At 45.2% G+C, this 288358-nt stretch overlaps 4 protein-coding genes, 1 long non-coding RNA gene and 3 other non-coding genes across 27 annotated transcripts; 2 read left to right on the top strand and 6 right to left on the bottom strand.

The window, feature by feature from the left end:
• Nucleotides 1-5750: 5750 nt before the first annotated feature.
• Nucleotides 5751-56663, bottom strand: eif3a (eukaryotic translation initiation factor 3 subunit A). Of its 3 annotated transcripts, XM_085994383.1 has the most exons (22): nt 56512-56662; nt 46212-46402; nt 42984-43120; nt 38026-38189; nt 36478-36677; nt 33900-34108; nt 31667-31838; nt 28381-28485; nt 27371-27469; nt 25595-25711; nt 23429-23614; nt 22308-22655; nt 21250-21354; nt 17024-17137; nt 16704-16826; nt 15405-15558; nt 15131-15315; nt 13736-13857; nt 12039-12301; nt 11432-11561; nt 8744-9246; nt 5751-6761 (listed from the first exon to the last, which is right to left on the bottom strand). In XM_085994383.1, exons 1-22 carry the CDS (start codon nt 56558-56560, stop codon nt 6562-6564), a joined length of 3876 nt encoding a protein of 1291 aa, XP_085850509.1. In that variant the 5' UTR covers nt 56561-56662; the 3' UTR covers nt 5751-6561. The 3 variants fall into 3 exon arrangements, with proteins under 3 accessions (XP_085850509.1, XP_085850510.1, XP_085850511.1); XM_085994385.1 differs by lacking the exon at nt 5751-6761 and having other exon boundaries at nt 9119-9246; nt 11386-11561; nt 56512-56663; XM_085994384.1 differs by lacking the exons at nt 38026-38189; nt 56512-56662 and having other exon boundaries at nt 46212-46341.
• Nucleotides 26389-26519, bottom strand: LOC147113384 (small nucleolar RNA SNORA19). Its single transcript, XR_015079429.1, has one exon. It is a non-coding gene; the product is annotated as a small nucleolar RNA SNORA19 (small nucleolar RNA).
• Nucleotides 27755-27887, bottom strand: LOC147113383 (small nucleolar RNA SNORA19). Its single transcript, XR_015079430.1, has one exon. It is a non-coding gene; the product is annotated as a small nucleolar RNA SNORA19 (small nucleolar RNA).
• On the bottom strand, nt 30707-30843 carry LOC147113382 (small nucleolar RNA SNORA19). Its single transcript, XR_015079431.1, has one exon. It is a non-coding gene; the product is annotated as a small nucleolar RNA SNORA19 (small nucleolar RNA).
• Nucleotides 56664-56788: 125 nt separating the features above from the next.
• On the top strand, nt 56789-81711 carry dennd10 (DENN domain containing 10). 4 transcript variants are annotated; one of them, XM_085994390.1, is made up of 11 exons: nt 56789-57030; nt 60856-61013; nt 63778-63974; nt 65618-65697; nt 71573-71721; nt 72807-72918; nt 73360-73460; nt 73712-73819; nt 74918-75012; nt 78464-78677; nt 79084-81711. In XM_085994390.1, the coding sequence occupies exons 2-10, from the start codon at nt 60974-60976 to the stop codon at nt 78632-78634; spliced, it is 1053 nt and encodes a 350-aa protein (XP_085850516.1). In that variant the 5' UTR covers nt 56789-57030; nt 60856-60973; the 3' UTR covers nt 78635-78677; nt 79084-81711. The 4 variants fall into 4 exon arrangements, with proteins under 4 accessions (XP_085850516.1, XP_085850512.1, XP_085850513.1 ...); XM_085994386.1 differs by lacking the exon at nt 56789-57030 and adding an exon at nt 60488-60577; XM_085994387.1 differs by lacking the exon at nt 56789-57030 and adding an exon at nt 60567-60653.
• Nucleotides 81712-86861: 5150 nt separating this feature from the next.
• sfxn4 (sideroflexin 4) lies at nt 86862-112437 on the bottom strand. 4 transcript variants are annotated; one of them, XM_085994378.1, is made up of 15 exons: nt 112349-112437; nt 109399-109590; nt 107704-107769; nt 103948-104022; nt 103767-103793; nt 101587-101641; nt 101109-101134; nt 100632-100685; nt 98991-99053; nt 98159-98227; nt 97214-97304; nt 96054-96169; nt 92783-92868; nt 90062-90179; nt 86862-88270 (listed from the first exon to the last, which is right to left on the bottom strand). In XM_085994378.1, exons 2-15 carry the CDS (start codon nt 109435-109437, stop codon nt 88193-88195), a joined length of 963 nt encoding a protein of 320 aa, XP_085850504.1. In that variant the 5' UTR covers nt 109438-109590; nt 112349-112437; the 3' UTR covers nt 86862-88192. The 4 variants fall into 4 exon arrangements, with proteins under 4 accessions (XP_085850504.1, XP_085850507.1, XP_085850505.1 ...); XM_085994381.1 differs by lacking the exon at nt 112349-112437 and adding an exon at nt 111358-111450; XM_085994379.1 differs by lacking the exon at nt 112349-112437 and having other exon boundaries at nt 109399-109751.
• Nucleotides 109844-192716, top strand: gpam (glycerol-3-phosphate acyltransferase, mitochondrial). 10 transcript variants are annotated; one of them, XM_085994377.1, is made up of 25 exons: nt 109845-110065; nt 129120-129202; nt 136590-136662; nt 140645-140782; nt 141629-141750; nt 142768-142890; nt 145447-145520; nt 146836-146949; nt 149275-149424; nt 154419-154518; nt 157279-157412; nt 158978-159077; nt 159888-160100; nt 166050-166163; nt 166783-166868; nt 170913-171028; nt 172030-172100; nt 174216-174480; nt 175556-175692; nt 178320-178397; nt 180671-180796; nt 181799-181919; nt 182867-182935; nt 183979-184037; nt 185665-192716. In XM_085994377.1, the coding sequence occupies exons 5-25, from the start codon at nt 141649-141651 to the stop codon at nt 185776-185778; spliced, it is 2466 nt and encodes an 821-aa protein (XP_085850503.1). In that variant the 5' UTR covers nt 109845-110065; nt 129120-129202; nt 136590-136662; nt 140645-140782; nt 141629-141648; the 3' UTR covers nt 185779-192716. The 10 variants fall into 10 exon arrangements, 9 of the variants coding, with proteins under 9 accessions (XP_085850503.1, XP_085850495.1, XP_085850497.1 ...); XM_085994369.1 differs by having other exon boundaries at nt 157276-157412; XM_085994370.1 differs by lacking the exon at nt 109845-110065 and adding an exon at nt 111565-111830 and having other exon boundaries at nt 157276-157412.
• Nucleotides 143087-204974, bottom strand: LOC147113377 (uncharacterized). Of its 3 annotated transcripts, XR_015079191.1 has the most exons (5): nt 204811-204974; nt 194054-194093; nt 154638-154708; nt 148902-148977; nt 143087-143266 (listed from the first exon to the last, which is right to left on the bottom strand). It is a non-coding gene; the product is annotated as an uncharacterized LOC147113377 (long non-coding RNA). The 3 variants fall into 3 exon arrangements; XR_015079190.1 differs by lacking the exons at nt 194054-194093; nt 204811-204974 and adding an exon at nt 154958-155127; XR_015079189.1 differs by lacking the exons at nt 194054-194093; nt 204811-204974 and having other exon boundaries at nt 154638-155110.
• Nucleotides 204975-288358: the final 83384 nt, after the last annotated feature.

Genomic DNA, 288358 nt, shown 5'->3' with positions numbered 1-288358 from the left:
TTTCCACTTGTGGGCGAGACCAGAACTAGGGGCCATAAATATAAGATAGTCACTAATAAATTCAATAAGGAATTCGGAAGAGTGGTGTAAGAATGTGGAACTCGTAGTACGTGGAGTAGTTGAGGCGAATAGCATAGATGCATTTAAGGGGAAGCTAAATAAGCAAATGAAAGTGATGAAGAGCGGTGAGATGAGGTTTGTGTAGAGCATAAACGCCTGCATAGACCAGTTGGGCAAATGGCCTGTTTCTTTGCAGTAGATTCTAAGTAACTCTATAAATTTTCATTACATTTCGTGTTAAATTTGTGAGGATGAATGACTGGAGTAAGGGAAATGGTCTCTCTTGTCCTTGAATGACTTTCTCTTTCTGCTTCCAATTCCTGCACTAGCTATCTTTGACTTTTAAATGTCATTAAGTCTCTGGAGCCTATTTTGCTTTTTCTGAAAAATATTGGCAGTCTTATTGGCATTTGCCATGTATGTCAGTAGTTGGCAAAAGTTTCCTACAGTATTTACAGAATGAACTAGAACACAGTATCCAAACACTCTTGAAAATGAAGGAAGCTATTAGGAAAAACTTCTTGCAAGGTTCTCGCAGGACAGTATGCACTTGTGACTGATTATCCAGGCTGTACATCTTAACTTATCCATCTGATGTTTAGTTCCTAAAAATGGCAACAATATGAATTTAGTGCAAAAAGTTTTAATCTATTTTAAAACAAGAGGTTATGGAGTGTCATGGTTAGCACTGACCTTAGAGATCTGAGTTTGAATGAAGCCGAGGCCAATGAAATAAAAGTCTATTCACTCTGTTGTAAGGGTGCCATGTAAATTGAATTTGGGCAGTCTCAACCCATTACCTGGTAGGCAAGGTCCACCACACAAAATTGCCTATAATTTGGCATTCTCCTTCAGAGGCCACAAGAAATTTTGTTGCAGGAAATGAAAATATGAACTGATGCAGTAGAAAGCACTCTTCTATGGGTGTATATTATTTGGGTAGAGACAACTTAACTCATTGACCAACCTATCGGCTTTTAAAATTAATTCTCAGGAAATGGGTGTCACTGGCAAGGTTGCCATTTATTGCCCAGCCCTACTTGCCCTTGAGAAGGTGGTGTTGGGCCGCCTTCTTAGACTGCTGCAGTCCTTATGGTGAAGGTACTCCCCCAATGCTGTTAGGTAGGAAATTCCAGGATATTGAACTGGAGATTAAGGAACGGCACTATGCATCCAAGTCAGGATGGTGTGCGAGTCGGAGGGGATCCTGTAGGTGATGGTGGTCCCATGCATCTGCTGCCCTTATCCTTCTAGGTGGTGGAGTAAGTGGGTTTGGGAGGTGCTGCCGAAGAAGCCTTTGCGACTTGCTGCAGTGTGTCCTGTAGATGGTACACACTGCAGCCCAAATACGCTGAGAGTGGAGGGACTGGATGTTTAAGGTGGTGGATGGGGTGCCGACCAAACAGGCAGCTTTGTCCTGGATTGTGTTGAGCTTCTTGAGTGTTGTTGTAGCTGCACCCAGCCAGGCAAGTGGAGAGTATTCCATCACACCCCTACTTGTGCCTTGTATGTGGTGAAAGTAGGTAGGTGGTGGCTTTGGGGAGTCAGGTGAGCCACTCGTCACAGAATATCCAGCCTCTAACTTGCTCTAGTAGCCACTGCACCATCCAGGACAAAGCAGTCCACTTTATTGACACCCCATTAAACATTCATTCACTCCACCACTGGCACGTGTGTCTATCTACAAGATGCACTGCAGCAACTCGCCAAGGCTTCAACAGCACATCCCAAACCCACGACCTCAATCATCTAGAAGGACAAGGGCAGAAGGCGCAAGTCACACACTATCCTGACATTCCTTCATCATCACTGGTTCAAAATCTTGGAACTCCTTACCCAACAGCACTGTGGGAGTACCTTCACCACACAGACTGCAGCAGTTCAAGAAGACGGCTCACCACCTTCTCAAGGACAATTAGAGAGGGGCAATAAATGCTGGCCTTGCCAGCGATGCCCACATCCTGAAAATGAATAAATAGGACATTTTTATGTGGCTGGTCCAGTTGAGTTTCTGATCAATGGTGACCCCCAGGATTTTGATGGTGGGGGATTTGGCAATGGCAATGCCATTGAATATCATGGGGCGGTGGATAGGCTCTCTTGTTGATGGTCATTGCCTGACACAGTTAGTTGTCAATTATCACCTTAGGCCTGGTTGTTGCCCAGGTCTTCCTGCATACAGAATGGACTGCTTCAGTATCTGAGGAATTGAGAATGGAGCTGAGCACTATGCAATCATCAGCAAATAGCCCCAGTTAACCTTATGATGGAGGGTAGGTCATTTATGAAGCAGCTGTAGTTGGACCTAGGACAGTGCCCTGAGGAATTCCTGCAGCGATGTGCTGTGGCTGAGATGATTGGCCTTCAACAACCACAACTATCTTTCCTTGATGGTAGTTATGACTCCAGCCACTGGAGTGTTTTAATCCTGATCCCCATTGACTTGTTTTACTACAATTCCTCGATGGCAAGGGCAGTCGCTCTCAACTCATCTCTGGAATTCAGCTTGTGTCTATGTTTAGACCACGATTGTAAAGAGGTCTGGAGCCAATCTGAGGGGAACCTAAACTGAGCATCGGTGAGCTCTCATCACCTTCCACAAGCCCACTCTGGCAGTTATGTTCTTCAGGTCTCGGCCAGTAATGGTACTACTGAGCCACTCTCGCTGATGGACATTGAAGCTTTACACCTAGATTATATTCTGCCCTTGATAACTTCAGTGCTTCCTCCAAGTGATTTTCAACATGGAGGATTACTGATTCAGCAGCTGAGGAATTGGTAGTAATCAGCAGGTTTCCTTGCCCAAGTTGGACCTGAAGCCTTAAGACTTCATGGGATCCAGATTTAACATTGAGGACTCCCAGGGCTACTCCCACCCGACTGCACACCACTGTGCTGTCACTTTTGGTGGGTCTGTCCTTCTGGTGTGACAGGACATACCATGGAACCGTGATAGGGGAGTCTGGAATATATGATTGTGAGTAGAACGTCATGCTATTGCCTGACTAGTCTGTGGGACAGCTCAGCCAACTGTGGTACCAGTCCTCAGATGTTAGTGAGGACTTTGCAAGATCGACTGGGCTGGGTGTGCCTTCAGTGTCCTAATTTGATGTCTAGGTCACAGCAAAGTGGTCTCGTTTTATTATTCTTTCTAGCGGTTTGCTACAACGAAGTGGCTTTCTAGGCCACTTCAGAGGGCAGTTAAGAGTCAACCACATTGGTGTGGAACTGGAGTCACATATAGACCAGACTGGGTAATGACAGCAGATGCCCTTCCCTAAGACAGTAGTGAAACAATTACAACAATCCAACACCTTCATGATCACTTTTCCTGATACCTGTTTTTTGTTTCATTCCATAATTTTTTTAACTGAATTCAAAAGAACTCAAACTGACATGGTAGGATTTGAATTTACATTTTCTCATAATCTAGACCTCTGTCCCAACTTCAGGCAACACAAAACACTTGGCTGCTACTTCAAAAAAAGTCAAATGTTTGACATACTTTTAGATTTTTTTTTAAAGTACACATTTAATATCTTAAGCAGCCTTCTTTTTGTCTACCAGCTATACTTAAAACAAGCAGACCAAATTTGTATATCTTCCATTTATTCCAGCATCTCTGCTCCCTCTGCTGGCAGCACAACAGGATAATACAAAGTTGCTTTCTATTGTACAGAAATCAATACATAGTTGCTTCTAATCTGTGGTCTTTTCTCCGTTTCTGTTGCACGATCGATCTTAGAATTTCCTTGGCCGATCTTAGAATTTCCTTGGCCAACACAGTTGGAGCTTAGGAACAGCTCAAACAGACAAGAGGGGGAAAAAAGGCTTAATCCACATGCACTACTCAATTGAATAATGCAACCAAACTTGAGTTCCACTTTTTTTTAAAAAACAGTATTGAGGAAGATACAATTTTCAATACCATTGTGGATTACAATATACCCATTGTACACATCTAATTTGAACTAGAAAGTTCACTTTGTATGTGTAAATAAGAGGAAGAGGAATGCGCTTCCAAAGTGAAACATCCCTCTCAAGGGACAAATGAATGTTTGGAGGATATTCAATAGCCAGACAACCACACTTACAGCCTGTAGAGTTTAGCAAGTACAGGAAACTCTTTGGTATCCGGCACCGACATGGTGCTGGTTGATAAAAAAAAATTCCGGATAACGGAGAGGTATAGCTACCGGGCTATTTTTAACAAAAATAAAAAAATCAAGAAATGTGCAGTGTAATTGAGTACTCCCCTACAGAAAGTTGTGTTAAATGGATGGTGGAAGATGCTTGATTAAGTACAGTAATGCCAGTTGAGGGTAATCCATGACTCTTTAATTACTTAACAGTAAAACAAAACTTATAAACGACTGTATACTGTAGTTTTCGGAGTGAGAATTGTATCGGTTATTAGAGAGTTCCGGATATTTGGGTGCCGGTTAAACGAGAGTTTCCTGTAACTGGTTCACAATCAAACTGCTCACATTAAGGCGTAGTACACATGGGCAAGGGCGGTTTGTACATTTCACAGCATTTTGAAACCAATATGCAAAAAGATGAGCATTAGCTCAGGCACCTTAGTTGCAAGTGCAAATGAGAGAGTAAAACTGGTATCAAAAGGAAGTTTCAAATGATGATATTATACATATCCCTAAGGAAACAAAATGCAGCAGCAGTTTAATAACTACATTTGAATGTAGTTATTAAACTGGAGAGGTACCACCAACGCTGCCTCCGCAAGATCCTGCAAATCCACTGGCAGGACAGGCACACCAACGTCAGTGTTCTTGCTCAGGCCAACATCCCCAGCATCGAAGCTTTGGCCACGCTCAATCAGCTCCGATGGATGGGTCACATTGTCCGCATGCCCAATACAGACTCCCAAAACAAGCGCTCTATTCAGAGCTCCGGCACGGCAAGAGAGCCCCAGGTGGGCAGACGAAATGCTTCAAGGACACCCTCAAAGCCTCCTTGAAAAAGTGCAACATCCCCACCGACACCTGGGAATCCCTGGCCCAAGACCGCACAAAGTGGAGGAGAAGCATCAGGGAAGGCGCCGAACACCTCGAGTCTCTTCGCCGGGAGCAAGCAGAAGCCAAGTGCAGGCAGCGCACGTCAACCCATGCACCCCACCCACCTGCCCCTTCAACCACCGTCTGCCCCATCTGTGACAGAGCCTGTAGGTCCTGCATTGGACTCATCAGTCACCTGCAAACTCATTGTTAATGTGGAAGCAAGTCATCCTCGGTTCCGAGGAACTGCCTAAGAAGACGACATTTGAATGGCAGAGTGAGCATGCCAGTGAACTGTTGTGAAAATTCTGCAAAGCTTTGATGGGATTAGTTTATTTCCATCATTAAGCAGTCCTCTTAAGAATTTAGTTAGCCTGATTTTGATATTCTGAACCTCACTATTTATACACATGACTATCTTAGCTGGTATCCCTTATTTCCCAAGTTTTCAATCTTGGCTGTTTTCCTGTGGAGCAGTCAACAACAAGACCTGACAGCTGCCACAGGTAGTAGAGAAATAAACCCCAGCTGTTCCTAAGCACATTTCATGGTTGGCCATGTAGTGCTATCTGCACAGTCCTCTCAGCCACAACCACAGAGGGAAAGGGGACTAAAATGAGGGTTGGGGTACATATTCACCTGGTCATTTTTCAAATGAACAAAAACAGACAGCTAATCATTGAAGTTCTTTTATTCGACCATTTCTTTTTCTGGAACTGACTCTCAGTATAATAGCATGCAACACAATTATTACTACAAAGACAGATTTGATGAGGAAAACCTTTATTCTAAAGATGGGAAGAAAATTAGGTCCGAATCAATGTAATAATCCAAATGAGAAAGAAGATAGCAAACCTGACCAAAAATACTCCAAACTGCAAAGGTTTAAATAATGAGTATGTGACTGTTTTTTTTAAAAAATACGCTCACACAATAATCCACAATGTATTATTTGTGATGGCAGCAGACATACTGGCAACACATGTATCAAATAGTTGGATAATAAAAGCCTTTATCGTGTCTACATCATACAGCAAGGCTACTTTATCCAAATTAGCTGATAAGTTTTTGAAGAGAGACGTAGGTTTGGTGTGCATTTTCCTTTCACATTACAGCTGCACTAGACGCTAATTGTGTTCCGTTTACTATCAAAGTTGCCGTAGCTTATTTAATAAAACTGGGCAATCTTGAAAATTCAAAGTAGGCAGTCGTCACATTTAGACCATCAAGTGAAATGCTGACATAGTAAAGGCAAGGCTTTGACATGCAATAGGTGTTTCATGAAGTAGGCTTCTATTATTTAAGCTGCATGATCGGCTTGTATTAAATTTGCTGTACTAAAATAGGTACATGCGTACAGTTTAACAAACATCACGTTTACTGGTTAGTTTCAAATTTGTTTTAAGGGTTTGCCATGAAGTTACTGTAATTGAGATTCAAAAGAATTCAGCTAGTTGGTCTGGGTAAATTGGGCATGAAGGTACTTTTAGCGGCGAACAGTAGTCCAACCTTCTTCATCAATTTCGTTTTTGATGCGACGAGGTGCCTCTTTATCCTTGTCAGTTTTCCAGGCTGATTTTTCTTGGTCACTGTCCTTGAGCGGCGGACCTTTTAGGGGAGTATCCTGTACCCCATGGTCTTCCTCACTTTCACCTTTTCCATCCTCACCACCACGCCGCCATACACCTGTAAACGATTCAATTATATCATTGAGTATTACATAGGATATACAGCACAGGAACAGGCCATTCGGCCCAAACAGTCCATGCCGGCGTTTATGCTCCACTCGAGTCTTCTCCCGTCTTTCCTCATCTAACTTTCAGCTGGTGATTTGAGAACGCAAGACTTAGGAATGAAATTGCTATGAATTAAAATTTTGTACCTGTATCAAAGATTTCTTAGCAGCCCAAAAATCATCTATAAAAAGGTGCAGAGTTCAGTTTCTACAAAAAATATCCCCCCTCCCCACCCCAGCAAAAAGTGGAGCTTACACTTCAAACAATTTCTACAATAATCGTGGAATATTTGCTTTCCTCATGTCAAATGCCTCTTAACACCTCGATCACACTCCTGGGCAGAATTCAAGTAAAAGCTTGGCCAATGGGCAATCCCTCTCCTCGCTAGCCTTTGATCTCTTTCTTCAGTACCACAACCTTTCTTTTTCCCCTATTTAATAGATGCTACGGCCAGTGCTCCTTTGAAGCGGCTTCTTTTCCCTTGAGCTGTAAATACATCACCCCACAGGGTCTTCCTCCTCGTGTGTTTAAATCAAAACTCATTGGGGTCTCCTGCAATGACTCACTTTTTCAGGGCCTCAAAGCTCTAGAACACCTTGCCTTGTTGGTTTTGGTTTTTACTTCCACAATGTTCAGGCTTTTTAAAACTCAAATTTAGCACCTAAATCACGACTCCGGCTTCACCCAGTCTCTCTTTCACTCTCGGTAACCTTACTGCACCGAGCCTTGGTTCTTCACTTTGGTTTCTCAAAAAAGTTAAAATATAAGTTTTCCCCCCTCCGTGAACTTTTAATGATTAAAATTGTGTGGGAGAGGCGCCTTGCACAATTTGCCTCCGTTACCTCTGGGTCTATGTTGGATTTGGCTGCCGGTGGGGCTACCGTTTAATGACCTGCACAGACCTTTCCACGACATTGGCTGAAGGATCAGCCCGACTGGCAAAGTCACAACTGGACATTCAAAGTAACTTTGCATGCAGTGTAAAAATGGGGCAGTTGTTACATAGCTCAACACCAATGGAAACCAGCGGATACTGAACTTTAAAGTCACAAATGGACCAATATCTAGCTTGTTATAAATCTTTTTCAAAAGACCCAAGAATATGACTAGCCCTTCTTAAGCCTGAAGTTAAACGGTAAGGTGGTTGTTCCATTCATATGCACTAGTCGTAGAATCTTAACATTTTACAGCACAAGAGGTCATTCGGGCCATCGCGTGTGTGCTGGCTCTCAGCTAGCATCTTAAATCAACCCTGACGTCTGGATGAAGAGCTTGATAATTAAACCGTTGTCACTTGTTTGTAGCGTCTTGCACTACTATAGTGCTGTGTGTGTGAAACTAGCTAAAGATCAATTCCGCAAGTACGATCGGAATTCTGAACAACAAAAAATCCAGGTGTCCCAAATCTCTTATTAGTTGGCAACCAGAAACCAGGCATTACAGGATTTCCCCAACCTATGGGGAAGTACTTGGTCGGTCTTTCTTCAATGTATTCTCCAACAAACTTGCTGAAATGCAGCACTTGTATGGAAAACTGTGAGCACAAAACTTAGATTGCAACACGACGGGCAAAAAAAGTGTCCGATCACTGCTGCACAAGGTATAAATACCATTGGAACACCCCCTTGCATTCTTTACTTTTTCTCATTCTCAATTTTTTTTTTTTTTTTTTACAAACTCCAAACTAGATTTGCCTCATAGCATACTTCAAGAATAATAATGATTGAGGTGGCAAATTGGATATTCACAGTTCATGGTGTCAACATTTACATGGTTATTGAAAATTTTATGGATTTTAAAGATATGTAGCAGCGCTACCAAGAAATCCTACTAAGAGCATCCTCAAAGAAAATGCTGAGAAATTGGTTAGTTTTGCTTGAGAAGAACTCCAAGAATATAGCATTATTTCAAGAAACAGTGTTCTGCTTTTACCATCATCTCGATCACTCTTAATAGGTGGAGCACGGCGCTCCGGCTCATCTTTACGATCCTTACAGTCTCTACGATCACCATCCCAGTCATCACACCGTGATGCTTCTCTCCAGCTGCTAGTCTCTTCCGCACCACCACCACGTCTAGTCTCTTCAGCACGTCTAGTCTCTTCAGCACCACGTCTAGTCTCTTCAGCACCACCACCACGTCTAGTCTCTTCAGCACCACCACCACGTCTAGTCTCTTCAGCACCACCACCACGTCTAGTCTCTTCAGCACCACCACCACGTCTAGTCTCTTCAGCACCACCACCACGTCTAGTCTCTTCAGCACCACCACCACGTCTAGTCTCTTCAGCACCACCACCACGTCTAGTCTCTTCAGCACCACCACCACGTCTAGTCTCTTCAGCACCACCACCACGTCTAGTCTCTTCAGCACCACCACCACGTCTAGTCTCTTCAGCACCACCACCACGTCTCCAAGGGCCATCTTCTTTTTCTCTGTATAAGCAACAAATCCATTACTCATGTTCATGAAACACAGATAGCTAGAAGTACATGTTAACACTGCGTAAATACAATTTGCTACCCTAGTATTTGCAGTTCTACTTTACACCTGTTCCCGTGTAGAATTTTTGCTCCTCCTTTGCCCCACCCAGTCAAATATGCAACGTGGTCCCAGGAGACACGGTAATTTTTTTTCTGTACCTAGCTAGCATCTTAAATCAACCTTGTCGTCTGGATGAAGAGCTTGATAATTAAACTGTCGTCACTTGTTTGTAACGTCTTGCACTATTATAGTGCTGTGTGTGAGAAACTAGCTAAAGATCAATTCCGCAAGTACGATCGGATTTCTGAACAACAAAAAAGTAGCAGGAATTAATAAGTAAATCTTGCAAAAGAATGAAAACAATTCCCTCCTTGGCTCAGCAAGTTTACCTAATAAGTAGAGCTGTACAGATACTCGACCTGCACAGGTTTAATCTCCTGTCTGTGCCGAGTTAAGCAACCTCAGCTCGGACAGCAGCAACGATGCTATAATTGGCATCGGTGCCTGGAATTAAATGACAGTCGGCGAAGGCCAGAGGTCCCAGTCCCGGTCACTATCCAGCTGGAAGCATGCTTGTGTGGATGTCGGACGAGGGGCTGGACCAGGTTTTTCTGCCTACACAGAACAATAGCCTGCCACCATTCACCGTCAAGGCTCATATGTAAATGATGGCCACTTGGGCATGGCACCAGAGGGTGTTCCACTGTACTCTAGCAAGGAGATAACCAGAGGGGAGAAAACTATGACTGGCATGGGTGGAAGATTGGCTATCTAACAAAAAACAAAGAGTTGGGATAAATGGTTCGTTCTCGGGCTGGCAATCAGTAACTAGTGGTGTTCCGCAAGGGTCAGTGCTGGGACCCCAACTCTTTACAATCTATATTAATGATTTGGAGGAAGGGACCGAGTGCAACATATCCAAGTTTGCCGACGATACAAAGATGGGAGGGAAAGCAGTGAGTGAGGAGGACATAAAAAACCTGCAAAAGGACATAGACAGGCTAAGTGAGTGGGCAGAGATTTGGCAGATGCAATATAATATTGGAAAGTGTGAGGTTATGCACTTTGGCAGAAAAAAATCAAAGAGCAAGTTATTATCTAAATGGAGAGAAACTGCAAAGTGCTACAGTACAAAGGGATCTTGGGGTCCTGGTGCATGAAACAAAATGTTAGTATGCAGGTGCAGCAGGTGATCAGGAAGGCCAATGGAATCTTGGCTTTTATTGCGAGGGGGATGGAGTATAAAAACAGGGAAGTCTTGCTGCAGTTATACAGGGTATTGGTGAGGCCACACCTGGAATACTGCGTGCAGTTTTGGTTTCCATATTTAAGAAAAGATATACTTGCTCTCGAGGCGATTCAGAGAAGGTTCACTCGGTTGATTCCGGAGATGAGGGGGTTGACGTATGAGGAAAGGTTGAGTAGGTTGGGACTCTACTCATTGGAGTTCAGAAGAATGAGAGGCAATCTTATCGAAACATATAAGATTGTGAGGGGGCTTGATCGGGTGGATGCGGTGAGAATGTTTCCACTGATGGGTGAGACTAGAACTAGGGGGCATAATCTTAGAATAAGGGGCTGCCCTTTCAAAACTGAGATGAGGAGAAACTTCTTTACTCAGAGGGTAGTAAATCTATGGAATTTGCTACCCCAGAGAGCTGTGGAAGCTGCAACATTAAATAGATTTAAAACAGAGATAGACAGTTTCCTAGCAGATAAGGGAATTAGGGGTTACGGGGAGAGGGCAGGGAAGTGGACGTGAGTCTAGGTTCGGATCAGCCATGATCCTATTGAATGGCAGAGCAGGCCTGAGGGGCCGTATGGCCTACTCCTGCTCCTGCTTCTTATGTTCTTATGTTCTAAAAAAGGAACATCTCTACTGGAATATTCAATTGTACTGTCCATTTACAATTTTTTAGTCAGGATTTCAAGTTTTGAGATGGGAGTGGGGATGAACAGCAACACAATCAGCATATATAAAAAATACCCAATATGCAAACCCCTCCCTCCCCCACCAAAGGTGGTCAGTATTTAAATAAAAGCAATCTACCATAACACGCCTTTAGCAGAACTGCCATTAATAGAATTACCTGGAAGAAAGAGACATAGTTTGTTCATAATCCTTGATCTACAAACCTAGGTGCCGGACGGCGATCATCTCTATCCAAATCTCGATCTCTATCCCAGTTATCTTCTGAAGGCCTGGTGTCTCTGGGTGGGGCCCAGCTTTCTTCACGCGCCTTTTCCCTTTCTCTCCATCCACCACCTTAGGTACAAAGGAAAGAAGAAATGCTGAAGATTGTTTTGTTCTTACTTGTACACTACTGCCATCCTTATGGGGTGCGGTTTTAAACTTGTGCAAATCTCTATCTGAGTTTGTCTACAAAAGCATTCCTGATTTAGCAAAACTAATATGCTCTTGTAAATTTGCTTTAAAACAATTATATTTGAGCATAACATACACAAGAATTGTTCTTACTGACTCTCCTTTCAAAGAATTCTCTAACACTATCAGCACAAGGACTGCAATGGTTCAAGGAGTAGGCCCACCCACACCTTCCCAAAAAAACTAGGGACGGGCAATAATGTGGCCTTGCCTGCAGCACCCAAATCCAGGGAAAAGCTCCAAGACCGAAAGCTGGGCAGTTTATATATCCAACTATATACTTCAAAATGTACATTAACTCAATTCTCTCAGTTAGAAAGACCATGTCCAAAAAAAGTTTAACAAGATTTCTTGTACCAGGTTTATCAAGTGGTCTCCATGGGCCAGGTCTTGAATCCTCCACACGCCGAGGAATCCGGTCATCATCCCGGCGGTATGATCGGTCATCATCCCGCCAAGATCCCTTCTCATCATCACCCCTTCTGAACAGCGGGCCTCGATCATCGTCTCCTCTTCTGAACAGCGGCTCCCTGTCGTCATCCCGCCGAATTCGGTCCTCCCCACGGCGGAATGCAGGCTTATCATCATCAAAGCCACGACTATCCCCTCGACGCCACTCTCTAAGTGTAGAAAAACAAACAAGTCACAAACTATTAAAAGATTTCATAATTATATCCACCTGCAAAATGCTAGAAATGGACTTTGGTATAGAGGGCATAATTTCAAAGTTTGCAGGCGACACAAGTAATGAGTGGTGAGTAGAATAGTAGCAGACTTCAGGAGGAGGTAGGCTGGTGAAATGGTCAGACTAAATTTAATGCAGAGAAATGCGAATTGATGCATTTTGGAAGGAAACATGAGGAGAAGCAGTATACACTAAATGGTACAATAGCAAAATACTGTGGATGCTGGAAATCTGAAATAACAACAGAAAATGTTGGAAATACTCAGCAGGTCAGGCAGCATCCATAGAGAGGACAAGGGGAACCCTATCGTGGTTCTGGGAGGGAGGGGAAGGGGTGAGAGCAGCAGGAAATGGAACAGACACAGTCAAGGGCCATGTCAACCACAGTAGAGGGGAATCCTCGGTTGAGGAAGACATGTCGGAAGCACTTGTATGGAAGGTGGCATCATCAGAACAGATGCGGCGGAGACAGAGAAACTGTGAGAATGGAATAGAGTCCTTACAGGAAGCGGGGTGGGAAGAAGTGTAGTCCAGGTAGCTGTGGGAGTCAGTGGGCTTAGAGTGGATGTTTGTCGATAGTCTATCCCCAGAAATGGTACAATATTAAAGGGGGTGCAGGAACAGAGGGGTCCACACACACAAATCTTTGAAAGTGACAGGACAAGTTGATAAAGCTGTTTAAAAAAAAAAAATGGGATCCATGGTTTTATAAATAGAGGCACAGTGTACAAAAGCAAGGAAGTGATGGTAATCCTTTATAAATCATTGGTTAGACTTCAGCTAGAGTATTGTGTCCAATTCTGGGCACCACACTTTAGAAAGTATGTCAAAGTCTTGGAGAGGGTGCAGAGGAGATTTACCAAATTGGTACCAGGGAATTCACTTATGTGGAGATACCAGAGAAGCTGGGATTGTTCTCCTTCGAGCAAAGAAGGTTAAGGGGAGATTTAATAGAGGTGCTCAAAATGATGAAGGGTTTTGATAGAGTAGATAGGGGGAAACTGTTTCCACTGGCAGGAGAGCCGGTAACAAGGGGACGCAGATTTAAGATCATTGGCAAAAAGGCTGGGGGGGGGGGGGTGGAAATGAGATTTAAATTTTTTTTTAAACTCAGCATGTTATGATCTGGAATGCAATGCCTGAAAGGCTATTGGAAGCAGATTCAACAATAACTTGCATAAGAGAAGTGGATATACTTAAAAAGGGAAAATATGCGGGGCCACAGGGAGAGAGCAGGGGAGTGGGACTAATTGAACTGCTCTTTCAAAGAGCCGGCACAGGCACGATGGGCCGAATGGCCTGCTTCTCTGCTGTATGATTTTATGATAATTAACTTGGTTGTAACCGCTATTTTACTATAACTACATACGCATCAGTTCCACCGCGCCTCCACTCGGAGTCCCTTTCTATAACACGGGAATCCCTTTCTATAACACGGGAATCCCTCCAGCCATCTCGCTCGGAGTCTCTGTCACCCCAGCGCTGTGGTTCCTGTCAAAAAAGATAAATTGAAATATGTAACCATCAAGACTGATGAATAGTAGCTTCTTTTGAGAGAACAATTTCTTCATAATTCACATCCAAATTCAGTTCAACTGCAATTCTTCACCAACAGAATGAATCCTGTTGTATACAAACAAATATTAACTTAAAGCGAGTTGAAAGCCAACTTCAGTCAATTCTTCTAGTAACAAACTTCTAGTTTTTTTAAATTGTGGGTCAACCTTTGAGACCCAAGCTCATCTAATGACTAATGTAGCAAAGCCTCCACCAGCTGGGAAAATGGAAAGTTTTGATAATACTTTAGAGTTACAGCTTGCAATGGGATCGGACTACAGAACATTCATCTTTCCAAGTAGTACAGACAATTCGCCTAAAAGCAACTGACAATATAAGCACAAGTGGCAGCATTAAATACTTTTAAAATCAATTACACTGGAGAAAATCTTCATAGATGTTATCTATCGTGCTAGCTCTTCAAATGAATCATCCTGCATGAACTAGTACAAATCACAGTTGAAATAAAAACATTCTAATAATGCAATAATCACATCACCATTCACCTTCAAAATTTAAGCAAATTTTACCCTTTAGTAAGGTCACTAGGAATATTTTGCACATTTCATACCAAAATGCCATAGAAAAATTTCACTTGTCAATTAGCTTTATTGCTAGATGCCACACTTCTTGTGTGATTATCTTAGTTCATCACCTCAAATTGCTCCCATCCACTAGCTGTAGATCTGTGACAATTAGTATTTTACCCAGTACTGCATGGTTTTCTCCAGAAACAGCCCAACACTCTAAAGACAGAATCTACAATCATGCTTCTGGGGTCCTTTCCTCAGTTTACGTGGACTACATTATGAAAGTTTCACACCCGCATTGCTCATTACTGAAATCCTGGGTGATGATACTGCCTCAAGCTACAGCATTTAGTTCTTCCAGGCACAGAAAGTGAAAATAATCCCATGGCAAGAAACCTTTGCTTCTTATTCAGAAAGGAGTAGATCCCATCAAAACTGTGCATTTGAGGCAAGGTTATACATCATCTTCCTCCTGGATTGCTCAATAGACCACTGCATAGAAGCAAGGTGTTCAATCACGTGGAAAACAGACATTGCCCACCTTGATCCATTTGAATTCCACTTTTTGCTGCTATATCACTGAGTGTCAATCACAACCATCAGGCAATTCCATGCTCTAGACATCTGAAGCATAGCAGTGAACAAATGCTAGGATAATTTTAAAAAAGCGCCATTACCTTTCTGCGAATCTGGTCTTCCGCAACTTTTCTTTCTTCTTCTTTACGACGCTCTCGTTCTTCAATTTCCAACTCTCGCTGACGCCGTTTCTTTTCAATTTCTTCCAATTTTCTTAGTTTTTCCTGGTATTCACGCTCCTCTGCTTCCCGTTTTTCACGCTCACTGCGTTCCTTCTCTTCACGTTCTAGACCGAGAAGAAACTCCAAAATAAGAATCCCTGCCTTGCAACAATTCAGATGATGTTTCTTTCGTCATGAATCTAGATATTCAAACCTTTTATAAGCTTTTCTTCCTCCAATCTTTGAGCTTCCTCCTTTTTTTCTATGTAGTAGGTCTTGCGTCTTTCATCTTTGCGCTGTTTCTTACGTTCCTCTAAACGCATATTCCGTTCTTCGCTGAGCTTATCTTGGAAATTCTTCAGTTTTTCCTTTTCTCAGAACAAAACAAAAAGCAACTTAAGATAAAGAAACAGCGCCCTTTGCTTAGGTCTGCTGTATTGAAGTGATTTAAAGTCACTACTGGAGCAATATTTTTATGGACAAACTACTGAGCTTATGAAATTAACAAAAAAGAATATTGCTTCTCATGGGTGATTTCAGAAGTTATGCGGCCAAGAATATCTTCAACAACAACTTACATTTATATAGTGCTTTGCATGTAGTAAAACATCACAAGGTGACTCACAGGAGCATTATCAAAAAAACAAAGTTTGACACCGAGCTATATAAGATGTTAGGGCAGCTGACCAAAAGCTTGGTCAAAGAGGTAGGTTTTAAAGAGCGTCTTAAAAGGAGGAAAGAGAAGTAGCGAGGCGGAGAGGTTAAGGGAGGGAATTCAGAACTTAGGGCCTAGGCAGCCATGGCCGCCAATGATGGAGCGATTAAAACCGGGGATGTTCAAGAGGCCAGAATTGGCAGAGCACAGAGATCTCGGGGGACTGCAGGCAATGTTCCCACAAATTATTTATTTATTTATTTTTTAAAGGTGCGTGGCCCCTTTAAGCAGCTGCACAGCCCAATCACAGTTTTGCGCAAAATTTAACATGGGAAAGGCCGGTCCCGAGCTGCGTGGGACCAGCAGAGAGCTGCGCAGCTTAGAGGGAACATTGATTGTAGGGCTGGAGGAGATTAGAGATAGGGAGGGGCGAGGCTATGGAGGGATTTGAAAACAAGGACGAGAATTTTTTTTAAAAAGCAAGGCATTACTTAACTGGGAGCCAATGTAGGTCAGCGAGCACAGGGGAAATGGGTGAGTGGGACTTGGTGTGAGTTAGGACACAGGAGGCAGTGTTTTGGATGACCTTAAATTTATGGAACTAGGGAGGCTGGCCAGAAGTTCATTGGAATAGTCAAGTCTAGGAGGTAACAAAGACATGGATGAGGGTTTCAGCAGCAGATAAGCTGGGGCAAGGGCAGAGACGGGAGATGTTACGGAGGTGGAAATGGACGGTCTTAGTAATGGAGCAGATGAGGTAGGAAGCTCAACTCATGATCAAATACAACACCAAGGTTGTGAACAGACTGGGCCAGCCTCAAGCTAAAATATTATAACACGTTTTAAAAAATTGCAGACCTCATAAACTGTACGTCGTGAAGCCATAAGCTTGGCTAGAAACATTTCTCGATCCTCCATCATTCTTGACATTCGATTCTTGTGCTCCAGTGCCATCTCACGCTCTACTTTCATATTAGTGATCTGTAAATAAAAGTATTTTACAATCTTCAACTACACACAGACAGATGTAATTTAACCCTATTGTTAAACCACAAAGAGCAATTTAACTCAAGTTACAACATCAAGGAACGTAGAGCGCAAAATGTTCAAAATGGCCCAATTAAGTAGCAATCAAGAGAATGTCTGAAATGCATATGTATACAAATTATATCACCCACCCGTTCTTCCTCTTGAAGCTCCCACAATTCCATATCTTTTATTCGCTGTTCCTCAAAAGCTTGTTTGAGCAAAGGTATTTCTTCCAATCGTTTGGCTCTTTCGTAAAAGTCAATCTGCATAAAACAAAAACAAACAGCAATGAGTGTTTCTGGGTGTTCTTTCATTTTCAGAACTCTCAGTATTACAGTATTCTGGAGAAATTGGCTGTTGGGTGGGGGGGGGGGGGGGGGTTTAAACCAACTTGGCAGGGGGTGGGATACGGAGTGGAGCTATAGTAGGGGGTGATGCACAGCCAAATATAGAGGAAAAAACAAGTCAGCCTGGAAGGCAGAGCAAATATGTAACGGCACAAGGGAGTAGGGCAAGGCTGGATGGCATTTATTTTAATGCAAGGAGTCTTACGAGTAAGGCAGGTGAATTGAAGGTGTTAATGAACACATGGGAGTATGAAATTGTTGCTATCAAAGACATGGTTGAGGGAGGGAGGGGCAGGACTGGCAGCTCAATATTCCAGGGTATAGAATCTTCAGGCGAGCCAGAGGGGGGTGTAAAAGAGGGGGTGTCGCAATATTAATTAAGGAGTCAATTACTGCTGTAAGGAGGGATATCTTAGCAGGTTCCTCTAATGAGGCCATATGGGTAGAACTTAAAAACAAAAAGAGGGCAAGCACTTTGCTGGGAGTGTACTATAGGCCCCCAAACAGTCAGGGGGAGATAGAGGAAGAGATATGTAGGCAAATCTCAGAAGTGTAGAAATAATAGGGTAATAATAGTAGGGGATTTCAACTTCCCCAATATTAACTGGGATAGTCAGAGTGTGAAAGGCTCAGAGGGTGTAGAATTCTTAAAGTGCATCCAGGAGAGCTTTTTGAGCCAGCATGTAGAAAATCCTACAAGAGAGGGGGCGGTACTGGACCTAATTCTAGGGAATGTAGCCGGGCAAGTGGTAGAAGTGTCAGTAGGAGAGCATTTTGGTGACAGTGACCATAATTCGGTGAGATTTAAGGTAGTTGATGCGCCATCAATTACTCAAATGACTGAGGTTGAGCGAGTAACAATCAGGCTTTTATTAACTAAAGAATGAAGGTCTTGTCTCGAGTGGTCGACCCGTCCAGAATACTAAGGGACTGGGAGGTAGTCACTTATATACCTGGAATAGTGGGAGGAGTCAGCCGAGGCATGTCCAGACCTGTACCTAGTGGAATACACATACAGACACAGACAGGTATGACAGTGGTTTACCACAGTAGTCATGGAAAAGGATCTGGCCAAAGTGGACTGGGATCAGCTACTTGTAGGAAAATCCACATCAGAGCAGTGGGAGTCTTTCAGAAAGGAAATAGAGAGAGTACAACGCCAACATGTTCCTGTAAAGGGTGGGACCAACAAGCCCAGGGAACCCTGGATGTCAAGAATGGATTAGGAAAAAAAGGGAGGCTTTTGGCAGATACAAAGGACTAAAAACAGTGGAAGGAGTATAGAAAGTACAGGGGGGTACTTAAAAAAGAAATTAGGAGAGCAAAGAGGGGGCATGAAAAACCACTGGCGGGCAAAATAAAGGAAAATCCCAAGGTGTTTTATAAGTATATTAAGGGCAAGAGGATAACCAGGGAAAGAGTAGGGCCCATTAGGGACCAAAGTGGCAATCTGTGTGTAGAGCCGGAAGATGTGGGTGAGGTTTTAAATGAATATTTTGCATCTGTGTTCACTATGGAGGAGGACGATGTAGGCATAGAAATCAGGCAGGGGGATTGTGATATTGTTGAACAAATTAGTATTGAGAGGGAGGAGGTACTAGCGGTTTTAGTGGGCTTAAAAGTGGATAAATCCCCAGGCTGCTGTGTGAGGCAAAGGAGGAGATTGCAGGGGCTCTGACACAGATTTTCAGATCCTCTCTGGCCACAGGGGAGGAGGACAGCTAATGTAGTACCATTATTCAAGAAGGGTAGTAGGGATAAAACAGGGAATTACAGACCAGTGAGCCCAACACCAGTGGTAGGGAAATTATTAGAAAAAATTCTGAGGGACAGAATTAGTCTCCACTTGGAGAGGCAGGGATTAACCAAGGTAGTCAGCATGGCTTTGTCAGGGGAAGATCATGTCTAGCCAATTTGATTGAAATTTTTGAGGGGGTGACTAGGTGCGTGGATGAGGGTAGTGCAGTTGATGTAGTCTACATGGACTTCAGCAAGGCTTTTGACAAAGTCCCGCATGGGAGACTGGTCAAGAAGGTAAGAGCCCATGGGATCCAGGGCAATTTGGCACATTGGATCCAAAATTGGCTTAGTGGCAGGAGGCAGAGGGTGATGGTCGAAGGTTGTTTTTGTGACTGGAAGCCTCTGTCCAGTGGTGTACCACAGGGATCGGTGCTAGGTCCTTTGCTGTTTGTAGTGTACATTAATGATTTAGATATGAATGTAGGAGGTATGATCAGTAAGTTCGCAGATGACACAAAAATTGGTGGAGTGGTAAATAGCGAGGAGGGAAGCCTCAAGCTACAGGACGATATAGTTGGTCAGAAGGGCAGAACAGTGGCAAATGGAATTTAACCCTGAAAAGTGTGAGGTGATGCATTTTGGGAGGACTAACAAGACAAGGGAATACACAATGAATGGTAGGACCCTAGGAAGAACAGAGAAACCTTGGTGTGCATGTACATAGATCCCTGAAGGCAGCAGGACAGGTAGATAAGGTGGTTAAAAAGGCATATGGGTTACTTATATTCTATACCTCAGTTAATGAAGGCAAGAGCAGGGAGGTTATGATGGAGCTGTACAAAACGCTAGTTAGGCCATAGCTGGAATACTGTGTGCAGTCCTGGTCGCCACACTATAGGAGGGATATGATTGCATTGGAGAAGGTGCAGAGGAGATTCACCAGGATGTTACCCGGGCTGGAGCGCTTCAGCTATGAAGAGAGACTGGACAGGCTGGGGTTGTTTTCCTTGGAGCAGAGAAGGCTGAGGGGGGGACCTGATTGATGTGTACAAAATTATGAGGGGCATAGATAGGGTAGATAGAAAGGAACTTTTCCCCTTAGTAGAGGGGTCAATAACCAGGGGGCATAGTTTCAAGGTAAGGGGCAGGAGATTTAGAGGGGATTTGAGGAAAAGCCTTTTTACCCAGAGGGTGGTTGGAAGCTGGAACTCACTGCCTGAAAGGGTGGTAGAGGCAGGAACCCTCAACATTCAAGAAGCATTTAGATGAGCACTTGAAACGCCATAGCATGCAAGGCTACGGACCAAGTGCTGGAAAATGGGATTAGAATAGATAGGGCTTGATGGCCGGCGTGGACACGATGGGCCTCTTTCTGTGCTGTATAACTCTATGACTCTAATCTTGTGCAATGTACATTTTACATAATAGCTTAGAATACACTACCTTCATCAATTGACCATCAAATCTAAAGCAGCAGCATACTGGTACACTTGGCTTGACAAGTTTCATTACTGTGCTCCTAATGATTGTCAATGCAGATTTGAATAACCAAGTTACTTCTCCCAGGTGTATGACGCTGTAACTCGGCAGAAATCATGTAGCTATCAGTTTTTAACCTGTTACAAGAACAATCTAGCAGATTCAGCTTATTTTGGTTAGAGCACCAACTATTATAACACAGATGTAAGCACAGGGAAATGATTAGTGAACCTTTCTCTTGGTACGACTCAATGTCAGACTATTTTCTCACCGACAACAGTCTCAAAAATATTAGGTAAAACATAATTAGTTTAAATTCTTCTCTGCATGTCATTAATACTCAATTTTTATGCCCCCGTGTCATTCAAAGGCTGGTCGGAGATTGGCCATCTGCCAACTGTGCTCAAAACAGCCACTAGGAGCTTCACTGACCTGTTCTCCATCCCTCCTTCTAAAACAGGAAAGTGTCTAACTTTGTGCTCCACAATAATATAGTCATGATTGGTAATTAACCATATGGAAAATTGCAGATGCAACCCCATGTTTTATTACTTCATGCTACAATGCAATGAAGTACCAAAGTGCCACCCTAACCCACTGAAAGGTACCCTTACTAGCATTGCCATTGTTACACCACAGAGACTCAATATCACAAAGACAACTTGTCTCTATGGCTTCTTATTGATCACCTTAATTTAATTATTACATCATCAGTACCAACATTCCTACTTCACATCTTACCAGTAAGCAGATGTCACCATTTTTTTTAAAATCGTGATTGTGGTTCATCAAATAATCCATCTGCTCACCTTCTTTTCCTGATTTTTCAGACGTTCTTGAAGTTCCTTCTTTTCTTTCTCCAGCTGCTCAACCTGCTTTGCCATGATAAAATCTGGATCCAGTTCTTCGAGGTCCTGTGAAAAATTGTGGGATTATAACAATCACCAAAATATACAGAACAAAATTTGCGTTGACAACTATAAACACAGTAGCCTCTTGTACAAACTGAAGCCGTATAGATTACAAGAATCAAATTTTCACTTTACTAGGTAGTTCAAGTTCTTGCCCACAAACCCCTTAAAGCAAGTTCCCTGATCTCAACAAAGCAGTGGAGATGGGAAAATAATGTTACAAAATGCACTTCTTAATATGTAGTTACAGAGCAAAGCGGGAGCGTGGGGGCATATTGCCCACCAAACCGGCATGAGTGCGGGAATCCGAAGAAACAAGTTTAAAATTTACATTAGGCGTTGGGAGGCAAATATATTTATATAAGATTAAAATTAGCATGTGTGTACTGGACACTCTGGGAAAAGTCTTTAAAAAGTCGCTATCTGCAATTCTTGTTTGCTTCCTAGATTTACGAAATATCACCAGACAGCATCTATTGAAGGCTGAGGGGTGACCGGAGAGGTCTTTAAAATGATGAAAGGTTTTGATAGCGCAGACACCGAGAGAGCGCTTCACTTGTGGGGAAGAGCAAAACTAGAAGCCATCAATAGAAGATAGTCACCAAGAAATCAAATAGGGAATTCAGAAGAAACTTCTTTACCCAGAGGGTGGTGAGAATGTGCAACTCGCTACCACAGGGAGTGGTTGAGGCAAATAGTATAGATACATTTAAGGGGAAGCTAGATAAGCATATGAGGGAGGAGGAAATAGTGTGTTATGCTGATAGTTAGATGAGGAAAGACGGGAGGAGGCTCGAGTGCAGCATAAACGCCAGCATGGACTGGTTGGGCCGAATTGTCTGTTTCTGTGCTATATATTCTATCTGATATTGTTTGCCCCAAGAAAAAGCATTTTACGGACAGGGACTAAGAAAACAAAAGACTTGGAAGTAAAAGCATGCAGTATTGTATCTTACCTCAATGTCGATATCTTTAAATGCCTTAGCTCCCAGTTCAGTTTTTTTGATCTGCTCCAGGCGCTCTCGCACGTGTTTCCGTTTGATGTTTTCATGCTCTTGCAGGAGGCGTTCTTTCTCCCTCTCCTGGGCTTCTTGGCGTAAACGCTCTTCTTCGGCCTTGCGAACTTTCTGAAGCTCTGCCTCTCGCAATTCCATTTCCTCTTTCTCCCGTTGAACATTCAGGCTTTCCAGGCGTTCCTTTCTCTCCTCAATAGTCTGACGACGGGCAAGAATACGCTGGTGTTCCTTCCTGGCATTCTTCAAATAAGCACTGACAGCCTGCTGATGCTGCTCTTCCTTCTCATTCTAAAGCATTAAATAGAGGAAAGGTGAGGAGAGGAACCTTAAATCCATGAGTGCAAACTTCTTATAAAACAGCAGAAACTCTTGATATTTAAACTTATACATATGTAGAGCTACCCTCACGACTCAGCTGTTTGAGGCTATAAGCAACTGAGCCACACAGACCAGGAAGCTCCAGGTTCAATTCTCAGTCCAAGCTGAGTTAGCGGATCTTGGCTAAGTCAACTATACGGAAGGTGACAAAAGGTTTCAGCATCCGTGGGCCACAGAGGGGGGAAAGCTGATTATCTAGTGAGCTCTGCTGGGATTAGAACATAAGAATTAGGAGCAGGAGTAGGCCATACAGCCCTTCGAGCCTGCTCTGCCAGTCAATAAGATCACGGCTGATCTTCAAACTCAACTCCACTTTCCCTCCCAATCCCCATATCCCTGGATTGCGCATTTCCTTTTAAAAAGTCAGCCAGCATCTGGCATTCATGGCAGCTAATTACAATTCTTAAGACTCTCCAAATCAAGTAAGGAGAAAGTTTGATAATGGATTGCATTATCTACGTACAGGAACATACCCCACTTTCCTTAGCCCAGAAAAGATTGTTACAGGCTGGCAATAGTCGAGGTGTAACAATATTCTGTATATGTACAAGTGCTGCTGGAGTTTAACATACAGCTTACCAGCACACAGCACTGCTAAGATTCCTATTGCTTGCCCACTTAGGATCACTAGACCCATTAGGGCACTGGCTTGCAAGGTTATCTAGTCAAGAAAAAATACTTACAAGCAAGTGTGTTGGCTTGACAACTTGAATAGCCTTAGCTAATGCAGCAGACATAGCAGTGAGCTGGCTTCTGATCTGCTCTGAGGGCATTGGCTGCAAGTAAGGGCCCACTGGTGAATCTTCTCGCGGAGAATAGTTAAGGTCCGAGCCAAAACTCAAATTACGAGAAGAATGATCTATGCGAACCTAGAACAAACGTAGACAGTTAACAAACATCAGCATGTAATATTTCTTTCCCTTCTGAAATGTTTTTTGTAACTCTTAAAAACAAAATTACAAAAATAAAACTCAAATCAGATACAGAACCAATTTGGAAAAATATCATCCAGATCTAATGAATGTCCACACTTGAAAAATACATTTACTTGAATATATTTAACCAGTGCCACAAGAGCCCACATCTTGGTTGAAGCAGGATTAATTTACCAGTAAGGTTACTAGAAAACTTATCGTTTAAAGACAAGTTTACTAGAAATTACAGTCTGCGCTCTAATCAGTGGTATAAACATTTTGTCTAATAATGGTATGGCCTCCAACATTCTATGTACAATTTTAAACACAATGGCCTGGAATTTTCATGGGAATTCTCTCAATCTACTGCTGTTATTTTCACCATGGAAAACAGCATTAATGACTAGAATAGGCCGTTTAGGTTGATCTTTCACTGAAGTTACAGCAGGAGAACCCTGCAAAAATTCTCACCCAGTGTACACAAGTCGTCCATTTACAATTTCCTCTTTGGAATTAATTTAACCACAAGTACCCATTTAAGATTTGAAAATAAAGCTACTTAGCTTTAAGTCAGACTTTTGATAATGGCCCGGAATGTGCTATCAGTGGCGAAGCAAAAGGTGCTCGCCGCTGGCCCAGAAGTAAGCACCACACAAAGATCTTGCAATCTGGGTGTCGAGAATTTTGGGGTTTTCCGGTGTGTAATTCAAATCAACGCAAGTTCATTGGGATTCCCAGCGAAGAGCTGCTGTGACGTCAACAAGCTGTCTAAGCAGCCAATCAAAAGGCAGAATTCTCAGACAGCGAACCAGGAAGTGGGTAAGCTCCTTTGATTCTAATGTTTTAAAAATGTTAGAGAGCGCAAAACAAAGACTGGGGCTCTCACATAGGGAAACGGCAAACCTGAAATAAAGATTAACAAACATTTTTTTTTAATTTTCAAGTTACATTAAACTCTTGTTTAAATGGCACTTTATCATCCGGAATACTTTAATAACCGGCAAAATAGATATATATCAATACAAAACAACACCCAGTAATTTTGCCGATTCTACCATATATTTAACGGAACATTCTGTAGGTGAGTACCCAATTATACAGTACATTACTTGATTTTTTTTATTTTTGTTTGTGTTAAAAATTGCCTTGGTAGGTATACCTCTCCGTTATCCAGAATTTTTCATCAGCTGGCACAATCCTGGGCCCATAGGTGCCGGATAAGAAAGAGTTTACTGTACTTAAATTTTTATTTATTAAAATGGATAAATTTGACACTCCAAAATTAAAGTTAGTTTTTCAGGGCCATAACATTTGTTTAGCAGCCAATACCCTGTTAAAACCCGTTACACCTAATCCGAAAGGGTCTAACTTTTAACGGGGTATTTATAACAGCATAATTACTGCGGCAGAGCCAAAGTTTTCAGCAGTTTCCATGATTTGAGAGATTACACCGATTGTCGGCTCGGTGGAGGGGGTGGGGGGGCACAGCGCAGCCTGCGGAGGAGCAGCGAATGACAGACCGCAACTTCGGGATTTCTGCACTGGGCGGCATGTGCGCTAAATCCTGAAGTAGCGATCAGTTTCAAAGATGAAATGACGGCGAACGCTGCCAGTCATCAGGACTGCAAATTCCGGGCCATTGTATTAAGAGATCAGAATGGAACATTGCAACAGATCTCCACAAATTTCTGATAAAATTTGATGTTCGATCAGCGGTGCAAATTCGCACTCAAAATATATTTGCCTATCAGAGGTTCTACTGAGTCTCTCGTAGGAGTAATTTCAGCTGATTGCAAATTATGTGAGAAAGCTAACGGGAATTAATATTTAAGACTGATTTATTAAACGTTAACCTGATAACCGAGCTCAGTATTTGAAATTTAACAGAACTTTGACATCACCGCACAGATCACTACCTGTAGCTGTTGGCATTACCTGCAAATCGCAGTGTCTGGCAGCATCAACAATAGCACGCTCCAGTTGGAAGGCATCAACAAAGGGCACCAAGGAAGCCAAACGAGTAAACTCTATACTTTGATAAATCTGGGCCACCTGTGCAAATAAAAATAATGCTACAAAATCAATCAGGATTCAATCAAAATTTTTACTCTGCATACTTCCTGGTGCAGGTTTATGGCTCTACTAGAGTCTAACTGGTTGTTGCTACAGACCTTCCGGGCATCAGTGTAAACTAACCAGGTAACTGATGTCTACACCACTTGCTTAACATGAACTTAATTGTACACCAATACAGTTTTCTTCCAGAGACTGAAAATTAAAACATCAGAACAAACTAGAACTGATGCTGGAATAATTTTAGGATGCAAGTTCAGATTACTTGCGGAAGTGACCAGCACCACTGTGCCTGAGAAAATATCCAAGCCAGACCTAAATCTTGTTACAACTTTACACCAACAAAAATGAATTAAGACGGCGAGAATATATATAATAATAATGAATTTTATAAAATGATAGGGGCTTCAGTTTGGTAAATCTAGCCTAGTTAGTGACTACTGTTAATGAATATTGCCCAAGGCAGTATAAGATGGTACCTCAGGTGTACAAATAGTAAATACAAATAATTCAAAATACACTCAAATTCAAAAGTGAGAGACTTATGAAAATGGAAAACAAGATGGCAAGTTTTCCTATGAATGCTTGGTGCCACAACAAATTGGAGAGATTAGTTCAAAATAAAACCATCATGCAGCCCTGTTCAATTCAAACATTTTTGTATAAAGGAGACTGGCAATAATGGCCATTTGTTTAGCCACTCTGCTAATTAACCTTCAATTTTGCTCTAGCACATCAGAAATATCTCTGCTCTCAAAGACAGAAAACAAGATAATGAAATGTGCTTCTAAAAGGATGTGGTGCTGACAATACTTTACAAAAGGTTATAATATACTCATTGTTCTTTGAAGACAGGTAATGTTCACCAGTTTTTAAAATAACGTCGAAGTTGGCCAGGGGAAATAAAAATAGGGATGAGCATTAAACTCAATTTTGAATATAAAAGGATCAGTTCGACCATTTCAGTCTCTGGAACGGTCTCTTGGAAACAGCAATATTCTAGTACAGGAAACTTTGTTATATCCGGCACCGACGGGACCGAGCTGTTGCCGATCTATCAAAACTGCCGGACATACAAAGTTAATGTTGAAGCATACGGAGGTTTTCATCTCCGTATCTGACAACAAACACTGGTAAACAGTCGGCCTGTACCTTGGAAGCGTCTCTGTAGCTTAGCAACAGCTTGAGACTTTCCAGAGCCCGACTGTTGAAAACAAAGCCACGAGAAGAAAAAAAACCTAACAAAACAGCTCCTGATTTCTGCCGGTAGATCAAGGTTCCCGGACATACAACCTCCGGATAAACCAAAGTTTCCTGTAATGCAGCACATGTCCAATTCCTTGAAGTTATGTTACAGAAGCAAATTTTGATTAAGGGCCCCTGAACAGAGAGCAAACAGCAGATGAGAATAGGTGCAACATAAAAATACATACAGGGAACAAGAAAAGAGAATTTTAAGCCACAAACTGAGCAGCAGCTACATTCTGCAGTCCAAGATGGCAGGAATAACCATTTTTAAAATGACAGCAAGACACCCTCAGACACCAGTTAAGTTTTAAACCTAGGCCCTTTACATTAGGTTTTTCAATCCTAAAAAATGAACTGAATTCCTAGTGTTCTTTTGAAATATGTACACACCTGTTGAAGGAGTCGAAGGATGGTGTTGTTCTGCAAATGAGGCACATAATGCTGAAGGTCAGGTTCTTTTTCTGACTGATCTCGGACCCAATTGAGAACCTTAAGTAGGAGAATGAGAAAGGCGAAATTATGGTTGGTGTCATGTCAATCCCTGCCAAATTACTACTTAAATATACTCTTCAAATAAATACGGTTATACATAATACAATGATTGAAATAGAAAAGTATACGAGTAGTCAGCACTTTTGCAATTCCTGGCAATAAAGGGCTAACCAATCTTAGCAGGTACTTATCAAGGACATTTGTATATAACCTAAACATTCATAAATAAAGATGTTTCATTGTTGCAATATAGGAAACAAAACTTATAAACTGTACTAATCTAAATGTATGGAGGGGACTGGCAGCTTTGGCTACATGGTTAGACCATCTGCTAATTAACCTCCAGTTTTACTTTAGCACGTTAGAAATATCACTGCTCTCACAAGAACAGAGAACAAGACAATGAAATGTGCAGACAGGCGCACCACTTAAAATTACAATATGGAGAGAGAAAGAAACAGGAGTAGGCCACTCATAGCCTCAAGCCGTTCCACCATTCTTTTAAAATCATACCTCAACTCCATTTACCCGTCTTTGCTCCATATCCCTCGATACCCTTACTGAATAAAAATCTATTGATCTCAGTCTTGAAAATCTCAATTGACCCAACATCCACAGCCTTTTGGCAAAGAGTTCCAGATTTCTACCACCCTCTGTGTGGAAAAAATGCTTCCTGGTTTAACTCCTAAAATTAGAGCGAGGCCATTTAAGATTATGCTCCCTTGCTCTGGATTCCCCTACCAGAGGGAATAGTTTACCCTAAAGCATCCTTTTAAGTGCATCACCTTGATTAAACATTGGAATAGCTTTTAATTAGGCCACAATATGAACAGTACACCTTAGACTGTCAACTGATCCCTGTTAAACAGACCAAACACAGAATATGGAAGCCAAATGTTGTTCATTACCTTAGTAACACGCCCACAAAGCTTGAGCGGGTGGAAGTCCATTTCTAACCAGTTATAGACCTCCTTCACTTCGGGTACTGCGTACTGCATCACATTGAACCGGACCTGTTTTTTTTTTATAAAAAGAAATGGGCTCAGAAAGGAGACTGAAATTCTAAATTATCATTCTCAAAACATTGTTGAACAGTCTCTACAGATAATTTATCTACAAAGTCCATTTAAAAAAGGAAGAATGTGCCAAAGGTTCAGCCTTAAAAGGAGCCTGGACAATTTCCTTGACTGATGGAGAAATTTCTTATGCATTCCCACTTTAAAGCTATGGCGCACCACACCATATAGACACTGAAGGACTGACTGCATTATGCCAAGATCTCAAAAAATACCTAATTCAACAGTGATAATCGAGGAACAACAACAGAAAATGCTGGAAAAACTCAGCAGGTCAGGCAACATCCGTGGAGAGAAATTTGAGTTGACGTTTCGGGTCGGACCCTTCTTCAAAACTGGAAAGAAAAGAAAATAGATCGAAGGCAGGGCTGCGATCGGACAAAAGAAGTGAAAGAGACAAAAGGAGTAGAAGAGACAATAAAAGGTGTTCGAAGCCAGACGAGATGGTAATAGGCTGAGATTAGGTGTGAAGTGTACTGGCAGGGCAAGAGATAGCTGCCAGGTGGGAGAGTGAAACAAAAGGAAAGGGGGGGGGGGGGGGAAAAGGAGTGGAAAAATTACAGGTAAAAAATTAATGGGGGCCAAGGTTATGAGCTGAAATTGTTGAACTCGATATTGAGTCCGGAAGGCTGCAAAGTGCCTAATCGGAAGATGAGGTGCTGTTCCTCGAGTTTACGTTGAGCTTCCGTGGAACAATACAAGAGGCCAAGGACGGTGAGGTCCAAGTGGGAATGGAGCGGTGAATTAAAATGACAGGCGACCGAAAGCTCGGGGTCACCCTTACGGACTGAACGGAGGTGTTCCGCAAAGCGGTCACCCAATCTGCATTTGGTCTCCCCAATGTAGAGGAGACCGCATCGTGAGCAGCGAATACAGTATACTAGATTGCGAGAAGTACAAGTAAATCGCTGTTTCACCTGGAAGGGGTGTTTGGGGCCCTGGACAGTGGGAAGGGGGGAGGTATAGTGGCAGGTGTTACATCTCCTCTGCTTGCACGGGAAGGTGCCAGGCGAAGGGGAAGGGCTGTTTGGGGTGATAAGAGGAGTGGACTAGGGTGTCTCGGAGGGAGTGGTCCCTACGGAATGCTGAAAGGGGAGGGGAGGGGAAGATACGTTTGGTGGTGGGATCACTTTGGAGGTAGCGGAAATGCCAGAGGATGATCCGTTGAATGGGGAGGCTGGTGGGGTGAAAGGTGAGGACAAGGGGAACCCTATTGTGGTTCCGGGAGGGAGGGGCAAGGGTGAGGGCAGAAGTGCGGGAGATAGAACGGACACGGTCTAGGGCAGTGTCAACCACGGTAGAGGGGAATCCTTGGTTGTGGAAAAAGGACATGTCTGAAGCACTGGTGTGGAAGGTGGCATCGTCAGAGCAGATACGGCGGAGACGGAGAAACTGGGAGAATGGAAGAGAGTCCTTACAGGAGGCGGGGTGGGAGGAAGTGTAGTCCAGGTAGCTGTGGGAGTCAGTGGGCTTGTAGTGAATATTGGTCGATAACCTATCCCCAGCTTAGTCTGATTTTTCTCTTCACTTCTTTTGTTCTCTCCCAGCCCTGCCTTTTCGATCTATTTCATTTCCTTTCCAGTTTTGAAAAAGGGTTAGACCCGAAACGTCGATTCTAATTTCTCTCCACGGATGTTGCCTGGCCTGCTGAGTTTTTCCAGCATTTTCTGTTATTTCTGATTTTGTTCAAGTTGCACAGAATTTCACTAGCCGTGTGATAGGAATGTCAAACCCTAAGACTTTCAGCAGATCCCTGCTAAATACAGAATAACTGCCAGCACTGCCTGAATTTTCTTCACACGGATATTTAACCTTAAAATTTTAATTTAATTGGATTCTGTGAAACTGATTGCAAGGATAATGGTCAGCAGAGATAACGGATATGAATTGTTAGGAGACAGTCATACATATCCACTACAATGGGCTTGTACGAGTTTTTTTGCCAGATATGGAAGAATATCTTGCTAATGTTAAATCAGACACAGTTCAAATAAAATGGATTATCTTAAAGATGTAATTTAATTCTTGGAAAGAATTAATTGTGGAGACCAGTTATTAATTACCTATCTAATTACCACATTAATGACCTCTTCATTTGGTATTTAATATAGCTGGCCTGCTTATTTTTATAAACCGCTAGATTTCCCTATATGACCCGTTTTGTCTGAAGGTGACTGGCAGCAGTGGCTACATCTGAACCAGCCACGCTGCTAATTAACCTTCAACTCTTATTCTGGCATGCAAGAAATATCACAAATCTCACTAAGATTGAGAATGAGATAATGAAACGTGCCATACAACAATACACTGCGTTCTGCCGCAATGGCAGATCTGTACACTAGTATACTTTTTCAGCTTGGGTGAAAATGTTTCTTTGAAAAACTTATACAGGTAGACTATCCTTTATCCGAAAACCTCGGGACCAGCCGTGTTTCGGTTTTCGGAAAATTTCGGATTTCGGAAGGTATTTTATAGGACTGGGAAATTTGTCGGGGGTGGGTCGGCAGGGGGGTCGTCGGGGGTGGGGGTCATCGGTGGGTCGGCGGGGGTCGTGCGCCACTCTGGTCATGTCGTGCGCACGACTTACGCTGAACGAAAAAACCTTCGGTTTTTAGAGGGTTTCGGTTTTCGGAAGTTCGGATAAAAGGTAGTCTACCTGTATTATATTATAATGAAGGAATTTCTACCATTACGTAAAAAAGTGTTCTTCAAAAGGACTGAGTCTCTGGAATCCAACAGGGCTGATACATGAGCTTAACTAACCCCAATTTAATTACTAATATTTTTACACGAGAATAATACACCCGGGTAGTGTAATGGTTATGTTACTGGACTGGACTAGTAATCCAAAGAATGAGAGTTCAAATCCCACAGCGGCAGTTTGAAAATTTAACCAGTTTTTAAAAAAGTGATCATGAAGCTATCTGATTGTCGCAAAAACCCAACTGGTTCACTGACGTCCTTCAGGGAAGGAAAGCTGCAGTCTTTACCCGGTCATGCCACACCAATGGGGCAATAAATGGTGCCACACCACGTGAATAAATGAAAAAAAAAAAGACTTGGAAAAATTAAGGTTTGCTCTAGTGGGATGACAATTTGGGCACACTAAAAATCATACCATGTCATTAATCAGGCTTTGTCGAGTCGGAGGTGCCTGCAATCCCAACAGTGTAGCCAGTCGTCTGTGCTTCTCGACAATAATACCATCCATGTCCAGCAATCGGGCAATGTCTGTCCTTTCAGGAGTAATAGGAATTGATAAAGTAGCCAAAAGCACTCTAGTAGACATCCTGTAAATGTAGAGAATAAAAAGAATGAATGAAACCAGAGAATATAGCCCTCTTGTTACATTATTACAAAGCATGCATTTAATGTGACCGTTGAAACACTTAATAGCTAGCAGCACACTTTAAAAGAAAAAGATTTTAACTATAAATCTGGTGAATGGGGAAACTAGATGTTGTGACTGTGGAATACTCCAGCATAAATTGTTGTGCACACATGCACTGCAGTTACCATCCTAAATAACAGCAGTGTTGACTTTTAATGTACCATCAGGTTGTGGTTCTGTATTACAACTAGGAGCTAGCCTGCATTTTTAAAGAAATAGCAAATTGATAAAATACTGTTAATGCAATGAGCAAGACTTCATTATTTCTTACTAGCAAAAGTTGTATCAAATTTGAAAACTCTTCGCAATCTGTTAGACCTGCCATCTTACAATCAAGATTAGGCAGGAACTACCTCAACATTACATCAATCAATACCATTAAATACAGTCAAACTGGCATCCATTTTGGCCGCTGTAGCTTCAAATATTTTTTTTTAAAGAATGAACTTAAAATAATTAAATTTCCAAAAGACAAAAAAATATTTTAAAAATTCACTTTTCTCTTCCCTCTCGTTCTCTTCTGTGCCCCATGTTTAAAAATTGCTCAGAATGCCTGTACAAATGTGCATTTTTTTTGAATGAGAGAAAAATCTAATTCTAGCAAACAATGCTATAGTACTGAAGCATTGTTAACAGAAAAGTAAAAAGGAACCAGTAACTATCTGCATTGCAGGAGTTAACACTTTGAGAAGGGACTGGATAACGTGCCAGGTTTCCAAGTGCTAAAAATGGTTTTAATGATGGAGATGAATTGATTTGTGCTGTAAAATGGTAGAGTTTGGTTATAAAGACGTCAATTAAATAGAGCAGCTTCGGTAATGAACAAACAGCCTGCTGCAAATCAACACGCCATAAAAATATTTGTACTACTAACCGAAGAAGCCAAGCTCAAATGGATTTAGACATTTTCATTTATGGTTAATTGTGCCAACAGTGTACAAAAAATGACAAAAAGAGTTTACTCAGGTCATTAAAAAAACAAATTAGGTTATGCAACCAAATTTAATGAAATGTCGTTAAGGTCACACATTCCTCTTGTACTCTTTCTCCAATGCTATATACAGGAAACTCTTTTTTAACCGGCACCTAAATAGCCAGAAACCTCTCTTAACTGGCAAAATTCAGGAGTAGGTTGTAAGTTTTACTATATATTCCTGGATCTGTGGCCATGTAACCGGGGTTCCTGCACCTGTGCAACAGGGACCCCTGGATCTGTGGCCATGTAACCGGGACTCCTGCACAAGTGCCGTGTGACCGGGACTCCTGGATCTGTGGCCGTGTAACCGGGACTCCTGGATCTGTGGCCGTGCGACCGGGATTCCTGCACAAGTACCGTGTGACCGGGACTCCTGGATCTGTGGCCGTGTAACCGGGACTCCTGGATCTGTGGCCATGTAACCGGGACTCCTGCACAAGTGCCGTGTGACCGGGACTCCTGGATCTGTGGCCGTGTAACCGGGACTCCTGGATCTGTGGCCGTGCGACCGGGATTCCTGCACCTGTGGCCGTGTACGGGGCTCTCGTACCTTGGTAAGTATACCTCTCTGTAATCTGGACTTTTTGATCAACCGGCACCACGCCGGTCCCGGATAAAAAAGCATTTCCTGTACACAATTTTGCCTTCAAAAGCCTAAATGGGCAATCTCATCTGCAACTGTCAACAGCAGGTGTGACTGTAACCTGGATTCACTCACCGTATTATTAATCTCACCCCACCCATGGGAAGCACCTACCAACAATCCTAGAGATTGAGAACTCACACCCTCATGGGAAAATAGGAACCTACATCTTGCCACTCCATGGTGTAGGACATTAGCGCACCAATGGCACCTCAACATATCCTTTTAATGCTGTAGTGTTCCACCGGATCAGCATGGTGTCTTCTCCCCAAAGCTTTATTACAACCTACAGAAAGTACCTCGGTGTTCATCACTAGTTATACAGTTAAATATTTTTGCACCTCTGCATCTCCTCTGGGGATAGATTCTTTCTCATCTCTCTGGACAAATGGTATAGTCGGTGAAGAGTGGATGCATGAAACAGAGCATTTCCTGATTTCCAGAATACTGTGGAAACTTTATTATAGTAGTTAGCCATCAGTTGGGGCTTGGGAGGCTTCTTAGACAACGAGAACAGTCCATGAATGTCTTCTACTGCTTTGAAAGCTTCCTGTAAAATAAACATGCCTTTAGAAACAAACACTGTACCAGAATCCTCATTAATCCAGAAATTTATAGACCATTATGAAAGCTTTAATTCCCACACTGTTGAATATTTTTAAGATGACCTAGAATACACAGATTGCTTGGTAGTTACAAAAAAACACTGGATTCAATTAGGAGATACCATTCTAGTCCACACCCCAACCAACACTGTACTTCATATTCCTCCCTACTAGGCAAGTTTGACAATCTCATTACGGATCTATCCTACTGTTGGAAAGGGAAACAAGATCTAAAGTCAGCTCCATTTATTATGGATGCCCATACAGCAGACAAATCCTGCAAACTAAAGCCAGCAGCTAATGTTAAATCTATTTTATATGGACATTGCAACTGGTTTCAACAGACATGGCTGACCAACAAAACTGCAACATTTGTCAGCAGTTTGTTGGTCTCGGCGTTGAACCATCCTTCTAGATCTCTTGCATGCAGCAATTTGATTAGAGCGTCGACCGCCTTTTTTAAAGATATAATCCAGACATTTTATCATTACAGAGCTTCACGATGCAGCCAGCACCTGCAAGTTTAACTACGCTCTGCGTTGGTAAGCAGAGCGTATGCTGTAATATCAGTTGGAAACCAGTCAACATGTACTCTGTTCAACTCACCAGCACTTTAATTCGGACTCTAACTGTAAGCAGTGCTGGTAAGCAGACCAGAGTGTGCAATGACTGCAAGGTCAACTGATTGACCTCGCAATGACTGCAAGGTCAACTGATTGACCTCATCAATGTAGGAGTTTATATAAACTGGCTGCAATGAAAGACTCTGCAATTAGTTTAAAATCAAGTACAAAGCAAGTTTCCGACCCCTGAAACAGACAGAACACCATACAAAACAACTTCCTATTCCTGTACACTGATATAAATTATTTCTCATGGTTAGCAAAGTAATGCAGTGTTTCTCCAAATCAAGTTCTCTCTAAAGAGCAAGGATACTTTCCCCTCATTGAAGCCACATAATAAAAAGGTATTACATATACAGTGTAAGGGGTCCCAATCATTTCCCTTAAATATTTTAAGTAAAATAGCCAAGTTCTGTAAATCATTCTGTGCACTTACCCCCAAAAAAGTAGTGATATAGATAGAGCCAGGAAGGAAACTCTACATCCAACACCCCCAGCAAAAAGTGGCTCTGCCACTCAAACTCTGCTGGTGATTACTTAAAAAAGCAACACCTAGAATGCTCTGCTCTCTTCCAGGTTTGCCTAGAGGCTCAGCAGCACACAGCTGATGTGCCAGGACCCAAAACAAACGCAAGACAGAACATAATGGACCTGAATTTGCGGGGTCGGCTTCCCGCAGGGAAAATGCCTCCGATCCGCAAATAAAACCCACGCCTACCTTCTGCCTTGGGATCCACGGAGACTCGCACTCCTGGGCCTCTACGCATAGGCATGTGTAGAGGCCCGCGTATCCCAGGGGGAAAGGCGGTTCCGCAAGCGCCCCTGGGATCACGTGGGCCTGCCCAAGCAATGCAAGAAGGGGGATCCCCATTTACGTACCAAATAAAAAATTTTAATTACATATTTAAAATTAATTAAAATACAATTTAATTAAAACATTTAAAAAAATGTAATTTTTTGAAAAATAAATTTTAATGTTTTAAAGGGACTAAAAATAACTAACTTATTTTACAGGTGTTTTAATGTTAAAAATAATTTTTTTCAATTATTTAATGTTCATTTAAACTCTTACGCAGGTAAAAGCAGGTCTTTTGCATGCTTTTACCAGACATAAGAATGCCACGGGCACTCGCTGGGCAGTAGTTGGGCAAATAGCCCAACTCTCCGACCGTGGATGTCCATTTCCCGGGGATGGCTACGATTTGACAAGATGATTCTTGACAGATCGCAAGTTCCAGGTTTTCGTGCATGCACTTACCCGGAACTTGCAGGGCCCTTACAGGCACGCACGCTCCCGTAGGCACCGGAAAATACAAGCCAATGTACCCCAATCCAGATCAGTGCAAAGCATCAGATACAAAATAACATTTTTAAGCAGATATTTCCTCCACTACCAATCCATCCCTGAAAGCTAGGACTACTAACAAGTGCTGCTCCTGGCTATCCAGCATGTTCTCTGTACAGCTGTATGTTCATTCTGTAAAGTTTCATGGATGCCTGTGTGTTCATTTAATAAACGTTCAACAATCTCGGACTTCATTTATTTATAGGGCCCAACACAGTAAGTGTAATTTGCATCACCCTTAATAGTACTGTTTTACGATAAACAAGTTTATAGCTATGCCTTACTTTAAAAACCATGCATCTCATTATGGACAAGCCAATGGAATTTAATGAAGTGCATCTGTTACCTGCCAAAGCTCCATACTAATTGCACTATCTAGTTGTACAAGTCGAGTCTCCAGATGCATGGATTGGCTCTCAGGATTATTAAGATTGATTGCTGTGCTTTGGTTATGGTGACGCTGAATCTGTCCCAAGTGCATACGCAAGTTGTCACATAACTTGCGGAATTCTGCCTTACGAGTATACTGCAGGCAGAATTTAAAAGCTGCAACAAAAAAAATGAATTTGATAATGTACAAGTAATTTTCAAAAACAATTTCCAGTGCCAAATGCAACAGATTACAGTCCAGCAAGAGCAGGACTGGGGCAAATTGTTACATTTTTAAACAAAAATAGTAAATGTGGCACATTATGAGGTTTTTCCCCCAAACGAGAACAAGGACAGGTTATCCCAAACTTGTGCTTGTACACTGAATAAGATCCACCCAGTTGCGGAATGCTGCAGGGAATCGAGAAAAAACACCCAAGACACAAAAAATACCAGATATACTGAAGTGGCAGCAAACAAAATTGTTGGTCAAAGGAAAGTAAAATTCAAAAGTTTAATCACATTTCACTGTCCTCATTTCAGACACTATTTAAATTAACAAGCTATCACATTTATTTGTAGCATTATTTTTTTGGGACACAACTTCTTGATTAGAAGGGAGGAAATAGTAGGAGTTAAAGGCAGTTGCTTAGTGATTGGAAGTGAGTAATGATGTCCCACGGGATTATGTTCTGGAACTGCTTCTGCTTACGCTGTACATCAATGATTTGCATATAGGATGAGGGGTAATGGTGTCTAAACTTACAAACAATACTAAAACAGGAGGCATAATAACTAATTATGAAGATTAAAAGGAAGCTGGAGAGGGATATTGATAAGATGGTGGAATGGGCAAAAAGTGGCAGATGGGTAGTACATTTTGGCAACATTTGGATTTTGTGGTTCAGGTTCACATGGTATCAAAACCAGCACCTCAAACAGATAAGGCCATAAAAAAAAGCTAATGGAATACTGGGTTTTATGGCAGGAGACACAAAATATAAAACTCCAGATGGTGAACTAAAACTTCAGTAAGACCACAGTTGGAATGCTGTCTGCAATCTTGGACTCTACACTATAGGAAGGACATTGAGGCATGGGAGAGACTTCAGCAAAGATTCACTAGGATGCTGTCTGGTCTGAGGAAATACAAATATGAAGGCAGACTTGAAAAATTGGGGCTTTTTGCATTAGAACAGAGTAAATTCAGAAGTGATTTGCACAGAGATATTTAAAATTATAAATGGGATTAGGAATGGTAGATAGAAACAGATCGTTATCCAGTGGCTGAAGGATGTAGAATGAGGGGACAGAGGTGTAACATTATATGCAAGTGATTTCGGACAGAGATCAGGAGAAACTTAAATGGGGTTTGAGGCTGTGGAAAGCACTACAGGAGTTAGTAATTGAAGCAGAGACCATGTCAACATTTAAGAATAAATTAGATAGGTAGTCAAAGGAAAGGGAGATAAAGGGATATGGGAACAGGGCAGACAGAAAATCAAGGCCACCGAAGAAACTTTACCTTGTTGGGCAATGTCATGATAAAGGCGCTCCACTTTAGAATTGTTACGCAACAGATCCAAACACTGTCTGTAAGACTCCCAAAGAAATTTGACCCATGGAGTTAAAAGCAGACGATCTGTACGGTCTTGGGTGTCCTCACCACTAACAGCACTAAGCAGTACACTGCAAATAAATAAATTCAACATAAATGCCTAAATATATTTGTCAGTCCCATAAGTTTATCCAATCCAAAAGCTTCTATGCAACTCTAATACCATTTGATGATACAGAAAGATGGTGACATTATGTTAGCTTTAAAAATATCTAATTGCAACACTGTCAAAAATAGGTAGTTTAACACAGGAAAAAAACAAGTGAACTTGCATTGTGGAAATTGCTAGTCTACTCAGGTAATTCCAGGTCATTTTAGCTATAAAAAATTGAATTATTCCATAATTAGGATTAACTAATTTTAATGAAACACCACGAAAATAACTACAGGGAACACTAAAAATGCCACAAAACATCACAGCAATTGATGTCATGCATGTGATTCAATGCTGGAATGCTGTACAAGCTGAACAACACAAAGTTGTCATTTTGCAAAAAGACTGCAATTTGCTTCCTGCAAACAACATATTTCATCACAAAGTACTTAATACAGCAAAGAGTTCCATCGGGACATCTGGCTTAGTAGTCATTTTCTCAGCAATCACACAAAATTAGATGCTACAGCGCAAGCTGGTTCTTCTACCTCCGCCCACTTGGACTTCTTCCTTATTCTATCAGCAGCATTCTCCCACACAGAATCAACAATTTCCATGTTGGTCAGTAATCTGGACTTCCTCATCAACACCGACGTGGATTCAAACCTCATGACTGCTGGCAGCAAAAGAGAACTCATACCCTCAAAGAGGTTCACTGCTTCAGAATTAGTCACCAATGCCTACGTAGGATCCTCGACTGTGTCAGATACAGCTGCTTCCTCCGATGGCAGGGTGAATTTTTTATTTTTTTAAACTTTTTTTCTTCCAACCCTTACGCCTGTTTTAGGCGCAAGATTTCTAAGGGTTTTCAGCGGGCGGAGGTTCTGCAGAAAGCGGAATTCTCCCCCTGCAGAGGCCCTTCTCCAGGGCAGGCGTCCGATCTGTCAAGAGGATTCTTGACAGATCGGAAATGCTGGATTTTAGCGCATGCGCTTGGCATGCCCGAGACCGGCATTTCCGATGTCCCTACGGGTGGGTACACAGCCCACACACACCCGTAGGCATTGGAAAATACGGGCCAACGTTTTGGAGACACTAGGGTCATTTTAACTGATCCCTGGGCGATAGCAAATCGACTGCCTGTTCCACACCCCGCCCAATTTTCCTTCCCGTTGCCTTGGATAGAATAGAAAATCTTCACCCAGGGATAACAGTTAAAATGACCCCAACTGTGTCTTTTGCACTCAGTTTGCCGGCCCCAGAAGTGCAGAAATCGGACGGCTGCAGATCACACAAGGTCCTCGGATGTCCATTTGAAAACCTTTGCTCTAAATGGGAGTTTTGGAAACCAAATCATATAAAAAGGAAAACGAATCAACGTGCCTGAACAAATACATACAGCCTAGTTACTGTTCCTTTTAAAGCAAAAATCTCCCTTAAATTGCAGAAATTGTATATTTTATATATTTTCTAGCAGGTCTCCTGTGGAGTTGCTCATGGTTGGTCTGATAAGTATATAATCTATATACATAACTAGCTGGGGAGCCCCGCGTTGCGAGGGCAATTTTGGGGCATTTGGTCTCCCTGCCCGTGTTCCCCCCCCCTCCCTGTCATGTCCTCTCCCTGTCCTATCCCTCCCTCCCCTCTCTCCCTCCCCTCCCCTCTCTCCCTCCCTCCCCTCCCCTCTCTCCCTTCCCCTGTCTCCCTCTCCCCCCCCCCCACCCCTCCCCCACTCCCCTCTGTCCCTCTCTCCGGCCCCTCCCCCTGCCTAGCGAGCCCCGCGTTGCGAGGGCAATTTTGGGGCGTTTGGTCTCCCTGCCCCTGTGTGTCCCCCCTCTCCCCGTCATGTCCTCTCCCTGTCCTATCCCTCCCTCCCCTCTCTTCCCTCCCCTCCCCTCTCTCCCTCCCCTCTCTCCCTCTCTCTGGCCCCTCCCCCTGCCTAGCGCCTGAGGTCCAGTGCCGTTGCTGAGGCCCCCCGCGTATCGCGCGGCTGATGGACGGCCGCTGCGGGCGGCGCATGCGCGGTGAGTGCGGGCGGCGCATGCGCGGTGTGTGCGGGCGGCCCGCGGGAGCCGGCAAGGCCGTTAGCGAGCGGGAAACTTCGGGCGATGCGCCCGCGACACCTGAGAGGGGGAAGTAGAGAGAGGCAGAGAGGGAAGAGGAGAAGGAGAGAGAGGGAAGAGGAGAGAGGGAAGAGGAGAAGGAGAGAGAGGGAAGAGAAGGAGAGAGAGAGAGAGGGAAGAAAGAGAGAGAGAGAGACAGACATTTTTTCAGCTTCAGGCCCCGAGTCCCCCCTGCGCGAGGGTGAGGGGGGGGGGGGGGGTTGCTAAACACAATATAAAACTCAAATAAATTGTTAATTAATAGCCTAACACATAATTGAAATATTTACCTTAGTTCCCTAACACACAGAAAGTGGGGGAAAAAATCGTGGAAAATCAAGATGGCGGCCACTCACCTCGGTTCAGAAGGATAAGGCCCGCCCACACACGCACCGATTGGTCGACCGGTCAGGTCACCGAAGCGTAGGATTGGTCAATCGTCGAGTCACTCGACACTCAACTGTAGGAAGACCTCGACGTCACACGGTCGCTAATGAGATGCTAATGAGCGGAACGCTGAACGTTTTTGGGATACCGCGGGCGGGATTTTTGTCCGGCCGAAACGTAAATACGCCGATGACCGGTCCGGAATCGCAAGCTTTCTTTTGAGGCGACGCGCGCGTCGGTACGCTCTGTAACTTCCAAACGTATAGAGACCAGGCGGACAGACAGACAGACAGAAGAGCCGCTTTATATATATATATAAAGGAATCGTTCTGTCTGTCTATCTGTCTGTCCTTCTGTCTGTCTGTCTGCCTGTCCGTCCTCGGGTGTGCGTCTGTCCAGCTATGCGCTCGAAAGTTATACTGCGTACCTACGCGCACGTTACCTCCGAAGAAAGCTTACGCTTCCGGGACGCTGGTAAGCGTATTTACTTTTCGGTCGGACGAAAATTGTTTGCGCCTTATGCAAAAAACCTTCAAAATTAAACTCATTATCTGCTAGCATTGATTGACTGACGTCAAGGTTCGACCAATCCTGTGCCGTCACGATTAACCAATCCTACAGTACGGTCCCCTGATGGTTGGCCAATCGGTGTGTGTGTGTGTGTGTGGGCGGGACTAATCGTTTTCATCTCGGGGATCTGGCAGCCATTGTTTCAGTGCCATGACTTCAGCTTCCAGCTCAAACTACTTGGAAAGTTAGTATCTCTTTTAAAAATAACATAAGATTTACCAAAAACGTTTTATAAGTACTTTCACTTTCATCTTTCAAGGTATTAAGTGTGTGTGTGGGCGGGACTAATCGTTTTCATCTCAGGGATCTGCCAGCCATTGTTTCACAAAGGGACACAGACAGGGCCCCAAAGCCTGGCACTCGATTTAAACCGCCCGGCCCAAAACAGCCCTGGCAAAGCCGGGCTCCCCCAGCCCAAAACAGCCTTGGCAAAGCCGGGCTCCCCCAGCTAGTATAAGTATATATAGGAGTGTTATATATCTTGTACTGCACGATTCATCACTTTGGCACGGTAACGCCCTGTCCCTTTAAGGCCACACGGTCTAATTGTTAAGTAAACAGAAACTCATGTTTGAGATTAACTGTTGTTTGGTCAGAGAATGTTGAAGATTGGAATGTACTAGTCAGTTTCAAGCAGGTCAGAAACACCCAACACCAAGATCATTTTACATCTGCAACAATAGTATTGTGTGCTAGTGCCACACTAGAGATACAATGGATGTCTGGTGTGTACCATTTTAATATGTTCAAAAACATAACGGGTAAAATAACTATGTACTAAAACAGTACACAGCTGTGCAAGCAGATCTACAATTTTTAATACATTACTGAACTGCCTGTGGGCAATGCACAGTGCATTATTCTGCTGGTACAGTGAAGATCACTTTTAAGGCCACAAAATCCAACTTAAGTAATCAGAGCCTCAGATCATTCACCGTTTAACTGTTATTTGATCAAGGGACATTACAAATTGGAGTGTGGTGCAGACATACACCTCGTGACAAATATAAAATAATCTTAAATGCTCTCTACAGGAAACTCTCGATTTACCGGCACCCAAACAACCGGAAATCTCAGTTAACCGGCAAAATTCAGGAGTAGGTTCAGTTAAGTTTTTCTTCATATTAGTGGCCGTTTCTTGATTCTTGGCTGTGTAATCGGGGGTTCCTGCACTTGTTGCTAAGCAACAGGGACGCTTGGTCTGTGGCCGGGCTTCTTGCACCTGTTGCTAAGCAACAGGGAAGCCTGGATTTGTTGCTGTGTATGGAGCTCTCGTACCTTTTAACTATAACTCTCTGTAATCCGGACTTTTTGATAAACCGGCACCACGCCGGTCCCGGATAAAAAAAAGAGTTTCCTGTACTTCTTAGCTAGAGTGTGCAACTAAACAGCACATTCAAATTTCTAAGTTTCCTGATCAAACAAATAAGCTCTGAATGACCTCAGGCTGGCTGTGTTTATTTACAGTAATACTTTCTGGCCTTAAAAGGAACATGCCAATTTAAATGAAGCTCCACTGTGGCAGATTAATACTACTTATGCAATACATGGTAAACTACATCTGTTGTTAACAGCATAGCACCCGGCTTACCTGGAGCAACGCCACAGATCTGCTGCATGTGGCAAATTATCACAAAGTTCAATTCTTTTAGACTTTAAATACACAATACACTGGAGCCAAAGCCTAAACTTTGCCCTTGGTGACAGTCTACCTTTCTGGAGTTTGAATATTGTCCAAGTCTTCAATATCAAGTACCATCTGCTGAGACTCCCCTTTAGCAGCTTCAGTCTTTTCCTCAGCCAACTTAAGATAAGTCCTAACCACATCCTCCAAGGACTTGATATTCACCTGTAAAAAGCAAATAAAAACAGCAACATAAGACGACATTCCAGTAGAAGTAGAGCCAAACTCACATCTACCACTAAACTGGCCAATCACAAAATTCATCAGTGGTACATTTCAGGATCTTATTTATTCACAGAACAGTCTTAGGAGTGGGGAAAGAGTTATCTTTAAAAGTTGCTTTAACACATAGTGCATTCACACAAGTTTGAAAAATTGCAAGCTTTGTTGCCATTTTCCCATGAACTGCGGATAATGAGCTTATCTTGGTAATCAATAAATGATCACACCCATTGTGTTGGAGAGTTACTGGTCTCAGCAGGGAGTGTCGTAGCTCTTCCCTTTCTGACTGAACAGCAAGAGATAAAACAGGAACACACTGACAGATGCAGGGTGGCCAGGCTAAGGCTGCAAAGGCAGTCAAGATTATTATTTTTTTTTTAAATATGAAAGTATGTTGCGAGGCAGTCAAGGGTGAAAAGGCTAAACGGTTGGCATGCAGGAGAGCAGAGTCAGAAATTATGTTGTTCAAGTCAAGTAAGACAATCTACTACTGTGGGGGAGTGCAGCATGTACCATATTTTGTATTATTACACTAGGATAAGTTGTACCATCTGATTTAAGGGAGTCCCATCATAACTGCCATTCTGCATACTCGCATAACTATGATATAAAGCAGCTTAACAATTTTTATCAGGCCTGGTTTTATCAAGTGCTGGCTTGGCTCACCTTTGGAGAGATGGAAGTAGCACATGTGCGAAAAACTTGAATATACGGTTCAGAATCATAAGGGAGTATTATTGTTACACACCCCAGCCATGCCAACAAGTGGATATTGGGCAGTGTGAGCCAAACATGAAGGCCGGAATTCTGTCCAGGGAGGCAGGTTGGGAGCAGGGGGTCTGCGAGGCAGGCGAGAAACCTGGGATTACCGCTGGCCCTGCCGTCTTTAATCAGCCAGATGGAGAGGCTGGCTGGCAAGCCTCAGTTGCAGAGAGGGAGCGAAGGGTCAGTCTGGGGGAGGGATCGCGTGTGAGGGTTGTCGGGGAACAGCAGGCTCGGTTGGTGATCGGGGGGAGGGACACGACACTGCAGGGGAGGATCGGCGGGGTTCAGCTGGGGATCAGCGGCACTGGTGGCTGGGGGGGGGGGGAGAGAAAGAGGATGGGGGCCGGCCAGAGGGGGATTGTGATCGGCCTCAGCAACATCGGTGGGGTGGAGGGGAGGGAGGCCGGGGCAACCGGAGGCCTCATGGTGGGGTCTTCGATTGCAGGGAGTGGTTTGGGTATGGACTCTGGATCCAGGAGGTAGGTATAAAGTCACTTACCTCCTGGATGCAGCAATCCCTGCCTTGGCTTAACTGCCGGGTTTCATAAATTGAGAGAAATCCGTCCAAGTGCAGTTAAATTCAAAATGGGGCTGGAAAAAAAAGGCTTCTAGCCTCATTACAATATTTAAATTGACATACCACCCCCACCCCCCGGGAATGGGTTGGTCACCCGCCTGTCAAAACCAAAGTGGGCAGGTTGGAGGTGGGATCAGGTCGGGAATCCCATTTTTAACACTTTAACTGGTTCCACACTCACCCTTTTCTTTTTAAAAAGGGGAAATTTCTGGCCACAGGCCTCTTACAGGAGCCACTGAAGCAAATTTTCAATAATCAGCCTCTTTTGAACTTCAGTAAACCATTAAAGGAGTAGTTATTTAGCACAGATTGACATTTCATCCACCAGTAATCAACCTATACTGAATTTTTTTGATTAAGACTCCTCTCAAAAGGCACCCAGGACTGGAGAGGTAGCCAAGTTCAGTTATTTTCAATTAAATGCTTGCTGACAGATCCTAGAGCCATCATCAGCTGAGCAACTCTAGGGGGTCCAGAAATCCAAGTGGCAGGTGAAATGAGATCAAGAGTTTCCTTTTCTTTCAATATAATAAGTGTGTTTGTGGGGGGGGGGTAAACTTCACATCCCGTCCCTGTCTGCATCCCGCTTTCCTAGTCAACTATTTAGGCCAAGCCAGACAGCCTGCAACCTTGTGCCCAGTATAACCCCAAGCTCAGCTTTAAACCCTATATCCCATCCACCAGGAAAATAGTCCACTTCTGCCTCTGGGCCTACTTCATCCCACTGCCACTGCAATGTTCATCATGACTTTGTTACCCCCAAGTTTGATTTCTCCAAAACTCTTCTGTTTGATGATCTCAGCTCCACTTAATACAATCTCAAGTTTATCCAAAATAAATTGCACAAATCTACTAAGCTATTTTAAGTATCTCTCACCTATCGCTCCTGCTCTTGCAAACCCCCACTGGTTTCCGATCTCATGGACTTCAATATCCCTCATTGCTTTGCCCCACCCTACCTCGAATTTGCTCCAGTCCTACATCCCAGCTCACAAGCGCTACTCTTGACTCTGGCCTACTGTGTGCCCATCACATTCTGCTCCACCAGACAACCTTCAGCCACCACAGTCCAACATTGTGGAATTACTTTCCAAAAGACCTTCCCCTCGTTACATCTGTCCTTAGAACCTACTTCTTCAATTTACTTCTCTTAACTTCTGCTTAGTGTCCATTTTTCTCTGCCCTTAAGTGTAGCACCGTGGGATATTTCTGTGCATTAAAAAAGGTGTTATACTAAGTGGAAACTGTAATGATTGCTTTTAAAAAGTGGAATACGTTCCCAAGAGACTCTACCAGGTCTGTCATATTAGAACTGATTAGCTGAGGGAACTGCAGGTGTGTTCCTGTTCACATGCAGCATGACTCGGTCTTCCTACCACCATTTTGTATGAAAAAAGTGCACTGAGAATAAAGACAAGCCAGACACACAAAAAAAACTCAGCAGAAACTAAAATCAGAGCGACAAAAGCATTTAGATTAAGATTTTTGGACTATATAAAAAAACTAACTTTTTTTGAGTAACACAATTGGCCCCTATTTGCTGAATTCCAGTCTGCTGATTTCAGAAACAAACATCAGCAAAAAATAAAATTTGGTAGCGGCTGGATTAACAATTCTCATTACATCAGCACGGCCTTCACAAAAAGAGTGTAATTCCATGTGTGTGCACGGCATTCTAGAAATGCAATATACCTGCTGGCAGATGTTCTTGTACTGATACAATCCTTCCTTTGCTAAGTGGCTCTTGCGAAGATCCACACACAGCTCCAGGTATTTGAGCATAATAGGCTCGTGTATTTTCTGCCATGTTCGATGTTTTTTGCTCTTAATAACATCATACAACACGTCAAGAGCAGGTTGTTTCTTGCCAACCTCCAAGAACTCTGCAATTAAACAGGCAAATTGTTATTAGACATGCTGCAAACATGGTGCAAACTTGATGTAAAAACATTCATCAGTTTTAAACATCTCAGTGTAACCAAACATTCATGACGTTAGGCAATAAAACCTTCCCATTCTGACTTACTCAATACACCACTTATCAGACTTCAACTATAAGATTTTACTTATAAATGTTACTCCCTTAGCAATTAAGAAAGCTAATTCAAACAAAGAGCATGGCATTTTCCCAAGCAGGCCATAAGCAATTGTATAAACTCCTTGTAGTGTAGCCAAAACTCTTTTTTCACTAAAATAACTCGCCCTCATCACCTCTTGAATATATTGCTACCTTGTGTCTCTTAAAGGGACCCATTGTGTAAGCATGTCACTGCCTCCTTGCAAGCAGAAATCCCGACTGCCCCATTCTCTTCCATCAGAGGTTCCAGCCCAGCACACCCGCTGAGCAAACCTCACCAACCTCCTCCCACCTTCCCCCTTGAGACTGTACCAGTAGATGCATCACCAGCGCTCTCAGCATCTCCCTCCAGAATGTCCGATCACCTGTGAACAAGGCCCTTGCCATCCACAATTTTATTATGGATGACTGCATTGACATCCAGGCTTTGACTGAAACTTGGCTTATGGGTGATAGCACCTAGTCCTTTACTGAAACCTCCCCATTTGGCTATACTTTCCATTATCTGCTCCACCCAAACCACCAGGGTGGTGGTGCAGCCCTTAACACCAAGTCATTAGGTGTTACCCCTCGCGCACCTACTCATTCTTTGAGCACCTCGTCCTTTTCCACCCGTCGTGTCTCATTTAAAATCTGCACTGTCTACTGCACTAAGCGATTCCTCATCCATGGTGATTTCCATCCCCAGTTCAGGTCCCATTGCACTCTCTCCTGAATTCCCTGCCCTTCTGTGCTCACTAAACCTCTCTCCATATTCAGGACAACTCCCTCAGACTTTATCACAGACAAAGCCATCTCTGATCACTTCCCTGTATTTCTCACCACCCACGTCACCCTACCTCCTTCCAACCCCACTTCCTTCTACATCCATCCTTGGAGAGCTTTTTCCAACTGTGCAAAAATGAAAATACTGCAGATGCTGGAAATCTGAAATAAAAGAAAATGCTTTGAAAAGAGAAACATAGGGTTAAGGTTATCGACCTGAAACATTAACTCTGTGTTTCTCTCTCCACAGATGCTGCCTGACCCGCTGAGTGTTTACAGCATTTTCTGTTTCATTTACAATTCCCAACTGCCTAGATTTTGGCCTTCCATTCGCCATGATACTTGTGCAGCTGCTGATTTTGCCAACCACTCCTTCACCATTGATGTCCATGTCTAACAAAACCTTTACTCTCTTGCATTTCGCGCCCTCCGATATGGTCTCCATCTTTGCTCCTTCAAGCCCAAGGGGCACGGATCTGGTGCACAAATGGGTTAGCCATCCAACACCAGATCAGGCTGAACCACATCAAGTGCTGTCGGGCCTCACTCTTCTGCCAAAACTACCCACCACTCCAGGATCATCCTGGATAGCAATGATAACCTCCTGCCTCCCCATCATGCTTATTTCCTCCAATACCAACCACCTCCTTAAACCCCCTCTCCCTTGCCCCTTTACCCTCACCTCTAACAAGTGCAAGGAACTAATGGACTTATTTGTCATGAAGGTGGACACCATCCATTCAGTTGCCTCTGCTATTTACCCCACAAAGACAACCACCACCCAGATAGCCCTGAACCTGCCTCTCTAGTTTCTCTCCCATTTTTCTATGTTGCTATCTTCACTCATTCCCTCTCCAAGCTCACTTCATGCAGAAGACCCACCTCCTGTTCCCTTGACCCCATTCCCAACTTCCCTTCTAGGCCCCATGCTAACTGATTCCCTCTCCTCAGGTATTGCCCCCTCTTGCAAAAACACCATTACCACCTCTTACTAAAAATCCCATCTTTGACCCCTCTGTCCTTGCGGCATCTCCCAAATACATGTCCAACTTTCTTGCAATTAGGTGTTAATTTCTCCAATCAGATTCCTGCCCAGTCACAGCGCTGAACTGGTTCTAACCAAAGTCATAAATGACATCCTCTGTAACTGTGGTTCCCTCCTGGACCGCTCTGCACCCGTTGACAGGGTCAACCACTCCATCCTCCTTTAACACCTCTCCTCCATTGGCAGCTCAACAGGATTGCCCTTGCTTGGTTCCACTATCACCCATCCAATCATAACCCGAGTATCTCCAGCAATGCACTCTTACGGCCCTTACATTACTTCTGTAGTGCCCCAAGGATATATCCTTGGCCCCCTCTTCTTCCTCAAACATCCTGCCCCTTGGCGACATCGTCGAAAGACATGGGATCAGCTTCCATGTGTGCATTGATGACGCCCAGATCCACTGACTGTGTTGTCAGATTACTCGTCAAATTCCAGTCTCAGATGAGCCGCAACTTCATCCAGCTAAATATTGACCGAAGCCAGTGTCTTTGGCCCTCAGCCACAAACTGCGTACCCACGCCACTGTCTGAGGCTGAACCAGACTGGGATTTGGCCCAAGCTGGGATTTGGCCCAAGCTGGGATTCTGACCCCATATCCCATCACAAAGATCGCCCGGTCACCTCTAACATCATTCGCCTCTGACTCAGCCCATCTGCAGCAGAAACCCTCATCCATGCCTTTATTACCGCCAGACTCGACTGTTTACAATGCCCTCCTGGCCACCTTCCCATCCTCCACCCCAAACTCTTCAGTTCCTTCAACTTTGGCCTTGTGGATCCCCCTTCATCACCACCACGGGTGACCGCCCTGTCAGACACCTAGGTCCCACGCTCTGAAATTATCTTGTTAAACCCCTCCCTTTCCTCTTTAAGACTCCTTAATACCTAGCTCTGCTAATCAAGCTTTTGTCACCCCTTCTTTGGTTTAGGTGTTAATTTTTCTGTACACCTCTGAAGCAACTGGGGACATTTCTTTTTGTTAAAAGGCACGTTGTTGTTGACCAAAGATTTTATATTAACCCAGTTATTTCAACACATACAAAATCCATCGGCCCCATGTCAAGCTCAAGTACAGCGATAGTTGGAAATATGAGCCTCAGTGTAAAGTGCACCAGGCCTCTCAGGATCACAGTGTGCTGATACATCCATGATCACACAGTGTGCTGATACTCTCAAACAATGTCCACTTGGGCAAGGAACAGAAGGGTGGCTGACATTGATAGACCTGTACTCATGATCTGTCATCACCTTCATTTTATTTTTTTGGGGGGGGGGGGGGGGGGGAAGGGAAAGGCTCAGGAGTAATATCATGCAGAATGTTCAGTGTATGGAATGAAAAAACATGTTCAAAAGTACTGTAAGTTAAACAATTCATCATACTTCTGTTCTGTGTTTGTGAAACACTGCACTTTCTATATCATCATGTCATTTTTTTATTCGTTCATGGGATGTGGGCGTCGCTGGCAAGGCCAGCATTTATTGCCCATCCCTAGTTGCGCTCGAGAAGGTGGTGGTGAGCTGCTTTCTTAAACCGCTGCAGTTCGTGTGGTGAAGGTGCTCCCACAGTGCTGTTAGGGAGGGAGTTCCAGGGTTTTGACCCAGCGACGATGAAGGAACGGTTATATACTTCCAAGTCAGGATGGTGTGTGACTTGGAAGGGAACTTGGAGGGGGTGGTGTTTCCATGCGCCTGCTGCCCTTGTCCTTCTAGGTGGAAGAGGTTGCGGGTTTGGGAGGTGCTGCCGAAGAAGCCTTGGCGTGTTGCTGCAGTACATCTTGTAGATGGTACACACTGCAGCCACGGTACGCCGGGGGTGGAGGGAGTGAATGTTATAAGTTGGTGGATAGGGTGCCAATCAAGCAGGCTGCTTTGTCTTGGCTAGTGTTGAGCTTCTTGAGTGTTCCTGGAGCTGCACTTATCCAGGCAAGTGGAGAGTATTCCTTCACACTCCTGACTTGTGCCTTGTAGACGGTGGAAAGGCTTTGGGGAGTCAGGAGGTGAGACACTCACTGCAGAATATCTAGCCTCAGACCTGCTCTTGTTGCCACAGTATTTATGTGGCTGGTCCAGTTAACTTTCTGGTCAATGGTGACCCCCAGGATATTGATGGTGGTTGATTCGGCAATGGTAATGCCATTGAATGTCATGGGGCAGCAGTTAGACACTTGCTTTTTGGAGATAGTCATTGCCTGGCACTTGTGCGGCGCCAATGTTACCTGTCACTTATCAGCCCAAGTCTGAATGTCGTCCAGGTCTTGCTGCATGCGGGCATGGACTGCTTTATTATCTGAGGAGTTGTGAATGGCACTGAACACCATGCAATCATCAGCGAACATCCCCACTTCTGACCTTATGATGGAGGGAAGGTCATTGATGAAGCAGCTGAAGATGGTTGGCCTAGGACACTGCCCTGAGGAACTCCTACAGCGATGTCCTGGGGCTGTGATGATTAACCTCCAACCACCACAACCATCTTCCTTTGTGCTAGGTATGACTCCAGCCAGTGGAGTGTTTCTCCCCCCCCCCCCCCCCCCCCCCCCCGATTCCCATTGACTTCAGTTTTACTGGGGCTCCTTGATGCCACACTCGGTCTAATGCTGCCTTGATGTCAAGGGCAGTCACTCTCACCTCAGCTCTGAAATTCAGCTCTTTTGTCCATGTTTGGACCAAGGCTGTAATGAGGTCCGGAGCCAAGTGGTCCTGGCGGAACCCAAACTGGGCATCACTAAGCAGGTTATTGGTGAGCAAGTGCTGCTTGATAGCACTGTCAATGACACCTTCCATCACTTTGCTGATGATTGAGTAGATTGATGGGGCAGTAATCGGCTGTATTGGATTTGTTCTGCTTTTTGTGGACAGGACATACCTGGGCAGTTTTCCACATTGTTGGATAGATGCCAGTGTTATAGCTGTACTGAACAGCTTGGCTAGAAGTTCAGATAGTTCTGGAGCACAACTGGGATGTTGTCGGGGCCCACAGCCTTTGCTGTATCCAGTGTGCTCAGCCATTTCTTGAGATCACGTGGAGTGAATCGAATTGGCTGAGGACTGGCTTCTGTGCTGGTGGGGACCTCAGGAGGAGGCTGATATGGATCATCCACTCGGCACTTCTGGCTGAAGATGTTTGCGAACGCTTCAGCCTTGTCTTTTGCACTCACGTGCTGGGCTCCACCATCATTGAGGATGGCGATATTCACGGGGCCTCCTCCTCCCGTTAGTTGTTTAATAGTCCACCACCATTCACGACTGGATGTGGCAGGGCTGCAGAGCTTTGATCTGATCCGTTGATTGTGGGATCGCTTAGCTCTGTTTATAGCATACAGCTTCCGCTTTGTAGCATGCATGTAGTCCTGTGTCGCAGCTTCCCCAGGTTGGTACCGTATTTTTAGGTACGCTTGGTGCTGCTCCTGCTATCTCTTCTACACTCCTTATTGAACCAGGGTTGGTGTCCTGACTTGATGGTAATGGTAGATTGAGGGATATGCCAGGCCATGGGGTTACAGATTGTGGTGGAATACAATTCTGCTGCTGCTGATGGCCCACAGCGCCATATGGATGCCTAGTTTTGAGCTGCTAGATCTGTTTTGAATCTATCCCATTTAGCACGGTGGTAGTGCTACACAACACGATGGAGGGTGTCCTCAGTGTGAAGCTGGGACTTTGTCTCCACAATGACTGTGTGGTGGTCACTGCTACCAATGCTGTCATGGACAGATGCATCTGCGACAGGTAGATTGGTGAGGACGAGGTCAAGTAGGTTTTTCCCTCGTGTTGGTTCTCGCACCACCTGTTACAGGCCCAGACTCGCAGCTATGTCCCTCAGGACTTAGCTGGCTTGGTCAGTAGTGGTGCTACCAAGCCACTCTTGGCGATGGACATTGAAATCTCCCACATTCTGTGCCCTTGCTACTATCAGTGCTTCTTCCAAGTGGTGTTCAACATGGAGGAGTACTGATTCATCAGCTGAGGGAGGGCGATAGGTGGTAATCAGCAGGTTTCCTTGCCCATGCTAGACTTGAAGCCATGAGACTTCATGGGGTTCGGAGTCAATGTTGAGGACTCCCAGGGCCACTCCCTCCTGACTATATACCACTGTACCGCCACCCCTGGTGGGTCTGTCCTGCCGGTGGATTACTAGTCCAGTAACAATCACTATGCTACCGTCCCCATTAGCGGGACTGCCAAAGAAAAGTGTTTAGCACAAGTCAAAGAATATACTATATCAACTTTGAAAAAAGCTTGGTGATTCTCTTCATGACAAAATTATTAGCATCTTAATGTACATCAGAATAAGAGTAGGCCCACTCAGCACCTCGAGACTGTTCTGCCACTCCGATTGTGGTTGACCTGTGTGTCAACTCCATTTACCCGCCTTTCCATATCCATATCCCTTGATACCCTTAATTTAAAAAATCTATTGATCTCAGTCTTGAAAATATCAACTGACCCAGCATCCACAGTCTTGCATGGTGAGAGTTCCAGATTTCCACTACCCTGTGGAAAAAAACTTCTTCCCGATTTCACTCCTTAATGGCCTAGCACTAATTTGAAGATTGTTCTGGATTCTCCCCACCAGAGGAAATAGTTTCTCTGTATCTACCCACCAGAGGAAATAAGTTTCTCTGTATCTACCCTATAAAACACCGTTCAAACTCAAGCGAGTTTATGTAACCTACTCGTTAAGCTCCAGTATCATTCTGGCGATTTGGCACTGTACCCACTCCAAGGCCAATATATTGTTCCTGAGGTGTGGTACTCAAAACTGAATGCAGTACCTCAGGCGGGGGTCTGACCAAGGCTCTGTACAATGGAAGCACAACTTCCTCCCCTTGGCATTCAAGCCCCCTTGAGGAAGCCCAACATTCCATTAGCCTTTTTGCTATACTGTTAGGACTGGTGCACTAGTTTAGTGTTTTGTGTACCATGACACCCAAACCCGTTTGCTCTGCCACAGTTCCTTGTCTCTCGCCATTAGGAAAATATTCCAATTTGTCTATCTTGGATCCAAAGTGGATGACCTCACCATTTCTCCACCTTGAACACCATCTGGCACAATTTTGACCACTAATGTATCTGTCTATGACCTTTTGTAACTTCCTGCTCCCATCTACACAACTTACGCTGCCTTCTAACCTAGTGCCATCTGCAAACTCGGATATTCAACTCTCTATTCCTTCATTCAAGTCATTGATATATATGGTGAAAAGCTGAAGCCCCAGTATAGATCACGGGGGAACACATCGCAAATAGTGCCAGAGTATATTCCCTTTAGCTCTGCTCTCTGTCGCCAATCCCCAACCCTTTGACATTGATTATACAGCACAGAAACAGGCCATTCGACCCAATTTGTCTGTGCTGTGCTCGTATACTCCACACGACTCTCCTCCCATTCGATCTAACTCATCTTAGCCTTTCAGCATATCTTTATTGCTTTTTTCTCTCATGTACTAAGCTATTTGCCTCAACCACTTTCTGCGGTACTGAGTTCCACATTCGAACCACTCTGAGTAAAGTCATTTCTCCATTGGGTTTATTAGTAATTTTTTTGTATTTATTACAAGGTTACCTCCAATTCCGTGCACTCATTTTAGCTAATACTTTCTTCTGCGGATCCTTATGAAATGCCTTCTGGAAGTCCATATAGGCAACATCTATAGACACTCCCTGTCCACCATGTTAGTGACCTCCTTAAAAATTTAAACTAGATTAGTCTGACATGACCTACCCTTCACAAATCCATGCTGACTCTCTTTGGTCAGCTCATACTTGTTCCAGTGCTTGGTCACATCGCCCCCGATTATGGATTCCAGTAACTTCACCAGAGCGGATATTAAACTGACAGGACTGTAGATTCCTGGTCCCCCCATAACCTTTGTTATCTTTATCACTGCCCCTCTTTTTATTTTAAGATTACCATTATTGCCACATGGATCCTTCCCTTCACTGGTTTCAAGTCCTTTCTACAGTCCTACTTATCCTTGCCACAAATGTGCTATTTTATTTAACACATTCTTTTGATAATCCTTAAAACTTGCAATTTTGCTGACTTGAGATCTGCTTACAAAACATATTTCAAATTACGGTGCATTACATAGCCCGGATATTCTCCGCTGCCTCCGCAAGATCCTGCAAATCCATTGGCAGGATAGGTGCACCAACGTCAGTGTTCTCGCTCAGGCCAACATCCCCAGCATCGAAGTTTTGACCACGCTCGATCAGCTCCGATGGACAGGTCACATCGTCCACATGCCCGATATGAGACTCCCAAAACAAGCACTCTACTCGGAGCTCCGGGCATGGCGAGAGAGCCCCAGGTGGGCAGAGGAAACGCTTCAAGGACACCCTCAAAGCCTCCTTGAAAAAGTGCAACATCCCCACCGACACCTGGGAATCCCTGGCCCAAGACCGCACAAAGTGGAGGAGAAGCATCCGGGAAGGCGCTGAATACCTCGAGTCTCTTCGCCGGGAGCAAGCGGAAGCCATGCGCAGGCAGCGCACGTCAACCCAAGCACCCCACCCACCCGACCCTTCAACCACCGTCTGCCCCACCTGTGACAGAGACTGTAGGTCCTGCATTGGACTCATCAGTCACCTGAGAACTCATTTTTAATGTGGAAGCAAGTCATCCTCGGTTCCGAGGGACTGCCTAAGATTCCATCCAACCTCCTGCTTACAGTCAGCAGTTAAAGCACATACAGGTGGATAAAGGTTCAATAGTAGCAGTTGTGTGCAGTTTCGGTCACCTTATCTGAGGAAGGATGTTCTTGCCATGGAAGGAGTTCAGTGAAGATTCACCAGGCTGATACCTGGGATGGCAGGAATTACATATGATGAGAGATTGGGTCAATTGGGCTTATACTCGCTGGAGTTTAGATGAATGAGAGGGGATCTCATTGAAACTTATAAAATTCTGACAGGACTTGACAGACTAGATGCAGGAAGGATGTTCCCGATAGTCGGGGGGTCCAAAAACAGGGGTCACAGTCTAAGGATAAGGGGTAGGCCATTTAGGACAGAAATGAGGAGGAATTTCTTCACCCAGAGAGTGGTGAACCTGTGGAATTCTCTACCACAGAAGGCAGTTGAGGCCAATTCATTAAATATATTCAAGAAGGAGTTGGATATATTTCTTAAGGCTAAAGGGATCAAGGGGTATGGGGAGAGAGCAGGGACCGGGTACTGAATTTGGATGATCAGCCATGATCGCATTGAATGGCGGAGCAGGCTTGAGGGGCCAAATGGACTACTCCTGCTCCCATCTTCTATGTTTCTATATGTTAGTCTTCAAAAGGGAATTCAATAAATACTTGGAGAAAAAAATTGCAGGGATATAGGGAAAGAGCGGGGGAGTGGGACTAACTGGATTGTTCTTCGAAAGAGCCGGCACTGACTCAATGGGCCAAGTGGCCTCTTTCAGTCCTGGACTAGTCTATGATTCTATAAATGGTGGATCAGACAAGAGCAGAAAACTTTATTTTGAGCAGATCAGATTAATGAACCAAACTTTTGCTGCAAAATAGATTTAACAAAAGGGAGATTCCTAATAACCTGGAGCAGTACCAGGAACATCCAAATGATAGGGTCTCAGAGGTTGATCTGTCGTCAACAAATAAAAGGGACAGCAGAACACAATCGATGCTTTGAAGGAAAGTACATTTTTGGTCTGATGACCAGTAATAAAGGGGCTCCAAAAATCATCTCTGCAGCTTTCAGCCTCGAAGTAAAACGCAAAAATTACAAAATGGTAACATCATATATTTTTGTAAAGTGGCCAGCATGCATTATGCATAATTTATTTATACATACAGCAATATATATTTGAATAAAAAATTAATTTAATGCCCCGAGGAGGAATTCCCCCTCCAAGGGGGCGCACAGACCCAAATATTTTTAGCAGAGTTTATTTGACGCTTGCCTTTATTTACTAAGTTATTAAAACAAATTACGAGACGCTATTAAGTTGAGAGACCGGGCAACATGTGCATGAGCGAGGCCTGGCGAGAGGGCCCCAGTCCCTTCACTCCCGGGCCAGCGCCACCTCAGCCATATGGCGGCCGATCTCTCTCTCTCTCGTCTCTCGCCTCCCTACCCCACTCGCTCACCGTTGGCCCTTTTCAGGGCGTTCTCCGGTCTCTGGAAATACGCCGGCATGGTTTCGGGCTGGGCTGAGCTCGGCGCTCCCTCCGCAAACGCAACAGACGCGGCTTCCCTTCACCGACCGCTTCAAAATGGAGGCCGGTGCCACGTGACCCGCCCCGACCGCTGCCGGATCCGGCCAACGCGCAGGCGCAAAAGCGCACCGCCCCCCGACCCCACACAGGAGAGCGAGCACTGGGAGCTCAACAGCAGCAAAGGTGCTTCTGATGTGCACCAGCACTCTGTGGACTGCAGAGGATCTCCACAGCCAGTTTCGCACCAGAAAAAGAGTGACACAAATTGCAATCTTTAAAAAAAAAAATTAAAATAGTGTCATGCTTGTGGGTTCAAGTCCCACTCCAGAGACTTGAGCAGGAAAAAAAGAAATCGAGGCTGGTACTCCAGGGCGGTGCTGAGGGAGCGCCGCACTGTCGGAGGCGCCGTCTTTCGGATGAGAAAATCCGAAGCCCCAACTGCTCTCTCAGGTGGACACAAAAGATCCCATGCCACTATTTCGGTGGAGTTATCCCCGGTGTCCTGGCCAATATTTATCCCTCAATCAACATAACGAAAACAGATTATCTGGCCGTTGTCACATTGCTGTTTGTGGGAGCTTGCTGAGTGCAAAAAATTGGCTGCCGCGTTTCCTACATTACAGCACTGACTACACTTCAAAAAGTACTTCATTGGTTGTAAAGCGTCATTGGGACGTCCGGTGGTCGTGAAAGGCGCGATATAAATGCAAGTCTTTTCATGCGTCAAAATAGGCAGGAGTCCTCTCAGGACCCCTCTGTTCCTCTGACTGTTTATTCTCCACTCTACCACCAGTCGCTGACCCTTCGGTCACTGTGCCCCTACCCTCTGAAATTCTCTCCCTCAACCATGCCATCTCACCACTGTTCTCACTTCCATCAAAAGTCTCTTAAAAAATGTAATTCTTCGAGCATTCTTTCAGTTCCCCATTCCCCTTAATTTATCTCATTCTGTTCGATCTGCGTTATACAAACCTAAATTGTATTGCTATTTCTAATGAGTGATGCTTAACAGGTGTGATAAGCTATGTAAGGAATGGCGATATATTCATTTGGCGATATTTATATAACAATAGTATTAATATTGCATATAGTTAGTGCATTGAAGCAACTGAAAAAGTGTAACATCCCCATCGACACCTGGGAATCCCTGGCCCTAGACTGCACAAAGTGGAGGAGAAGCATCCGTGAAGGCGCTGAACACCTCGAGTCTCTTCATCGGGAGCAAGCGGAAGCCAAGCGCAGGCAGCGCAAGGAGCGCACGTCAACCCGAGCACCCCACCCACCCACCCCTTCAACCACCGTCTGCCCCACCTGTGACAGAGACTGTAGGTCCCGCATTGGACTCATCAGTCACCTGTGGACTCATTTTAAGCAGTCCCTCGGCTCCGAGGGACTGCTTAAGAAGAAGTATACATATTTTTGCATGCACCAAAATATATTGTGATTATGAAACACTCTATGGATTACAAATCAACAAAAACTTCTGCACTAAATATTAGAACTGTCATTTTAAAATAATATAATTATAACCAGGCGGCACTATCTTCACAAAAAGCATTAAACTTTTTTTAATATCTCATTTTTATTATGCTTGACTTCTCAAGCAAAAATAATAACATGTTTCCTGCCATTCCATATTGCATGGGTATGGTAGTGTAGTGGTTATGTTACTGGACTAATAATCCAGAGAATGTGAGTTCAAATGTCCAACATGGCAGTATGAGAATATGAATTCAGTTTTTTTAATAAATCTGGAAATAAAAAGCTGGTATCAGTAAAAGTGGTTAACTAATGTCCTTTAGGGAAAAAAACTTGGTGTCCTTATCTGGTTTGGAATATATGTGATTCCAGTCCCACACCAATGTGGTTGATTCATAACTGCCTAGTAAGCCACTCAGTTGTATCAAACTACTATAAGGAATACTACACGGACTTCAGTGTTTCAAGAAGACACACACCACCATCTTTCAGAGCAACTAGGGATGAGCAATAAATGCCGGTCTCGTATACATCCCGAGAATGAATTTTTAAAAAGTTGTAGACAAGTTTGCAAAACATTTATTTTCAGTAATATAATATCCCTTTAATATACAAAAAGGTGCGAAAAATTTGTTTTCTTAAAATTATCACAATCGATGGCTTGAATTTAAATAGTTTGTAATAATCTCTAATTCTTGTGTAAGATATTATGGAGTAGTTTTTTTTAAATTTGTTCATGGGATGTGGGCATCGCTGGCAAGGCCAGCATTTATTGCCCATCCCTAGTTGCCCTCGAGAAGGTGGTGGTGAGCTACCTTCTTAAACCACTGCAGTCCATGTGGTGAAAGTACTCCCACAGTGCTGTTAGGGAGGGAGTTCCAGGATTTTGACCCAGCAACGATGAAGGAAAGGCGATATATTTCCAAGTCAGGATGGTGTGTGACTTGGAAGAGAACTTGGAGGTGGTGGTGTTCCCATGCGCCTGCTGCCCATGTCCTTCTCGTGGTAGGGGTCGTGGGTTTGGGAGGTGCTGCCGAAGAATCCTTGGTGAGTTGCTGCAGTGCATCTTGTAGATAAGCTGGTGGTGGAGGGTGTGAATGTTTAAGATGGTGGATGGGGTGCCAATCAAGCGGGCTGCTTTGTCTTGGATGGTGTCGAGCTCCTTGAGTGTTGTTGGAGCTGCACTCACCTAGGTAAGTGAAGATTATTCCATCACACTCCTGACTTGTGCCTTGTAGATGGTGGAAAGGCTTTGGGGAGTCAGGAGGTGAGACACTCGCCGCAGAATACCTAGCCTCTGGCCTGCTCTTGTTGCCACAGTATTTATGTGGCTGGTCCAGTTAAGTTTCTGGTCAATGGTGACCCCCAGGATGTTGATGGTGGGGGATTTGGTGATGGTAATGCCGTTGAATGCCATTTTGGAATATCAATGTTATGTTTTTAAAATAATATGATGATTTCAGCACTTTTAGCCCTTTATATGAACGTGCATTACTGTTACCAGTTAAAGTCTGCTTCAGAGGGAGTGAATGCATGAGAGACTGTTGGTGCTTGGTCTTAATGTAACTTCCACACTGGGGAAATGCTCAAATATTGCTGCATTAAATCTTGAAGTATCTGTAATGGTTTTCCCCAGTAAATAGTTTTACATCAATCTTGATAATTTTGTATAGATCTTGTGATATTTTTTGTACTTCATTTACCCAAATCCTATGGGATAGGACAGGTGTGTTCAAACTGTCACACTGAGGGGAGTCAGGGGTTTTAATGAGGTATATGACTCCTGTCCAAATTGTGTGTTATTTTAGACTGACCACTTTCTGGTGTCTAGAATCTGGACATTTACATTGTACCCGCAACCCAGAACACCAACATTAATACAATGGTGACAGATCACCTGGGATAAGTGCACAAGAGGGTATTTAACCCATCCACTTACTACACAAGCTGATGACCAATTTTTGTATTTTTTTAAATGGATGACAGCATTTCTGAAGAAGATGTGGCAGGCATGAGGAGACCATGGAAATCCTTAAGAGTTCTCAGCTCTGCTTATTGTTTTTTTTTCACTGGTCATTCCAAATTGGTGTTGTTAGGAGACAATATGCAAAAAAAAAGTTGCATGTTATTACATTGATGTTTTAAAGGACACTATTTTTGTCACAGCTCGTTTTGGCAGAGAGAATCGCTGTGTGACACATTTGTTGCAATGTTATGATATGCAGTGGCCGTTCTCACAAAGGGTCTGCTTTATCCTATGTTCTGGTGTGCATTTTCAGCATTTCCTGGTTTTTACTGGCACAATTGCATGCTTCATTTCTATTTACATTGTGAGTTTGCAAACAAAAAGTTTACCAAATCCTTATTTCATGAAGACAACACCCCTTGGACGTGTGCAGTGTGTCATTCCTTGCACGCCCCCATACGGTCCTCACAGTTCTTGCACAATCACTCAGAAAGCTGGTCAGTGGCAGCGGGCGGTTTTTATCTGGGACACCAGAGGTCCTGAAAGATAACAGTGAGGAAGTGTTCTTTGCACTTTAGGCGGAAAATTACTGCTTCTGAAATAAAGCAGTTAATGAGTAACAGTTGCAGTAAGATCTACATTAATGATAGTAGCGATAAAGTGACAAAACCGGTAATAGTTAAAAAAATAATTGACAGCAATAGTTGTTACATTATTCTTACTAGTCACATTACTACTGGTTACATTTTATCAGTGGCTGCACTGTGATAGTTACAGTAAGTTATAATGCAACGTACAGTAACAGTTGCATTTTCACTTTTCGTCCACAGTGATTTCTTGTCCCACTCCTGCTGAAGACTTCTTTCAGAGGCAGTGTTTCCCCACTGATCTGCTACCAGGAGGTTGTGGTTGCTGAGCTGCAGGCGAGCAGAGCTGGGCAGACAGACAATGGCTGAGACGCCTCTGATGCTGAGCGTGGGGCTGGTCGGTAAGAATCTGCAGACAGCACACAGGGAACCTGCGTTGGATTAGTATGCTGCAATGACTCTTCCTCTGTTCTAAGACTGTGCCCAGTGTTAGACGCTTGTCCGGTGTTTTAAGGTTTGCAATTTCCAGCTGCTTCGGCCTGTCTCTCTCTCTCTGTTGTATTGTCATCCTTATGTAGAAGGATCCCAAAAGATCCCGTTTAATGCAGATTAAATCCCGTGGATTTTATTATTCAAATATAAACACGTTTGCATATGTGCTCAGCAAGCGTTTTCTATCTACAGCGAAGCGGTTGGTACATTGCAAACATGTACATGTTGGAGATTGGATTTCCGTATTTCCCCGTTCGGCCACATGATGCAGCTTGTGCCGAGGACTGAGGGCCTGCTCATGCAACTTTACAGAACTAACTGCTTTGCAGAGAAAATTAGGCAGTCATGGTCAGATTCGCCTCGACAGTTACTAAAAACTGCCCACTCATTCGTGGAGGGGCACTCGTTCGGTTCATTTGATGTTTCCCCCCACCCCCAGAAATTGTACAGTGCTGCATGATTCGTTTAGCATCACCGCCCTTAAAGAGTGCAATTTCTACCCAAAGCTTTTTAAATCCCCTGCCCGCCCACCCCACATCGAAATTAAATATGATAGCAAAATACTGCGGATGCTGGAAATCCGAAATAGCAACAGAAAATGCTGGAAAAACTCAGCAGGCCAGGCAACATCCGTGGAGAGAGAAACAGAGTTAACGTTTCAGGTCAAAACCCTTCGACAGGACCGAAGGGTTTCGACCAGAAACGTTGACTCTGTTTCTCTCTCCACGGATGTTGCCTGGCCTGCTGAGTTTTTCCAGCATTTTTTGTTGTTATTTCGAAATCAAATATAATGGCCCAGAAATTACGGTGCGCGTACGCTGTCAGAAGCCTTCGAAATGGCTTCGCATGCGCTGCTCATGGGCGAAAATCTGGAACTTGCGATCTGTCAAGTTTCCCATGAAACTCTTACGCCTGGCAATTACCAGTGTAAGGGTTAAAATAAATGTTAAAGTAAAATTTTTTAAATGATTTAAACATACACATACATTAACAATTAGTTTCGGTAAATTTTGTTCCGTTTTAAAATGTTTAAATTTATTTTTCAAAAAATAAATTTTTATTTTAAATGTTTAATTAAAGGGTCTTTGAATTAATTTTGAACATGTGATCATTTATTTTTATTTAAATGGTGTGAAATTTTATTAGGTGATTTATTTTATGCTCATGGGGATTCCGTACGTAAATGGAATCCCCGCAAGCATCATAGGAATCCCCCTTTTTGATTGGTTGGCCTGGCCCACGTGATTCCAGGGACGCTTGCGAACTACATGCGCCCCGGGATCTGTGGGTCTTTATGCAGGCGTACGCCCGGAGGCCCAGGACCGAAGCTTGGGAGACACCAGGTAAGTTTGTATTTTTTTTTCGGTTCGGAGGCGTACGCCGGTGGCAAGCCTCCGACTGCAATTTCCAGGCCAATATTCAAACCAATTGATAAAAAACTACATTGGAAGATTATTTGCAATAGAATTGCTATTGGCCCAGAAATTCGGGTCGGAGGCTTCCCGCGGGTGCAAGCCCCCGACCTGCACTTACCTAGCGCACCGGCCGTTGTGCTGTGGGCCTGCATGGGATTCCGATCCTGGGCCTGCTCCAACTGCCGGCGCGCAGTGCTTGCGTATTCCAGGGGTGCAGTTAGTTCGAAGCGTCCCCTGGGATCACGTGGGCCATGGAGAGCCAATCGTAGCAGGGAATCTCTGTTCATAGATTTGACAGGAAGAGCTGTCAAATCCATGAATTAGAGATCAGCCCCAAAACATAACTAAAACTTCAAGTAAATTAAAAAACAACACATTTTAAAAATAACTATAAATTACATAAAATAACTATGTTAAACAATAATTTAAATTTTTGAAAAAATTAATTACATTTTCTAACGGGGCTAAAAATAAACTTACCTTTCTTTAAAATATTTAAAAATAATAAACCTGTGGAAAAAATGTTTTAATTTTACTTAATTCACCACTTACCTTGTTAAAAGCAGGTCTTGCGACTGCTTTTTAAAAGCGTAGCTGCTGGAGACTTACCCTCCCGGAGAAACCTGCAAAAAAAACGGAAGTTCCAGGCGTACGCGCTGCTTCTCCGGCGCACGCGTTCGACCTGTGAACCCCTTCCTTTAAGGGAACGGAAGTTCCGGTTTCTCGCGCATGCGCAGTGCATGCACGAAACCGGCACTTTCATTGGGCCTACGCGTGAGTACCCAGCGCGTACTCACCCATGGGGACCCGAATTTCTGGCCCAATATTGTAGCTCAATGCTAATACTGTAATTGTTCAAATACAAATTCATGTTTGTGTGTGTTCAGATTTTGTAGCTACTGCTCATAGTCAAGGACATCAGAGATGTCAAATAGCAAGAGATACTGAGCCTGACAGTGTAAGGGGAGCTAGATTAATTTAAGTAGAAATAGTCATTAAACAGGCTGCCTCAGCACAGTTGTGTATGTTAATTGGGTCCTTTCACTATATTCAGTCATTCTTCCAAGGGAGTCCTCAGACCATTGACACTTGCATTTCGTTCTTTGCAACAATGATTTTTAAAGGCGTACCAATGGAGAGGGAGGAACTGCTGGGTTAAAGGCTAATTTCCTGACACAGTCAATCCTGTTTTAAAGACATCTTTATAACTTCAACACTGCTCCTTCACACTCTCACAGTGAATGTCCTTCCTACTTAGAAAAAGACACAAATGGTGATGCACTGTGGGTGTGGTGCTACCCTACCGTCACAGCAGAACTCCGAGAGCTGCTTTTAAGGAAATGCTGCCTTACTGGTGAAAATGATGTCCTTCACACCTTTGTCTTTGGCCAGTTCAGGAGAACCTGGTATTATATCACAACCACACAAGTCCAGGATCCCACTGCATTGTCAAAGGTACATAATACTTTCTTGATTTGTTTTAATATGAGGGCAAACTTTCTCCTTTTTTCCCTCACTCTCATTCTCCGTGGGCCACATACCGGGACACTGTCGTTGTCACTCAGGGGAGACATTGAATGCATATAAGGTAGAGTTCACCACGGGATGAGAGGGAGGGAATTTCGGAGAGTCACCCAACCCACACCACACTGGTGCCTGTCCTAGAAGCTGGTTAAAGAATGGAATTACTAGAGACCTGGGAATAAATTGTCCACTCAACCTCTTGGGGAGAGGGGAGATTTCCTCAGTACATAATGTGTAATAAATCGTAAACCTGTTCTTTATAAACGTTGTTACGTATGGTACACAGAGGAAATCTTCCCCCTTGGTGCCAATGTAGTTTCGATGTGGGGATGAGAAAAAACTAGCTTACAGCATAGAGAAAAACAAAATCCTTTTTACATGAATAACTCCGAGAAACAGCCCATTTTTCAGCAAAGTTGAGAATTTGATCATTAATAATGCCTTTGATTTTCACAAACTAACTAGAAGAGAGAAGGCTTACATATAAGGGGCAACTTTTCTTTTTTTTAATAGTATACTTTTGGAGAGGAAGCAAGTAAGGTACTCTTGTGAACATAGTAACAATTAGGCCCTTACTAAGGTGTTTTCGGAAGGCTGCTTTGTGTTACAGCAGGGCGGAGGCATTCTTACAACAATGGTCTTTGGTGTCCTTCTGCTTTACCAGGACATAATCCAGCTGATTAACAGAACTGCTCTGTCAGTCAAACTGACTGACTTTATGTTTCATGATCCTAGATTATTAGTGTATGTTTGCTATTCAAAGGAACACAAAGGTATAGAATTTACTATGTTAGAACTCTTTCTAAAGAGCATGCAAAAAGTCAAACTGAACACACATAGAGGAGGTTGATAAGAAAAGTGGACTTCGTGCAGGTTGAGTTTTGAATGAGTTGGAATTAATGAAGGGTGGTGTTCGGGAACCGGAGAGGAGAGCCTTGGAGAAGTCAAACATGAAGGTGGCAAACACATGAATAAAGGTTTCAGTGGCAGTTGGATAAGGTGAATAAGGTGGAGGCTGGTGATGTTGCAGATGTAGAAATAGGCAGTCTTGACGATCAATAGGATGTGGGGTTCTCAAGCAAAATGCACATGATAGATCCTAGTGACATTGATATGTGGAGCTAAGTTTTCCATTCACTCATGCACAAATGCTGGTGACTTACGAAAAAAACTGGTTAATATTTTCACCTTGAACAGAGCAACAATTCTGAGAGGCCTTGAATGAAGATTTGGATAATGGAAATATTACTTGTTCCTTCTATTCAGAGGCTGAGTAAGGGAATTCTGTCAATGGGATGAACATCCCAACTAAGTTGGGAATATTTCTAACGAACACTGGCATGGACCTGTTTGGCCGAATGGCCTGTTTCTGTGCTGTGCTGTAAATACTATGTAATATGGCAATGTAAATATGGAGAAATTTGTTATGTCACAGCAACAATTAGCTTTCACTCTCAAATTCCATTCTCCTATTTTGCACAGAACATGAGGATTGAAATAAATGTGTAAGTCTAACCTCTGACAATGATGGGCGTGAAACATTGTTGATATTCTCTTCTTCATTCTTACCATAGGTGACCCATTTTTCTTTAGTACTAACCGCCAAAGACTTTAACCCAGAGAAATATGCATCATTTGGGAGAGTACTGTGTAGGTAAGTTTCTAATTCTGAGATAATTCTGGACATTATATCATAGACTTTGTGGATCTGTATGAGTGTTGCATATGCAGCAATATCCTACTTTGCTGGGCACAGTTAATATACGCAATGGGTCAAGGCTAAAAATAAGCATGAATTATCAGTTTATAGGCACAAAAAAGCAGCTTCCTCAGGTGGCTCAGTTGATAAGTTCACTGCTTAGTGAGAGAGCGAGAACTTAAAAAAAAAAATTGTTTGTGGGACGTGGGCATCGCTGGCAAGGCCAGCATTTATTGTCCATCCCTAATTGCCCTTGCGAAGGTGGTGGTGAGCCGCCCTCTTGAACTGCTGCAGTCCATGTGGTGAAGGTACTCCCACAGTGCTGTTAGGGAGGGAGTGCCAGGATTTTGACCCAGTGACAATGAAGGAACGGCGATATATTTCCAAGTCAGGATGGTGTGTGACTTGGAGGGGAACTTGGAGGTGATGCTGTTCCCATGCGCCTGCTGCCCTGGTCCTTCTAGGTGGTAGAGGTCGTGTCTTTGGGAGTTGCTACCGAAGAATCCTTGGCGAGTTGCTGCAGTGCATCTTGTAGATGGTACACACTGCAGCCACGGTATGCCGGTGGTGGAGGGAGTGAATGTTTAAGGTGGTGAATGGGGTGCCAATCAAGCAGGCTGCTTTGGATGGTGTCGAGCTTCTTGAGTGTTGTTGGAGCTGCACTCATCCAGGCAAGTGGAGAATATTCCATCACACTCCTGACTTGTGCCTTGTAGATGGTGGAAAGACTTTGGGGAGTCAGGAGGTGAGACACTCGCCACAGAATACCCAGCCTCTGACCTGCTCTTGTTGCCACAGTATTTATGTGGCTGGTCCAGTTAAGTTTCTGGTCAATGGTGACCCCCAGGATGTTGATGGTGGGGGATTTGGCGATGTTAATGCCATTGAATGTCAAGGGGCGGTGGTTAGACTCTCACTTGTTGGAGATAGTCATTGCCTGGCACTTTTGTGGCGCGAATGTTACTTGCCACTTATCAGCCCAAGCTTGAATGCTGTCCAGGTCTTGTTTCATGCGGGCATGGATGGCTTCATTATCTGAGGAGTTGCGAATGGCACTGAACAATGTGCAGTCATCAGCAAACATCCCCACTTCTGACCTTATGATGGTGGGAAGGTCATTGATGAAGCAGCTGAAGATGGTTGGGCCTAGGACACTGCCCTGAGGAACTCCTGCAGCGATGTTCTGGGGCTGAGATGATTGACCTCCAACAACCACAACCATCTTCCTTTGTGCTTGGTATGACTCCAGCCAGTGGAGAGTTTTCTCCCTGATTTCCATTGAGTTCAGTTTTACTAGGGCTCCTTGTTGCCACAATCGGTCAAATGCTGCCTTAATGTCAAGGGCAGTCACTCTCATCTCACCTATAGAATTCAGCTCTTTTGTCCATGTTTGGACCAAGGCTGTAATGAGCTCTGAAGCTGAGTGGTCCTGGCGGAACCCAAACTGAGCATCGGTGAGTAAGTGTCGCTTGATAGCACTATTGACAACACCTTCCATCACTTTGCTGATGATTGAGAGTAGACTGATTGGGCAGTAATTGGACAGATTAGATTTGTTCTGCTCTTTGTGGACAGGACATACCTGGGCAGTTTTCCACATTGTTGGGTAGATGCCAGTGTTGTAGCTGTACTGGAACAGCTTGGCTAGAGGCGCGGCTAGTTCTGGAGCACAAGTCTTCAGCACGACAGCCAGGATATTGTCGGGGCCCATAGCCTTTGCTGTATCCAGTGCGCTCAGCCGTTTCTTGATATCAAGTGGAATGAATCGAATTGGCTGAAGACTGGCTTCTGTGATGGTGGGGACTTCAGGAGGAGGCCAATATGGATCATCCACTCGGAAGTTCTGTCTGAAGATGGTTGCAAACGCTTTAGCCTTGTCTTTTGCACTCACGTGCTGGGCTCCGCCATCATTGAGGATGAGGATGAGGATAGTCATGGAGCCTCCTCCTCCCGTTAGTTGTTTAATTGTCCACCACCATTCACGATTGGATGTGGCAGGACAGCAGAGCTTTGATCTGATCTGTTGATTGTGGGATCGCTTAGCCCTGTCTATAGCATGCTGCTGCTGCTGTTTAGCATGCATGTAGTCCTGTGTTGCAGCTTCCCCAGGTTGGCACCTCATTTTTAGCTACGCCTGGTGCTGCTCCTGGCATGCTCTTTACACTCCTTATTGAACCAGGGTTGGTTCCCTGGCTTGATGGTAATGGTAGAGTGAGGGATATGCCAGGCCATGAGGTTACAGATTGTGATGGAATACAATTCTGCTGCTGCTGATGGCCCACAGCGCCTCATGGATGCCCAGTTTTGGGTTTCTAGATCTGTTGTGAATCTATCCCATTTAGCATGGTGGTAGTGCTACACAACACGATGGAGGGTGTCCTCAGTGTGAAGATGGGACGTCGTTTCCACAATGACTGTGCGGTGGTCACTGCTACCAATGCTGTCATGGACAGATGCATCTGTGACAGGTAGATTGGTGAGGACGAGGTCAAGTAGGTTTTTCCCTCATGTTGGTTCTCTCAGCACCTGTTGCAGGCCCAGACTGGCAGTTATGTCCTTCAGGACTCTGCCTGCTCGGTCAGTAGTGGTTCTACCGAGCCACTCTTGGTGATGGACATTGAAGTCCCCCACCCAGAGTACATTTTGTGCCCGTGCTACTCTCAGTGCTTCTTCCAAGTGGTGTTCAACATGGAGGACTGATTCATCAGCTGAGGGAGGGTGGTCGGTGGTAATCAGCAGGAGGTTTCCTTGCCCATGCTTGACATGAAGCCATGAGACTTCATGGGGTCCGGAATCAATGTTGAGAACTCCCAGGGCCACTCCCTCCCGACTGTACCACCAACTCTGGTGGGTCTGTCCGTAGACGGGGTCGAGGTCCGGTTTTATTCTTATTGTTTTTCGTAGCGGTTTGTTACAACCGAGTGGCTTGCTAGGCCATTTCAGAGGGCAGTTAAGAGTCAACCACATTGCTGTGGGTCTGGAGTCACATATAGGCCAGACCAGGTAAGGACGGCAGATTTCCTTCCCTAAAGGACATTAGTGAACAAGATGGGTTTCTATGAAAATCCGATAGTTTCATGGTCACTATTACTGATACTAGCTTTTTATTCCAGCTTTATTTAATGAACTGAATTTAAATTCCCCAGCTGTCGTGGTGGGATTTGAACTCACGTCTCTGGATCATTAGTCCAGGCCTGTGGATTACTCGTTCATTAAAATAGCCACTATGCTACTGTTCCTGTAATTATATTATAGACTTTGTGGATCTGTGTGAGTGTTGCCTATGCAGCAATATCCTACTTTGCTGGGTATAGTTAATATACTCAGTGGGTCAAGGCTAAACATTAGCATGAATTACCAGTTTATATGCAAAGAAAAAAATAACTTACATTTAAGCAGCTTCCTCAGGTGGCTCAGTTGATAAGTTCACTGCTTAGTGAGAGAGAGAGAGAACTGGCATTTATATAGCACCTTTCACGACCTCAGGACATCCCAAAACATGTTACAGCTAATGAAGTATTTTCTTAAGTGTTGTCACTGTTGTAATGTAGGAAACATGCCAGTCAATTTGCACACAACAAAGTCCTAAAAACAGCAATGAGATAATGACCAAAATAATCTGTTTTAGTGATGTTGGTTAAGGGATAAATATTGGGCAGGACATGCCTGCGCTTGAAATCGGATAAATTCACAACTAATCTGCGGAAACATTGGCCTCAGTATTAACACCCACGATGGGTGGGAGAGGATTGGGTGTGGGGTGGTTAAACAGTGAAAGGCCCAACCCCAATATGTCGCTCATGCACCCACTGCCCCGGCAATGAGTCATAGAGTTATACAGCACAGAAAGAGGCCCTTCAGCCCATCGTGTCCACGCCGGCCATCAAGCCCTATCTATTCTAATCCCATTTTCCAGCACTTGGTCCATAGCCTTGTATGCTATGGCGTTTCATGTGCTCATCTAAATGCTTCTTGAATGTTGTGAGGGTTCCTGCCTCTACCAGCCTTTCAGGCAGTGAGTTCCAGATTCCAACCACCCTCTGGGTGAAAAAGTTTTTCTTCAAGCCCCCTCTAAACCTCCTGCCCCTTACCTTGAAACTATGCCCCCTGGTTATTGACCCCTCTACTAAGGGGAAAAGTTCCTTTCTATCTACCCTATCTATGCCCCTCATAATTTTGTACACCTCAATCAGGTCCCCCCTCAGCCTTCTCTGCTCTAAGGAAAACAACCCCAGCCTGTCCAGTCTCTCCTCATAGCTGAAGCGCTCCAGCCCAGGTAACATCCTGGTGAATCTCCTCTGCACCCTCTCCAATGCAATCACATCCTTCATATAGTGTGGTGACCAGAACTGCACACAGTATTCCAGCTGTGGCCTAACTAGTGTTTTGTACAGCTCCATCATAACCTCCCTGCTCTTATATTATATGGAAATTCTAATGGATATCAGGGCCTCTGAGCGTGCTGCCGTGGAGAGGTGGGCCGCTTATTAACATTTTTAAATCGAGCTCCTACAGTGCAACTGGGAGCCTGACTTGAAATTAACTGCTGCTCCACGGGTTTCCCAGGGGTCGTGAAACTCGGCAGTGAAATGGAGGCGGGAGCTGCCGGCCTTCCAAGGTAAATGGCCCTCTCAGCACTCCTTGTTGGTCAGTAGTGCTCCCCCAGGCCACTCAAGGAAACGTCCAGCCTCCCCCCAGCCCTGATCTCCAGCCTCCCTCCCCCAGCCCTCCTGATCGCAGGCCTCTCCCCCTCCCAATTGCCGACCGGACCTTCTTCCCCACCTCCCAATTGCCGACCGGACCTTCTTCCCCACCTCCCAATTGCTGACCTCCACACCCATTTTCCCGATTGCCAGGGACTGTCCCCAAGAGTCCCCGGCCGTGAATTCTTCTCACTGGTGTACCCTTCCACCTGTTGGCCAGGCTGTCCATTTGCCCGGCTGTCGGGCGGGAGGCGGAGGTACAAGATGCAAATGAGGCCCCGCCGTTAAGATCAGCAGGACTTTCCGGCCTTGCTGGGTTCTTTGGCCGTTCTCAGCCTCACCCGCACCCTCCCCGCAAATATCGGGACCATTATTTCTGTGAGCGAGTGGTACAGCTATATAACAGGCTTCCTAGGGAGACAATGGAAGCAGACAGTATTTGATTCATTCAAATGCAAATTAGATAGATTTCTTTCAGAAAATAATATTTTAGGATTCAGTATATGAGTATTTTCAGACATGGCATATGGTAAATGTATCAGGCCTGGGAGGAACTAGTGACTTTGGGCCTATGGTTCCCAAAGCTTTCCATCACTGGGGTTTTTCCTAACCTCAAATCTGGGTCTGTTGTAGACTAATTGATAGCGAGTGATTGCCACGATTAGGCAACAGTATCACAGGGTCGTTATTGTGTTGCTCTACAATGACCCTGTGATGCTGTGTATTACAGCCCTGCCAAACAGTCACTTGCTTTGTTCTCTCTACTACATTATGTGGTCCAACAGAATGATATTGGGAGTTTTTGAATTATGTATTTAATATCTGGCTGGTCAGATAGATAGTGCATGATTGATACAAATTGGCTCGAAATGCACTTGCCTGGTGGTATACAGCAAGCTCAAATTCAGTCAGAAACTTGAATCTGAAAATGAACTGGCTTTTGCAATTTAGAAAGATGAACCTTTGAGTTCCTGAGAGTGGTTCTCACTTGAAAAAGAAACCTTTTCATATGAGAGAAAGTAGTGTCCCTCTGTACTGTTCCATTCATTAAAAACAAACATTTCTTCAAAGAAAAAAGTTCATCAATTTAATTATTAAGTCTAATAATTTTGATCTTTTTTCTGAAGGATGTACATGAAATATGGTAGCCCAGCCAGGATGATGGAAGGTTATATTGCTGTTCTCACCAATGGCATCTGTCAAAGTGAAGAGAATGGGTCATTCCTGATGAAGGATTATGATGCTAAAAAGGCATATCTTGCTGGTTCCATCAAAGGTAAACACATAAAAGTTATGCTTTATGTTATGACGTAAACAAAGGATCCAGCTCTTCCAAAAGTGTTGAGTGGGGTTGAGGTCCAATCCAGCCCAGTGATATTGCTCTTTGACCTTGTCTGCACTTCCTCTTGCATTATGGTATGTGGCATGGTGCGTTGTCCTGGAACACTGCAGTCACCAGGAGCCACGGGTAAGATAAAGCTCTTACATGGGACAGTTGCTTAGGGAAAGAGCTTGTTCCCTTTATCCAGTTGTTCTTATGCAACAAGCAATGTAGATTATATGGGAATATGTTCATTCTGAGCAAATATGGTCACCTATATGTGCAAATATCTGATCTGTGGTGACCTTGAAATGTGTTAGATACAGTACTGTGTCACTTTTTGCCAAGCAGATCTTTAAACCATTGCTATATTAAGCTATTGTGTCAAAAATGGCAATTTATAATTAACATTAAACCACAAGTAATAGGAACATTTACTTCAAACTTATTTAAACTCATACATTTTATTAGAGAAATTGTTTATTTTTGAACTGCCTTTAGTTTAACTTGACTATTTTACATATGATGATCCATTTTCCATAGTGAAGCACTATTTATTTTTTTATTTTGTTTTACACCCAGCCTCTCTTGAATGTAGATGGCCACCAGCTGCCCTCTGATATCGCATCCACATGACCATTCTTGATATATCAGCCTAGATAGGGAGTGTGGGTAGACCATTCCACTGTGGAGAACAATACAGATGAGCTCAGTCCTGTCCACACCAGGCATCCACCCATGCAAATATCCCAGCAAGGGAAAATGGACAGCAATCAGGAATGGGGACCATAGTTGATGTTTACCCCCCTCCCTTGCCCAGGAATGCTGAGGCCTCAACTCATGCCACCACTGAAACTAGATAACTCAACAAAGACTGGGAATCAAACCTGCAATACCAAGTGGTTCCTTTCAGGGGAGTGGGCTATTTTATTAGAGAATAAAATAGCCTAATAGCTCAGTATAAAGCGAAGCTTTTTTCTGGTGATGGTGCAAAACAGACGGATAAGTTTTATTTTCAATGAAATGCATTTCTTTTCTAGATGTAGTAAATCAGTTTGGAATGGAAACCATCATCCTGTACACTGCACTGATGCTAAAGAAGAGAATTGTGGTCTATCATCCTCGCATAGAAGCATTGCAGGAGTTTACCAGGTAAAAAACAACACGCAGAGGACAAATAATGGCACACAGTGTTTCGCAGCGTTTGCGTTCTGTATTCCACACCACCTAAACCAACTGTTTTGGCTGCCATAAGAATTTGACACAATCTTTCCATCACTCATCTCTGGACACTTTACCCACGATTTTAATGGACAATGCCGAGGCACTCCAAATGGAGAAGTGGTGCAAGTAGGTGCATCCGGAGGTCGTCTAGAAGCCAATAGCTGGGGAACGTCCTGTAAATTGGCATTTGCTTGTAGATCCCTGACTCTCGTCCTTGCGGAGAGGCCAGGAAAACCAGAGGGAAATAGCTGGTTTTATTTCTCCTTTTAAAAAATATAGTTTGACACTTCAGTGTATGGTGGCAGAAGTGTGGCAGATGTTTGCTAGATGCAAGATATATTCATTTTACCTTTTTATATTGTATTCCAGGACTTTGCCTACATTAATTTGGCACAGGCAGGATTGGTCAATACTTCATCCTTATGTGCATTTAAATCAAGATGAGCTAGAGGCCTTGAAGACTTGCACTGGTAGGAATATTGTTTTTTTCAAATCTACATACCGGAACTTTTTTGTTGTTGTTGTTGTTGTGCCACTCCTGCAATATCTAGTTCCACTTTGAACTGCAGTAACTTGATAGGAAAATCCCTCTGACTAAGTGTGGGATGTGTAAGGTGTCCCTTCATCAAGCAGCAAACGCTACTAGTTTCCTCTATAATAGAGGGTAAACATCCAGAGACTTTGAAAACAGTTCTAACAGTTGTTTTCATTTCGCACTCAGGTTACGTAGCTGGTTTCACAGACTTAAAGGTGATTGACCGTCCAGACATCTACGACGTGTTTGTGAATCTGGTAGAAAGTGAGATAATTGTTGCGCCACATGCTAAAGGTATCACTGGCGCTTTCGTGCTTTAGTGCAGTTCTTGTTTCACTGTAGTCCCGTTCACCCATCACCCCTGTGCTCGCTGACCTATATTGGCTCCCGGTCCGGCAACGCCTCAATTAAAAAATTCTCATCCTAGTTTTCAAATCCCACATTGGCCTCGTACCTCCCTATCTCTATAACCCTTTCCAGTCCTACAGCCCTCTGAGATCTCTGTGCTTCTCCAATTCTGGCCCCTTATAAATGCAAGTCTTTCTTTCTATCTTTCGTATGCATCCCTGATTTTCATCGCTCCAACCTTGGTGGTCATGCCTTCAGCTGTCTAGGCCCTAAGCTCTGGAATTGCCTCCCTAAACCTTTCTGCCTCTCTCTTTTAAGATGTTCCTTAGAACCTACCTCTTTGTCCAAGCTTTTGGTCATCGTCCCTAATATCTCCCTCTGTGGCTCGGTGTCAAACTTTGTTTGATAACGCTCCTGTGAAATGCCTTGGGACGTTTTACTATGATAAAGGTGCTATATAAATGCAAGTTGTTACTGTTGTAATTGTATACAGTGTTGGCACTAAGATTTCATGCAGCAGTAGAATTATAGAGTTTGTCCTTCCAAGCTTATATTGTTTCTGGACAGAGCATTTTAAATTAATCAAACTCTGGAGTTTTGGTGACTGCAGATCTGCCACTGGTACTGGTAGTGGTTGGAGCAATTTGAGGTTGATGGATTAAGAATACTATACAAAAAACATATTGGTATAACATTACAGCATATTGGTTTCAGTGTGATGTTGTTCCTATAGGGCATTGGGTCCATTTAATACTTACAGCAGCAGCTTTGTGCTCAGTGTCATCAATATGTGATGATGTTCACACAATTAGGAATTATACCTATTATCTAACTAATATATTAAAAGTTTTATGTATAGCGTGCCCTTCTTGTGTCACACTCACATCCTGTACCATTTCCCTGTCACACTTTGTTGGTAATAACCCTACTGTTATAAATTGTCTGACTCACCATGAACAACACAACAGAGGGATCCGCTTATACAGGATAAAATTGGTACTGTTTGATGGCATATGTGAAACTGTTTAACTCTTTTTCTCATAGAGACAATGACGATGGGTAAACTGCACAAGGATATTGGACAACTCATTGTCCAGTCAGCCAGTGACCCAGAGAAATCAGATGGTCAAGTGATTAAGGTGATTATTTGCCATTATGTCCTCCTCTGCAGAACTTGGGAGAGTATCTAATGATTGCTCCATTCACTAGTACTTAGTTGGTTCATATGTGTATTCATAGTCCTATTTTATTCTTTAAGCCCTGTATACACAATTGCCTGCACATGGGTATTTTTTTCCTTCTGTTCACGAATGCTTCCTTGCTTGATACCCATATCTTTTCTGCAAACATTAGAGAATGGAGGAAGATAAGCCTTCTGACAAATTCCCAATCTCAGCAAATTTGCAGAGGTGATGAGGAGAAAAGTAAGAAGAAAAGTAAGGAGAAAAGCCTTACAAAAGCGGCGTAGAGTAAATGGTGGTATACCAGCTGGTGTAGCGGTTATGGTATTGAACTAGCAATCTAAAGTCAAGTCAAGATGTGTTGTGGTGAATTCAATAAATCTGCAACCAGAAAGCATAACCATGAAAGCTCTCAGATTATCATTAAAAACTCAACTAATTCACTAATAGCATTCAGGCAAGTAAACCTGCTACCCCTACCTAGCCTGCTTTACATGAGATGCTTATTGCCCTCTACCATCATCTCCTCAGGGCAACTATGGATGGACAACAAATGATAAAAAAATATCCAGTGGAGTGGAGGCAATACAAGTACCATTTTATTTTAGTTGAGGATCCAATTGATAAGAAATTATGAGGGAGCAAGCACAGTCTAAACCAGAATAGATTCTTCCCAATTTATTTAATTCCCATTGGAGGCAAATAAAGCCTCTGATAAGAATCAGAAGTTTTTCCTTTATGATTAATTGACTGAAAACCTTGGATTATTCCATATCACAGTGGATTATTTAATGATCTCTGCGTGAGTGACAAATTCTGTGCGGAGGGTTCAAACGCATTGGGAATTAGATTAAGACTGCTCAACTCCCATCGTGTAGGATCTTTAAAATGGGATTCAAATCCCAGTCCTGCAGGTGAAAAGGCAACGTGCTGACCCACTGTACCACCCAGGCCATAGGCATCAATGTTAAAACCAATTAGTTTGCTTCAGGTTGCAGCTTTATTCTTTGCTTGTCAGTTTTCTTTCCTCCCATCCTCTCCTGAAGGCGTTGATTCTTATACTGGGGTACAGTTTGTCTTTGTGCCTTATTGACATTCATACATGAACCTTAATGGTCAGTGTTGCCAGGCCATTAAGGCATGGGTAACAACATAGGCAGTGCTAAGTCTGTCTTCACCAAGTCCACACATGTACACTTCCAGGAGGGGTTGCTGATCGTGAGGTAATGAGCAGGAGCCAATGCTGACTTTTCTCTCCACAGTTCAGGGTACTGAGGCCAATGGTGCCGCACCAACCATTGTCCTATTTGAGATCAGCTACTCCAGCACTGATTGGGGATTAAACTTAAGATGTTCCTGGTTTGTGTGACTCGGCTACACACTAGATATACTCACAGTCGCAGAACCATCAAGGGAGCCGAGGGTGCAGATTTCAACAAAAAGTGAAAATAGGCCCTGAATTCAGGGTATGGCATCATACTGTCTTTGAAATTGACTGCAAGTATGGGATTTCCATGCGCTAAATCCCGAACTTGCGATCTGTCAAATTCCGACTGCGCATCGGCTTTGCTGCACATTTCCCCTACCCATTCAAGTCAACGTGCTGGCGAAAAGTTGGGTTAATTGCCCACCTACTGCACATCAATTACCCTGAAATTGTTTTACGTCTGGTGAAAACAGGTGCAGGAACCTGTTACATAGCATAAGGGGAGGGGCGGGGGGGGGTGAGAAAATTGTATTAGTTTAGGCTACAATTAGGCATTGGTTCGTGTCTGAGCGGATACAAACTCTGAAAGAAACTTTAATTTGTTCGAGTTTGAAAACAGCTATTCACAATCTATATATCAATGATTTGGATGAGGGGACTAAATGTAACATTTCCAAATTTGCTGATGATACAAAGCTAGGTGGCAGTGTCAGTTGTGAAGAGACTTCAAGGGGATCTCGACAGGCTCAGTGAGTGGGCGAGAACATGGCAGATGGAATATAATGTGGATAAATGTGAAGTTATCCACTTTGGTAGAAAAAACAGAAAGGCAGAGTATTTCCTAAATGGTGAAAGATTGAGGAATGCAGATGCTCAAAGGGACCTTGGTGTCCTTGTACATGAGTCACTGAAAATGAATGTGCAGGTGCAGCAAGCCATTAGGAAGGCAAATGGTATGCTGGCTTTCATTACAAGAGGATTTGAGTACAGGAGTAAAGACGTCTTACTCCAATTATATAGGGCCTTGGTGAGACCACACCTGGAGTACTGTGTACAATTTTGGTCTCCTTACCTAAGGAAGGATATACTTACCATAGAGGGAGTGCGACGAAGGTTCACGAGATTGATTCCTGGGATGGCGGGACTGTCGTATGAGAAGAGATTAAGTAAACTAGGCCTGCATTCTCTTGAATTCAGAAGAATGAGTGGGAATCTCATTGAAGCATACAAAATTATTACAGGGCTTGATAGGGTGGATGCTGGGAGAATGTTTCCCTTGGCTGGGGAGCCTAGAACTAGGGGCCACAGCCTCAGGATAAAGGCTAGGCCATTCAGGACTGAGATGAGAAGAAATGGTGGTGAATCTTTGGAATTCTCTACCCCAGAGGGCTGTGGAGGCTCAGTCATTGGGTATATTCAGAACAGAAGTCGATAGATTTCTGACTAGTAAAGGCATCAAGGGATATGGCAATAGGGCTGGTGAATGGAGTTGAGGCAGAAGATCAGCCATGATCTCATTGAATGGCGGAGCAGGCTCGAAGGGCCGAATGGCCTACTCCTGCTCCTATTTCTTATGTTCTTAACAGGGTCTTTTTGTGCCACATGTCCTTGCTGCCCAAACGCTTTTGTAGTTTCGGTTTAATTATTTCCCAACTTCTATTTAGATAGGAATTAATTCACTTTCACGATTTCCTCATGTTATCGGACTTTTAAACTCTCGATTTTAGATTATTTAAATTAATCAAAAGTTAGTCTAATAGAGGAGACTGTAATTCTAGGTTTGTGTATTATAATCTCGGTTTGTGTATTAAATACTACTGCACTGATCGTAATTTATTAATTAAATAGCATTTCTGGCTGCTAAATTATTTTAAATAAGCTGTGGGCAAATCAGCAATCTCCTGTTTCCTGATTGGCCAAGAGTCAGGAAGTGAAAGGAACGCCGCATCACGTGATCCCAGGTTCGTGTACGCACAACGGTGCGGCCCTGGGATCAGTGGTGCACAACGCTGCGCACAACTCTGCAGCGTTTGAAAGCAACTATTCGAAGGGGGGGGGGTGTTTGCTCGAGGTAAGTGTGGATTTCGTTCGGATGGCGGCGGCATACTCCGTAGCTACGGCGCCGGCCGCGAATTCGGGGCCAACAAATTCCAGACTCGTTTCCCCTTTGTGTTGACTTCCATTTTTCATTGTTCCTTTCAGGACATTTCACAAAAAACAAAAGAAATATTGACCAATTTAGCCTCACTGGCACCAGATGAGGGGGGGAAATCCAAGATCACTCTGGAGATCCTGAAGGAGCGCCGCTTTCCACCAGCAACCGAGAGCTTCCTGTATCACCTAGCAGCTGCAGAGCAGATGCTTCACATCTGACTGTTACTGTTTACATTGTGCTACCTTTAAATAGTGGACCAAGGTGAATTAATAGAGAAACAGTATCCAGCTTAACAACTACACATTGGTTAAATGAATAAAAGATTGAAATTGAAGTTGCACATGGCATTTCACTGCCTGGCTTCTCAGTTGAATGGAATTCCCATATGGCCCATCAGTAAAATGAATGTGTGCAGACTTGATTGTACATATTTAGAGGATCACATGGAATTCTTAGTTAAGGGCACTACATGCAAGTCCAAATATTTGGAAATCTAAACATCCGTTTGAAGCAAAGCTTCACAAATTATTATGGACTTAGTAAAAATGTATCTTCTCTGAAATTATGTTTTTGAACAATTTTGTGTGTCCCACACAATTACAGTTGAACAGGATTCATTTTCCTATCTATATACTTGTTTATTTATCTGTCTGCTGTTCTTCAACAGCACCTCCCAAACTCACGACCTCTACAACCTAGAAGGACAAGGGCTGCAGGCGCATGGGAGCACCATCACCTCCAAGTTCCCCTCCAAGTCACACATCACCCTGACTTGGAAATATATTGCCGTTCCTTCATCGTCGCTGGGTCAAAATCCTGGAACTCCCTCCCTAACAGCACTGTGGGAGTACCTTCACCACACGGACTGCAGCGCTTCAAGAAGGTGGCTCACCACCATCTTCCCTCAAGAGCAACCAGGGCAATAAATACTGGCCTTGCTTGCGATGCCTATATCCCATGAATGAATTTTTAAAAACTTACGTAAAGTTTTGTGCCTATATTAAACATTGTGACTGGTGTACGACAGGCAGTTTTCGATCTCATGGTCTTTTTACCTTTGTCATTGGCTAGATCTGTATTTTTCTTCTTTCTAATTGGTCACTTTCTACTCTTGTTATTCACCAATCATATTCCAGAAAACCTTTCTATCCACCCAACACCGCCCCCCACGCCAAATTTTCTGCCCAATCACATTACAGGAAAATAAATTCTGAGATGCACTCCCATGACACACACCTCCCAGGCTCAGACTGATAAGAAAGCTTTTTTTATGGTGTTGCTTTAAATATAATGAATTCTGAGGTGAATGAATTATTATATGCTTCTTGGAATAAAACAGTAGAGATTTTACATGCACAAATGTGCAGCTCTATTCACAGCACTCTGATGCAGGAGTCCTGAACCATCTTGGGCCCATTTCTGCTCGATTCACAAGCTTGTGTTGCATTTGTACCACCCATCAGAGACATAGCCCCATCTCTTCTTTAGCTCCAGTTGATTGTAATTGTTTAGAAAAGATTGGGGATGATGGCTGTGCTCATCAAGATGATAGCTATCACTGGTTCTGGTTTGGAATCCAGAATTGAATAAAGATTACTGATTTATATTGAGACCATCAGCTTCTACAGAGGAGCAGTTTCTTTACCACTGGGGTTTAGCATGTTGGTTGTGGAGAGCAGAATAATGAAGATGTGGGAATGAATAAATATCTTGGAGTTTTGTTTGACTAGTTTTGGGGATTTGGGAGTATTTATTCAAAGCATTCTTTCAGGAGTTTAAATGGGTGGAGTCAAGTCCATGATAAAAGTAGATTCTATGTAACAGGAGGCATAGTGGTTAGCACTGTTGCCTCACAGCGCCAGGGACCCGGGTTCAAATCTGGCCTCGGGTGACTGTCTGTGTGGAGTTTGCACATTCTCCCCGTGTTTGCGTGGGTTTCCTCCCACAGTCCAAAGATGTGCGGGTTAGGTTGATTGACCATGATAAAAATTTTAAAAAATTGACCCTTAGTGTTAGGGGGGATTAAATACGTGGGGTTACGGGGTTACAGGGATAGGGCTTGGGTGGGATGGCTGTCGGTGTAGGGACCGGGTGCTAGGGTTTGGATGATCAGCCATGATCTCGTTGAATGGCAGAGCAGGGCCGAATGGCCTACTCCTGCTCCTATCTTCTATGTTTCTATGTATGTTATATGGCAAACTTCTCATTCTGTGATTTATGTTCTTAATCTTCCAACAATGTCGCCGCGCCCCAGCCTCAGAGGCGAGAGTGACACTAGAGCCCTTAGATAGAGACCTTACACTCACAGAGATAGACTTATCACATTGTCTGGCCCAAATCCAATTTCAGACCGTAACCTCTGCCCCTATCTTTTTTTCTCTCACATGGCAGCTGTCGATCATTCAGTCATTGCCATTTACACTTCATCTAGAGCCATCTTTTGTTTCTTAACGTGTCCCATTTTACCATCTCCCTTTGCCTTGCACCATCATCCCCTTGGTCTCTTAATCTCTCCTGCCTTCCATCCTATCACAGACCTTCCCTTTTGTTCTTTCCTCCCCTCCCCTCTTTCCCTGCCCCTACACTTGCTTAAAAACCTGTTCCATTTCCAGCTTTTTCCAGTTCTGACGAAGGGTCATCCACCTGAAACATTAACTGTTTCTCTCTCCACAGATGCTGCCTGACCTGCTGAGTATTTCCAGCATTTTCTGTTTTTATTCCAAGTTCAGACCCTAGAGATGAAAGAGCAGTATGCCAACAACTACCACCCTGTTTTACAACTCCTAACTTTTCTAAACTGAAACATCTCTCGAGGTTTAATTTGATTAATCCCTGATGAGAGTAATGAGCCTTTTGTCTTCTATTACCTTTTTTTAAATAAAAAAACCCCAATGTTCTCAGAGTTTGCATCAAACAATGTAACAAGGAAGCCAAAAGTTAAATCTAACCACATTAATATACCGACCCTGAAAATAGATCCGGGTTATTAAATATACACACTCCAAAAAGAACGAATTATATATGGGTTGTGCTCAACTTGTAAAAGGCAATGGATGGGAATGATCTACAGGGATTTAGAATAGCAAATCTTTCTAAACATCCACAATACCACACTTTAATAATGACACATTTTGCTGCGACGGTTTTGCCTGGATTGATGAGACTAGACCATAATTACTCTGCTGTTTGTAATAGTTATAACTGGTACTGATAATAAAAATCTGCTCTGCATAACAGCACTGAAAAATAAAAGTTACATCTGTAGTACCAAAAGATTAAATTCTTGAAGATTACAGTTTTTATTTTTATTTTTGGGGGGAGGGGGGTGCGGTGGAGATGGGTTTCAAAAGCATTTCAATTTTACGATGTTGTGAGACGACACATGGAACAGATTGCTCAACATAAACTGGACAACTTCATTTGACAAATAAGGGACTGCCTTTTTGGAAACGAGGGGCTCGATTTTATCTCCCGGGTGGGATGGCAGCAAAAGACAGGCTCGGCTGATTTTAACAGCCGAGTCTCATTAGCATGCTGTGTCCCAACGTCCCATGCCAAACAGCTGGGAAGTCGGCAAGAAGTGGCTGACCGGCTGTTAAAATCAGACCCACAAGGAAACTTTTTTTTAAATTGACTTTACTGGGCCTCTTCTGGCCTTGGCTGCTGTTCCAGTCAGGTTTTGCCTAGCAGTGAAGTCCTCACTGATCCCCGCTCCAATCTCAGGTTAAAATGGCAGATTAGGCCCAATGTCATCATCAAAGCCTGATCTGCATATTTAAAGAGGACCCCGCCAGCTTCAGTTGCTGCCTGCAATTTAAAATGACAGTCACCCAGGTCGGGGCGGGAAAGGAGTGCAAGTCCACTGCTCCACTTAACTACCCCTCCTGGTTTCCGCTGGGGGTGGGGAGTTAAAATCGAGCCCTGGAACTCACCATAAGGTGGGACTGAGCAAAGGCTCACCCTAGTTAGCTACATGTACAGCACCTACTCAGAACTTTCTGCCTCCGTCCAGCCTTAGCACAAAGTTTATGATCTCCTGTTGAATTGCAATCCATCCACTTCTTAAAAATGCTACAATATTCAACAGGCTAGTTGATGGTCTATTCTGTAAATTAGGACTCCTTAAATGATATTAAGGTTGATTTTTTTTTTAAAGCTTTTAACAGTCAACTAGTTCTGTCTAGCTCAGGAGATTTTTTAAGGGGAAGCTAGATAAGCACTTGACGGAGAAAGGAATAGAAGGTTATGCTGATAGGGTTAGAAGAGGGGTGGGAGGGTTAGAAGAGGGGTGGGAGGAGGCTCGTAAGGACCAGTTGGGCCAAATGCCTTGCTTCTGTGCTGTAAATTCTATGTAATTTTGCAGCAGGCTAGTGCAGTACAGCTTGAGGAAGCTTGTATTTTATTTTTAAGTGTACAAAATATGTGAATGTGTGTTAACGCTACTACTGTGCTGAAGTTTACACAAGAGGAAATGGTTTTATTGTATGCCAGTTTGATTTTCCAGCTGGTCTGCCATTTAAAAAAAATCCAACATTTTCTGAAAGACTGCGAGGATTTTGCTAATTCTTGCTTTATTATAATTTGTAGGATTTATTTAATTTTAATTAGCTTTTCACTTAGAAGCACAATTCGTAACTTAAAAAAAGTCATTGTTGAATTACATGCAAAGAGTAAATACGGAGCTCTCGGCAGCAGAAACCTCTGTCACTACAAAACATTTCATAGAGAAATCATAGCAAATGTGCAAAATAGATTATAATACAATCCTTCCATGTTACTAAGTGTTTCCATCTATTGGTACAGGCTGTTCCATATCTGTGGAAAAGTAGAATTTAAATGAAATGGCATTTTTCCATTTGTATTCTTGAGCAAAGATGAATAGTTTTCTTAAAGCAATGCTCTGCTTGGTTTGCCGAGATTGTATTTTTATATAATTGCTCCAATTTTCACCTCCTTTCCTGAAGGGAAAGTTCCACAGGTACCAGTTACACGTCAGTACCATGTCTAAGTGGTCATTCTTTACCTGTCTACTTAGGCAGTGAGTACTGACGGGCTATTTCACCATGTGGGAGCGATAGTTAATTTTAATGCTATCTTCACATGATGTCCACACACACACACACACACACTTCTCAGAAGTCACTAGGTATGAATAAATTGCAGAGGCCGTTTGTGGAATAGAACCGATAACCTCCCTGGTTGAATGGCTCACTTTGACACTGGACGACGAGTTTACTGACAGCCATTGGGAGAGCTGTGTCTGAAACATATGCGGTTGAAATAAATGTAACCGTCGTTGCTCTGTGGAGCATACTGTGTGGATATTTTATCACCAGTAAACTTTTTTTTTTAAATAAGCAAAATGATTAATAGAACAAGCATCAAAAGAAAAAAGGTATTAAAAAATGATGCAGCGTATCAGAAAGAACAGCAAAACAATGAAAATGCTTCAAAAAACATTCAAAGCTCGAGCAACATTTTTAACGTTAACGTTTTAATGTCTTGGCTTATATAGGGAAAGTACAGTTGAGTGCTGGTAAAATTAACAGGAAACTCTAAATCTAACCATGGTGTGTGAGCTCCACTGTAATAATGCTTATTCAGGCCTGGAGGTGCCCATCAGCTGCATTCCTACGCTAGTTGTATGCTAGCTGCAAGCAAGCTCAGTATTCAAAGGCTAAATACCCAGGTGGGCAGAGGAAACGTTTCAAGGACACCCTCAAAGCCTCCTTGAAAAAGTGCAACATCCCCACCGACACCTGGGAATCCCTGGCCCAAGACCGCACAAAGTGGAGGAGAAGCATCCGGAAAGGTGCTGAACACCGAGTCTCTTCGCCGGGAGCAAGCGGAAGCCAAGCGCAGGCAGCGGAAGGAGCGCACGTCAACCCAAGCACCCCACCCACCCGCCCCTTCAACCACCGTCTGCCCCACCTGTGACAGAGACTGTAGGTCCCGCATTGGACTCATCAGTCACCTGCGAGCTCATTTTTAATGTGGAAGCAAGTCATCCTCAGTTCCGAGGGACTGCCTAAGAAGAAGACTATGCATACTCAGAGATCTTAGACTGTGAACACTCCCATCCAGATGCAGTGTAGGCCCCTTCCAACCTGATGCACTTTGGAATACAGATAAACTCCAAATTGAGAAGCAGGCCTTTCGTTCGATCAGGTTATAACTCAAACTTGTCCTGTGGCAGCAAATAGTATTTTTCCAATTGTAGAGTTATGCTCAACTTAATAGCATGATTAATTTTGCACAAGTGTAAAGTGTTTCAGAAAAATGTGACTTTATATTTAATACTGAATAAAAAAAGTGTTAAAATGCATCTATACAGGAGAAAGCACACTATTTTGAAGCATAAGCAAGTTTACCAATGTGAAATAGTCTTGCTTTACAGCACTGACTTCAGGCTTGAGGTCTGATGCCTATCCACCTCCACCACATTATAACTGGCACTTATTCCCATTCTTGATATATTGCTTCACACAACAAAAAAACTATTGTATTCAGATATTTAAATCTAAAATTGATGCGGTTAGTTAAAAAGGTACATATTCAGAACTCTTAAATTCTAGTCTCACCATTAGCCCCACTGCTTAGAATGAAATAGTTTCAATGAGTATCATATTACAGTGCTGCCTCTGGAGGAGGCTGTATCTATAAACCAAAGGTGGTGCAAAGTACCTCCAGAGTTCAGCAGTAGACGTGCAATGGATGCTGAACATCACTTCTTTCCATTTTGCTCTGGCAGTGAGCAGCTGCTCTCAGTTTGTTTGTACAGGTTAGCAATTCAGTTCTCACAATCCCTAAATGGACCATCCTCCCAAACCTATGGGACTTTTGAAGAATTGGATATGGGCAAGATCACACGGTAGCTGGTGTTTCTGCTGGTACTCTAAATCTGCCCCACACCATAAATGAGAATTCATAGCATACATCACACACCCTTAAAAATCATTCTATACCCATGTCTACATTTGTTTTTTTAAAAAACAGAACATGGTCTGTGATTAGAGTATCTTTCTGGAGGAGTTAGGGAAGTGGACAACATTGAGGAGCTGAATTAACTTCAGTAGAGATCATTAGCCCCCAAATGTCTTTCCGCTATTGTGTAGCGGAAATGCGTATCTAGATTGGAATGTATGATTGGGCTCACTAACGCCTCTTAGTATTGACTGTATAAATTATATTTTACACCAGAAATAATGCTTGTTAATTGTGATCAAACCACTTCAAAAGCATTGATGGCGAGACTCACTCAAGATAAATTGACTTACTTAACCCATTCAAGTATTAGAACTAGAACAGGCACCTGAACACCTCCATTCAGTCCGCAAGGGTGACCCTGAGCTTCCGGTCGCCTGTCACTTTAATTCTCCGCTTCACTCCCACTCTGATCTCTCGGTTCTCGGCCTATTACATTGTTCCAATGAAGCTCAACGTAAGCTCGAGGAACAGCACCTCATCTTTCGATTAGGCACTTTACAGCCATCCGGACTCAATATCCCCCATATGTGAGGGGATGGACATATGAGGAGAGGTTGAGTAGATTGGGACTCTACTCATTGGAGTTCAGAAGAATGAGAGGCGATCTTATTGAAACATATAAGATTGTGAAGGGGTTGGATCGGGTGGATGTTCCCGATGATGGGTGAAACTAGAACTAGGGGGCATAGTCTTAGAATAAGGGGCTGCTCTTTCAAAACTGAGATGAGGAGGAACTACTTCACTCAGAGGGTGGTAGGTCCATGGAATATGCTGCCCCAAAAAGCTGTAGAAGCTACATCATTACATAAATTTAAAACAGAAATAGACAGTTTCCTAGAAGTAAAGGGAATTAAAGGTTACGGGGAGCGGGCAGGAATTTGGACATGAGTCTAGGTTCGGATCGGACATGGCCCTGTGGGTAGCGGAGCGGGCCCAGGGGCCGTGTAGCCTGATCCTGCTCCTATTTCGTGTGTCTAATTCTGTTAGATTCAGGAGATGGTTCTGTGATAGTAGATTGGCGGTTAGGATCAGATCAGCCATGATCTTATTGAATGGCGGAGCAGGCTCGAGGGGCCGATTGGCCTACTCCTGCTCCTATTTCTTATGTTCTTATGTAATATCGAGTTCAACAATTTCAGATAATAATCCCTGCCCCCATTTTTCATGCAGTATGATTTTGCCATTCCCATTTGCAACATTTTCACAGTATGTTCTTTCAATTCCTTCCTCCCCCGTCTCTGCACCTGCTTAATGTTACATTTCCAGCCTTTTCCAGTTCTGATGAAGGGTCCCAGACCTGAAACGTTAACTCTGTTTCTCTCTCCGCGGATGCTGCCTGGCCTGCCAAGTATTTCCAGCATTTTCTGTTATTTCAGATTTCCAGCATCCGCAGTATTTTGCTATTATATGAATGAAAAATGGGATAGTTTCCAATCAACAATGAAACAACCAGTGGGAAAAAGTCAATTGAAGTGCCTTTATTACCCAACAGTATGATGAGCATTTGTTACTTAATTACAACTTAAAGTACAATTAAAATTTACATATTTTGGCAATCATTCACAGTACATGTAAAATTCAGCTGCATATAAAAAGACACGGGTGGAAATTCGTTTCGGCCCATTTTTGGAGCGTGCGCAAGAGGCCCGAGGCTCATCCGGATTTGGGCCCCAGGCCTCATCAGCATATTGTCGACAATCTGTGCACACCAACCGGGAGTCCAGAGGCAGCTCACCGGTTCCAAGAGGAAGAGGGTGGGCCAGCTGCCTCCCCTGCAGTGGCCCTCAAGTGGGTCTTGGGAGAAGGGGGGCAATTGGAAATTTTGGGAAGAGGGCCTCCAGGCATTAGGCCCACTACTTGCAGATCCAAAGGGATGCAACACCTGGTTCAGGCATGGGCCCTGGGGGCCTATACTGGAACCTTTACCAATACAATGGGCCATACTGGATGCTTAGGCACATGTGGCCACAATGAATTTCTAGGCCATAATATCTCTGCCCCCAGAAAGGGAACACATGCAAACTCCTCAATAACTCAGTGATTAAATATACCAACCAGTGTGGTGCTGAGCTCCACTTTCAGACCAGAAAAGGTCCCACATTCAGTTTGTGCCATCATCCAGGACAGCCATGAGGGAAATACGACAGGCCTCTCTATTTCCAAGCCAGAGAATGGGTAGGGAAATCAAACATGGACATTGCTCTTTATCACCATCCAGTGACTTCTATTGGTTAGTGCCTGCGTGGATGTTGAGTGAGGGGGTGATGGTTATATATCGTCCCAAAACTGACCGAGCTCACATATAAACACTGGTCACTTCCAGGGGCACCAGAGGATAAGCATGGAACTGTATTCCACCACAAGCCACCACCTTCATGAGAGGATGGACGAAAGTTGGAACACCACCCCAAAAAATGGTATTATACAACACATTGTAAGCAGAAAAGTCCGATCTCTGAATCAGACATTGAATGCTATCACAAAAGTCAAAGAGCAATTGCAATTTATCAAGTGTCAGAAAATAGAGGGTAGTACAGCTGGTTTCTGCCTAGTTGGGATGTAAAGTGTTAAAACAATCAATATTTAGTCAAGCATTATTACAATAGAGTTCAATGTTTTACACTCATTATTATAAGCACTTCTGCATCAAGTAAAATTTCTGCAGTATTCTACAGGGTTTCTGAGGTAACTCGTTTTGTGTTAGCATCTGTGCTTAATGAGAATTGTCCATGTGAACAAATGATCTCCATGCAGAATACAAGCCAGCAATCTTATTTTGTAGCCCTCTTTCACAAGCCTCTATTGTAATAAAGGTCATCTTCTGTTGTGGCTGATTGGATCAAAGGTTCAAGATTGCTCCGGGTTATCTGAAATAAAATATGACAATTATTCTGCTGCTTAGATTTTAAAAATAAACTATTTTCCTTGGGAGAGTGCATTTCTAATTTTTCCACCTTTCATATTCCTACTTCCCCGCCACCCCCCCCCCCCCCCCCCACCTGCTATCCGGACTCATGACTGGATGCAGTTCCACGGGCACAGATAGCTCTCTGCTACCTCACTCAAGAGGCTATGTTTAATACGTGAGCTGAGACACTCGTAGCAATTGTGGCGGGGGGGGGGGGGGGGGGGGGAGGGAAAAGGGGAGCATCAGCCAAACCTGTGACATCCACACTACTGGAGGAGTGCAAAACCTGACTCACTTTATTCCTCTTCCTCGAGGGATACTGAAACCCGTTGCTGTTTCCCCACCACTGAATTGATTGCCATCGACAAACTCAACGTAAACAAGGGATCAAACTGGAGACGGTCCTGATCTGGAAAGCTCAATACCAACTGCACAGAGAGCTGTTACATATTGAGCTATTGGACTCGCTTCTAAATTGTAAACTTCACTCTTCAAACTCAAATGCCCTGAATTATCCATGTTAAATCCCCCCTGTGCAACACACAATCCCAACACCAACACCAATTGCTGCTCTGTAACTGACCATTAGGAGGAATGTAAAAGGAGCCAGATCCGACTTCTTTCCCTTCTGACCTCCTCCACCTCCTTTCAGCCCAAGGTGGAAATGCCTCATCTCACTTGACTGCCCATCCCACTGGCAACTCAAAATGTGGGGTATTCCTGCCCTGCCTATATCACATTATGTTGCTGGGCTTTTAATACATAAATTAGTTACAAATTTTTCAATTTTATCCATTGCAGGTTTTGCTACTATTCTTTCTCAGAGTTACTATAACTAAAGACTATCTAGGGTCATCTCCTGCACTTAAATACTAAGAAACATTGGATAACTTGTTATGCAAGTTGAGCGTTGCACATTTTCTCTTCACCTCCACCACCCCCCCCGGGCTGGCATTAAGGGTTTTGAAGCAGTGGTTTTCAAGCTCCCCTGTGTAGGGCATTCTGCAAATATTGACACTCTCAGGGGTGGGCAGGGGCAGGGGAGAAAAAGAGGCTGCAAACAGCAAATCTCCCAGGGACGCTTTGTAAATGCTAACACAGTCCAGGGGACAAGCCCGAACTAGATAAATTCAGCATCAGCTACCCAAAGGAAAGGGTGCTATCGTTGCAAATTTGTGTTTTAAATTACAGCGAGAAAAAATGAGTAAATCATCTGATTCAGTAAAACACAAATCTAATGACAAGTGGAAAAGGATCTGATGAGCTCACAGACCCCAACGGGAATCCAGTTTGAAAATCTTCATGACTAGGAAACTTTCTGATATCCGGCACTGACTGGACCGAGCTGGTGCCGTACCATCAAAAGTGCCGGACATACCAGCGTTAATGTTGAAACATACGGAACTGAAAAGCTCCGTGTGAATCAACAAACCCTGTTGCTTAGCAACAGCTTCAAAACAGTCGGCTGCAGCTGCAAGCGTCTCTAGCTGAAGCTGTTGCTATAGCTACAGACCTTGCAGTGCTTGACTGGGAAAAAAAAAGCAACGAGAACTAAAAAAACTTATAGAAAACGGCTCCTGAATTTTGCCGTTAGATCGAGTATTCCGGACATATAACCTCCGGATAAACCAAAGTTTCCTGTATTAGGTGAAAATATTAGTTCCGAAAGACTGGAGAGAGAGAGCTGGCAATATACACAATAAGAGAGTCGGGAGTAGAATATACTGCAAGTGTTAAACTCATCACATACCTTTCCTGTCTGAGGATAGAGGCTGAAGGAAACAGGTACCATTAGTCCTAGTACCAAGACAGTCATTATATGTCTAATAGGAGCTAGAGCAAGTGGATATCGTCTGATGAAATTTGTCCTAGAAAAAAAATCACAGAACACTTAACAGTAATAAAAATATACTGTATGTAAAACAAATCACAAAATTGACATTTTTATGTATCTTGTCTCAACTGGGTGCACTGTTATTTGTATATTTAGCTATCCTTTAATCTAGTCAATATGTAGGACAGCTGGAGCACTGGATCCACTGTGAACCTATCATCAAAAACCAGGTACCCAGTACTCCTTTTCTCTTTCTATGTGCCTCTTCCTTTCCATTTTTCTTATCTAATGTCAGCAACAGCCACTCCTATGATCAGGTACGGAATGTGCCAAAATGCAGAGAAAAGCTCCCTCGGCTCTGCCACAACAACATACCGTAAACCCCAAACATGGAAGGACATTCTTACTCTATTCATTGTGACATTCCTATTGGCCACACCAGAACGTCTGGTAGCGTCACCGAGGCTGCAAATTTAGTGCCGAATTATGGGGTGGGTTTGCACTGTGGATTTGCACCCACGCGCATCTTTTAATTGACATTTGCTGAATACGTTTCAGTCAGGACCGTTAGTAACACCTAGGAGAGGAGCTGTATCCCATCATCTTGTGCTAGATTCAAAGGCAGGTCTCAGGAGTTCAAAGAGACTGTTCTAACCCACACTGCCTCCTAGTTGCACTCTTAGCATACAGCTCATTACTAGTAACTACAGTTGAACTTTAACAGCCTGTATCAGGCAGACAACCAGCGAGGTTAAAACTTTTTTGGACACTATTTTAGATAAACTAGGGGGCATAGTCTAAAAATTAGAGCCAGACCATTCAGGAATGAAATTAGGAAACACTTCTACACACAAAAGGGTGGTAGAAGTTTGGAACACTCTTCCTCAAATGGCAATTGATGCTAGATCAATTGTTAATTTTAAATTTGAGATTCATAGATTTTTGTTAACCAAAGGGATATGGGGCAAAGGCAGGTACAGGAAACTTTCGATTTACCGGCACCTAAATAACTGGAAATCTTGGTTAACCAGCAAAATTCAGGAGTAGGTTTTACTTCATATTGTATTTGCCTTCTTCCATCTGTTGCTGTGCAAGGGTGTGGCTGCAGCTGTTGCTAAGCTACAGAGACGCTTGGAACTTGTGGCCATTGTCCTACAGTTGTTGCTAAGCAACAGGGTTTGTTGCTTTATACAGAGCTGTCAGCTCTCCCTATCTTTTACTATAGCATTCGGTTATCCGGAATTTTTGATGAACCGGCACCATGTCAGTCCCGTCCGTGCCGGATAAAAAAAAGTTTCCTGTATATAGAGTTAGGTCACAGATCAGCCATGATCTCATTGAACAGGCTCAAGGGGCTAAATGGCCTACTCCTATTCCTATAAATGTTAATCTACTGGCAGAGTGTCTGCCAAGCCAGCAGCTTGACACACTGAAGAATGGATTACAATCAAAATTACTGGGTGGTTCCTGATGTCAATCACACCTTCATAGGGAATGCAGGGCAGTGACCAGGCATATCCTCGCAGGCAAGGGTGGAAGATTAGAGGGCGAGTCATCCCAGGCTGCCACCAAACATTGGTGGGAGCCCTGGAGGCATATCTTTTCTGTTTCCTTGTGCATGGTGTAAGAGAGCTAAAGGTAGGGCAAAATATGGAAATTAAAATCAAATTGACCCTAAGTTAATGTACTGACAGTTTTTTTCAATTTCTCAATTTTAAGTCACACTGTTAGGAACTGTGTTTAGAGAAGAATATGGAGACATCGGGGCAGAACGTGCGGTTGGTATGACTGCGTACTCTCAGGATACACTGTCATACCGACTTTGAAATGGACAGCAAGTTTGGGATTTCTACATACGCTTGCGCTAAATCCCGAACTTGCGATCCATCAAGTTCCGACTTGACAGATCATCCACTTTGACTGTATTATCCTCATTGCTGGCGCAGCATTGGGCTAACTGCCCAGCAATTACGTATGAAAATGTCACGGCTGCGCAAACAGGCGCAGGAGTCTGTTTGCACAGCACAAGGGGACACCCATCATGACAAAAAATCTTCATCTGATGCTTTTTTGTTTAAATATATATGAAAAAGTGATCCACTTGTGTTACATTAGTACACCATATAGCAATATGCAATGCATTCATTGCAGTCTGATTTGGATTACTATAAATATGTTTGCCCTTTACACCGAGCCTGCCTGCCTGAGGGATTAGCAAACCCCCAAAAGTTCAGTTGAATATTATCTGAATGTACATTTCTGCCTGAACAAAGTAGTTAAGCAGCCTGCAGTGTAGTGTGATTGTTTCTGGTCTATTGATAATTTCCCTCAAAATTCATTTCCAATTCTAACAATGTAAATCCAAACTGGAGTGAGTGAGAGACTGGGGGGGGTGAATGAGAAATTCTGTTTGCTGATTGGAGCTTACGCTCCTTGGATCCATGGGCCACTACACTGCGCTCAACTCCACAGTGTCCGACTGCAAGTTCTCCGAGGAGGGTTCTCAGCAGGTTAAGTGCGCATTTTGTTCGGAGGTCGACGATGTACTCCGTAGCTACGCTGCCAACCGCAATATCAGGGCAATTTTTACATTGAGTTTGAAAAGCAAAGCAAAAATTTTTCAGAAATATTTCATACCTTTTTAAAAAGCTGACAAGCATGTTGGGTGCAGCCACTGTAGTTCCAATTAATACGGCTCGAGAAAGCGCCGTCTCTTTTACTGCCTAGAGAGAAAATAAACTTTGAAAATTCTTCCGCTAATCTCACAGTCAAAGGTGCAACTTTTAAAGCCTTTTTGGTTTTGACCCACGAGTTCACTTCACTCTTTGCCATATTCAAAACACAGCAAAATCTGCAGATTACTGTACTTCAGGGTGATGTGAGGTCAATCACCACTAACGAACCAAATATTAATTAAGATTAACCGATGAACTGCATCCTCCCTCAGATTATGAAATATATTTGGAATTCAATTCTGTATCATCAATGATGAGTAGCAGAAGCCAAAATAAAATGATCAGACATCAGTTGAGAAAGGCAGAAATCTTCATTTCAGAGTCTCCCTACTAACTAACCTGAACTCAATCAATGGATTCTATTATTAATTTTAGCTTAAAGATTTCATTATATTATTGCTGCACTTATTATCTACTTGTAAACCCTGTTGCCATATGCCCTGGGTAGACTTGGTTAGATTTTAAAATGGAAGAGACCGAAGCATTGGGCCTTGGTTGGCAAAATTAAAGATACAGTCAGCAGCCTTCCTGGCACACAACCAGCAGACAGCTAGCCTGGGAAGCAAGGTCATGTGTGGCTGCCACTGTGGGAGACGTTATAACATCCGCAGGGAATTAAAAACATAGGCAAACGGCAAGGACACCATATCGCTACCTATGGAGACATGTTCCGTTTGTGTTGCCATTTGTATTGCCATAACTACCCCAGATAAGAGTCTTGATGGTCAAAAGCAGAGGATGTCAGGGTGTCATGAGATGAAGACCTGACCCCAGGGGTACGTGGCATCACTAATTGGATGGCGGGGGGGGGGGGGTTCAGGTGTAAGTCAATGTTTGTGTTAACTGGTCCGCATAGGCTTTGCTGGGAAGAAGAAACATAAGAAGGGGTCTCTCAAACACTTAGGTTGTAGAGGCATTCGGCAAGAAGCTTGGGAACATCCACCAGACGCACCGAGGAGAGTTTCGGGTTGGCGGAGGACCCACACGCGTCACACCGGGCGGATGAGCAAGCCTAGAGGCCAGGTCTGCCGGGGGTTGGCCCGGTGAGATCACGTCTTCTACCCAGGGCCCAACGGGTAATATAAACCTTGATTGCGCCTTGTTTAACTACTGCTCCGATGCTGTAATGTATCAAATCTCACTTTCAGTGAATAAAATATAATTACTGTCACCAATATGGGTCAAGTCGAATTTTTTTGGCACTCAGGAGTGAAAGGGTTAATTGGCACAGACCCAGAAACTCAACACAGTGTTACACAGCACTGTTACTGGAAGAGTATTTGATTTCTCACAATTTTAACAGCCTTCTTCAACAACATACATTTACATAGAAAAATGACTCAATGCACTTCTCAGAGGTATGAGGAAAATGGATGCCAAGCCAAAGACAGAATAGGAGGGTGACAAAAGGCTTGGTCAGTGGGTGGGTTTTAAAGGAGAGTCTTAAAAAGGAGAAGGTGGTGGACAGATTTTGAGGGAATTCCAGAGTGGGCCGCTGCATAGAGCAACACAGCAGAGTCCAAATCTGTCCTCATCTGATGCCCATTGCCCTTTCTAGCAATGGTTACCAGAAAGTAATCAGGCCCAGTAACTCTGGCTTATTTCCTCTCCTTACCCAAGGGGAGCCGAGATCAATTGTAGCACATAAGAATTAGGAGCAGGAGTAGGCCATTTGGCCCTTCGCGCCTGCTCCACCATTCACTACGATCGTGGCCAATCTTCTACTTCAACTCCACCTTCCCGCACTATCACCATAGCCCTTAATATCCAAAAATCTATCGATCTCTGTCTTGAATATACTCAACGACAGAGCATCCACAGCTCCTTGGGGTAGAGAATTGCAAAGGTTCACAACCCTTTGAGTGAAGAAATCTCTCCTCAGCTCAGTCCTACATGGCCGACGCCTTATTCTGAAACTATGTGATCCTAGTTCTAGACTCCCCAGCCAGGGGAAACATCCTCCCAGCATCTACCCTGTCAAGCCCTCTAGAATTTTATATGTTTCAATGTGATCGCCTCGCATTCATCTAAACTCTAAAGAATATAGGTCTAATCTACTCACTACTAGAACCTTAACTACTGCCTGGACATAGATGTATTGACTTAGCATAGGTTGAGAATGCAACCTGGAACTTTCCTGTTCTGTGCGAGTCAACACTTTATTGGGTAACTTTCCAAATGGGCCCCTGAGGATGCTTAATATTTTATTTTTTTATTAGTCTTTGTTCTTTTTGGCTTTCATTCCATATTACTACAGGAGACTTTGGTTTATCCGGAGGTTATATGTCTGGAATACTCGATCTAACGGCAAAAATCAGGAGCCGTTTTCTATAAGTTTTTTTTAGTTCTCGTTGCTTTATTTCCCCCCCCAGTCAGGCACTGCAAGGTCTGTAGCTATAGCAACAGCTTCAGCTAGAGACGCTTGCAGCTGCAGCCGATTGTTTTGAAGCTGTACAGGGTTTGTTGATTCACACGGAGCTTTTCAGTTCCGTATCTCTCAACATTAACGCTGGTATGTCCGGCACTTTTGATGGTACGGCACCAGCTCAGTCCCGTCAGTGCCGGATATCAGAAAGTTTCCTGCACATTGAAGATGATAAACCTCAAATAGAACCAGCAATAGGTCAATAATAACAGCAAATATGTAAGAGTGTGGAGACTGAAGAGGAACATAGCATTGGGGAAATGAATGGAGAAATCATCACAGGAAACAGGCTAATGATCGTACTGAGGTAACAGAAGTAACTTCCAAATCTTTGGCTTCACTTCTGTGCAACTGCAGTGACAAAAGATGCACTCATTCTTTAACTGAAGGGGATTAAGTAGCTTAAGAATTTATGATTTGAAGTGTTTTTTTATTTTGTTCTTGGGATGTGGGTGATGCTGGCAAGGCCGTGTCTAACTGCCTATCCTTAGTTGCCTTTAGAAGATGCCGTTTGCTAGGCCACTTCAGAGGGCATTAGCAGTCAACCACATAGTATGGACTAGAATCATGTGTAGGCCAGACTCTGCAGGTTCCAGTGAACAAGTTGGGTTTTTACATTAATTTGGTCACATTTAGTCATTATCTCTGGTGCTGGTTTGCAAATTGAATTCAATTTTACAAAATGCCGTGCCGAGGCTTGAACTCTCTAACTGTGGTCTGTCAGTCCACTACACTATCATACCCTTACCTTAGTGCCAGCTATCTGCGAGACTCCTACCACGTTTCCATTTTTATCTGCAACTTCAATCCCTTTTTCAAATTCAAAGCCTCTAACTGCTGCCACATTGAAAGCACTTGCAATTGCTGTTAGGAAAGAGAGCCATGAAATAAAAACAGGTCCTAAACAAGTATGAAAACCAGAAGCATTAAGTAATTTGTAGCTTATCACATACTATGAATCTTTACCCCAATTTTAACTCAAGTGGATTCCCCGCTCAGGCCAGAGTTAAAATTACAGTCCAGTCTCAATGATGTCACTGGGCTGCAACATGCACATGTAAAGAAGGACCCTGTTGACTCGGGGCGCCTGTCCTTGCTGCCTGCTCAGGAGAGCAGGTTAAAGTTGCAGATCTTGTGATCATGGCAGCTTTCGGACAGGTAAGAGCCAGGGCAATTTTAACTGCCTACCCGCCAGGTTTCTGCTGAGCGAGTAGGGTTAAAATCACCCCCTTAACGCATGATAGACGCCAATAAATTACAGCTAGTCAAGCCTGGGCACTTTCCCAGAAAAATTGATGGGAAAATCATCTTGACTTTTTCTCATGCTTTCTAGTAGTGATTAAAAGGCAGAGGGACAGAAAAATTAATCTCCACCCCTTCACATCTCTCCCCACAATCCCTGGAGTGGGACAGTGGGCAATTTAGCTGCTTCTTCAAGCACTCTTCAGCCAAAAGCCAAAGGCATGTGAAAGTGCAATGAGGCAATCTTCACTCCAATTGTCTCTGACCCTGTAGAGGAAGCTCCCTAGCTCTGTTTGTGGTGCAGTGGCGTCATACTAAACAGCTTGGCTGAAAATTATAGCAGTAAAGAAACACAAAACCTAAACCTGAAATGTTAACATAGTCTGCAGAACAAATTGCCACTTCACACTATTGATGTTGTGCCTTAATGTGGTCCTCACGTTAAAGTTAGAAAGTGTGCCATTTCTTTTGGTAGAAAGTAAATTTGTACCCATATACTTTCCTACTCTGTCCCCAGTGTCATTATCAGGTAGGCATGGTGTAGGTGTAGGGAAAGGTCCCCTTCAACAATGTACATTCATCTCAACCTCTTACTGCACCAGTGTGATTCCCAAGAACAATGGTCCTAGTGCCCTGTCCGACTGTTGCAACCAGTTTTCTACTTACCAAGTACAGGAACTGGCAGAATCTTTCTGAACAGAGTGTACATTCCAGGACTGTTTGATCCATAGCGATGCATCACAAACTGAGGGAAAACCTAATTAAAAAAAGTTAAAAAAAAATTAACCATTTCCAATAAAACATGAAAATAATTTGTCCCAAATGTTTTATGTACAGTGCAACACTCAATTAGGGCTGAAGTAAATAGCCACAGCATTATTATCTTCCATCAAGCAACCCCTGCGGGAAGTGGATGTCAGGTGAGGACAGGATTGAATTTGACCGTGATGCCCTCCATTGTTGAACAGTCTGTCAACACTCGTTGGCTGGGCTTACAAATGAAGAATGCCAATTTGGTTGAGTACTGGTACTAACACCAGTGGAACCAAATTGCAGCACAAGTTAGCATCTTCGGAAGAGTTTGGGCAAGAGGAATAAAAATGGAAGGGGGAAGGATGAGTGACTATTAATGATAGCCACCACAGCGTTTATAGACTAAAGCCACAAAGAAAATAGAGTGGGTACATCCATTCCATTCGGTCAAATGCCTTCACTGGATTTAAATGTTTTCACTCTCTCTAAAAGCACTTTATATCAACTGCCAAATAATTTGAAGTATGTTAAAGTGAACATGTTATAATAACAAAAACATAGTTGTAGGAAGTAGATAGTGGAGGAGCATTCTGTAATTAGCTCAGTCTGGTGCTAAGAGCATTTCTTCAAGCACAAAGACACACATGATGTGAATTTTACAAATGGTTCTATTGGCTTCTAGCACGAATTGTAGTCCAGAAAGAAAAAAATGTTAAACAATAAAGTGTAAGTGATGATAACTAGCTTATTCTTTTCAACCAAAAATGCATTTCCCAACTAATATAGGCACTTCATGTCACAATTGTTAAATCACGTCAGGTAATTTTTCATAAAACACATACTATTCTGATTACATACTCCCAAACATGTAGTATAGGACACAGATCCAATCAAGAGGAGAACTTGCTTTAGAGGAATCTTTTCATCCTAAAAAGAAATAGCATTTTTGAAAAGTATTACTTTGGTTCAAACACAATATGCAGATAAAATAATTGACACTTTTTCCAAAATATTTTAATTATTTTCAACAAATTTTTGTAGTTCTGTATAGTCAGGAATGTAAAATGTGGGAGGTCTGAAGAGACAATCTTTCCCAGACTGAAAGAATGAGTTAGAGTAGATGACTGTATGATTCGTCTGTATTTCAAGATTTTGTTCAGGATCAGTATTGTTTCTCCCAAGCACTTTGAGCTTTGTGGTTTGAACATTAATTTTAGCAAATTTAGATCTTAGCTGTCCTCCTCCACTTGCTCCCATCTAACTTCTGCTTTAGTTCCCAAACATTTTGGAATTATTTTTCCTAGTCTGTGGAACAGTTCACCCAACTTTGGCACAAGTACCCAGATGTTAGCGAGGAGGACTTTGCAGGGTTGACTGGGCTGGGTGTGCCTTCGACATGCCCGAATTCGATGCCTAGGTCCGTCTGTTTTTTTAAATTCTTTGTAGAGGTTTGATTCAACCGAGTGGCATGCTAGGCTATTTCAGAGGGCAGTTAGGAGTCAACTATGTTAGTGTGGGACTGGAGTCATGTATAGGCCAGATTTCCTTCCCTGAAGGACATCAGTAAACCAGTTGGGTTTTTACGTCAATCCAACAATTTCATAGTCAATGTACAGAGTCTTCTGGAGCCATTGTACACGTTAAAAAAAAAATCAGATATGACCCAAGTTGAAAGGAATGACACACTTACTTTGCACATGGTTTTATTTCTGTTTGCCAAGTTGTATCCTGCACTGTACGACTGAAAGAGGAACTACAGACAAAGAGAGAAAACAAGTATTAATATATTTTCTTATATGGCCAGCTTTACTAAACACTATAAAACGGAAATGATGTTACATATACATATTATTACAACTGCCCTAGAACCAGCAGCCTGGTGGGAAAGTGTAGGAAACAAGAAAAAAGTTTGGTCTTGGTTTGGTATTTTGATTTATCAGTTAAATCTACGTTCTGTAAAATGAAGAATTCAGAACGAGAGGGGGGGGGACAGAAAATACTGGAAAACACTCAGCCGATCAGACAGTATCTGTGGAGCGAACACACAGCCGATCAGACAGTGTCTGTGGAGAGAACAAACAAGTTAACATTTCAAGTGCGGACCCTTCAACAGAACGGAAAACAATTACAGATGAACAGCATTTAAAAAGAAATGGGGGGGGGGGGGGGGGGGGGGGAAGAATACCAATAGATTGGTTGGTTGATTTTGGGCAAGATCAAACTTATTTTCTTGCTCAGTTTGCTGGATCTTTAGGGTCAAATTTTTGTGAATAATTAGGGTTCTCCTGCTTTGGGAGAAGGTTGTTTTCCCCTCTAGTAGGTCCATTTTTGTAGCATTTGATTTAGCAAAGATAGTTAATCCACAGTTCACTCACGACTCCCTATAAAGTTTTGTTCTTTGCTTTACAATTATACAGGAGACTCTTTTTTATCCGGCACCGACAGGACCGGCGTGGTGCCGGTTGATCAAAAAGTCCGGATTACAGAGAGGTATACTTACCAAGGTACGAGAGCCCCGTACACGGCCACAGGTGGAGGAGCCCCGGTTACACAGCACTTGTGCTGGAGTCCTGGTTACACGGCCACAGATCCAGGAGTCCCTGTAGCACGGCCACAGGTGCAGGAACCCCGGTTACACGGCCACTAATATATAGTAAAACTTACCTGAACCTACTCCTTGCATTTTGCCGGTTAAGAGAGATTTCCGGATATTTAGGTGCTGCTTAAAAAGAGAGTTTCCTGTACTCCTTTTACTGTAATTCTTGTCATATATATTTATATAAAACTTTAATAATTAAAAAGTGATAAGTGAATGCATTTCACTTATAATGCTAGATTACCGTGTCTGTGCTTCAGGTTGATATAACATCAGGTTCAATCTTGCTTTGAATACTTAACCTAAATGTGACCCAAAACAGTAATCCAATGCTTTTTAAAAATTAACCGTGGATAATGCAAGAAACTACATAGGAAGCTGAATTATTGTTGATGCACATTATCACGTACGCTATTGTTACATTTACTAGAAGAACGAGCTTCCAGGGTCAAACTTCTCATCACTGATGGATGTCTACTTCCTGCAACTTTCCCACTGATTTAGCTGTGTTTTGATCTGTCTAATTTCCTTGTCACCTTTAAATGTTTCACTTTAAAAAAAAACTCTTTCACGTTGCCGACTTTCTGACCGTCACCTTTTTGATCAGATCATATTACGAGTAGGTGGGAAAATTCTCCCAGTTACTGGCTTCTCACAGAAACTTCATGCTATTCAAACTGATTTAGGGTCTGAATAGTGTCAAGCAAAATAGGCCCAGTCAGGAACCATCATTACCTGCCAAAATACAGCTGGTTTCATCCCTTTGTGAGGCAGAAGCATAGCTACAACCTGAAAATAAAGGAGAATTAGTTAGATCATTCCGAAATCCATAATAGGTATGATTTGTTAAGGCTATATATTCATGCCCAGTGCTACGATTTTAACTCCACAGACAAGGAAAGTATTTACTGAAAAAATATCTTGTACTCAAAGTATTCTACGTTTCTTTTTTATTAATTACGTTGTTTACACATCAAAAAGCTAACAAGGCATTACTGTATCATCTTAAAACAGAGGTGTTATTTACTGCAGAACAGCACAGAATTCAGAAATTGCTGTTATATTGACATATAAACAGCATCTCCTCTGATTCAATGAGCAGAAACTAACTTCTAATGTAAACTTAAAACTATTTTGGAAGTAGAGAAAAGGAGTCCATGGCAAATTGAGCCATCCAACTAAATATTCACATGTTGGAATTTTAGCACTTACCAAAGGGGCAGCAAATGGTGTGAATGCTGGGGGAGGGAGAAAAAGAACAGTACTTTATTTCATATTATGTAACACACACACACGTTTATTTCATAATATATGTCCATACATAAATGTTTTGATATGCATTAATCACACTTTGTCACACTTGCAAATTTGTATTTTTTTTTTTTTTAAAAAGAGAAAGCAAGCCAGTCATTTTGCACTGGTTTCTTTTGACCTTGGAGGGCAGCCAGGGATTTACAAGGAGTTGCCAATCTACAGAAAAACCTTCACCAGCAATTAGCCTCGAATTGGCCTTCCGGGCGTGCTTATTTACAGCAACTGGACTTTTTGGCTTTAAAAAGGGACAGGCCAGGTTAGCAGCTGTGTTCCAGACTACCCGTGAGCAACGTCACAGGAAATCACTATTGATCCTGAAACAAAGAAATACAAGAAAGGAGGCCAACAAATACTGAATGATGTGAACAACACTCACCTGAAGCACGGAATGCTGTTGGCAGCACATCGCCAGTGTCTGGATGAACCGAAGACTGAGGAGACAGAGGGCAAAGAAATAGGCATTACATTAACCACAGCACCGGTGGACACTGGCAAAAATGCTGAGGGTTAACTGATCATTGAACAGTATTTGCCAAATTACATGGTACATGTAATGATAAGTAATTACATTTGCTGTAATCAGTTACAAGGAAGACAGACATTTGTATCAGTAACAAGATGTATAAAGTCACAAATATTTTCACCTACATCAACAGACCATATCAAGTGCTGTTGTAAACAGAAAGTGGTCAAGTGTTGTTAAAAAAAAGTGTGTTATCACAAACGCTAATGGAATGTTGGTCTTTATCTCAAGAGGGTTGGACTACAAAGGGGAGGAAGTTGTGCTTCCGTTGTACAGAGCCTTGGTCAGACCCCCATCTGGAGTACTGCGCTCAGTTTGGGGCACCGCACCGCACCTCGGGAAGGATATATTGGCCTTGGAGGGAATACAGTGCAGCACAAGTTCACCAGAATACCACCGGGCTTTGAGGGTTAAATTGTGAGGACAGGTTGCATAAATTTAGTTTGTATTTCCTTGAGCATGTTAGATTGAAGGGTGATCTAATCGAGGTATTTAAAATGTTCAAGGGATTTGATAGGGTAGATACGGAGAAACTATATCCTCTGGTAGGGGAATCCAGAACAAGGGGGCGTAATCTTAAAATTAGAGTGAGGCCGTTCAGGAGTGAAATCAGGAACCACCTTTCTTTTTACATAAAGGGTAGTGGAAATCTAGAAAACTCTCATCGCCGCCCCCACACTGCCCCGCAAAAAATGAGGATAATAGGACTATCTTTCAAGATTGAGATAGATTTTTGTTAGGCAAGGGTATCAAAGGATAGGGAGCAAAGGCCAGTAAATGGAGTTGAGGTGCAGATCAACCATGATCTAATGGAATGGTGGAGCAGGCTCGAGGGGCTGAATGGTCTACTCCTCTTCCTGTTATTTCTTGTTTCTAAATCTCAAAAATTCATATACTGTACAGTGCATTTTCATTTTGTGTTTCACGATTCATATTTTGTCCCTTTCCCCAAGTTTCCCACTTCCCTATTAAATTTACTAAATAGGTTAACAGTTCCCTTGTCTTGCATCATTGCTTGTCAGAGAGCAGACAGAGACCTCCTCCTGAGCCTGTGCTAATGCTGTTTTAAAATATGTCCTCATAGTTATAAAGAAGCAGATGGGAGGACCACACATTTACCAAACCCCCTTACCTATGAAGAAACACCCAATCCTCACTTGCCATGTCTTACCTCCATACACCAAAACAAATTCAGTGATGATCAGGAGGTTTCAGTGTGGGGATTACAGGTGCAAAAGTGACAGCACCCAAGTTGACAATTTGATTTTGAAGTTCGCCTTCTTCTGGTTTCCTAGCAACTATAGAGGTGGGTGATCAGATGGACCATGTCGGAATTCAAAGCATCCTATTAACTGGTAACTTTCACCAGCTAGCTGATTGATGTTCATTGCTTGTGGACACACTGCAAGAATTCCACATTCATCCCTCAACCAAAACTATCACAGAGAGATCACTTATCTCACTGCTGTTTGTGGGACCTTGCTGTGTGTGTCATGAATCTTACCATGCATGAAGAAATGACTCATGAAATAACACTGGGCGGCCAGCTGGTGGCGCCGTCCAAGGAGTATAAATACTCAGGCGTGGGCCCAGCTTGCCCAGGACGTTTTTGTAACCAGGAACTAGTGATGTAACTAGAATCTCATGGTTGTGAAACAGTTGATTAAAGCCTCGTTTTATACTCAAACCAAGTGCTTAGTAGTTGTCTTACGTCAATGTGCAAGTTGGTTGCCGCCTTTGCCTACAACCCATCAGTGACTACACCTCAAGAATAATTAATTGGCTGTAAAGGGACGCCCCGAGGATGTGAAAGGTTCTATATAAATGCCAGTTCATAGAAATCACATAACGGCAACAGGCCGTTCGGCCCAAGCTGCTCGTGTTGGTAATCTTTCTTTCACATGCCCATCATTAACTTTTTACTGGAGATCCTTGTGACAACAATGAGCACGGTCTAGTTATAGACAGGATCTCCGTCAGTGATTCAGTGTGCCCTTGACGAGCTCAGCCAGCTTTCAAGAAAGTTTGCTCACCAGAGTAAGTTTCAATGCTTCTTTGATCTGAAAGGAGGAAAAAAAATTTTTAAAAACTGGAGCAGTTAAAAACACGTGACCAGAAGGCAAATAAGTTACAGAAGTAAATAAACTATGAAATGAAAACCTCAGAGGCGGCTACCTTTTACAGCAGCTTATTTTTGCTCTCCGGCTGCCTCACCTTTTCATCTTTCACTGTCTCCTTCAGACTCGGGGGGCTGCTCTGAAGCAGAGTTTGAGCATTTTCTATTTCCTTCTGTTGAAGTACACACAGTTTTTAATAACAGTTCGGAGATTGTTATTTTATTGGAAACAACCAACTGATACCTACTTCTGACAAACTTCCACACATTAAGTTGAACACTGCTCAGTGTCATGTAGTATACTCAAATCATTCCCATTAATCACAACTTTTAGAATTTGTTTCCATTGGGCGACGTGGCTATCGGCAATGCATCAGTTCTAATGGCCTGTTCCATTTACAGGGTAGTAGGAGGACACTGGTTCATGCCACGAGATGCCACCGTGGGGATGAAGGCGGTGGAGGGGGGTTCGCTTTCCCAACTACATCACAGCAGGAGGACCTGGGCAGAGGCCTGTGTTTCATCAACAGCAGAAAAAAAAAGAGACATGGAAATACCCTGGGAATATCCTCACACCTCTTAGTGGCTGGTGTCAGAGCAGCATGGAAACAGGCAAGGCAGATCATCTGCTCCTCTCCAGTGCAGTGACATGAAGACATCCTGGGCAAGATTTTCCACCCAATGACTATGAATGGGCGATAAATCTACCTTCTAGGCAAAAAGTTGTTTTTCCATCCTTTCATTCGGTAAAAGCCAAAACGGCTGATGATCTCACCTCTAAAAAGACAGTAAAGTGGCAGCATCATTTCATCACCCTCTCCCCTGCATGCTTTAAGTAAATACAGTGTGGGGAGCAAGACTGAAGGACAGATTTTTCCCTCCATTGAAGGTAACAAATCAATCTAAAACTATCAGCAGATTTCAGGCGGCATTGCTCATAAGTTGGTGTATTTTTTCTGTCTGCAGAAGAGGTGTGAAGGGCAGAAGGTGTCTCATACTATATTCAATGAGTTTCTCAACAGCATATAGTGTTAGCCGTTACTCAGCGGGTAGCACTCTCGCCTCCGACACTCTAGTGCAGCACTGAGGGAGTGCGGCACTGTCGGAGGCCCCGACAGTTTGTGGGACCTTGCTGTGTGCAAATGAACTGCCGCGTTTCCTACATGACAACAGTGACCACACTTCAAAAGTACTTCATTGGCTGCAAAGCGCTTTGGGACATTCTGAGGTTGTGAAAGGCGCTATATAAATGCAAGTCTTCCTTTCTTTATAAGGGGTGTATTGTTCACCCTAAGCCTGCGAGGTAGCAATCCAGGGGTGAACAATAATTCATGATAAGAATAAGCTCAATGAATACAGTGCAAGCCACATCGTGCTTTGTGGATAAGGTTATGTTGCAGTTCATCGGAAATGTGGGCTTTCCTCACTGTCCTTTGCACTGGTTATGGAAAAAAGTATATGTAGAGCAACTGAAGTATAATATTTCCACTGGGTCATCCAAACAACTTTGGGTTATGGCCCTCAGACTGGAACACCCAAGCTGTTCTAACACGGAGACAGGTGTGGTCATCGATCAATAGTGTACGAAAGGCTGATATTTAGAGATATTTAGTAGACGAGAATCATATATGTATAACTTCAAGTGTAGTCATTGACCAAATGTAGCTGCAGACAGTCAAAAGCAGTTTTGACTAAGTTTTGATAACAAACAGCCCCAGACTGCGAGTGAAGGTTAAATCATTAAATAACATATTACGATGCCAAGTAGAACTTAGATTTTGCTTAACAAAGCTAATTGCAACAATATTTAAAGAATAATTAGTATAAGGACATAAAATGAGAGAGATCATGGAAGTTAAGGTATTTATCTGGTCGATTAAAGTGAGATAGTTTGGATACCTCAAGACTAGTGAAACAGCGCGGATATGGGCCCATGGTATAAAGGCCTTATACCAGGGAAGCTAGAAATGAAAGATTTAAAGTAAATTCCAATGGGGTGAAAAACTATAAACAAGCTAACACTGAACATGGCAAAGTTGGTGGAAAAATACTGGAAAGGCGGGGTGCTACCTTAGTCTGAGTGACAATGGTATTTTGACCATTAGAACCAATTATAAAAGGTGATTTCGTTAAAGACCAGGACACTGGCCAAACCAACTTTTGATAAGAAAAGGGTTAAAACCTCGATACCCAAAGAACAACTTCACACAGACGTACTGCGAGGACAAAGGAACAGACTTAAGATGACGTCATCTGTGTCCGAGAGGTTCCAGAGACCTAGGACTGCGAGCTACTCGTTAAAACTATCACCTAATATTAATATTACGCTGTATGCTTAATAAATCTTGATCTAGTGCTTAAACATACTGGCTGCTGCCTACTGGTGTCTTGTCCAAGAACTCAGAGATCGTTAAGATCGTACAACAGGTTCAAGCAGCAACACAGAAACAAAGTCCCTACAACTGGATTTCTGTCTTGTAATTAACTTAGACATCCACTAATAAACAGTTTTGGTTTAAATCTGCAAAATAATCCACCTCCCTGTGGATAATGTGAAAATATTATCCTGCAATGATGACGACAGATTAGGTCTTCAATCAATGTTACTCGAGTTCCATTTTTAACTTTCTTTAGCATGACTTCCATTTTACACTCTGGTGCATGCAGATCTCCCATGGCATCGCTCGTAGCAAGTCAGATGCTGCGTTATTTTATAACAGGAACATTTACCAATGCATTATTCTGCTGCTAAGGTGGAGCTGCATTTACTCTGGGCTGCCCCTTAAAGGCCACAAAATCTAAATGCTGTTTATAGACACGTCATGAGGTCCATTAGGATACTTGCTATTGAGGAGAGAAGCTTACAGATGGTCAGATGCGTCATCAGCTCCAGATTAGAAGTCGGCATGAAATAATTGGCTTTCATTTTCTCATATACATTTGATGCTTTGAAGTATGACTGACATTATTTAAACAGGTTATCTGGTCATTTCTCTCATTACTGTTTGTGGGACCTTGCTGTGCGCAAACTGGTGTTTCCCTACGTTACAACAGTGACTACACTTACAAAGCACTTCATGGCTTCCTGAGGCCGTGGAAGGTGCTATATAAATGCAAGTCTTCCTTGTTATTTTTTTTATAAACCACCTCTCTTTTCTCCTTTAAGTCGCTCCTTAAAACCAACCTCTGACCAAGTTTTTGGTCACCTGTCCTAATATCTCCTTACGTGGCTCGGTGTCAAATTTTGTTTCATAATGCTCCTGTGAAGCGTCATGGGACGTTTTACTATGTTAAAGGCGTTAGATATACACAAGTTCTTATTGTTTTTGTTGAATTGTAGAAGATGAGAACAGCTACAAAGCTTTCTTCCTATCTACGAGAGTACTACTGACTTTTTGTAGAAGACTATAATACCACGCAGTGCTGTGCTCTAGGGAGGCTCTATTACATGTCAAAACCCGCTGCCTCATGTAGCAACAGAGTAACGGGACACAGGCCTACACTCATGACTCCATGGAGTGCAGTGTTGCCTTTTGGCCCTTTCACATTCTACAGATGCTGGGATAGTCCTGTTTCCAAAATCGTTTTCCCTTACTTTCTCTCACTGGTAGTTAAGAAACTGAGAACGGCGGCGAAGCCCGGCTCTGGCAACATCCCACAACACTGAGCAGATTAATCAAGGGTCACAGATGACAAAAAGCTGGGATGCCAATGACCTCTGGCTGTGTGGAGTGCCTGTAGGACGAATCTCACTGGTTTACAACATCATTCAAACACCTTCAGTAAAAAAAAACCACACAATTATTCATAATTCAACATGTAATCATGTCTGTTTTAAATAAAACTCTGCTTACGTTTGATGCTAATAATGTTGTAGGGTCCAGGATATCCAGCCATTGAAGAAACCTATGGAAGAAGGACTACAGAACACAACAATCAAACTAAGTCCAACAAGAACATAAGCAAAAGTAGATTTATAAAATGACGACTGTGGTTTATTATTTGTGGAGCGGGAACATTTTCACCAATTAAGAAAAGATACTTGAAAGTACTGTGCAGTCAAAAGCAACAAAAGCCAGTACCCTGTATAGGTTTTCCCATTAAGCTATTTTCTCTGCAAGCTTTCATTGTTGGATGTAAACATTTGTTACAAACACACTCCGTTACAAAGAAAAGTATTTTCCTTGTCGTTCTTATTTTTAACAACTCAGAAGTTAGCAAAGTTTAGTTACCAGAGGAGAGGTGCCAGTAATTAAGGCAGCATTTGACCAAATATCACACCACGACCATAGTTGTCAGAGGCCACCATGGCTGCAGGGGAGCAGACACAATAATTCAGGCTCAGAAGAGTGGAGGTTGTGACTGGGATGTTAGGCTGGAGGACATTGCAGAGATAAGAGAGAGTGAAGCAAGATCTTGGAGGAATTTGTTAATGAGGATGCAGAATTTGAATTCTTTCCATTGGAGGACAAGAGTGCCAGATGAGCAGGGCTGAATACGGAACAGGATCCGAGCCACAACAGCTTGTGGATGTCTTATTACATTATAAAGAACACCAGCAACCCTTCAAGGGCTATTAATTGGTTAAGGCATTAGTTATGTCATTTAAAACTCAGCTGCCTGTGTCCTAACTCCCACCAAGTCCTGTTTACCCATCACTCGTGCTCACTGACCTACATTGACTCCTGGTTAAGAAACACCCCGATTTCAAAATTCTCATCCTTGTTTTCAAATCCCTCCATAGCCTTACCACTCCTTCTCTCTGTAATCTCCTTCAGCCTCACAACCCCCCCCCACGCCCCCCGCCCGAGATATCTGCGCTCCTCTAACTCTGGCCTCTTGCGCATCCCTAATTATAATCACTCAACCATTGGCGGCCGAGCCTTCAGCTGCCAATAGCCTAAGCTCTGGAATTTCCTCCTTAAACCTCTCCGCCTCTCTCCTCCTTTGAGATGCTCCTTAAAACCCACCTCTTTGACCAAGCTTTTGGTCATCTGCCCTAATATCTCCCAATATGGCTTAGTGTCAAATTTTTTGTTACTCCTGTCTATGAAGTACCTTGGGGCGTTTTACTACATTAAAGGCACTATATAAATGCAAGTTATAGAATAATAGAAATATAGTTACAGCAAAGAGGCCATTCGGCCCGTTGAGCCCGTGCCGGCTCTCTGCAAGAGTACTTCAGCTAGTCTCACTCCCCCACCCGTTCCCCTTAGCCCTGCAATTTTTTTCCCTTCAGGTACTTATCCAATTCCCTTTTGAAAGCCACGATTGAGTCTGCTAACAAGTTGTTGTTTAACTAATTAATAGCCCCCTAAACGGTTGCTGGTGTTCTTTATAATGCAAAAAGAGCACATCCACAAGGTGTTGTAACTCGGATCCTGTTCCCTATTCAGTCCTGCTCATCCTTGTCCTCCAAATGAAAAGAATTCAAATTCTGCACCCTCATTCACAAATCCCTCCACGACCTTGCTTCATCCCATCTCTGCGACGTCCTCCAGTCACAACCTCCACTCCCATCAATCGCTGATCTATTTAATCACAGTTACCTGTCCTTCCTTTCTCCACTGACCCACGTTCACTTCCATTGGAGCCCGAGTGAAGCAGCACTTGCTCTCTGGGCCCCGTGTTCAGTGTGTTTGGGGAGCTGGGCTGCGGTTGTGGTCGTAGGGGGAGCCTGAGGAACATGGCGCTCCCGCAGCCGCCATCTTAGCATGAAAGCTAGACCGCATTCTCAACCACTTCAATGTGAAGAAATGAAAATCAGATCAGAATAATGCACGACTAATCATACAGTGTCACTCTGTGTCTGCCTAAAACAGCAAGAAACATAAATACATTCCAAATCACATCAGACGAAGCTACTGAAAATTGAGTGAGTTGGAACCGGCTACAGCGCCACCCTGCGGCTGGGAGGAGCGGACACAGCGCCACCCTGCGGCTGGGAGGAGCGGGCACAGCGCCAACCTGCGGTTGGGAGGAGAGGACACAGCGCCACCCTGCGGCTGGGAGGAACCCAGTCGAAGGTACGCCGCCCCCATGCGGCTCGGAGTCTCTCCCGTGTACCAGCTTGAGGAGCCCGGGCCGGCGGCGGCGGATGGTGTGGATGAGCGTATGTTGGTGTCAATTGTCGATGCGAGTCCGAGTTGTGAGGCGGGCGGCGCCTTGCGGGAGCCGGGGCTGAGAACTTCACGATGTCCTGAGGCGCGCTCTGAGGTGAGTGGGACCCGGGAGGGCCTGAGCGCACTGCACCGCCCGGCGCTCGACTACCGGCCTCACCGGGGCAATCAGAGGCGCTGCACGGAGCGAAGCAATGTGGGAGCCGGCAAAGGCCACGCTGGACCGGTTTACTGAAGCAGAAACCCCGAGGGATGGAGGGAGACCCCCAGAAATGGAGAGTGAAGGAGATCATCTGTCATGAGGGGAAGGACCCCCCTAGAAAAGGGGAGATATTGAGAATGAGATCCCCAGTAATGAGGGGAGATAGAAGGTGGGACCCCCAATAATGAGGGGAGAGATTGAGGAGAGACCCCCAATAATGAGGGGAGAGATTGAGGAGAGAACCTCGGAATGAGGGGAGAGATTGAGGAGAGACCCCCGTAATGAGGGCAGAGATTGAGGAGAGACCCCCAGTAATGAGGGGAGAGATTGAGGAGAGACCCCCAGTAATGAGGGGAGAGATTGAGGAGAGACCCCCTGTAATGAGGGGAGAGATTGAGGAGAGACCCCCAGTAATGAGGGGAGAGATTGAGGAGAGACCCCCAGTAATGAGGAAAATCCTCAGAAAATGGTATAGAATGAGACACCCTAAGAAATGGGGAAGCAATAAGTGAGATTTGCAGTAACGAAGAAAATGCAATGGAAATATCCCGATAATGGGGAGGGAATGATCAAGAGAAAACTCCAGTAAATGGGAGAGTATGTGAGGCAGCTCCTTCGTATGAGGGAAAATGAGAGAGAGAGATTTTCAGTAAGCGTAATGGTGAGATCCCACTAACAGCACGATGAAACTAGTGACATTAAAATATTGGCAGTAGTCTTTACGATCAGTGAGAGTGACAAATTCCAAACCCATTCAGGTTGAGGTGTGCCTGTGTTTTAAAGGGTGTGACACGCACACACAAAATTAATTATTAAATAGCAGCTAATTGCACCTCACTTGGAAAATAGACCTTGCTGGTCTGGCTGTTCTTTTATAAAAAAAAAAATAATAATGTTGAAGTAGTTTAAGAAAAGTATAATGAGGCCTGAAAGCTGCACACAATTCTTTTTGCCTCGTGTAAGTTTTGTAAATTGCAAACAAATCTTCTGCAGTGTCGCTTGTGAAGATTCTGGAACATTTTAAATAGGTACTTCCTTCGCGAAAAAGTTTTTCAAAAACGCTTGGATTTTTTTTGTGGGGGTCCGTGTCCCAATGACATCATGTGCGATGTATCATGTACTGTTTGTTTGCAAAAGGAAATGAGAAGGTTTCCTGAAAGCTCTTTGTGAAGCTGCTGTTTCCTTACCTCATCCTTTCCATGGAAAAGACCTTAGCTTGCCCCGAGTCTAGAAATCTGTGCGGGCAAGCGAAAAGCTGGCACTGAGAATGCGATTCATTCATCAATAGACCGGCACCCTGTTTGCATTCCAAGTAGATATGACTGTCGTAGCTAATTAATCTGGTGTGTGGCTGTGCTGACGCATGTTTGGTATCAGTGATCCCTTCAGTTGGCGCAGAGAGTTTGCTGTGAAGGTTGGAAATTTGACCCATTCTAAATGTGCCCGTTTGCAGTTTTAAAATGCGTTTATATATAAATAAAAAAAGAGCTTTGTCTTCTGATGATGACCTCACATTAGCTGTAGCTACTTGCGTTTGTGTCGTAGCGTTAGCGTAGTGAAGCGTAGCAAGGTGCTGCACACGGAGGGAAAAAGAAAATTGCTGGAAGTCTGACATTTCCAGGGGATTGAATACCAAGGCGGATTTGAAAGAAGAGCTCGGGTAGGTGATCAAAGCACTGATTTGAAGAGGTGGGTTTGTAGGAGGCTTGTGAAGGTGGGGAAAGTTGTATGGGGTTAAGAAAGAGTTGCAGGGTGTAAGGACATGATGGTTAAAGTCTGTACCGCTGATACTGGGGTGGGCGGGGGGCGGGGATGGTGATGTTTCTGTAATAAATGTTACACTCCTTCATAGAACCTACAAGTAAGAGCTTTTGAGAGACCCTCTTGGAATTTCACTTTTTTTTGGCATAATTTAGTTTATTTTGATAAACATTTTGATTTAATTAACCGGTAGAGCAAGACCAAGTTAAGCTAGAGTAAAGCGGTAATGCTCCCTGACCCAATTCTTCACATCACTGGAGTTGCTGAGATTGTTAACCTATTTATAACTGAAAAGCTAACTTCAAATATAAAAAGTAACGTAAGAGTTAACAAGAAACAATTTTTGTAGTAAATTTAGGCCAAAAAGATCTTTTACTTATGAATGCATTAGCTCCACACTGCAAATAATCTACTTACTCAGTTGTTTCGAAAGCTTCCCCTTCCCCCCCCAAGAAGTTTGATCTGGATTTCCTCCTCCAGTGCTCCACAATGGCTGCTTTGATTAACTACGACAAATAAGAGCTCAATAAATATCTGGTTCACAACGTGTTTGCACTGCAAGTTTAACATTGGTATGCAGCTGTTGCAGCTTGGCGCTGACACTAAACTTGTGCACTGTAACTCATGCCGAGTCCAGAAAACGGGACTGAAATGCTCCCCCTGGTGGCTCAGTGAGTTTACCCAATGAGTGGCCAAGCCGTAAGACCAAGGTTGCGCCAGGGTCGATTCCCTTTCTATGGTGTTAACTGATCTCTTCTAGGGGTGGGTGTAAGAGGGCAGTAGGGGCACTACAGTGTGCACCAGTGCCCTCGGCTGGAGAGCGGGACTGGAGACTGGAGACCAGTTTTTATAAAACTTATAAAATTCTGACAGGACTGGACAGACTAGATGCAGGAAGGATGTTCCCGATGGTCGGGGAGTCCAGAACCAGGGGACACAGTCGAAGGATAAGGGGTAAGCCATTTAGGACAGAAATGAGGAGGAATTTCTTCGCCCAGAGAGTGGTGAACCTGTGGAATTCTCTACCACAGAATCAAGGGATATGGGGAGAAAGCAGGGACCGGGTACTGAGTTTGGATGATCAGCCATGATCGCATTGAATGGCAGAGCAGGCTCGAGGGGCCGAATGGCCTACTCCTGCTCCTATCTTCTATGTTTTCTATGTTTCTCTGCTCCTGATTGCTATCCAGCAACCTCCACTGTGGGTGTGTGGTGAGGAGGACGGCTGTGCTGCCCCCAGTGATGGATTAGCCTGCGGACTCGCACACACAAATAATGAATACTTGAGCAAGGCAGCGGGGCGCACCCACGGAACTGTGCCCCAGCAGGGAGTGGGTGTCTTCAGGAGTAGTGAACAAAAATGGGACTGAAGGTCATAAGAATAATAATGGAATGACAGTAGATGATCAAATAATCCATAGAATCATATGATTCCAGCCTGTGGGACAATGGGACTGTGATTTGTGGAATGTAAATGGTCACATTAAATCACTGTATTGGATTGATATTCTGGAGTTTCATTCAATCATCTTAGATTAATGGGGAGATGTTTCCAAATTGCCTCATAGAACCTGTACCTGTGGATATCACTTTAATCAAGAGATTAGTAATGGGGAGAGTCTATTATCAAGCATACTAAGCGCATCATAAGCCTGTCTCCGAATAGCATTCCCGTGCCTCCTTTTGCTGAAGAGCAAATAAAAGGAGCACCAAATCACAGCATGATCCATAGCCATAGAGGCCCATGGAGCAGTAAGTTTGCCAAGGGCCACAGGTGAAGGGGAGATGGGGTACAAATGGGTGTCAGGAAGGACTATGATCTCGACGTTTATACACGGTCTATTGGAAGGGGTTGGCTTGATCGCTCAAACTTTGTTCTCATTCTAAACTTCAATTTTTATTTTACGATAGGAGGAAGTTTGCCTGCTGAATTTAAAATTCTTTGTAGTAAGTTCCCCAATGACTGGCCGGTTAAGAGAGTGAGTATCTGGGCCATTGAGACCAAGGAGGTTCCAGGTTTGATTCTGGTCCATGCTGAGTCAGATGGCCACAGCAGGAATAGCGGTAGGGGTGTTCCAACTCTTTCTTGCAGTTTACTAAGCCCTAAAATGAGGAAGAAATGTCAAAAATTGAAATATACATGTGCGCCAGCAGATGGTGGCTATTCAACTTTCATTTTACTTTTTTTCCCATTTTTTTTAAGCTACTTTTCAGTAGCATAAAGAGGGATGGCATGAAAGCTAAATGTTTTGAAAACTGTATAGCGCATGGCTGGTCAATTTTCTCCCCCTACTCCTTTGTAAAACAGCCCCGTAGTGTGATTGGCGTAATTATAGGAGCAGATTTCAATTGAAATTGCGATTGTATACTGCAATGCTATTTGTAATATGGTGCATTCCCCTTCCTTTCCCTCCGTCCCCATCGCCCTCTCGCAGGCTCTTCAGCAAGCCTGTTGTACTCTGTATCCAAGGGCCTACATTCCGAGTTCCCAGTCTGGATTGCATGTGTATGCGCATGAATTGGGTACTCGAGAGTGGCCCTGGCCAAGTCCATTCTCACGGTTGTGACCTTCAGTTTAATGTTACTGAGTATCCATAATATACTGAATAAAACTGTCGTTGTTTGAACTGACAATATGAGCTTTGTGTTCTGCACCAATGCCAGTTATCAACACACGTTAATAAATAGCTGATGAAGTGAGCTTGTGGTCAGCTCGCCTTGGCCAGTCTGGTACTTTGCTAGTCTGATTTCTCAGATGCATCCCCCACCTCTTTCCCTCCCCCCCCCAAAAAAAAAAAGTTATGCACTGTGGTAAACCACTTTTATCGTTCACTACCGTTACACTATGGTTATCACTGTTATATCGTTACACTATGGTTATCACTGTTTACACTGTTGTATCACTACACGAGGTCGCCTCTTGCCACGCTGTTATACCTGGGCTGACCACTGCTGACTCCGCCCATAGCTCCGCCTACTTGCCCAGGTATAAAGGTGGTCGACTGGCTGGTATTCCTCCTTGTTGGATCCGATCACCCACGAGGGTGGGCTCTGTTATTTAGCCAATAAAAACCTATAGTTACTTTCTTAACTCGTCGCTTTTCATTGGATGAATTGATAGGTATATCAATTTTATTGGCTAAATTTTAAAAATGTCTAACGAGCCGTCAGACCAGTCAGACGCCCAGCTACAACAGCCACAGCAGCCGGCCTGGCTGCGAGCCCTCCGACCGCCGTACCTGGATCTAAACCCACAGGCAGCAAACTCAGTCCTCGACTTCAAACACTGGCTGAGCTGTTTCGAATCCTACCTGGGAGAATCCGGCGTGCCTAAGAGATCCAAACTAAGAGTGCTGACCGCCCAAGTGAGCCCTAAAGTATTCGCACTCATACAGGAGGACCTTACTACATACGAGGCCGCCATCAACCTGATGAAACAGCAGTACCGGAGCCCGGTAAATTCTATGTATGCCAGACACCTCCTAAGATCCCACCCGCAACAGCCAGGAGAGTCTGTAGATGAATTTTTACGGCCGCTACAAACACTCGGCAGGGACTGTGACTTTAAAGCGGTAACGGCTGCAGAAAATACTGAAGAGAATATCCGCGATGCTTTCGTGAAAGGCCTTCGGTCCGACTACTCACGGCAAAGACTGCTCGAATCAAAGGACCTCGACCTGAACACAGCTGCAGCCCTCGCCCGCTCCCTGGAAGTGGCCCATCGGGACCTCGAGGCGTATTCCAGGTACTGTACTGCGCGACCCTGGGACTCCGGCCCGACCCCGGCCACAATACCCCTCGCAACGCCGCCTCCGGGACCTACCTCAGCGTCGGCGTCCCAGAACCGATCGGGACCGCCACCCCCGGTACCGGCTGCAACATCGGACCCCCGCGATCGGGCCGCCGGCTGCTTCTTCTGTGGCCAGGCGAAACACCCGAGGACGCGCTGCCCTGCGAGAAACGCGACTTGCTCCCATTGCCAGAAGAAAGGCCACTTTGCTAAGGCCTGCAGGGGGAGAGCCACAGACGCCAGCAGTGCCTCATGCGAATTGTGGGGGCGGCCATCTTTCATCCAGGCCACAGATGCCAGTATCCCCTCGTGAGTCGTGGGGGCGGCCATCTTTGATCAAGGCAACCGACACCAGCAATGCCTCATGTGAGTTGTGGGGGCAGCCATCTTATTCAACCTCGTGGGCGCCGCCATTTTGTCCACCACAGTCGACCGTCACCTTGTCGCCAGACCCGACCACCGCCTCACCCGCAGACTACAGCAGCTCGCTCAGCCATACACTAGCCTCCGTCACACTGGACCAAGCTCGCCCGCATCACCTGTCCAAGTCCATGATGGACATCAAAGTAAACGGCCACGCCACGACCTGCCTGTTCGACAGCGGAAGCACGGAGAGTTTCACACATCCAGACACGGTGAGCCACTACTCCCTCACTGTCCGGCCAACGTGCAAACTGATAGACTGCAGACCCTCCACAACGACCTCTGCCACCCCGGGGTCACCAGACTTTACCACTTCATTAAGGCCCGCAACCTGCCATACTCCATCGAGGAGGTCAGGACCATGACCAGGAACTGCCAAACCTGTGCCGAATGCAAACCGCATTTCTTTAGGCCGGACAGAGCAAGCCTGATCAAGGCCACCCGCCCCTTCGAGCGCTTGAGCATCGATTTTAAGGGGCCCCTCCTGTCCTCTGACCGTAATGTGTACTTCCTCAACATCATTGATGAGTACTCCCGTTTCCCCTTTGCCTTCCCCTGCCCAGACATGACCAGCACCACGGTCATCAAATGCCTGAACGACCTCTTCGCCTTGTTCGGGTTCCCGAACTATATACATAGCGACCGGGGCTCCTCCTTCATGAGCGAGGAACTTCGCCAGTTCCTATTAGCGAGAGGTATCGCTGCAAGCAGGACCACCAGCTACAACCCCCGAGGGAACGGCCAGGTGGAAAGAGAGAACGCGACTGTCTGGAAGGCTGTTCTCTTAGCCTTAAAGTCTAAGGGCCTCCCAACCTCTTGCTGGCAGGAAGTCCTCCCGGCAGCGCTGCATTCCATCCGGTCACTGCTTTGCACTGCCATTAACGCCACCCCCCATGAACGAATGTTTGTTTTCCCCAGGAAATCGACTACGGGAACCACGCTGCCAACTTGGCTGACTTCTCCGGGGCCCGTCTTGCTGCGAAAGCATGTGAGGGCCCATAAAACGGACCCCCTGGTCGAGAGGGTGGTCCTCCTGCACGCCAACCCCCAGTACGCCTACGTGGCATACCCAGACGGGCGGGAGGACACAGTCTCCTTACGAGACCTTGCACCCTCGGGCACCCCTGAGACACCACCGTTACCCCCCACCACCCCCCCAAATCCAGCCCAGGTAGACGGCATGCCGGAACCCCACGAGCCTTCGTCAACCACGCAGACACCAGCATTAACATCGGATACTGCAACACCGCCGCCGCTGCTGCGCCGATCAGAAAGACTTACTAGGCCTCCGGACAGACTGACATACCCGAACTGGTAGTACACTTCACCCCGCCGGACTCAAATCTAAACACGGGGTGAATGTGGTAAACCACTTTTATCGTTCACTACCGTTACACTATGGTTATCACTGTTATATCGTTACACTATGGTTATCACTGTTTACACTGTTGTATCACTACACAAGGTCACCTCTTGTCACGCTGTTATACCTGGGCTGACCACTGCTGACTCCGCCCATAGCTCCGCCCACTTGCCCAGGTATAAAGGTGGTCGACTGGCTGGTATTCCTCCTTGTTGGATCCGATCACCCACGAGGGTGGGCTCTGTTATTTAGCCAATAAAAACCTATAGTTACTTTCTTAACTCGTCGCTTTTCATTGGATGAATTGATAGGTATATCATGCACACCTTCTTGATCACTGTTGCCGTGATAAAGAGCTGGTAGGTCTGGCAATTCAAAGATCCACTTTTGATTTTTGGCTCCATCACATTTTTCTGGTGTATAAAATGTTATTGTATTTGTTTACCAGAGTTCCTGTACGACACAGGTATCAAGTAATCAGAACTTGCCTCACCAGTGATCATATGTCTTGAAGTTGTCGGCCCTGATTTAAGGTGATTGGCAACAGAACCAGAGGAGCATGAGGAAAAACTCTTCTATGCAACGAGATGTTGGGATTTGGAATGCACTGCCTGATAGGGCGGTGGAAACAGATTCAATCGTAGCCTTCAAAGAGGAATTGGATAAATACTTAAAGGAGAAAAAAATAGCAGGGATATGGGGAAAGAGCGGGGGAGTGGAACTAACTGGATTGCTCTTCGAAAGAGCTGGCGCAGACTTGATGGGCCGAATGGCCTCCTTCTGAGCTGTACTGTTCTATGATTCTATAAGTACTTAAAGAGTACAGTCGTTATAGGGCTCATTGTGAGGTCTTCCTTCATAAGTGGTCTCCCCAAACTCCCTTGCTGGCTCAGTTAGTCTGCACCGGCCCGTGTGGCATGATACGGATCAGGAAGGTTCCAGGTTCAGTCTGGTCTATACCGAGTGAGGCCGTCTCAACCAAAGTGCTAGTAGGGGATGCTACAGCTGGGCTCAGCGCTCCTCGACGGGGAGCGATAAATCTGCCAACGGTTCCCATTCCCGACTGCTACCTGTATTAGAAAGTGCTTTCCTGTGTGGACGCTGCCGAGGATGGAGTACAGGAAACTTTGTGATATCCGGCACCGACGGGACCGGCGTGTTGCCGATCTATCAAAACTGCCGGACATACAAAGTTAATGTTGAAGCATACGGAGGTTTTCATCTCCGTATCTGACAACAAACACTGTTGCTTAGCAACAGCTTCTAAAGAGTCAGCTGCAAGCGTCTGTAGCTGAAGCTGTTGCTATAGCTACAGACCTTGCAGTGGCTGACTGGGGAAAAAAAAAGAACGAGATCTAAAAAAACGTACAGAAAACAGCTCCTGATTTTTGCCGTTAGATCGAGTATTCCGGACATACAACCTCCGGATAAACCAAAGTTTCCTGTATTACTTTGCTGTGATTAGCTCCACAGTGGAAGAGTCGACTGCTACTCAGTGTCTAGGTTCATGAATAGCGACACGCTTGAGAACATAAGAAATAGGAGCAGGAGTAGGCCATTCGGCCCTTCGAGCCTGCTTCACCATTCAGTAAGATCATGGCTGATCTTCTACCTCAACTCCCCCTTCCCGCCCGATCCCCATATCCCTTGATTCCCTTAATATCCAAAAATCTATCAATCTCTGTCTTGAATATACTCAACGACTGAGCAGCCACAGCCCTTTGAGGTAGAGAATTCCAAAGATTCACAACCCTTTGAGTGAAGAAATTTCTCCCCATCTCAGTCTTAAATGGCCGACCCCTTATTCTGAGACTGTGACGCCCAGTTCTAGACTCCTAGCATCTACCCTGTCAAGCCCTGTAAGAATTTTATATGTTTCAATGAGATCACTTCTCATTCTTCTAAACTCTAAGGAATACAGGCCTAGTCTACTCAATCTCTCCTCATAGGACAATCCTCCTATGTGAGCAAGCAGAAGGCGGCTGGCCTCCACGGAACCGTACAGCACCTCAGCAAAGCTGTGTGACATCAGAAGAGAAGGTTAGAAAATTGGAAAAGAACGAGACAGTAACATTACTATAATAATCCAGAAGCAAATTTCAAGTTGTCCCGTTTTGAAAAATTACGCTTTGTCCCGCGTTTGATTTTTGCATTCATTCAAGGCTAAAAGAATATTATTGTAAAGAGAAACCTGTCTCCCAGTGACTTTGTACAGAGCTGGTGCTGCCTCTGTCCACTCAGCAGAGTCAGAATCCTGCAGCAGTCTGCAGCAAACTCTTTCAGCGAAGTACCTGGTCAGCAAAAGAAGATTAAACGCTGCACAACGGGCAAGCTAGCTGCACAGTCTGCTGCTCGCCTCGTCTTTTCTGGTTAAGTCACTGCGATATTGTCTCAGTTTTTTGAAGATAAAATGATTGTTACATTTATTTGTGTTTAATTCATGTTTTTAAAAAAAAATTGTGCCGTTTTTATTGGGCTCCCTTCGCCCGCAGGTGCTGAAACAGGCTGGAGGACGACAGCTGACCTCCAGCATTTCGCTCAATTAGTCATTCCTCATGTATGGGCATAGGCAGCGAGGTTATTCAACTGCCGGGGGCATCACAGCCAGGCTCCATCCTGTCCTCGCCTTGCGTCCATGAATGCTTATTATCCGGCACGGGCCAGCGGATCGAAATCAGGAGCAGGAGGCCCTTTGGCTGAATTTCCCCCCCCCTCTCTCGCCCAGGAGTGCTGAGGCCACTTGCAGCAACAACAACTTGTATTTATATAGCGCCTTTAAAGTCTCAAATCAATGAACTCAGGAATCAGGACTCAAAGCCGAGGCCTTCCCGATCCGAATGCCTCAGTGCCTGATTCAGCACTGCAGTAACTTGCTTTTGTGTAGCAGAGGTAGGGGTGAGCGAGACAATGGAGGGATTTGCAGATGAGGATTTTAAATTGAATGCAGGACAGCTGTATTTAGAAACATAGAAACATAGAAGATAGGAGCGGGAGTAGGCCATTCGGCCCTTCGAGCCTGCTCCGCCATTCAACGAGATCATGGCTGATCACCCAAACCCTAGCACCCGGCCCCTATACCGACAGCCATCCCACCCAAGCCCTATCCCCGTAACCCCACGTATTTAATCCCCCCGAACACTAAGGGCCAATTTTTATCATGGCCAATCAACCTAACCCGCACATCTTTGGACTGTGGGAGGAAACCGGAGCACCCGGAGGAAACCCACGCAAACACGGGGAGAATGTGCAAACTCCACACAGACAGTCACCCGAGGCCGGATTTGAACCCGGGTCCCTGGCGCTGTGAGGCAACAGTGCTAACCACTATGCCACCGTGCTGGAAGTCATGGAGCCCAGACGAAGGACGGCCAGCAAGGACGGTATTGGAATAATTGAATCTGGGGATGAGAAAAGCGCACCTAAGGGTCGTGGCGCAGGGACTGAGGCAGGCATTGTTACGGATATAGAAATTAGCGGTTTTGGTGATGAAGGGGATGTGGGGTTGGAAGCACAGTTTAGAGTCAAAATGATGCAGTAACTAACTGAGTCACTGGGGGTGGATAAATGCTGAAACCAATGTTCCTTCTAATTTTTTTTGTTCGCGATCCCTTTACATTTGCTGCACGGTAGCTTCCAGCAGCAACAGATTGAGAGCGGCCTCCTGATTGATGCGTGGCCTGGCGCCCGCTCACCTTAGGGGGAATATTGGCTGAAACATGTCTTCGTCAAAACATGGGTCTCAGCAGTCCTCATTGTTCCACTGAACGCAATGAGATTTACTTTGAGCAGAGGTAAGGCAAAAATACATCCTGATTCAGTGCCTAAACTCAGACATACTGGGAAGCTGTCCTCCTGGTAAGGGAGGCAGCCAGCCACCGTGGTGATTTTTCAGGGGGGGGGAAAAGTATTCAGAAGTTAGTTACTCAGTTACCTGTCTTCAGACGCACATTTAAGACTTCAGCAAGTGTACACGCATATCTTTTTCCTAATTATCCTGCGTTATTCCTCATAGTTTCCCAGATGCTGACATCAGTGCAGCAATCCAGAAGTAAATTCAAATTGAATTGGACAGTGTCACTTTATAATAGCCGTGCGGCTCCTGCTGTTCCCAGCACTATTCCCTGAGAAATGGGCCAGGGTCTCTGCCTACGGCCCTGTGAAATTGGCTTATTAAGTGTGCAGGGCTGAGCTGGTGTGTCAGCCCACTACGATAAGGAGTCGTAAGATGTGAGTTTACAGGCACTTTCTTTTTGGCTCTTCTGTAGTTTGGATCGCAGGAGAGCAACGCTGGGCGGCAGCTTCACCGTGTCCACCTTACGAAAGCCAGCTCTTCTTTCACAACAGTCCAATTGTAGGCTCACAGTTTTGTCACAGTAAGTGAGCCAGTTTTGTTAGCACGAGTCTCCCTCCAATGTCTGCATAGGGTCGTGCAAAATAACCGCATGGTTGTAATCCGGGTCATATGTTGGGGCTGGGAGACTTGGCACTCTTTTGCATCGCTCCCCCAGGCCAATTCATCTGAAGGACGGAGGGAAGGAATACCAGTGGGCATCACCATGGGTTACATTGTTCACCTGCAAGAACTTGGTCACAGAGTGGCATGGAGGTGGGCTAGGAGACAGGCCTGTTGGCAGCAGTTTCTAAAGTGTGCTGTACCTATTAGACACTTATAAACCATCATATATGAAGTGACTAGATTTGAGCACTTTTTGAGTTTCAGTGTTGATATTTTTTGCTAATTGGTTGCACCAAATCCATTCATCAGCGCTTTGTGCTTCAAATGTTGTCTTTTTTTTTTAAACAGTCAGATGAAAACCAGAAATCCATAGTATTAGCCTCACCTTGTGCTGCCTGGGGATCAAGCGTTAAAACAAGGAGGGTTGTGGAATGGAGAGTCAAAAGATGGGGTCTTCGGTTTGAGCCCTATCCTTTAGCTTCATTTGTAGCAGAATTTTACTTCTGAATTTTAAGCGTTTCGGTGTCGTTTTCTAAGTTAAGTATTTGTCTTGCTGAACTTTCATAACAGAATTAAAGGTTTATGTTAATACGTTAACAAATAAGTATTCCACAGAGCAGAGAGCCTGGAAGGGCAGTGGACAATTTGAAGGAATACTGTTCTTATAGATTTTAAAATGAGTGGGCGGAGAAAGGGTGGGGGTGGGGGTGGGGGTGGTGGCGTTATCAGGGTTCATTGTCTTAACCCAAAAACTTGAAACACTGATTTATATGTATATAAACTCCGCCTTTAACATGCAATAATCAACAAAATGGAATGTTAAACCACATAGCCAAGTTAGGGGAGTATACGTCAGAGGCAGTCATGCTTAAACTGCATTTTGCCCTGGCTGGACCATATCCTGGCAGCTGCATCTCGTTCTGCTCAACAAGATACAAGGGAAACTTCAAACCATGAGCGTGATGCAGAGGGGAGGCTGATCCTTTAGCTCAGAGGACAGAGCTATAAGGACGGACTGAAGGAGCCGTTTCACTCATGAAAGGAGGGAACACAGGCATTTAAGATAAAGGAATGCAACGTCAAATTAAACCAATGACAGCAGGGCAAAGGAGCACAAAAAGGCAACTTTAAGATTAAAGTCAGGAAGTTCTTCACAAAGATTTATTGGTATTTGGGTAAGGCAATAGAGGCTAATACCTTGCAATCAATGAACAAATATTTGGATCTGTGATTGGGGGACTGTAATTTCATTCTTTCTGGATGAGCTAGCTCAGGCTGTGTAGCCTTTCTCATCTCTGATTTCTTTTTGCCCCCTTGAATTTCACACCTCAGTATTTACCTATTTTTGTTCCTCTGACACCAATAGTCAGCTTTTTATTCCCTTACAAGTAGGCTCTTCATCATCTGTGTCCTAAGCATAGTGTGATAAAGATTTTTTTCACCAAAAGTTTTCTTTTTCAAAATTAATTTGCAAGATATTAGCTCTGATGGTGAGGACTCTGTATGGGTAGAGCTGAGAAATACCATGGGGCAGAAAACGTTAGTGGGAGTTGTATACAGACCCCCAAACAGTAATGCTGAGGTTGGGGATGGCATTAAATGGGAAATGAGAGACGCGTGCAATAAGGGCACGGCAGTTATCATGGGTGACTTTAATCTACATATAGATTGGGCTAACCAAATTAGTAACAATACTGTGGAGGAGGAATTCCTAAAGTGTATACGGGATGGTTTCCTGGACCAATATGTCGAGGAATCAACTAGAGATCAGGCCATCTTAGACTGGGTATTATGTAATGAGAAAGGATTAATTAGCAATCTTGTGCGAGGCCCCTTGGGGAGGAGTGATCATAATATGATAGAATTCTTCACTAAGATGGAGAGTGAAGTAGTTGACTCAGAGACTAGGGTCCTGAATTTAAATAAAGGAAACTATGATGATATGAGGCGTGAGTTGGCTAGGATGGATTGGGGAGCATTACTTAAAGGGTTGATGGTGGATAGGCAATGGCAAACATTTAAAAATCGCATGGATGATCTACAGAATTTGTTCTTCCCTGTTTGGCATAAAAAAAACAAAAAAGCTGACTCAACCATGGCTAACAAGGGAAATTAGGGATAGCATAAGATCCAAGGAGAGGACATATAAATTGGCCAGAAAAAGCAGCAAAGCTGAGGATTGGGAGCAGTTTAGGATTCAGCAAAGGAGGACAAAGGGATTAATTAAGAGGGGGAAAAATAGAATAAGAGAGTAAGCTTGCAGGGAACATAAAAACTGACTCAAAGCTTCTATAGATATGTGAAGAGAAAAAGATTGGTGAAGTCAAGCGTAGGTCCCTTGCAGTCAGAATCAGGGAAATTTATAATGGGGAACAAATAAATGGCAGACCAATTAAATACATACTTTGGTTCTGTCTTCACAACTGAGGACACAAATAACCTCCCAGAAATGTCGGGGAACATAGGGTCTAATGAGAGGGAGGAATTGAATTAAATCAGTATTTGTAGGGAAATGGTGTTAGGGAAATTGACGGGATTGAAGGCCACTAAATCCCCAGGGCCTGATAATCTACATCCTAGGGTACTTAAGGAAGTGGCCCTAGAAATAGTAGATGCATTGCTGGTCATTTCCAAAATTCTATAGACTCTGGACAGTTCCCATGGATTGGAGGGTAGCTAATGTAACCCCTCTATTTAAAAAAGGTGGTAGAGAGAAAACGGGGAATTATAGACCGGTAAGCCTGACATCGGTAGGCCTGACATCGGTAGTGGGGAAAATGCTAGAGTCCATTATAAAAGATGTAATAGCAGAGCACTTGAAAAACAGTGACAGGATCGGACAAAGTCAACATGGATTTACAAAAGGTAAATCATGCTTGACTAATCTACTGGAATTTCTTGAGGATGTAACTGGTAGAATAGATAAGGGAGAACCAGTGGATGTGGTGTATTTGGACTTTCAGAAGGCTTTCGATAAGGTCCCGCATAAGAGATTAGCGTGCAAAGTTAAAGCACATGGGATTGGGGGTAAGGTACTGACTTGGATAGAGAACTGGTTGGCAGACAGGAAGCAAAGAGTTGGAATAAATGGCTCTTTTTCCGAGTGGCAGGCAGTGACTAGTGGGGTATCGCAGGGATCGGTGCTAGGACCCCAGCTATTCACAATACATATTAATGATCTAGACGAGGGAACTAGATGTAATATCTCCAAGTTTGCAGATGACACAAAGCTGGGTGGGCGTGTGTGCTGTGAGGAAGATGCAGAGAAACTCCAGTATGATTTGGACAGGTTGGGTGATTGGGCAGATGCATGGCAGATGCAGTATAATGTGGATAAATGCGAGGTTATCCACTTTGGTGGCAAAAACAGGAAGGCAGATTATTATCTGAACAGCAATATATTGGGAAAAGGGGAAGTGCAACGAGACCTGGGTGTCCTTGTGCGCCAGTCGCTGAAGGTAAGTATGCAGGTGCAGCAGGCGGTTAAGAAGGCAAGTGGTATGTTGGCCTTCATAGCGAGAGGATTCGAGTACAGGAGCAAGGATGTCTTGCTACAGTTGTACAGGGCCTTGGTGAGACCACACCTTGAATATTGTGTGCAGTTTTGGTCGCCTTATCTGAGGAAGGATGTTCTTGCCATGGAGGGAGTGCAGCGAAGATTCACCAGACTGATACCTGGGATGGCAGGAATGACGTATGAAGAGAGATTGGGTCGATTAGGCTTATATTCGCTGGAGTTTAGAAGAATGAGAGGGGATCTCATTGAAACTTATAAAATTCTAACAGGACTAGACAGACTAGATGCAGGAAGGCTGTTCCCGATGGCAGGGGAGTCCAGAACCAGGGGTCACAGTCTAAGGATAAGGGGTAGGCCATTTAGGACAGAGATGAGGAGGAATTTCTTCACCCAGAGAGTGGTGAACCTGTGGAATTCTCTACCACAGAAGGCAGTGGAGGCCAATTCATTAAATATATTCAAGAAGGAGTTAGGTATATTTCTTAAGGCTAAAGGGATCAAGGGATATGGGGAGAAAGCAGGGACAGGGTACTGAGTTTGGATGATCAGCCATGATCTCATTGAATGGCGGAGCAGGCTCGAGGGGCCGAATGGCCTACTCCTGCTCCTATCTTCTATGTTTCGATGTTTAAGTCTTATTTGTCTGCTGTGCGGGAGTGGGGAAGGATGAAGCTAAAAGGCTTCTTCATAATCTAGACCCATCACCTTGTCAAATGCAATTATAGTTTCTTTAATTGAATTTTTCAGATGCGCCAAGCAAAATTGGTAGTTATTTCAAATTATACGTCATTCATTGAAACCCACCGAGAGAGCTCCTTTTATTCCCTTGCTCTTTCTCAGCACTCTGATCGGTACTGGTATATAGAAATTAGATTCCATTGGGCTGGTAAGACACGATTAAAATATTTCTTCTTGGCTGCATTTTGAGTGACATCTGCTCTTTCATAGAGGAAATTCTCTTGGTGATTGTGTTTACATAAGAAATAGGAGCAGGAGGAGGCCATTCGGCCCTTCAGGCCTGCTCCACCATAATTTGACTGGTTGCGATGGCCAGGAATCGAGCCCGGGTTAACTGCTTGGAATGTAGCTCTGCTCCCCACTATACCACCATCGCACGCCTTTACACTGCACAAGACCACCACCTTCCCCTTCAAATAACTGACCTTTTAGTTGAAATGGAGCACAAATTATACAACAAAAAGGACCTGGTTAACAAGGAGGTTTGTGTGCAGGCTTTGTCCTTGTTTACAGTAATGACACTGCGTGCAACTGATGTTAAGCAGGTCATAGGGCCAGAAATTCGGGTCCCCGCGGGTGAGTACGCGCTGTGTACTCACCTGTCTGGCCAACGAAAGTGCCGGTTTCGTGCATGCACTGGAAACCAGAACTTCCGTTCCCTTGAAGGAAGGGGTTCGAGGGTCAAACGCGTGCGCCGGAGAGGCAGCGCGTAGACCTTGAACTTCCACTTTTTTCACAGGTTTCTCCGTGAGGGTAAGTCTCCAGCAGCTGCGCGTGAAAAAATCAGGCACAAGGCCTGCTTTTAACAAGGTAAGAGGTGAATTAAGTAAAATGTAAACATTTTTTCCCCACAGGTCTATCATTTTTAAATACTTTAAAGAAAGGTAAGTTTATTTTTAGCCCCGTTAAAAACTTTAATTAATTTTTTCAAAAATTATAATTTTCGTTTAAAATTGTTAATTTATGTAATTTATAGTTATTTTAAAAATGTGATTTAAAAAAAAAAATTATTTGAAGTTTTACTTAGGTTTTGGGGCTGATCTCTATTCATAGATTTGACAGGCCTTCCTGTCAAATCTATTAATGGAGATTCCCTGCTACCATTGGCTCTCCATGGCCCACGTGATCCCAGGGGACGCTTCGAACTAACTGCGCCCCTGGGATACACAAGCACTGTGCACCGGCTGTTGGAGGAGGCCCAGGATCGGAATCCCATGCGGGCCCACAGCTCAACGGCAGGCGCGCTAGGTAAGTGCAGGTCGTGGGCTTGCACCCGCGGGAAGCCCCCGACCCGAATTTCTGGGCCATAGACTCCCAGAAGGAGGCCATTCGGCCATTGTGCTGGCTCTTTGAAATGAGTCCCACCCCCCTGCTCTTTTCCCATAGCCCTGCAAAATGTAGCGCTTCAAGTATAGATTCAGTTCCATTTTGAAAGTTACTATTGAATCTGCTTGCACCACCCTTGTACTGTAGCCAGGTTATTCAGAAGTTAAGGTGACCTGGCTTATAAAATGTTTACAGATTGTAATGACCTGCTTAGAAATTCAGTCTGGTGCCATATGTTCAAAGCAATCCAGTGGATTCTTGGTAACTTCATTTAAAATATTCACATTCTGGTAACTTTGAAACAAAAGCAATGGCAAGGGTAAAATAATTGCAACAGTTTGCTCAATTTTACCAGATCTGTTTACAATTATGTTATTAATTATTATCTGGAAGTATATTTGGCTTTAAAAATTGAGTTTGGTGATAAGCCAGATGGTTTGTGGGATGGGTAACGTTAACAGGAGAAGGAGCCAATGATAACTCGGTGAGCTAGGGCTAGTGTAGTTCATTGAAAAATGCCAGCAAAAGATTATTGTAGTTTATCTCTAAAGCCAGCACTGATCCTAAAGCTGCAGTACTTAAAATATACCATTTTTTAACATAAGTTTTATTGCAACCCTAACTTAACATCATTTAAGAGTGTTTTTGTTTAAGCATTTCTGACTTTGCTGAACTTGTGCAAACTTCCTTTTTTACTTAGAGGTTTTACTGTGGTGGTGTCTTTGGTAGTTCTGGAACATTAAGTGCTCCTTTTTAAGTAGCTGTAGCCTCATCCATCGATAAGGACAGTGAGACATGTGAGGACGGCGAAGTTATTTAACAATAATAACAAAAACTGGCACTTATTTAGTGCCTTTAATGTAACAAAGCATCTCAGGATGTTTGACAAAGTGGTGAATTGCACACTAGGCAGGAATTGGGACGAGGAATTAGGGGAGGTTTTGAGGAGGGATTTGAAGGTGCTGAGTGACGTGTCAAGGCAAGGGGTTTCGGAAGAGAATTCCCGAATGCAGCTATGTGATGCCTGAAGGCTCTGCCACTAATGGTAGCGCAGAGGGAGGAGGATACACTAGTTCAGACTCAGAACAGCAGAGGACACTCGTTGGGATGTAGGGCTGGGGGAGGTTGCAGAAGGAGGTTGGACTGAGACCATGGAAAGGTCTGCAAACAAGGATGAGAATTTTGAAATCAGTGGGCTCGGGCATGAGGGAGCCAATGGAAGCCAGCCAAGATGGGCAGGATTTACCAATATAATAATGAAAAAAAGGAAATGCAGCAATAATGAAATTGACCATTCATAGTCATTTCATGTCATTCTATAAATCATGCCATCACTGCCAGCCAATCAGGTGTCAACTTTTACCAGGTGAGGCAGATTCTTATCACTGAACATGCAGCCTTCAGGGAAAAAATGTGTTGGTCTGATGACTTGAAAATGTGCGAGCTATGTTGAAATAATGACAGCTGTCCTGAGAGCACCAGCTAGTCAGAGTCGGGGACAGACACCATTTCATATTTCAAGTTAGGTAATTTATAATATACAATTGAAATTCAATTATCTACCTTCCTGATTAGCTGCCTGAACTTTGGACAACAGAGCTGGGAGTATCTGCTAAACGGAGTGGCAACGGGAATTTGGTGAGAGTGGGAATTCACTGGTAAGTAGTACAGATAGTGTGTTATTAAACTGAAATAAATAATAAGTAGGATACTAAACTTAAAAAAAAATATATATATAATGTAAGTAGATAGCCTTTTAAGCAAAATGATTGGATAGCTGAGACCCATTGCCTGCAATTCCTGTGCTATGTGGGAACTCCAAGACACTTCGTGTGTCCTGGATAACCACAGGTAAAGGAAGTGCCTCCAGTTGCTCGAGCTTGCGCTCTGGGTTTCTGAGCTTGAGGAGCGGCTGCAGTCAGTGCAGGACATACGGGAGGCTGAGAATTTCCTGGAGCACACTTTCCAAGGGGTGGTCACCCCGCAGCTATGGAGAGTTCATGGGAATAGTAAGTGGGTGGCCATCCGGCAGGGTAGGAAGAGGCAGACAGTGCAGGAATCCTCCGGGAGTCTGGCACACTCAAACCGGTTTTCAGTGAGGGTGACAACACCTCGCGAGTGCAGTCCAGAGCGCATCCACGGCACTGTGGGGCAAATGACTGCACAGGGGGGCAAAGCAGAGTGTCGAACTGCAGTGGTCCTAGGGGATTCGATAGTCAGGGGGATACACAGGCGTTTCTGCAACCGATGTCAGTCCCGCATGGTGATGCCTCCCTGTGCCAGGGTAAAGGATGTCACTGAGAGGGTGCGGAACATTTTGAAGGGGCAAGGTAATCCATCTAGGAACCAATGACATAGGAAGGAAAAGGGATGATGTCCTGCGGTCAGAGTTTCAGGAGCTCGGGGGGGAAATTAAAGAGCAATGATTGGCAAAAGAACCAGAGGCGACATGAAGAAACTTTTTTTTAACGCAGCGAGTTGTTGTGATCTGGAATGCACTGCCTGAAAGGGTGATGGAAGCAGATTCAATTGTAACTTCAAATGGGAATTGGATAAATACTTAAAGGGAAAAACATTACTGGCCTATGGGGAAAGAACAGGGAAGTGGGACTGATTAGTTAGTTCTTCCAAAGAGCCAGCACAGGCACGATGGGTCGAATGGCCTCCTTCTGTGCTGTATCATTCTATGATTCTAACACCTTGTGTGGGGCATGGCTTCATTGTAAGGCTTGTGGACACTAATCATCTCCTGTCTGACTTAATCATCCTCACAGCCCGAGAAAGATTACTTCCACTCTATGTTATTATTATGCAGTCTTCACTCTGGTGCCTAGGGTATTGCTGTGCTAGAAGTGTGAGACTATTATGGCAGATAAGGAAGGTTCTTTTGTTCTAATCTTGTGTGATTACTTTTCCATTTTCTCCTTTTCAGCTTCCTCTTATCCTGAAGTTGCTAACTTGTGCTGCAGTGCAGTGCCGTAGTCACCAGCACCCCTCTGGCACTTGCTCCAGTGGCCATATTTTACGCACGAGCCTGGAGTTGCGAGTGCTGGTGGATTCACAGCTGAGCCCAGGCTGTTCTCGCTCACTTTGCAGCATGGTTCAGTAGTTAGCAGGCAGAGGAGCCCTGGCTGGTGTTTTATACCCTCCCTTGCCAGGCTGTCTGCTATAGAGTCTCCACTGCTGCTCTGGCTGAGATCAATTAACTCAGCACAGACTAGGGATTGACCCCGGGGTGCAGTGCCAAACCAACTTGTGCATATACCTGCTGAGCCTGTAGTCTTGTGATTCTATCCATCCTCTGGATGAGATATTAAACTGATGCCATGTATGCCTGTTTTAGTGCTTCTGGTGTTGCACTATTCAGAGAAGAGCAGGGAGTTCTCCCCATTTCCTAGCTGGAATTCCTCCCTCAATAAACACCAGCAAAAACAGGTCATTCATCTCATTGTTGCTTGTGGGAGTTTAGTGTGCACAAAATGGCTGCTGCGAATCCTCACATAACAGCCGATTGGGCCTATACTCCCTGGAGTTTAGAAGAATGAGAGGTGATCTCATTGAAATATATAAGATTCTGAGGGGGATTGACAGGATAGACACTGAGAGATTGTTTCCCCTGGCTGGAGTGTCTAGAACTAGGGGGCATAGTCTCAGGATAAGGGGTCGGGCCTTTAAGACTGAGATGAGGAATTTCTTCACTCGGAGGGTTGTGAATCTTTGGAATTCTCTATCCCAAAGGGCTGTGGATGCTGAGTCGTTAGTATATTCAAGGCTGAGATAGATTTTTGGACTCTAGGGGAATCAAGGGATATGGGGATCGGGCGGGGAAGTGGAGCTGAGGTCGAAGATGGTGGAGCAGGCTCGAGGGGCCGTATGGCCTACTCGTGCTCCTAATTCTTATCTGCACTTTAAAGTAATTCATTGTATGTGAAGTGCTTGAAGATGTTTCTGAGAGATAATGAAATGCAATGTAAATGTGAGCCTTTTTTTCTTGTTAAGAAAGAAACGGGGTTTCTTTCCCCAAAGGGTGACTTTATTACATATCTACCATTTTACACTCAACATGATTTGAGCCTCAAGACCCCAAACAACATGTTGTTTGCCTCTTCCCAATCCACGGATCACCAGTTGAAATGCACGGGTCAAGATGCAGTTATATTTTAGCAGAGATCACGAGGCTAAGTGGGGCCTGTCTGAGGCCGATGGGCAATTCTTTATCACCGCAGTGCTGCGGCAGCGTCTGTACACCAGTTCCAGTAAACACAAGGCGGTCCTCTGTCTAACAATGGAACAACGCGAGCAATTTAAAAACAATCTCCCAGGCACTGTAAGGTAAATGAAGTGTGAAATTAAGCCTGCCAAATGCTTGTCTGTGTGCAGTCCTGCTGGAAAAAAAACCCTGCCGTTTATGTTTGGAGTCAGGTTTGTGATGCTCCTGTGTTTGTATCATCTGAGGCAGGGCTTTTCCCACTCCTTGTCACACAAGCAGTTATACTCATGAAGTCTTTAATTATTTACTTGAATTACAGTATTAGAATTCACGACTGTAATTAACTGGTTTATTCTATAAACTAAACGAGATAACTGACCACGTTTTAATATAATAGCCATAAATATTCCCCCGAGTTCAATAAATGTCCCATAAATATGCATGTATAAAAATACATTTGGATGGTAAGTAACATCTGTGAGCAACTTAGTGCTGTCTCTCAAATTAATTAGGAAGAAAACACTATCATTCATTGTGTTGTACTGTGCTTGGATCTAAATCCAAAGAAAAATCTTGTATTTATATAGCACTTTATTATCATGTGACTCAGAAACGTCCCTAAGTGATTCTCACAGAATTAATTAATTTGAATTGCAAACATGGCAGACTTTTTTGCACAGCAAGATCTCGCCAACAGCAATAAGATAATTAACCATTTAGTCTATTTTTGGTAGCGTTTGTCGAGGAAGCAATGTTAGCCAGGACACTGGGAGAACTCCCTGCTTTTCGTATAGTGCCACAGGATCTTTAACGTTCACCTGAACCACCGGAATAGACGATGCGGCCTTCGTTTAACGCCCCACCCAAAAGACGGCGCCTCAGACAATTGCAACCATCCTTCAGTTCTGTTCCGAGGGGCCAGCCTAGATAATGTGGTCACGTCCTGGAGCAGCGCTCGAGAACCGACAACCTTCTGACTCCGATTGCTACCAATTGAGCCAAGGAAAATTCACAGCAATTTTTCAGTAATGATAGAGCTGCAGATGAATTCAGTTTACTGGAGACTGCTGGCAGGTCCAGGGAATTCCAGGCTCCCTGGATTAGCCGTTTTAAAAAATAAATAAAATATTTTCCGCTCACACACACATGCTAAAATAAGACCTTAAATGACAGAATTAAAACTCCTCAAATGTCAGGAGTAACTTTATTCCAGTGATATAAACCCTATACAATTAGAATATGCTCTTAGAAATTTTAAAGATTTTGCTTCTCCTGTCCTGACTGTCTCTTCCAGTCTCTTTCTTGCTAACCTATTCTGTACCGTGAATAACTTTGAACACTTTTACTTAAGTCTTGGATTCTGCTGTCTAATGTGGCATATACATTGAAACAAATTGTCCTCTGGTTGGTTAACCTCTAAGCCAATTGAGGCCTAGGCACGAAGGTTGATCTGGTAACATTAGAGAGAAGACCGGATCAACTTTTGATGCAATTTTTATGTCAAATACAGCACCACAACCACCAAATGAGTTATCTTGTCTGCAAAGCTCACTGATGCACAGTCGAGGTAACTGGTCCGTTGTGCTCCAAGTATAAAGGTTAATAAAAGAAAAAAAATTGGAGTAGATCACTTACTTAGATTGGTCTGAATTACTTTCTGTGGCTCCTCAGGCTATTAGGCCAGTGTTCTCTGTCCTGTGTAATAAATCAAAGGCCCTTGTGCCGGTGGGATTTCTGAGTTAGTATTTTGCAGCTATGCTTTGACACTTTAACCATGATATATGCTACGGTTTGTAGGAACATACAGTTATATATTGAGTTCTTAACCGTGTTAGGTGCACTTAAAGGACATTAATTACACCAGACATGGCTCAGTTGGTAGCAATCTTGCCTCTGAGTCAGAAGGTTGTGGGTTCAAGTCCCACTCCAGAGGCTTGAGCGCAAAAATCTAGGCTGACATCCCAGTGCAGTGCTGAGGGAGTGCTGCACTGTCGGAGGTGCCGTCTTTCGGATGTAAAAGATCCTATGGCACTATTTCGAAGAAGAGCAGGGAAGTTATCCTCGGTGTCCTGGTCAATATTTATCCCTCAATCAACATCACTAAAAACAGATTATCTGGACATTATCACAATGCGGAGCTTGCTGTGCGCAAATTGGCTGCTGCGTTTCCTACATTCCAACAGTGACTGCACTTCAAAAGCTACTTTATTGGCTGTAAAGCGCTTTGGGACATCCGGTGGTTGTGAAAAGCGCGATATAAATGCAAGTCTTTATTTCTTTAGTAAAGACAATCTGGTTACCCACAATTAAAGGGGTTGTGGCTGTGCAGGTTATCTTGTTAGGGGAGACCCAGGAAAATGATAATGGTGGTTGTTGCAAGTGAGTAGTGTTGAGAGGGTTGAAAGCTAGAGCTTTATAAAAGAAGCATTTAAATGTATTTCTTTTGTTTCTTTGTAAGCTGGCATACTGTATGCTTTGACTGAAAAATACCAGTGGAATGCGCTTGCAATGTTATCGACAAGATGCCAAATGCTTATCAGATCTGAAATGAGTAACACTGTTATAGTGTGTCAAAATGTCATTAAAGCTGCATTTTTCAAGCAAGGTTAGAACGCAGAAGAAGACAGGGAGTGGTGAATTCTGCATTCATTATTTTGTGTCAAAAGTCAGAGTAGCTGAATGTTCTCTATTTATTCTGGACTTCAGTTGGGAAGGTCGCTGTCGAGCAACAGGGGGAGAGGGGGACGTTGCCCAGTTTGGTCACCAGCACAAACAAATTTAAAAGAATCCAGCGAGATGAGGAATAAACCACGAAGTCAAAGGGGGAATGGAAAATGTTGCCAAGGTAAAACTTGACTTGGAAGTAGTTCTCCTCTAGGCTTTGAAATCTGAGCTCACCCAAATAAGTAACCCATCATCGAAGTTTTAAATCAGAGGACATGTCTTCATGGTCAACGGGAAAAGGGTACCTGCAGCCACAATATGTAATCGGGTGATTTTATAATATAGCATTTACCTCGCAGAATTCCTGCTGACGCTAGCCCCGACTGGTGGCAGCAAATGAGGCCGTGTTGCTGCCTACAGAAGTTCCGACCCATTTAACAGAGATGGTTTTCAATGTTTTCAGAGAGGCTACTATCTTTTCTGGCATCAGGGTGCTGCTGTTTTTAGCCCATTTATAGATGTGACATTCACTTGCTGGCCTGCATTAATCCTGCCCAGCCTTTAAGGGAGGCTAGAAAAAGATGCAAAGAGAAATCAAGGTGAAGGGCAAAGCACATAGAACCTTACAGCAGAGAAGGAGGCCATTCGGCCCATCGGTCTGTGCTGGCTATTTGATAGAGCTGTCCAATTTAGTCCCATAACCCTGCAAATTAGTCCTCTTCATGTCCAATTGCCTTTTAAAATTCCTATGGAATCTGCTTCCACCACAATTTCAGGCAGTGCATTCCCGATCATAACAACCCTCTGTGTGAAGAAATTTCTCCTCATTTCCCCTCTAGTTCTTTTGCCAATTATTTAAAATCTCTGACTTCAGGTTACTGACCCGCTTACCAGAGAAAATAGTTTCTCTGTCAAAACCCCTCATAATTTTGAATACCTCGATTAGGTATCCCCTTGACCTTTTCTGCTCTAAGGAGAACAATCTCCGCTTCTCCAATCTCTTCACATAACTGAACTTCCCTCATCCCTGGCATCATCCTGGTAAACCTCCTCTGTACCCTCTCCAGGGCCATGACATCCTTCCTAAAGTGTGGTGCCCAGAATTGTGCACAATGCTCCAGCTGAGGCACATGGTGCAGGACATCACCAAGTGAGTAAAAGAGAAGGGAGGTGAATCAGAAAGTAGTGATTAGGTGTTTCTAATCTTTCACTTTAAAAGCCGGAAGACTGTAGGAGGAAAGAAAGAATGAGGAGATAGCAAGGATTCCACCATTTTAAGATCCTAGGAAAAATATAGAGTGGAGATTTAGGGATGAGAAATTGTGCAGTTGTTTGTGCTGTGAAATGTTTCCTGCACCATAAATGAGACGGAATGGCACGTCACCAGCAGCCTCACGTTATATCATCAAGTAATTGTGTAATATCAACCTACCTTCAAAGTATTTATTGGTACTTCGGGAGGCCTTTTGCTGTATGCAGTCAATTTCCGGCTCGGTCACACCCTGAAGGAGCAGAGAATGCTACAACCGCATCCCCTTGGGACTAGAGAGTCTTTTACTTCAAGAACGAAGCATTTTCAAGTTTTAAAGCAGATATAGTGCGACTACTTGAAGTTTCATTTCGCCAAATTATCCAGTTGGCTGCTGATGGTGACATTTTCTGGTGGGAAGCAAGATTGCATTCTAAAAGGCTTTCGCTGTATTACCACAGAATGTGTAGTGAATATAAAGGGATTTTTTGTATTGCCTAATTTCTCGCACTCAACATTGCCACTGGTGGTGTTATTGTACTGCAATTAAAGATCAAGGTGAGCCTTAGTATTTTTTTGAAGAGTGAGTACAGATCCCATATTCTCAGCATTGTCTCTCTGTTAGCGGGGGTGGGGGCCCCTACCTGTAGAATTAGGATTAGATCTCACACTTGTGTACAAATCATTGACTGTTTTAAAATAAATGAAGTCGAGCCCTTCTACTCACTCGACATAATTCTAGGTCTGATGGTGTGATTTATGCAGCGAATATTGTAAGAAGTGTCTGGCACGGAGTCCAAGGTTCAGAGAAAGCAACTTGCACGGCAGCGAGCATTTCAAAATTTCATTCATTTTTGCAGGATTGTTTAAGCATTGTTGAAGAGGCTTTTAAAAAAAATATGTTTAATTTTTAACATTTCAGAAGTGGAGAGTGGGCAGAAGCAGTTTTAATGTGAAATTTTTCCTCTACTGAAGACCTGAACTTTGACTTGGGGGTAAGTTCGACAGCTGTCTGCAGCACCTTGCTTTAGAGGTCGGTCTTCACATATGAGCCTGGGCAGTGAGTACCGACCAATTTGACGCCATTGGATAGCAATCAAGAGTTGGAATCTAGGCTGTTGTTTTCCTGCTTCCTAGTCTGGAGTTTTGGCCCAATTGCTTTAACAGTTGATGGCTCCATTATAAAACATAATTCACTGACATCTTTGCCTCGTGTGCAGACTTGCAGGTTTTCTTTTCGTATTTCAACTTTCGAAACTTGACTGCAAGACTTAACTAGGAAATGTTCAAATGAGCAAGACTTAAGGCGAAAAATGGCAGGAAAATGCTCTGATTTATTGTTTCTGAAATATCATAAATCTGTGTAGATGTGTACGGATTGTAAATATCCGTGCACTTGTCCTTGCTACTGGCTCTCCTAATTGGTTCAGCAGAATGCTAGTACTGTTTGCAGTTCCAGCGATATGGGATTTGATTTTATTCAGCTCTGTCAGCCTTTTTTGCTGTGGGTTCTTGCTATTTGTACTCAAGAACCAGCTTGACTCAAAGTTGTGGATTGGCCCCGTTCCAGGACCTGAGCACATAAACCAGGCTGAAGCTGCATTAAGAGTTGTGTAATTGGAGAGAGCATCACTCAGATGAGAAACTAAACTGAACTATGGCTGACTGTCTAAAAGATCCCATGGCACTATTTGAAGAGCAGTAAGGAGATCTCCTGGTATCCTGACCAATAATTTTCCCCCATTCAACACCCCCAAAAAACAGATTAACGATCACTCATCACATTTGTTATTTGTTGGGCTTTGCTGTGTGCAAATTGGCTGCTACGTTTGCCTACATAACAGCAGTGACTGCACTTCAAAAGTAATTCATTGGCAGTGAAGTGCTTTGAGATATGTGAGGACATGACGAAGTGCTAGGTCGTCCTTTGTTATTTCTTCTCTCATCCTCTCAGTGTGCCAATTGTATGTTGGTACGGCTCCATGGATTGGTACCAGCAGTCCTCTGGTACCCTGTCCATGAGGCCATTCTTCACATATAAGCCTAGACAGTAAGGCTATTTGACCATGGACAGCATCGCCTTGATCCAAATCCTGTCATCGTCCACACCCACACATTTGTCGGCAATAGTCACAGGTTAATAATCGTGAGCACGAACCCAGGCTATTTTCTTTTGGACCTTTTAGCCCAGGAGCATTAAAGTCGACTGTTGCCCCAGCTGAGATCAACTAACTCAACGCTGATCAGAGACAAACCTGCAATCCCCGCAGACCTGTACGGTCCCATGCCACAGCCATTTGGAGGAGCATACCTTAAAATAGTTTTTTTTCCATGCCTGTGGTTCCTTTTGCTAAGTATGCAGTCAGTTTTGGATCAGACTCACAACCTTAAGTAGAGAATGCCAGACCTGTGCATTAAGGACACTTTCAAGTTTTAAAAGTCCAAGAATTGCACCTGACTTGGTGCTTTCTCCATTTTTAATCAAACTGCCAGGAAGCTCTGTGTAACCATCTGTTTAAACACTTGTTTAGACACCCAGTTGCATTAGCCCTATTACCAGCATATTTGTAAATAATGGCTTTGCCATACAACTTTAAACAGATACAGAAATGTTATATTATTTCCTATTTGATTGTGTCTAGTTTCCAGAGGCTACAATTTTGTTTGTTGCAGCTGTGTTCTCCTACAGTTAACTTATTTTTAATCATGTACTTTTGACCTTAAAAAAAAAAAAAATCGGCAGACTCCAAATAACTTGAGTAATTTGCAGGATACTCCTCCCGCATTTAGTTTCTTGGAACATTTTGTCTAAAAATGTAAAATGAAATTACTTTGAGCAACTTCCTCAGGTGCCTCAGTTGATAAGTTCCCTGCTTAACGAGGTAAGAAAGAAAAGACTTCCATTTACATAGTGCCTTTCCCACCCTCGGGACGTCCTAAAGCATTTCACAGCCAATGAAGTGCAGTCTGTTGTTACGTAGGGAGAACGCAGCAGCCAATTGGCACACGTTAAGGGCCCACAAACAGCAAAAGAGATGAATCACCAGTTAAATTTGTTTTTGGTGGTATTGGTTGGGGGCTAAATATTGGAAAAGAAACCAGAAGCACTTCCTGCTCCTATTCGTATAGTGCCACAGCATCTTTTCTGTCGAGTAGAAGTGGTCTCAGTTTAATGCCCGATCGGAAAGACATCGGGGGAGAAATTCAGTGGGCTGCACCACCAGTTAGCGCCTAAAGAGGGCACTCAATGGCTTTAGCGCCACTGGCCACGCCTCCCGTGATATTTAGCTGGGGCGCTAATGGCAGCGTTAGCCTGTTGCGCTACGCCGCCACCGATGACGTCATCGGTGTGCGCAGCGCCCCGCTACCGCCCCGATCGCAATATTTGGCAGCGGCCGCCTCTGTAGCGCCGCTCGCTAATCGCGCCCGGTTCACGGGGCCTACCTGTGGCGGCAGTGGCGCAAATTAAGGTGGAGGTGCGGGGCGGCCATTTTTTCTGGCAGCCGCCTGCCTGCACCTCCGTCCCCGGCCTCCTGTTCTCCCCCCGCGGCATTGCCGGCTGTTTTCCGAGAGCCCGGCACTTCTCCTCGGTGCCGGGCTCTTCTGCCGGCACTCGCGATCGCGCATCGCGCTGATGCAGGCCCCTCCCCCTTAAGAATGGGAGGAAGGCCTGCAGTACCGCAGTGTGTGGCGCTGTGGCACATTGCGCTGCGATATTCAGTTTCAGCGTCCTAAGAGGGATGCGGAGCACCTCGAGCCTCGCCCCGTGTCCCTCTTGGGGCGCTCAAACTGAATTTCCGGCGATCGCTGCTGCTCCGATCGCAGCGCAAAATCTGGCGCCCAGGCGAGCTTGGCGCCCCGTTTGCGGCTCAACCCAATTTCTCCCCCATCATCTCTAACAATGTAGCACTCCCTTAGTACGACACTGAAGATTCAACCTAGATTACTTGCTAATCTGTATGATGCTGAGCAGGATGGTCTTGGATTGGATTCCTGGTTTTACTGAGTTACCTCACCTCGGCCAGGGACACTACAAGATACTGCCACCCCAGCCAAGATCAATAAGCGCAGACCAGGAGATGAACCTGGGACCTCCTGGCTTGTATTGCTCAGCTACACACTGCGTTAGCCGCTGGTGGAGCCCTTTTATAAAAAAAAAAAAAAAAAGTTACAGTTGTCTTCCAAGTAACATTTGATAAGTGAGTTTGTTACCATAAATGTTGAATTGATATCTGTAAGGTCCCCAAACAAAGCATGATTTTAATATCGGTGGACTGGATCAGGACTCAATGGATAGATCAGACGCTTTGGATAAATCCCTAGAACAAAGGGTGAGTTTATTGCACTTGTTTAATACTTACCATAAAAATGTCCTCAATGCACCGAGAGATTTTGGCCTTTTTTTATTGTTGGAAAGCTATTTTTCCCTCCCCAAAAGGGAGAAAGCCGATCTATAAATGTGAGCTGCGATACCTTTATCTTTTACCAGCCTCCCTTCGCAAATGACTTTATATATTACTGGTCAATTTGCAAATTGCCATCCCAGTATTGTGGACAAAGTTTACAAGATTTCAATGAAGAGTCATGAGGCTCTAGTCTTGTTGAAGTGCAGTTCCATGTATAAAGAGTCAAACCCTTAACAATGAAAGTCTATTTTCAACTTGAACAGAAACCCCTGATTAAATGAACCATGCTTAATGATTGTACAGCACAGTGTAACAACTACTCCAGTTTATAAAGCGCATTTACAGTTGCAATCCTACACTACTCATAAGTTTACAATGATACTTCAATTGAATAATGTACAGTTCTGGCAGGAAAGGTCACAGAGTCCGTCCTTCACGCCTTCCATGCGGCCACTGTATTTTAATTCACACAATTGCACCATGTCTCTGCTCACTGCTATTTACAGTGACCTCTTGTGTTATTGTTTAACCTATTATATGATGCATGCCATTATGATTCCCTCACTTACAGAGCTAGCATTAAAAATACATTGCTAATGCACCCCTTGAGATGACGCACTTTGCAAAGGACAGTACAGGAAACTCTCGATTTACCGGCACCTAAATAACCGGAAATCTCTTAACCGGCAAAATTCAGGAGTAGGTTCAGGTAAGTTTTACTTCATATTAGTGGCAGTTGCTGGATCTGTGGCTGTGTAACTGGGGTTCGTGCACTTGTTGCTAAGCAACAGGGACGCTTGGTCTGTGGCTGGAGTTCCTGCACATGTTGCTAAGCAACAGGGAAGCCTGGATTTGTTGCTGTGTACGGAGCTCTCGTACCTTTTAACTATACTTCTCTGTAATCCGGACTTTTTGATAAACCGGCACCACGTTGGTGCCGGATAATAAAGAGTTTCCTGTAATATAAAATTAATCTACTTTTATGTCTTTTTCCTCATGAAAGAAAAGAACTTTCAATTATTTAACAGCACCATTCACTACCTCAGGATGTCCCAAATTGCTTCACAGCCAATTAAGTGATTTTGAAGTGTAGTTACTGTTGTAATGTAGGAAGCAAGGTCCCACAAACAGCAATGAGCTACATGACAAGGTAATCTGTTTTAGGGATGTTGGTTGAGGGATACCGGAGAACTCCCCCGCTTTTCTTCAAAAAATGCCATGGGATCTTATACATGCACTTGAGAGGGCAGACAGGGCCTCGGTTTAACGTCTCATCTGAAAGACGGTACCACTAACAGTGCAGCACTCCCTCAGTACTGCACTAAAGTGTCAGCCTAGATTATGTGCTCGAGTCTCTGGAATGAAGTTTGAACCTTTTGCCTCAGAGGCGAGAGTGCCAGCACTGAGCCAAGGCTAACTGGTTTTATCAGTAACTAAGGAATCAGTTGTGTACGAATACACGGAAGTTAGTTTAATATTTCCCAAACAATTTTCATACTTTTTATATTGAAGATTTACCTTTTTATTGAAATGTGTATTTTACTTTTACTTGCAGTACTCGAGTGTGTAAGCAGCATGGCTGAGCCGGTGCTGATTACTTCAGTGGCAGACAGTGCCTATTTCCCAAACGCAAGAGCACAGGCTGGCAACAGAATGAAGAATTCCAACGACGAGCTAGTAAGCAAACGCTCAACTATTCAATCAATTTAAAGGGAAAAAAAACGTTCAAATGACCTATCTTCTACACTAATGTGTATAATTTGTAAAGTATGTTGGAATTTCAATGCAGTACAAAAAACCTCATTATAGAGCCCCTGGAAAGATGAATATTACAAGTTCCACAGTAATAACTTAATTATCCCTCTTCCCCAAAATGATTAAAATCGCGAATCTGGAGTACATTTTCATTTTACGATCATAAATTTAGTCATGAACTGTACTGTAAAACAATACTCTTACACCGTCTCAGTAGATTATGGGTAAGCCTCAACAAGTGACCCTTGGTTCAAATGTATTATATAAAAGAAAACACATTTAATGAGAAGGAAAGTCTACATAAAGTACTTTTGGTTCCAAGTGCTCCACCAAAGTTTACTTAAAAATAACATACTTCGATAAAACTCCTCGGTATTCTTTTTAAATGTCAACTTGCAGGCGGTCTTCTCTTCAGGCTACCCTGGTAATGTCACCGCTGAGGGCTAAGGGCTCCCTGTGTCCAAAAGTCATTCTGTTGATTACTTTGGGGGCCACAATTTTGTTACCGGCTGGGTATACTGCACATCTAACTGGTAGTGTGATTTCCCGGGACTGGGCAGCTCCAGCTGAGCTTCCAGAGTGTCTCAAGTCACAGAGCTCCATTACAGAGGGCCTCTACCATGTATCATCAATGTCAGCAGAGTGGCTAGAGATGATTGGATTCTAACAGAATGGGTTTAGTGGTTGTAAAAATTGGATTCTTCTTAAAAAGAACATTTTTCTAAATATATAAATACCTCTGTTTTAAGTAGCTGCGGGTGGAATACGCTGAATAAAAAATACTTCCCTTGACTTGCCTTTAAGCAAAGTTCAGAAGGTGTGTTCTGAAATGTGGTCATTGATGATACATTCTTAAGCCCTAAAGGCTTTTTAATTTTAGCTGTATTGTTCACCAGAATTCCCCTCAAGCCTCTCTTATTCTGTTGTAATATTTTACAGGTGGAGTACAGTCCTAGTTCTGCCGTGTTTCCATCTGCAGCCGCCACTGGAAAGGAGTCACTTCTGAGCAGAAAGCGGCCTTTCGTTGGACGGTGCTGCCATGTGTGCTCTCCAATAAGCAGGGTAATTGTACTGACGTATTAACATGATGCAGTGCTAAAAGCAGCTTTAAACATTACTCTTTATCACGTGTAAATAATATAACACTTGAATAGCTAATATATCGTACGCTTAGCTCCATGATTTGATGAAGGCATTCAGATGATGTAATAATGAGCCACCAGATTTAAGCGAGAAAATGTTCTTTTGACCACTGAGGCAGAATTAATCCTTTAAATTTATTGGCTTAATAGGCTTGCTTTTGGATTGGGGAGCAGAATTATACAGGGAGAATGTGAAAATTAGAACACAAATCACTCTGATTTCTCTTCTACATTTCGTAGAGGCTGGTTCCCAGTGGTTGGAAGCAAGACTTCTACCTGCCTTTTGAGAATGGTTTCTGGAACAGAGAACAGCAGAATGACAAAACTCAGAATTATACAGCAGTATAGGAAGAATTCCTTTGCATACAGAGTGTGGTTTTTTTTTAATTGAGAAAGTTAGGAGAAGGCCAGGGCCAGAGGTTCTAGAACATCACCAAGGTTAAAAGAGTCCGAGAGAAGGGAAGATAAATTGAGAAATACCAGTTAGAACATGTTGAGCAGACTGCCACCATGTACAGTTAATGCTGCATTAGTCGATTGCCTTCAAATGAAGCCTTGACTTATTTCTGGTACAAGAAGTTATAAAGCAGCTTCGTTGGGAAGGTAGGAGGGAAAGAGAATGAGTGCGATCAAGAATGAGAGGAGACTGTAAGAAGTGCCACCAAATCTTTGGCAAATGGGTGAGGTGAACAGCTTTTCCTTGCTATCTGCTTGTTGCTGTTTATCCGTTTATTTTAAGGTGGAAAGAGCATTTTTTATAGGTAATTGTATTCTGTTTAAAAGTTTATTCTTCGTTTCTTTTGAATGGTGATTTTCAAATAACTTTCAGTGTGAAGAGCAGAAGTAGGAAAGTGAAGACTTAGGGCTAGAAATTAGCTATAGCCCCGCCAGCTCGCTTGCGCCCAGAATTTACCGCTGGGCGCGGAGCCACTCGCGCCCATCCGATATTCGGTTTCAGCGCCCCAAGTCGAGGACGGGCGCTGTTCCAGGGTGTGGCCGCCCCCGCTTGGGGCGCTGCAACTGAATATCGGCGCGCTAGTTGCCGCAGCGCCACGCGGAGCGGCAGGCTGCGGTACTGCAGGCCTTCCTCCCCCTCTTAAGGGGGAGGTGCCTGCAACAGCCGGAGCCCCGATCGCGAGTGCCGGCAAAAGAGCCCGGCACAACGGAGAAGTGCCGGGCTCCCGGAAACCAGCCAGCAATGCCGCGGGGGGGGGGGGGGTGGAGGAGGCCGGGGAAGGAGGTGCGGGCAGGCGGCCGCCGAAAAAGCGGCCGGCCGCACCTCCACCTTAAAGCGCCCCACTAAGGCTGCATTACGGATCCGGTCTCTGAACGTTGTTTGCGGCCGCCACGGAAGAGGCGGCCGCAACTAAATATGGGGGTCGGGGCGGAACCGGGGCACTCCACACACCGGTGACGTCATCGGTGCCAGCGCAGCGCTACCGGCTACCGCCGCCATTCCCGCTGCGCTGAATATCAGCGCAGCCTCCTCTTTTGGCGCAGAAGCCCTCTTTCGGCGGTACCTGGGCGCAAAGCTGGCAGGGCCTTACTGAATTTCTAGGCCTTAATCTTCTGTATTATAGTGTTCTGCAGATTTTGTCCTTGTCAAAGTAAGTAAAGTCCGAGTCGATGAATGGGGTAATTTACACATTTTGCACCCAGTGCCAGCGTGGAGCCCTCACAAAGGTCAGGTACAGCATAGGTTAGATGCAGAGTAAAGCTCTTCTGCATTGCTTCAACGATACATTTTTCTCTCTCTCCTGAAGACATTGACTCCTTGCTGTGGTATGGCTCCAAGAGCATTGGGAATTCTGCCTGAATAACTATTATTCATATTTGAGCCATGATAGTCTTAGCAGGCTGTTCAGTCATGGGGGGTATCACAGTTGAGCCCAATTCTATCTCTGCTTGGTGTCCACACATGCACATTTGCAGCAGGTTTTGGTGAATAGCAATTATCTGTGGGGACCCTGGCTGATTTTCTCTTTTCTGACCCAAGGGAACTGATGCTGTTATAGAGCCCCCAGCACCTCCCTGACTGAAAGAAGGTAATTCATCGCAGACCAGGGATGGAACAATAGGATGAAACCTTCCTGGTCATTGTTGATGGTGTGACCTCTTTATTGCATACACCAACTATTTTTCTTGCTGTCTCTGATTGAGATTGCCAATTTATTACCAAATTATGGAAGGTTTAAGAATGGCGAAGCTCATTTCACTTAGAAGCCTTATAGCCAGCAAAAAGGAGACGTTCGTACCAAAAATCTAGTCTGGATTCTAACCCAAGTCAGAGATGAAAGACTAGTGTGCTTTAACCCAGTCTGATCAATGGGTTTTAACCCACTATTCAGAATGTTCATGCTGCACTTACAATAAGAAGTTTGAAAGAAGCTACTTTTTTGTGCTTGAACAAACTTGCACCAGCTTTGAACATAGTACAGGAATGTGACTTCAGTGTTTTTATCCTTTTGCTACCCAGGATAAACTTTTCAATACCAGCATCCCTTCCCAGGGACTACGGAACGTGATCTACATTAATGAAACCCATACCAGGTATGATCTGAATCTTTGGTGGAAATTAACCAGGTTAATACTGGATGGTGTTTTTTTTCTTATTTAATAAATAAGTATTTATACGGCATATTGATCCAATGTTGCATAATCTGGGAGGATATTTGCCCGTGTGACTGATAATGACACTTTTTCATGATGCACTCATTTTGTTAAATTTTCTCAGGCTAATTTTAATGTTACCTCATTCCATTTTTACACAACGTCTTCTGAAATTACACTTGTGTGAACATAGGCTCATCCCCGTGTCTTTTTAGTGTACGTCAAGGTACCACATATGGCTTGTGTATAATTGTAGAGCACTGAGTTGAATAAAAATAACACAACCTCCCATACAAGGAAAAATCAAGTAGTTAACTTAAAGGATATTTTATATTTTGTTCCCGATACCAAAAAAAATGCATAGTGGGCCCATCTTTAACAGGATAACGTTAGCTGTTCACGTTACTTAAAATTTGAAGTCAGTTGAACTGACAGCCAAATTGAACTGCGCAAGGAGCGTCGCATTAAGCTTGCTTGAAATGATCAGCAGGTCCCAACTTGTTTGTTGGAAAAGTTAGACAAATGGGTTGTCTCTCTTCTACTGCCAAATCTTTCACTTGGGAGATTCAGTTGCCTAAGTGATGACACATTTTTAAAAAGGAATGTGATCGCCTTAGTAACGACCCAAATCAGTTTGGCAGAGATAAATTGTCGTACAGTTTTCCAGCGTTACAGATGAGTAGTATGGTGGTTTGAAATGGCAAGCTCTTAAACGGCAATGCCTCTGGGGGTGGCATCAAGTGGGGAGGCTAGGCAGTTTCTTGTAGGCCGGACGCATCAGTTAGAAGGACAGCCGGCCTGATTCTTCTCGAGTATCTCCTAATGGTTGGTTAGGAATGGACGTTATCAAAGGCCTGAAAACAGGTTGCCTGCCCACTCGCATTCTTGATTGGGAAATGGTGTGTAGTGCAGTGGGAGCCAAGGAGAGCAGAAAAAACAACCAATAATGGGAAGAAAATAACCTAAATTGCAGCAGACAGCTGTCGGGTATTTGTTGCCAATTACTCTCGGGGGCTTTACAACGCGCAAGGTGAAAAAAAGTATTTTTTTTAAGCTGTGTTCCAGCAGCATTTTCCTTATTTTTCCTTCTGTTAAAATCAATTTTAAAATTGAACCCTTAGGAGGCCAACAGGAAATGGTGCTCAATGTTGAAAGTGAACAATGAGCACACGGTGAGCTCTGGTAATAATTACGTGCTGGGTTGGGGCAGTGTTGAAATTGTTCAATATTTACCGTGTCTTTATTTGGTGATTAGATACCGAGGCTGGCTGGCACGACGTCTCTGCTATGTCTTGTTTATTCAGGAAAGAGATGTGCATCGTGACATGTTTCCAAGGAATGTGATTGAGAACGTTTTAAACAACAACAGGTATGAAAGGCTTAAACGTAACTGTTAGGAAGATTTACAAAAGGCGCGGGACAACTTCACACGCTGAGTAATTTTACCCCCTGTTTAACCTGAATGATTTTATTGGAGATGGACAGTATAAAGAGGTGTCACTATTACCATGTAAATAATGGGAGCATTAATGATAAAAAAAAAAATCCTCCAATTGTAAAATTCGGTGCCTTCTGACCCCTAACCCAGGGAAACCACACTTCCAGCTGGGGATGTGGACTATCCAGCTAGTACCATGTTTTCTCCACGGAGGAGCACCTCCACATCAGTTCTCAGGCCAGTTCAAAGCTGAACCCCAAATGCTTAGGGACACATAGGCACACTACCCATCAATGCCATCATGGAGCAGAGAGCGAGAGACCTCACCTCAAATTTGATCAAATGGACATCTCGAACAAAATGTCAGAACTTTCAGCTCCTGTCGTTTCTTATTATAAAATGCGGGACTACTTGGAATAAATGCCCGTGGCTTTTAAACAATCCTTTTATGATTCTGTCAGTGCATTTAGATGATAACGCACTGATGTTTTGATGGAACAATACGGTGTGGATAGTCATTGGCACGTCAGTTGACTGGTTATACTCTGCTGACACATCAATTATGTACTGAAACAGATATGAAATCTCGGGTGGATTTCTGTGGTGCAGGAGACTCAAAATCCCAGAAGGGTGGCTCCTGTTGTTTTCTCTGGGTAAGCGGAGAATTCTACCACAGGAACTGCCAGCAAGCTCCAATTTAACCATTTGCCACGGTTCCTACAAATGTTTTATATTGAGGAATCTGAGAAGTTTAAATGTATTTTAATAAATTTTCATGTGTGTAAATGGTAAAAGAAGTTGGGTAGTTCAGAAATATCTCTGGCCTGATTTTTTTTCTGTCTGTATTGCCAGTGGCGGTGTGGATTGGGCGAGCAGGGGCTGGAAAATTGAATGGGAAAACTTTAGACCCAATGCAGCCAAAAGCATTTTTCGCACAAAAAGTTCAAGAGTCTTACTCAAGGCCACAAAAAAAAAATCCTGATCAGTATAAATGGTGTGTAGGCATGATTTTCCTTGTTTCTCGCACTCTAATCCTGCTTCACCTGAAGACTACATTTGATCTTAACGCGTATATAGAGAGAGAGAGATAGATAGATATAGATTATATATGGGTGGGAGGCAGTTGTTGCGATCACACCAGATTGCACCGGCGAGAAGCCTGAACCATCTTGGTGATTGGGCCTCATTAACCTGCAGCCGGCGGGTTGTGAGCGCTCCGAGGCAGCTCGCTTGTCAGGGAGGGTGTGAAATCGGCCAGCACCTAGTTGGTGGGAAGGCGATCCCAGGGGGTGGGGTGCACAGAGACTGGCCGGGGTGCACAGAGACTGGCCAGCGTGCCAGACTAAAGGAAAAAAAATTGGAGCAGCCTGCAGTGGTCCCTTTAAGGAACGCTGGTTAAGCCACTCCACGCTAGGGACCAAAGGGCAGGGCGGGTGTGGTGCACAACACGTTCATTCGTTGATTTACTGCGATAGCTGGGAGTACAGTTAAAGGTTTAACACACAAGTATGGATAACTGTTTTTTGTTTGGCTTCAGCCCCATTTGTGCTCAAAAACAGGATGGCTGGCTAACAAGAATTTAAAAAAGCAATTTCTGCCCATTGGCTGTGGGAGACCCGCCCGACTCCAAAATGGGTGGCCAGCGCTCCGCCTGAAATAGGCAGGAGTCTTATTTTTGATCTATAAATCGGGGTGTCTACTGGGGTGGCAGTAGAGTTGCTACAGTGGGCCACAGTGCTGCTGAGCGATGGAACATTAAAGTCAGTCAGGGCTTCCACTTCTGATTGCTATCCAGAACGCTATGCTTGAAAATGTGCATAGGTTGGCTGAGGATTGAACTGGGGTGTCCCCATAATTGAAAAGCACACACTGTCAAAGCTCACCTGTAAAGATTCGGTACCTGAGGGACGTAACAGGGTTGGTGGCTCATTCGACTCATACTTCAGTATGGCTTGGCATCTGGAGGAAGAGGAAGAATTTTATGTAGCTTTATCAATGTATATACAGTATATCGACAATATTTGCAAATTCTGTGATCTAGAGAGTATTTTTAATGCTTGCAAAACACACAAGAAATTTAAATTTAGCTTTAGGCACTTAAATTTCCCGATTCAATCAGAAGCATCAAATATTTTTTTTGTAGGATCAAACGTCAATCGTGAGTGTTGGCAATGCTATGCTAAAGACAGTAGGGTTATTTTGAAATGTATTTAATGTTTTTCAATCTTCCTTCTGTTACTGTGAACTGTTGACTAGAGTGCAAAAGGCCATTGTAGAGACGGTGACTGAAAGGATGCCTGTGGAAACTCTTGCCCAGCCAGACCCCAAAGCTGTGGGTAAAGTAAAGCGAAAAGCCAGAGGAATCCTTCAGCAAATGGTGGCCAACATCTCGCCTGCTGTGATCAGGTAATTAGTGAGACTGTAACGAAAGCATTGTTTGCTCATTCCAATTTTATTACTAGTAACCAACATAGATGTTTAAAAATTTGTTCAGAACTATCTTTATTAAATTTGGTATGTCCTGCCATATTCCATTGAAAATGCCTGTTTAAGTAGACATCTGATCTGAAAGACTGCACCTCTGACAATGCAATGCTTTTTCAGTACTGCACTGAAGTGTCAGCCTATATCCTGTGTGAAAGCCCTGGAGTGAGGCTTCAACCCATGGGCTTTGGACTCAGAGGCAAGACCCTGAGTGAACCAAGCTGATGCATAGAAATATAGAAACATAGAAGATAGGAGCAGGTGTAAGCCATTCGGCCCCTCGAGCCTGCTCTGCCATTCAATGCGATCATGGCTGATCATCCAAATTCAGTACCCTATCCCTGCTTTCTCCCCATATCTCCTGAACCCCTTAGCCTTAAGAAATATATCCAACTCCTTCTTGAATATATTTAATGAATTGGCCTCAACTGTCTTCTGTGGTAGAGAATTCCACAGGTTCACCACTCTCTGGGTGAAGAAATTCCTCCTCATCTCTGTCCTAAATGGCTTGCCCCTTATCCTTAGACTGTGACCCCAGGTTCTGGACTCCCCCACCATCGGGAACAGCCTTCCTGCATCTAGTCTGTCTAGTCCTGTTAGAGTTTTATAAGTTTCAGTGAGATCCCCTCTCATTCTTCTAAACTCTCGCGAATATAAGCCTAATCGACCCAATCTCTCTTCATAAGTCATTCCTGCCATCCCAGGGATCAGTCTGGTGAATCTTCGCTGCACTCCCTCCATGGCAAGAACATTCTTCCTCAGATAAGGCGACCAAAACTGCACACAATACTCAAGGTGTGGTCTCACCAAGGCCCTGTACAACTGCAGCAAGACATCCTTGTTCCTGTACTCGAATCCTCTCGCTATGAAGGCCGACATACCATTTGTCTTCTTAACCGCCTGCTGCACCTGCATGCTTACCTTCAGCGACTGGTGCACAAGGACACCCAGGTCTCATTGCACTTCCCCTTCTCCCAATCTATTGCCGTTCAGATAATGATCTGCCTTCCTGTTTTTGCCACCAAAGTGGATAACCTCGCATTTATCCACATTATACTGCATCTGCCCAATCGCCCAACCTGTCCAAATTGTACTGGAGTTTCTCTGCATCATCCTCACAGCACACACGCCCACCCAGCTTTGTGTTGTCTGCAAACTTGGAGATATTACATCTAGCTCCCTTGTCTAGATCATTAATATATATTGGCCCAGAAATTCGGGTCGGAGGCTTCCCACGGGTGCAAGCCCCTCCGACCTGCACTTACCTAGCGCACCGGCCGTTGAGCTGTGGGCCCGCGTGGGATTCCGATCCTGGGCCTGCTCCAACTGCCGGTGCACAGTGCTTGCGTATCCCAGGGGCGCAGTTAGTTCAGTGCATCCCCTGTGATCACGTGGGCCATGGAGAGCCAATGGTAGCAGGGAAATGCCCATTCATAAAATTGACAGGAAGAGCTGTCAAAACTATAAATACTATAAGCCCCAAAACATCACTAAAACTCCAAATAATTTTTTTTTTAAATCACATTTTAAAAATAACTATAAATTACATAAAATAACTTTTAAACAATAATTTACATTTTTGAGAAAATTATTTACATTTTCTAACGGGGCTAAAAATAAAGTTACCTTTCTTTAAAGTATTTAAAAATAATAAACCTGTGGAAAAAATGTTTTAATTTTAACTAATTCACCATTTACCTTGTTAAAAGCAGGCCTTGCACCTGCTTTTTACATGTGTAACTCCTGGAGACTTACCCTCCCGGAGAAACCTGGAAAAAAAACCGTAAGTTCCATGCGCACGCGCTGCCTCTCCGGCATACGCGTTCGACCTCTGAACCCCTTCCTTTAAGGGAACGGAAGTTCCGGTTTCCCGCGCATGCGCAGTGCATGCACGAAACCGGCACTTCCGTTGGGCCTACGGGTGAGTACCCCGTGCGTACTCACCCATGGAGACCCGAATTTCTGGGCCATTGTGAATAACTGGGGTCCTAGCACCGATCCCTGCAGTATATCACTAGTCACTGCCTTCCACTCGGAAAAAGACCCATTTATTCCAACTCTTTGCTTCCTGTCTGCTAACCAGTTTTCTATCCAAGTCAGTACCTTACCCCCAATCGCATGTGCTTTAACTTTGCACGCTAGTCTCTTATGCGGGACCTTATCGAAAGCCTTCTGAAAGTCCAAATACACCACATCCACTGGTTTTCCCTTATCTATTCTACCAGTTACATCCTCAAAAAATTCCAGTAGATTAGTCAAGCATGATTTACCTTTTGTAATTCCATGTTGACTTTGTCTGATCCTGTCACTGTTTTCCAAGTGCTCTGCTATTACATCTTTTATAATGGACTCTAGCATTTTCCCCACTACCGATGTCAGGCTTACATAATTCCCCATTTTTTCTCTACCACCTTTTTTAAATAGTGGGGTTACATTAGCTACCCTCCAATCCATGGGAACTGTTCCAGAGTCTATAGAATTTTGGAAGATGACCAGCAATGCATCTACTATTTCTAGGGCCACTTCCTTAAGTACCCTAGGATGTAGATTATCAGACCCTGGGGATTTATCGGCCTTCAATCCCATCAATTTCCCTAACACCATTACCCTACAAATACTGATTTCATTCAGTTCCTCCCTCTCATTAGACCCTATGTTCCCTGACATCTCTGGGAGTTTATTTGTGTCCTCCTTTGTGAAGACAGAACCAAAGTATGTATTTAATTGGTCTGCCATGCCTTTGTTCCCCATTATAAATTCCCCAGATAAGCTTTATATTTTCAAGCTCTGAACTCTGGTGGAGTTAATGAAACTTCTTTTGGGAAGAGTATGTGGGACGGAATTTCTGGGGAAGAGCAGGTTGAATATCACCTCTTTGCTTTCACAGCTGTTAAACTGAAGGTAAAATGGATGCAGCACAATGCTTGCTAGCAGTGCGATTTGATTGTTTATTCTGATCATAGAATCATAGAAATTTGCAGCACAGAAGGAGGCCATTCGGCCCATTGTGTCTGACCAAAAAAGAGCTATCCAGCCTAATCCCACTTTCCAGCTCTTGATCCTTGGCTTTGCAGGTTACGGCCCTTCAAGTGCATATCCAAGTACTTTTTAAATGTGATGAGGGTTTCTGTCTCAGGGAGTGAGTTCCAGCCCCCCACCACCCTCTGATGGAAAAAGTTCCCCATAACTCCCCTCTAATCCTTCTACCAATTACTTTAAATGACTTCGGATCTTGTGTTCCAGTATTGTACTTGGCAATTCTTCCTCAGGAATGGAATTCAAGGTCATGGGCGTTCATCAAACAGGCTTGTTCTATCCTGCTGATGTCCATAAATTCATGCCATTGTTACATTGTATTTTATTTCTTTTCAGACTTTCCCTCCCCTTGTGTTTCTTCTTCCCCCACCTCACTTGCTACTTGGAAGGCCATTGTGATTAAAAATTACATTCATTGCACAAAATTTCAATATCGCCAGCACAAGCCGAAAGCAGAGTGGAACAGCTGATCCTAATCGCACTACACTTTACACTCTTCTCGTTTGTTCCCTCAGAGAAAGCAAATAGATTGATAATCAGTAACTAACTGAGAGCTGCCTCTAATTTATCAGAAGTCTGTGCTCGGAGCTCTCCTGATGGCTCACTGTGTAAATACATTGGAACTGGGTCATTAGGAGGATGTGTCTGATCTCGCATCTGTGCTGACTTAGTTGATCTCAGTCAGAAATAGTAGTGGCGGATACTTCAAAGGGTCTCAACTCTACTGGCTTAGGGAGGTTTCTGCTTTACCAGACTGGGTGGAGGGATTGTACTAATGAGGAGAAATTGAGTAGACTAGGCCTATATTCGCTGGAGTTTAGAAGAATGAGAGGTAATCTCATTGAAACATACAAAATTCTTACAGGGCTTGACAGGGTAGATGCAGGGAGGATGTTTCCCCTGGCTGGGGAGTCTCGAACCAGGGGTCACAGTCTCAGAATAAGGGGTCGGCCATTTAGGTCTGAGATGAGGAGGAATTTCTTCACTCGCAGGGTGGTGAATCTTTGGAATTCTCTACCCCAGAGGGCTGTGGAGGCTCAGTCGTTGAGTATATTCAAGACCGAGATCGATAGATTTTTGGATATTAAGGGAATCAAGCGATATGGGGATAGTGCAGGAAAGTGGAGATGAGGAAGAAGATCAGCCATGATCTTATTGAATGGCAGAGCAGTCTCGAGGGGCCAAATGGCCGACTCCTGCTCCTATTTCTTATGTTCTTATTGTTATTCAGTGACCCCCTCCTGAAAAGAATGAATGTATGACCGATGGGGGAGAATATGATTGGGCACAAGTATCATTCTCCCCACAGTTAAATAGACCCCTGGAACGTACTGCTTGGGCCCACATAAAAAGAATGCCCACTTGGTAAAAGTACTGGAGGATAGCTGGCACCATGAAATCCAGCATGAGTCAGCACATTATAGGCGAGGAAGGGGGGAAATTGGAGTGGACAAAAGTGGAAGAAATGTCGCTGGTTCGAAACCCTGGAACTCCCTCCCTAACAGCACTGTGGGAGTACCTTCACCACACGGACTGCAGCGGTTCAAGAAGGCAGCTCACCACCACCTTCTCGAGGGCAACTAGCGATGGGCAATAAATGCTGGCCTTGCCAGCGACGCCCACATCCCAAGAACGAATTTAAAAAAAAAACTCAGGGCCTTGGTGGGTTGACTTTTTTTATTCTGGCTGTGTTTCATTTTCACAATAGTGTGTTCTCCACACCAAAATCCTTTAACCCTCTCATTTGCTATCTGTCGCCGCATTAAACTGTCATTGATATTTTTGGCTTCCGTTTCTGTATGGAAAGGGAGGGCAAATGCAAAGGTTAGGGTATATCCAATAAAAGTTTGCTTAAATAACCTATCACTTTGTTTTCTTAGACTGACGGGTTGGGTGCTGCTGAAACTTTTCAATGGCTTCTTTTGGAGCATTCAGATTCACAAAGGGCAGCTTGAAATGGTTAAGAAAGCTGCAGCAGAGGTAAGCAATTACAAATGAGCACAAACTTGATGAAGTACTTGGAGTAGGACATTATATCTGCTTTCTTTGCTTTCACGCTAGTTGCTAAGAGGAGAGTGAGAGTGATGAGGGTGACTAACCTGTTGTGTTGGGAAACATCTGGATCCTGCTCGGCACCTCATGATGAATTGTTTGCCGTTGTTCACTTGCTCTGTGGGGAATCACAAGACATTTAGCATGTTGTTGTTCAGGTAGCCAGTTGGTATGAGTTGCTGACAGTTACTTATTGCTCGCTGAGGGTTAACATCCCCTGAGGTAAGCAGTTCAGAGGCCTGACACCAGTCACTGTGAGCATCTGTTTTTTTTCTTTGGATTCCGAGCCCATTGAAATGCCGAACTTTTACCGAGCTTCAAATTATCTCAACTTTTTCCCACCTAGAACTTTTCCAGTGGAACTTACCAAAGTACACCGTGACCTCAGCGCAGATCTATAGCACTGCCATCGTAAAATATCACTCCCAAAATATCTGTTTATTAACTGGTAACCAAGGTTCATTTTTCAACAGTACAAAGTTTAAACACTGCTACACAAATGATTGTCTAAGGTAATGATTTTGTTGGTGAATGGAAGCAGTTTGCAAATGTTATTTTAGCTGCTCACAGAGTGGGAGAATTACAGACACAAAATTGAATCGGGAGCTGACTGAGCATGCAGGTGACCCAAATACTTTTTATCTGGTGCTAATCTGGAGAGAAGCCAGTGTTATGAAGTAGCGATCATTAAGTAACTTGGAGAAATAAGAGGCTTTCTTAGAGTTGAGGGGGGGAGGGAATTTCTTCAGTTTCTTTAGTAACCTTTTTATTTAAACTCCCCTTTTTTCTCTTAGTTAGGTGCCCCAGTGCAGTGTCTGCTGTCAGACATTCTGAGTGGTTCAGGAGGGGTATGACAGGTGAGGCCCCGGACTCCTCCGCTGCCACCGGCACTACTTTGAGATCAGCTGGCAGGAGGTGTGCTTGTACTGCACGGAACTATTCCTGCCAGCTCCTTCCGCCTTGCCTCTTTGCCTCCTCCATTGTGCAATACTTCCATCTAATGGGCTGGTTGGAAATAGTAAAACTTCCCCAAGGATGGAGAAGCTGGAAAGTCAGTCGATAATGGGAGTCCAATTCCAGTTCAGTCATTACCCTCCCCCACCCCGCACGGTGCAGTCTTGCCCTCTCAATATAAGACTCCACTGTTTGAGTTGCCCGGCCACTATGTCCTATTTAAAATTATATCTCGGCACGGCATCAAAGCGTTAGCTCCATTATTTCCCTTTATTAACTTGAAATGTCTTTGGAGAGGTTTGCCAGTGAAATGCAGTTTCATCCCTGCCAAAGACAGATCCTTGCCAACCAAGAGAAAACAGTGAGTAAGGGAATGCCGGCAATTGAAATGAGTAGAGCTGCATTTTTTTTTTCAGGGGGGCGGTGGGGGGAGAAGAGAGAGAAAACTGATAAGAAGTACAATAAGACTGAGCAGTTTGAATTTTTATAAAGCAGTCCCAATGAAGAGAAGTCTTGGCAGGTCAGTAGCATTGCCTGCACTTGTTGGGACCTTGCTGTTCTAACCTAATACGTTGAGTTGCTATGAAGTAAAAGAAAGTGTCTTGCATTGAACCGCAAAGAACAAAATGTAACTGCTTATATTTAACTTGTAACTGTTTTGGTTTGGGCATCTCAGATATTTGAACCTGAGTAGATAAAATCATGATGTATAGTCCCCCAATCCATTGGGGTTCCTGGCACAGTACACTGTTTCATGGTGGCCATAGAGTTTGTTCCCTACCTGGTTCAACTATTAAATAGATTTTGCATTAATTTGTGTAACAGTAATTAGGGAGTTGCGAGTTTAATTTACGGTGGTTAACATCCATGATTAGTATCTGTTAATTTTAGAACATTGGATAGTGGGAGTGGTTTAAAATTCTAATCTAATTGAGGTATTTAAATAACCTAAATTGAAAACAAAGTTTGAATGGCTTGTTTGTAACCATCGTCTGAATTCCCAAAATTAAATTAGCCTTAAACGCTCTCTGTCTCTGATTTAAATCACGTTTATTTCATTTGCTTTCCCCCCCCCCCCCCCCCAACTCTTGTTTTTGCTGCTGACTGTAGATCACATGCACCTTACGTTTGTACTCGATTGATCACCTTTACAGCTTTTTACAGTGGGATTTATCATCGGCATGTTCCGTTATATAATGAGTGCGCTGCAAGTATTAAAAAGAATTTTACATGACGAGTAATTGGTACTGAGGAGCGAGTGTAAGGGATTCCAAGGATGATTTACTCAGTTGAAGCCTGAGATTAGATTATAAAACCTTGAAAATATTCCCATATATATTTTGTGTAATGTATATACTGTACAATGTGGAGGTTATCTGGGAGATCTTCATTTGTATTGATCCATTTGGCAGTGCACGTGTTGCAGATCTCCATGTAGTTTGTGTGAGGATATTGTCATTGAACAATTAGTAATTCTGATATTACTGCAAGCTTATGCACAAGACAATTAGAAGGAAATAAGACGCACCACTAATTCTTGTCGTTATAAGTTAATGTTACAGTGCGTAATGCAAGAAAATTGGAATATGTTGCATGAAATAGGTTAGTGAATTCAGTTTTGTTTCCGCGTTCATTTGACGAGCTTTTGGCCTGATAGTTAAAGGATCTCCCATATTCCTGAAGTAGTAGTTTATGTTTCTATTGATCTTATGTTTTCTACCCTCTCCGCAGCAGAATGTCCCATTGATCTTTCTGCCAGTTCACAAATCGCACATTGACTACCTGCTGCTCACTTTCATTCTCTTCTGTCATAATATCAAAGCACCACACATTGCTGCTGGAAATAATCTGAATATCCCCATTTTCAGGTGAGTGCAATGAACCCAAAGTCATCTCTCTTCATCTTCTCAGTTCGCGCTGAACACAAACACACCAGACAGCATATTTGTGCTATGTGCCTTTCTGTATTTGAACAGTATTTTCACAAGCCCGATGAGATACTTCCTGGGAACCTTTTACTTACAATATGATTGGTCTGTCTGTTTTGAACTTCTTTATTGACTGCTCCAGGAAAAAAAAAATCTTCACACAAACAAATTTGAGAATGTGAAACCCCCCTGCCTTAGGTCTTTGATGGAGAATCAATTGGTGTTTAAAAGGGAGATAAATACTTGCTTGGAAAGTAAGAATATTAAGAGATATGGAGAAAGAGCAAGAAATTGGAATTAAAAAGACAAAGCTGCCACGGTTAACAAAATAACAGCAGGCTCAAAGGGATGAAAGGCCTATTCCTATTTCTTTATCCATAAATTTGGGCAGGAGAGGGGTTAGTACGAGTTCAGCTCATATTGCTTGCTTTTTAAATTTCCTTGGAGAGCAAAACAGTTGCATTTTAATTACACTAAACTAGTTATATGTTGTGCATGAGGTAAAATATCATTTTAAAAACCAAAAGCGGCAAAGTGCAATGGATCAGTACACTTTGAACTCTAGTTCTTGGTTTGACCGATGGGATTAAATTCTCTTTTGTCTGCGGGCTGTAAGGATTCTGCGAAAGGAGTTTGAGCAGCTGACTCCAGTTCCTCGCGAACATGGGTCCAGAGCCTTTAAACTACCTATAACGTGGTATAGGTTGGCATTCTCACCAACAAACTCAGAATGATGTTTGCTGTGGGAGATGGAAATGTCACACAGGGGCAGTAGTTTGTGCACTAGAGGTTCAGGTTGAAGTACATTGTTGGGCAGCAGTTATGAAAATGACTTTTCTGACATTGCATAAAATAAAGGATGCTGCCTTAGTTTGAACTCTGAAAGTTCCTCCAGTACTTGGGAGTGTTCATTTGCCTGGAACATGGCCCAATTAATAGGTCTGTGCTTTGTTAGTCACTGAAACTATAAAATTAGTGTGTCGTAGCCATTCCAATTAAGGTATTTTAAGATGATAGCAAAATACTGCAGATGCTGGAAATCCGAAATAACAACAGAAAATGCTGGAAAAACTCAGCAGGCCAGGCAACACCCGTGGAGAGAAAATAGAGTCGACGTTTCGGGTCTAACCCTTTTTCAAAACTGGAAAGGAAATGAAATAGATCGAAAAGCAGGGCTGGGAGAGAACAAAAGAAGTGAAGAGACATTAAGAGGTATTCAAAACGAGACGAGATGGTGATAGGAACTAGTGGAGACAAAAGACGGCTCAGAATAGGTGTGAAATGCACTGGCAGAATGAGAGACAGCTGCCATGTGGGAGAGAGAAAGGGGGGGGAAGGCCAAAACAAAGATGTGGATAAAATATAAGCAAAAATGTAATGGGGGCCGAGGTTATGATCTGAAATTGTTGAACTCGATGTTGAGTCCGGAAGGCTGTAAAGTGCCTAATCGAAAGAGGAGGTGCTGTTCCTCGAGTTTTTTAAGATGTTATGTGTTGATTTTATAGCACACTCATACGAAAACTGGGCGGCTTCTTCATCCGTCGAAAGTTGGATATTGGTGCAGATGGTCGGAAGGATATTCTGTATAGATCCGTCCTACGTGTGGTAAGTTTTGGTGTGATTAGTTGGGAGGTTTGAAACAAATCCTCTGGAGAATTAGCAGTGCATATTTTCTACAGTTAAGCAGCCGTACTGTGGTCCTGATTTTAGTTTCATGCATTCGAGCATCACGAGCTCATTTAAGTTTCACTCAGGGTGGGAGAGGTCTGAATTGATTTTTCTTTTACTGTGTCGTGTAGTACTAATTTCTTTTCAATGCAAAGTGGTTTCCGATGCATATCCACGTGCAGCCTCCGAGAGGAAGTCTTTGTTATTGCATTAGTTTGTGTTTTTGGCCTTCCCACTGGGTGCAGTGCAGCCCCAATCTAACGGTAAGCTGAAATAACAACAGAAAATGCTGGAAAAACTCAGCAGGCCAGGCAACATCCGTGGAGAGAAAATAGAGTCAACGTTTCGGGTCAAACCCTTTGTCAAGACTCTGGTAAGCTGAGTTTAAGATGTTGCCTGGGAGCCAATTGGGTCACTGAGAACTTTCTAAACTTGTCTTTCAGCATTTTTTAGTGTTTGTGTGAGCTTGTTCTTTTAAGTTGGCACCTTATTTCTTTCTAATTAGCTGGGGTTTCATGGATGAGCACTTACATTCCCCTGGTCTATGGCCCAGTGCTTAGTATATCGTGCTTAGTATATCAATAAACTGTGTTGCTAGAAGTAGTTCTTTAAAAATGCATCAGACTAAAGCAAATGTTCAAAATAAATGGTGCAAAGAGTTTGTTGGCGGGCCAGTCAATAAGATACGAGTAAGTAATGGTCTGACTGATTCATTTTTAATGGAATGATATCTGTTCCATTTTGTAGTACATTGAGGAACTTCTACGTCAGCGGCAGTTTATGGAAATATTCGTGGAAGGCACACGGTCTCGCAGTGGTAAACCATACATGGCCATGACAGGCCTTCTCTCTATCGTGGTCGATAGCCTCTATGAAAACGCCATTACTGATGTCATGATTATTCCAGTGGGAATCTCATATGACCGAATCATCGAAGGCAATTACAACAGTGAACAGCTGGTGGGTAACATTACTGCTACTTTGATCATAGTCAAGAGTCCTATTGCTTTCTCTGAAATTTTTTTTGTTTTGCTATAGTGTAGAAAAGACTGGGGCCGGAGTTTTCCCATTGTCATGCGTGCGGGTTTGGAGGCAGGTTGGCTGTAAAAATTGCAGAAACAGGGAACCCGCTGTCATCCCTCCTACTCGTGCCTTTAACTTGGACGCGTTTCCCAGCGCGGCACGGACCCGATCGACAGAGGCGGGTGACCTCATTAAATGCTTGTTATCAGACCCTTAACAGGGTTTTTAAAGTGCAGCTTCTGAATTTAATGGCATAAGCATGGGAAGCACGCAGCTCGGGAACCTCGCTTGTGAAGAAGAGGCGGAAGCTGAGTGGTCATTGTGCAAGGGCATTAATTGACAGCTGGGCATACCAGGTAAATACACACACCTTGCACCTCATTAGTTGCCTAAGGGAAAGGCTGTTGCTGACTCAATTTTGTGCACAGATTTAGGTTTCTGGAGTTTGCAGGTTATTTCTGCAACCTCGGAAGCCACCCTGACTACATTACTAGTCAGTATTAGAACATTGAGGGATTGGCCCTCTGATCGCTACTTGACTTGCCATCTACGACATCAGCATGGGTGCCGCTTATACTGTTTCACCTTGGTCCTCAGAATTGAACCAAGATGAGCTCCACCACCAACAACAGCAGTAAGCACAACAGCAGCCTTCTCCTCAACGACCTGATGCTCCACAGGAGAGAGGGGGGCACCACAGGGCTGCAGCGAGCCGGAGACGATTCCCCCAACACAGGGTATACAGGCAGAGGATGAGCTTCCTCAACATGACTGAGCAGCAGTGCCAAAGGAGGCTCAGGCTATTGCACCAGGTCATCACAGACATTTGTAGCTTGCTGGAACAGGACCTGCTGCTCAGAGGTCCTGGTGGACACTCCTCACCAGTGGCTGTCAACGTCACCACTGTCCTCAACTTCTTTGCCTCAGGCTCCTTCCAGGGATCTGCAGCAGACATTTGTGGGATCTCACAGTCGGCCGCCCACAGATGCATCACCCAGGTGACAGATGCAATGTTTCACAAGTCAGCCAATTATATCACCTTTGCCATTGATGAGGCCAGTGTTACTGAGCAGGTACTCGGTTTTGCCACTCTGGCTGGCTTCCCACAGGTGCAGGACGTCATCGACTGCACACATGTGGCCAAGAAGGCACCCCATCATCACCCAGGAGTGTTTGTGAACCGCAAGGGCTTCCACTCAATGTGCAGCTCGTCTGCAACCATAAAAAGATGATTATGCATGTATGCACCATATTCCTTGGCAGCTGTCATGACTCTTTCGTTCTGTGCCAGTCCATCCTCCCTCCGCTCTTTGCACCTCCAAACAGACTTACCGACTGGTTGCTTGGAGACGAGGGCTATCCACTGAAGACGTGGCTCATGACACCCCTGAGGAGGCTAAGTACTGAGGCCAAGGAGCGTTAAAATGAGAGCCACATGTCCACCAGATGTGTCATAGAACAAGCAATAGGAATGCTGAAGATGTGCTTCAGATGCCTTGACCGATCTGGAGGAGTCCTTCAGTATGCACCTGCCAGGGTCTCCAAAATCATCGTCGTATGCTGTGCACTGCACAACATAGCGCAGCAGCGAGGATTGGAGCTGCAGGAGGAGCATGGCACACAGCCGCCTCAGAGGAGGAGGAGGACGAGCAGGCGGAGGAGGAACCTGAGATGCAGATGGCACCAGCAGAGGTGCACATTGCTACCCGGAATGGCCCTTAGATTTACTTAACTTGCTCCAATGCAGCCACATGCCTGCCACATGCTCTACTAAGTTCCCCCCTGCCCCCAACAACACCATAAACCATCCCTATAATGACCAAGCCATTCATCTCACCCAATGCTCGAGGTTAAATAATGTGTCACCATTCACTCCAAGTGACAAAACCATTTCCGAGGTTTGAGGCAAAAATGGACAAGACCTGAAAGTGGTGCAAAGAAAAACATTTATGTGTGCAATCAAACTTAACACTAACATTTTTTGATACATCCATGTGCATACCCTTGTGCGTCTACTTTTGTGTCAATTTTCTTTTGCGAGTGCTTCTACGAGGTGCAACCCATGTGGCTTCAGCAGAGGTAGTTGCAGGCTGCTCACTTCTCTGCTGCGACTGCGTAGACACTTTTGGCAGACATCTTCTGGGTTTTGGAGCCTGTGATGGCCCCGCCAAAGTCTGCTCCTCCTGCAACTGTGCAGGGGCAGACTCGGCCATCACGATCCGAGAAAGCATCTGGAGTTCTGACTGAGGGGGAGGCTTTGAGAAGAGCCGCCACTTCCATGTCCCCTCTCTCCATTATCCCTCTCGTGGGCCACTTGTACTTCCCTGCTAGCAAGGAGCTGGGTAGAACCTTGCTTCACAGCAGTGGAGCGATGAAGGCCCAAGTCAACGTTTACATCCCTCCTTGAGAGGAGGTCTATGAGCGCCTGCCATCTGTTGTCCACAGCTAGCATGTGCTCATGTGAGTGGCGCAGTTGCTGCTCCATGCAGGTGGCCATCCTTTCCATGGAGGAGCACATCATCGCCATCACCTGCGACATGGTGGTGCTCATGTTGGAGATGGACTCCTCCATTCTCTGCACATTTGCAGACATCGTGGCTGCAAAAGATGCCAGAGCCTCCTGCAATTGTTGCTGCCCCTCCAAGATCACCCTCTTTCTCGATGGCCCCCGAGGCTCAGTGTCTGCATGCAGCTCAGCATAGCTTGGCGTGTTCTGTGCCCTCTGGCGAGGAGTCTCCACTGCTGTCCCTGTCAACTCCACCTGCGCTTGCTCACTTGTGAATTGAGAGACACCAGGTGACAACTCTGGCGCAAAGGACCCACCGAGGTGCGAGTATCTGCGCTGGTGCTGGCTGTGCTTGGGGCTGCTGATGCTGCACCCTCAGGCTGGAGGCGCCTCTGAGGAGTTGTCATCCTCCTCTGGCTGGACAGTGGGGGGGGTGGTGCAGTTGATGGACCTATGGGAGAGTAAAGAGATGAATTAGAAGTGTTATACAGGTAGACTATCCTTTATCCGAAAACCTCAGGACCAGCCGTGTTTCGGTTTTCGGAAAATTTCGGATTTCGGAAGGTGAGTCGGCGGGGGTCGGCGTCAGCGGGGGTCCGCGGGGGGGTCCGCAGTCGTGGCTTGTCCGTCGCTGCTAGCCTGGAATGCAATGAATTTCCGCATTTCCACCAACAGGTCGTCGTGCTCGGTCGGAACAGGGGCCGGCACCGCCGCGGGCTCAGAGCTCTCGTTGCTTTCGAGCCTTTGGAAGAGAGTCAGGTGGGTCGGCGGGGGGTCGTGCGCACGACTTACGCTGACCCTCTGCTCAGCGGGGGTCGGGGTCGGCAGGGGTCCACGGGGGGTCGTGCGCCACTCTGGTCATGTCGTGCGCACGACTTACGCTGACCGAAAAAACCTTCGGTTTTTAGAGGGTTTCGGTTTTCGGAAGTTCGGATAAAGGGTAGTCTACCTTTAATAAGAGTGGGTAACGTTACCATTATGCACATGATGACATTTCACTGGCTGCTGACATCAGGTGACTTGTATGCCACGTGGCTTTATGAGATGCGATTTTGTCACCAGGCTGCTGGGATGTGCCCCTCTCTCCGTCTCCCACCGCCAGCCTCTCTCTCTCTCGAGCTCTCGAGCTCCTGAAATCTCCAGAGCCATCTCCTCTGCTGCTGTGAGATCTGCAATTACTGGAGGACTACCTCCGGTTCTCTCCCTCTCCCTGTTGTGGGCTCTCTTCTGCAAGGAGGGAAAGAAGAGCAGTTTGAGTGAGATTGATGGAATAAGTGTAAGGAATGGATGGGTTACACCTGTAGAGGGTGACTATGCGGGAGTGGGGTGCCAATGCCAAATGGCCGCCTCCTGTGGTGTTACACAGAAACATAGAAGATAGGAGCAGGAGTAGGCCATTCGGCCCCTCGAGCCCGCTCCGCCATTTAATGAGATCATGGCTGATCATCCAAATTCAGTACCCTGTCCCTGCTTTCTCCCCATATCCCTTGATCCCTTTAGCCTCAAGAAATATACCTAACTCCTTATATATATTTAATGAATTGGCCTCCACTGCCTTGTGTGGCAGAGAATTCCACAGGTTCACCACTCTCTGGGTGAAGAAATTCCTCCTCATCTCAGTCCTAAATGGCTAACCCCTTATCCTTAGACTGTGACCCCTGGTTCTGGACTCCCCGACCATCGGGAACATCCTTCCTGCATCTAGTCTGTCTAGTCCTGTTAGAGTTTTATAAGTTTCAATGAGATCCCCTCTCATTCTTCTAAACTCTAGTGAATATAAGCCTAATCGACCCAATCTCTCCTCGTACGTCATTCCTGCCATCCCAGGTATTACTTGCGATGATTGTATTAGAATGAGGGTGAGTGTGAAGGGGTGGTTAGTCAGATGGAGATGTGAGTATATACATAGCGAGAGAGGGATGGGTGGATGTGCAAGATGTGTTGGTGTGAGGAATGATGTGCAGGAGAGTAGGCTTGGGAAGGCAGAGTGATGGTGATGTGTTGACAGGCACTTCAGGATGAGGGTGAGTGTGGCATTGCACTCATCTTTCCTGACCTCATGAAATCATTGAAGCGCTTCCTGCACTATACCCAGGTCCTCCTGACCACATCCCTGCTGCTGACCTCCTCAGCTATATCCAGCCAGGCACTTTTTGTTGCTTGTGGAGGTCTCCTTTGCCTGTCGGCAGGGAAAAGGACCTTCCTGCGTGCTCTGACAGCCTCCACAAGAGCATGCAACGAAGAATCAGAACTGTGGTGCAGCCCTCTGCCTTTGGCTATCCATCTTTCAAAAGTTTTAGCTGTACTGTGGCCTTTCTTTCACGCCTTCCACCCTCCTCTGGCAACCCTCGAGTGAGTTGAGTGCCAGGCTGCTTTAAATATGGCCGCTGGAAACGAGCCATCGATGACGGCATCAGACCCGCACCATTTAACAGGGCCGGGAAAGCGCATGACTCAATTGGGGCCACTAAGTGAAAGTCTCTCTGAACAGTGCGTTGCTCAGAACATCGCCTTCCCGACCCGCTATGCCGCTTGCATGCACCCAACCTGACGCAAAGGTGAAAATTCTGGCCTGAAAGTGAAAACATTTATTATCAGTCATTTATTATAAATGGCGCAGTATTGCATCAGGGTGCAAAGAAACATCTGTTCCAATTGTACCATCACATTCATAGAATCATAGAACAGTACAGCATAGAAGGAGGCCATTCGGCCCATCGAGTCTGCGCCGGCTCTTTCGAAGAGCAATCCAGTTAGTCCCACTCCCCCGCTCTTTCCCCAGATCCTCGCATTTTTTTCTACTTCAAATATTTATCCAATTCCCTTTTGAAGGCTACTGTTGAATCTGTATCCACCACCTTATCAGGCAGTGCATTCCAATCCTAATCACTCATTGCGTAAAAAAGTTTTTCCTCGTGTCACCTTTGGTTCTTTTGCCTCAGTAAACTTTGATCATTAATGTTATGGAGAGAGGACAACAAGAGAAATACCATAAAACCTGGACAACTATTTCAACATTCACTGTTAACTCTGTGTTTTAGTCCGCAGTGCATAGATCTAGCTACTGTTAAGTGATCTCTGCCTGTGCGATTGTCCTAATTTTGTGAATTGGAGATCGAGAAGTGACTGGGAGATGCTGCTCCGTATCATTTGGGGTGAACTGCCTAATTTCAATAACCACTGCAGGCCAAATCCACGAGCATTGACTTAACATAAAGTTTAATGCTGAAAGACAGAAAGCTATTTGCTGGACATAGCGGCATCCCATCAGTTTATTTTTTAGGACAAGCAGCTTGCAGCGTTCTTTTAAATTAAAATGGTTTAGTAGCTGGCTCAATCCTAAATTAAGTATAGTAATGCTAGAATGCACTATTTTCTAGGGAAAACCCAAAAAGAAAGAGAGCCTTTGGGGCGTTGCACAAGGAGTCTTCAGAATGCTTCGTAAAAACTTTGGCTGTGTCCGAGTAGACTTTGGACAGCCGTTTTCTGTTAAGGTGAGTGACAAAACTGGAAAATCTCCTGAATTTAAAAACGTAACCAACTCAATATTGTTAAAACAATCATTCCACAGACTTATTTATTCTCCCTATTACACATTGTGGTTCACTTTAGATTAATGAGTACAAAAACAGTGCAATTCGAGTGTGGGGTTTGCAGTGTAAAACAAAAGGGGGTTATATGATGTGAAAGGACACAAGTTGATGTTGTCAGAACCCAAAGTAAGACACAGAAATCACTTATTTTATCTGCGTGTATCACTGAATCCTCTTAATTGTTGCACATTTTGTGAGCCCTCGGAATACTTCAGTCTCTCTTCCACCTGGGCATTGTTCCCTATGTCTTCGTCAACTGGTTTGTTTCTCCTTGAGAAGGTTTCACAGGTTGGTTTCAGGGTTAAGTCTGTGTTTATAATCGGACAGAAACGGGGCTTATTATTGTAATTATTTTGGCGGCTCTTTTAAAAACAAGTGCCTCGAAATTTTGCTCTTCAAATATTAACGCTCGTTAAAATTCCTTTGTCTGCCATTTTAATGGAGACATTAACTCATTTAAAAGGTGCCTAGATTGTGGGTAGTCAAAGTAAAAACAAAAATGTAATTTGTGGTACTACAGGAGTACATCGATGCTCAAAGAAACCGTCCATTGCCTGCAGCCCTCTCCCTGGAGGAAATCCTTCTTCCGACTATTATCACCAATAGGTAAGATTTACTTGGTTTGTTGAAGTGAAACCAATAGTGCACTCACATAGATTGTTACAGATGGCAGTCTGAAGTCGACCATCGTGCAACACCAAAAGAGGTGATTACAGCCCACCCCTTGATCTGTACCACTGCCCCCACCCCATGAACAGCAGCACTGCCCCCACCCCATGAACAGCAGCACTGCCCCCACCCCATGAACAGTAACACTGCCCCCACCCCATGAACAGTAACACTGCCCCCACCCCATGAACAGTAACACTGCCCCCACCCCATGAACAGTAACACTGCCCCCACCCCATGAACAGCAACACTGCCCCCACCCCATGAACAGCAGCACTGCCCCCACCCCATGAACAGCAGCACTGCCCCCACCCCATGAACAGCAGCACTGCCCCGACCCCATGAACAGCAGCACTGCCCCACCCCATGAACAGCAGCACTGCCCCCACCCCATGAACAGCAGCACTGCCCCCACCCCATGAACAGCAGCACTGCCCCCACCCCATGAACAGCAGCACTGCCCCCACCCCATGAACAGCAACACTGCCCCCACCCCATGAACAGCAACACTGCCCCCACCCCATGAACAGCAACACTGCCCCCACCCCATGAACAGCAACACTGCCCCCATCCCATGAACAGCAACACTGCCCCCACCCCATGAACAGCAACACTGCCCCCACCCCATGAACAGCAGCACTGCCCCCACCCCATGAACAGCAACACTGCCCCCACCCCATGAACAGCAGCATGCCCCCACCCCATGAACAGCAACACTGCCCCCACCCCATGAACAGCAACACTGCCCCCACCCCATGAACAGCAGCACTGCCCCCACCCCATGAACAGCAACACTGCCCCCACCCCATGAACAGCAGCACTGCCCCCACCCCATGAACAGCAACACTGCCCCCACCCCATGAACAGCAACACTGCCCCCACCCCATGAACAGCAACACTGCCCCCACCCCATGAACAGCAACACTGCCCCCACCCCATGAACAGCAGCACTGCCCCCACCCCATGAACAGCAACACTGCCCCCACCCCATGAACAGCAGCACTGCCCCCACCCCATGAACAGCAACACTGCCCCCACCCCATGAACAGTAACACTGCCCCCACCCCATGAACAGCAACACTGCCCCCACCCCATGAACAGCAACACTGCCCCCACCCCATGAACAGCAACACTGCCCCCACCCCATGAACAGCAACACTGCCCCCACCCCATGAACAGCAACACTGCCCCCACCCCATGAACAGCAACACTGCCCCCACCCCATGAACAGCAGCACTGCCCCCACCCCATGAACAGCAGCACTGCCCCCACCCCATGGACAGCAGCACTGCCCCCACCCCATGGACAGTAACACTGCCCCCACCCCATGAACAGCAACACTGCCCCCACCCCATGAACAGCAACACTGCCCCCACCCCACGGACAGCAACACTGCCCCCACCCCATGGACAGTAACACTGCCCCCACCCCATGGACAGTAACACTGCCCCCACCCCACGGACAGTAACACTGCCCCCACCCCATGGACAGTAACACTGCCCCCACCCCATGGACAGTAACACTGCCCCCACCCCATGGACAGTAACACTGCCCCCACCCCATGGACAGTAACACTGCCCCCACCCCATGGACAGTAACACTGCCCCCACCCCACGGACAGCAGCACTGCCCCCACCCCATGGACAGCAGCACTGCCCCCACCCCATGGACAGCAACACTGCCCCCACCCCATGGACAGCAACACTGCCCCCACCCCACGGACAGTAACACTGCCCCCACCCCACGGACAGTAACACTGCCCCCACCCCATGGACAGTAACACTGCCCCCACCCCATGGACAGTAACACTGCCCCCACCCCATGGACAGTAACACTGCCCCCACCCCATGGACAGTAACACTGCCCCCACCCCACGGACAGCAGCACTGCCCCCACCCCATGGACAGCAACACTGCCCCGACCCCATGGACAGCAACACTGCCCCCACCCCACGGACAGCAGCACTGCCCCCACCCCACGGACAGCAGCACTGCCCCCACCCCACGGACAGCAGCACTGCCCCCACCCCACGGACAGCAGCACTGCCCCCACCCCATGGACAGCAACACTGCCCCCACCCCACGGACAGCAGCACTGCCCCCACCCCATGGACAGTAACACTGCCCCCACCCCACGGACAGCAGCACTGCCTCCCACAGCAACAAACTGATTTGCCTTTGGAGGTGATGGCCATGTTTTTTGATGCAGGCAGTTGGGGCAGGTAAACCGTTCAGGCCTCGGCCCAGCCGGCACACAGCCGGCACCCAGCCGGTGTTATTACTGCCATTAGCCTGCACAGACTTTCATTGGCGACGGTAGAGCTGTTAGGAAATAGTGGGCTAAAAACTCGGTATCGCCGCGCCAGGTCTTTAGTGCCTGAAATTTTGCGCTCGCCCGGATTCCCGTAGCGCCCGCCTGAAATTCAGTTGCGCCGCCCCAAGACAGAGGCGGGCGCTATTGCAGGGTTTGGCCGCCTCGTTTGGGGCGATGAAAGTCAGTTTCAGGCGTCCAGCTGCCGCTGCGGCACCCGATGCGGTGCGGCAGGCTGGGGTACTGCAGGCCTCCTCCTTCTCTTAAGGAGGAGCTCCCTGCAGCCGTGAGATCGCCGCTGGATTCCCCCGGCAAATGAGCCCGGCACCACGGAGAAGTGCCGGGCTCGCGGGAGTCAGACACCAATGCCGCGGGGGGGTGGTGCAGGAGTCCGGGGAGGGAGGTGCGGCCAGGCGGCCGCCGGGAAAGCGGCCGGCCGCCCCTCCACCTTTATGCGCCGGCCTCTCGGAGCTGCAAGGCACCGTTTTTCAAACGCTGTTTGCGGCCGCTACGGGCGAGGCGGCCGCAACTGAATTTGGCCATTGGCACGGAACAGCATTGGAACCGGGGCGCTGCGCACACCGATGACGTCATCGGTGCCAGCGCAGCGCTACCGGCTAACGCCGATGTTAGGGACCAACTGAATTTCGGGCGCTAAAAAACTTCCGGCGCAAACCACTCTATAGCCAATAAGTGGGCGCAAACGCGACTGAATTTCTAGGCCAGTGACTGTTAGCAAAAAAATTTCAGAACTACACGTGTGCAAGTTTGCATAGTTTCAATGTGCATCTGACTAGTGCAGGAACTGTTCTGCAGTAGCTTCAGGATAGGGTTCAGTAATATAAATGCCGTTTGCTACAGATGGTGCCTCTGAAATTGGTAGCAGATGACACCAGCTGGTGCTACTTCCACCAGCAACATCATCCAAAAAGGTTTTTCATCAAAGCTTTGCTGGTACTCTGCCTCTCAAAATGTTTATTGTTGGATGCTAACGTCTAGTGCTATTTCATCTCTGTATTTTCCTTGCAATTTATTTTGCAATCACTCCTTTCCACTCAAACCAATATATACTGTACCATATGATTCTATACTGACTGAGAAAGCAGACAGGAAGCCTGTTCCCAGGCCTCTGCTAACGTCGATCTGTAGCCCTGCCATAAGGAGATTTGACTTCTGTTTACTGTGTTGATTGGGAATTCAGTTTGTGGTGAAGCTGTGTCCTAACCACATTGTGTCACAGTACTTGGGAACTCTATAACACACCATCACATCACCGTCCTGTGCTGCATTAATTAACAATCTCTTAAAGGGTTTTTTCTGAAACAATGCATTATTTTGAATATTGCTCTTTTCAATCTGCCAAGAAATCACTTGCTGTTTAAAAAAAAAACTTCACACCATCACTGAGTTCCTAGAAGAAATTGATCACTAATGAAATGAAGTTTACAAGGAGCGAAAAGACAAAATTTACACTAAAGGGAAATTTTCCATTTTAATCCAGATTAAAACAGTCTTTTTATTATTGGTAAATTTATGCATTTCAGTTACAGACTTGTCCACTGCACAGTATTTTCATAATTTTCTACTTCTATCTGTGTGACTATCTTATATAATGAAATCATTTTTTTAAATTCCTATATTGTTGCACATTGCTCTGTTTTGTCCATATAGGCCATGCCTCAACCATGCCGAACCCGATCAGGCTCCAATTATAAATTCCCGAGATTTTTCAGATGAACAATACAGGCGGCAGCTGATTTCCAATGTAGCCAAGCATGCACTGTTCAGTAAGTGGAGACTTTAACCCTTTGAGCACTGGGATTTCCTTTGCAACTCTCAAATTATACACACTGTCTGTTTTACCTGAAACAAAGTCAGCTATTTTATGAATCCGCAATGCAAATAAAAAAATGTAATTAAATAGATGGGTGAAACTATAGGACATGTTTTAGTTGACGGTCCCAAATTCAGCTTGAATGTGGAACTTGCTACCACATGAAGTAGTTGAGGTGAATAGGATAGGTGCGTTTAAGGGGAAGCTAGATAAGTACACGAGAGAGAAAGGAATAGAAGGATAGGGTGTTAGGGTTAGATGGTAGGGCGGGAGGAGGCTCGCGTGGAGCATTAACACCGGCACGGACCAGTTGGGCCGAATGGCCTGTTTCTGTGCTGTAAATTGTGTGTAATTAGATGCAACTTGTGCTGCATTAGCCAATCTCAGATAAGGCAGCAGTGGGTATTCTATAATTGATTCTCCTGGACAAGTGAGTGGTAAAGCCGTTCAGAAGTTCCCTCCCTGATTGCTGTTCAGTATCTCCTACTGGAAAGTATTTGGGGTGGGTGTTGGGTCAGGACAAGATCAGGCTCAGCTCGTGATGCACATTCCCCCCTCCCCCCAGAGTTGAACAGCCTGCTGACGTACACAGTCTCAGTTTAGACTAGGAATAGGCAGTTGGCTAAGGTATTAAGAGAGCTACTAATGCCTGCTACATTCCAGCATGAATCATTGCCTTCATGAGAGGAAGGAAAAAAACTTGGGGAAAGAAATCGGTTTAAATTTGAGGGGTAATATTTGACCATTTCCCTCATTCTTCTAGTCTGCCTCGAAAAACACCCTCGGCAAATCTTTTGGTTATTTACACAATTCTAGCTTATTTTAGAAAGGAAATTGTAGCAAAGACTTTATTTAGAAAATTTAGACACAATCGATCACGTGTTTGCTGACTAGCGTACGAGTCGTCTACAAATTGTCTTGTGGCATTGTATTTATTTCATTTTTAAATTCCAGCTGCCAGTAGATGTTCTGCTGTGATGTCCACTCACATTGTTGCGTGTTTGCTGCTTTACCGACACAGGAAGGTGAGAGCTTTGCGTTTGTGAGCCATGTATTAGGGCTGGTGCGTGCTAGCATGGGCAGAAGATGAAAAGGTTTATCAAACATCTTTGTTACTTCAGAGCTGCAGAGAAAAGTTGCATTTTTGAGTTTGTGGAGATGGATGACTTTAAAATGATTTAACACATGTTATGTGGCCTGTAAATTACACGGCTAAAGCTTTTGTCATCTCCTCGCTTGAAGCATTGCACATGGGAACGTAAACCGGAGATGGCAACAATTTTACAACAGATGTGTGTACAGCTTCACGTTTCCTGCCACGAGCAGCCTGCAATGCACGAAACAAGGCTGCACAAAAGGCTTGCCCATGCACCGAACCTAAACATTTTCTGTACATTTGCTCTAACACTTTAAAAAGTAAAAATGCAACCATAATGAAGGCATTTATGTTCTTTAAAAAATGAGATTTAGAAGCAAGTTAAAAGTGCACCAGGTAATTCTAGTATATGTGTCTTATTCTCATTTATAATATTCTCTGCTGTTTGCATGCTGTATTCCTGCACCCAATAAAATGATTGCAGTGTGCTTCTTTATGCTTGCCAGTTGGCAGCTTCTACAGGCACTTGCTATCACAATCTAGCCACAAATTAATAATTATTACTCCATAGAAAAAATTCTGTATTGGATACCTGGAAGAAAAGTACATATTTTAATTTATGTTTCATGTTTCTTCTTAAAAATGCCAACATTGTACAGGTAGACTACCCTTTATCCGAACTTCCGAAAACCGAAACCCTCTAAAAACCGAAGGTTTTTTCGGTCAGCGTAAGTTGTGCGCACGACATGACCAGAGTGGCGCACGACTTACGCTGAGCAGAGGGTCAGCGTAAGTTGTGCGCACGACCCCCCGCCGACCCCCCCGCGGACCCCGACCCCGACTTACGCTGAGCAGAGGGTCAGCGTAAGTCGTGCGCACGACCCCCCCGCGGAACCACCTGACTCTCTTCCAAAGGCTCGAAAGCAACGAGAGCTCTGAGCCCGCGGCGGTGCCGGCCCCTGTTCCGACCGAGCACGACGACCTGTTGGTGGAAATGCAGAACTTCATTGCATTCCAGGCTAGCAGCGACGGACAAGCCACGACTGCGGACCCCCCCCGCGGGCCAACGCCAACCCCCCCGCCGACCCCGACCCCCGCCGACCCACCTTCCGAAATCCGAAATTTTCCGAAAACCGAAACACGGCTGGTCCCGAGGTTTTCGGATAAAGGATAGTCTACCTGTATAAGCAGACTACTGTACAGTGTGAGATTAGTTTAAATTTTTATTCCACAAGCACGATGGGCTGAACAGCACTAACACGATGGGCTGAATGGCCTCCTTCCTTATGATTCTAAGTGACATTGAGCTTCAGTCTTGGAATAAAATTCAGGTCCACTATCCAGTATCCTCTGTTATTAAGTTGATTGCTTTTTAGAAAGTTAGAGGGAGTCCAAAGTAGAAATTGAGAAATTCTGTTTTGACTCCTGGGTGAATTAACTCAGTCTAATTAACACAATGGGTCTTTGAGACCAATAAATATAAATTACTTAGACTTTGGCTTGCTGCAGGGAAGTGAGTCAGCATTTGCTGTGTAGAATAGCTTTACAGTACTGTTACAGTGGTCCCCCAGCAATGTTCCCGTTAATTTTTTTTGAATGCACGGCCCCTTCAAAATACTGCGCATGCACGGTTTTTCCTATTGAATAGCTGGCGAGCCGGCTGTGCTGGAGGTCCAGAGTTGGGCACATTATTCCCCAGTTAAAGGGGCAAAATCATCAAAATCAGGGATGATGCTGCCCCTTCCTAATTTCATTGTGTAATTCTGAGTTGAACGCTCCCCCAAAATAAATTGCGTGCACTCCTTGCCCGACATCGTAAGGATCATGGGCTCCAGACAGTGACACAGTTTTTGACATGCATATTAACTGTCAGCATTATATATAACCATACACGGCGGTGTGGGCAACATCTCTTGTTCATAGTTCTCAGTTTCTCAAATTGGTAACTATAGTTGTAAAATGGGAATATGCTCATATCTAATGTGTTTGGCAAGGTTTCGACTCAATTGTAGATTTTTTTTCCTGATTCTCTCCTTTTATTCAGGGTGTCAACTTATCAAAGCTGGTCGAAGATTTCTTCTGTATGAAGGAGGTGGTACTGGCTCGGGATTTTGACCTGGGCTTCTCTGGAAATTCCGAAGATGTCGTTATGCATGCGCTGCATTTACTGGGTGATTGCGTCAATGTCAGAAGCTCGCGGCGCAACAGTGAGTTCTTTATTGCTCCAACCACGACAGTTCCAGCCCTGTTTGAGCTGAATTTCTACAGCAACGGTATTTTCCAGGTTTTTCTCACCGAGGCAATACTTGGTAAGTGTAATGGTGTCAACACTTGCTCTGGGACGTGAGCTAGGATACTAGTTGACCTTTTCTTTGCCCATTGATTACTTCAATTAATTTCCAGCTAAGCCATCTAAACAGAATATTTGAGCCTTGTACCAGCTATCAAACAAACGATGAAATTGGAGAATCTAGGAAGTCTTAGTAACAGCGAATGTGGTGTGTTTGAAATACTAACATGCCTGAACCTGGTGGCGCATTATGGGGCTGAACTTTCATTCTGCCATTCCATACCTTACAACATTAAAGCATTGACACGCGAGAAGAGTGTTAGCTATCTGTCTTGTCAATTCCCTTCGTTATTTTGTTCACCCCTTAAAGAAAGGTTTGCAGGGCAATAGGGAAAGAACGGAAGAGTGGGACTAATTGGATAGCTCTTTCAAAGAGCCGGCACAGGAATGATTGGCTGAATGGCCTCCTGTGTGCTGTAAGATTCTATGATTATCTTCCATATCTTTAGAGAATTACAAGCTAGGTTTACCGAGTCTCTCATCATAGCCAAGTCCCTTCATCGCAGGTATCACCCTGATGAAATGTCGCTCCAAGACCAATATATCCTTTCTGAACTGAGCACAGTATTCCAAATGAAGTCTGACCAGTATGTATTCAGGAGAGAGGGGGAGGAAATACTTTTTTCTGTATTGGACTGTTGGAATTTGGTTGTTAATAAACTTATTCTTAGACATTTGGTATTTTTACTTGGAATAACATTATATAAAAGCAACATTGATGTCATTAGCATCAGTCCTTTCACCAAAGGTTTCTAATGAGCACACTTCATGAATTTGTTTTCATATTTTGTAGGTTTATTTAGTGAAATAAAAAGTAAATTTGACAAAAGGAAACTAAAGTACAAAAAGTGATTTTTTAAAATGATAAGCAATGTGCTTTACTCTGTTTAATACTTGCAGCAAGTTTCCGAGGCAAGCTAAAAGGTGCCTTTTGGTGTATGCTCTTTCAGAGCTGAACAATCCTTCCCTGTAACTTGTCAGTCTCGCTGTTCTGTTTCCTGTCAGCTGTCATTCTTACTTTCACTGTATTGCAGCCTGTTCCCTCTGTGCTATTCTAAAGGAGAAGATTACAGATGCAGGCCAAATGGAGCAAACTGTCAGCCAGGAAAGAGTTATCCGCACAGCTGCTAGTCTCTGTCACCTCCTTTCCAACGAAGTGACAGTAGCATTGGTAAGTGCACAAACCTTCCTATATAATCAAAGCTGGGGGAGCCCGGCTTTGCCAGGGCTGTTTTGGGCCGGGCGGTTTAAATCGAGTGCCAGGCTTTGGGGCCTCTGTGTCCCTCTGTGAATCTGGTGCCGGGCAACATTTTAAATGGAGTCCCAGGCTTTTGGGCCCTGTCTCTGTGTCCCCCTCTCAATCTGCTGCCGGGCAACATTTAAAATCGAGTACCAGGCTTTCAGGCCCTGTCTGTCTGTTCCTCTGTGAATCTGCTGCCGGGCAACATTTCTACCTTTTAATACCTTGAAAGATGAAAGTGAAAGTACTTATAAAACGTTTTTGGTAAATCTTATGTTATTTTTAAAAGAGATACTAACTTTTTCAAAGCTGGATGATCAAAGTAGTTTGAGCTGGAAGCTGAAGTAATGGCAGTGAAACAATGGCTGCCAGATCCCTGAGATGAAAACGATTAGTCCCGCCCACACACACACACTGATTGGCCAACCATCAGGGGACCGTACTGTAGGATTGGTCAATCGTGACGGCACAGGATTGGTCGAACCTTGACGTCAGTCAATCAATGCTAAGTAGCAGATAATGAGTTTAATTTTGAAGGTTTTTTGCATAAGGCGCGAACAATTTTCGTGCGACCGAAAAGTAAATACGCTTACGACCGTCCCGGAACCGTAAGCTTTCTTCGGAGGTAACGCGCGCGTAGGTACGCTCTACAACTTTCGAGCGCATAGCCAGACAGACGCACACCCGAGGACAGAAGGACAGATAGACAGAAAGAAGTATCCCTTTATATATATATATATATAGACTAGCTGGAGTGCCCGGCGGTGCCGAGGCTTTTTCGAGGACATGTTGTTGGAAGAGAGAGAGAGAGAGCAACTGGGGCGGGGGGGAAAGAGAGCGAGCGACTGTGCGGGGGGGGGGAAGAGAGCGAGCGACTGTGGGGGGGGAAGAGAGCGAGTGACTGTGGGGGGGGGAAGAGAGCGAGCGACTGTGGGGGGTGGAAGAGAGCGAGCGACTGTGGGGGGGGGAAGAGAGCAAGCGACTGTGGGGAGGGAGAGAGGGGGGGAAGAGAGGGGGGAGAGAGCGAGGGAGGGGGGGAAGAGAGCGAGGGAGGGGGGAAGAGAGCGAGGGAGGGGGGGAAGAGAGCGAGGGAGAGGGGGGGAGAGAGCGTGGGAGAGAGGGGAGAGCGAGGGAGAGAGGGGAGAGCGAGGGGGAGAGGGGGAGAGCGAGGGGGAGAGAGGGGGGAGCGAGGGAGAGGGGGAGCGAGAGAGGGGGGAGCGAGGGGGGAGCGAGGGAGAGGGGGGAGCGAGGGAGAGAGGGGGGAGCGAGGGAGGGGGGGCGAGGAGGGGGGTGGCGAGGGAGGGCGGTGGTGAGGGGGAGGGGGGGCGAGGGAGAGGGGGCGAGGGAGGGGGGGCGAGGGAGGGGGGGCGAGGGAGAGAGGGGGGCGCGGGGGGAGAGAGGGGGGGCGAGGGAGGGGGCGGGGGGCGAGGGAGAGGGGGGGGCGAGGGAGGGAGGGGGGGTGGGCCCCAGGGAGGGAGGGGGGCGCCGGGGAGGGGGGTGGAGAGAGAGAGAGAGAGAGAAGGGGGGGAGAGAGTGAGAAGGGGGGGAGAGAGTGAGAAGGGGGGAGAGAGTGAGAAGGGCAGGGGGGGGGAGGAGGAGGAGGGAGAGTGGGAGGAGGGGAGGAGTGTTTTGAGGGGGTCAGCGAAAGAGCAAAAAAAAATTTTTTTCCAAAACGGGTGTTAAGAAGATGGGAGGCCATCTTGAAAGTTTTTTAATGTTTTTAAAAAGCTGCCACGGAGAAGGAACGCGCAGTCTTGCTGAAAACACCAAAAGTTATTTTTTTTTAAACGGCTGTTAAGAAGATGGGACACCATCTTCATTGTGTTTTAACGTTTTAGACATTGTGTTTTTACGTTTTACACATTAAAAAAAAAAAAATCGCTCCTAACAAATAAACACACAGAAGGTGAGAATAAAGATGGCGGCCACTCACCTCAGTTCAGAACGATAAGGCCCGCCCACACACGCACTGATTGGTCAATCGTCATGTCACCGAAGCATAGGATTGGTCACTCGTCCTGTCACTCGGCTCTAGAAGGGCCCGGCTGCACATGCGACGAACCCGCCCCCGCCACGCATTGATTGGTCGACCATCGGGTTGGTCGACCGTACGATTGGTCGACCTCAATGTCACTCTATGGTAATGAGTGGATAATGAGCGGAATGTTGAAGGTTTTTCGGATACCGCGGGCGCAATTTTTGTCCGGCCGAAACGTAAATGCGCTTACCAGCGTTTCGGAACAGTGAGCTTTCTTTCGACGTAACGCACGCGTAGGTACGCTCTGTAACTTTCGAGCGCATAGCCGGACAGACGCACACCCGAGGACAGACAGAAGGACAGACAGAACGATTCCTTTATATATATATAGATATCTACGGAGGTTCCAGTAATTTTGACTTAACTGGTAATAGAAGAATTGTGATGAGTCGGGAATAATTGGAATAGGATGCGCAGACATAATATTTTTAATAAAATGTGTAGATTTTGGTAGCAATGAGAATCATTCATAGTGAATTACATGTTAATTGATTTTGATTCTGTCCATTTCCATTTGCAGCCCTGTCAGGCAGTGTACCAGGTTTGCCATGATGTTGTAGGAAAGTTCATTCAATATGGCATCCTGATGGTGGCAGAGGTGAGCAAACAATCTACTGAACTTTTTATATGTAACAAAACCGTAATCCGGTTTATAAAAGGATGTGGTTATGATTTTGCTTCAAATAGTGCACGGAGGAAACCTTGCCCTACTACGTACGTCCGCTGTTTATTTAATACTGCGCATGTGCCAAGACATCATGAGGCACTCCAGCAGCTGTAGTGTTTTTTTTCTCTCTCAGTTTCCTCTTTGTTACAGATCCCAATTGATGCTATAACTCCCACAATCCCCCACACCCACAACTAAAATTCCATCACAATTGGTATAATGGGCAACTTTCTTTTTAGAAAAAGAGCATGATTTTGTGTAATTGTACAAATAAAGCAACCACTGTATTGTTGGTTAAAACGCACCGCAGGCATTAATTTCAAAATTCTAATTTGAAAATGTCCTGGCAAATCTGTATTCCTCAACCAACATCATTTAAACAAAAAACCCAGATTATTTGGTCATTATCACATTGCTGTTTGTGGGAGCTTGCTGTGCACAAATTGGCTGCCACCTTTCCTACATTACAACAGTGACTCCACTTCAAAAGTACTTCGTTGGCTATAAAGCGGTTTGGGATGTCTGATGGTTGTGAAAAGCGCGATATATAAATGCAAGTCTTTTAAGCGTGTAAACAACTGCATCATTGGTGGATTCAACCACAGATGTGAAGTGAGATAAAGAGTTGTATAATGCTGTACCCACCCAAATCTTTTTTTATCTCTGCCAGTGGTAATTCACTGGGAAACAACGAGGTTACATTTACAGGAAACCAGATGGAATCACAAAAGACAAACATACAAGATGTCATGTTCTTGGTTCCCCTTGACCCAGTAATGTAAGAAAGACAGACTTACATTTATATGGCGCCTTTCACGACCACCGGACATCTCGAAGTGCTTTACAGTCAATGAAGTACTTTTTTGGAGTGTAGTCACTGTTGTAATGTGGGAATTATATATATATAAAATTTAGTTCTCTGCAAATTTTTTGAAAATTTTGGCTATGGTTTTCAAATGGAATCTGCAGATTTTATTATCTTTATATTTTATTATCCAGAATAGGTTAGGAGACTGTTGTCACTTCCTTAAAAAGTTGTTGGGTAAACTCCACGCCTAGAACAAACTGCTGAAAAAGCTCAGCTCCCACAATGCTGAGTTGGTGCTCTTTTAATTCCAGCCTGTTGTAACATAAACTTCTTCAATGTTTTATTTTGCTTTTTTAATTTATGCCACCCTTTAAGATAAGGTGTCTTGTAAGTCATTCTGTGTATGACTCGATCTGTTTTACATGGACATTAGATACTGTCACAAAGCTAGCTTTGCATGTCTAATATATATAAAAAGTCATGATACAAAATATAGCCTTTGTGATCTTGCATTGAATGCAGAAAGTTACAGGTACTGGGATGACTTCTCAGAAATCCCTAGTATATCTTTCTTGAGGCTCGATCTCTCTACATCACCTTTCATCTTGTGTTAGGACATGAAGATCATTTCAGTATCTGGAGTGTGGGGACAGGTCACACACACCGTGACCTGGTCAATTGAGACGTAGATCACCACCCATAGTTCCTTTTGGAGCCTTCAGTGGTAGTTCAGTTCTTGAAATGAACATATGTTAACGTGCTAGTTTTCTGCATACACAGATGGATATGCTCTTTGCACCCTGCTGTCTGTGCCACAGTTATTATACAGTATGATCTTAGCTGTTCTTCTGATTAGCTCTGGTTTTTACTGTTCAGGCCGTTTAGTGACTGTCAAATCCCTCCATGGCCTTGCCCCTCCCTATCTCTGTAATCTCCTCCAGCCACACAACCCCCACCACACACGAGATATCTGCGCTCCTCTAATTCTGCCCTCTTGAGTATCCCTGATTATAATCGCTCAACCATTGGTGGCCGTGCCTTCTGTTGTCTAGGCCCTAAGCTCTGGAATTCCCTTCCTAAACCTCTCCGCCTCTCTACCTCTCCTCCTTTAAGACGCTCCTTAAAACCTATCTCTAATATCTTGTGGATCGGTGTTAAATTTTTTGTTATAACACTCCTGTGAAGCACCTTGGGACGTTTTACTACATTAAAGGCACTATATAAATACAAGTTGTTGTTGTCGGTCATTACTCTGAGTCAATACCTGCTTTTTCAGCCAGTAAATCACTGAACTCTTGTACTTCCATGCACTAATGATTGTGTTTTACAAAGAGTAAAGTGAACAGCACACGTAATTCACAAGTAATAACTAGGTCTTTGTTTATTAAATGAACAGGAGGAGCTGAGCCCCAGTCCTACAGAGGAGACATGGGTTAATAAGTACCCAGATGGTCTATCGTGGAGAAGTGATGAAGAAGATGACAGCGATTATGGGGAAGAGCAGCGAGATCGTTACCTAAAGGTGTTGTATTACAAAATCCTTTAGTTAGATTTAGTTGTACAGGAAACTCTTTGGTATCCGGCACCGACGGGACCGGGATGGTGCCGGTTGATTAAAAATTCTGGATGACGGAGAGGGTTATCTACCGAGGCTATTTTTAACAAACAAAAATAAAAAAATCAAGAAATGTGCAGTATACAGTAACTGGGTACTCACCTACAGAATGCTTGATTAAGTACAGTACTGCCAGTTGAGGGTAATCCATAACTCTTTAATTACTTAACAGTAAAACAAAACTTATACAGTAAACGACTGTATACAGTGCGGGAAAGTCAGACTCCTGTTATTGAGGTGTTCGGACTTCCGACAGCGCCAAGAAGCCGAGTAGTGGCAGTTTGGAGAACTACCCCCACTGACTGACTCGGCCACCGCGGGAGACTCGGACTCGGCAACATTGCCGGTTATTGAGGTGTTGTTTTCGGAGTGAGAATTTTGCCGGTTAATAGAGAATTCTGGATATTTAGGTGCCATTTAAACGAGAGTTTCCTGTAATACTCCAACATTTAAAAGATTTAATTCTCCATTGTGGTTTAGCCCTCAAAGACGGGAAGTGTTTACACACTCATAGTTACTATTGAAAAGCAAGCAATGCTTTTTTGGTTGTGCCATTCAGTATGAGAGATATAGATAAAATGTTGCTTCTTTATATATAACATTTGTCGATCAAAGTGAGAGCAACTCATTGGTCTCTCCTAACCACATCACTTAAATCTCCCATCTGATTAGTCCATGCTAACCACATGCGATTGGTCCCTGCTAATCATGTGATTGATTTTCGATTCCATGGCTACCTGTGTTTGTGGGCAGCGTCAGAGGGTCGGAAGCTGTATTACTGACTGTGTACCATAAAGTGTTCCAAATCAATCCAAAAAATTGCCTGTGAGCAGTGCCACACAAGATCGGCCAGTGTATTAAGATATTGTTTGTACAACTACAAATCATTCTAAAATGTAACTGTTCTAGGTGAGTCAATCTCAGGATCACCAGGAGTTCCTCACCTTCCTACAGAGACTGCTCGGCCCTTTGCTGGAGGCTTACTTTTCAGCTGCTGTTTTTATTCAAAGCTTTAGAGTTCCAGTTGAAGGTAGGTTTTACTGAGGGCATCAGCTGTGCTCTTGCAGTTGTGACACTTTTTTATTTATTCATTCACTGGCGTCGCTGACGAGGCCAGCATTTATTGCCCACCTCTAATTGCCCTTGAGAAGGTGGTGCTGAGCTGCCGATTTGAACCGTTGCAGTCCGTGTGGTGAAGGTACTCCCACAGTGCTGTTAGGGAGGGAGTTTCAGGATTTTGACCCAACGACGATGAAGGAACGGCAATATACTTCCAAGTCAGGTTGGTGTGTGACTTGGAGGGGAACTTGGAGGTGGTGGTGTTCCCATGAGTCTGCTGCCCTTGTCCTTCTAGGTGGAAGAGGTCGTGGGTTTGGGAGGTGCTGCCGAAGAAGCCGTGTGACTTGCTGCAGTGCATCTTGTAGATGGTAGACACTGCAGCCACGGTGCACCGGTGGTGAAGGGAGTGAATGTTTAAGGTGGTGGATGGGGGTGCCGATCAAGTGGGCTGCTTTGTCCTGGATGGTGTCGAGCTTCTTGAGTGTTGTTGGAGCTGCACTCATCCAGGCATGTGGGGAGAGTATTCTATTGCACTCCTGACTTGTGCCTTGTAGATGGTGGAAAGGCTTTGGGTAGTCAGGAGGTGAGACACTCACCGCAGAATACCCAGCCTCTGACCTGCTCTTGCAGCCACTGTATTTATGTGGCTGGTCCAGTTAACTTTCTGGTTACTTTCTGGACAGCGAACAAGTCTTCTAATTTTAGTTGATTACCTTTAATCACTGAATAAGCAAACAACTACATTTGGATGTAAAGAAAATAAGACTTTTAAAGAAAAGCGGCATAACTTTTATTAATGTGGCTGTCAGGGGCACTCACAAATGTAAAGTGTCCTGGAAAACCACCAGGAATACTTTTAAGTTTTGGAAATATTGCAATGGAAATCTACAGTTTTCAGAAATATTAATTGTTTTTCAGAAACTGAATACATCAGCAAGTTTCACAAGTATCTGTTATCTAGAACAGAAATGAAGATTGCAGTATTTGGTGAGTTCTGAGTAAATATATTATGGTACTGTCATTCGAAATCAAATCCCTTTTGCGCAATATGTATAAACTACATCTTTGAACTTGCGAAGTAAACGATTATTATTCACATCTCCAAATGTTTCAGATCCCTTTCTTTCCAATGATTTGTGTTCACATGTCAAAGTAAAAATCCTATCACAGTTTTTAAAGGAAACCAGTAGGTATATACGGAGGCTTCGGCTTAACATCTAATCCCGAGGTTAGCGCTTCTAGCAATACAACATTCCCTCAGTACTGCAGTGAAGCATTGACCCAGATTATGTGCTCAAACCCTGGAGTGGGACTTGAACCCACAGCTTTCTGACTCGGAGGCAAAAGTAAACTGATACTGTCTGCTATGTGCCTGATACATTTCAGGCATCGCCCTATTGGAAAAAAGGGTCAAAAGTATTTGGAAAAAAGAGCACGAAAGACGGGCATCTCGGGGCCTGGAGCCAGAAATGTATAAGTTCCCGACAATTTACAAGCCACCCCAATTTACAAAGTTCCCAGCAATTTAACTATCCCCAGACAGCAGTTAGACTTTGTGGTCTTAACCGAGACAAGTCAGCATAAACAGCTCCACTTTGGCAGCGGAATAATACATCCTGCATTCCATTGTAAAATCTGCCAAATTCATGGGAGATCTACTAATATAGATTAAAAGGTTTGAAAGCCTCGGGCACATTTCAGACGTTATGCCCAAAGTATAAAAGAGAGAGAGAGAGAGAAAGGCAGTTGTTTCATACCTGTTTATCCCTGATCTGAAGCTGAAAATATAAAAGGGCATTCCTGTCTGCAACTTCTCTCACCCACCAAACAGCAATTAAACTCTGATTGACTTCAGACGGTGTTTTCTTACAGCGATTAGACTTGTGGCCTTAAAGGAACACAGCTCCACCTTAGTATTAGAACAACACATTGTGCATTACGTGGTGTACCACTCCTGTTGTTATAAAATAGTACCATGTGCAACACCACAAGAGATCTGTTGGTTCAGTATGTTTTCTTCTGTTCTGTAGGTGAGAGTGCCACCTTCTGCCTTGCAAAAAGTGCTGTGAAGACTCTTAAAGATCTTGGGGTATGTAATACTTTCCATGATTCCTTTCATTTGAGTTCTGAGCTACCAAATGACTGCCTGACGGGTTTCTTACCGAGCTGTTCAGTTATAATGGCCTGTATTTTCCGATGCCTACGGGTGGGTACGAGCTGTGTACACACCTGTAGGGACCTCGCAAGTGCCGGTCTGAAAACCGGCATTTCCTATCTGTCAAGAATCCTCTTGACAGATCGGACGCCTGCCCTGGAGAAGGGCCTCTGCAGGCGGAGTGTTCTGCTTTCTGCAGAACCCCCGCCCATTGAAAACCTCTAAAAATCTTACGCCTGGTAAAAGCAGGAGTAATGCCTGCTTTTACCAGCATAAGAGTTTCAAAAATTGAAAAAAAAAATTTCACTCATTTATAATTTAAAAAAAGGTAAGTTTATTTTAGCCCCATAAAAAACTTGAATTTTTTTTTTCAAAAAATTTAATTTTTGTTTAAAATATTTAATTTAATGTAATTTTAAAAACCTGATTAAAAAACAGTAATTATTTAATGTTTTGATGTGTTTTTGGAGTGAGCCCCATTCATACTTTTGACAGATCTAAGCTGTCAAAAGTATGAAGGGAGATTCCCTTCTTTCATTGGTTCCCCATGGCCTACGTGTTCCCAGGGACGCTTGCGAACCGCATGCGCCCCTGGGATACCTGGGCCCTGCGCATTTCGTAGCGCAGAGGCCCAGGAGCGGAAATGGCCGGACCTCCGGAGCCCTCAGGGAAGGGTGTAGATTTTTTTCCAGATTACATAAGAACATAAAAAATAGGAGCAGGAGTAGGCCAATCGGCCCCTCGAGCCTGCTCCGCCATTCAATAAGATCATGGCTGATCTGATCCTAACCGCCAATCCACTATCACAGAACCATCTCCTGAATCTAACAGAATTAGACACACGAAATAGGAGCAGGATCAGGCTACACGGCCCCTGGGCCCGCTCCGCTACCCACAGGGCCATGACCGATCCGAACCTAGACTCATGTCCAAATTCCTGCCCGTTCCCCGTAACCCTTAATTCCCTCTACTTCTAGGAAACTGTCTATTTCTGTTTTAAATTTATGTAATGATGTAACTTCTACAGCTTTTTGGGGCTGCATATTCCATGGACCTACCACCCTCTGAGTGAAGTAGTTCCTCCTCATCTCAGTTTTGAAAGAGCAGCCCCTTATTCTACGACTATGCCCCCTAGTTCTAGTTTCACCCATCATCGGGAACATCTTCCCCGCATCCACCCGATCCAACCCCTTCACAATCTTATGTTTCAACACGCAGGAAGCCTCTGGTCGGATAATACGGGCCAATATTACCGGCTCAAAGTGTGAAATACAGGCAGAGAATGTAAAGTTATACCCCATTTACGTTGCTGCTGTCGGTGACAAAGTAATCCTAGAACTTTCAGAAGCAGTGTGCACCACCAAGAAGATAGTGTTAGTCTGCGGGCTCTAACAGCAACAAAAACGCTCGCCAACAGAGGCACTCCCAACAGAGCTGCAGCGTTTTAAGTTTATGTTCAGATGGAATTGTGAGAAGAGAACAATATCACGGCTACTGCAAGCTGTGTACGCTTGCATAAAAATGTCAAGTATTTTAAATTATAACAATTCTGCCTCTGCAGGTTTTTAAAGTGCAGAAGAGCGGGAGCTCCACCTTGGAACTGAGCAACATCTTTCTACCTCTCCTCAATCGACAAAAACTGCTGGAGTACATCCTTAGTTTTACTGTGGTATAGAAAATGCTGGACAGGATGTCACAAATGGTGATTTACTGACATGGACTGATTAACCCATTTGAATCGGATAATTGATTATTTGACATTTAAGAACTGAAATGAATATTTTACTTGCCACATACTCCTATTTGATTTCACTGTTTTAGTGAAGGGCATTTGGCTGACTGGCTTGGCTGCTTCCCCCTCTCCACCCACCCCCCATGCAATTTGAGCTAATATACCATTCCATTCAGTGTCGCCTATCTGTGTCTTACGATGCGGCTATATGAAAGCGTACTCCACTAAGAGGCGACTGCCATCATTGCTGCTGGCTTGTTGAATACACTGATATTTTGTGGTAGACCTAGAAATTGCAAAAGTTTGTCTGACATTTAGTGCTTATGTAATTTATGCTTCTTACTTAATTTGAAGAGGCTACACTATTCCTGACAAGTGGTGTTCATAGGCCATGGACTGGAGTGTCAAATTCAGCAATAATGAATGAGGTATCAAATTATCCTGGGTTCTTGGGACACTGGGGAGCATGGTTGCCATGCGAGAGAGCCATGTGCTAAGAGATTCTGCTGTACTAAAACCTAAATGATCAGACACTGTGAGTTCTATTGAGAATCGTCTGAGGACCTTTTCTCCTGCCCGCCCCCCCCATAACTTTTTTTTATCATGATCTGCCATTCTCCTGACATCACAGCAGTACCTCCAGTAACCAGGAGTGAATCTGTGTGTTTGCTATGGGCTTCATAAGAGCTCCTCACCAATGTTCCCTTTAAGCTGCGTGGCCGCGCAGCGCTCAGGAGCACCTGCGCAGCCAGTGAGCCAGCCTTTAAGTGGAAAAAAACGCGCACGCCGGAATTTTGAACGGGCCGCGCAGCCCGTTAAAGGAGCCGTGTGGCCCAACAAAAAAATTAGAGGGAACATTGCCCCTAAACCCATCTTTAATACCGCCCACAATCTAATGGAAGATCAGCCATTTGCAAAAATGGCATTCTTTGGAATGACTTAAAAGTTGTGATCGTAGAATTGTTGCTACTTAATGTACTTTCAAATGATATGTTACCTTTCGGGCAATTCATCTTTTGAATGCACTATGGTTCTGGTTCCCCCAGTTAGTCGATGTTGCTCATATTGCAAACGGTAATCTTAATAAAGAGATTTTCTTCCTCCTTCCATCCTGTAGCTGGCAACCCAGTCCCATGCATGATTCTCAAACAGGGGACAGCATGTGACTTGGTCTCTTGCTTATATGCCAGGATGTATGAAACAAAGTTGTGGGTTGATGTGGCCTCAGCTTCAAGGAGATATGAAAGAGTAATCCAGGTTGATATATGGTCCTCTTTACCCCTCCCCTATGTGTGTCTTTCTCGTTTTCTTTTCTCCCTCAATCCCCCCTCCTGAGTCTGGCCAAATTGAGAATAGGAAATTGCTGTTTGGGGAGTCAAAATTGCCGCTCCATGCCCAACCACACTGACCTGCATTAATGACTAATTGTGTTGACAGTTAATTGATCTGTACTTTGTGTGTGCTGGATCTCAAAATAGAGATCGCCTTAGGTTTACTGAAAAACAGGTTCAGCATATGTATTTACATTAAATCTGAAGTACTTAGTGACCAAGAAAAAAGCCATATAACTTCAAAGAAGGCCATATGTTTACAATAGGCATTAATTGTACCTTGGCAATAAGGCAGTCCTTCCAATGGTTATATCTATCTTGTGGCGAGCAACATGCTGTAAGAGTAGCGTGCATGGCTACTAACCTAAAGACTTTTAAGTTCAAATCCTAGCCTTGACTGACCATTGAAACTAATCAGCCATCACAAAGCACCTCCCCCCAGCATTCAGATTGGCCACTGCATGCTAACAGAATATTCAATTGTATAGGATGGGGGGGGGTGATAAAAATAGCTTGTAGACCATCCCATGTTTTTAAATGTGCATCTATTGTCAGATGATCACAGATCGACCTTGGTACCTGTGAAGTCTGCAGTAGCATTACCACTGACAGTTTTCAAAGTACTGGAAAAGATTGCTCCAGATAATGGAACCATTTTTAACTTTGCATTATCTTACTGCAGGAACCACTGCCAATATAGAGTCCAGCAAAGGTAGTCAACTCATTCCTCTGATGACACACACTAATCCCTAATTTAAAGAGTGTTTTCCACTACTGAGTGGGCATAAAATTCACACTGTCCACAACATTTTGTCTTGTGCCTCTAAAAGGGGAGACTTTCTAACTAGAAGTTTTATGCTGGGAATACCAACAGCTTTCAGTAAGAGAAGTTCATTTATGTAAGCTGCATTTCTAGCTTGAATCTCTGCAGCGAAAGAATGGTAAATCTTATAATGGTGGACCACCTAATACTATAGAAATGTAAAGAAAAAAGCACTTCAGTATCATTTATAAAGGCTGGGATTAGGAAACCACAATGTTGCTGTGAAATGTGTAAATACTGTAATACATTAACACTTTGTACTTTGTATTTTATTGTGTATCTATTTATTTGAAGACCTCAGCTGTTCCCCTGCATAGAGTTAACACAAACTCGTACTGATTGAATCTTGGGAGAAAAGAAGTTGGGTCTTAATGGTCAATGTTCCACATTATAACTGAATAACTACCCAAATCACTCTTGTGGAAAACATCACCTTTGTGTTAGACCAAAGAGTTTCCCCACGTTAGTTGTCTAAACATGTACGTCCTGTTTCTAATATATGCAATATGTTATGCATGTAGAGAGAGAAAGGATACTACATGCTGCATTATTTGATAATTGCAATTCTATGAGTGAGGTTGACTGCAGAACTCACAAGTCGATTTTCTGCCTCATGAATTGGGGGGGGTGGGGGTGGAAATTGTAACATATGCTTCTGGCATAGAATAGGGGTTGAAAGAAAAAACACATATACCGTAAATACAAAATAAAAACGGAAACTTTAACCTGTCTCTTCTTTTAGATGCTGACTGGCCTGCTGGCGTATTTCCAGCAGTTTCTGTTTTTGTTCAGGCATACAGTTTGTTTACATCATAAGTGTCTTTTCTTTTGACTTGTTTTAGGTTTTAAAAAATCGCTTTTGTGTTACAGTGCCAGGGTGAGAAAAGAGTGAAGGATTTCTTTCAAGGAGTAGGATATTCTGAATGTACAGGCAGCTTAGAGGCATTGGGCCATGCATGTTTTTGTCGTGTGTGTTGGTGAGAACACAATTCTCACAAATTCTCAAACAGTGATATAAATTGAAACATTTTATGTCATGAGGGGAACGTACAGAGCGTTTTAACTAGCTGAAAAGCATTAGTTGGCAACAATTGCACTGATCTGCTAGGCTCAGGACTGTGAAATAACCTAGATTACTAGAAGCCTTAATTATATGGTGCTTCCAAAAGTAAGAAAGAGCTTAAACCATTATTAAAGCCATACAGGAAATAAATGTGTTGTGGATGAGAAAACACAAAATATTAATAGTAATTCACTGACTTTTTACCATATTTACTATGTCATCTGCATTGTGGTATGTTCTGTTTCTTTGAAACAACAATAAAATCGGAATCTATTTCAAGATGATTTAGATTTTGTGACAATGACCAGGTCTGTGGAAATGACTCACCATTTTAAATTGGTATCTGCTTTCAACGTGGCAGTAGCCACAAATTCAACTAACCTTTGAGCTGTATGGGCTAATTTGTTGTGTGTTAACAGCAGTAAACAAGTCCTGAAGTAAGATAACAGCCCTCCCCACCGCTGATTTTCTACCTTCCTGTCCTGGAGGCTGAGACTCGTTGGGATACTGTACCATGAATTCCATCAGCTTTCTAGGATCTCCCCAAAGTGGCCTTTTTTCATGAATGGGCCTGGTTAGTGAGTGTTGGCTGGTTATATTTCAACCATGTGGGCTGTCACAGCCAAGGCCAATCCTGCCCTTGCTTGACAACCGCAAACATACACAGACACACACACACAAACAAGATGGATTTTGCAGTGGGGGCGGGGGGAGGCAGGGGTGCTTGGATGGAGATCAAGAGCAGAAGTCCCAGTCAATTTTTTCCCCCTCGACCCTAGCCCAGGGATGCTGCGGCTGAGATCAGCTAGCTCAGCACAAATTAGGAATTTAAACCTGGAATCTTTGTAGTCTGGATCATTTGGTACCATAGCACACTGTATACTTACTGAGCCATCGGGGGGGGACTCTATTAAATACATGTTAAAAGATAGCTGAATATTTGACTGGGCTGTCATGTACTTTTAAGTTTTTATAGTTTCCAATGTATACTAACTGCATTACTGCAACTTTAGCAACATTTATTTAATATCATATGAAGTGAACAAATGTAGGTAAAAGTACAAAACAGGAAAAGCATGGCAGGTATAACTCAATCTTTAGGGTATTATGTAGGTGATCCTGTCCATATTCTGGTGAATGATCTTGACCCAGTTGAGAACTTCAAGGACTGACTCTTCCATTCAAGTACAAAACAAAGTTACATATTACCTTAACAGGTCAATCTCCTACATACTGCTTGTAGGCGTATGCTTGTTCAGTTCTGTTTTTGGTGAGGGAAAAGGTTAATTGAAGAGGTTACTGTTTTCTTTGTGGTGCAAACTGGCGATAGACTGGCACAGTATAAAAGTTGGAATATTCTATTTTACTTTTTCAATTCAGTCCAAGGATGCTGCAAAACTGGCAAATTAGTAATGGATGGAAATTGAAATGTTAAGATCAGAGGTTAAGATCGAGGTTGCAGTGTTCTTGGACCCAGAGGACTTGGACCCATGACCTATTTTGCTGCCAGTCCTCCTATCAGTGCTGGGCTAAGTTGTTGCATGGCATTAGTTTTTGACTATTGACCAATGACTGCAAAAGGCCTGAAACTATTTATAAGGAGCATAGTGCATATTGTTTGTCAGAACTGCACCTTTTTGGTTATCTTACTCATTATTATACAATAATTTACCCTTTTTAAATAGGTAAATATTGTAACACAAAATTATTTTAGGGCAGTGCGATGCAATTTGAAGATTATTAACCACTAAAGCTCAGTTGTGCAAAACAAAGCTGCTTTTGCCCTTGGTAGGAGTCTTGAGAACGGTTGGGAACGTGACACAAAACTTAATCCTTGCTCAAGACATAATCATTACCACAGAGCCAAAAAGGGCTGTGACATTGTTTCTGTACAGTTGTGAGCTGTTGTCTGTCTGTATGTAGTATCTCTTGTGGGGAGGGGAAGGGGGAGAATGAGAAATTGTGCAAGCGCTGAAGCCTTTTTTTTGGTCTACTAATTGTGATCTTGATGTTTGAAATGCAAATTGCAGGAGGCTGATCTCAAAGATCCGATACCTGGTTTGAGGAGAACTGTTTTGTCACTTTTATAAAATAAAAGTTTATCAAAGAGGTTTGTGCTGCTTTTTTCAGTGTTCTGGCCTAGCAGTTACTTTGCGGTGGTTTGTAGACTACTCAATATGCACCCTAAGTTTCTAACACCAGCTGGCTCTAGGTAACAATCCGTCAGAAAATATTGGGCAGGGCTGTTTTTTCAGGACAAACGCACACAAGTGAAAAGCTACTTTCTTTAAGCTCTACATTAACGTCCGCCTCCACTTCTCCCTAGACTGTCATGTGGAGAGCAAGTAAAATGGGGGAAAAAATAAACATGAGCATTAGCATAGGCTAAAGCACAAATGGAAGTTTTACTCAGCACTGACCCAACAAAGTAGGGAATTATCTTTTAGCTAAAATTAGAGGTTATAGTTATGAAGGAAGGTTTGAAAAATTGAAGTTTTTTTTAAAAACTGGTGCAGAGAAGGTTAAATGGTATCCGATAGAGGTTTTCAAAGGGTAAATAGATTGGGGTAGAATTTCGTGGGGTGGGGGGCGGGGGGGTTCTGATCTACCGTAATTTCGGAAGCCCTGGAGAAACGGCCTTTACTATGTAAATGGCCATTGATGCAGTTTCTGCAAGGTTTCTGCCAGTAGGAGGTCAGGAGTACCCCTCGTGGAAATTCAACTCCGCTGTTCCTGTTGGTTGGCAAATCAGTAACAATGGAGCATAGACTCGGGATTATTTCTAGAAGAATGAAAGGGAAGTTAGATTTCCATTTACACAGAGGGTTATTAGAATATATGTTACTGCCACATATGACCATTGAAGCATAGACTATAACATTAAAAAAGGAATTGGATAAACAGTTGAAAAAAAAGTAATATAAAACAATACAGGGAAATGGTAGTAAAATGGATAGCTTCAGTTGTAGAGCTGGCACTGGCGAGATGGACCAAATTGCCTTTATCTGTGCTACAATTTCTGATTCTGCTAGAACAAATTTCTTAAAAATTATTGACCAACCGATTTGACATTGATCTTAAACTATTTTGGTTTGTTATAATAATTCCTCTAAATACTGGTTACATTCAAGATTTTTGATCATTTTTCCACAGAAAGGATTTTAAAAAAAGTTATACTTAAGGATTGTGTTTTAAAGCAAAGTGTACTGACAAGTTTAAAAAGAAAGGCACTGAGACGAAAGGTGGTTAAAATGCAAATTTTCCCCAAAGACATTGAACAATAAGTGATTTATTAGCTTGTCTCAGTAATCGATGAACACCTCACACCCATTGGGAAGTCTCTGGTCCCAGGAGTTCGGCAATAATTGTCTGCCAGCCCTTCCCTTTTGGTTGTGAGCACAGGAAGGGAACCCCCCCCCCCCCCCACTCAATTTTTAAAAACAAAGTTCAGAGGGCAGGTTTTGGTAGGCTCAGAAATTTAGCATGCAGGAAGGTAGGTAGGAGATATTTTGTTTAAGTCAAGTAAGAAAACCCATTTATATGGGGAAGTGTGGCATGTTCATTATTCTGTATTCCACGAAGAAGAGTTGTACTGATTGAAATAAGTGAATTGATCGTAACTTCTGTATGTTCACCTGCTGTGAAATAAAGCAGCTTAACAATTCTTACCTGGCCTGTCTTGCCATGTATTTTCTCACCCACCTTCAAAAAGATTGAAACACGTGACGCTATATTCAAAAGACTTGATATCTAGTTTGTATAGCAAGAGGGACACATTGTTACATCCATTGGGTTACGCTATCACGTAAGTTGATTTTAGGTACACCCCTAAATGTAAGATGCTCAGAACCACTTGCAGGAGTGACAAACACTATTATACCCCCAAAAATATCTAAGGTAAGGCCCTAAACTTGTAACAACTACATTGTAGTAACCCTCCTGTTACCCTGGCTAAAATGAGCTATCTCAGCCCAGACCGCATTTCAAGCCAGGAACCTTCCTGAGCTCTCTGATTCAGCTTCTCAATATAAACTGGCTGAGCCATTGGGAGAACTGTGAGTGATCGCACATTTAAGATCTAGTAATGGCTGCACATTGATCAAAGTTATAAGGGAAAACATACAGCAAGTATATACAAAGGAGCCATTTTGAAGATACAAAGATGGAATCATTAAAAGCCAGCAGAATATATTGAGACGGTGCAAAATCCAATGTGTTCAAACGTTATAATCAGATCATTCTTTTCTTTCAAAGTAAATTGCTGTATCCCATTTTCCACTTCTCGGTGTTGCAGTGCAATGTAACGTGATCTGATGTCACTATACAAAGTATTTTCAGTTGGGACACAAAACTTGGTGCTTGTTTAGCCTTAAACGTTGCAGTTAATTACACGGTGTCGTACCGAGAGATTTTAATCTCTTGCTCCTGCAAAATGCTATGGTGAATGTAGGGTTTCAAGTTAACTAAGAATGATTCCCCAACACCGGAACCGCTAACTAGTTTCTTTGCACTTCACTGCACATTATCTGTATTAAAACAAATCATGTTTAAGGAACGTTTAATGTCATTTAAGAAAGAGTGAACAATAGCTTTATTGATGACATCCCAAATGTTTATCAACCTTTGCCCACTTGCTCCTTCTGATATCCCAGAGAGTTGTTTTGGAAGAGGCTTGGTAACAAGGCACTGCCTGCTCACCCAGAGAAAGGCACGACAGCCAGAACAAGAGAAAATAACTTACAAAATGCGAGGAGGGGTAAGCTGTGGTTGACTGTTGAGGCCCACTATCAATGTGTGTTAATGAAATTGGTCAATCTCCAGCCTGAGCGCTCGAAGGAGCCTACATATCCTGAAGAATGCCATGCTGCTCATTTAATCCTTTCAAAAGTGAATCTGTTGCTGGCTGAGTTATAAAATAGCATCAGCTAGTGATCTGTTCACTTGTACTTCACAGAATACTTGCACTTGGGAAAAAAAAAGTCAAGTTTCCTTTATACTCACCGAAGACTGTCACTTGGACTTCAACCAGAGAAAATCGGTCCTAAAAAGAAGTAAATAGAGATTTGATATCGATGAAGAGTTAGGCTTTTAGAAAAAGGAAATGCTGTGCTTGGCCTGAAATGATGATCGCCTGGAATTTCCACAGGGCTTCTCCCAATGATCTGCCGCAACTTCAGCAGAAGATCGGCAGAATCACTGGAGAAATGGCACACACGGCTGTTTACATCATTTCTGCAGAGCTTTTGCAAGAAAACGGGCAAAGAACCAGTGAAGGGAAGGAGCTGAGGAGGCAGGCGTACTAATATTAACTTGAAAGCTTACTTGGCTACATTTATTAAAGTGAGTCACTCCGGGATAATTGGTGAGTTTAATTTTCCTAGTATGTGTAATACGAAGTTGTATATCTTTCTTCCTTCAGTAAAATACTGAGAATAGTGAGTAGCTGCACATTGCAGAAACTAGATGGCACTAGACCATCACTTCACTGAGCAGGTGTAATTCACTAAAAGTACAAAATCAGCATTGAAAAGCTATCAGCACTAAAATATCAACAGGATTAGTTTTGTCACATATGTGTCTGAGCAACATGTGGTAAAAGTGCGAAAGAAATGTATATTCATCCAGGAGAGCAAAGGTAACCTTCGGCTTCTTCACTACCAACTCTCTTTAAACCCCTCTCCCCTCCTGCTTCTTTCCCCTTCCCTTTACCCACCAAACCAAACCTTCCACCCTGCCCCCGGCTCCCACCTGCCCTAGCCCTGAACACAAGTCTATCTCTAGTTTCTTTCCTATTTATCCTCATGCACTCTCTAAGCTTATCTTGTCCATTAGACCCACCTCCTATTCCCTTAACCCGATTTTGACTAAATTGCTGACCACCCAACTTCTCTTCCATACTAGCTCAATGGTCCCCCTCCCTTTCAAAACCATCATCATCACCCACATCCCCATTCCCCCTTCCTTACTTCATCTCACCCCATCAACATGTCCTTCTATTCCTTTCTCCCTCATGTACTTAAATTGCTTCCCCTTAAATGCATCTATGCCATTTGCCTTGACTACTCCATGTTGCAGCGAGTTCCACATTCTCACCACTCTCTGAGTAAAGAAGTTTCTCCTAAATTCCTTATTAGATTTATTAGTGACCATCTTATATGGTGCTGTCTCCTGCTCTCGTCCTGAACTAGAAAATTTCATTCACTTTGCTTCCAATTTCCACTCTTCCCTCACCTTCACATGGTCCATCTCCGACTCTTCCCTTCCCTTCCTCGACTTCTCCGTCTCCATCTCTGGGGATAGGTTATTGACAAACACTCACTACAAGCCCACTGACTCCCACAGCTACCTGGACTACACTTCCTCCCACCCCGCCTCCTGTAAGGACTCTATTCCATTCTCCCAGCTTCTCCGTCTCCACCGCATCTGCTCGGACGATGCCACCTTCCATACCAGTGCTTGTCTTCCTTTTTCCTCAACTGAGGATTCCCCTCTACTGTGGTCGACACGGCCGTCGACTGTGTCCGTTCTATCTCCCACACTTCTGCCCTCACCCCTGCCCCTCCCTCCCAGAACCACGATAGAGTTCCCCTTGTCCTCACCTTTCACCCCACCAGCCTCCACATTCAACGGATCATCCTCCGTCATTTCTGCCACCTCCAGCGTGATCCCACCACCAAATGCATCTTCCCCTCCCCTTTCAGCATTCCGTAGGGACCGCTCCCTCCGAGACACCCTAGTCCACTCCTCTACCACCCCCAGCACCCCTTCCCCTTCGCCCGGCACCTTCCCGTGCAAGGGCAGGAAATGCAACACATGCCCTTATACCTCCCCACTATCCAGGGCCCCAAACACCCCTTCCAGGTGAAACAGCGATTTACTTGTACTTCCTGCAATTTAGTATACTGTATTTGCTGCTCACAATGTGGTCTCCTCTACATTGGGGGGACCAAACGCAGATTGGGTGACTGCTTTGTGGAACACCTCTGTTCAGTCCATAAGGGGGACCCGAGCTCCCGGTGGCCTATCACTTTAATTCACCACCCCATTCCCACTCAGACCTCACCGTCCTCGGCCTCTTGCATTGTTCCACGGAAGCTCAGCGTAAGCTCGAGGAACAGCACCTCATCTTTCGATTAGGCACTCTATAGCCCTCTGGGCTCAACATAGAGATCAACAATTTCAGATCATAACCTCGGCCCCTATCACATATATATATATCTATATATATAAAAGGATATGTCTGTCTGTCTGTCTGTCTCTCTGTCTCTCTGTCTGGCTATACAATCAAAAGTTATAGAGCGTACCTACACATGTTATATCAAAAGAAAGCTCATCATTAGGGGACTCTTGTAGGCATATTTACTTTTTGCTCGGACAAAAATTGTGCCGACGGTATCCAAAAAACTTTTTAAATTCCTCTCATTATCCGCTCATTTGCATCGAGTGGGGGCGGGCCATCCTACAGTTGAGTGACGTGATGATTGACCAATCCTACAGTTCAGTGACCTGACGGTTGACCAATCGGTGCGTGTGTGGGCGGGCCTTATCATTCTGAACCGAGGTGAGTCGCCGCCATCTTGATTCCAAACTTTTAATTTCTTTATCCCGCTTTCTGCATCTTTAAAAAAGAAGTTGCTTTTAAAACACATATTGTTTTTTAAATTTTTTAATTACTTTCTAAATCTTTTATCTAATCTCATTAATTTTCCTACCTTTCCCTGTTTTTGCAGGTAGGCCTCGAAGCCTGGGCGTCTGTTGCCAGCCATGCTGGACCCTAGGCAATTGTTTTGTGGCAAGCTCCTCCCACCCCTCCGCTGGGCCCGATTCCGAACCAGCGGCCAGCCATCTTGGTAAAAGCTGGCTGGGCTCACTGCAAGTTCCTTGCGCTTCATTCACAATCGCACTGCACGGCGCACACGCACCTCCACACAGAGCGCGGCCAGAGGAAAGCGAGCAGGTTAGCGGGGGTGCGGGGGGGGGGGCGGGAGCGGAGAGGGTTACCCCGGCAACCGGGCTCGCCAGCCACAATCGTGTGTCTCAAGCTGCCTCAGGCCCGGCCTCGGGTGCGTGGGGCGGCACGGAGCTCAGCGGAGCCATCGCCGGCAGAGGGGAGAGGGTCTGCTGGCTCCCCCCCTCCCTCTCCCCCTACCCCTTCCCTCTCCCCCTCCCCCTTCCCTCTCCCTCTCCCCCTCCCCTCTCCCTCTCCCCCTTCCCTCTCCCCCCTCCCCTCTCCCTCTCTCCCCCCTCCCTCTCCCTCTCTCCCCCCTCCCTCTCCCTCTCCCCTCCCTCTCCCCCTCTCCACCCTCCCTCTCCCCCTCCCCCTCCCCCCCTCCCTCTCCCTCTCCCCCCCTCCCCCCTCCCTCTCCCCCTCCCCCTCCCTGTCCCCTCCCCCTCCCTGTCCCCTCCCTCTCCCTCCCTCCCTCCCTCCCTCCCTCTCCCCCTCCCCTTTCCCCCCTCCCCTTTCCCCCTTTCCCCCCTCCCTCTCCCTTTCCCCCCTCCCCTTTCCCCCTCCCCTTCCCCCCTCCTCTCCCCTTTCCCCCCCTCCCCTCCCCTTTCCCCCTCCCCTCCCCTTTCCCCCCTCCCCTCCCCCTCCCCTTCCCCTCCCCCCTCCCCTTTCCCCCCCTTTCCCTCCCCCCTCCCCTTTCCCTCCCCTCCCCTTTCCCCCTCCCCTTTCCCCCCCCTTTCCCTCCCCTTTCCCTCCCCCCTCCCCTTTCCTCCCCTTTCCCTCCCCTTTCCCCCCCTTCCCTCCCCTTTCCCCCCAGTCGCTCTCTTCCCCCCAGTCGCTCTCTTCCCCCCAGTCGCTCTCTTCCTTCCCCCCAGTCGCTCGCTCTCTCTCTTCCCCACAGTCGCTCTCTCTTCCCCCCCAGTCACTCTCTTCCCCCCAGTCGCTCTCTCTCTTCCCCCCCAGTCGCTCTCTCTCTCTCTTCCAACAACAACATGCCCTCAAAAGACCCTCAGCACCGCCGGGCACTTCAGCTATATATATTCTCTCTTTTAATCCACACTTTTGTCTGGGCTTTTTTCTTCCCTCCCACATGGCAGCTGTCCTTCATTCTGCCAGGGCCATTCACACTTCATCCAGAGCCATCCTTTGTTCCTTGTATATCTCTTAATGCCTCTCAATGTCTTTTAATCTCTCCTGCTTTCTAGCCTGTCGCTGACCCTCCCTTTTGTTCTTTCATCCCCTCCCCCATTTCCCAGCCCCTACTTGCTTTAAAATCTATCCCCTTTCCTGTTTTTTTCCAGTTCTGACGAAAGGTCTGATGCGCTATCAATTCTAATAAAAGGCTGGGCAGAGTTCAGAACAACAGGCTTTTATTAACTACTGAATTGCACTTCAGACAGATCAGGACTATGACTAGAGGCATAGTCCTGATCTGTCTGAAGTGCAATTCAGTAGTTAATAAAAGCCTGCTTGCTTCTGAACTCTAGCCCAGCCTTTTATTAGAATTGATAGCGCATCAGACCTTTCGTACACGAACTGGAACAAAAACAGGAACACAGGGGACTAGATTTTAAAGCACAGTAGGGCTCGGGAAAATGAGCCGGAGGGGATGAAAGGATCAAAAGTCGAGTAGGCGAGTCTGTCGGGCGGCCTCGTTTGCCGTCGAGATCTTCGTGGCGACGGTTGCGATGGTACAGCTTCCCACGACGCGTCTTGAGCGGGGTCCAGCACCGGCGTATCGTCCCCTTTGGTGTTGGGTGGGCGAGTGGGCTCCGGCTGGCCCTGGGGGCGCGGCATGCCGTCTACTGGGGTGGAATGGACAGGGGTGAGAATTGGGTCTACTGAATTTTGGGCTGTGTCGGAGGGGGTCGTGGTGGGGGGCAATGGTGGCGGGCCAGTAGACCCCGAGGGTGCCAGATCTCTAATGGAGACTGTATCCTCCCGCCCGTCCGGGTATGCCACGTAGGCGTACTGGGGGTTGGCATGGAACCTTCTCTACCAGGGGAGCCGTTTTGTGGGACCTTACATGCTTCCTCAGCAGGACGGGCCCTGGGGACATCAGCCAGTGTGGTAGTGAGTTACCGGATGTGGACCTCCGGGGAAAAACAAACATTCGCTCATGGGGGGTTGCGTTGGTGGCTGTACACAGCAGTGACCGGATGGAGTGGAGCGCATCGGGTAGGACATCCTGCCAACGAGAGGTCGGAAGGCCCCTAGATTTTAAGGCTAGGAGGGCCGCCTTCCAGACCGTTGCATTCTCTCTTTCAACCTGTCCGTTCCCCCGGGGGTTGTAGCTGGTGGTCCGGCTTGAGGCAATACCTCTCATGAGCAGGTACTGACGGAGTTCGTCGCTCATGAAGGACGAGCCCCGGTCGCTATGAATATAGCTGGGAAAACCGAACAGAGCAAACAGGTTGTGCAGGCATTTAATGACCATAGCGGTGGTCATGTCCGGGCAGGGGATGGCAAAAGGGAAACGGGAGTACTCATCAACTATGTTGAGGAAGTACACATTGCGGTCAGAGGAGGGGAGGGGCCCTTTAAAGTCGATACTCAGGCGCTCAAAAGGGCGGGTGACCTTGATCAGGTTTGCTCTGTCAGGCCTATAGAAGCGCGGCTTGCACTCTGCACAGACTGGGCAGCTCCTGGTCATGGTCCTGACCTCCTCGATGGAGTAAGGCAGATTGCGGCCCTTAATGAAATGGAAGAACCTGGTGACCCCCGGGTGGCAGAGGTCGTTGTGGAGGCCCCGTAGTCTATCGATCTGCGCGGTGGCGCATGTGCCTCGCGATAGAGCGTCTGAGGGTTCGTTGAGTTTCCCTGGCCGGTACAAGATGTCGTAATTGTAGGTGGAAAGTTCGATTCTCCACCTCAAAATCTTGTCATTTTTGATTTTACCCCTCTGCTTGTTGTTGAACATGAAAGCAACTGAACGCTGGTCAGTAAGCAGGGTAAATCGTTTTCCAGCCAGGTAGTGCCGCCAGTGGCGCACCGCCTCCACAATGGCCTGGGCCTCTTTTTCCACAGAGGAGTGTCTGAGTTCGGAGCCCTGGAGGGTTCGTGAAAAGAAGGCCACGGGTCTTCCCGCCTGGTTAAGGGTAGCGGCCAGGGCAAAGTCGAATGCATCGCTCTCCACCTGGAAGGGGATGGACTCGTCTACCGAGTGCATGGTGGCCTTGGCAATGTCATCTTTTATACGGTGAAAGGCTAAGCGGGCCTCCGCCGTCAGGGGGAAGGAAGTGGACTTGATAAGTGGACGGGCTTTGTCCGCATAATGAGGGACCCACTGGGCGTAATAGGAAAAGAAGCCCAGGCACCTTTTGAGGGCCTTGAGACAGTGGGGCAGGGGAAGTTCCATCAACGGGCGCATCCGGTCAGGGTCAGGACTGATGACTCCGTGTTTCACCACGCAACCAAGGATAGCGAGGCGGGCTGTGCGGAATATGCACTTTTCCTTGTTGTACGTGAGGTTTAGGAGTTGGGCCGTGCGGAGGAACTTATCAAGATTGGCGTCATGGTCCTGCAGGTCATGGCCGCAGATGGTCACGTTGTCTAGGTAGGGAAACGTGGCCTGTAACGCATTCTCGTCAACCATCCGGTCCATCTCCCTCTGGAAGACGGAGACACCATTGGTGACGCCAAAAGGAACCCTGAGGAAGTGAAAAAGGCGGCCGTTTGCCTCGAAAGCTGTGTACTGGCGGTCCTCAGGGCGGATAGGCATTTGGTGGTATGCTGCCTTGAGGTCAATGGTCGAGAAAACGCGGTATTGCGCTATCTTATTAACCATGTCGGCTATGCGGGGGAGGGGGTATGCGTCCAACTGGGTGTACTTGTTGATAGTCTGGCTGTAGTCGATGACTAGGCGCTGCTTGTTGCCAGTCTTAACGACTACCACCTGGGCTCGCCAGGGGCTGGTACTATCCTCAATAATCCCCTCTTTCAGGAGCCGCGTCACCTCAGATCTTATGAAGGATCTGTCCCCGGTGCTGTATCGCCTGCTCTTTGTGGCGATAGGCTTGCAGCCGCGGGTGAGGTTGGCGAACAGGGGGGGGTGTGTGATTTTGAGGGTGGAGAGACTACAGGTGGGGCGCGGCGGGCAATTTAAAAACTGCTGGTTGCAGACAGTGAGCGGGGGAAGAGGTCCACCGTATGTCAAGGTGACACTCTTAAAGTGACAATGAAAGTCCAACCCCAGTAGAACGGTAGCGCAGAGATGTGGCAGGACGAATAGCTTTACATTTTTATATACGGAGCCCTTCACCGAGAGGGTCACTACGCAGTAGCCGCCGACGTCTGCTGAGTGGGATTTCGAGGCCATGGAGATCCGATGGCGCGTTGGCCGGACCGAGAGGGAATAGCGCCGTACTGTATCAGGGTGTATGAAGCTCTCCGTGCTCCCGGAATCAAAAAGGCAAGTTGTGGCGCGGCCATTTACCTGGATGTCCATCGTGGACCTGGCTAGCTGATGGGGTCTGGATTGATCCAGCGTGATGGAGGCCGCTGTGGAGTCGGTAGCGTCGCTGTAGAACCCCGGTGAGGCGGCGGTGGGTGAGTCGGGGGCCCGTTGGCAGAATGGCGGACAAGATGGCGGCGTCGGAGAGGAAGGACAAAATGGCGGCGCCCATGACGATCCCGATCCCCACGAGGCTGGAGGGAGGCAAGATGGCCGCTCCCACGAATCGCACGTGGCGCTGCTGGAGGTAGGGGTCTTCTGACTTCTGCAGACACCAGCGTAGTGTCCCTTCTTACCGCAGGCAGAGCAGACCGCGTTTTTCGCCGGGCAGCGCGCCCTGGAGTGTTTGGTTTGGCCACAGAAATAACATTTCTGGCTCGGGCGGGACATCGCTGCAGCAGTTGAGGCCAGGGCCCGTGGCGGCGCCGCGTCCCAAGGTGGCGGCGGCTGCGGCATCTATGAGGCGGCCGCGCGGTCCGGGGAGTAGGCCTCCATGTTCCGGTGGGCTACGTCCAACGAGAGGGTGAGTGAAATCGCCTTCTTCAGGTCGAGCTCGCTACTTTCCAGCAGTCGCTGCCGTGTGTGAGTGGACTTGAGGCCCGCCACGAGGGCGTCCCGGATGAGCTCCTCCGTATGTTCCGTGGCTGTTACTTGCTTGCATTCGCAGGCTCGGCCGAGTTCCTTCAGCGCCCGTATGTATGCTTCTGTGGGTTCCCCGGGCTGTTGTTTGCGAGACCCCAGGAGATGTCTTGCGTAAACATAGTTGACCGGGCGTGCGTATTGCTCCTTCAAGATGTCGATAGCCCCCTGGTAGCTCGTAGCGTCCCGGATAAGGGCAAAAGCTCGGTGGTTTACTTTAGAGTTCAGCACCCTGAGCTTGTCGGTCTCGGCGGCGACGGTCTCGCCGGATGCAGTCAGAAAGGACTCAAAACAGTGCAGCCAGTGCGAGAACTTAGCAGTCGAGTCCGGTTCTTGCGGGTCGAGTTCCAGGCACTTGATCTTAAGAATCTGCAGCATCGTTTTTTTTTGTTTTTTTCAGTAGTTAATAAAATTGATGCGCTATCAATTCTAATAAAAGGCTGGGCAGAGTTCAGAACAACAGGCTTTTATTAACTACTGAATTGCACTTCAGACAGATCAGGACTATGCCTCTAGTGGACGACCGAATGCCAGGAGCTGCCATGCGGCCGCTCTTATACTCGGTAGCCCAGGGGCGGAGTCAGCTGAGGCATAGTCAGGCACAACAGTGAAACAAGAGTGAACGACAACAACAACAACAACAACAGTGAACACAGTGAACTACAGTGGTTTACCACAAGGTCTTTGACCTGAAACGTTAACTCTGTTTCTCTACGGATGTTGCCTGGCCTGCTGAGTTTTTCCAGCGTTTTCTGTTGTTATTTTGGATTTCCAGCATCCGCAGTATTTTTCTATCATATTATATTCATGGCCCCTAGTTTTGGACTTCACACGCAAGTGGAACCATCTTCTCTACATCTACCCTATCGAACCTTGTCATAACTTTAAAGACCTCTCTCAGATCACCTCTCCGTCTTTTCTAGAGAAAAGAGCCCCAGCCTGTTCAATCTTTCCTGCTAGTAGTACCCTCTCAGTTCTGATATCATCCTTGTAAATCTTCACAGCACTTTCTCCAGTGCTTTACATTAATTGTGGTCTAACTACCTTAGGTGCAAGACTTACTCACCTACAGTTAACTTTGTGCAGTACCTATTTTCACAAAATAAAGAATGCCCATATTCTAGAAACTTCAGAATAATCTGTAAAGCTGAATATTAATGAAAAGCTAACCTCAATCCTGTTCTATTTCCTGAGGACCTTTCCTTGTTGACTTTGTTTATTTGCAAGAGAAGACAATACTGCAGTGGACATATATCAATCAGGCCCCAAGGGCAGGTCTAGAAATTCAAATTAAACAAGTATGTCATGTTGTTTTGCAGAATCCTAATGTCTGAATGATTCAGGTGTCCTCAAAATGAAATAAAGGCCATTTTCTACATAACAGTTGAAAGAATAATTCCTGTGGCCTAAGCCATAAAAAAAATCAATTTTGCTTCATATTTAGTGTGTTTGAAGAGAGAGACGTGATAGTTGTGATATGCATGTGTGGTTATTTGGCTTCACATTATATAAATTCCTTAGCAGTGAAGCTGTCCATATGAGTAATGTGCTAAAATACTCAAGGAATACACTACAACAGTGTATTCTTACTCTGGCATCTTTACCATTCTTTGAGCAAGAAAAATACATATGCACAGTATCTTGAATAGTAATGTCTGCTTCTCAACCCTCGAGTTACAGTATATACACCGATTGCTGATTTTGCCTTTAAGATTTGGGATTGACCCCTTTGCACTGACACACTCACAGGAACAAGCCACCTTTATTGCTGATCTTGACGTTGCAACAGATACAGAAAGAGTTTAATTTCATTTTCCTGACGGCACTGATCTGTTAAGAGTTTCATCCTCAGGTGTAAGCAGCACTGCAGTAACTCATTCTTCATACGTCAGCTTATATAGTGAATGTTGACAAACTATTTGATTGTGGTGTCATTTCAGCTGAGTCTGAACCTGGCCATGCCCGCCATGGACACACACACACACACACACACACACACACACATTTACTAGCAAGTGTTTAGTGGCTAGTGATCAGGATCTGTTAACCAGCTCCAGCTGCAGCCAGCATCACATTATACATAGAATCCCAAAGGAGATTATTGGCTCCATGCTATTCCCTAATTCTAGTGGCTTGGACTTTCGTGCCACCCTGGGTTGGGTAAGAGTGGAAAAGTGTTCAGGGATGTACTCTGTTGTGTGCCCACCTCCCTCCATTTCCCCAGGTGTCTGGGTCTGGCAATGTAGAATGTGCTTATTCATACATTTGTGCAGACATTTGTAAAGCAAATGCCAACAAGGGAAATACTCTCCTCTTACCCTTCTAGTCAATACTGGATCACTTCTCTCCTCACTGTCAATTCTATCTGCCACTCTTCTCCCCCTGCAACCCAGTTAAGCTGGTACTCTTCTTCCATTCTCTTGGTTCCAGCTGGCACTGTCGCCTCCTCCTCTTCCCAATGTTCATACTGGCGCTCTTTCCTACCCCTTCCCATTTTGACACTCTCCATACCCTCTTCCTCTTAGGAAATGGTAGCAATTTCCTTCCTACCCTGACCCAAAGTGCCGCCCCAGCTTCTCTCCTCTTCCCCTCCGAAGCACTTTATTTCCACTTTCTTTCTCCCCTTCATTGTCATCATTTTCTCCTTCCTTCACCTGTTCAATTGCCTTCAATTTCACACCATCAGTTACCATCCATTCCCTTGCCCCATCCCACGCTTACCTGTGTCTAGCTGTTAATGCACTGGACCAAGTCCCTCTTTCCTCTCAGTGTTGCTGCTTGCACTGGATCAGGGATTGCAGCTTCTGTATGATGTAGGCAGGATCACCTGTTCTCGCAAGAGCTTTAGCACTGGTGTAGAAGCACCACTGAGAAGAGAGGAGCCCTGTTTGTGTTATTTTTGGCAGTATACATTGACACACTGATCACTCTACCTGTGAGTACCACTTGCCCCCTCTCCCAGTCCCCCTATAAAGTATCAAGCTGTCTTTTTCCCCTATTCTGCCCTCTTTCTAACCTTCCAATTTGATTCATGACTTCTTCCCTTTTCCCTCCACCCCCAGTGCCGCTCCTGCCCAAGTCCCTCTACTGCTCCAAGTGATTCCAGATGAAGTATACGGTGCTTTCTGCCAAAATTACAGTGGGAGGACAGGAGACCCCATCTCACCGGTGGAGATTTTACCTCATTGGATGGCTTCATGTTTCCCCTTTTAACCAGAAACTTAACTGGACCGGCCACATAAATACTGTGGCAACAAGAGCAGGTCAGAGGCTAGGTATTCGGCGGCGAGTGTCTCACCTCCTGACTCCCCAAAGCCTTTCCACCATCTACAAGGCACAAGTAAGGAGTGTGATGGAATACTCTCCACTTGCCAGGGTGAGTGCAGCTCCAACAACACTCAAGAAGCTCGACACCATCCAGGACAAAGCAGCCTGCTTGATTGGCACCCCATCTACCACCTTAAAACATTCACTCCCTCCACCACCGGCGTACTGTGGCAGCAGTATGTACCATCTACAAGATGCACTGCAGCAAGTCACAAGGCTTCTTCGGCAGCACCTCCCAGTTCTGCGACCTCTTCCACCTAGAAGGACAAGGGCAGCAGGTGCATGGGAACACCACCACCTCCAAGTTCCCCTCCAAGTCACACACCATCCTGACTTAGAAATATATCGCCGTTCCTTCATCGTCGCTGGGTCAAAATCCTGGAACTCCCTCCCTAACAGCACTGTGGGAGTACCTTCACCACACGGACTGCAGCGGTTCAAGAAGGCGGCTTACCACCACCTTCTTGAGGGAAATTACGGATGGGCAATAAATGCTGGCCTTGCCAGCGACACCCCCATCCCATAAACGAATAGAAAAAAAAGAGTTGCACTCACCAGTTTAAACAAGGATGAGTTTCAGTTTTGTTTCATGGTTTGACTTCAAAAGGGGTGAAAAAATCTCCAAGACAAAGCCATGGACATTGTTACATACCTGTAATATGTACATTAGATAATGTATTGAAAACACCAGCAGTCTACTAGGGAATGGGCTTTGCTCACCAGATCCCCAAAGATAATGGATGCAAACTAGCCCCGGAGGGAGACTATCGTATATGCACCCTTCTAGATCACCAAGTTCTTAAAATTTTTTATGTATATACTTATCAATCGCCAAGAGGGCATGAGTATTTGATGCTGCAAGTTGATGTCTCACTTGTATACTGGGACATTTTGCTTTGGCGCTCACCCTGAATGTGACCACAGTATTAATGCTGTTTTCTCCAAAGTAATGAGCTGACTGAACCATTTTTGTCCTTCTTAAGAGTGTGTCCTTCTCCTTTGTTTTGTGGTAATTGGCTCTTACTTGGCACAGTGGATTGAATATTCAACACTGGCACTAAGCGTGATACTGAGTTTACATTTTGTAACATCAGCAAGTTATCCACAAAGGCTAGTCGGGGCAGTGGATTAGTTCCACATCATCAATCTCCCTCTAAGTTACACATTTGTAGCACATTTGTAGCTTTTACTGGCAAAACCTCTTGACTTGCCTCTGAAGTGGACCTCAGTGAGATCCTAAAGAAATGGTCAGTTAATTCATTGAACTTGCTACATTCCATATAATGCTCCATCCATTTTAGCATCGATCTTAGAGAATTCAATTTCTGCAGGTGTCTGGTGCTTAACACAAAGGATTGCAGCTGTGGAGGGACAACCTATAAAAGTAGAGAGTAACTGTGATGTCATCTAATACATCAATCGTGTAATTTTCAGTTGTCAAATGCCAGGATGGAATCCTGTATCCATTATTTCCACAAATCTAGTTGTTGAATAACTTGCAAACAACAAAATAGGCTCCTCTAATGGGACAGTGAGTTTACATACACGCCAACCTAGCAAACTAGCAAAAGCTGACCAACAGCTGCAAAAGCTGATAACTCAAGAGTATCCCTGATTATATACCTGTGACAGGTGAAAACAAGTACATTCGTGGGCTTCATAGATATACCCTGCATTCCTCCACTTGTACAGGAGAGAAAGAAAAACCAAATATATGAAATCCTGAAGGGAGAAATGCAAATGTTGAAGGCATAAAATTAGTGGTGTATTCCTAGGGGCATCTGAGATATGCTCCTCCGGAAAATTTCCAATTTTTACATTAAAAATTATGCACTCTGGTTAACTTAAGGCACATTTATACTTCACAATAGGAACTCAAAGTGACATTTGGATTTTCAACAGATCGACCAGACCATCGCTTCCTCAAAGCACCTCAACAGTCAGTCGCCTACATTTCACCCCTGCCCAGTTTACAGAAGCTCTCTAACTCCTCCGGACCCTATTCACAGAGACACTGGCCTAGAAATTCAGTTGGGCGCGCCAGCCGTTAGCGCCTTAGGGGGAGTAGATCTCGAGCGCTAGGCGCTTATCGCCCGGGCGCAGTGCGATCTGCGCCTCTCCCCAACTTCAGGACATATTTAGCGCCGGCGCAAAGTCTTAGCGCGCGCCCTTCTGCGCGCGCAGATCATGACGTCATATAATAGTGCAACGCCCTTTGTGCGCCCCAAACCGGAACTTCACTCGCGCCGGCCCATTGTGCGCCGGGTGTCCCGAGCGACTGTGAAGTGGAACGGTACACAGGCCAGCCGGGCCGGGGGGAGCGCTAATTAAAGGGCACTTACCCAGCAGTATAAAGGCCAGCCATTTTGCAGCATTCACTCTTGTGCAACGGTTTTCTGGACAGAGACCAAGGAGGAGAGTTGACTGCTTTGGACCAACACTTGGACAGGTATTTTTGGCTCAGGCCAGAGCTTACCAATTATCTTAGCCTTCATTCAGAGCTCAGTGTTTGCCAGCATATAATGGGGGCTGCATTGGGTGGCAACGCTGAATTTCAGCCTTATGCCAGAAGGGCTTACAGACGCCGTGAGAGAGTGGCAGCCCTGGCTAGACGCAGAGGGGGCAACAGGCGTCGCCAACTGAGGCCTTACCCACGCAGGGTATACCGCCAGCAGACCTCCTATCTGACCATGTCTGCCGCGATGTGTGTTAGGAGGCTGCGATTCCGAAGGGAGGTGGTTGCAGACATCTGCCCACTGCTTCAGAGAGATCTGCAGCCACAGCTGATGCGCAGGACGTCTCTGTCGGTGGCAGTGAAGGTGACGGTGGCTCTCAACTTCTATGCCTCCGGCTCCTTCCAATCCGCTACTGGGGACATCGCTAACATCTCCCAGTTCACCGTGCATTGCTGCATCCGCCAGGTGACCGAAGCCCTTTTCAGAAGGAGACATCAATTCATCTCCTTCCCCATGACCCTGGACAAGCAGCAGCAGTGTGCAGTGGGGTTTGCAAGAATAGCGGGCTTCCCCATGGTGCAGGGCGCCATTGACTGCACGCATGTGGCTTTGCGGGCACCTCTTGAGCATGCCGAGGATTACCGCAACCGGAAGGGCTACCATTCCCTCAATGTGCAGCTGGTGTGTGACCACAGGCAGCGCATCCTAGCTGTCAATGCCCGCTTTCCAGGCAGCAGCCACGATGCCTTTATCCTGCGACAGACAACTGTGGCTGACATGTTCCAGGCACAGCCTCCCCCAAGAGGATGGCTTATCGGGGACAAAGGCTATCCTTTGTGTACCTGGCTCATGACCCCGCTCCGCGCGCCCACGACCCCTGCTGAAGAGGCATACAACGAGAGCCATCAAGCGACGAGGAACCTCATAGAACAAACAATCGGCGTGCTCAAGCAACGGTTCCGCTGTCTCGATCGCTCCGGGGGAGCCCTCCAGTATTCGCAGGATCGAGTCTCCCAATTCATCGTCGTTTGCTGCATGCTGCACAACCTGGCTATCCGCAGGACTCAGGCACTGCCACCTCACGTTGGACCACCACCTCAGGAGGAGGAGCAGGAGGAGCATGAGGACGACGAGGACGAGGATTACCAGCCCAGGAGGGATGCACAAGGTCCAAGGGCCGCCCGTCGTCGGCTTATTGAACGTCACTTCTAGGCCCCCTGTCAGGGAATGGCTTGTGCCAATGATGGAACATGATTGCAGCCGCTCCGCAAGCCCTCAGCCGGTTAAGGCAACAAACACTTCAAAGATCAAACATGGACAATGTGAATAAATAAAAAGCTTTATTGTACAAACTCTGGGCCCTTCCCACATGAAAACCAAAAACAGAGGAAACCCCCAAAAAACACTCCAACACATTACTCGCTCCCACAACCTGGGGAGGATTAACAAAATAGGGCAACTAAAATGGCCGTCCTTGTCGGCCTTCGTCCAAAACAAACATCACATCATCGGCCTTCAAAAAACTAACATCCAATTCTCGGCCTCAAGAAACAAACACAAACGGCCACACATTCGAATATTTGGCCCGCTAGGGCGATGCCTTGGCCATCTTTGGGTGGCCCCTGCCCGCCCTGCTGCTCCGCCTCAAAGTAAGGCCATTGGCTGCTGCAAGGCTGGGGGCAGGCTCCTGAGGGGCACATGTCGTGATGGCAGATGCCCTTGGGGGTCGGCCTAGTCGAGGTCTGGGCGTCGAGCGGCCGGCTGTTGATTGCTGCAGCTGTGGCTGGCCACCATCAGTCGCTGCAGCAGCTCCTGGCAGCTCCACTGGGGGAGTGGCAGTGGCGGCTGGAGGAATGGCGGCAAGCTGGCGGATGGCAGGCGCTCGCTGGTCGCCTGAGACACTGGCACTCGCCCGGGCCAGCACTGCAGCATGCGCACCAATCTGCCGAGGGACAGACCGATGTGCTGCTGCAGCGCGCCGGGTGCCCTGGCGATGCCTGGCTGACACAGCGAGTGTGGCAGCAGTGAGTGCCCGTGTTGACCTGTTCACTGCCTGCAGCAGAGCAGCCAGTGACTGGACGGCACCACTAATCACCTGGCCAGTCGCTGCAAGATCTGCCCGGTATTCCGCCCGACTGGTGGCCTCTAAGGGCCCGAACTCGGCCACACTCCGAGAGAGGGAATCGATGGACTCAGGCAACCGTGACACTGCCGCCATGAGCTCCGTGTGCCGGCGCTCCGAGTCCGTGGACAAGTCTTCGAGGCCTTCCATCTCCTCGGCGAAGAGCATCTCCTGACTGGAGGCCGGACTCTCCCTCTGGGGAGAAGGCCGCCGAGCTGGCCGACCCTTCCTGCGTTGCTGGAGGCCGCTGGGCCCAGCAATTGGACTCCCCTCCGACGCATCCCCCCTCTGGGGAGAAGGCCGCCGAGCTTCCACCCCCCTCCCGCCTTTCTGCAGCACGCAGGTCCCAGGAGCTCCCCTCCCCTTCGACACTTCCGCCACGCTGCCCTCCAGGGAAGACGTGTCCCCTACATTGGCCTGGGTGGCCGTGGCTGAGGGTTCCCCTGATGGGCCGCCTTCCTCTTGCTCCTCCTCCTGCTCCTCCTCGGAGGGTCTGTCACTGGCAAGTTGAGGGACCTCCTCTTGACCATCTGAAAGCAGGAAGGCACAAGAGTAGCTTTAGAGTGAGGAGAGGGCATCAGTGCGGGATGCATGAGTGGTGGCATTCAGCGCATTGGTCAGACAGTGGCAAAGGATGTAGATCTGATGCGCAAGTGGGACGCGAGAGGTGCAAAAGGTGGTCCTTACCATTGCTTCCCAGAACAGGGTCGGCATCTCCACATGCCACGGGCCCAATCACCCGGCGACCCATGAGGCGCTCCACGCGATGTTGCAGGTCGGTGAGTGGCTGGAGATGGGGTCGTCCTCCCCCGGTCGCAGTCCGGCTCCTGCGATTATTCACCAGCTTGGCCTGCAAGAGAAAGGACGGCCTCTAAGTACAGTGTGTCGCCGTGATCTTGTGTGCACTGCCTCCCATGGTGGAATAGCCTGGCCAGTGTGTCGCCATGATCTGCTGTGCACTGCCTCCCATGGTGGAATAGCCTGGCCAGTGTGTCGCCATGATCTGGTGTGCACTGCCTCCCATGGTGGAATAGCTTGGCCAGTGTGTTCAGTGCAGAATGTGCAATTGATGCTCATGCCTGTGCCATAGCTGCTGGATGAAGGCTGGCCATTAGAGCTTTCAGGTCCCTTTGCCCATAATGTGAGGTGCACATGCAAGGATGAGGAGGTCATTGGAAAGGGTACTCACCCTGACAATGCGTGTGATGTCATTTATCTTTTTGCGGCATTGGGCACCGGTCCTGGGGACGTCGCTGTTGGCTGACAGCTTGCTGGCAACATGCCTCCAGGCTCTCCTGTAGACGCGGACCGTCGCCTTCTTGCCATTGTCCGGGTACAAAACATGGCGCCTCTTCTCCACAGCAGCAAGCAGCACACTCAGATCACGCTCTGAGAAGCGCTGCGCACGTTCACGGGCCTTCTCCATGTCTTCAGGTGCTATTTGGGTCCAGCAGCAGTGTTCAGGCCTAGCTGGAGGGCTCCACTGTCCAGGGCGTGGCAGCAGACACAGTCGACCCTTCCCCCTTAAGAGCTGGCCAGCGCCAGGGTGTCTGCTGTCAGTCACGAGATGGCCGCACCTGCGCTGCGCCCGGCCTCGGCGCTATCGATCACCACCTCCGGCTTAGCGCCCCAAGAGAGGCGTCCAACAGCAGTTTTAGCGCTCGCCCGAACTAGTAGGGCGAAGCTAATGAATATCGGAGAAGTGGCCTAGATTTGGGGGCGGACACAAACTTTAGCGGATGCCCCACTTTAGCGCCCCAAAAGTGGCGTCAATGAATTTCTAGGCCACTGTACCCTATTCGCATCCTTTCACAGAGACACTCTGGCTTCACAGAATTACATAGGGTATACAGCACAGAAACAGGCCATTTGGCCCAACCAGCCTATGCTGGTGTTTATGCTCCACTCGAGCCTCCTCCTGTCTTTCCTCATCTAACTCTATCAGCATAACCCTCTAGTCCCTTCTCCCTCATATGCTTGTCTAGCCTCTCCTTAAATGCATCTAAACTATTCGCCTCAACAGCTCCTTGTGGCAGCGAGTTCCACATTCTCACCACTCTCTGGGTAAAGAAGTTCCTTCTGAATTCCCTATTTGATTTCTTGGTGACCATCTTATATTGATGGCCTCTAGTTTTCCTCTTCCCCACAAGTGGAAACATTCTCTCTGTATCCACTCTATCAAAACCTTTCATAATTTTAAAGATCGCTATTAGGTCACCCCTCAGCCTTCTTTTTTCAAGAGAAAAGAGACCCAGCCTGTTCATCCTTTCCTGATAGGTGAACCCTCGCATTTCTGGTATCATCCTTGTAAATTTTCTCTGCACCCTCTCCAGTGCCTCTATATCCTTTTTATAATATGGTGACCAGAACGTCCTTCAGTACTCCTAATTCATTCTAGCACTCTATCCCTCTTGCCCATTGATTCAACCGGACACGCTTCTATCCCTCTCTTCCCCCTACTCAAGTAGAACCTCTTCACCCTCCCATCTCAATTCAACCTGGCATTCTTCTCTTTCCCCCTCCCCACCTAGTTCAATCTGGCTCGACTTCTCCCCCCACCACCACCACCACCGCCAGTTTCTAAGCCTTTTAGAGATGAAAAAGACTAGAGGATGAGGAAATGCTGCGATACCAAATGAGTATTTTGCCAGAAGAATGGAGAATGTAGGAACAAAACTGTGGAAGTGGAGGAGGTGAAGCAATTAAATAGGCTAATTGTAGATAAGGAAGTAGTACTGAAAATGTTAGTGGGAAAAAGCACTGGGTCCTGATGGCATACAGCATAGAATGTTGAGGGAACTCAGAGGGGAAATAACTGAAGAGATTTCATGGAAATGAAAATTGAGCAGGTTCTATAGCAGACGGGCATACACAGATAACGTATCTGTCAGCTGTGGCTCAGTGGGTAGCACCCTCACCTCTGAGCCAGAAGGTTGTAGGTTCAAGTCCTGCTCCAGAGACTTGAATGCAAAAATCTAGGCTGGCACTGCCAGTGCAGTACTGAGGGAGTACTGCACTGTCGGAGGTGCCGTCTTTCAGATGAGACATTAAACCAAGGTCCTTTCTGCTCTCTCAGGTGGACATAAAAGATTCCATGGCACAATATCAAAGAAGAGCATTGGAGTTCCCAACAGTGTCCTGGCTAATATTTATCCCTCAATCAACATCACTAAAACAAATTATCTGGTCATTATCTCAATGCTGTTTGTGGGAGCTTGCTGTGTGCAAAGTGGCCACCATGTTTCCTACAATACAACAGTGACTACACTTCAAAAGTACTTCATTGGCTGTAAAGTGCTTTGGGACATCGTGAAATGTTCTGTATAAATGTAAGTCTTTTAAAACTCCACCAGTTTACCCCAAAGCAACGAAGGTTAAAATGGAGTTTTAAAACATTTTTCATTTTAATGCGCCAAAGCCGCCACCAAAATATAAACTGCGTGATCAGGTTTTAGATGATGCTGCTTATACCATTTGGTTGTCAATCACTCTGCGGACCATTAGTGTAAACTTCACGGGGAACCAAGAAATGCACATTATACTCCTGAGTGATGAAACTATTTGATGCACTCCAATGGATGTCTTGCTGGATCATTGCTGTTTACATCAGTAGAGAGTACAGCCTGAAAGTTCAAAATGTCCAAGTTTATTTGTTCTGGGTATTGGTTTGCTTTTCATATCAAATGACAGATTTCAGCGAGCAGCATCACTGCAGCCTGAACAAGCTTCACCAGACAGTAGGGATGCCAACCCACCCAGATTATAGTTTGATGTCCTGATAATGATCCTTGTGAGGAGAAGGAGGCAAGGCTGTGGTGTCAAAGGTAGACCTCATTGCACAGAAGAGAAGACGTCAGTGTTGATATGTGTTGCGATGCCTCTTGCAGTAAATGCTGCCTAAGTATCCTTTGCTGAATGCTATGGTGCTCCTCCATAGTAATGGCTGGAGTTATACCGAGCACATCATCTCAGCCCCAGGACATCGCTGCAGGAGTTCCTCAGGGCAGTGTCCCAGGCCCAACCATCTTCAGCTGCTTCATCAATGACCTTCTCTCCATCATAAGGTCAGAAGTGGGGATGTTCGCTGATGACTGCCCAGTGTTCAGCGCCATTCGCAACTCCTCAGATAATGAAGCAGTCCATGCCCGCATGCAACAAGACCTGGACGACATTCAGGCTTGGGCTGATAAGTGGCAGGTAACATTCGTGCCACAGAAGTGCTAGGCAATGACTATCTCCAACAAGCGAGAGTCTAACCACAGCCTCTTGACATTCAATGGCATTACCATCGGCGAATCCCCCACCATCAACATCCTGGGGGTCACCATTGACCAGAAACTTAACTAGACCAGCCACAAATACTGTGGCAGTAACGAGTGTCTCATCTCCTGACTCCCCAAAGCCTTTCCACCATCTACAAGGCAGAAGTAAGGAGTGTGATGGAATACTCTCCACTTGCCTGGATGAATGCAACTCCAACAACACACAAGAAGCTCAACACCATCCAGGACAAAGCAGCCCACTTGATTGGCACCCCATCCATCATCTTAAACATTCACTCCCTCCACCACCGGCGTACTGTGGCTGCAGTGTGTACCATCTACAAGATGCACTGCAGCAACTCGCCAAGGCTTCTTCGGCAGTATCTCCCAAACCTGTGACCTCTACCACCTAGAAGGACAAGGGCAGCAGGCGCATGGGAACATCACCGCCTCCAAGTTCCCTTCCAAGTCACACAACATCCTGACTTGGAAGTATATCGCTGTTTCTTCATCGTCGCTGGGTCAAAATCCTGGAACTCCCTCCCTAACCGCACTGTGGGAGTATCTTCACCACACGGACTGCAGCGGTTGAAGAAGGCGGCTCACCACCACCTTCTCAAGGGCAATTAGGGATGGGGAATAAATGTTGGTCTTGCCAGCGACGCCCACATCCCAGGAACGAATTTAAAAAATACAAGGGGACGCCCATAGGGATGCCACACCTGCTCCTGAGAAGCCCTCACTGTGGGTGAGGAGTTGGACAATCTGCTGATGATCTGACCCTGTGAGAATCAGTCAGAAGCAAGTGCAGTTGTCTGTAGGCAAAAGCAAAATGGTTGAAAAAGTGTTTCTCGGCTGCAGAAATCTGTCTGGAAAATCTCCAGACTCTTCTGTGTCACTGCTGACTTGATAAGCTGATCCTGGCAGCTGCTGCCCCTTAACAATCTCAGCATAAACGACTAAGAGTGCACCAGAAATCTAAAACTCGGATATGCAAAACTGGCTGTCAATCACCCTGTGGAACAGACTTCTGCTTCTTTCACAGGAACACCTGGAATTATTCAGTCGGAGGAGAATACGCCAATAGTGTAAGTATACTTCATGGGGAACCAATGCACCAAAGACATATGCAAATGAGGTTAGTCAGAGGTGAGCGACACTCAAAAGGTGTGAGGGAACTCGGAGAGGCATTTTAATGGTGGAAATTGGGTGAAAATGAGGTAGAAATGACTTCCATTTGGCCCAGGCACGATGGGCCGCATGGCCTCCTTCTGTGCTGTGTGATTCCATAAGGGCTGGTCACCAAAGGACACAGAGTTAAGATAATTGGCAAAAAATCCAGGGGGGAAATGAGGAGAAATATTTTTACACAAGGAGTTGTTGTGATCTGGAATGCCTTGCCTGAAAAGGTGGTGGAAGCAGATTCAATAGTAACTTTCCAAAGGGAATTGGATAAATATTGGAAAAGGAGACATTTGCTGGGCTATGGGGAAAGAGCAGCAGAGTTGGACGAATTGAATAGCTCTTTCAAATAGCTGGCACAGGCACAATGGGCCGAATGGCCTCCATTTCTGCTGTAGTGTAAGGGGTGGTGTGTGTGGTCAGCTTTACCTCTGACTCCCTGAGCGGTTCGAATCGTTCCCACTCCTTTGGTTCTAGACTTTGGACTTATTTGGGAGTTGTAATGAAATTGCAACAGACACCTGAGTTGGTCAAAAGAATTGAGATTTTTATTTTGAGACAGGAAAATATACAATACAATAAATCTTATACTCTAAAAAGGGGGAACAGTCGGAATATGTGAGGGAGAATTACAATAGACAAAAATTACCTTACCCTCCCAACCCCACTATCCTAACTAGGTTGAATTCCAGAGGACCAGGAAATGCTCACCAAACGACTTTCTTGACAGATTGTAGAGGTTCGCGATTTCGGGGTTCTCTTTAGTTGTGGCGGTTGGGGCCTGCCGTACCCCGGACGTGGTGGAAGACTGCACCTGCGTTGGGTCTTCAGTCTTGGTCTGTCCGCTGATGCGGTTAGCTGCGTAGTTGGATTTATCGGGTAAGTACCCAATTTTCTTTGGTTAGGTAAAGTTTTTAGGGTCTTTTGTGTCAAATCTTACCCGGGAGTAAGTCAGACTAGCCTGTAGAGTGGAAACAAGTTTGTGATTTTTTGACTTCTCGGTGGTTGGTTTCTCGTTGGTCGCGGTGGCCCAATATTACCTGGTTGGTGGTAATATTGGTAGTTGTTGGTTTCTTGAGGCCTTTGGTTGCTGCGATTTCCTTTTCCTTCTGTCTCGTTCTTCTTTCTTCAAGTCTCCGATTCTCCGACTAAGTACGGTGATGATGATATCTTTTTCTGAACCATACTTTCTCTCCTGTACTGAACTTGTGCCTTCTGGAGCTGTGTCCAACGTCTGTTTGAACTGTACTGTACTGTGAACTGTCTGTTTCACTGAACAAGCAGGCCTCAATTATACTGTTTTGAGGCCTGGCTTATCTGACCACCAAATCACTGGTTCTTTATTAATTTTGGCAGGCTCGTTATTTTTAATATGTTTTAAATCCTCAACGAGCTTCGGGGATGGTCCATCTATTTTTAAATTGCTTTTAACTGGTTTCGGGATTGCCTTGAAATCAGTTTAAAATGTGTAAAGCGTTTTGGAAATCTTTCTGGTTGGTTTTAAACTGCTGTTTGATTGTCTTTTCCTGCTGGACCCCGGTTCTCTTTTGTTGACTGTTGGCATGTATTGTTTTATTCATGTTCTTGGTGGCTATGTGAGTTTCGGCGGGAACAGTTTTTCACAGTTTTCCACAGGCCTGAACATGCCTTTTAAAACTAGCCAAATCTTCCTGGGGTTTTGATTTTAAGCCCCTTTGGCCCAATATTATTTCAAACAGTCCATTGTCTCTTCTTTTCTTACTCTGGGGGAATTTGTATAATTTTGTGAGCCTTACAGTATGAATCTATGATTCTCTGAACTATGAGCTCCCGCAGTCTTGTTTGTTTGTGGGTTTTTTGCTGCAGCTTTGAAGTAACTAAGAACATGATTTTAAGTTATAAAATTGACAGGTGTTACTGAGGAGAGCTTGAAGCAGATGCTTTCATGCAAAAGTGTTTGCCCCCCCCCGCCCCACCACAATTTCTGCTGTTATATATCATAACCAGTGTGAGAATTCATTCAGTTATTATATGTATAAATAAGTCTGTCAGAACCTTCTTGAGCAAAGGCTCAGGAGAGGAATTCACATTTATCAACCTTTCTGGAGTGCTTTAACTGAACTATTTGATGCTACGAGTTACAATATGCTGAGAGTGAGCTAAAGCTGCTCGTAACGGTTTGAGTTGAAAACCAATAATAAGTGCAAAAATTAATATAATTGTTCTTTGCTCTAAAATGTCAGGGAATGACCCGCACAAAAGTTACATTGAAATAAAGGGACTGATATTGGGTAGTTCTTCTTCATACAAAAAGTGATCAATACTTGGAATGGACATTTCCAGATAGAGTAGTGGAGACGAAAATGCTTGAATTATTTAAGAAACAATTGGATGCGGCCAAGTGTAATAAAGATTATTCTTTCTTTGGACTTTGGGGACAGTGCCCATCTCTGGTGAAACTGTGTTTCCACCTTGAATATTTAAGAGTTAATCCAGTCAGGATAAGAAAAGATTCGCCTGTCTTTTTAATTCTCCGCTCCACTCCCACTCTGACCTCTCTGTCCTTGGCCTCTTACACTGTTCCAATGAAGCTCAACGTAAGCTCGAGGAACAGCACCTCATCTTTCTATTAGGCACTTTACAGACTTCCGGACTCAACATTGAGTTCAACAATTTCAGGTCATAACCTCTGCCCCCATTTTTTCGGATGGCAGCTGTTGCTGGTGATTCTGCCATCCCCATTTACACCTCCTCTAGGCCCATCTTTTGTTTCTTTACTTGTTCCATTACCATCTCCTTTTGCCTTGCACCATCATCTCTTTTGTCATTTAATCTCTCCTGCCTTCCACCCTATCACAGACCTTCCCTTTTGTTCTTTCCTCCCCTACCCCCTTTCCTTGCCTCTGTACTTCCTTAAAACTTGTTACATCTCTAATTTTTCCAGTTCTGACGAATGGTCATCGACCTCAAACGTTAACTTTGTTTCTCTCTTCACAAATGCTGCCTGGCCCGCTGAGTATTTCCAGCAGTTTGTGTTTTTATTTCAGATTTCCAGCATCCGGAGTATTTTGCTTTTGTTTGAGAAAAGATTAGTTGGCCCCTCAGAACTCATGCCTCTAGCAGCCTAACTCCAATCTCTTGAACTCTGGCCAGTGCTGAGCAACATTCCCTCTAAGCTGCGCGTCCGCACAGCTGTCTGCTGGTCCCGCGCAGCCCGGGACCGGCTTTTCCAATGTGAAGTTATGCGCAAAACTTTGAATGGGCCGTGCAGCCCGTTAAAGGGACTGCGCGCGCAAATTTAAAGTTAGGGGGAACACTGGTGCCGAGTAGACTGATGATGTTGATGGAGTGCTACAATTGACCTAGTGATCCCCACTAAGTAGGGAGGGAGAGGAATGGCCAGGGTTTCGGCTCGTGATCACTATCCAATGACGCTACCTGCAAGTGTATGCGTTTGGATCTTGAGTGAGGACAGGATGGCGTTCAGCTGTGATGCCCCCACAGTCACACAGCCTGTAGGCTTTCACTGTCTGGGTTCACACTTGAATGGTCACTTGGAGCTGACATGGTTGACCAAACCCTGGGATTTAGGAACAATCCAGTAACAACCCAGTAACAATCCAGTAACAACCCAGTAACAATCCAGTAACAATCCAGTAACAATCCAGTAACAACCCAGTAACAATCCAGTAACAATCCAGTAACAACCCAGTAACAATCCAGTAACAACCCAGTAACAATCCAGTAACAACCCAGTAACAATCCAGTAACAATCCAGTAACAACCCAGTAACAGCCCAGTAACAATCCAGTAACAATCATTTTCTTCAGATGTCACTGGGTAGTGATCAAGAGCAAGAATGGGAGGGGGGAAAATGAGAGAAAATTGTAAAGAAGGTGCAAAACATTAGTCCTGCCAGAACTTATTGGCTGCTGGTCCCTCATTGTGTAGTTGGATGTGGATCTATTCATAACAGTGATTGAGAGTAAGTTTCTTTTTGCATATTGAATCCAGTTCGATCTATGCACAGCTGGGCATACATTAAAAAAAAATACACAATAACCAAGTAAGGAAATATGACAAATTGTGTAGTACTGTTAAGAAAGAAGGAAAGACTTGCATTTACATAGCGCCTTTCATGAGCTCAGGCTGTCCCAAAGCACTTTACAGCCAATGAAGTATAGAGGAGGGAGATCTCAGATTGAATCACTGGTCTGGGCTGAGGTAGCTGATTTCAGGCAGGGCAGTACTGATGGTGTGATAATTCGAATTGATGTCCCTGGGTTAAGCAAGGGAAAACCAGCCAGGGTTCTTGCTCTTGATCACTACCGAGTGACCTCTGCTGGTGGTGCCCTTGCTTGTGAATGAGGAAAGGAATGTTTTAAACGCGATGTCGACCTACCGCAGCCAAAGAGATTGTTGATACTCACTTTCTAGACTCCTACATGAAGAATCATCACTTGTTGAGACACTGGAGGGCTGATGGCATTGGTGGAATTCTCCAGCACAAGACAGGAGATGAAAGGAGAAAATTGGAGGGGAGGGGTTGGCAGGGGGTAGGGGGAAAAGACAAACAGAATATTAAAAAGACAAAAAAAAATCATTTGAAATAAAGACTTGTTATGCCCACGTCTGTTGAAATTGTACAGAACCAGGCAGGTAAGTGAACTATTTGTGTGTAGATCTATATTTTTGGTCCTATTAATGGAAACCAAACAAAAAATTCATTCCAGTGTTTTATACTTTGGAGTTAAGGTTTCATCTTGTAACTGAAACTGAATGTGCAAATAAGCAATAATAGAAACATAGAAACATAGAAGATAGGAGCAGGGGTAGGCCATTCGGCCCCTCAAGCCTGCTCCGCCATTCAATGCGATCATGGCTGATTATCCAAATTCAGTACCCTGTCCCTGCCTTCTCCCCATATCCCTTGATCCCTTTAGCCTTAAGAAATATATCCAACTCCTTCTTGAATATATTTAATGAATAGGCCTCCACTGCCTTCTGTGGTAGAGAATTCCACAGGTTCAACACTCTCTGGGTGAAGAAATTTCTCCTCATCTCTGTCCTAAATGGCTTACCCCTGATCCTTAGACTGTGACCCCTGGTTCTGGACTCCCCCGCCATCGGGAACATCCTTCCTGCATCCAGTCTGTCCAGTCCTGTTAGAATTTTATAAGTTTCAATGAGATCCCCTCTCATTCTTCTAAACTCCAGCGAGTATAAGCCCAATCGACCCAATCTCTCCTCATACGTCATTCCTGCCATCCCAGGTATCAGTCTGGTGAATCTTCGCTGCACTCCCTCCATGGCAAGAACATCCTTCCTCAGATAAGGCGACCAAAACTGCACACGATACTCAAGGTGTGGTCTCACCAAGGCCCTGTACAACTGCAGCAAGATATCCTTGTTCTTGTACTCGAACCCTCTCGCTACGAAGGCCAACATACCATTTGCCTTCTTAACCGTCTGCTGCGCCTGCATGCTTACCTTCAGCGACTGGTGCACAAGGACACCCAGGTCTTGTTGCACTTCCCCTTCTCCCAATCTATTGCTGTTCAGACAATAATCTGCCTTCCTGTTTTTGCCACCAAAGTGGATAACCTCGCATTTATCCACATTATACTGCATCTGCTATGCTTCTGCCCAATCACCCAACCTGTCCAAATCATACTGGAGTTTCTCGGCATCCTCCTCACAGCACACACGCCCACCCAGCTTTGTGTCGCCTGCAAACTTGTGTGTCGTCTGCAAACAAGGGGTCTGCTTGGTAGATTCGCCAATGTAGCCCAACCGCCAGTGATTGAGAGCACGCCCAATGGAACAGCAGTTAGTGTTTTACCTCAATATTGTGTAGCTAATCAGAAGTAAAGTTCAAGTAACTCTTTGTAACATGGTAATGTTTGGCCACAGAGAACAGAGCTAAAGAAAAGTAACTGAAATTTTTGCTTTTGATTAGCTGTCCATACAAGTCTCACCATAGCTTTCATGATCTTTTGAAGTCTGCCTGACCTTACTTAATGGAAAACAAGAACACCTTGGAGTCCAGTTTCAACTGATGGCTTCGAAGTTGTATAAACAACTGGAACATGAAAGGGAAAGTGTTTGTATCAGGGAACTTGGTAAAACCATTACAGTCGGACAAGAAGGGAATAGAACAATTGCAGCACTTAGAAGTCCTGTTTTCAGAAAGCGCAGAATCTCATGAGCCTAGGCTGTTGGTGCTAAGAACACACAAAATGGTTTACCATTCATTCCAGGATCTAGCACTGCAGTGCTTATGGAGCTAAGTGCAATTTAAATTTTTCAGAACATCTGAGGTCCAGTTTTGAGAGATTTAAAACCCTTTGTAGTGTCCTGCCCTTCAGCATCAACCTTCCATTAACAATGAATCATATATGGTATACTTGAAATGCTAATTTCCCCCCTCCCCTTCCTGAAAAATATCAGAAGTCACTGAATTTATGCTGTGCTGATCTGTGGCAATCGAGAGAGTTTGGGGGGAAAAATTTGGTTGCTTTGCGCCTCCCGTGAGGGCACTAACGGGGCGCAAAGCAACTAGCGCCCAGGGGCGGTGCCACCAACGCCTCCCACGAAATTCAGCGGGAGGTTAGCGGCGGCGGTAACCATTAGCGCCCCGTGGCACTGCGCGCCAGCGATGAAGTCATCGCTGTGCGCAGCGCCCCGCTCGCGCCCCAGCCGCGATCTTCGGTAGCGCCCCCCTGACTTTCCGCTGGACACTATGTCAGACGGGGTCAGGGGGGCCTAACTGCGGCCGGGGCAGGGCTAATTAAAGGCGAGGTGCCGGCGGCCATTTTTGTTGCTGGCACCTGCTATCCCCGGCCTCCTGACCAGCCCCCCCGCGCGGAGTACCGGGCTCTTTTGCCAGCACTTCGATCCCTGGTGGCCCAGCTGGGCCCCGGGTTGTGCAGTGCATGGCCCCTCTCCTTTAAGAAGGGGAGGAAGGCCTGCAGTACCGCGGCGCGACGTGCCGCAACCATGATATTCCCTCGCAGCACCCCAAGAGGGAGGCAGGGTGCTTCCAGTAGTGCCCCGCTTCCCTCTTGGGGTGCTACCGATGAATTTTGGCTGCGGGGGTGCTAATTTTTTTAGGGAGCTAAAAGTAGTGCCCCGGCGAAGTTAGCGCCCCAAAGGGGGTGCGACCCAATTTTTCCCCTTTAACTTAAAAAAAAAAAATCCCAGTGAACCAAAAACACTGATAGTGCTGGGGATCTGGGGGCAAGACTTCAATCCCAATTATAACTCCCAGCGGGAGTCGTGCGGGTGTGGGCTCAGGCGGACGGCAAACCGTCCAGACTGTGGCAGCATGGGGCCCGGGAAATTTTCACCCCCGGGCCTCATCCGCGTAGGCCCCATCAATCTCCCACCCAAACCCGGCGGGATCAGGATTCAAGGGTGGCAGGAGGTCGCTGCTGGGGACTCGAAGGAACAGTCCCCAGCACTCAGGTAAGTGGTTGGGAGAGGATCCTGGAGAGCCTTGCAGTCGGGGAAGGGGGAAGCCGGGGCAGGGGAGATCTAAACTTGCCTCGTGGGGCCCAGAGGCTCACTCCTGCTCCTCCTGGATCCATAAGGAAAGTAATAAAAAGAAAATCCACTTGCCTTTTTGGGCCTCTTCTGGGGCCTGACCCCTCTTCCCAATAGATTGCTCCAGTAAGGAAGCCCCAAAGGCTTCCCGACCCAGGCCCTGGGTTAAAATTGCAGTCAGGCCCCAATGATGTCATTGGAGCCCAATCTGCATATCTAAAGAAGGACCCCACTGGCTTCTGGTGGGTGCCTGTCTTGCCTGCTCAGAAGAGCAGGTTAAGATTGGACCCCATGAGAAGACAGCAGGATTGGCGTGGGTAAGTCCCACGGGCAATTTTAACTGCTTGCATGCCTGCCCGGTTTCTGTTGGGTGGGTCGGGTTAAAATCGACCTTCTCATTTCATTTATCGATGAGTTTACAACCATTTATTCTCTCTTTTACTGCCAGTCTGCCACTGCACTGTCACCACCAGAGAACTCGTCTGCTGGTGGAGCCAAGTTCTAAATTAAAATAAGCACAGTTTAAAGCTCAAAGCCCAGAAATTATAATATTAGTGTACAAACATTTAATGTGTTTGTATGAAATTACTTTGTCTATGATTTTAACGGAGATATCAAACTTAAACGATTTAACACCACTGTTAAAATAGCGGACAAAGTATCCTCACAGGAACACTTCAAGTGTTCGAGAACTAATGTCATCCAGTTTCATTTCTAGGCTCCAATATTTATGGCTCAGTGTCAGGTTCCAGAATGAACTGCCACAAAGAGCAGCACAGCACCTAATGTTGCTATCGCTGTCCTTTATGGCTCTGTGTTGCTGTAGCATTCTTCATACTGTAAAGGAAGAAATACTGGGAGCTAAATTTATTAGGGCCCCAAACCAAGTGAGATTCTGACTGCGAGCAGTGATTAGCGCACCGCAACGCCGAGGCCCAAGGACAGAACGAAATTTGTTCTCGGGCCTCATCATCACAATTCAGGAGAGCCAATCATAAATTTAAAACAGAAATAGACAGTTTCCTAGAAGTAAAGAGAATTAAGGGTTACGGGGAGCGGGCAAGAATTTGGACATTCTTATGTTCATTAATAAATAGACATTCTTATTATGAACACAGCTAACTTTTGCTAGACACTTTCATAAGAACATAAGAACATAAGAACATTGAGCACATGTGGACTAGGTACAGTATCTGTAGAGGCTTCCATCTTGACTGCTGCCTTGTGGGTAGCCTAGTGCCTCATGGGTAATGTAGTCTTAATATACATACAGCTGGGTAGTGTAGTCTTATACATACAGTTATATACAGCTCTACGGCTCCACCTAGTGTCCACTATAGAATGACATGTTATTGATCATTACATCCCCCTTTCTTTGAGGTTTAACAAAATCAATATCAATCAACTTTCAAGAAAACAATAAAGATAATATCAGTAACACTTTTGTTAGTGCTCTATAAACATAAACATTTTCAAAACAGTCAACACATTTTCAAAGCTTTACATTGTACTCAAAGATTAAGTCTATCAGGCTTTTTTACTTCACGTGTGGATCTTCTCAACACGGGTAAGTCTGATGTGTCTTCATGAGATTGTTCTGGCAGTGAATGACAAGATGCAGTTGCGGCATTGTCATCAATCTGCTCTTGAATAGTCTCTTGTGTTTTTAGGAGGGAACAGCGGTTCCTCCTGAGAATCTGTCCTTCCTCAGTTCTAACAGTAGCTTTCCTGTTCCATGCATCTGGATCCTCAATCCTGACAACATCATCCCTTGTCAATGGTTTTAGAGTTTTGGATGACTTGTCATAATATGATTTCTGTTTCAGCTTTAACAGTTGAAGTCTCTGTCTCAGTTCCTCACTTTGCTGTTCTTTTGCACAGCAGGGTAGTGTGGTGCGCAACTTGCGACCCATTAGTAGTTCAGCAGGTGAAGAACCACAGTCTAAAGGGGAGGCTCAGTAGCTCAGCAGGGCGAGATAAGGATCAGACTTGCTTTCTGTCACTTTCTTCAGTAGCTGCTTGAGAACATGAACACCTTTCTCTGCCTTACCATTTGACTGAACATACAAAGGACTGGATGTGATGTGCTGAAAGTCATAATATGCTGCAAACTGTTGCCACTCCTTACAGTTGAAGCACGGACCATTGTCGCTAACGGCAATCCTGGGAATTCCATGTCTGGCGAAGATGGATTTCACATGCATTATGACACTGCTTGCTGTGGTGCTTGAGAGCAGCGCCATCTCAGGATAGTTAGAATCGTAGTCAATCACTATTAGATAGTCTTTACCATTTAAATGAAAGAGGTCCATACCAACCTTTTGCCATGGTGCTGTTGGTATGTCAGCTACTATCATTGGTTCCTTTGCTTGTTTGTTTTGGTGTTTCTGACATGTCTCACATTTGCCTATCATGTTCTCAATGTCCTTATTTATGCCAGGCCAATAAACAGAGTCTCTTGCTCTCCTTTTGCATTTTTCAATTCCGAGGTGTCCCTCATGAATCCTTTTGAGCATGTCTTGACGTAGAGCCTGTGGAATGACTATTCTGTTCTGTTTTAGTAATAGTCCACTTGCGACACTCAATTCTGACCTTATGTGAAAATGTTTTGGACAGGAACCTTTTGGCCAACCATGATGAATGTTCTCTATTACTGTATGTAATACTGTATCTTTTACTGTTTCTTCTGCTATTTGCTTTGATTTTGTGTCTGACACAGGCAGCGCAGCAGTGACCATACTCACATGAACATCCACGTCTTCTTCAGTAGAGCTCACATGACTCATTGTGGGTGCTCGGGATACGGCATCTGCTAACACTATGTATTTGCCTGGTGTGTAGATCAGTTCAAAGTCATATCTTTGCAGTTTCATCATGTGTCGTTGAATCCTTGGAGACATCTCATTCAGGTTTTTTTTTATGATGGCAACCAGAGGGCTGTGGTCTGTCTCAACTGTGAAGGTGGGAAGTCCATATATGTAGCCATGAAACTTTTCTAGTCCAACTACCAAGCCTAGACATTCCTTTTCAATCTGGGCGTATCGACACTCAGTATCAGTCATAGACCTGGAGGCATAGGCAACAGGCTTCCAATCTTCACCCTCTGCTTGTAGCAAGACCGCACCTAGGCCATCTTTTGATGCATCCATTGACACTTTGATTCTTTTTATTGGGTCAAAGAAGGTGAGTACAGGTGTGGTTGTCAGGACTGTTTTGAGGTTTATCCACTCTTGTTCATGTCTTTCTGTCCATGCAAACTCATTTATTTTATGTAGCAGGTCTCGCAGACAGGCTGCCTTGGCTGACAAGTTAGGAATGAACTTTCCAATGAAGTTTATCATCCCCATGATGCGTAGCACTCCTTTTTTATCAGTGGGTCGGGGCATTTTGAGTATGGCGTTTACTTTTTCCATATCTGGCTCTATTCCTTTACCAGATAGATTATCTCCAAGGAAAGTGACTTCCTGGACGCCAAACTGACACTTGGCTTTGTTGAGCTTCAGTCCATTCTGGTGTATGCTCTGTAGCACTTTAGTCAGTCTCTCATTGTGTTCTTTCAGTGTGGAGCCCCAGATGATGATGTCATCAACATAGACCCGAACTCCTTCCAGACCTTCAATTATGTGTTCCATCGCTCTATGAAAGATTTCAGATGCAGATATTATCCCGAAAGGCATTCTGAGGAAACAATACCTGCCAAATGGTGTGTTGAAGGTACAGTATTTTGTGCTCTCTTCATCCAGTTTTAGTTGCCAAAATCCTTGTGAGGCATTGAGCTTTGTAAAGTATCTGGCACCTGACATTTCACTGGTGATTTCTTCTCGCTTGGGAATCTGGTAGTGTCCACGTTTTATGTTTGCATTTAAGTCCTTTGGATCCATGCATATTCTTAGATCATTGTTCTTTTTCTTTATACATACCATGGAGTTAACCCAGTCTGTTGGCTCTTCGACTTTCCTGATGACTCCTAGTGTGGTCATTCTGTCCAGTTCATTCTTGAGCCGGTCACGCAGGGGTGCTGGAACTCTTCGTGGAGCATGTACCACTGGCTGAGCATTCTCCTTTAGCTGGATCTTGTAAGTGAATGGTAGAACTCCAAATCCTTTGAACACATCCTGGAAATTATTCACTGCAGAATCCACCGAGTCATCTGGTCTGCTTATGGCACAGTTTATACGGTAGACTCTCTTGACCAGTTCTAAGTCTTTGCAAGCTTTGTCACCTAGTATCGAATCAAGTCTTTCAGCCACAACAGAAAACATGAGATGATGCACTTTGTCTTTGAATGTCACTTTAAGTCTGCATACACCTAAGCTATCTATTTTCTGTCCATTATAGTCCTTCAGTAGTACTGACTTTTTCTGTATTTTGGGCTTTTCTTTCATATTGTTAATGTCACTCATACTGATTAAGTTTGCTTTTGCCCCAGTGTCTAGTTTCAAGGTAACTAATGTTCCATTTACCTGCAGTGGGATCATCCATTTGTCCACTTGTACTGCATTGACTTTATGTTCAGCATTGTCCATTTCTGAGGGCTGCACATTTTCTGTATCTTTTTTGATATTGTCACATGACACCATTCCTACAAAAAATGTGTCACTTAAATCAGTGTCCTCAATCACATTAACTTGTTGCCCTTTCGTTGTTTTTACTTTTGAAAAGCATTGTTTGGCAAAGTGATTCTTTCCATTACACTTTGTGCACATTTTTCCAAACGCTGGGCATTGTCTTAACTGGTGTTTGTAACCACAGCGTTTACAATTAAAAATTTCATCCTCCGATTGCTTTTCATTTCTGTTCTGCCCACGTTTCTTTCCCTTGTAGGACACAGCACCGACAGCAGCATTATCACTCATTACAATCGCATCATTATTGATTTCACTGAAAGTCTTCGCGTGCTTTCGAGCTAGCTCGCTGGCTTGGCACATTTTCACCGCATTTTCCAAATTTAGTTCGGTTTCTCTCAACAGATGTTCCCTGACTTTTTTATCATGAATACCAAACACAATCTGGTCACGAATCATGGATGCTTTGAGCTCAGAGAAATTACATGTCTGTGCTTTCAGTTTCAGATCAGTTATAAAGCTATCAAAAGTCTCATTTTGCTGCTGTGTCCGAGAACAGAAGATGTATCTTTCATAGGTCTCATTCTTTTTGGGAGAGCAATGTGCATCAAATTTTTTTAGCACATCTTCTAATTTTTCTCTGTTCTCCTCTTGATTAAATACAAATGTATTAAATACCTCTATCGCCTGTGGGCCTGCAACCGTAAGCAGCAACGCTATCTTCCTTGCGTCTGGCTTTGTACCGAATCCGATGGCTGCAATGTAGAGTTTGAATTGTTGTTTAAGAGTCTGCCAATTGTAGTCGATGTTTCCTATGAGTTTCAAATGCTCTGGTGGCTTCAAATTCTCCATGTCGCTTTTCACAATTTTCAGCAGATCTTCACCATCCTGGTACCATCTTATGTTCATTAATAAATAGACATTCTTATTATGAACACAGCTAGCTTTTGCTAAACACTTTTATTGAGCACATGTGGACTAGGTACAGTATCTGTAGAGGCTTCCATCTTGACTGCTGCCTTGTGGGTAGCCTAGTGCCTCATGGGTAATGTAGTCTTAATATACATACAGCTGGGCAGTGTAGTTTTATACATACAGCTATATACAGCTCTACGGCTCCACCTAGTGTTCACTATAGAATGACATGTTATTGATCATTACAGACATGAGTCTAGGTTCGGATCGGTCATGGCCCTGTGGGTAGTGGAGCGGGCCCAGGGGCCGTGTAGCCTGATCCTGCTCCTATTTCGTGTGTCTAATTCTGTTAGATTCAGGAGATGGTTCTGTGATAGTAGATTGGCGGTTAGGATCAGATCAGCCATGATCTTATTGAATGGCGGAGCAGGCTCGAGGGGCCGATTGGCCTACTCCTGCTCCTATTTCTTATGTTCTTATGTTCTTATGGCCCGACACAGCTCAGCTGTTGGGCCCCTAACTAAGGAGTGGGGGGAGGTGAGGGCGATATGGGGCAGTGCGTTGGTGGGGTGCAAATGCAGACCAGCAGCGGCCACAGTTGGTTTTTTTTGCAGCCAGAAGGAGCACTTCTGACTCCACAGAAAACAACATTTTGACAGGTTTTTGGGCCTTTATCTGAGCGGCCTCCAGTGGTTTCTTTAAGGACCGCTACTTAGGCAGTTCAAGGCAGGAAATACTAGTCTGAGCTTGCGCACCGCAAGTCTAAACAAACTTAGGAGTCCAGGTTTGAAATGGGAGCACGGGCCTAATTTTAATATTGAAATAAGGCCTGCGCTTATTTCAGGCAGCTGCCAGGGACGTCTAAAAAAGGCCCCAACCAGTTTAGCAATGGGAACGATGTCGATTTTAGGCCTCATTTTGTCCATTACTTTTAAAGAGCCAGCTTTCCTTAATTGGTGGGTAAAAGCACAAGATCACTCACCCAAGCCGTAAATAAAGCTCTCCAATACAAGTAACATAAGCTAAAAAGAAAACAGCGATGATAATATTGAATGTTTTTAGAGCAGGAATACTACAGGGCCTTTGAAAAGTTCTGTAGTTTCCTGGGGAGGTAACATTCCTCCTAAATTTTAGCAAAAGAATTTGTGTACCAAGTACGATTTCAGGTTTTTAAATTTCCCTGACAGTTTTAGCAAAATTGTCAACAGGAGATCCCACTGTGAGTTGTAAGGTAGACAAGAATCTATGAAGATCTCCGTATTAGAACAAATATGTACTTGGTGTAGTGAGGGAAGACTCAGGATACATCAAATTCAGAGCATTTCAAATGTATTGCTAAATAACCTTCACCAACACAGCCTACACTACTCATCCTGTTTATATCTTGGAAAGCCTGTTGCTTCAAGATACAAAGAAGTTTGGCTGTTAACCCTTAACTCCACTGACCCCTTACTAAACCCAGAGTGATTATTTGTACAAATTTGAGTTGTTCTGCGCATGCGCACTGTATGGAGGCGGAGCCTAAACACCGTCCTGCCCCCACCGGAGCTGCGCATGCGCACCCGACGTCGCGGCTGCACAGGCGCACCGTTGTCTGTCAAGTCAAATATTCCTTTCCCTGCTGTCTCTAGCTTATCTTGGGAATTACCCTGCAAGCTTTGACCTGTCTTCCTTTCAGGCGCTGACTGAACTGTTGTGCATTTCCTGTTTTTATTTCATATTTTTTAAGTATAAATTATCAAGGATAAGAAGACAAGGCAGTCTTTTGATACCTGGCCATCCTTCATGTGTCTTCCCAGTGTCGGCAAGCTAATTGACAGTGGAGGGCGGCACAGCTGTGTGAATTGTGTCCTCACCCCGCGCCAGGCACACGCTCTCAGCAAGGGCAGCAATAAGGAAGTTCTCCCGGTGTCCTGGCCAACATTTCTCTCTCAACTATTGCTGCCATAAATAGACTAATCAGTCAGTCATTCATTTCTTTGCTATTAGTGAGATCTTGCTGTGAGCAAAACAGCTGCCTCTCCTGCCCACTGAAAAGTCTCTGCACTTCAAAGTAATTTATTGCATGAGAGATGCGATAAAGTACTATGTAAATTAAAGTCTATGGGGGAGAAATTCATTACAGCCCCGTTTGGGGTGCTAAATTTTAAAAGCTGAGAAAATTAGCTCCAGGTGCTAATGTTTCAAAACTTTTTTTAAAATTCGGCTTTGCGCTCCAGGAAGTAAGCTAAATCAAGTGCTCCACATCCTCCTTGGAGCACAATCGGCAGCAGGCGAGGCAGAGACTTCAGCAGTGCTGCACACTGGGCCGTGCAGCACCGCGTTCAAAGGCTCCTCCCCCCCCTTAAAGGGAAAGGCCATCGCTACAGGCTCTGCAATAGAAAAAGTATCTACCTGGACCACCAAGGCAGCCGCTATCCCGCGCGATCAGCCCGACACTCAAGCAGAGTGCCGGGCTGATTGATTGCGGGCAGGAACCCGCGAAGAAAACTAGATCAGGAAAGGTAAGTTTTTTTTACTTACCTCGGCCACCTCACCTTTAATCATTGCCCCCGAAGTGGCCGGCCGGCTGATGCACGCCTCCTGCAGCTGTCGGTGTTTTTGACCGGCGCTGCTGCAGGGGGCAGAAATCAATTTCGGGCCTGGGGCGCTACCGGGGCGATGCGCACAGCGATGATGTCATGATCTCTGGGCGAAGGAGAGCGGGGCGCAACTCCGTAGTGCTGTCGCAAAACTCCCTGCCGAATACGCCAAGAGTCGATGCCAGCGCCGCACCCGGTCGCAAAGCCACTTCCGGCCCCGGGGGCACTAACGGGAGGTGCAAAGGCACCCAGTTTCACCCCCTTTCTTTCACCTCACTAGCCCCGGGATGTTAAGGTTAATTGTGGTGCTTGAACTACTGCTGTTTATTAGGAACATAGGAACTGGAGTAGGCCATTGGGCCCATCAAGTCCCATGGATATTTTGTTAGCCGTGCTATCTCTATCTTTTTAATCCCAACTTCCTGCCCTTTCTTCATACTCTTTAATACTTGCTTATCAACTAAGGTAGCTGTCTCCCTTTTAAACACCTCAATCAAGGCAGAGTGTTCCACATTCTCACAATCCTTTATGAAGAAGTTTTTTTTCCTGGGTGTACTTAACTTGAGCTAAGCATATTTGGACAACAGTATCAAACACAGGATGTAATTAATGCAAGATTGGAAAAGAACTAGACCACGTTTTGACTGGAGAAGCTGATAGATCAAGTTTGACTTTGCTCTTGGCGCAGGATAGCAGAATTTTTGGCAACAATTTACATTCTACTTTGTTAACTGGGAGTGGTAGCATAGTGGTTATGTTATTGATCTAGTAATCCAGCGGGCCTGGACTAATGACCTGGATGGATGTGAGTTCAAATCTCCACCACAGCAGCTGGGGAATTTAAATTCAGTTAATTAAATAAATCTGGAATTACAAAGCTAGTGAAACTACTGGATTGTCATAAAAACCCATCTGGTTCACTAATGTTTTTTACGGAAGGAAATCTGCTGTCCTTACCTGGTCTGGCCTATATGTGACTCCAGACCCACAGCAATGTGGTTGACTCTTGCTCGGTCCTCTGAAATGGCCTAGCAAGCCATGGAGTTGCACCAAACTGCTACAAAGAACAGTGGTTCAAGAAGGCGGCTCACCACCACCTTCTCAAGGCAATTAAGGATGGGCAATAAATGCTGGCCTCACCAGCGATGCCCACATCCCGTGAACGAATAAATAAATAATGGTAAATTATCCCAATTGGAGGACTTTACCTTAAATCCTTTACTTGAGACAGCTGGCATGAGAAGTGTTTGGAGTTATCTTATACCTGTACTTTTAATAACATTTCACTGACTACTCGGCAGTTTTTCTTATCTGCAGTGTCAGTACGTACCTTAACTTGCAATAGTGCACTGTCATCCTTGTGAAGAATTCTGAGACTGTGTTGCTGATGACAACCACAATGCTGATTTGGTGTCCAGTGCCAGAGTGGCATTTGGGCTGGTTTTACATCGAGACTTGAATACAGAATGAATATGATCACACGTACTGATTGGTGTTGCTATTAACTGGATGCCGTGATAGATGGTCATTGTGACAGTGTTGGGGAGAGAGGGAGATGCAGTTTGGTGGAATAATGTGTGACTTAGACTTTGCAGCACCATTATACTAGTTAAAAGGTAAGAAATCATTGCTAAGGTAACATCAAGAAAATCAGTAAAAGGATATGATTGATGATTAATAAAAAATAAACAGGGTTATGCAAAGAGGAAATCAGTTGGCAGGTGACATTTCAAGATAAAGAAAAACTTTGAAAGCTATAACTCTGAACTAACAGCAGCCAAATGCTGGAAATACACAGCACGCCAGTCTGTATCTAAGAGAGAAAAGACAGGTTCAAATTTCAGATGGGTTACTTCATCAGGCCTCCCAGTTATCTATCTATATATATATAAATAAAGCAGTTGGTTTATCTGTCTGTGTGTCCGCTATACACTCAAAAGTTATAGAGCGTACCTACACATATGTTATATCAAAAGAAAGGTTATGATCAGGGGAGTGTCATAGGCATATTTACTTTTTGGTCAGACAAAAATTGTTTGGACAGTATACAAAAAACGTTCAAAAATCCGCTCATTAGCGGTTGACTAATCCTACCGCTCATTAGCGTTGAGTGACGTGATGGTCGACCAATCCTACAGTTCAGTGACCTCATGGTTGACCAATTGGTGCATCACGGGTGGGATCTAATCCTGCAGCCTCCCGAAATTATCGCCGCCATTTTTCCCCCTGCTTTTCCTCAACAGCGAGCGGGGCAGCTGCGTCGGCACACTCAAAAGTTATAGAGCATACCTACACATATGTTATATCAAAAGAAAGCTGATGATTAGGGGAGTGTCATAGGCGTATTTACTTTTTGGTCAGACAAAAATTGTTCGGACAGTATACAAAAAACGTTCAAAAATCCGCTCATTAGCAGTTGACCAATCCTACTGCTCATTAGCGTTGAGTGACGTGATGGTTGACCAATTGGGGGGCGTTTCATGGCATTTGTGGGCACGGCCTAATCCTTCAAACTGCCGAGCGGGAGCTGAGCTGAGGTGACTGGCGGCCATTAAAGAACAGCTAGGCCTGAAGCGCTGGCGGCCGCCCTTCTTCACCCGCAAAATCTCCCTCTGGCTCTCACCTTTTAGCGGGGGAGAGGCTGCTTTAAATTAGATCATTCACTCAGTCGCGTCTCTCATCATCTCTTTTGTTTTTCTTCTCTCTGGCCGGCTGCGCGGGAAAACAGAGAACCACGCGGCCCGAGAGACAGCGAGCAGGGGAGCAGTGGCGTGGGCTCCGGCTCAGCAGATCGGGCACTCATCAGGGGTCGGCCCGCAACACATCGACCGGAGGAGCGGCGGCTCTCACTCTCCTTCTCCCCCCTCTCTCTCTCTCTCTCTCACGCCGACCTCACAAAATGGCGGCCACCCTTCTTCACCCGCCGGGCTCTCAGACACGGGAGTCCGGAGCGAAAGGCCTTCGACTGCCGCCCGGCCAACCGGGTCCAAAGGCCCGCCTGGTTAAACATGAGGAACCCAGGGCTCGCTTCTGAGCGATTGGCACCCGGCCTCCCGGTGTCGGACTGACTCCGTTCTGGTACCGAGGTGAGTCGGAGGGAGAGGGAGAGAGAGGGAGGGAGGGAGAGAGAGAGAGAGCGGGGAGGCAGGGAGAGAGAGGGGCAGGGAGAGAGAGGGGCAGGGAGAGAGAGGGGGGAGAGAGAGAGGGGAGAGAGAGCGCGGCAGGGTGAGAGAGGGTGAGGGAGGGAGAGAGAGAGGGTGAGGGAGGGAGAGAGAGAGGGGCAGGGAGAAAGAGAGAGAGAGGGGCAGGGAGAGAGAGAGGGGCAGGGAGAGAGAGGGGCAGGGAGAGAGAGGGGCAGGAGAGAGAGAGGGGGAGAGAGAGAGCGGCAGGGAGAGAGAGGGGGAAGGAGAGAGACAGGGTGAGGGAGGAAAAGTGTGAAGGGGTGGGAGAGGGAGGGAGAGCGCGCCTTCTTCCTTCCTTCGGCCGCCACAATTCAAACTTCCCGCCGACCTCACAAAATGGTGGCTGCCCTTCTTCACCCGCCGGGCTCTGAGTCTAGTCCCTTCGCCGGGGTGTCTTCCTCTCTTCTCTATCTCCTTCCCTTACTCTCTCCTTCCCCCTCTCTCTCTCTCCTTCCCTCGCTCTCTCTCTCTCTCTCTCTCTCCTTCCCTCTCGCTCTCTCTCTCTCCTTCCCTCTCTCTCTCTCTCTCTCTCCTTCCCTCTCTCTCTCTCTCTCCTTCCTTCTCTCTCTCTCTCTCCTTCCCTCTCTCTCTCCTTCCCTCTCTCTCTCTCTCTCTCTCCTTCCCGCTCTCTCTTCTTCCCTCTCTCTCCCTCTCCTTCCCTCTCTCTCTCTCTCTCCTTCCCTCTCTGTCTCTCTCTCTCCTTCCCTCTCTCTCTCTCTGTCTCTCTCTCTCCTTCCCCCTCTCCCTCTCTCCTTCCCTCTCTCTCCTTCCCCTGCTCTCTCTCTCCTTCCCTCTCCCCCTCTCTCTCCTTCCCTCTCTCTCTCTCTCTCCTTCCCTCTCTCTCTCTCTCTTTCTCTCTCCTTCCCTCTCTCTCTTTCCTTCCCTCTCTGTCTCTCTCTCCTTCCCTCTCTCTCTCTGTCTCTCTCTCGCCTTCCCTCCCTCTCTCTCCTTCCCTCCCTCTCTCTCTCCTTCCCTCTCTCTCTCTCCTTCCCTCTCTCTCTCTCTCTCCTTCCCTCTCTGTCTCTCTCTCCTTCCCTCTCTCTCTCTGTCTCCTTCCCTCTCTCCTTCCCTCTCTCTCTCCTTCCCTCTCTCTCTCTCTCCTTCCCTCTCTCCCTCCTTCCCTCTCTCTCTCTCCTTCCCTCGCTCTCTCTCTCCTTCCCTCTCTCTCTCTCCCTCCTTCCCTCTCTCTCTCTCTCCTTCCCTCTCTCTCTCATTCCCTCTCTCTCTCCTTCCCTCTCTGTCTCTCTCTCCTTCCCTCTCTCGCTCTCTCTCCTTCCCTCTCTCTCTCTCTCTCTCTCTCTCCTTCCCTCTCTCTCTCTCTCCTTCCCTCTCTCTCTCTCCTTCCCTCTCTCTCTCTCTCTCCTTCCCTCTCTCTCTCTCTCTCTCTCCTTCCCTCTCTCTCTCTCCTTCCTTCTCTCTCCCCTCTTCCCTCTCTCTCTCTCTTTCCCTTTCTCTCTCTCTCTCCTTCCCACACAGACAGACAAACTCATTTATACGCCCTCAAAAAACCCTCGTCACCGCCGGGGCACTCCAGCTAGTACTTACATAAATGTGGTTGAGAAAGCCTTGCAGAGAGTCAGCCATTTACTTATCCTGGCTTGAGAATGACACAATGAATCCAATCAGCCACAATGCCCAGGAGGGCCAGGGAAAGGGAAAGTCAGCCACAGTTCCCACTGTCAATCACCGAGGTCACCAGTTTGCAGTTTTCCTGGAAAAATGGACTGAGAAACCGGTGATTAAAGAATGGAATTTAACTTGTTCAGTCACCATAAACAATTATAAATGGATGGAATTGGTGACTCCAATGGAAATAAAAATCAGGACACCTTACAAAACGGGTTGCCGACTCACTATTACCCATTTTGTAAGGTATTAGCTGCGGCAGTTCAGTGGTAGCACTCTTGCCTCGGAGTCGCAGGTTCAAGTCCCACTTCAGAGACTTTGGGCTTGATTTTCCAAGCCCCGAGGAGGCGGGAGTGGTGGGAATATTGCAGAATCGGGGGCAGGAACTCATCCTGCCCCCCAACCCCGCCTCTGTGCCAATGTCCCAGGAGGCGGGTACCCGACCTGCTGCTGGGAGCCCGCCTCCCCGAGGCGGGAAGGGGATTAGTGCCAATTAACTGCCTGTTAACAGGTAGTTAACAGGCAGTTTTTTGCCTAATCCCTAGTTTTAGCCCTGAAGTGTGGGCTGTCCGACGGCTCCGAACCACGCCAAGTTAGCGAGGTGGACTGTCGGTCTGCAGGGGGTTGGAGTGGTCGAGATGTCCATTGTGCAGGTGAATGATGGGTGCATGTGTGCAGAGGTAAGTGTGTGAGGTAAGTGTAAAGTGTTTTAATAAGTTTTACTTACCTTACTTTCTCCTGCAGGCTTCCTCCCTTCAGTTCTCGGGAGTCCCTCAGCTCACCGGCACAGAAAGCAGAATGGCCGCTGAACTGTCAAAAGCTGCAGCCTCTGCTTTCTGGTCTGGAGAGCTCTCTAACTGAGTCGGAGTAGAAGGACTCAAGTTAGAAGACAGGTTGTCAGTGTTTGACAGCTTCACAGAGCTGTCAAACGCTGATTTTTCATCTGTAAAAAAGCTCTTGACAGATGAAATGTCAATCACTGATATCACCAGTAACCAGGTGTCCCTTAATTGGCCTGCTGAGCCCGCTGGGCGGGCTTAACAAGGTCAATCAAGGGAAAATAGCGTGGGTTGGCCACAAGTCGATGGAGGCGGGACTACAACGCAGAAAAGTGGGAGTCCCGCCTCCAAAAGCTCCCCATTGACAAAATCGAGCCCTTTGAGCGCAAAATTTAGGCTGTTGTAGGACCCCAATTGCAATTTTGCTGGTGAAATAGGCGGAGCATCCATGGTGCGAGCCAGTCCCACTTTCTCTCCGTGTTAACCGGCGGTCCTTAAAGGGATCGCTGGAGGCTCCTCTAAAAAGATAATTTTTTTTCCCCAAGGTTTTTATGGGGCCAGGAGCAGAAGCAATGCTGTTGTTATATGGATAAATACAGCATCCAATTTGCACACAGCAAGGTCCTCCCAAGCATCAAACAAATGAAAGACCAGATAATCTCTTCTTTTTGGCCGTGCTGGCTGAAGGGGGAGTGTTGACCAGGGCACAGGGAGAACTCTAATCAGATTCGAATGCACCGTTAATGAACATCGTACTGTACATTCCCAAGTTTCCTGATTTGGGGTTAATCCTAATTACCTGGGCAATTACAAGTGTCAGCTGTGGCTCAGTTGGCAGCACTCTCGCCTTTGAGTCAGAAGGTTGTGGGTTCAGGTCCCACTCCAGAGACTTGAGCACAAAAATCTATGGCTGACACTCCAGTGCAGTACTGAGGGAGTGCTGCACTGTCAGAGGTGTCGTCTTTAGGATGAGACGTTAAACCGAGGCCCTGTCTGCTCTCTCAGGTGGACGTAAAAGATCCCATGACACTATTTTGAAGAAGAGCAGGGGAGTTATCCCTGGTGTCCTGGCCAATATTTATCCCTCCACCAACATAACAATCTGGTCATTATCACATTGCTATTTGTGGGAGTTTGCTGAGTGCAAATTGGCTGCCATGTTTCCTACATTACAACAGTGACTACACTTCAAAAGTACTTCATTGTCTGTAAAGTGAGAAGTCCGGTGGTTGTGAAAGGCGCTATATAAATGCAAGTCTTTATTTCTTATTATTCCCCCAAAAGACAAATTTCAGAATTAACCCTGCAGAAACCCAGAAATGTTAACACGCCATACTGCAGTCAGCAGGTGTGAGCACTGAAACACCACAGCAGCATTTAGGCACCAAAGTAAAAATACATCAAGATTATAATCCCTTTGTTGCAACAGTTCTGTGAACTAAGAAATAATTTATGCATGCATCTCATTCATTAATTCTAATTAGGATATTTGCATTGTAAATTTGCAGGTAATCCGTTATGCACATCTTATATTAATTGCAATGGGCAGTCTGTTCTCATAGGGATTTTAGACTATTGTACTGCTCTTAAAATTTTGAAGCTATAAGGACAGTTTGACCTCAAAATGATTTAAAGATATTTGATCACTGTGTGCATGATGAGTGTACCCAGCCTTTAACACATTTAAAATAAGGGGAATTAATGCCTCAATTAAATATCAAAAATGTGAAGCGTTTGTTCCCGAATGCGATGCTTTTTATGATTTCACTACAAATAGTGCACAGAGGAAATCTTCCCTATCCCGTTCTGCTTCATAGGAACATAGCCCCGCGAGCCTGTTCCACCAGTCAATGAGATCATGGCTGATCTGCGACCTAACTCCATATACCCGCCTTTGCCCCATATCCCTTAATACCTTTGGTCAACATTTTGAACCCACAGAATTTTAAGGTTCAATTTTTTTTTTTGTCTCGCGTGCTTGAGCAATAATTCTGCTTACAGGTGGAGAACTAGCACTAGTGCCCGGGCAAGTTTAGAACAGGCTTGGGATCCATTTCACTGGAGTTTCCATCTGTCTGCTAATTTAGGAGCCAGGACGCAGGCGTGTGGACTTGGGAAGTGGTCGTGCCAGCTTATTCTCTCCTGGGGGTTGGGTGAGAGAGGCTGTGGGCACAAAATGCTGTCAAATATATGCACAGCGAAGACCCACGAAGAATCGATTTTGATCTGTATGCAATAGCAGTATTTTGTGTTATGATTAAATTTTTATTTTCACTTGGATGGATTTTTTTCATGAAAGAAAAAATCTTTGAAGCAAATTGACAACATCAGGAGGAACAGATGTTTGTTCTGATGTTGACAATGTCCTTGGAAGGCAAAATTCTCAGTTGACCCCAAGCTGTGCATATTTGCAGTCAGAACTAAAAGATGTGAGCAATCTGTTTTGGTGTCATGGGAATTCCTTCATGTTACGGCCAGATCTTTCATAGAATCATAGAATAGTACAGCGCAGGAGGCGGCCATTCGGCCCATTGAATCTGTGCTGGCTCATTCGAAGAGCAATCCAGCTGGTCCCACTCCCTCGCTCTTTCTCCATATCCCTGTAATTTTTTTCTCCTTCAAGTATTTATCCAATTCCCTTTTGAAGGCTACTATTGAATCTGTATCCACCATCCTATCATGCAGTGCTATCCAAATCCTAACCACTCGTTGCCATCTGTCCCATCCTGTAACTCACAACTACAATAGCTAGCAAGGAAGGGGCCAGTGCACCCTGTAGTATGCTACTCCAAACTCAATTTTAAAGGTCTGAAGATTTTAGGGCAAAATTATAATTTTTAAAATAATTTCTGACGATAGGTCATTGACCTGAAACGTTGATTCTGTTTCTTTCTCCACAGATGCTGCCTGGCCCGCTGAGCGTTTTCAGCATTTTCTGTTTTTATTTCAGATTTCCAGCATCCGCAGTATTTTGTTTTTGTATAATTTTTTAATATTTGGCCAAAACTGAGTGTGCTTTTGCATAATAAAATTGATAAACTGGGCTCCAGTTAAACTGTGATGACAAAACGTAGGAAACTATGTGAATAAATAAATTTATGACTTCCAAATAACTCCACATTCGTATAGTACTGTCAGAGGCAGAATGAGTACTACTTGCTGCAGGGCTTGTTGTAACTCACATTAGGACATGTGAAAAATTCTGACAGATGTTGAAAAAGACTAACATTGAATTGGTATATAGTCTATTGTTGTTAATATAGTCTTGTTCAAGTGTGACTTGAGTGTCAGCTGTGGCTCAGTGGGTGGCACCCTCGCCTCTGAGTCAGAAGGTTGTGGGCTCACAGTCCCGCTCCAGGGATTTGAGCACATAAAGCTAGACTGACACTCCAGTGCAGTGCTGAGGGAGTGCTGCACTGTTGGAGGTGCCGTCTTCCGGATGGGACGATAAACCGAGGCCCCGTCTGCTCTCTCAGGTGGACGTAAAAGATCCCATGGCACTATTTTGAAGAAGAGCAGGGGCGTTATCCCTGCTGCCCTGGGCCAATATTTATCCCTCAACCAACATAACAAAAACAGATTATCTGGTCATTATCACAGTGCTGTTTGTGGGAGCTTGCTGTGTGCAAATTGGCTGCTGTGTTTCCTACATTACAACAGTGACTACACTTCAAAAGTACTTAATTGGCTGTAAAGCACTTTGAGATGTCCGGTGGTCGTGAAAGGCGCTATATAAATGCAAGTCTTTCTTCTTTCTTTCTCACTTTTTTCTTTTTTTTGTCAGCCGTGGCTCAGTGGGTAGCACCCTCGCCTCTGAGTCAGAAGGTTGTGGGTTCAAGTCCCACTCCAGGGACTTGAGCACAAAATCTAGGTTGACACTCCAGTGCAGTACTGAGGGAGTACTGCACTGTATAAGGGATATTTATTGCTCAACAACACCTAAAACAGATAATCTGGTAATTATCTCATTGCTGTCTGTGGGACCTTGCTGTGCGCAAATTGGTGGCCATGTTTCCTACATTACAACAGTGACTATATATCAAAAGTACTTAATTGGCGTAAAGATGATATATAAATGCAAGTCCTTCTTTGTTTGCAATGCTCCCTCCTCCCATCCTCTCCTAAAGACACTGAATCCTTGAACCACACGGTTCGGAACCTTGGTGTCATATTTGACCCTGAAATGAACTTCCGACCACATATCCGCAGCATAACTAAGACCGCCTTTTTCTACCTCCGTAACCTCGCCCATCTCCACCCTTGTCTCAGCTCATCTGCTGCTGAAACCCTCATCCATGCCTTTGTTACCTTGAGACTTGACTATTCCAACACATTCCTGGCTGGCGTTCTACCGTTCTTGAGGTCATCCAAAGCTCGACTGCCCGTGTCCTAACTCGTACCAAATCCCATTCCCCATCACCCCAGTGCTCGCTGACCTACATTGGCTTCCGGTTAAGCAATGCCTCAATTTTAAAATTCACATCCTTGTTTTCAAATCCCTCCATGGCCTCGCCCCTCCCTATCTCTAATCTTCTCCAGTCCCACAACACCCCGAGATATTTGCGCTCCTCTAATTCTGCCCTCTTGAGCATCCCTGATTATAATCGCTCAACCATTGGTGGCCGTGTCTTCCGCTGCCTAGGCCCTAAGGTCTGGAATTCCCTCCCTAAACCTCCCTGCCTCTCTTTCCTCCTTTAAGACGCTCCTTAAAACCTACCTCTTTAACCAAGCTTTTGGTCAACTGCCCTAATTTCTCCTTATGTGTCTCGGCATCTTATAACGCTCCTGTGAATTGCCTTGGGACATTTTACTATGTTAAAGGCGCTGTATAAATACAAGTTGTTGTTGTTGTTATTGGGTATCGTTCCATGATTGCCCTGCTGCCTGTTCTTCACATACAAGCCTTGACGTTGAAGGTCAGCAGGCAAGAGACAAATTAGCTGAGCCCAGTCCGGTCCTCACTTAAGATCCACACACCTCCAGCAGGTAGGTGCACTGAGGGGAAATTGAGCCCTATTGCTGCCACAGCCACTATCTCAGCACAAGCTGGGGATCAAACCTGGGAGCTTCCTGGTCTGTATGGCTCAGCTGTCTATTAGATAAACCCCTAGAGCCATTGCCAAAGCCCTGAGTGTAACTGATAGCCTGGCAAGGTTTACTGTTTTCAAATTCTGAATATGCAGCTTGATGTACACTACTAGATCCAATCCCAATAACTGGCTTAATTGGCATTTGTTGTGCACTGCTGTAAACTATTTTAATGTTATATTTGGAATATGATAACTTGTGTAAGTAGCCTTAACGCCTAGAGGCCAATTCATTAAATGTATTCAAGAAGGAGTTGGATATATTTCTTCAGGCTAAAGGGATCAAGGGATATGGGGAGAAGGCAGGGACAGGGTACTGAATTTGGATGATCAGCCATGATCTCATTGAATGGCGGAGCAGGCTCGAGGGGCCGAATGGGCTACTCCTGCTCCTATCTTCTATGTCTATGTTTCTATGTTTCTATCATCATTTACTATGAGATCGTAAGTTGATGACAATGGTCCACAATTAGTCAGCAAAATAGTTTTTGGAGAATTTCAATGGATGCTGTTTGCGTGAGACTTTGTATTGTGAAGATCATACTTTTAAACTTCTTGCACAAAAAAATCAATGCTGTTTCAAAGGTTGCTATTAATTCATATCTAGGTATCATGTTCAATCCAACATTGTTGGCAGTAATGCTTAAAAATGTGAAGTTTCTGGTCGTAAGCCAGAATTTTCTGATGACATGCACCATTTATTTCATAAAATTTAGTTCATAAAATTTCATACAAATAGCCCTTGCAGATTTATTCCTGACACTGCATAATGTTGAAATTATCTACATTGAAAAATCTTTATAAGGACTCATATTGCTCGCATATATTTGTCTCAATTTATTATCAGTGGCATAAATATCGGCACAATAATGGTAGAAATGGTGGAGGTGCTGGCCACAATCTTCCAATCCTCCTTAGATACAGGGGTGGTGCCAGAGGACTGGAGGATTGCCAATGTTACATCCTTGTTCAACAAAGGGGAGAAGGATAAACCCGGAAATTACAGGCCAGTCAGTTTAACGTCGGTGGTGGGGAAGCTTTAAGAAACAATAATCCGGGAGAAAATTAACAGTCACTTGGACAAGCATGAACTAAGAAAGGAAAGCCAGCATGGATTTGTCAAGAGCAAATCGTGTTTAGCTAACTTGATTGAGTTTTTTGATGAGGTTACAGAGAGGGTGGATGAGGGCAGTGCTGTTGACGTTGTGTATATGAACTTTCAAAAGGCATTTGATGAAGTATCACATATTAGGCTTGTTATCAAAATTGAAGCCCATGGAATAAAATGGAAAGTAGCAACAAGGATATAAAATTGGCTAAGGGATAGAAAACAGAGAGTTGTGATGACTGGCTGTTTTTCAAACTGGAGGGAGGTATACAGTGGAGTTCCCCATGGTTCGGTACCAGGAGCACCGCTGTTTTTGATATACATTAATGACTTGGACTTGGGGATACAGGGGGCAATTTCAAAATTTGCAGATGACATGAAACTTGGAAGTGTAATAAACAGTGAGGAAGATAGTAATAGCATTCAAGAGGACATAGGGAGGCTGGTGAAATGGGCGGACACATGGCAGATGAAATTCAATGCAGAAAAGTGTGAGGTGATACATTTTGGTAGGAAGAATGAGGAGAGACAATAGATGCAAAATGTTACAATTTTAAAGGGGGTGCAAGAACAGAGAGGCCTGGGGGTGTTTGTGCACAAATCTTTGAAGATGGCAGGACAGGTTAACAAAGCAGATAATAAAGCATTTGGGATCCTGGGCTTTATAAATAGAGGCACAGAGTAAAAAAGCCAGGAAGTTATGCTAAACCTGTATAAACACTAGTTCGGCCACAGCTGGAGTACTGTGTCCAATTCTGGGCATCACACTTTAGGAAGGACGTGATGGCTTTGGAGAGGATACAGTAGAGATTTACTAGAATGGTTCCAAGGATGAGGGACTTCAGTTATGTGGAGAGACTAGAGAAGCTGGGTTTGTTCTCCTTAGAGCAGAGAAGGCTAAGAGTAGATTTGATAGAGGCGTTCAAAATCATGAAGGGTTTAGACAGAGTAAATAAAGAGAAACTGTTTCCAATGGCTGAAGGGTCGTTCACCAGAGGGCACAGATTTAAAGTGATTGGCAAAAGAACCAGAGGCAACATGAGGGAAAACTTGTTTACGCAACGAGTGGTTCGGATTTGGAACGCGCTGCCTGATAGGCTGGTGGATACAGATTCAATAGTAGCCTTCAAAAGGGAATTGGATAAATACTTGAAGGAGAAAAAATTGCAGGGATATGGGGAAAGAGCGAGGTAGTGCGACTTGCTGGGTTTCTCTTCAAAGGATCCGGTGCGGACTCAATGGTGCCAATGGCCTCTTTCTGTGCTGTACTATTCTATGATTCTATGATTCCTGTTTGTGGGAGCTTGCTGTGCGCAAGTTGGCTGCCACGTTTACTACATTACAACAATGACTACACTTCAAAAGTACTTCATTGGCTGTAAAGCGCTTTGGAACAGCCTGAGGGCATGAAAAATGCTATATAAATGCAAGTTCTTCCTTCCTTCGCTAGTGTCAAATTGTGAGCAGTTTTGCATTGATTTAACTTCCATCCATTGGGAATTGGATGGCAAATCAACTGAACCTATTTTGTGCGGAATGCTTAACAACTGTCAGAAAGGAAACTTGACTCTCATGTCTCTGGACTGGATATGAACCTCATTCCCAGAGGTACAAATAAGTTGTCTAACCCTCTACCTAGCTAGATTCTTCAGTGAAGAAAACATGGCTTAATTTATGAACTAGCTAACACTGTGATCAGGAAACCTCAGTCGCCAGCCACGCCGATTGGGGAAGTTGTGGGCGCACTGTTCACAATTTCTCAGCATATGGGTAGCTGCAAGACAAGGCTTCTTATCGTTAGTGTGTACTCATAAAATAGCCTCTGTAATGTTGTCTTCTGAATTAATTGCCTGAAAACTCTTTATTACAGTGACAGTCCCTAAATATAAGTTTTCATTACTAGGTTAGTTCTTGAAGCTATCGGACTAAGGTTCCCGCTATCCACTTTGGCAAGTCGTAATTCTGACCCGAAAGGAACTGCAGAAATATTTAATATATTTGTGGTAAATTTCTGGTAAACATATCAATGAACTCAGAAATGCACCCATTTCAAAGCAACGTGATCTTTCCCAGTTCAGATACAGCATAAGTTTTATTTCCAATTACATTTATTTTTAATACGGTCGTAAATGTTATTCTGGGGACTGGGTGGTACATTTGGTTGAACAGTGACCTTTCACACAATGACTTGAGTTCACCTCCAGCCCAAACTGATGGGGGTAAAACTCTCACCTGTTTGCTGGCTGTAAGGGTTTTGTTTCAAATGAGTTTGGGTCATTTTATTCCAGTTCCAGATTGGCACTAATTGGCTACACTGCTCAGAGGGCAGAGGATGTTTTGGTGTGGGAAATGGAGAGAACGCAAATGGAGGCAGCACAGAATGCTTTGCTGAGGTTGGGGGCTGAGGCACATTGTTTAGTTGGAGTAGAGGAAGCTTTACTCTGCCACTAATCTGGGTGTGCTTGATGCTGACATGATTCCCTGCAATGGGAAGTGTTATATTTGATGACATTGTTTCACAAAACAAAATTTAAAATAAGGAAGTGTAATTCTGGTACATATGTAATAACCCCCTCCCCACCGAAGTGTTCCCTAGTAGCTAATAACTGAACTGTTGTGTATTTTGAATGTTGTATTTGAATTATCCCACATAGCTTACCGTAGTTGTGATGTGCAATGCACTATGGGAAATAGAGTGCATTGGGTTGAGAAGATTCTCTTGAAAGATGGTTGTTGACTGAACTCTGTCTCCTGCGTACTTTTTTAATTGTTATACAAGCAAGGTTATTAAACTCTTGGGGCTAGATTTTCAGTCGCTTGCGCCAGCAGTTAGCGCCTTAAGAGAAGTGATTTCCGGGCGCTATGCGTGTAGCACCCGGGCGCAGCGCAGTTTGCGCCCCGCCCCAAATTAAGTTGCCCGTTAGCGCCGGCGCAAAGTTTAGCGCCCGCCCGGATGCGCGCGCAGAAAATGACGTCACATCCTCGTGCAACGCCCTTTGGCCGCCCCGATTGCAAACTTCAGTCGGACCGCCCCATTGTGCGGCGGGCGGCCGGAGCGTTTGGAAAAAGGAACGCAACACAACCAGCGTGGGCCCCGGGGGGCGCTAATTAAAGGGAACGTCCTCTCCAGTATAAAGGCCAGCCTTTTTTCAGAAAACAGTCTTGTGCAACGCATTTCTGGAGACACAACAAGGAGGATAGCTAACTGGTTTCAAGCAGCAAGAGCCAGGTATTTTTGGACTCAGGCCATAGCGCTGCAAGTGGCCATTTGGAAATTAGACTGTTTGCCAGGATTTGATGGGGGCTGCATGGGGTGCCAACGCGCAGCTGCAGCGCCATGTCCGTAGGGCTCGCAGACGCATTGTGAGAGGGGCAGCCCTGGCTAGAGGCAGAGGGGGCTACAGGCATCGGCCACGTAGGCCTTACCCAGTCAGGCTATACCGCCAGCAGCGCTCCTACCTAAACATGAGTGCCACGCGATGTGTTAGAAGGCTCCGATTCCGAAAGGAGGTGATTGCAGAGATCTGCCACCTGCTTCGCCGAGATCTGCGGCCAAAGCTCAGGTGCAGGACGTCTCTGTCGGTGGAAGTGAAGGTGACGGTGGCATTGAACTTCTATGCCACCGGCTCCTTCCAAGACGCTGCTGGGGACATAGCAAACATCTCCCAGTATGGCGCGCATCGCTGCATCCGCCACGTGACTGAAGCACTGTTCAGAAGGAGAAGCCAATTCATCTCCTTCCCCATGGCCCTCGAGAGCCAGCATCAGCGCGCATTGGGATTTGCCAGACTCGGGGAATTCCCCTTGGTGCAGGGCGCCATTGACTGTACGCATGTGGCTTTGCGGGCCCCTCTGGAGCATGGCGAGCAGTATCGCAACAGGAAGGGCTACCATTCTCTGAATGTGCAGCTGGTATGTGACCACAAGCAGCGCATCATGGCAGTCAATGCCAGCTTCCCAGGCAGCAGCCACGATGCCTTTATCCTGCGGCAGAGTACTGTGCATGACATGTTCCAGGCACAGCCTCCCCCAAGAGGATGGCTCATCGGGGACAAAGGCTATCCTTTGTGCACCTGGCTCATGACCCCACTCCGCGCGCCCAGGACCGCTGCTGAAGAGGCCTACAACGAGAGCCATCAAACCACCCGCAACATCATCGAGCTAACTATTGGGGTCCTCAAGCAGCGGTTCCGCTGCCTTGATCGCTCCGGAGGAGCTCTCCAGTATTCGCCGGACCGGGTCTCCCAATTTGTGGTGGTTTGCTGCATGCTACACAACCTGGCTATCCGCAGGACTCAGGCACTGCCACCTGATGTTGGACCAGCACCTCAGGAGGAGGAGCAGGAGGAGCATGAGGAGGAGGAGGAGGAGGAGGAGCAGGAGTACGTTCCCAGGAGGGAGCGACCAGGGCCAAGGGCCGCACGACGCCACCTTATTACACGGTACTTCTAAGCCCCCTGTCAGGGAATGGCCAGGGGCCATGAGGGAAGATGAATGCAGCCGCTCCGCAAGCCCTCAGCCGGCGAAGCCAACAAACACTAAGAAGAACAACCATGGAGACTGCATGAATAAAGATAATTTTTTATTGCACAAAAATGAAAAGCCCTTCCCACATGAATCCCCAAAAACAATAAACGGGCCCCACAAAAAGCCCAACAAACGACTCACTCCCACAAACTGGGGAGGAGTCACTCCACCTTTCTTCAAACCGGGCCTCAACGTCGGCCTAACGCAAAAAATAAGCCCTCCAAAAGCACAACCATGGGCAAAATAAAGATGGCCACCGCCATATTAAAGGAAAGCTGCCCACACTCTCTACTGAGTGGCCCGCGAGGGCGAGACCTTGGCCAGCCTTTTGCCTCCCCTGCCCGGCCTGCTGCTCCTTCGCAAGCTCTGCCCAGTGGCTGCTGCGAGGCTGGGGGAAGGCGCCTGAGGCTCAGATGCCCTTCCGCCAGATGTCGCTGGGGGGCGGCCTACACGGCGTTTGGGCCTCGAGGGGCCGTCTGCTGAGTGGCGCACCTGAGCCTGGCCACCATCAGCTGCAGCCGCTTGCCCTTGATGCCCCAGAGGGGGAATGGCGGCGACGGATGGCGCAATGTGGGCCAGCTGGCGTCTGGGATGCGCTGGCTGGTGCTGTGGCGCGGTGGCACTCGGCCGGGCCCGCACTGCAGGATCCGCAGCAATCAGCCGACGGGCGGCTAGCTGGGATGGTCCAGCGCGGCGGCTGCCCTGGCGATGCCTGCCTGAGACAGCGCGTGTGGCAGCAGTGAGTGCCCCTGTGGTCCTGGTGTGCGCGCGCATCACATCCGCCAGGGTCTTGACGGCATCAGTCAGCATGCGGCCACTCTCGGCAGTTGCTGCCCCGAACTCGCGCACACTGGTCGCCAGCGACTCGATGGCCTCAGGCATGCGCCCCACCACGCTCATGAGCTCCGTGTGTCGCCGGTCCGAGTCATCGGCCATCTTATCCAGCTTCCGCACCTCCTCCGAAGTGAAGGTGTCCGGACTGGAGTCGCGACTCTCCCGCTGGGGAGGAGGGGGCCGAACTAGGGGACCCTTGCCGCGTTGGTGACGGCGAGTGTGCCGAGCAGCAGCACTCCCCTCTGATCCTTCCCCCCTTTGGGGGGAAGGCCGCGGGCCACGCGCACGGCTGCTGGGTGGCTGGACGCCACTGGTCCCAGAAGCTGCATTGCCCTGCAACAGTTCCTCCAGGCACTCGTCCAGTGAGGAGGTGTCAAGCATTTCCTCCTCTCCTGCGGGACGTGACTGTTCCCCCGAAGGTCCGGCTTGCTCCTCCTCCTCCTCCTGGTCGGAGGTGCTGTCACTGGCAGCTTCAGGGTCCTGGTCGTCACCAGCTGAAAGCAGGAATGCACAAGAGTAGCTTCAGAGTGAGGAGACGGCGTCAGCGAGGGAGTTAGGACTGGTGGGATTCAGCGCATTGGTGGGACAGTGGCAAAGGAGGTAGCTCGGATGGGCCAGTGCGACGCGAGAGGGCCAAAAGGCGAGGTCCTTACCATTGCCGGGCAGTGGAGCGTCGGATACACCGCACGCTGTGGGGACAATCACACGGGCTCCCATAAGCACACACACGCGCTCCTCCAGCCGAGTGAGCTTCTGCAGCTTGGCGCGGCCACCCCTGGCACGGGCCTGGTGATTAAACGCTACTTTAGCCTGCAAGAGAAAGGACGGGCTGTAAGTGCGCAGTGAAGCCCTGATGTAGTGTGCACTGCCTCCCATGGTGGAATAGCTTGGACAGAGTGAAGCCCTGATGTAGAGTGCACTGCCTCCCATGGTGGAATAGCTTGGACAGAGTGAAGCCCTGATGTAGAGTGCACTGCCTCCCATGGTGGAATAGCTTGGACAGAGTGAAGCCCTGATGTAGTGTGCACTGCCTCCCATGGTGGAATAGCTTAGCCAAAGTGTAGAGTGCCGAATGGCCATTTGATGCTCATGACTGTCCCAATGCTGCTGGCTGAGGGCTGGCCAATAGGACTTTCAGCTCCCTTTGCCCATCATGTCAGGTGTACATGCAAGAATGAGGAGGAGACTGGAAAGGCTACTCACCTTCACAATCCTGGTCAGATCGTTGTATTTTTTACGACATTGTTTGTGGGTCCTGGGGGCATCGCCGGTGAACGTCACCCTCTGGGCGATCTGCTTCCAGGCTTTGGTGTAGCCATGGTGGGTTGGATTCCTCCCACTCTCTGGAAACAAGATCTTGCGCCTCACCTCCAGAGCTGTGACCATTATGTCCAGATCACCCTCTGAGAAGCGCAGGGCACGCTGACGGGCCTTCTCTGGCGTTGCCATGACTCCCTGGGGCTGAGCAGCAGTGTTGAGGCCTCTTTGCAAGGCTGCAGTGTGCAGGGCGTGGCAGCAGACCAATTCGTCCCTTCCCCCTTTAACAGCTGGTCGGCACCACGGGGTCTGCTGTCAGTGCAAAAATGACCGCACCCGCGCTGCGCCCCGCCTGGGCGCTATCCCTCTGGACCGCCGGCTTAGCGCCTAAAGGTAGGAGTGGAACGCCTCTTTTAGCACTCCACCACTCTCTTAGGGCGAAGCCACTGAATTTCCGGCAACGGGGCGCTACTTTGGGGCGGGCGCTAACTTCGGGCGGGCGCTAAGGTTAGCGCCCCAAAACTGTCTATACTGAAAATCTAGCCCTTGAGATTTAACAAAAGTGGCGACGAGGACGTCTGAACATACGTGGCTCTGCTGTGCGGAAGATAGTCGGGTTTTACGTGTTTAAAACTGTTATTTTTGTCGTGGACAGTTAATTAAAGTGAGGCTGGCTCGAGGATAAAGGAGCTTACAATGGCGGGAAGATGAGAATGCGTATAAGGTACTAACGACTTGAGGAAAGGGAGGAAAAGCAGTGAGTAAATCAGGAAGGACATTTATTCAACTGCGAAGTGATCTGTGAATTGAAGCACTAAATAACTGATAGTGATTTAAGTTGAGTTCAACATTGGAAGGATCCTTAGTGAATGATAATTAGGAGCCTGAGAGCAGGAAAATGGCTGGAATTATCGGTAACGTTGGACCGTTTGATGAGAATGTCGAACAATGGAGCTCATATACAGAACGATTTGAATACTTCACACAAACAAATGACATTGGAGGGAACAAAGTAGCACCTACATTGTTAAGTGTGATGGGACCAAAGACTTTCAATCTTTTGCATACTTTAGTGCATCCAGATAAACCAGGGAATAGACAATATATCGAAATTGTGGAGATACTAAAAGGGCATTTTTCACCCAAACCCCTAGTCATAGCTGAGAGGTTTAGGTTCCACAGGCGTAACCAGGAAGAAGGAAAAACAGTGACCATGTTTGTAGCTGCATTAAAAAGACTATCAGAGCACTGTGAGTTTAATGATGTGCTAAATGATACTATAAGAGACAGGCTAGTGTGTGGTATGAGAACTGAAGCCATACAGAAGAGACTATTAACGGAGAGTAATCTGACTCTACAAAAGGCCATTGAAATCAGTATTTCCATGGAATTGGCAGCTAAGGAAGCTCGACAGTTGGGTGCAACAGAAAAAGTGCACAAAGTAAGAACAGAGAGCCAAGGGCCAAGCTTCCGTTGTGGCAAAACGGGGCATCTTGCGTCTGCATGCTGGTGTGTGGACATGGATTGCCACAGCTGTGGTAAAAAGGGACATATTCAGCGCGCATGCAGAAATAAAAAGGATACAGAGAAAACGTCAAAGACGGAAGGAAGAAAAAAAACATTCAGACAAAAGACAAAGAAGCATGTCCGCTCTGTAGAACAGGACAAAACAGAGGCAAGTGACACTTCAGAGGAGGAACTATCACTGAATGTGCTGACTGTAGCTGGGGATTCGCATGGCTACTGGGTCTCACCCTTGCTAGAGGGGCAGCCTGTGCGAATGCAGATCGATACCGGGGCAGCAGTATCTCTTATGTCAGAGACAGTCTACAAAAAGACATTAAAGCACCTTCCACTTCAGCCAGCTAACATAGCGTTAAAGACATACACCGGTGAAAGAGTAACCATGAGAGGTATCACTGAGGTCACAGTTCAGTTGAATGGACAAACTAGGAAGTTACCATTCCACGTAGTTAAAGGAGACTGCCCCTCCCTGCTGGGACGTTCGTGGATGGAGAGAATAAAATTAGACTGGTCATCAGTCTACATGATGTCACACAATGAGCCAGGCTTACCCGCCATCTTAAAGAAACATGCAGAAGTCTTTAATGGAGAGCTGGGTAGCATGAAAGATATTACTGTGAAGCTTCGTATTAAGCAGGATAGCAAACCCAAGTTCATGAAGGCACGACCCGTACCTTATGCCATCAGACCAAAAGTCGAGGCTGGCTTAGAAGCCCTAGTTGAAAGCGGAGTACTAGAACCAGTCAGCATGAGTGAATGGGCAACGCCCATCGTACCAGTGCTTAAGAAAGGGGGTGGAGTTAGGATATGTGGAGATTTTAAAGTATCTGTTAACCCTGTATTGTCAGTGGAGCAATATCCGCTTCCCCATATTGATGATTTGTTTGCGGGACTTGCTGGGGGCCAGAAGTTTAGCACAATCGACCTCTGTCAAGCCTACCTGCAAATGCATGTGGATGAACAGCCATGAGAAATGCTGACTATTGTGACGCATAAGGGCCTATTTAGATATCATCGACTTCCTTTCGGAATTACATCAGCTCCAGCGCTTTTCCAACGTGCTATGGACCAGGTCCTTAGTGGATTGCCTGGAGCTCAGTGCTACTTAGGTGATATCTTAGTTACTGGGTGTGATGACAAAGACCATCTGCGTAACTTGGACGCAACGCTACAGAGACTGAGGGTATGAGAGTGCCGGTTAGTTCTCTCAGTAACCCCTAGATGACACCTTCACTTGTTTTTTTCCCTTTGCTAATTGTTACTAGTTTCTCCTGTGTTTATTACTTAACTGCCTTTTATCAGGTTTATTGGTTTCACCTGTTTTTGCTTGTATTTAAGTTCTGTGGTTTCTTCCCTCTGTGCTCAGTCTTGACAAGCCATTTGCCTAGTGGTAGCTTGTCTTGAGCTCCTATGTTTGTAACTGTTTACCTGTGTGAATCTAGTAAAGTACTTTTATTTAAGACTGCATACCTGCTTCTCGCCTCGTCTGTCTGCACTTGGGTCCAGAACCAGCCCCGCCCTGACAGAGGGATTACGGACTCAGAGTTTGCAGGGATAAATGCGATTTTTTTCAGGCATCAGTTGAGTACCTCGGTCATGTGATCGATGCCACAGGCCTTCACAAGGCACCGTCCAAGACCAAGGCAATTGTGGATGCCCCAGCACCTGAAAATATCAGCCAGCTGCGTTCTTTTCTAGGGTTACTGAACTATTATGGACGGTTCATACCGAACCTAGCCTCGATGCTGAGGCCGCTGCATTGGTTGCTATGTAAAGACAAGAAGTGGGAATGGACTAACAAGTTCCAGGAGGCATTCATGACAGCAAAGGACACTGAAGTCAGAGGCTTTGACGCATTTTAACCCTTCATTACCAATACAGTTAGCTTGCGATGCATCATCATATGGTGTGGGAGCGGTCGTTTCTCATATCATGCCAAACGGGGAAGAGAAGCCGATAGCATTCGCATCTAGGACTTTGAACAGAGCTGAAACTAACTACGCCCAAATAGAACGAGAAGCACTGAGCATCGTTTTTGGTGTTCACAAGTTTCACCAATATTTGTACGGGAGACAGTTCACCCTACTAACAGATCACTGTCCTCTCACGACCATCTTCAGGCCACATACAGGGATTCCGTCACTTGCTGCGAGCAGAATGCAAAGGTGGGCGCTGCTGTTGCCTGCACACACATTTGACATTAGATATCGTAAGTCTGACCTGCACGGCAACGCCGACGGTCTTTCCAGGTTGCCGCTGCCTGTCACCAAGTCTATGACGTGTAACATGGACATCTGCTATTTTAGGCAGGTGGAGAACGTGCCTGTTACTTCGACACAGGTCCGACGAAACACCAGAAACTGGACTGCAGTTGTCTGAGGCTCCGCTGTGTTAAACTCTCTAGTAAACTCTCAAGTCTCCTGGGCCTTCGTTGTGTTAAATTCTCAAGTGAACTCTCAAGTCTCCTGGGCCTTCATTGTGTTAAATTCTCAAGTGAACTCTCAAGTCTCCTGGGCCTCCGCTGTGTTAAACTCTCAAGTAAACTCTCTAGTCTCCTGGGCCTCCGCTGTGTTAAACTCTCAAGTGAACTCTCAAGTCTCCTGGGCCTTCGTTGTGTTAAATTCTCAAGTGAACTCTCAAGTCTCCTGGGCCTCCGCTGTGTTAAACTCTCAAATGAACTCTCAAGTCTCCTGGGCCTCCGCTGTGTTAAACTCTCAAGTAAACTCTCTAGTCTCCTGGGCCTCCCCTGTGTTTAATCCTCTGTGTTTAAATGTTGTCTCCTGGGCCCTCCTATGTTTAATTCTCGAGTCTCCTGGGCCTGGGCTCTCGCTGTGCTTTGTGCCGTTGATCTCCCAAGTTCTCCTGGGCAAGATAAACTCTCAAGTTCTCCTGGGCAAAATAAACTCTCAAGTTCTCCTGGGCAAAATAAACTCTCAGGTTCTCTTGGACAAGATAAACTTTCGAGCTCTCCTGGACAAGATAAACTCTCGAGCTCTCCTGTTTTGTACCGATAAACTTTCGAGCTCTCCTGGACAAGATAAACTCTCAAGTTCTCCTGGATAAGATAGACTCTTGAGTTCTCCTGGACAAGATAAACTCTCAAGTTCTCCTGGGCAAGATAAACTCTCGAGCTCTCCTGTTTTGTATCGACTGGGAGGGTTATGGTCCTGAAGAGCGTTCCTGGGTTCCGGTCCGGGACATTTTTGATCCTGAACTCATCAGGGATTTTCGCCGTCGCCACCCTGATCATCCAGGAGGAATGTCAGGAGCCATTCCTAGGGGAGGGGGTCCTGTGAGGGTGCCGGTTAGTTCCCTCAGTAACCCCTAGATGGCACCTTCGCTTGTTTTTTTCCCTTTGCTAATTGTTACTAGTTTCTCCTGTGTTTATTACTTAACTGCCTTTTATCAGGTTTATTGGTTTCACCTGTTTTTGCTTGTATTTAAGTTCTGTGGTTTCTTCCCTCTGTGCTCAGTCTTGACAAGCCATTTGCCTAGCGGTAGCTTGTCTTGAGCTCCTATGTTTGTAACTGTTTACCCCTGTGGTTTCTTCCCTCTGTGCTCTGTCTTGACAAGCTGTTTGCCTAGTGGTAGCTTGTCTTGAGCTCCTATGTTTGTAACTGTTTACCTGTGTGAATCTAGTAAAGTACTTTTATTTAAGACTGTATACCTGCTTCTCGCCTCGTCTGTCTGCACTTGGGTCCAGAACCAGCCCCGCCCTGACAGAGGGATTACGGACTCAGAGTTTGCAGGGATAAATGCGATTTTTTTCAGGCATCAGTTGAGTACCTCGGTCATGTGATCGATGCCATAGGCCTTCACAAGGCACCGTCCAAGACCAAGGCAATCGTGGATGCCCCAGCACCTGAAAATATCAGCCAGCTGCGTTCTTTTCTAGGGTTACTGACTACTATGGACGGTTCATACCGAACCTAGCCTCGATGCTGAGGCCACTGCATTGGTTGCTATGTAAAGACAAGAAGTGGGAATGGACTAACAAGTGCCAGGAGGCATTCATGACAGCAAAGGACACACTCCTGAAGTCAGAGGCTTTGACGCATTTTAACCCTTCATTACCAATACAGTTAGCTTGCGATGCATCATCATATGGTGTGGGAGCGGTCGTTTCTCATATCATGCCAAACGGGGAAGAGAAGCCGATAGCATTCGCATCTAGGACTTTGAACAGAGCTGAAACTAACTACACCCAAATAGAACGAGAAGCACTGAGCATCGCTTTTGGCGTTCACAAGTTTCACCAATATTTGTACGGGAGACAGTTCACCCTACTAACAGATCACCGCCCTCTCACGACCATCTTCGGGCCACATACAGGGATTCCGTCACTTGCTGCGAGCAGAATGCAAAGGTGGGCGCTGCTGTTGTCTGCACACACATTTGACATTAGATATCGTAAGTCTGACCTGCACGGCAACGCCGACGGTCTTTCCAGGTTGCCGCCGCCTGTCACCAAGCCTATGACACGTAGCATGGACATCTGCTACTTTAGGCAGGTGGAGAACGCGCCTGTTACTTCGACACAGGTCCGACGAAACACCAGAAACTGGACTGCAGTTGTCTGCAGTGCTGGACATTATCGTCAAGGGCAAGCTTGACAGCGATGACCCAAACCTGAAACCATATCTCTTAAGGAGAAACAAACTGTTGGTGCAGTCTGGATGTTTGCTGTGGAGGAGGAGAGTGGTTATTCCACCATTGTTATGGAAACCAGTGTTACAGCAACTACACTCCGGACACTGCGGAATGGTTCGTATGAAAGAAATAGCGAGGAGCTACTTCTGGTGGCTGGGTATGGATGGACAGATTGAGGACAAAGCTAAAACCTGTTCCTCATGTCAGAGAGTTCATAATGTGCCACAGCTTGCACCTCTTCACCCCTGGGATTTTCCGGAGGAAGCATGGCACCGCATTCATGTAGACTTTGCAGGTCCATTCGAGGAGAGAATGTTCCTGGTGGCTGTTGATGCACACAGCAAGTGGCCAGAGTTTGTTATAATGAGGTCCACCACCGCTGAGAAGACCATCGAGAAGTTAGGTGAGGTGTTCAGCCGATTTGGATCTCCGATGCAACTTGTCTCAGACAACGGTCCACAGTGGGTATCACAAGAAATGGCTACCTTCCTGCAGGTGAATGGCGTACAACATATCAGGGCTGCACCATACCACTCTGCGACCAATGGTTTAGCTGAGAGGTTTGTTCAGACCATGAAACACTCTCTAAAGGCATTGCAAGGCCAGGGAATGCTTCATCAGTGCCTGAATAGTTTCCTGTTGAGTCACAGGAACACACCACATGCGACCACAAAAGCATCACCTGCCACTCTACTGCTCAAAAGAGAGCTATGAGCCAACTTCGACCTGCTGAAACCGCCAAAGGTGAAAGACGTGGTACAGTATCAGCAGGACAAGCAGATCAAGCGACGTGAACAACGCTCCAAAGACAGAGTCTTCAGTCCAGGTGAACATGTGTTGGCATGGGACTACAGTGGTGGACCTAAGTGGGTTCCTGCTACTGTCATTGCACAGACTGGTCCAGTATCCTACACCGTACAGACACCGAGGACATTGTCTGGAAGAGACACACCGATCAGCTTCTATGAAGTGCAGCAACACCCACTGAACCACCAACAGCAGTGTATCTGCCATTGGGTGACGCTGTGGGTCATCCGCCTTCTACACCGAGAGGCTCACCTTCTGAGGAAGCAGCCGCTTCAGCCCCTATCTCATCAGCAAGGGAGACCTGTATACAGGCACCTCAGCCGCCTACACCTGTGTTGACGTCACCTGTGAGAGACAATGAACTGGAGAGCCAGGTTGACTGCCGGTATCCTACCAGAGAGCGGCGGGCCCCTATACGTTTGAACTTATAGTTCAGAGCCTTACCCTTTATCTGGGGCAGAATAATCCCCATGGGTATAGCCATGGTTGGAGGAAGTCTACCCTCACTCCCAGGTTATTGTGTTTTAAAAATGTTGTGGTTCTATTGGGACATCTAATGTAAGAGGGGAGGAGATGTTGTGTATTTTGAATGTTGTATTTGAATTATCCCACATAGCTTACCGTAGTTGTGATGTGCAATGCACTATGGGAAATAGAGTGCATTGGGTTGAGAAGATTCTCTGTAAAGATGGTTGTTGACTGAACTCTGTCTCCTGCGTACTTTTTTAATTGTTATACAAGCAAGGTTATTAAACTCTTGAGATTTAACATGAACAACTTTAAACAATTGGCCTCTGTCAGCAAGATTCAAATCATTTATATATGGTTAAAATAGTCAGGCCTCTGATATGTGAAACAAATTCAATGATTATTAATTTCTTAGGTCCATTTTCTTTTAAAAAAGACTTCAGAAAGATTTGTAACCATTAGATAGCTGGACGTGCAGCCCCAGACCACCCCCTATCCATTTTTTATTTTTGTCAAATTATGAATTATGTAATAAAAGGCTTTAATGCGCATAAATCAAGTTTGATCTTCGCTTTTGCCTGCCTGCAGTAGGTATTCCTTTTATTATGTTCAAGGTAACTGAATTTGAACTGAATATCCAGCTATCTCGAAGCAAGTAAAGGTATTCTTGTACTCATCAGTAAATGTATGCACGCATTCACTCCCTATAATGGAAGATTTTGTTGGTTCATGAAAGCCAATGATATCTATTTTGAAATATGGCTAGATGTAATCATTTCCCTGGTGTTGTTTCTGTGGGGAGATATTAATAAGCAGGATGATTTATTGTCCTCTATACTATATGACAGTAGGACAGCCTTAGTGAATCCAACTGATGAATCTCTCTGACCTCAGGCTAACCCTGTGTGTTAAAAATCCTCAGCCGCTTTGATTTATGCATCTTGTTCGCTTCCTGTAATGGACCCAAAACTGCAAAATAAGGTCATGCATTCAAGACCTTTGCAATGATTTTTTTGTAGATTTTACAAGCAGCATTCTTCATTTTCCTTTTTTTTTTCTATGTTTGAATAAAAAGACGTAGAACATTTTTAAATAAAGACAAAAATGTATCCCATTACAGTGTAGTTCAATGACATGACCTACAGGACAAGGGCTCAGTCACATTTCAGGGGATGGCTCTCCACCACCCCGTTGAATGCTAAATATATCTACAGTCCTTGGATTACAGTGTATTGCCTCAGCTCCGACTGCCAGATCTCACACGCACTCTCATTAATTTGTTACAGTGAGTGGGCTGCCAGGCATTTGGTCAGTTAGCTGAACTAAGGTGCAGATTCAGGTGCTCCAGTCTCCGTTTTACTTAAGGGAAACAATAATGTTTTAATAATGATTGGCTTTTAAGTTTCAAGTTGGTTTCTGGCATTAACAATGACTATATCCTCTTGTCTCCCTTTTTCCTCAGAGAGTTCGAGCGACAGGAAACGTTAGCACTCCAATAAAATGGTAATCACTTAAAAAACAAGAAGCAAGTACGGTGGAGTTAATTATAGGAAGTTAAAAATCGAACACAATCTTGAAAGATGTCCTGATGTCTCGTTTATTATTTGACGAAACGAACTAGATTTTTAAACCTTCCCTCCCCACATAAGCAGCATCATATCCGATTCCTTGGACCCGTTCCAGTTCGCATATAGGGCGAACAGGTCTGTAGACGATGCCATCTCCCTAACACTACATACTGCCCTGGAACACCTAGACAGGAGGGACACTTATGTCAGACTGTTGTTCATTGACTACAGTTCTGCATTTAATACTATTATTCCCTCCAAGTTGGTCCTGAAACTGAGGGACCTAGGCCTGGGCGCCCCCATCTGCAATTGGATTCTGGATTTCCTGACTGGTAGGCCTCAAGTGGTGAAAATAGGGAACAACACCTCATCCACTCTGTTCCTCAACACTGGAGCGCCACAAGGCTGCTGCCTCAGTCCTTGGCTGTACTCTCTGTTTACACATGACTGTACAGCCATACACAGCAATAACCGGATTATCAAGTTTGCCGACGACACCACAGTAATTGGCCTGATAAGCAACGATGACGAGACGGAGTACAGGGATGAAATAGTCCAGCTGATGAGATGGTGCAATGACAACAACCTTGCCCTGAACGTTGGCAAGACGAAGGAGCTCATCGTGGACTTCAGAAGCCACCGAGGGAACCATCGCCCCATCAGCATAGACGGGACACCAGTGGAAGTCGTCAGTTGCTTCCGATTCCTGGGACTGCAGATCTCTGATGACCTGGCCTGGAACCATAATACTGAGGCTATGCTGAAGAAGGCACACCAGCGCCTTTACCCTCTGCAGTGCCTGAGGAAATGCGGCATAAGCACACAGTGGCTTGTGAACTTTTACCGCGGCACCATAGAGAGTGTCTTGACGAGTGGTATCAATGTGTGGTATGGTAACACCACTGCACAGAACAAGAAAGCCATCCAGAGAGTTGTGAATACGGCAGAAAAGATCATCGGGTGTGCACTTCCGTCCATCGAGGAGATCTTCCAGACCAGGTGCCGGAACAAGGCCCGCTCCATCATCCAGGACCCCAATCACCCTGGGCACAAACTGTTCTCCCTCCTGCGGTCCAGACGTCGGTACCGCAGCATCCGAACCAGGACCAGCAGGTTTAAGAACAGTTTCTATCCACAGGCAGTGCGCCTACTGAACTGCTAATCGCACTGCCCCATATATTATAGTTATATGTTTATGTAAATATATATATTATGCTTATATTACCATATATTTATCATATTACATTACTATTATTTCCAGTGGTAATTGAGGCTTTTTTGCACTATTCATCATATCCTGCAACTTGGACTGTTATTGCTATACTTTTTGCTTATTTGCTTATTGTTTTTATTTATACTTGTTTTTAATTTTTGCTTTTATATTTATATGCTTGTATTGTGGGAGTGAGTGGGGAGTAAGCATTCCATTGTACTAGTTACATATGGCAATAAAATGATCTTGAATCTTGAATCTTGAATCTTGATATCTGATGTCTTTTGCCTCTCTTGCTTTCTGGAGCAGCATCAGATTTACTGTAACTGGATGAGCGTCACCGGTTGTATTGAGCCCTTCGCCCAATACCAACACCCTCGGCTGACCATGTCACAACTGAAAATAAAGTTCACTGCGGAGAAAAGAAAACCTTTACAGTGACATCACTGAAGATAATCCACGTGTCAGTATAGTGACTATTAAAAAATAATACTTCGGCCTAATAATTCTTACAGCTACAATTACTCACCTAGTGAGTGTAATTGTAGAATCTCAAAGCACAGAAGGAGGCCATTCAGCCCATTGTGCCTGTGCCGGCTCTTTGAAAGTGCGCGCCAATTAGTCCCACTCCCCCGCTCTTTCCCCTTAGCCCTGCAATTTTTTTTCTTTTCAAGTATATAGCCAAATTCCTTTTGAAAGTTACTAATGAATCTTCTTCCACTGCCCTTTCAGGGAGTGCATTCCAGATCACAACAACCTGCTGCTTAAAAAAAATTCTCCTCATCTCCGCTCTGGTTTTTTTGCCAATTATCTTCAACCTGTTTCCTCTGGTTATCGACCTTCCTGCCAGTGGAAACAATTTCTCCTTATTTACTCTTATCAAAACCCCTCATCGTTTTGAACACCTCTATTAACTCTTCCCTTAACCTTCTCTGCTCTAAGAAGAACAATCCCAGCATCTCTAGTTTCTTCACATAACTGAACTTCCTCATCCCTGGTGTCATTCTGGAACATCTCCTCTGCACCCTCTCCAAGGACTTGACATCCTTATAAGCAAATATAAGCAAAATATCTGATAAAAGAGCTTCAAAGTATGATTTATATCCTGTTCACATCACTGACCATAACTCAATTGAGACTTTGAGTCTCCTGAGTTTTGGGTCACTCACTCCTGAAGTGCCCTCTCTTTCACCATTTTAACAGTCATCACCATTTCCATGACCTTTCAGGTAAGATACTAATTATAGCACCATTTCCTAGAATCGGAATAGAATAGCACAGAAGGAGGCCATTTGGCCCATCGTGCCTGTGCCGGCTCTTTGAAAGAGCTCTTCAATTAGTCCCAGTCCCCTGCTCTTTCCCCATAGCACTGCAAATTTTTCCTTTTCAAGTATTTATCCAATTCCCTTTTGAAAGGTACTATTGAATCTGGTTCCACCACCCTTTCAGGGAATGCATTCCAAATCGCAACAACTGGCTGTGTTAAAGAAAAGTTCTTCTCATCTCCGCCCTGTTTTTTTTTGCCAATTACTGTAAATCTGTGTCCTTTGGTTACTGACCCCTCCTGCCAGAGGAAACAATTTCTCTCGATTTACTCTATCAAAACCCCTCATCATTTTGAACACCTCTATTAAATCTCTATCAGGGTGAAATTACTCGCAGCGTACAGGCAACAAGTTAAGTGGGAGCTACATTTTTTTCCCCCCATTTCTTTTTGCACATTTTCAGGGAATTACAACTTGATGCTCTGCACATTCGAGGTGCCCGGGTGCATTAGCGTGAGCTAAAATTAACACACAGCTCAGTGGTAATTAGAAAACACCTCCAGGAATGTTACTGAAATAAATGAACAACGACTTGAGCCGTATCAATAACACATGGCGAGTCAAACCAGCTGTGGAGGATGTCATTTCATTGAATCATAGAATGATACATACCATCAGATATTGGCCCAGTAATTCCTGTCACAACGCGTGAGTACGGACGGGGTACTCACGTGTGTGCCCGGAGGAATTGCCGGTTTTCAGCATGCACAGCGCATGCGCTGAAAACCGGCATTTCCTGTCCTCTGACCCAAGGGGTTAAGAGGCAGAACACGTGTGACTTGTGATGCAGCGCATGCGTGCTGGAATTCCTTTTTTTTTTCAGAGTTGCCCGAGTGTAAAGGCCTCCGGTTTTTACGCGTGGAAAAACCAGACGTAAGTACTTAGTTTTACAGGTAAGTGGTCTTTTAGTACAATTTAGAATTTTTTTTCCCACAGGTTTATTATTTTTAAAGAATTTACAGTAAGGTAAGTTTAGTTTTAGACCCTATTTAAATTTTTTTTATTTTTTTCAAAAATTTGATTAATTGTTTAAAATATTTTTTAAAACTTATTTATAGTTAATATAATCAGTGGGATGTTTTTAAAAATTTTATTTAAAGTTTAAGTAGTGTTTTGGCAGCCCATACTTTTCATGAGTTTGAAAGTTCTTACTCTCAAACTCATGAATGAAGTTTCCCCTCCCCTGATTGGCTGCACAGTGCTCACCTGATCCCAGCCGGCACATCGCACTAACTACGCTGCTGGATCAGGTAAGCACATCGTGCCGACATCTGAACTGGGCCAGTGACAGGAAATGCAAGCAGGCCCGGGCTTCAGATGTCGGCGCGCCGGGTGAGTGCACATCGGGGGCTTGCACGCGCGGCAAGCTCCCGATCCTAATTTCAGGGCCATTAACAATGAGTGAGTTGCAACAGTCCATCACAAAATTCATTGAAAGCACCTCTGTTAAAAAGAAAGCCTTGCATTTATATAGCACCTTTCATGACCTCAGGATGTCCCAAAGCACTTTACAGCCAAGGAAGTACGTTTGAAGTGTAGTCACCATTCGAATGCATGTTACAACATACCTAAGAAGAACAATCCCAGCATCTCTAGTTTCTCCACATAACTGAAGTTCCTCATCCCTGTAATGATTAGTAACATGTCATTCTAGAATGGTACACTAGGTGGAGCTGTATGTTTACTAGTGGGCTACCCACAAGGCAGTAGTCAAGATGGATGCCTGCACACAAGTCCACATGGCTGAATAAATGACTAGCTCAAGCTAGCTGTTCATAATGAAAACGTCTATTTATTTATGAACATAACATGGTACCAGGATTGGTAATATCTGCTGAATATTGTGAAATGCGACATGGAGAATTTGAAGCCACCGGAGGGTTTGAAACTCATGGGGAATGTCGACTGCAATTGGCGGACTTTCAAACAACAATTCAAACTCTATATTGCCGCCATCGGGTTCGGTATGATGCCAGATGCAAGGAAAATAGCGTTACTGCTCACGGTTGCAGGCCCACAGGTGATAGAGGTATTTAATACGTTTGTATTTGAACAAGAGGAGGACAGAGAAAAAATGGATGATGTGCTAAAGAAGTTTGATACACATTGTTCTCCCAAAAAGAACGAGACCTATGAGAGGTACGTGTTCCGTTCACGGACACAGCAGCAAAATGAGACTTTTGATAGCTTTGTGACCGATCTGAAACTGAAAGCACAGACATGTAATTTCTCTGAACTGAAATCATCCATGATTCGTGACCAGATTGTGTTTGGTATTCATGATAAAAAAGTCAGGGAACGTTTGTTGAGAGAAACCAAACTAACATTGGAGGATGCTGTGAAAATATGCCATGCCAGTGAGCTAGCTCGGCAGCACGCAAAGACTTTCAGTGAAATTAATAATGATGCGACTGTAATGAGTGACTGTGCTGCTCTCGGTGCTGTGTCCTACAAGGGGAAGAAACATGGGCAGAACAGAAATGCAAAGCAATCGGAGGATGGAATTTTTAATTGTAAACGCTGTGGTTACCAGCTCCAGCCAAGACAATGCCCAGCGTTTGGAAAAATGTGCACAAAATGTAATGGAAAGAATCACTTTGCCAAACAATGCTTTTCAAAAGTAAAAACAAAGAAAGGGCAACAATTCAATGTGGTTGAGGACACTGATTTAAGTGAGACATTTTTTGTAGGAATGGTGTCATGTGACAATATAGAAAAGGACACAGAAAATGTGCAGCCCTCAGGAATGGACAATGCTGAACATAAAGTTAATGCAGTAAAAGAGGACAGGTGGGACTTGTACAAGTCGGACGGTCTACACCTGAACCAGAGGGGGACCAATATCCTTGCGGGGAGGTTTGCTAGCACTGCTGGGGGGGGTTTAAACTAACTTGGCAGGGGGATGGGATACAGAGTGGAGCTATAGTAGGGGGTGATTTACAGCCAAATACAGAGGAAAAAACAAGTCAGCTGGGAAGGCAGAGAAAATATGTGAGGGCAAAAGGGAATATGGCAAGGCTGGAAGGCATTTATTTTAATGCAAGGAGTCTTGCAAATAAGGTGGATGAACGGAAGTTGTTGTTGAACACACGGGAGTACGATATTGTTGCTATCACGGAGACATGGTTGAGGGAGGGTCAGGACTGGCAGCTCAATATTCCGGGGTATAGAATCTTCAGGAGAGACAGAGGGGGGTGTAGAAGGGGAGGGGGTGTTGCAATATTAATTAAGGAGTCGATTACTGCTGTAAGGAGGGATGATATATTAATGGGTTCCTCTAATGAGGCCATATGGGTAGAATTTAAAAACAAAAAGGGGGCAAGCACCTTGCTGGGAGTGTACTATAGGCCCCCAAACAGTCAGGGGGAGATAGAGGAACAGATATGTAGGCAAATCTCAGAGAAGTGCGAAAATAATAGGGTTATAATAGTGGGGGATTTCAACTTCCCCAATATTAATTGGGATAGTCAGAGTGTGAAAGGCTTAGAGGGTGCAGAATTCTTAAAGTGCATCCAGGAGAGCTTTTTGAGCCAACATGTAGAAAGTCCTACAAGAGAGGGGGCGGTACTGGACCTAATTCTAGGGAATGTAGCCGGGCAAGTGGTGGAAGTGTCAGTAGGAGAGCATTTTGGCGACAGTGACCATAATTCGGTGAGATTTAAGGTGGTCATGGAAAAATCAATGACGGCCCGGAAATAAGGGTTCTAAATTGGGGGATGGCCGATTTTAATATGATAAGGCAGGATCTGGCCAAAGTGGACTGGGAGCAGCTACTTATAGGAAAATCCACATCAAAGCAGTGGGAGGCTTTCAGAGGGGAAATAGAGAGAGTACAACGCCAACATGTTCCTGTAAAGGTCAAGGGTGGGACCAACAAGCAAAGGGAACCTTGGATGACAAGGGATATACAAAAATGCATTAGGAAAAAAAGGGGGGCTTTTGGCAGTTACAAAAGACTAAAGACGGAGGAAGCCCTAGAGGAGTATAAAAAGTGCAGGGGCATACTTAAAAAAGAAATTAGGAGGGCGAGGAGGAGCCATGAAATAACACTGGCGAGCAAAATAAAGGAAAATCCTAAGATGTTTTATAAGTATATTAAGGGCAAGAGGATAACCAGGGAAAGGGTAGGGCCCATTAGGGACCAAAGTGGCAATCTGTGTGTAGAGCCAGATGATGTAGGCGGGGTTTTAAATGAATTTTTTGCATCTGTGTTCACTATGGAGAAAGATGATGTAGACGTAGAAATCGGGCAAGGGGACTGTGACATACTTGAACATATTAGCATCGAGAGGGAGGAGGTACTAGCAGTTTTAGCAGGCCAAAAAGTGGATAAATCCCCAGGCCCGGACGAGATGTATCCCAGGCTGTTGTGTGAGGCAAGGGAGGAGATTGCAGGGGCTCTGACACAAATTTTCAGAACCTCTCTGGCCACAGGGGATGTACCAGAGGACTGGAGAACAGCTAACATAGTACCATTATTCAAGAAGGGTAGCAGGGATAAACCAGGGAATTACAGGCCAGTGAGCCTAACATCTGTGGTAGGGAAATTATTGGAAAAAATTCTGAGGGACAAAATTAGTCTCCACTTGGAGAGGCAAGGATTAATCGGGGATAGTCAGCATGGCTTTGTCAAGGGTAAATCATGTCTGACAAATCTGATTGAATTTTTCGAGGGGGTGACTAGGTGTGTGGATGAGGGAAATGCTGTGGATGTGGTTTACATGGACTTCAGTAAAGCTTTTGACAAAGTCCCGCATAGGAGACTGGTCAAGAAGGTAAGAGCCCATGGGATCCAGGGTGTCTTGGCGCGTTGGATCCTAAACTGGCTGAGTGGCAGGAGGCAGAGGGTGATGGTCGAAGGTTGCTTTTGTGACTGGAAGCCTGTGTCTAGTGGGGTACCTCAGGGATCGGTGCTGGGTCCCTTGCTGTTTGTGATCTACATAAATGATTTGGATGAGAATGTAAAAGGTATGATCAGTAAGTTTGCAGATGACACGAAAATTGGTGGGGTGGTAAATTGTGAGCAGGAAAGCCTCAGGCTACAGGAAGATATAAATGAGTTGGTCAGATGGGCGGAAAAGTGGCAAATGGAATTTAACCCTGAAAAGTGCGAGGTGATGCATTTTGGACGGACAAGTAAGGCAAGGGAGTACACAATGAGTGGTAGGACCCTAGGAAGTACAGAGGGTCAGAGGGACCTTGGTGTGCATGTACATAGATCCCTGAAGGCAGCGGAACAGGTAGATAAGGTGGTTAAAAAGGCATATGGGATACTTGCCTTCATTAGCCGAGGCATAGAATATAAGAGCAGGGAGGTTATGATGGAGCTGTACAAAACGCTGGTGAGGCCACAGCCGGAGTACTGTGTGCAGTTCTGGTCGCCTCACTATAGGAAGGATGTGATTGCTTTAGAGAGGGTGCAGAGAAGATTCACCAGGATGTTACCTGGGATGGAGCGCCCCAACTATGAAGAAAGACTAAACAGGCTGGGGTTGTTTTCATTGGAGCAAAGAAGGCTGAGGGGGGACCTGATTGAGGTGTACAAAATGATGAGGGGCATAGATAGGGTAGATAAAGAGGAACTTTTCCCCTTAGTAGGGGGTCAATAACAAGGGGGCATAGATTCAAGGTAAGGGGCAGGAGATTTAGAGGGGATTTGAGGAGGAACTTTTTCACCCAGAGGGTGGTTGGAATCTGGAACTCTCTGCCTGAAAGGGTGGTAGAGGCAGGAACCCTCACAACATTCAAGAAGCATTTGGATGAGCACTTGAAATGCCATTGCATACAAGGCTATGGACCAAATGCTGGAAAATGGGATTAGACTGGACAGGGATTGATGGACGGCGCAGACACGATGGGCCGAAGGGCCTCTTTCTGTGCTGTAAAACTCTATGGCCTAGAAATTCGGTTGTGGGTCCGCCAGGGCTTTAGCGCCCGAAATTTTGCGCCGGCGTTAATGCCGCTGCGCCCGACGAAAATTTGGTTGCCCCGGGCCCAGACGGCGGCGGGCGCTAATGGAGGGTTTTTGCGCCTCACTATGGGCGTTCAGTGCAGTTTTGAGGCGCAAATCCCCCGCTGCGGCACCCGAGGCGGTGCGGCAGGCTGGGGTACTGCAGGCCTCTTCCTTCTGTTAAGGAGGAGCTGCCTGCAGCCGACCGCTGGCCGGTCGATTCGCTCGACAAATGAGCCCGGCACCTCGGGGAAGAGCCGGGCTCGCGGGCCACACACATCAGTGCCGCGGGGGTTGGTGGAGGAGTCCGGGGAGGGAGGTGCGGGCAGGCGGCCGCCGGGAAAGCGGCCGGCCGCCGCTCCACCTTTATGCGCCGGCGCAAAGGTGTGTAACATCCCTTTCAACAATCGTTGGTTGCGGCTGCCACGGGCGAGGCGGCCGCAACTGAATTTGGGCTTGAGGCCGGGTTACCACGGTAACCGGGACGCTGCGCACACCGATGACGTCATCGGTGCCGGCGCAGCGCTACCGGCTAACGCTGATGGTAGGGCCCAACGCAATTTCGTTACCAGCTATAATTCCGGCGCAAGACCCTCTAACGCCTCTAATTGGGCGCTAACCCCGCCGAATTTCTAGGCCTATGACTCTATGGCCTAGAAATTCACTTGGGCGCGGGCAGCTCGCTCGCGCCCAAAAGTTAGCGCTGGGCGGGGAGGCATTAGCGCACGCTGTATATTCGTCTTCTGTGCCCCAATTCGGAAGCGGGCGCTATACCAGGGTGTGCCCGCCTCCGTTTGGGGCGCAGCAACTGAATATCGGCGCGCTAGTTGCCGCAGCGCCACCCGATGCGGTGCGGCAGGCTGCGGTACTGCAGGCCTCCTCCTTCTCTTAAGGGGGAGGTGCCTGCAACGGCCGGAGCCCCGATCGCGAGTGCCGGCAAAAGAGCCCGGCACAACGGAGAAGTGCCGGGCTCCACGGAAACCAGCCGGCAATGCCGCGGGGGGGGGGGTGGAGGAGGCCGGGGAAGGAGGTGCGGGCAGGCAGCCACCGAAAAAGCGGCCGGCCGCACCTTCAGCTTTAAAGCGCCCTACTATGGCAGCAGGACGGCCCCGTTTTCTGTTCGCTGTTTGCGCCCGCTTCGGAGGAGGCGGGCGCAAATAAATATGGGGCTTGGCGCGGTTTCGGGGCGTTGCGGACCACCGTGCACACCGATGATGTCATCGGTCCCGGCGCAGCGCTAACGGCTACCGCCGCCAATACCGCTGCACTCAATTTCCGCGCTACCACCCCGCCGGCGCAAAAGACCTCTTTAGGCGCTAAGTGGGCGCAAGGCCCACTGAATTTCTAGGCCTATGACTATAAAATGGATGATGCCACTGCAGGTAAATGGAGCATTAGTTACATTGAAACTAGACACTGGGGCAAAAGCAAACTTAATCAGTATGAGTGACATTAAAAATATGAAAGAAAAGCCCAAAATACAGAAAAAGTCAGTACTACTGAAGAACTATAATGGACAGAAAATAGATAGCTTAGGTGTATGCAGACTTAAAGTGACAGTCAAAGACAAAGTGCATCATCTCATGTTTTCTGTTGTGGCTGAAGGACTTGATTCACTACTAGGTGACAAAGCTTGTGAGGACTTAGAACTGGTCAAGAGAGTCTACTGTATAAACTGTGCCATAAGCAGACCAGATGACTCGATGGATTCTGTAGTGAGTAATTTCCAGGATGTGTTCAAAGATTTGGAGTTCTACCATTCACTTACAAGATCCAGCTAAAGGAGGATGCTCAGCCAGTGGTACATGCTCCATGGAGAGTTCCAGCGCCCCTGCGTGACCAGCTCAAGAAAGAATTGGACAGAATGACCACACTAGGAGTCATCAGGAAAGTTGAAGAGCCAACAGACTGGGTTAACTCCATGGTATGTGTAAAGAAAAAGAACAATGATCTAAGAATATGCATGGATCCAAAGGACTTAAATGCAAACATAAAACGTGAACACTACCAGATTCCCAAGCGAGAAGAAATCACCAGTGAAATGTCAGGTGCCAGATACTTTACAAAGCTCGATGCCTCACAAGGATTTTGGCAACTAAAACTGGATGAAGAGAGCACCAAATACTGTACCTTCAACACACCATTTGGCAGGTATTGTTTCCTCAGAATGCCTTTCGGGATAATATCTGCATCTGAAATCTTTCATAGAGCGATGGAACACATAATTGAAGGTCTGGAAGGAGTTCGGGTCTATGTTGATGACATCATCATCTGGGGCTCCACACTGAAAGAACACAATGAGAGACTGACTAAAGTGCTACAGAGCATACGCCGGAATGGACTGAAGCTCAACAAAGCCAAGTGTCAGTTTGACGTCCAGGAAGTCACTTTCCTAGGAGATAATCTATCTGGTAAAGGAATAGAACCAGATATGGAAAAAGTAAACGCCATACTCAACATGCCCCGACCCACTGATAAAAAAGGAGTGCTACGCATCATGGGGATGATAAACTTCATTGGAAAGTTCATTCCTAACTTGTCAGCCAAGACAGCCTGTCTGCGAGACCTGCTACATAAAACAAATGAGTTCGCATGGACAGAAAGACATGAACAAGAGTGGATGAACCTCAAAACAGTGCTGACAACCACACCTGTACTCACCTTCTTTGACCCAACAAAGAGAATCAAAGTGTCAACGGATGCATCAAAAGATGGCCTAGGCGCGGTCTTGCTACAAGCAGAGGGTGATGATTGGAAGCCTGTTGCCTATGCCTCCAGGCCTATGACTGATTCTGAGTGTCGATACGCCCAGATTGAAAAGGAATGTCTAGGCTTGGTAGTTGGACTAGAAAAGTTCCATGGCTACATATATGGACTTCCCACCTTCACAGTTGAGACAGACCACTGCCCACTGGTTGCCATCATAAAAAAAAATCTGAATGAGATGTCTCCAAGGATTCAACGACTCATGATGAAGCTGTAAATATATGACTTTGAACTGATCTACACACCAGGCAAACACATAGTGTTAGCAGATGCACTATCCCGAGCACCCACAATGAGTCATGTGAGCTCTACTGAGGAAGACATGGGTGTTCATGTGAGTATGGTCACTGCTGCGCTGCCCGTGTCAGACACAAAATCAAAGCAAATAGCAGAAGAAACAGTAAAAGATACAGGCCTAGTAATTCGGTATGGCCCCGCCAGGTCTTTTGCGCCCGAAATTTTGCGCCCGCCAGGATTCCCGTAGCGCCCGCCTATAATTCAGTTGCGACGGGCCAAGACGGCGGCGGGCGCTATTGCAGGGTTTGGCCGCCTCGCTAGGGGCGATGAATGTCACTTTCAGACGTCCAGCTCCCGCTGCGGCACCCGATGCGGTGCGGCAGGCTGGGGTACTGCAGGCCTCCTCCTTCTCTTAAGGAGGAGCTGCCTGCAGCCGTCAGATCACCGGTGGATTCCCCCGGCAAATGAGCCCGGCACCACGGAGAAGTGCCGGGCTCGCAGGACTCAGACATCAATGCCGCGGGGGGGTGGTGCAGGAGTCCGGGGAGGGAGGTGCGGGCAGGCGGCCGCCGGGAAAGCGGCCGGCCGCCGCTCCACCTTTATGCGCCGGCCTTTCGGAGCTGCAAGACCCCGTTTCACAAACGCTGTTTGCGGCTGCCACGGGCGAGGCGGCTGCAACTGAATTTGGCCATCGGGCCGGAATAGCATTGCAACCGGGGCGCTGCGCACACCGATGACGTCATCGGTGCCGGCGCGGTGCTACCGGCTAACGCCGATGTTAGGGTCCATCTGAATTTCGGGCGATAAAAAACTTCAGGCGCAAACCACTTTATAGCCAATAAGTGGGCGCAAACGCGACTGAATTTCTAGGCCACAGTGTTACAAACAATAATAGGGAACATTCATCATGGCTGGCCAAAAGGTTCCTGTCCAAAGTACTATCACATCAGGTCAGAGTTAAGTGTCGCAAGTGGACTATTACTAAAACAGAACAGAATAGTCATTCCACAGGCTCTACGTCAAGACATGCTCAAAAGGATTCATGAGGGACACCTCGGAATTGAAAAATGCAAAAGGAGAGCAAGAGACACTGTTTATTGGCCTGGCATAAATAAGGACATTGAGAACACGATAGGCATATGTGAGACATGTCAGAAACACACGTGAAGTAAAAAGGCCTGATAGACTTAATCTTTGAGTACAAAGAAAACTATAATAAAAGAATGAAAAGCTTAGAGTTCATAAAGTAAAGCTTTGAAAATGTGTTGACTGTTGTGAAGATGTTTATGTCATTATGATTGATTGATATTGATTGATATTGATTTTGTTTAACCTCTAAGGAAGGGGGATGTAATGATCAGTAACATGTCATTCTAGAATGGTACACTAGGTGGAGCTGTATGTTTAGTAATGGGCTACCCACAAGGCAGTAGTCAAGATGGATGCCTGTACACTAGTCCACATGGCTGAATAAATGACTAGCTCAAGCTAGCTGTTCATAATGAAAACGTCTATTTATTTATGAACATAACAATCCCTGGTGTCATTCTGGAATATCTCCTCTGCACCCTCTCCATAGCATGCATCATTCTATGATTCAACGTATGCTAGGCTTTGTCAATGGGAAAACGCCAACATTTGAATAGCTCTTTCAATCAGCCGGCACAGGCATGCTGGGCCGAATGGCCTCCTTCTGCGCTGTATCATTCTATGATTCAAAAACCCTGATTAAAAGCAGATCAACATTTGCCTGCAGTATAACAACAGAAAATGCTGGAAAAACTCAGCAGGCCAGGGCAGCATCTGTGGAGAGAGAAACAGAGTAAACGTTTCAGGTCAATGACCCTTCGTCAGAACTGAGAAAAAAGCAGGAAAGGGAATAGATTTTAAAGCAAGTTGGGGGCTGGGAAAAGGAGGAGGGGATGAAAGAACAAAAGGGAAGGTCAGTGATAGGATAGAAAGCAGGAAAGATTGAGAGACATTAAGAGATATTGAATAGGTAAAGGAATCTATTCCCTTTCTTGCTTTTTTCTAGTTCTGACGAAGGGTCATCGACCTGAAACGTTAACTCTGTTTCTCTCTCCACGGATGCTGCCTGGCCTGCTGAGTTTTTCCAGCGTTTTCTGTTATTATTTCGGATTGCCAGCATCCGCAGTATTTTGCTATCGTATTTGCCTGCAGTACCCGTTCTGCCTATAGGTGGCAGCATGCTTGGCATTTACAACATTAAATGCCTGTCGCGCTGGCACTGTGTAGTTCCTGTACAAAGTCACTGGGTGGCAGTGCAGGAATGTTTAAGCCATAAGCAAGCACCTTAGCTTGAGGACCAAAATTAAGTGTTTTCCTGAACTCTAACTTTGCAGTAAAAGTAGGAAATAATCCAAACCAGTTGTTATAAAATTAAAACTCACTCTTCCTTTAATACAAAATCAAAACAGTCACCTCAGAAACCAGCTTCATGGCGGTTCCTACCCATCGACTCAGAATGCACCCGCCAGTAATCCCTCCCACATCCACACCTCCCACATTTCTATGGAATTTTTCTCCCCGCCCCACCAATGTAACAGATTCTGGCCATGGCATGTCATCTCCCGGCGTTTTTTTAATGATTGAATGAGGCGAAAAGGAAGGCGGGCTCAGAGCCTGCCAATGCTGAAGACCTTGATCACCTGAGCAAGGGTAGCTGAGCTAGTGTCGTTTGCCTGAACCAGACTGACCCTACAATTAGCAGAAACGTAGGCCCTGTGACATGAACTCCCCCTCCCACTGTGTGGTTAACCCGCACCAGCTATTCTGCCTGCGCCCACCCCCACTAAACAGCAAAAAACGGCCCCGCAATAGTGTCTCCCCCTCTCCCTGATAGAACTTCAACTGAAACCATGGCCCTGTGTTAGAGAATACCCCTCCCTCCCCAAAGAGAAAATCCTCTCCTGTAACAGGGGCGTCTAACCCACCACTATCTCCTCCCTACTCAGAGAAAAAAGTCAGACTGGAAAAACCAACAGGAGGCAGCCCCTTCCACTGACCAGAAAATCTGTCTCTGCCAGAGGAAAGATGGAATCCCAGGCCTAGTGGAGAGATGGTGAGCGGCACCCACCCTGGCTGAGAGAGTTCATTGGCTTCTGCCCACCCCCTTCTCTGTTTGAGGTAATCTCCCTGCCCCCCTTTTTCTCCCCATCATCCACCCCTTCCTCCTCTTCTGTCTTCCTCCTGTTCCCATGCCACTTTCTCCCTCTCCCCTCTCATTCCCCCCCTCCCCGCCCATCTTCTCCCATCCCTCTTTGCCTGTCTCCCTTTCCATATCCACTTCCTCACCCTCCTCCACCCACCCCCCCCGCCGCCACCTTTTCCCTCTCCCCCACCTCCTTTCCCCCTCACACTCCTTCCCAACCCTGGAGATAACCATTATAAAATGACCCCCTGTAGGGTCAGCAGTCATCCAGTTGGCTGGGCGCTAACTTCGCAGTGTACACTCCCTGGCAGGTCCATGCACCAACTACAAATCAGGACCATCAGGTCCTCGTTCCATCTTGCTGCTGATGTGCCACAAGTCCAAGAGCAGCAAACTGCATTCTCTCAATGACAAGCCTCCAGCCAACACCCCGGGTCCTCCTCACCTGACGTATACACCAGCCTATAGCCAGCTGTGGCTCAGTTGGCAGCACTCTTGCCTCTGAAGATCCGAAGGTTGTGGGTTCATAGTTCCCACTCCAGGAGTTCTCCCTGCTGTTCTGGCCAATATTGATCCCTTAACACCTAAAAGCAGATCTGGCCGTTACCACATTGCTGTTTGTGGGACCTTGCTGTGCGCAAAATGGCTGCTGCTTTTCCTACATCAGTGACTACACTCCAAAAGTACTTCATTGGCTGTGAAGTACTTTGGGACGTCCTGAGGTCATGAAAGACATCGCACAAACAATAACCTTTCTTTCTTTAGCGAGACACCTTTGCCAACCCTTCCTCTTTTATCATCACTGTGCTGTGCACTGTACAGGCTCCGGCCTTTTGACCTCCATTCCTGAGATATTAGTCTGTGGGCTGGAATTTGGTAAAAGTTTGAAACTCATCACTGAACCACCATCTTTATCACACAACAATCTGAGTCGACTTTAGGAATTAGCATTCCAGGTTCAGAGCCCGAGTACAAAGGGAATGTATACTGGGAATCTGCCCCTGAATTGCTGATACGTGCTCCCATCGAGTGACGCTCCACATTAGGAGCACTGAATGGTAAAGTCTGCCCAATGATTCCTATTCACTTCTAATTATCGCTCCATAAGTTTACTCTCTTCCTCGTATCTAGGAGCAAACATTCCTGCTCGTTGGTAATATTACTGAAACCGCTGATATGAATGCAAGCAGGAAATTCCATTTGCCTTTTAATGTCACTAAAATTACTTGGGGATATGAGGAATTTCACCCCTAGGACTGGCCAAGTGTGTAAAAGTCTGTCCCCAAACCATACAAGCAACTATAGATGTTCAAACTAGCGCAGTCTCGCTTCACTGTGAGAAAATGACAGCATTTTATTTTGCAGGAGTTCAGAGAGAATTATAGAAGCAGTACCCTTCACTGTGCAGCCCAGTCGATATCTTATTGCTGCCCAGTCACTGTCAGTTCTACAAACTAAAGATTTTTCTGTCACACTAAATTCAAAAACGGGCCTTTTCATTTTAAATCTTGTGTTTTTCTCGTTCCTGTTATCATTCCTCTTTGCACTGTTGGCTTTCAAGTTGAACCAAAGAAACAATTAGGATGATCTTACCAGTTGTTGAAGTAATGCCTGAATAAAGTCTCAAATTAAATTTCAGAGGTTTTGTAGGATATCAAAGAGGAGAAAAAATACATTTCATTTCCTTCTGAACCTTGTGCTTGCTTTCTTCTGTCAATGCAGCCTTTCCTGTTTTTTTTTTAATGCCATTTGTGTGGATGTGTGCGTATCAAGGCAAGGGATGTAGGAATGGAGAGCTTTCGATTTCAGGGGCCCAGTGTCACCATCGAACTGCCAGGCCAGGCACAGCATGATTAGGAACAGAACCAAGCAAAGTTGGGCCCCGGGCTTCAGCTGCATCTTCGGGGCGAGCTGCCAGCGCCTGTTGCACCCCCACAAGCAGCTTGCTCCACGAGTAAAATTGCGGCCCTTGGGTCAGTTCCGGGAGGTGTAACGGGTTGGGTTTGGGGGTGAGGGGGGGCGGTGGGGCTGCTACCACTCCTGCTTCGCCTGGTTCCACAGAAAGGTGTTATTTAAAGAAAACACTTTCCTAACTTAACTGTGGTGGGTTGCCATGGGGGCTGCCATAAAGAATCCTGAGCAGGACAGGCCTGACTCCTACCCCGCTCATTAGGAACAAATTTAGTCGAGGCGTCCTTCAACAGGCGTTAAGCCCCTCATTAACATATGTAAGGGGCCTCATGCCTGCTTTAGGCATCCGCACGGGACGCCTAATAGATGGGCCACACTGATTTAGCAGTGGGACTAACGCCTGCTAAATTGGGGTGCTTTGCACCCGTTTTACGCCTACCAATTTCTACCCTTTTCTTTGCATCAGTTGGGACTGGATTTGAACCCAGGTTGCAGGGGGTGAAAGGCCGGTTTGCTCACTGGACTATCCAGCCAACCATGGACAGAGACTGGTTCCACAGCCTTCATTTCAAAAGCTGCATAGGATGTTGACTACTTCAACATAAATGAGAAATTTTCACCATGACTCCTGACTTGATAGCTAGCCCTAATATTCTATCACGAGGCGCTGATTCAAAAGAACGTAGTGAAATACTATAACAATTTGTACACACTTATTCCACTCCAAAACTCTACTGCTGTCAAAAAAAAAACGCTCACAGTATGGACTTGTGTCACATCATTCAAGAGAGCTCGAGGTCAGTTTTACTGGCCACTCAACAGGGAGGCAGTTCTGGCAATTGAAGGCTAGCAGGCCCGATTTTCTGGTTAATTTTAATGGCAGGAAAATTGGGAGGGGCTGTTACCTGAGTCCACTGACCTCTGCCCCCATTGTCCGTTCTACCCGCGCATCAGGCCGAGCTTGGCACCAGGAGAGCCGAACGGAGTTAAAATCTCCCGGGCCTCGTGCTGCGAAGGGGCCGGGCGGTTTCCCATCTGCCTTGGACCCCCACCCGCACAACTCCCGCCAGGAGTTCTAATCCGGGCTGTAGAGCTGGCCCCATCGTTTCAAGTTGGCAGGAGCTCTGGAGTCTTTAAATGCAAAATTGAAATGTTCGTTTTATTGCTTGCGCGTGAGAGATGAATATTTTATCTGCATTATCATGCAGTTAATTACATGTTTTAAATCATGATTCCAATTGCATGCAGGTTTATTTTCCATTACCCAATTGTTGCATTGGGGGCGGTTTTAACCCTACTCACGCAACAGAAACCTGGGGTGGGCAGTTAAAATCACCCTGGCTCTTACCTGTCCGAAATCATGACCATGATCGCAACCGCTGCAATTTTAACCTGCTCTCCTGAGCAGGCAGCAAGGACACCCGCCCGGAGCCAACAGGGTCCTTCTTTACATATGCATGTTGCGGCCCCATGACATCATTGAGACCCGACTGTAATTATAAACTTGGGCCTGAGCGGGGAATCCACCGAAATGTTCCCATATTGAGTGACCGCTTTTTTCTTTCTATAGATTTTTCAGAATGTTTTCCCTCTCTGATTGTGTCCATTCTCTTCTGAAGGTGCTGACTCAGGATGGGGTGTGGGTCCACGGAACTAATAGCCCTCTTGCTCAAGTGGCTGCTCTTCAGATAAGAGTGTTGGCATGTTGTTTGACCATGGCAGTCACCAAAGGTCAACTCAATCCTTTCCTCAAACGACCTCTACAAGTGTGTATTTTTTTAACAAGAAGGTGAAGTAGGCCAGTCAGCCCCTCAAGCCTGCACCGCCATTCAATTAGATCATGGCTGATCTGTACCTCAAATCAATTTACCTGCCTTTGCTCCTTATCCCTTGATACCCTAACCCTAACAAAAATCTACCAATCTCAGTCTTGAAAGCTCCAATTGTCCTAGCATCACAGCCTTTGGGGGCAAAGAATTCCAGCTTTCCAGAACCATTTAATAATGATTAAGGGTATCCTGGCTAATTATTCCTTTCATTAACCCCTAATCATTCCCTGACTGAGATTTTTTTTTATTCATTCATGATTGAAGTCCCCCACCCAGAGTACATTTTGTGCCCGTGCTACTCTCAGTGCTTCTTCCAAGTGGTGTTCAACATGGAGGAGTGCTGATTCATCAGCTGAGGGAGGGCGGTAGGTGGTAATCAGCAGGAGGTATCCTTGCCCAGGAGGTTTGACCTGAAGCCATGAGACTTCATGGGGTCCGGAGTCAATGTTGAGGACTCCCAGGGCCACTCCTTCCCGATTGTATACCACTGTGCCGTCACCCCTGGTGGGCCTGTCCTGCCGGTGGGACAGGACATACCCAGGGATGGTGATGGAGAGGTGTGGCTTGTTGGCTGAAAGGGATGATTCTGCGAGTATGACTATGTCAGGCTGTAGTCTGTGGGACAGCTCTCCCAATTTTGACACAAGCCCCCAGATGTTAGTGAGAAAGACTTTGCAGGGTCGACTGGGCTGGGCGTGCCTTTGCTGTGTTGAATCCGGTGCCTAGGTCGATGCAGTGTGCGGTCTGTCCGGTTTTATCCTCATTGCTGTCAGCTAACAAGGTTCAGATGAAAATACAACAGAAAATGCTGGAAAAACTCAGCAGGCCAGGCAACACCCGTGGAGAGAAATTAGAGTCGACGTTTCGGGTCGAAACCCTTTTTCAAAACTGGAAAGGAAATGAAATAGATCGAAAGGCAGGGCTGGGAGAGAACAAAAGAAATGAAGAGACATTAAGAAGTATTCAAAACGAGACGAGATGGTGATAGGACTAGTGGAGACAAAAGACGGCTCTAGATTAGGTGTGAAATGTTCTGGCAGAATGGGAGACAGCTGCCATGTGGGAGAGAGAAAAAAGGAAAGGGGAGGGGGGGAAGGGAGAAACCGCAAAGGGGTGGATAAAATATATAAGTAAAAATGTAATAGGGGCCGAGGTTATGATCTGAAATTGTTGAACTCGATATTGAGTCCGGAAGGCTGCAAAGTGCCTAATCGGAAGATGAGGTGCTGTTCCTCGAGTTCAGATGAAGGCTTGAACCTGGGACGTTAATGATATATATAGCCCAGTTCTACATTGGGTAGTGCAATTACTAGCCAACCCTTCAGGAAAGCTACTGCAATCTTTCTCTGGAAAGTTATTCCAATGTACCAGTCACCTGGCTTCTTCAGATGTCATTTTCCAGATTGCCTCTAGAGTTCCTGCTTTTAGTATAGAATCATGCTGCATTGCAAATCATTCTTTTAATCTTATGTTTAATCTCAACTTCCTTGCTCAAAGGAGTTTTCACTGAAGTCAATTTACCCTTGCGTGAAGTTTTAAAAAATATTCTGTAAAGTTTCTTTAAAAAAACCTCTTTGAAATCAAATCAATACATGCGTACTTTCCATGCACGTCTTTAAATAAGCTTTGCGATTCAGGTCACGTAAAAAATAACATTACAATTTTCATTATCTGTTCTTTAATTCCATGATACTGGCTGTGTCAGAATGAGCAAGGTGTTGGAAGTTTACGAAGGGATGATAAAAAAAGGATGAAGTTATCATTAAAAAGTGATGAATGGTTGCTCCACAATACCCAGGAAATTGGTATTTTTGTCCTTTGGAGAAAAGTAGCTTTATACTCAGAAGGTAGTGCACTTTCCAGCTTTGATCTTGAGTACTTTTAGTTTTTTATTGATATGTCAGGAGATGCCAAAGCTGGATCAGCAGTGGCTGGACAGCACAGGCAGTACATTTTAAATTCGAGCTCCTCAACTTTTGTTATTTTTACCAAAGAAATAACAGGATTTCATTATTATCGAAAACTATTTGATGGATTGCTCGATATGGAAAGATGAAGCTGAAATTTTGAAAGGTAATGGGGTAGAAATTTCAAACCGGTGAAGTTAACTTATGAACATTTGATGCCCTTATGTTACATTCCTGTCCTTATGCAAGTGTTAACATGTTTACAATTTGGGCCGTAATTTGCGACCCCGAATGGTGCATACGAGGAGCGCGCGCGCCCTTAGGGGCCGCGCAAGTCCCGGGTTTTAGGCCAGCGAGGCGCATGCGCGAAAACCTGGAACTTGCGACCTGTCAAGAATTCTCTTGACTGATCCATCGAACCCCCAGGAAAAGGGCGTCCGTGGGCGGAGAGCTGGGCTACTTGCCCAACTTCTGCCCAGCGAATGCCCATGAAATTCTTGCGCCTGGCGTAAGGCCTGCTTTTACCAGCGTAAGAGTTTTAAAAAACAGGAAAATAAAATTTTATCAATAATTTATACATTTAAAAACCTATGAAATAAGGTAAGTTTATTTTTACGATAGCAAAATACTGCGGATGCTGGAAATCCGAAATAACGGCAGAAAATGCTGGAAAAATTCAGCAGGCCAGGTAACATCCGTGGAGAGACAAACAGAGTCAACGTTCAGGTCGAAGACCTTTCGTCAGAACTGAGAGCTGTCAGTTCTGACGAAGGGTTTCGACCTGGAACGTTAACTCTGTTCCTCTCTCCACGGATGTTGCCTGGCTTGCTGAGTTTTTCCAGCGTTTTTAGTTTGTTATTTAAGTTTATTTTTAGTCCCTTTAAAAAGCATGTAAATTTATTTTTCAGAAAAAAATAACTTTTTGGTTTAAATATTTAGTTAAATGGCATTTTAATTCATTTTAAATATGTGATTTTTTTAAAATTTGAAGTGTAGAGGTATTTTTGGGTGTAGTCCCATTCATATTTCTGGACGGAATCTTCATAAGCATGAATGGGGATTCTCTTCTTTTATTGGTTGGGCCGGCCCACGTGATCCCAGGGGCGCTAGCGAACCGCCTGCGCCCCTGAGATACGTGGGCCTCTTCCCGCAGGATGGTACACCCTGCAGCCATAGTGTGCCAGTGCATATGAACTGTATATGAACTTTTGCTGATCAGAATTTCTTCCTGATGTCTCATGAACACAGTTTCTTTAACTTGTCCCATTTATCTTATACTTTGGATCTTATATCTAACGTGTAGTACTTTAATTGTTTTTATTATTGAGAATCCATTTTGAAGAACAAAAACCCACAACACCAAGGTTGAAAAGAGTTGGTGAGAAAATGAGGCAGATCAAAAATTGTTGATCTCGTGATGCCAAGCATGAGTTTCAAAAGGATATAGATCGTGGGAGAACAGAAGCAGGCTAGAAGTTTGTATTAGTTCCATAATATTCTACCAGTGAATGCACATTTGTTCATGCCAAGGGTAAAGCACCTGATGGAACTGGACAAATTTTATTCATTTTATATTGTAGGGGTTGATTTAACATCACTTGCTGAAGAACTTGCTGAGTTTCTTGATGCTAAGCAGACAAATGAAGTCAAGAAGATGGCTGCCATCTCCCGATTCTCAGTTGCTGTCGTGTGTCAGTGCTTAAGTCAAGTCACAAGTTATAACATTCTACAGATCGCTATTTCAAATTATGAGTCAATAACTTGGGCTGTGAATATTTTGCTAAACATCCAGCATATTGTTGCTTTGGTGTTTTGTTTTACTTTTGTGGAAACTTAAACCTTAGTTTGTGATGTAAAGCAACAGCAACTGCATCCTGGTTATAATTGAGGAAAAGGTGAAAGGCCCTCCACCAGTAACTAGACAATTACAATCGACTTTAATCCATTCAGAATGAAATATCTTCCTGTGCATCTTTGTCCTCCTCCTCACCTGTCTCCTCTAATTTTGCTTTCTCTCTCTTTCATGTTCATCATAGTACAAAAGGATGGCATAGGTATTAAGTTACCTTTGTCATGGTATATTATCCTTCCTAATGTTAAAGGTGTGACAATCATCAGCCATTATTCCGAAGCAAAGCTGAAAATTTTCCTTCTCCAATTTTGAGAGCAATGCGAGTCAACCTGATGGATGATTCCACCGCCACCTCCTGCTTTCGACATGCTCCTCCTGCCTATTCTCTGTGCTGCTAAACTTCCTTTTACACTGTCCCATGCATCCAAGATTTTGCTAACCCTCTCCGTAACCTTAAGATCCTACCCACTGTCTCCAAATGACAACATATTCTGTCACATTCAGCTCAATTCAATTCAATTCAGTTCCTCCATATAATCCTCGCGACCCCATTATACCCATACTCACTGAACTCCTCCATCCCAACAAATCAGTTATGAGATCCTCCTCCTCGTGTTCCATCTGTTCATGACCTCGCCTCACCTTGCCTCTGCAATTTCCTCTCGCGCCTTGCCCTTGGGCACCAGTTTATTCCTTGTTGGCTGCACAGTCGGGTTCAGGAAGAGCAGTTGCTCTTTCATCCACCATGTCGTCGTCCTCTTGAACTCCCTTCCAACATCCCTTTGCATTGCTACCCATTCCCTGCTTCCAAGAGTCTCCTTAAATGATTTTTCCTTGTCCGTGCTTCTGTCCCCTCCTTACACAAAACACAATCCCCACAAACTTAAAGCTACCACAATCCCGAACAAGCCCACAACAGTTAGATTTCTATTACGACTAGCCTTGCATGATAAATGTGAATCCCTTTTTTGCAGTACCCTGTACACTCCTAGGAATATGACCTAATTTCCTACTGTGCTGCATGAGGTGAAAAATATTTTTTACTCCGGCTGAATCAAACATCTCTCTGCAAAATGCCTCTCTAAAATGTCTAGCTGCAAAATTAATATTGTACGCAAGTGCTGGCAGCCTTGGATCCTTTGTGTTAATATTTTATAATTTACAGTAGCATTACTGGTTCAGTCAGAAAGAGCTCAGCAGTTATCACACAGCGGTTTAACATCCCATAATGTAGTACTCAATCATTACAAGGCTAAGGCACTTAGGTCTTCGATTGGCAAAAATACTATCTCCCATATACGAAACAGCCGAAGGCAAAAAATGCTGCTTTCATCCCATAAGCTTGTTATATTTTATTTATGTGTGATTGAAAGTTTTATTATGAATGATATTTGAAAGAACAAGATAGAAATGACTTAACATGGAGGAAGAATATCAGCCTTTCTATCTAAAAGTCTAAAAGTCCAAGTGAGCAACAATCTTATTTTAAACCTGAAGCCTTAGCTAGCTGGATGGTAAGCCTGTTGAAGATCTAAACCTAGAAATGGGAAAAAAAATTTAAATACCCATTTGAGGAATATATCGCACAGATCATAGAATGATGCAACACAGAATGGGGTATGATAGTATAGTGGTTATGGTTCCTGGACTAGTAATCCAGAGGCCTGGACTAATGACCCAAAAGACTGGAGTTTAAATCCCACCATGCCAGTTGGGGAATTTAGCTTTAGTTCATTAAATAAATCTGGAATAAAAAATTAGTGGTGACCATGAAACTACTGGATTGTCATAAAAACCCATCTGGTTCACTAATGTCCTTTAAGGAAGGAAATCTGCCTTACCCGGTCTGGCCTATACGTGACTCCAGACCTACAGCAATGTGGTTGACTCTTAACTGCCCTCTGAAATGGCCTAGCAAGCCACTCAATTGTACCCAACCACTACAAAAAGAACAGCGGTTTAAGAAGGTGGTTCACCACCACCTTCTCAAGGGCAATTATGACGGGCAATAAATGCTGGCCTTGCCAGCGACGCCCACATCCTGTGAACAAATAAAAAAGGAAGATGGCCATTTGGCAATTGTGCCTGTGCCAGCTCTTTGGTAGCGCTATTCAACTCCCCTGCTGTTTCCCCATAGCCCTGCAAATGCTTTTACTTCAAGTATTTATCCAATTCCCTTTTGAAAGTTATTATTGAATCTGCTTCCACCACTCTTTCAGGCAGCGCATTCCAGATCACAACAACTCGCTGTGTGAAAAAAATGTTTCCTCATGTCACCTCTGGCTCTTTTGTCAAACACCTTAAATCTGTGTCCTCTGGTTACCGACCCTTCTGCCACTGGAAACAGTTTCTCCTTATTTACTCTATCAAAACCCTTCATGATTTTGAACACCTCTATCAAATTTCCTGATTGTATAAGTGTTTCTCCACTGAAATGAGCAACAATAATTTCCAAGTTCCACTGACCAGCATCTATAGATATGACTGGTTTGAATATAGAAAATCAGTTTTAATCAGATACCTTTGCTACTTTCTAATTTCCCTCTAGCCTTGAGGTATGTCATCTGCTGCTGATGTACATCAGAGACTCACAGACACGTTTGGCTGGATTTTGTCAATGGGGGTCGTTGGGGGTGGGGCTGCTGGTTGTCAGGTTTCAGTCCCGCCCGCAATGACGTCCGGCCAACCCACGCTATTTTCCCTTGATTGACCTTGTTAAGCCCGCCAATTAAGGGAAAGCCGGTGACAGAGGACGTCAGCGTATGATGTTTCATCTGTCGAAAATTTTTGACAGATGAATTGACATGAGAAGCTGTCAAACACTGACAATCTCTGTTCTAAGGTGTGCCCTTGTACTGAAGGCTCACCAAAACCTCTTTCCTCGGCATCTCTGCCGTTGAGATGAGGCACCACCAAGGGTTGAAGCCTGCAGGAAACATGGAAACATAGAAGATAGGAGCAGGAGTAGGCCATTCGGCCCCTCAAGCCTGCTCCGCCATTCAATGCGATCATGGCTGATCATCCAAATTCTGTACCCGGTCCCTGCTTTCTCCCCATACCCCTTGATCCCTTTAGCCTTAAGAAATATATCCAACTCCTTCTTGAATATATTTAATGAATTGGCCTCTATTGCCTTCTGTGGTAGAGAATTCCACAGGTTCACCACTCTCTGGGTGAAGAAATTCCTCCTCATCTCAGTCCTAAATGGCTTACCCCTTATCCTTAGACTGTGACCCCTGGTTCTGGACTCCTCGACTATCGGGAACATCCTTCCTGCATCTAGTCTGTCCAGTCCTGTCAGAATTTTATAAGTTTCAATGAGATCCCCTCTCATTCTTCTAAACTCCAGTGAGTATAAGCCCAATCAACCCAATCTCTCCTCATACGTCATTCCTGCCATCCCAGGTATCAGCCTTGTGAATCTTCGCTGAACTCCTTCCATGGCAAGAACATCCTTTCTCAGATAAGGCGACCAAAACTGCACACAATACTCAAGATGTGGTCTCACCAAGGCCCTCTACAACTGCAGCAAGACATCCTTATTCCTGTACTCAAACCCTCTTGCTACGAAGGCCAACATACCATTTGCCTTCTTAACCGCCTGCTGCACCTGCATGCTTACCTTCAGTGACTGGTGCACAAGGACACCCAAGCCTCGTTGTACTTCCCCTTCTCCCAATCTATTGCCATTCAGATAATAATCTGCCTTCCTGTTTTTGCCACCAAAGTGGATAACCTCACATTTATCCATGTTATATTGCATCTGCCATGCTTCTGCCCAGTCACCCAACCTGTCCAAATCATCCTGGAGTTTCTCGGCATCCTCCTCACAGCACACACGCCCACCCAGCTTTGTGTCATCTGCAAATTTGAGAATATTATATCTAGTTCCCTTGTCTAGATCATTAATATATATTGTGAATAGCTGGGGTCCAAGGACCGATCCCTGCGGTACCACACTAGTCACTGCCTGCCACTCGGAAAAAAAAACGTTTATTCCAACTCTTTGCTTCCTGTCTGCCAACCAGTTCTCTATCCAAGTCAATACCTTGCCCCCAATCCCATGTGCCTTAACTTTACATGCTAATCTCTTATGCGGGACCTTATCAAAAGGCTTCTGAAAGTTCAAATACACCACATCCACTGGTTCTCCCTTATCTATTTTACCAGTTACATCCTCAAAAAATTCCAGTAGATTAGTCAAGCACGATTTACCTTTTGTAAATCCATGTTGACTTTGTCCGATCCTGTCACTGTTTTCCAAGTGCTCTGCTATTACATCTTTTATAATTGTAAGAAGTCACACAACACCATCTTTTATAATGGACTCTAGCATTTTCCCCACTACCGATGTCAGGCTTACTCCTCACGTAATTCCTCATTTTCTCTCTACCACCTTTTTTGAATAGTGGGGTAACATTAGCTACCCTCCAATCCATGGGTATTGTTCCAGATTCCATCGAATGTTGGAAGATGATCAGCAATGCATCTACTATTTCTAGGGCCACTACCTTAAGTACCCTAGGATGTAGATTATCAGGCCCTGGGGATTTATCGGCCTTCAATCCCATCAATTTCCCTAACACCATTTCCCTACAAATACTGATTTCTTTCAGTTCCTCCCTTTCATCAGACCCTATGTTCCCCGACATCTCTGGGAGGTTATTTGTGTCCTCCTTTGTGAAGGCAGAACCAAAATATGTATTTAATTGGTCTGCCATTTCTTTGTTCCCCATTATAGATTCCCCTGATTCTGACTGCAAGGGACCTACGCTTGACTTCACCAACCTTTTTCTCTTCACATATCTATAAAAAGCTTTTACAGTCAGTTTTTATGTTCCCTGAAAGCTTACTCTCGTATTCTATTTTCCCCTTCTTAATTAATCCCTTTGTCCTCCTTTGTTGAATCCTAAACTGTTCCCAATCCTCAGGTTTACTGCTTTTTCTGGCCAATTTATATGTCCTCTCCTTGGATCTTATGCTATCCCTAATTTCCCTTGTTAGCCACGGTTGAGTCACCTTTTTTGTTTTATTTTTATGCCAAACTGGGATGAACAAATTCTGTAGTTCATCCATGCGGTCTTTGAATGTTTGCCATTGCCTTTCCACCGTCAACCCTTTGAGTGACATTCCCCAATCAATCCTACCATCTCGCGTCTCAGACCATTGTAGTTTCCTTGATTTAAATTCAGGACCCTAGTCTCTGAGTCAACTACTTCATTCTCCATCTTAATGAAGAATTCTATCATATTATGATTGCTGCGACCCAAGGGGCCTCGTACAACAAGATTGCTAATTAATCCTTTCTCGTTACATAATACCCAGTCTAAGATGGCCTGATCTCTGGTTGGTTCCTCGACATATTGGTCCAGGAAACCATCCTATAAACACTCCAGGAATTCCTCCTCCACAGTATTGTTACTAAGTTGGTTAGCCCAATCTATATGTAGATTAAAGTCACCCACGATGACTGTTGTGCCCTTATTGCACGCTTCTTTCATTTCCCTTTTAATGCAAAGGTAAGTAAACTTTTTCTAACACTTTATACTCACCTCTCATACTTACCTCTCCACACTTGCACCCATCACTCACCTCCACAGCGGACTTTTTGAACCCTCTCACTGCTCGCCTCGCTGACCCTGGCGGGGTTTCCTGATGTCGGGAAGCCCGCACTTGCAGGGGTAAAATGGGGATAAGCCTCAAAACTGCCTGTTAACTACCTGTTAACAGGCAGTTAATTGGCTCTAATTCCCTTCCCGCCTCGAGGAGACGGGTCCCTGCACGAGTCAGGGACCCGCCTCCCGTTTTTGCCATTGTCCCGGCAGTCCCGCCTCCAAACCCGCCTCTCCAGGGCTGGGAAAATTCCCCCCGTTGCCTGTGATTTTCCATCCATGTCTGAGCACATTTACCGTAACATGTATAAAAGCAATAGACAAATATGTATATTTCTATACAAGTCGGTATATTTTGTTGCAGGAGTCTACGTACTCCTAGCAAAAAATACTGAACTCGGAGAGGTTCAACAGAAAAGGTTTAATTGTTGAGGCTGCATGCTGAACACAAAATGGAGTCAGAGACTACACAAGGTACAACTCTCTTTCCTCAGTGCACAGCTTCAACTGCCCCTCCCCCGCTCTGGACTTAACTATGCTGCAGATCGAGTTTCTTAAAGGTGTGATCCTTCTTAAAGGCATGACGCCTGATTTATAGTCTACGGACCGGAAAGCGGATTGTGTCCGTTCTGTGATCGGTACGCCACATTGTTTTTCCATTTTTACTGAGAATTGTTTGCTGTTAAAGCCATTTATGACTCAGACTGGAGCTAGGTTTAATTTTAAACATTGCTTACATTGTGTTGGAATGTAGCTTTAATTAACATTCTATGGAAGGGGCTGAGTTCATCTACCTTTAACTAGAAAGTACAGTGGGAATACGAATGCTCTAGTGAAGCTGCATTTATACTGCGCGAGACCTGTGCTGGTCCCACCCACTCCCAACGTTCAGCTCTCGCCCACCACTCACAGTCCCAACGTAAACTTGGCAGGTCAGCTTGTGGTGGACGCCAGGAAGATCCGGCTTAAGACAGGAACTAGCACAATACTTAACTCAACATTACAGCACTGGAAGAGAACCTTTCACCATTGTGAGATGTCAAATAAAATTTGTATTTCCTGGAAAGCCAAATATCTGTGTCACAGATGAACTGCTTCATATTGCTTAATCCGTTCAAACAGTTAAAAATATACAGTGCGACGAAGGCCTTATCCTCAAGCACGTAGTTGATAAAAAAAACACCCTCATAAGTAATCTGCAGTGGGTGTAATAGTTGTATTATATTGCAGTTGTTTCTCACTTTGATTCACTTGCACTGCCTCCCAGTTAGGGTAGTGACTCAATGGTGGTGATGTAGTAATGTCCTGGCTCTAGTACAACAGTCGGAATTGACACCACACTCAGAGCCCAATGTACCTTGCTACAACATGCACTGAATCCACGCTGTAGCTGCCTTTCGTACTGGGGCCATTGTAGTTCAGATTCTAGGGGGCTAGGTCGGTCAACCAGCTCCTGGCATTTAAACTGCCTCCCTTGTGCCAGGAACAGAAACAGGACATGCTGGAAATGCACAACAGGTAAGTCCGCATCTGTGGAGAGAACTGACAAGTTAACCTTTTGGGTGGCTGCCCTTCGTTAGAACAGACTGATACTTCAAGCCTGCCCCTGGGCCAAGGGAGTCTGCTTTAACAGAGTCGATGCCCGGAGCCAGCTCGAGGATTCTACCACAAACAGCTTCTATCTACTTGCGGGGAATCTACTGGCGGCTCACGCCAGTAAGTAGATTTAAAACGTGTCTATCTGGATTACGGAGCTCCTCCCAAATCAGAGCCCCACTGTGCTGCCCATCCATTATACATGACCGTACAGCACGTAGGTGCCTGCAGGGAAACTCTTGAGTTCTGGCGAAAGCCAGAGTCACAGGGCTGAATTTTACCGGCGTTCAGTGGGCGGGTTTGGAGGCGGGTCCACTATCAAAATCAAAATGATTGACAGTGGGTTGGGAGCCCGTTCCGAACCCGCCTCTTTGTAAGTTTCCAAAGTGTTGGGTCTGCGATTTCAGAACAGACTCGACACCAAGCGGCGGGGAAGGCATTTAAGATAGTTAAATGCTTGTTAACTACTATTTTGCCAGCCTATTTCTATTTTACCACTTTTTTAACGAGGTTCATATCGTTCGGAGATCACGTCAGGTAAGTAGGT

The sequence above is a fragment of the Somniosus microcephalus genome, chromosome 8 (assembly GCF_052327205.1).
Source record: "Somniosus microcephalus isolate GS21.2 chromosome 8, FLI_Smic_1.0, whole genome shotgun sequence".
In the NCBI taxonomy this organism is placed as follows: Eukaryota; Metazoa; Chordata; class Chondrichthyes; order Squaliformes; family Somniosidae; genus Somniosus; species Somniosus microcephalus.
This window is presented reverse-complemented; position numbering and strand designations above follow the sequence as displayed.

What these genes read in the sequence shown, in the direction of transcription:
- eif3a (XM_085994383.1), bottom strand. Translation starts at nt 56,560, where the DNA reads ATGCCGGCGTATTTCCAGAGACCGGAGAACGCCCTGAAAAGGGCCAAC. An exon ending in CGCCCTGAAAAGGGCCAACG is followed by an intron (nt 46,403 to 56,511) that starts GTGAGCGAGTGG and finishes GTTTAATTGCAG; the next exon opens with AGTTCTTGGAGGTTGGCAAG. An exon ending in CCAGACACTGCGATTTGCAG is followed by an intron (nt 23,615 to 25,594) that starts GTAATGCCAACA and finishes CGTTTGTTCTAG; the next exon opens with GTTCGCATAGATCATTCTTC.
- dennd10 (XM_085994390.1), top strand. Translation starts at nt 60,974, where the DNA reads ATGGCTGAGACGCCTCTGATGCTGAGCGTGGGGCTGGTCG. An exon ending in GCTGAGCGTGGGGCTGGTCG is followed by an intron (nt 61,014 to 63,777) that starts GTAAGAATCTGC and finishes CTTCCTACTTAG; the next exon opens with AAAAAGACACAAATGGTGAT. An exon ending in ATCCCACTGCATTGTCAAAG is followed by an intron (nt 63,975 to 65,617) that starts GTACATAATACT and finishes TTCTTACCATAG; the next exon opens with GTGACCCATTTTTCTTTAGT.
- sfxn4 (XM_085994378.1), bottom strand. Translation starts at nt 109,437, where the DNA reads ATGGAAGTGAACGTGGGTCAGTGGAGAAAGGAAGGACAG. An exon ending in AGTGGAGAAAGGAAGGACAG is followed by an intron (nt 107,770 to 109,398) that starts GTAACTGTGATT and finishes TGTGTTCTGTAG; the next exon opens with TCCTTCTTCCATAGGTTTCT. An exon ending in CAACATTATTAGCATCAAAC is followed by an intron (nt 104,023 to 107,703) that starts GTAAGCAGAGTT and finishes GTACTTCAACAG; the next exon opens with AAGGAAATAGAAAATGCTCA.
- gpam (XM_085994375.1), top strand. Translation starts at nt 141,649, where the DNA reads ATGGCTGAGCCGGTGCTGATTACTTCAGTGGCAGACAGTGCCTATTTC. An exon ending in AGCCAAGCATGCACTGTTCA is followed by an intron (nt 171,029 to 172,029) that starts GTAAGTGGAGAC and finishes TTTAAATTCCAG; the next exon opens with CTGCCAGTAGATGTTCTGCT. An exon ending in TCTCACCGAGGCAATACTTG is followed by an intron (nt 174,481 to 175,555) that starts GTAAGTGTAATG and finishes ACTGTATTGCAG; the next exon opens with CCTGTTCCCTCTGTGCTATT.